The 213,683-nt window shown below is 42.0% G+C and overlaps 3 protein-coding genes, 1 long non-coding RNA gene and 1 pseudogene across 21 annotated transcripts, besides 18 other annotated features; 3 read left to right on the plus strand and 2 right to left on the minus strand.

Moving 5' to 3' along the window:
• Positions 8,118-8,167: a silencer, noted in NCBI's record as "silent region_1619". NCBI's record gives its function as "represses an Ori minimal core promoter by ATAC-STARR-seq in GM12878 lymphoblastoid cells {active_cell/tissue: GM12878}" and the evidence as "EXISTENCE:reporter gene assay evidence [ECO:0000049][PMID:35858748]".
• Positions 16,976-17,556: an enhancer, noted in NCBI's record as "H3K27ac hESC enhancer chr1:182408935-182409515 (GRCh37/hg19 assembly coordinates)". NCBI's record gives its function as "activates a minimal SCP1, AML or CMV promoter by ChIP-STARR-seq in primed H9 embryonic stem cells {active_cell/tissue: H9 hESC(primed)}" and the evidence as "EXISTENCE:reporter gene assay evidence [ECO:0000049][PMID:30033119]".
• Positions 18,873-19,627, plus strand: TEDDM2P (transmembrane epididymal protein 2, pseudogene; annotated as a pseudogene).
• On the plus strand, positions 25,053-137,773 carry RGSL1 (regulator of G protein signaling like 1). 15 transcript variants are annotated; one of them, XM_017001188.2, is made up of 24 exons: positions 27,322-27,354; positions 31,134-31,216; positions 35,495-35,569; positions 37,180-37,309; positions 48,458-48,562; positions 49,572-49,733; positions 50,751-51,718; positions 65,461-65,523; positions 66,156-66,378; positions 70,198-70,305; positions 99,180-99,285; positions 104,755-104,948; positions 107,420-107,537; positions 107,966-108,086; positions 109,838-109,967; positions 117,423-117,597; positions 125,493-125,631; positions 125,876-126,000; positions 128,276-128,385; positions 130,631-130,717; positions 131,803-131,869; positions 132,898-133,041; positions 133,200-133,398; positions 137,455-137,773. In XM_017001188.2, the coding sequence occupies exons 1-22, from the start codon at positions 27,342-27,344 to the stop codon at positions 132,920-132,922; spliced, it is 3,327 nt and encodes a 1,108-aa protein (XP_016856677.1). In that variant the 5' UTR covers positions 27,322-27,341; the 3' UTR covers positions 132,923-133,041; positions 133,200-133,398; positions 137,455-137,773. The 15 variants fall into 15 exon arrangements, with proteins under 15 accessions (XP_016856682.1, XP_016856680.1, XP_016856681.1 ...); XM_017001193.3 differs by lacking the exons at positions 27,322-27,354; positions 132,898-133,041 and adding an exon at positions 25,053-25,210 and having other exon boundaries at positions 35,482-35,569; XM_017001191.1 differs by lacking the exons at positions 27,322-27,354; positions 132,898-133,041 and adding an exon at positions 25,499-25,540 and having other exon boundaries at positions 35,482-35,569.
• Positions 27,160-27,767: an enhancer, noted in NCBI's record as "OCT4-NANOG hESC enhancer chr1:182419119-182419726 (GRCh37/hg19 assembly coordinates)". NCBI's record gives its function as "activates a minimal SCP1, AML or CMV promoter by ChIP-STARR-seq in naive H9 embryonic stem cells {active_cell/tissue: H9 hESC(naive)}" and the evidence as "EXISTENCE:reporter gene assay evidence [ECO:0000049][PMID:30033119]".
• Positions 51,733-52,932: an enhancer, noted in NCBI's record as "CDK7 strongly-dependent group 2 enhancer chr1:182443692-182444891 (GRCh37/hg19 assembly coordinates)". NCBI's record gives its function as "activates an origin of replication core promoter dependent on BRD2, BRD4, P300/CBP, MED14 and CDK7 cofactors, with strong dependence on CDK7, by STARR-seq in HCT116 cells {active_cell/tissue: HCT116}" and the evidence as "EXISTENCE:reporter gene assay evidence [ECO:0000049][PMID:35650434]".
• Positions 61,720-61,779: an enhancer, noted in NCBI's record as "active region_2197". NCBI's record gives its function as "activates an Ori minimal core promoter by ATAC-STARR-seq in GM12878 lymphoblastoid cells {active_cell/tissue: GM12878}" and the evidence as "EXISTENCE:reporter gene assay evidence [ECO:0000049][PMID:35858748]".
• Positions 150,810-166,432, minus strand: RNASEL (ribonuclease L). Of its 3 annotated transcripts, none has more exons than NM_021133.4 (7): positions 166,343-166,432; positions 162,503-164,146; positions 161,257-161,342; positions 159,229-159,434; positions 158,401-158,533; positions 153,432-153,565; positions 150,810-152,754 (listed from the first exon to the last, which is right to left on the minus strand). In NM_021133.4, exons 2-7 carry the CDS (start codon positions 163,980-163,982, stop codon positions 152,568-152,570), a joined length of 2,226 nt encoding a protein of 741 aa, NP_066956.1. In that variant the 5' UTR covers positions 163,983-164,146; positions 166,343-166,432; the 3' UTR covers positions 150,810-152,567. The 3 variants fall into 3 exon arrangements, with proteins under 3 accessions (NP_066956.1, XP_047283052.1, XP_047283062.1); XM_047427096.1 differs by lacking the exon at positions 150,810-152,754 and adding an exon at positions 157,134-157,183 and having other exon boundaries at positions 153,446-153,565; XM_047427106.1 differs by lacking the exons at positions 150,810-152,754; positions 153,432-153,565 and adding an exon at positions 157,130-157,183.
• Positions 166,148-166,307: an enhancer, noted in NCBI's record as "active region_2198". NCBI's record gives its function as "activates an Ori minimal core promoter by ATAC-STARR-seq in GM12878 lymphoblastoid cells {active_cell/tissue: GM12878}" and the evidence as "EXISTENCE:reporter gene assay evidence [ECO:0000049][PMID:35858748]".
• Positions 175,799-181,565, minus strand: RGS16 (regulator of G protein signaling 16). 2 transcript variants are annotated; one of them, XM_024448796.1, is made up of 5 exons: positions 181,392-181,565; positions 180,405-180,515; positions 179,596-179,657; positions 179,142-179,308; positions 175,799-177,689 (listed from the first exon to the last, which is right to left on the minus strand). In XM_024448796.1, exons 1-5 carry the CDS (start codon positions 181,433-181,435, stop codon positions 177,468-177,470), a joined length of 606 nt encoding a protein of 201 aa, XP_024304564.1. In that variant the 5' UTR covers positions 181,436-181,565; the 3' UTR covers positions 175,799-177,467. The 2 variants fall into 2 exon arrangements, with proteins under 2 accessions (XP_024304564.1, NP_002919.3); NM_002928.4 differs by having other exon boundaries at positions 179,596-179,660.
• Positions 178,660-178,709: an enhancer, noted in NCBI's record as "active region_2199". NCBI's record gives its function as "activates an Ori minimal core promoter by ATAC-STARR-seq in GM12878 lymphoblastoid cells {active_cell/tissue: GM12878}" and the evidence as "EXISTENCE:reporter gene assay evidence [ECO:0000049][PMID:35858748]".
• Positions 179,020-179,079: a silencer, noted in NCBI's record as "silent region_1620". NCBI's record gives its function as "represses an Ori minimal core promoter by ATAC-STARR-seq in GM12878 lymphoblastoid cells {active_cell/tissue: GM12878}" and the evidence as "EXISTENCE:reporter gene assay evidence [ECO:0000049][PMID:35858748]".
• Positions 181,130-181,189: an enhancer, noted in NCBI's record as "active region_2200". NCBI's record gives its function as "activates an Ori minimal core promoter by ATAC-STARR-seq in GM12878 lymphoblastoid cells {active_cell/tissue: GM12878}" and the evidence as "EXISTENCE:reporter gene assay evidence [ECO:0000049][PMID:35858748]".
• Positions 181,280-181,329: an enhancer, noted in NCBI's record as "active region_2201". NCBI's record gives its function as "activates an Ori minimal core promoter by ATAC-STARR-seq in GM12878 lymphoblastoid cells {active_cell/tissue: GM12878}" and the evidence as "EXISTENCE:reporter gene assay evidence [ECO:0000049][PMID:35858748]".
• Positions 181,800-181,879: an enhancer, noted in NCBI's record as "active region_2202". NCBI's record gives its function as "activates an Ori minimal core promoter by ATAC-STARR-seq in GM12878 lymphoblastoid cells {active_cell/tissue: GM12878}" and the evidence as "EXISTENCE:reporter gene assay evidence [ECO:0000049][PMID:35858748]".
• Positions 188,950-189,089: an enhancer, noted in NCBI's record as "active region_2203". NCBI's record gives its function as "activates an Ori minimal core promoter by ATAC-STARR-seq in GM12878 lymphoblastoid cells {active_cell/tissue: GM12878}" and the evidence as "EXISTENCE:reporter gene assay evidence [ECO:0000049][PMID:35858748]".
• Positions 192,041-192,938: an enhancer, noted in NCBI's record as "H3K27ac-H3K4me1 hESC enhancer chr1:182584000-182584897 (GRCh37/hg19 assembly coordinates)". NCBI's record gives its function as "activates a minimal SCP1, AML or CMV promoter by ChIP-STARR-seq in primed H9 embryonic stem cells {active_cell/tissue: H9 hESC(primed)}" and the evidence as "EXISTENCE:reporter gene assay evidence [ECO:0000049][PMID:30033119]".
• LINC01686 (long intergenic non-protein coding RNA 1686) lies at positions 192,316-193,805 on the plus strand. The gene has a single exon (NR_036490.1). It is a non-coding gene; the product is annotated as a long intergenic non-protein coding RNA 1686 (long non-coding RNA).
• Positions 192,967-193,515: an enhancer, noted in NCBI's record as "H3K4me1 hESC enhancer chr1:182584926-182585474 (GRCh37/hg19 assembly coordinates)". NCBI's record gives its function as "activates a minimal SCP1, AML or CMV promoter by ChIP-STARR-seq in primed H9 embryonic stem cells {active_cell/tissue: H9 hESC(primed)}" and the evidence as "EXISTENCE:reporter gene assay evidence [ECO:0000049][PMID:30033119]".
• Positions 192,967-193,518: a biological region, named in NCBI's record as "H3K4me1 hESC enhancer GRCh37_chr1:182584926-182585474".
• Positions 193,409-193,518: an enhancer, noted in NCBI's record as "active region_2204". NCBI's record gives its function as "activates an Ori minimal core promoter by ATAC-STARR-seq in GM12878 lymphoblastoid cells {active_cell/tissue: GM12878}" and the evidence as "EXISTENCE:reporter gene assay evidence [ECO:0000049][PMID:35858748]".
• Positions 193,516-194,063: an enhancer, noted in NCBI's record as "H3K4me1 hESC enhancer chr1:182585475-182586022 (GRCh37/hg19 assembly coordinates)". NCBI's record gives its function as "activates a minimal SCP1, AML or CMV promoter by ChIP-STARR-seq in primed H9 embryonic stem cells {active_cell/tissue: H9 hESC(primed)}" and the evidence as "EXISTENCE:reporter gene assay evidence [ECO:0000049][PMID:30033119]".
• Positions 199,994-200,053: an enhancer, noted in NCBI's record as "active region_2205". NCBI's record gives its function as "activates an Ori minimal core promoter by ATAC-STARR-seq in GM12878 lymphoblastoid cells {active_cell/tissue: GM12878}" and the evidence as "EXISTENCE:reporter gene assay evidence [ECO:0000049][PMID:35858748]".

The following is a 213,683-nucleotide window of genomic DNA, read 5'->3' on the forward strand; positions in this document are numbered from 1 at the left end:
GCATTCCAGGAATAAAGCCTACTTTGATCTTGGGGCTTTTGATACTGAGAGGCTGGGCAGCTGCATGGGCAGAGGGAACAAGTAGGCAAAGACAATATTTGTAAACTGGTGAGTTTTGGCTCTATCAGTAGCTCAAAACTATAGCTTTCTATTGGATTATTAACTGTTTTTTACTTTTCTTTTCAAATAAACCTGTTTGACTTGGAATGAAATATCTAAAGCTACAAATTCTTATTGCAAATAAAAAATCTGAAGGCTGGTTAGTAGCTGGGCTGTGAAGAGGTCTTAGGCCCTGGCTGGGATTATCTAGACATCAGATATATTTCCCTGAGTGCTATGGCCTTGCTTGTTTCATTCTGCCATGGAGAAGCTGCAGTGTCAGCTCCATATGGGCAGGCATAGAAGCCCACTGTGCCCTATGAGGGAAGAAAGTCTGACACCTCCTTCTAGAATGGAGTTTGAATTTCTTCAAAGTGGAACTCTGAAGGTTAACTATGGGAACCAGCAGCCAGGACTGCCTCTGGGGTGTGATCGGAGGGGCCTTTGCAAATTTCATCCCCTAAATCACCTCTTCTATTTCCCTGATCCCCAGCCCCAACACCCCAAGCCAAGATATCTGAATTCTGTCATTGTGTGGAGACTTGGGGCTGGGGTCTGGACTTGGTCTGCCTGAACTTAAACCCTGACTGTAACGTGTATTAACTGCATGAACTTTGGGTTAATTACTTAGGCTTTCTAAGCTTCAGTTTCCTCATTCTCAAAATGAAGATACTAACTGGCATTATTATTAACATAAATTAGGATTTTTTGTGAGATTGAATGATAAAAAACATATAAAACCTAACTTAGCATCTGTCACAGAGTAACTCACAATAAACCTTGGCAAAGGAGCACTAAAAGCTTAAAGAATAAAATAGATAAATAGATAAAAAAGAAAGAATAAAATAGATAAAACATGGACATGTGAAAATGTTGCCTTGGATAATGATAATATTTTTAGAAAATACTCTTACTAGCATTATTATTCTCAATTTTGACAGCCCCCTAGTGACTAAGTACAATTATCAGTCTTTTAAAATAGATGATGATTTCTGAGGTTCAGAGTAGCTATGTGACTTTCCAAGTTTATGTAGCGAGAAAAATTAGGAATTCAACTGGATGGCCCAACTTTGAAAGCCAATTTTTTCATTACAATGTGCTGCCAGCATGAATGCTTAGAGAGGAGAGGACAGGGCAATATTCGATGTCACACAAGAAGGAAATGTGAAAGGGTGCCCAGATTGACACTTTTGTGCATGGAATTAGGTGTTATCGTGGAATCATTGAGAATCCACATTCAGTTGCACTCCACTATCTTTTAAAAAATCATATATAAGAAACTTCAAGTATTCAAAATATAGAGAATGTTCAAAAAAGGACAGGCCAGGCACAGTGGTTCATGCCTGTAATCCCAGCACTTTGGGAGGCTGAGGCAGGCGGATCACCTGAGGTCAGGAATGGAGACCAGCCTGGCCAACATGGTGAAACTCCATCTCTACTAAATTAGCTGGGTGTGGTGGTGTGCACCTGTAATTGCAGCTACTGGGGAGGCTGAGGCAGGAGAATCGCTGAACCTGGGAGGCAGAGTTTGCAGTTTGCCAAGATCACACCACTGCATTCCAGCCTAGGCGACAGAGCAAGACTCTGTCTCAAAAAAAAAAAAAAAAAAAAAAAAGAACAAAAGATTACCCTTAAAAACTTCAGCTAGAATCAATGTTCTGAAGTCTTGGGTAGTGAATTATGCAAAGAGCCACTTTACTCAGAGCCAATTTACTTTCTTTAGACACAATGTTAACCAGTTTGCCTAACTGATTCATTCCCTACATAATAGGAGATTATAAGAAACATACTAATTGAAGAAGAAAATTCGCATTGACAGTGGAAAGAACGAGATAGCAGTCTGACAAGAGAATAAACTCTGACAAGCAGAACAAAATCCTAAAAGATCTTAACAGTTTGGGGCTAAGTGTAAATAATCACAGCACTCACCCTGTATCCTTCTCCCACCGCTCATGGTGCTCCTGTATGATGTGGGACAGGATAAGTAAGTGAGCCATAAACAATTAAAAGTTAAGTACATTCAAAATACTTTATCAAAGATGGCAGAGATGGCTCAACACACTTTAACAATATTAATGTCTAAAATGGTTTTAAGACTAAAAAACCAAAAACTATTTTCATTCCAGTTTCCTAAACAATTTGATGGCAGGTAAACTGAAGTTTCATTGTCACTAAAAAGTGATTCGTGTGCATAACGATTACTAAGCTCAGAGGACTAGCAAAAGCTTCAAATCTCAAAGTCATCATACCTCATTTTCTGGTATAATAAAGTAAATCAACAAAAACACAACTTTAAATCAACAAGATATTTCAAAAATAAATAAATATTGAGCAGAAATGGCTATTATGCCATCAAAGTATAAGTGGCACAGTATATTATATATGAAATTTTTTTTGAGACAGGGTCTTGTGCTATCAGCCAGGCTAGAGTGCAGTGGAACAATCACAGCTCACTGCAGCTGTGACTTCCCAGACTCAAGTGATGCTCCCACCTAAGTTGGTGGGACTACAGGCATGCACCACCACACCCAGCTAATTTTTTATTTTTTGTAGAGATGGGGTCTTGTCATGTTGCCCAGGCTAGTCTTGAACTCCTGGGCTGAAGCCATCCTCCTATCTTGGCTTCCCAAAGTGCTGGGAGTAAAGGTGTGAGCAATCACACCTGGCCTATGTATGATACTTTTTAAAAATTATTATTTTTTTCCTTTTTGAGACAGAGTCTCCCTCAGTCACCTAGGCTGGAGTGCAGTGCCACTATCTTGCCTCACTGCAACTTCCGCCTCCCAGGTTCAAGCGATTCTCCTGCCTCAGCCTCCCGCGTAGCTGGGGTTACAGGTGCCTGCCACCACGCCTGGCTAATTTTTGTATTTTTAGTAGAGATAGGTTTTTACCATGTTGGCCAGGCTGGTCTTGAACTCCTGACCTCAGGTGATCCGCCTGCCTTGACCACCCCAAAGTGCTGGGATTACAGGCATGAGCTACTGTGCCTGGCTAAAAAATTAATTTAGAAAAACTGGAAAACTGAAAAAGAAAAAGAAAGAAGGGATGAAAGTTCTTGTCCTGGGTCTACCAAAAGGGTGGCAAATAAGCCTTTGTGTTCCTGAAGTCTGGATCCTTCTAGTCACCCAGGAGAGAAGACAGTTTTTTTGTTTTGCTTTGTTTTTTGTTTTTTCCCTAAAATGCAAGCCCCTTCTGGTGGTACAGTACTCAAACTATTGAAGAAGGGTCAGGATGGACCTTTTGGGTTTTAGGAGATTAAAAAGCAAGCAACAGTCCACCCTGCAAGAAATCCCAGAGACTGGGAAGGGCACAAGACTGTGGGTTTGGCTGGCAGTAGATGCAATCACTCATTCTGAGCAAGACCTCAGAGGAAACAGCAAGAGCTGATGGGATCCAGTGGGTCAGAAGGCTCTGAGGCCCATGAAAGGAGCACTGGTGTTGGAGGTGGCTCAGGGTGAATGTGGTCGCTCAGAGAGCTGTCCTCCTAAAAAAGCCCCTGCTGGCTTGAGCAGGAACCAAGCTGTGGCAGCCCCTTTATTTCAGTGGGCTACAGCACTAGGGAGCTATGAAGTCAGTTCCCCATGGTAGATGAGGGTGAGAGGTGGAGGGTAAGAAGGGTGGGGACTTGTTACCATAGCAACGTCAAGAACACTATTCATGCCTCTCCCTTTTCTGAGAATGGTTGGCTATTCAACAGATTTTGAGACTGTATTAGCCGTGGGATTCTTAGAGAAAAGGGGAAATCGAGGTGGATGATGAAGGGTCCATTTCCTGACAGTCTTGGGGGCTAAAGCCAGTTTTTTCACTTCAGAAATGAGTGACATGGCCAGACACCATGGCTCACGCCTGTAATCTCAGCACTTTGGGTGGCTGAGCTTGGCCAACATGGTGAAACCCCATCTCCACCAAAAATACAAAAAATTAGCCAGGCATGGTGGCACACACCTGTAATCCCAGTTACTCAGGAGGCTGAGGCATGAGAATCACTTGAACTCGAGAGGCAGAGGTTACAGTGAGCCAAGATTGTGCCACTGCATTCCAGCCTTGGTGACAGAGTGAGACTCCACCTCAAAAAAAAAAAAAGTGAGTAACATTACTTCCGCTCAGAGAGTGTGAAAATGTTTATGTATAATTTTTACATCTGCATAGGCAGAAAATCAGGAAAAATAACTATGTACTCTCTTGCCTGATGTTCTCATAGCCAAGCTGTTGATTCTTATGACCATTCAAATGATGAGAGTTATTTTGATGCACCTGAGTCAACTTTCAGAATGACCCCAATAACTGCAAATTGTTGCTCTGGGTAATATGAAAGTTCTCACTTCTCTTGATGGGAAACTCAAGCAAGTTTCCTCTCGCAGTGGCATATTCAGGGCCCAGGCCTGATTTTCAATGTGGTGTGGCACAAGGCTGTTCTGGAACATCTTGGGCTGGGTAACTATTAATACTTGGCTAAAGCACCACAGTACCAAATCTTGTTGATGCAGGGGGACTGGTAAGACCACCTAGGAGGGACTTCATGTTCTCAGAGGCCTTAAAGTAGCAGACCCTCATCTGTTTCCCTCACCTGAGAAACTGGGCTGTCTTTTATGGGTGTGAGTCCATGGTGGAAATAATGCTAATGAGAGTGGGCAGGTACTCTTACTTATAATCTGAAAAGGGTTTAGCAGGCTAAACCTTACACTGAAAAGGGTTTAATGGGTGATTTGTCGTGCTCTAACCTTGACTTAAGTAGTTTGGATTTTCTGTACTTGGCTCTCTTATGTCTCTCCTTCCAAGGACAGGAGAAATGGAAATCCTTTTCAGGTGGCCCAGGACTCCATTCCAGTCCAGCAATGTTCTCTGATTTTTCCTGAGTATTAAAGGTTCCTGATGAGAATGGAGAGGAGGAGAGAGAGTCACACTAAGGACCCTCCTGTGGGAGGAACCTTAGCCTCCAGGAGCAGCTCTTTCCATATTGTAGAACACCCGCTCCCCACTACATGCTTACAATGGCTTGGCTGAACCATGCCCCAAGAAGAAACAAAGCACCCACCTGGATGTGAGAACTGCCCCAACTCAAATGCCCTTACTTTCTCTAGAAAACAGACTTTTCTCTAATACCTACTCCAAGGACTTCCATTTTCAGCAACATGGCTGGCTGATTTAATTCCCCACCTCCCACCCCTGCAGGAAAAGACTTGCTGGATAAAATAAATAAGATACAGCCTTAAAAAAAAGAATTGTTTTTAGTCAAGATCTAAAGAAGAAAACCAAAATCCCCAGGTGATGAACTATAATATGTGACTCATAGCTAGAAGACAAGTTCATGAGTTGATCCTGTGGCTGGCAGGGTGAGACTGGCCCCAGATATAAGTCCTAATAGCTGGGGTTTCCATGCAAAAATGGGGACAGGAGATATGATCTTAAGGAAATAAAGCTCAGATTCCTACATAACAGCTGGATTAGGAAATTTGGAAATGGGGTCCCTTCTTCGTAAGGGAGGCTGGATGAACTTCTCCGACCAGCTCAAGAAATAGAAAAGAAACTACTCTCTGCTAAGAGCTCCAGGTGGAAAATAAAACAAAGCTCCCATGAGAATCTGAAGCCTCTCCAAATTCACACTCCATGTACAGGGAGTGCATACATGCCAAACTAAGATATTAATGTAAAATCTGGTACTGGATTAGTAAAATCCAGTGGTGTCCAGCACAAGCAGATGAGGCTCCCAAAGGAAAAAGCAATCCTGACTGAAGTCGGTTCAGAACTGCATTTAGAGCCCCCTGCCTAAGGAGACTATATTAGCTTGCCGGGGCTGCTGTCACAAAGCACTTCAAATGGAGTGGCTTAAACAGCAGAAAGTTATTGTCTCATATTCTAGAAGCTAGGATTCTGAGGTCAAGGTGGCAGCGGAATTGGTTCCTTCTGAAGGCTATGAGGGAGAATCTGTTCCAGGCCTCTTCCTCCGCTTCTAGTGCTTTGTGGGCAATCTTTGACATTCCTTGGCTTATAAGCATTATCCATATCTCTGCCTTCATTCCATATAACCTGTGTTATAGCTATAACCTGTGTTATAGCTATAGCAATCCACCTGTGTTATGTCTACATTCTAATTTTCCCTTTTTATAAAGATACCAGTCGCATTGGATTTGGGGCCAACCTATTTCAGTACGCCTTCATCTTAACTTAGAAAATTACATCTCAACGATACTTTTTCCAAATAGGGTTATATTCTGAGGTACTAGAGGGTTCAACATATGGATTTTGGGAGGAACACAATTGAACCCATAACAGAGGCAATCCCAACAAGGAGGGTCAGCGACACACAAACATGGTAGGAGAGTAGAACCCCAGGAAGTGACAGAACAGTCTGAAAGGAGCAAGGCTCTGAAACTCACTCAGGCTCAGTTGCCCCAGTAGTCACAGGTAGAGAGCATCCTTCATCTAACACGGCTTTTATAAGGATCAGACTATATAGTGTACGTGCAAGCACCTTGCAAACTGCAACATACTATGCTAACATTAGTTTTCATTTTTATTACTTTAGTTAATTAAAGACACTATAATAACTCTTATTTATTCAGGGCTATGCTAAACTCACGTTATCTCATTCAATTCTCACCCATAACCCTGTGTGGTAAATATCTTCATTTTATGGATAACAAGAGTACAGTTTAGATAAATTAAGTCATTTGCCTGAAGCCATATGGCTAGTCAGTGGCAGGGCTAGAATGGAAACTTTGGCCTGTCAGGGTCCAAAGTCTGAGCCCTTCTTTATTCTGAATCTTTCCCAGGTGTTAAGGCTAAGTTTTAGGCAGTGGCCAGGGTGAGGAAGAGGCAAAAGAAAGGAGATATACTCTATCCTGAGAAGGAAAATCCAATGAGGAGGGTAAATGGAGACTTATTTAAAAAGCAAATAAATATGATGTTGGGGACATAGGGGCAAAGAGAAAGAGAATGATGAATGAGACCCAGTCCCTGCCCTGGAGGGGCAAACAGTAGATGTGCATGAGTGCTCAAGGGGGCAGGTGAGCCTTGTGACCCTGGAATGAAGAATGACTTGGAGGTGCGGGTCAGAAGAGCTTTAGGATGAGGTGATGTTGGACCTGATCTGGAATATTCCAGGGTATGGGCTTGTTTTGAATCCCAACTCTACTGCTTACAAGTTGTACGACCCTGAACAAGTTACTTAAATTCTCAAAACCTCAGTTTCTTGAACTGTAAAATGAAAATAATTATTTGCCTTCTTAATAGCCACGTGCCTCTTCTTTCTTCTTATAGAACCCCCATTTTGGTTTTTTGTTTTGTTTTGTTTTGTTTTGAGACAGGGTTACCCATTCTAGAGTGCAGTAGAACAATCTTGGCTCACTGCAGCCTTGAACTCCTAGGCTCAAGCGATCCTCCCACCTCAGCCTCCCAAGTAGCTGGGACTACAAGTGTGTGCCACCATGGTTCGCTATTTTTTAAAAAATTTTTTTCGAGATGGGGTCTCATTCTGTTGCCCAGGCTTGTCTGAAACCCCTGGCCTCAAGCTATCGTCTTGTCTTGGGATCCCAAAATGCAGGGATTACACGGTGCCTGGCTTTTTTTTTTTTTTTTTTTTTTTTTGGTATCTATTCTCCTTCCTCTCCTGTGCATCAGAGGAGGTGGCCTGGATGCCTGCGTGGCTGCAGAGACTGAAGCAGATGGAGCCCAGTCAATCATGGGGACTCCCCTTTCCTCTCATGGTGATACATTGAGGTGTGGGTGGGAAATCCAGGTCTAGTTAGGGAGATGTGAGAAGGATTCTGCTGCAGGGTCTCTGGATAAAGTCCTCCCTTGTCATAAATGTGAAGAATATAAAGAAATATACTATCTAGTATATAGATACAGATATATATTTATAGAATAAAGCTCTCTTTTCTGCCCCGGACGTCTGTGAGGATGAGGTAACCGGAAGTGTTGCAGCCATCTTGAAACCACAATGGTTGCTAATCTGAAGATAAGGTCAATGAGAATGACAGAGAGAAAGCCTCGAAGTAACCTGAATCCCTGATGACTTTGTTCAGCCACTGAATTTAGCAGCTCAGGCTCTGTACTACCTCTAGAGTTGTTGCTACGTGAGAAAATAAATGTTTTACTGCTTAGGGTCCTCTATTATTTATAGCCAAAAACATCCTAAGTGATTTACCTCATATATCTGTAGGGTGTAAATCAAGTAATCCCTATAAAGTGTTCAGCACTGTGAAATGTTAACAATTATCATTAATATAATATTTTATTATGGAATTATATACTGCTTTCTTCTTTACTAATGTTGGGGCTGGGAAGCTGATATCCTACAATATGGCACTTTGACATGCTGAACTGAAGAAGCCTCAAGGTCTCCCTGTTCTCCTCCCCACCCCGCTGTCTTTCCCAAAACCTTTATCTGCCTGAGATCCCAAGAGAAACAATTGTTTCTCCTTCCGCTCCCTGTAAGACCAAGAATGTAACCACACCTTAACAGGCTTTTTCACAAGATAATGAACAAGTTAATCTTTGTTCACTGATCCATTCATTCACCTTAGTAATCCCCTCAACAGATCGCTCTTCTCTCTGCTACCATAACCTGTTTTGCCAGGATGGTATGTAGGCTTCTGAACCCCGCTGGGAGGTGGACAGTTGCTCTGTGATTCTCCCCATGTATACACGGTGAATAAATTGGTATGCCCTTCTATTAATCTGCATCTTGTCAGTGGTTTTTCAGCGAACCTTCAGAGGGCCGTAAGGAACATATACCTTGGTTCCTACACTAATATGTGTCCTATTTCTCCAAATACATGTGAGATTATTTTTGGCCAGAACCCAAGCTGCTGCTTTGATATCCCACTCAGCCGACAAGCAAAATGCATAGTTGATGTTTAATATTTATTTCATAATTAATCACCACATATATATTTTCCCTAAATATAACCCTGATGGACAATCCAATCCAGACCAGACGGTGCCTTTTTTTTTTTTTTTTTTTTGAGACGGAGTCTCGCTCTTTCACCCAGGCCGGACTGCAGTGGCGCTATCTCGGCTCACTGCAAGCTCCGCCTCCCGAGTTCACGCTGTTCTCCTGCCTCAGCGTCCCGAGTAGCTGGGACTGCAGGCGCCCGCCACCACGCCCGGCTAATTTTTTTGATTGTGTCCCCAAGAACGTTTTATTTTGCTACGGAGACGTGAATTCCAAGAGAATCAAAGTAGTTTGAAAAAGGGGAAAATGGCAGACCTTTCTTAAACTGGAAGCTGCCAGAATCACAGGCTATCACGGCTAGAAAGGACTTGGGAATCATTTGGGCCGTCCTCATTTTATAGTGGAGGCCCAAAGACTTCCTTAAAGACACAGCAAGATGCCAGGCTGGGACTCCTAACCCAAACCCTTTTCATTATTTTTCATAATTTCTCCAGAGTCAACGTTCCTCACAATCCGAATGAAAGGGAAGCCCTCTCCCCAGAGTCTGTTTGGGCTGCCGGGAATCTGTGGGAATCCGTGCATCTACTTCTTACCAAGGTCGCTCTGCAGAGCTACTGCCCGGGGCCAGGTGGCCTGGCACGAGATCTGAGATTCGGCATCCTTTGCTGAGTGCAAACATCAGCCCCTTATGCCTGAGGGGTCACTGAGGGCGTGGAGCTGGGAAGAGCCCTCTCCCTGTCCACACACTGATCAGCTCCTAGCATGGAGGTCTGGTGACAAGGATCATGAGCGACTCCACAGCCTCGTCTGTATCAGTGCTAAGGGGAGCGTGGCACTGACAGGCTGGGTGCGATCATCCATCCCTGGGTGAGATCTTACTCCATCTGTCCTAGGCTGGCTTTTCAGGGGGCCTACCTCCCACCTCCCAACCAGAATGCTCCTACACTCACCCGCTCCCCACCCCCAAGTTCTTGGCCTGTTCCACTTAAATTTCAATGCAAATGTCTACTGTTCCATAAGGATTTCCCTAACTTTCCGCCACCAAAATTAACCACATCATCCTCTATGTTCCCATTGCACTTTTTAAAAATAACCACCATTATAAAATTTAAAGATGATTTTAGTTTAGTCTTTTCTGCTAATCAGTCCTTTTCAAACTTTATATGCCTACAAATCAACTAGGGATTTGGTAAAATGCAAATTCAGATTCTGTAGCTGTGGGATGGGGCCTGGTATTCTACATTTCTAACAAATTCCCAGGTGATACTGGTAGCCTTGAAAGCTGCTATTACAAAGATACATAAAATATGTTACCTAGACTTAAAGAGTTCAAAACGTACTGTTTTTGTATTCCTTGAGGCTAGGTAACATATTTTATGTATCTTTGTAATGCCAGCTTTTAGCACAGGATCTGGCAGATTATAGTTGGTTAAGAAATATTCATTGAATTGCAGTGGAGTAGGTTAAGGTTTCTGGGGTGTTCCTTTTATACACAAATATGTAATTTCTTTTCTTTCATTATTTTATCTTTATTGTTATTATTTATTTATTTATTGAGACTGGGTTTCGGTGTCACCCAGGCTGGAGTGCAGTGGCAGGATCATGGCTGACTGCAGCCTTGAACTCCTAGACTTAAGGGATCCTCCTACCTCAGCCTCCCAGGACACAGGCTAGTGTAACCATGCCTGGCTAATTTTTAATTTGTTTTTTTGTAGAGATGGGGTTTTGCTTTTTTGTCCAGGCTGATCTCAAACTACTGGCTTCAAGCAATCCTCCCACTTCACACTCCCAAAGTGCTGGGATTACAGGCATGAGCCACTGCACCAGACCCATTTTATCTTTAATAACCTGGTAGTAATTTAAAATATGAAGAAAAGAGTCAAACTTTTTCACTTTGTGGGAGATTATACCATGATTGCCTCACACAAGCATGATCAAAGAACTTGATAAGACTGAATTCCAAAGGGCATGGCTGGTAAAAAGGCTTCATGGCTCACAGATTGAAGACTTTGGTTACAGAGTCTCTGAGGAGTAGCAGGCAGCAGAAGAGACAGGAAATTTAAGAGATCCTCAGAGAAGAGGTCACAATTATTAGGTCAGAAGCACCTTGAAGCATTTCTTTTTCTTTTCTTTTCTTTTTTTTTTTTTTTTGAGACGGAGTCACCCAGGCTGGAGTATAATGGTGCGATCTTGGCTCACTGCAACCTCTGCCTCCTGGTTTGGAGCAATTCTCCTGCCTCAGCCTCTCGAGTAGCCGGGATTACAGGTGTGCGCCACCATGGCCAGCTAACTTTTGTATTTTTAGTAGAGACGGGGTTTCACCATGTTGGCCAGGCTGGTCTTGAACTCCTGACCTCAAGTGATCCACCCACCTGAGCCTCTCAGGGTACTGGGATTACAGGCGTGAGCCACCGCGCCCAGCTGAAGCATTTCTTAATTTAATTGTGCTTCAGGGTCACGAGTATTTGTCACCTGGGGAGAATCCAGCAGAATGTGTTGAGCATGATTTTGGACTTCCAAGTAAAAAAATAAAACAAAACAATAAGGATGAGCTGAGCAAGTTTGTTGTCCCATAGGGTCAAATTTCTTCGGCATGTAGACCCAATCTCCCTGCTCATTAAGGTAATATGGAAAAACATGACCACACTTAAGCCAGAGGTTCCAATTCTGCCTGCAGCTGCATCTGCCAGACTGCCTCACACGTTTCCACATGTTTTGCAAGTATGTGATCTGAACAGTATTAGATACTGTTGTAGCTGAAATGGCAGAGAGAGGGGTGGGGATGTGGGGATCACAGAAGGCAGGATAAATTCTGAGCACGACCAAAATCTCAGCTTTACAGATCCAGAAACTCAAGTTTATCATTTGATTAGGATTCTGAAGGACTGACTGACACTAATATATAAACCAGAAGGCCTATTTATTCATTAACATTAAAGGAGCTATCTTTCCATGACTGAAATACTCATGCCTGCTTAGAAGAACCCCCATCCCCCATACACACCACCCACACATGCACACACACCATCCACACTTTCCTCTTCTCGTGCCCTGGGATTAGGGTTCCTAGGGACAACTTAATTAGTACCTCCTGGTGAACATTGACTCAACATATAGATAACTGGGTACATGCATAGGAAAAACACAGCAGGTAAAGGAAAAGCTAGACAAATTGTTCCTTCTCCAAAATGATTTCACTTCTGTAATAATTACTTTTTTTTCTCCCAAATAACATCTTTCTCTTTGGGCAATACTGGATAAAGTCAGATAAATTCTTACTTTTAAATATCTGTGTTTCTGGACTCCATATTGACCAGCCTCTTCCCTTCTGCCTTCAAAATAACTGGAGATTTGCTTAGAGCTTTTATCAATTGTGTTCTAGACTTCAGGATTTATACAAGCGAGCATTTGAATGGTAGGCATGTGGATGGCACTGGGTATCTCTTAGTGTAAGACACTTCTGCAGAGATGGTTGCTGTTCTTTGGTGCTGACTCTCCTTGTCCTCCAGTTCTGATCTCTACTCCTGACAATATCACTGAGAGGTTAGACAGTGTGGAACCGAAAATCAAGATCCAGCTCATAGACCTGCCTGAGTGCTCGGCTCTCCCGTGAGTTTGCGGGCTCCCTGGGAAGAAGGGCTCTCAAAAGACTGCAGTGACAGCCTTGGCCCACTTAACATTTGTGCCTTGTGCTGAGCTGGGTGGGGTGTTCTTGTGTTTCTTGTTAACAGTTGCTTTGTGACTGAGCATCTCAGAGTATATTTTATTACCAACTAACCCACTAACCATGTGACATCCAGTAAGTCACTTTTCTGTGGGCTTCAGCTTCTTCATCTGTAAAAGAAAAAGAGAAATTTGGAAGAAATTAGCTTTACTGGTCTCATCCAGTGCTAAGACTAACAAGGTATTTATTTATTTAATATATTTATTTTATATATACTTATACATTTAATATATTTAGCATATAATGTAATATAATACAATACATAGATTTAATATAAAAGGATTTATTTATTTAGGTTTTGGTGTTTTGTTTTGTTTTGTTTTTGAGATAGGGTCTTGCTCTGTCACCCAGGCTGGAGTGCAGTTACATAATAATAGTTCACTGCAGTCTTGAACTCAAATAATCCTTCCACCTCAGCCTCTTGAGTAGCTGGGACTATAGGCACACACCACCAAGCCTGGCTAGGTATTTATATTTACAACTTGCTTTAAAATACAATCTTTCGTGGAATCCCCATAATTCCTCATTTACGTATGAGGAGATTGAGTTTTAGAGAAGATAAACAACTTGTTATTGTTGTTGTTTTGAGATGGAATCTTGCTTAGTCGCCCAGGCTGGAGTGCAGTGGTGCGATCTTGGCTCACTGCAACCTCCACCTCCTGGGTTCAAGTGATTCTCCTGCCTCAGCTTCCTGAGTAGCTGAGATTACAAGTGCATACCACCACAGCTGGCTAATTTTTGTATTTTCAGTAGAGATGGAGTTTCACCATGTTGGACAGGCTGGTCTCAAACTCCTGACCTTAAGTGATCCTCCCACCTCGGCCTCCCAAAGTGCTGGGATTACAGGTGTGAGCCACTGCGCCTGGCCTAATAACTTGTTTTAAAACATCCACCTAGAAAATGGCCAAACCAGGTCTCAAACACAGTCAGGTTCCTCATTTTCTTAATTACTAACCCATAATGTATCCAGGGTCCTGGACCAGGAGGAATTCTAACTTCACCCACACCCTTGAGAGAGAAAGCGCAGCTTTCGGGCTTCCTTGAACCCCCTTCCTTGCTTCTGCCTTCTCAGAATCTGGACTGCTTTCAACCTCTTTGCGTTCTTTCTGACTTCTCCGTGTTCTCTCTCAGCCTTCTCTATCTCTCTTTTTCTCCTTCTCCTATGCCTCCCTCTCTTGGCCTGCTCCCTCCCTTGCCCTCCCTGTCCCCAGCTGAGTGCCAGCCTCTCCTGGTAAACTTTGCTGGCTTCTGCCGTTATAAAGATGTTGCCACACACTCCTGAGTGAATCTGTGCATCAGTGAGGGTGGGGAGATGGTGTCCAGGTGTGGCTTAATGGCCAAGTTGGTGGTTTCCAAGCACCGGTGAAGGACCGTCTGTACTGGAATCACCAGTGGTGGGAGAGGGGTGTGATTCATAATGCAGATTCCTGGGTTCCAGCCCATTAGGGTCAGGATGAAACTTGGTAATCTGTGTTTTTAAAAAGCTCCCCAAGATGACTCTGATGTGTAGCAATGCCCCCACTTTACTGTTGGGACTTATGCCCCCTAGAGACTATCCCTGAGGGGTAAGCCAGAGAGCAACGAAGTATCCACAGGCATACCTGGAGAGTTGTCTCAGGTAGAGGCCATGTGTGAAGGTTGTGGAACATCAGTTGGTAAGTTTGACCACTTGCTCCTTCCCCATCCTAGGTGTCAGTGGTACATCTGGCTCAATAGCAACAACTCCCCGCTCCTGCTACCTTTGGACGTGCAGAGTGACGTTAAGTCTTCATAGGGAGAAGGTGGTGAGTAGAAACATGTTGAAAAAGGCTTTTTAGGGACACAGATATGAAAAAAAGTGTTAGAAAACACTAGTTTATGCAAAAGGGTCTGTGTCTCTGGCTGAGAAGTTATAATTACACCAAGTGTTCCACATCTTTTCATTCTGCATCTCTGTGCCCAAAGACAAAGGAGTCAAGGTTTGAACTCTCATATCATAGTCTCTTCATCTTGTTAACTAAGAATGATCACATATGCCCTGATTCTGCAGTTGGAGTGAGCTCTCTTCTTTAATTGCATAGCTCTGGTCATTTTTTCCACTCATTTGGCACTTTGCACTTAGCAAGCAGTGACCTGGCATCGTTTGTATGTATCTGTTCTGTCTTCATAACTAGATTATAAAGCCTTTTACAGTAGAGGCTACATGATCATTTGATAGTTTACTCACTTATTCATCCATCAAACATTTATTCAGCACCTCCAGGCATGGGGCTAGATACTAAAGAGGCAAAGATGACAAGACATAGTCTCTGACTTTACAGACACCTCCGTAAATAAACAGTTATGAAATGGTGTAACCAGCGCAATGATACAGATATGTACAAGTTGCATAGAGAAGTATTCTCCCCAGCTGGGAGGACTCAGTGCTTAAGCTGAAACTTGAAGGAAAAAGGAAGAAGAGGAGTTCTCCAGAGAGAGATGGTGTAGGGGACAGAAAGATGATTCCAGGTTGAACTAGAAGCTTCTGATAAGCCTGGGGCAATGGCACATGTGGGAAGGGACTGGAAATGAGACCAGGCCAAAGCATAAGGATCCTTGAAGCTTATTCTAAAGACACGGACTTTATCTACAAGGCCATGAGATTCCACTGGATAACTTAAATTAGTCAATATTATGATTAGCTCTCAATTCCCAAAGCTCATCTATCTGTTATTTGGAAAGGAACAGATGAGTATTGGAACTTGATTAGACATGTTTCAATAACTCAGAGTTGATGATACCTGAACAAGGGCAGTGGGTGGGGATGGAGTGGAAAGAACTGCCTGGAAAGTTTACTTGTTGTAAACTTAAAGTACTTACTTATTTATTCTTATTTATTTACTTGTTTATTCTGTTTTCTGTTGCTATAATAGAGTATCACAGACTGGGTAATTTATAAAGAACAAAAGCATATTTGACTCACAGCTCTGGAGGCTGGGAAGTCCAAGAGCATGGCACCAGCATCTGGTGAGTGAGTTGCATTGCAGAAGGCATCACATGGTGAGTGAGTGCATGAGAGAGACAGAGAGGAAATTGGGCAGATAGAGGAAATTGGGCAGACAGAGGAAATTGGGCAGAACTCATTCTGTTTATGAGTGCTCACTAAGTATCCATTCCTGTGATAACGGAATTAATCCATTCTTGAGAGCAGAGCCATCATTACCTAATTACCCCTTAAAGGTCCCACCTTTTAATACTGTCACTGTGGCAATATTACATTCCAACATGAGTCTTGGAGTGGGTATTCAAATCACAGCAAAACTGCCTTTGAAAAAATTATAACAGTGAGAGAAATCTAACCTAACTGACTCCATCTTGCGTCTAGACTCACAGGCTGACTGTCCTTGCTCATTTCTGGGCATAGGCCAAGATAACTGTGGGAAGAATTTAGTTTATAGTTTAACTTTGAGGCAAGAAAGATAACAGTCCCTCCCTAAAACTGACTCCCTCCTTGTTTGGAGACTGAAACTACATTTGTTTTTCTTGTTTTTTTGTTTTTTGAGACAGAGTCTCACTCTGTAGCCCAGGCTAGACTGCAGTGGTGCAATCTCTGCTCACTGCAACCTCCGCCTCCTGGGTTCAGGTGATTCTCCTGCCTCAGCCTCCTGAGTAGCTGGGATTACAGGCATGCACCACCATCCTCAGCTAATTTTTGTATTTTTATTTTTATTTATTTTTATTATTTATTTATTTATTTATTTATTTATTTTTTATTGATCATTCTTGGGTGTTTCTCGCAGAGGGGGATTTGGCAGGATCGTAGGACAATAGTGGAGGGAAGGTCAGCAGATAAACAAGTGAACAAAGGTCTCTGGTTTTCCTAGGCAGAGGACCCTGCCACCTTCCGCAGTGTTTGTGTCCCTGGGTACTTGAGATTAGGGAGTGGTGATGACTCTTAACGAGCATGCTGCCTTCAAGCATCTGTTTAACAAAGCACATCTTGCACCGCCCTTAATCCATTTAACCCTGAGTGGACACAGCACATGTTTCAGAGAGCACAGGGTTGGGGGTAAGGTCATAGATCAACAGGATCCCAAGGCAGAAGAATTTTTCTTAGTACACAACAAAATGAAAAGTCTCCCATGTCTACTTCTTTCTACACAGACACAGCAACCATCCGATTTCTCAATCTTTTCCCCACCTTTCCCCCTTTTCTATTCCACAAAACCGCCATTGTCATCATGGCCCGTTCTCAATGAGCTGTTGGGTACACCTCCCAGACGGGGTGGTGGCCGGGCAGAGGGGCTCCTCACTTCCCAGTAGGGGCGGCCGGGCAGAGGCGCCCCTCACCTCCCAGACGGGGCGGCTGGCCGGGTGGGGGGCTGGCCCCCCCACCTCCCTCCCGGACGGGGCGGCTGGCCGGGCGGGGGTGCTCCTCACTTCTCAGACGGGGCGGCCGGGCAGAGACGCTCCTCACCTCCCAGACGGGGTCGCGGCCGGGCAGAGGTGCTCCTCACATCCCAGACGGGGCGGCGGGGCAGAGGCGCTCCTCACTTCCTAGATGGGATGGCGGCCGGGAAGAGGCGCTCCTCACTTCCTAGATGGGATGGCGGCGGGGCAGAGACGCTCCTCACTTTCCAGACTGGGCAGCCAGGCAGAGGGGTTCCTCACATCCCAGACGATGGGCGGCCAGGCAGAGACTCTCCTCACTTCCCAGACAGGGTGGCGGCTGGGCAGAGGCTGCAATCTCGGCACTTTGGGAGGCCAAGGCAGGCGGCTGGGAGGTGGAGGTTGAGGTTGTAGCGAGCCGAGATCACGCCACTGCACTCCAGCCTGGGCACCATTGAGCACTGAGTGAACGAGACTCCGTCTGCAATCCCGGCACCTTGGGAGGCCGAGGCTGGCGGATCACTCGTGGTCAGGAGCTGGAGACCAGCCCGGCCAACACAGCGAAACCCCATCTCCACCAAAAAAATACAAAAACCAGTCAGGCGTGGTGGCGCGCGCCTGCAATCGCGGGCACTTAGGAGGCTGAGGCAGGAGAATCAGGCAGGGAGGTTGCAGTGAGTCGAGATGGCAGCAGCACAGTCCAGCTTCGGCTTGGCATCAGAGGGAGACCGTGGAAAGAGAGGGAGAGGGAGACCGTGGGGAGAGGGGGAGGGAGAGGGAGAGGGAGAGGGAGACAATTTTTGTATTTTTAATAGAGACAGGGTTTCACCATGTTGGCCAGGCTGGTCTTGGAGTCTGGACCTTAAGTGATCCACCCACCACGGCCTCCCAAAATGTTGGGATTACAGGCGTGAGCCACCGTACCCAGCCTGAAACTACCTTTGTAAGGCTAATGAAAGGCCACAAGATTAGGTGATCATGGCTCCCTGCAGCCTTGACCTCCTGGGCTAAAGGGATCTTCCTGCCTCAGCCTCCAGAACAGCTGAGGCTACAGGTGCACACCACTGCACCCAGCTAATTTTAAAAGAATTTTTTTGTTTTTTTTTTAATTGGTAGAAATGAGGTCTCACCATGTTGCCCAGGCTGGTCTCGAACTCCTGGGCTCAAGCAATCCTCCCACCTCAGCCTCCCAAAATGCTGGAATTACAGGCATGAGTCACTGTGTCTAGCCAAATTTCTAGTGTTTATAAGACACAAGTTTATAGTATTTTGTTACAGCAGCCTGAACAGACTAGTACAGGAGTGAGGTAAGGAAGGGAGTAATGGGGTCAAGGGTTTGTGGGAGGAGAGGCAAGAGGGGGACCTCTAGCATAGTCTCTGAGAATGGCAGACGCCCAAGGATTATGCTGGACAATATGCTTATTTCATTGTTTGTCAACGGTTAGCTGATTACCAATGAACCAGAGCAGAAGACCAGACGGAAACCATGACACCCACCCAACCATAGGTTTGGGCCTCCTCCAAAACCATTTCCTTTCTGTATGTGGATTCAGTGGGCTGGATAGAGAATATAACTAAGCCTTAGGAGGCCCCCTCCACATTCTAGAGACTGAGGTGGCCCTGAGTGAATGGTCATTCCTGAGCCTTTTGCTTCTGCCTTTGATCAGACCTACTTTCAGTTCAATGGGAGGCTTCGAGGGTCATCTGTACCCAGGGCTGTCTTTCTTCTTCTATGGACTTTATCATGCACAACTTGTCTCCAGAGCCTTAATATGCAATGCCCCTGTCCAGTATCCACCACGCCATCCCTGGAGCAAAGGAAGATGGGCGAGGCTATGGCAAATATACTACAATGGGTTGCTGAAGATATTGAGTGCCTGCATTTTAGTAGCCCAAGAGTTGCACAGCATTCCTAGACAGTTTGTGCTTATCAGCAAGATGTATCATCAGAGAAACTTTATGTTCCGCAAACAGTGGCAGCATCTCACTCTCTATATGACTTTCTTGCTGAGTGGGTGTGTAGACATGGTGAGCCAGAACCTGCTGCCCAAGAGATGTGCTGCTCTGGAGCAAGGTGCCCAGGCTCTGGGCATGTTCATATTTCTGCCCCTGATGGTGTCTTACCTGCAGGACACAGAAGGAGTGGAGCTTCAGTCTCAAGTGCTGCTCACCCAGGCCATGTTCCTGCTGACTCTGGTGGTGACCGCAGAGCTGTGGGCTCCCAACATGCCACTGATCTGGATCACGAAGGCCTTTTTGTATATGATCACAGGCTCTTGGCTGATGCACATAGGCTTTATGCTGTTCAAACCAATCTCTGGCTATATCAGTGGATGGATGATGACAGAAATGACATTATGTTTGTCACCACCTTCTTCTGTTGGCATGTGATCTTCAGTGCCAATTTTGATGATCTGGATCTATGGCTTCTCCTTTTGGTGGTATTGCTACATTTTTGTTAAGGCCTGAACCTGGATGTGCCACAATTGGTTCTCTATTGCCTGCATACTCCAGGACATCTGGATGAGAAGTTGTGGGAGGTGGAGCTGCCAGAGAGGATAATCCTGCATCCTTCTTTCAGAGGTGTCTCATGCTGAGGCATCAGACTTCTCTGGGACAGGCATACCCTCCTTCCCCTTCTGGTTTCTCTCAGTCTCATTTCCTGAGCAGTGTGCAGAGGACAGGAGAATGAAACAAGGCATGCAACTATGGCCCTCACTCTTAGCTCCCCAAGTATTTCGCTCCCTTTCCCTCTCTCCTCAATTCCAGCAACAGTGATCTGTGTGCCCTGCATGTCTCTGCATCCCTCATTCTCCTTCCATGAGGACATTAAAATAAATTCATGATATCCTGCCTTTGGGCCTTTTTGTAAATATCCTTCACCCAGCACATAGAATTCCTACCGCTAGTCATATTTAGTACATGATAATCTACCCATTACAATAACCACCTCCTCATTCTTTCTTGTTCTGGACCTCTTCAATGCTCATATTGAAGAGACTGTTTTTGACTCTTCAGATCTCCTAGAATGTTCTTGAGGTCTTTCCTTTGATTACTTTGTGATTTATCAAATGAAACATGGGACCCTTGAAGGTAACTTCTTCTGCAGGATTTTTTGTTTGTTTGTTTGTTTGTTTTAGACAGGGTCTCACTCAATTGTCCAGTTGGAGTGCAGTGATGCAATCACCACTCACTGCAGCCTCAATCTCCTGGGCTCAAGCAATCGTCCTACCTCAGCCTCCCAAACTTGGGTCTGCAGGTGCAAGCCGTCACGCCATGCCCAGCTAATTTTTTATTTTTGTAGAGATGAGTTTTCCCTATGTTGCCCTGGCTGGTCTCGAACTCCTGGGCTCAAGTGATCTGCCTGCCTCTGCCTCCCAAAATGCTGGGATTACAGATGTGAGCCACCATGTCCAGCCCTCTGCAGGGTTTAATAGAACAAAGCAACACCCTGCATGTAGTGAGAGCTCAGAGGCTTGTCTGCTTCCAGACTTTCTTCAGCCCCGTCTCCCCAAGTGTAGAGTCTAGAAAATTCTTCTTCCAGGCCTTTCAGCCCATTGCTCTGTACATATCTGATTGATTTCCAAGCAATAAACTCATCCGGAACTACTCCTTTGTGGTTCTCATGTATAATAAAGTTCAATGGCTTGTTTATGCTCCATATTTTTCTTTTTAATCCTCACAAATGTCTTATCAGGGAGGTTTAGAGGTAAGTAATCTAAAACTCAAAAGGGTTAAGAAAGTGGCTTAAGGTAGCTAGATATTTAGCTATGTCACATAATGCTATAGCTGGGTGTCAAGGAGGGTAGAACGCCAAGTAGAGTCAAATTACTGGGGACTCTGGCAAAGAGTGCCTTCATGCCTCCCATTCTGCTGCTCCCCTGCTTTTTTTTTTTTCAAGACAGAGTCTCGCTCTGTCGCCAGGCTGGAGTGCACTGGCGTGGTCTCGGCTCACTGCAACCTCTGCCTCCTGGGTTCAAGCGATTCTCCTGCCTCAGTCTCCCAAGTAGCTGGGATTACAGGTACATGCCACCACGCCCGGCTAATTTTTGTATTTTTAGTAGAGATGGGGTTTCACAATGTTGGCCAGGCTGGTCTTGAACTCCTGACCTCATCATCCGCCCGCCTCGGCCTCCCAAAGTGCTGGGATTACAGGCGTGAGCCACCGCGCCTGGCCATTCCCCTGCTTTCTCCAGGACATGAAGAATCTGTCAAGCTTTCCTCACTCCTGACAAGACTAAAGCATCCAGTTAGGATAGAGGGCGGGATCAGGGACTCTAGAGGGTTATCAACTGTCTTGTTTCCTTTTTTTTTCTAGTTCCTAAAGCAAATGCATCCTTTGGTTCTGGCCCTACTCTTCCTTTTTAATTTTCTCAGTCAAAAGTGAAGGTACAGCAGGAATGAGTTGTTTGGTTGTCAGGGACCTTCACCCCCTAGTTTTGGGGGTTGGTGGGCATTCTGAGTTATTGTGGGGGTGGAGGGTGCTTCCCAATGTCATTGAGAGGTGGGGGCTCAGCCACGTCTCAGAATGTGGGATGGCATGCATGTGTTGGATGTTTGGCATGTGACCAGCAGGCAGCTTCCACAGAAAGCTGACACCTGCATTGTTGGAACGATCAGGCAACAACGCTGCTCCCCACTAGAGATGAACAGGGGTCCCTCGCATGGAAGTAAAATATGCCTCAGGTGCATTTCAGATTCTGTGCTTCTCTCTGGTCCTGGGGACCAGTGGGGCTCTGCAGCACCCCCTGTAGGTTCTGCCCTTTTCCTGGTTGTCACCTCTGGCTTCCAGCCCCTTGTTTCTCCCCAACAACCTTGGATATATTTGCCTTGGCCAAGCCTTGCAGCTCCTCCTTCCTCTAGCTTTGTTGAACCTCCTCTCGTACCCTTGAAGTTGAGGGGGCAGGGAATCTGCTCCCCTGTACATGCTTTCCCATTGATATGGTAAAGTTGTTTTCTACTTCACTCAGGCCTCCTCCTGATTTTTTTTTTTTTCTTTTTTTGAGACAGGGTTTTGCTCTATTACCCAGGCTGCAATGCAGTGGCACCATCTCAGCTCACTGTAGCCTCGAACTCCCTGGCTCAAGCAGTTCTCCCGCCTCAGCTCCCCCACAACCCACCCTCCAGAGCTGGGATTACAGGTGGCACCACCACACCCAGCTAATTTTTTTTCTGTTTGATTTTTGTAAAGACTGGGTCTTGTCATGTTGCCCAAGCTGGTCTCAAACTCCTGGGCTCAAGTGATCTTCCAGCCTTGGCCTCCCAAAGTGCTGTGAGCCACCACCCCTGGTGACACCTCCCCTTTTTGATATTAAGAGCATATTTTAGATTTTTTTAACCTAAAATTGACTTTTTGTTTTTTGCTATTATAATCTGACCTCATCTTGATGCAAGATCTTTGACTAATAGAGGAAAAGTCATCTGCAAGGGTTGGGAACCAAAACCCAAGTATTAGTATTTCAAGATATTATTTCTCCACAAAGATGAAAGTTAAAGAAATACCAAAACCATGTGTTAACCCTTAGAACCATTCCATTTTGAGTACTTTTGAAGTCTTGTTAAATAGTAATTTTCACTCGCGTCCGTGTGAAGAGACCACTAAACAGGCTTTGTGTGAGAAACAAGGCTGTTTATTTCACCTGGGTGCAGGCGGGCTGAGTCTGAAAAGAGAGTCAGTGAAGGGAGATAGGGGTGGGGCCGTTTTATAAGATTTGGGTAGGTAAAGGAAAATTACAGTCAAAGGGGGGTGTTCTCTGGCGGGCAGGGGTGGGGGTCACAAGGTGCTCAGTGGGGGAGTTTTGAGCCAGGATGAGCCAGAAAAGGGAATTTCACAAGGTAATGTCATCAGTTAAGGCAGGAACAGGCCATTTTCACTTCTTTTGTGGTGGAAAGTCATCAGTTAAGGCAGGAACCGGCCATCTGGATGTGTACGTGCAGGTCACAGGGGATATGATGGCTTAGCTTGGGCTCAGAAGCCTGACACTAATAAATTCATCTCTTGTAGTAAATGATTGCCTCCAAATATTATATCTCACAACTGTATCTTCCAGGTAAAATAATATTAACAGGCGCCTACAAAGCCACAGAGGATTATAGTTAAGGCCAGATACGATGGTGGAATAGGCAGACCTACTATTCGGATGACAAGGGCCTTTCTGTACTTCTCATGTCACAGCAGGTGTGAGCACTCTGACAGTGATCCTAATTACTTTGGAAAGTAAAACGAACTGAAGATTATGTTTGGGGAAAAACAGAAACAAAACCTTCAAATTACAGAGTGGAGTTTTGAAAAGAAAAGTGTAATGTTCAACACCGTGCACCAGAGGGCACCATATTTACATGAGCCTGGAAAGGGCACTTACTCTCCATTTGGTATTGAATGACCCATTTAAACGAAGTGACAGAGGGATAGAGAGAAGAGCAGGAAAAGTATATAAGCAAGTATTGTCCAAGCACCCAGTAAACATGATGTAGTTCTTCTTCCTGTTAAAGTTAGATGCATATGACTAAGCACAGAATCCAGTTAACATAGAGATATGTGTGTGTATCTCAAAAACCTTTTGGTCACTCACTCTCTGACCTTCTTTTTTATTTAGAGTGAAAATTTATTGTGTGAGTCTTGGAGGGACTGTCTCCCACTATGGATGCCAGAGGGGACCAGACAGTCTCTCTCCTGGCCCTGGCAGTAAGGACATGGATATCCTGTCCTGGACTCAGCAATCAGATCCTCCACCCAGAACTTTTATGTATATATATTTATATTTATAAATTTATATTTAATTATATATAATGCATATTCAATTTTAAAATTAAATATAGATATATACATTCACTTTTAAAATTTAAATATGATATGTACATTTAATTTTTAAAATTAAATATATGATATATATGTCATATACATTTAATTTTTAAAATTAAATATATATATGACATATACATTTAATTTTTAAAATTAAATATATGATATATATGACATATACATTTAATTTTTAAAATTAAATATATGATATATATGACATATACATTTAATTTTTAAAATTAAATATATGATATATACATTTAATTTTTAAAATTAAATATATGATATATACATTTATTTTTTAAATTAAATATGTGATATATACATTTAATCTTTAAAATTAAATATATGATATATACATTTAATCTTTAAAATTAAATATATGATATATACATTTAATCTTTAAAATTAAATATATGATATATACATTTAATCTTTAAAATTAAATATATGATATATACATTTAATCTTTAAAATTAAATATATGATATATACATTTAATCTTTAAAATTAAATATATGATATATACATTTAATCTTTAAAATTAAATATATGATATATAATTAAATATAGAATATATACACATTTAATTTTAAAAATCATTTTTTAATAGAGGTAGGGTCTTACTATGTTGCCCAGGCTGGTCTCAAACTCCTGGACTCAAGCGATCCACCTGCCACAGCCTCCCAAAATGCTGGGATTACAGGCATGAGTTACCATGACCAGCCCAAAACTTTTCATCTTGAAGGAAGACTCAGAAGCTCAGGAGCAATGAGAGGTTATGCATGGCAGTGCCTATGACAACAAACACTCAATAGCGGTGGTGCTAGCAGTAGTGGCACAATGGGGACAACCACAAATGCTGAAAAAGATGTGTTGTAGTTGAAATTGGTTCTTATTTCTACTGGAGGTCGTGTTAACCATCAAAAACAAAATAAGCGTAGTTATCATAATAGGCAGTTGAGCCTGTGTGGATATCTGAATGATCTAACCCACAGATTCTTTATAGTGGTTATTGATCATGGGGTCCTTAAAAAATGTGTGTTCATTCAATAAGATTCTACTGGAAAGTATAAGCTCTGTGATGGCAAGGATTTTAGACTGTTTATTCAGTGTTGCATCACAAACACCTAGAACAGTTTGTGTCACATAGACCTGCCCAATAAATATTTGTTGAGTGAATGAACAGGAGCCTAAAATGAGCCATCATGGTAGAAAATCAGGTCCCTCATCCAATTTTCAGCCCTGAGTCAGACCTAGAAGCTCTGAAATTTAAAAAAAAAAAAAAAAGCATTTTACCAGTTAGGAAGAATCTTGTAATATTTTGCAAGTATTTACGGTGAATATTCTTCTTAATCTTTGCCAAAGAGACCTGCTGTCATTTCCAGGGTAACTGTGCACTTGGGAAAAGGAGATGCCCAGAGTTTTGCAAACCAGATCAGATCTAGTAAATGTCAGATCTGAGATGTGAATGCAGCTCTATTTCATTTAGAAACCAATTTATTTGTTTGTTTGTTTGTTTGTTTGTTTGTTTGTTTGTTTTTGAGACAGAGTCTCATTCTGTTGCCCGGGCTGGGGTGGAATGGCACGATCTCAGCTCACTGCAAAATCTGCCTCCCAGATTCAAGCAATTCTTGTGCCTCAGACTTCTGAGTAGCTGGGATTACAGGTGCGCAACACCACATCTGGATAATTTTTTTGTATTTTTAGTAGAGAAGGGGTTTCCCCATGTTGGCCAGTCTGGTCTCTAACTCCTGTCCTCAAGTGATCCACCCACCTTGGCCTCCCAAAGTGCTGGGATTACAGACGTGAGCCACTGCATCTGGCCCCAATATTTTCTATATTTACCTGATGATAATAATTATCTGGGGGCACTTGGAAAATATACAGACTCCTGAGCCCCACCCCTTCTAAATCAGAATTGCCAGGGGACGGTCCCGGCAATTTAGGTTTTTAACAACAACCCTGTCAATAAGGTAATTCTTATTACCACACATTTGGGAGACATCTGGTGCCCTTTTCTTTTGGGAACTAGAAGGTCATGAAAGGGTCAGGGATCTAACCATTATGCATTTCAAGATTTAGCCAGTGATACTGGCTTTTCATCTTTACTGTTTTTAGAGTGACCCTATTTGGTTGTTAATGGCTCCAACAGTCAGCCTTTTTGAACTGTGGGAAAGACGGTGGGGCAGCAATTAGGACTCAAGGGTAGGTGCACACAGCTTGATTGAAAACAGTCTGAAAGCATTCCATCTTAAGGAATGTGAGCATATATTACTACTGTATATGCCATTATTTTAGGAGGAGACCTTGACTCTATTTATTTTGCAAAAGAGGTGATAATTCAAGGAATAATATGATATTGTAGAATCATGCAGTGCTTCACACTGAACTCTCTTAAGATGTGTGCATGTTAAACTGACTAATTAATAAGGTGAATAAGGTAATTGATAACAGATTGAAGAAGTATGGTAAGCTACAATCTCATCTTGCAATACATAGAACATCAAGATGTAAAGCAAGAATCTCTTCTCACTAAAATCACTTTAAAATGCAGTATTTGGTCTTTATATATTCTAAAGAAAGTACAGCACTTTTTCAAATGTAAGTGATATTGTATTGACGATTCATTATTAACAATAATCCTTCCAGTTTTCAGTTTTCCCTCCACCCCCCATAGGAAAGCCTTTTGGACATTATATAAGCTTCCCTACAATCCCAAGACTTAAAAGCCCTCTCTGGGTGTGACACTGAAGAATTCTATTCTCAGTAATTCTTGGCTAAAGTTTGAAGGATTATAGGGCTTTTGGTCTCTCATCTTAATATTTACTTCCTATTAGGGAAGAACAGGAGAAATGAAGAGTTGTTTAATGAGAAAACCAAGAGCCTGAAGAGTCTTCAGAGGAAGGGAGTTCAAACCTCTTGGAAGCTGATGTTTTAATTTTAATTTTTTAAAGATGAGGTTTCACTCTGTTGCCCAAGCTGAAGTTCAGTGGTGTGATCACAGCTCACAGCAGCCTTGAATTCCTGGGCTGAAGCAATGGAGGTTGATGTTTTAAATGGGCAGAATATCCAGGAGTTACTGCTTATTAAAATTACATCAAATGTAACCGTTTACAAGACCCTTAGGAGCTGAGTTTAGCAATGCAAAAGTCACCCTAGCATGGGAGAGGTTGGAGCAGACAAGAGATCTTGGGCACAATTATAAAGAACTTGTCAAATAAAATAGTATGAACTAAAGGCTTAAGTATAGGAGGAGTCTTGTATGTCCAAGGGGATTCAGCAGATTAGGTAAGATAAAGACTTATCTTCAGATTAAGGCCTACACCAGAGGTAAGTAGATCACTGCCAGATAGAATCTGGAACCCCTTAGAGAAGGTGTCATTACGTGTTCACAATGGATATAGTTCTATTGACTGGGGGGTAATTCTGCCCCTAACAAATTACTGTGTCAGGAAGAGCATGGCAACATGAGCAGTGCTGGTGAGTCTCTGCCAGGGATGTCTCCAAGGCCTTGAGTCTCTCAAATAAGGCAAACCATTCATCTTCCCAATTGTTAATAGATCTGAGCCATTCAGGGGCACCATGGGTGACTTTTGTGTTATTCATGCCTTTGTTTTCCTTCTCTTTCTCCTTCTTCCCCTTCCTCCTACCTTCTGCCACCAGATCTTTGAGGATAGTACAGGGCCTTATTCATAAGACAACTAAGGCAAGAGGGAGGAAGTAAAATGTGGATTGGGCCACCTCTCCTCCAGAGAGAAGACTGGTATGGGGTTTGAGATTATGCAGTGATTTCATTTGTTGCCAAGTCAATATTATTATGGCGTGGAATGGGTGCTAAAAGCCTTCTCAAATTATTAGGAAGTTTGAAGGCAGAACAGGTAAGAAGGAAAAACAAGAATGGAGAAATGAGAGGATGAGGAAGGGAAGGATGTACAGAGCCTTGTCTCTATATCTCCTTAAGACTGTTTTGGCAATGGCAAGCCCTAGCATAGTCAGGCCCCTTGCCACCAGCGGTGTGTGTAGCTGTGAACAACAATCACTAGGGAATTTCTGCCAAACCCCACTTTTCTGTATTCAGATGGGCTCAGTAATATACTCATTCAACAAATCCATGTTAGACTCTATGAATGATAAACAAACAAAAGTCCAAAAGATTGAAAATCATTGGCTGGGAGCGTTGGCTCACCCTTGTAATCCTAGTACTTTGGGAGGCTGAGGCAGGTGGATTACCTGAGGTCAGGAGTTCAAGACCAGCCTGGCCAACATGGTAAAACCCCATCTCTACTGAAAATACAGAAATTAGCCAGGTGTGGTGGCATGCACTGTAATCCCAGCTACTGGAGAGGTTGAGACACAAGAATCACTTGAATCTGGGAGGCAGAGTCTGCAGTGAGTTGAGATCTTGCCACTGCATTCCAGCCTGGGTGACGGAGTGAGACTTTGGCAAAAAAAAAAAAAAAAAAAGATTGAAGATTATCTTTTGAAAGAACAATTTATTCCACATTTACAGAACTTAGACATTGTGCAAACACTTTTAGAGCCTAGAGGAAGAAAGGTGAAAAAACAAAGTCCCTCCTCTCACACGCTCAGTCTGATGAGGAAGACAGATATATCGATGGATAAAAACAGTCAGACTTGTTAATTGTAATAATGGAGGATATACGTGATGGTATAGGGAGATAGTGATGAATTCTACCATTGCAGTAGATTCTACCTTTCTTGGCTCACCAAGATTATATGTAAACCAGTTCTTAATGGATGACTATTAATTTGTGAGCTGACTGTGCTTAAGAAAACATTTGAAGCAATGGGAATATGGGAACAAAGACATGGAGGTTTCAAGTGAGAGTACCTAGCACATGCAGGAAACAGCAATGCCTTGGCTTAGCTTGCAAACAGGAGGCAGAGTGCGCAGAGAGGCAGGAAATGAGACTGGGAGGAAACTCAAAAGCCAGATGGGGTAAAGCCTCAGATACTATACTAGAGAGTTTGGACTTTACCTTCTAGGACATCAAGGAGATTTTGAAAGACTTTAACAATAATAATATCAACAGATTATGGTGGCAGTACGTGTAGGGTGGTTGGAAGGGCAAGAGGTGGGAGCTAGGGAGACCATTTAAGAAGCTGATGCAGAAGTCTAGGTGAGAGAGCATAGAGGCCTGTAATGGAAGAGTAACTTTATGGATGGAAAGGAGAAGACAGATTCCAGAGATAGGTACAAAGAGAAACCATACAGCATGATCCCCCATTGCATGTAGGGACATGGAGGGGAGAGAGAGAGAACAAGAGAGTAAGAGCAAGAGTAAGAGAGATTGAGAGTGAGAGTGAGAGTGAGAGACAGGGACAGAGACAGAGAGAAGAGCCTCAGTTTTCAGGATTAGATAATTTATTGAATGATAATTCCAGTAACTGGGACTGGGAATGTAGGAAAAGGAGCAGGTTGGGAGGCCTGGACACATTGAACATGTTGAGATGAAAGTGCCTGATGGATATGCATGTAGAGCTGGCCCATAGCTCATGTATATTTAAAACCAGAGTGAAGGAGAGAAGCCTGGACTGAAAACACAGATTTTGGAATCACCCATATGGAATAGATTAAATAAATCAAGGACTGCTTATAAAAAGAAGAGCAGAGGGCTTGGGAGGGGTACACATAAAACACACATAGCACTTGACAGCAAGAAAAAAGATGTATGTGAACAGAGGGCAAGTGCTGATACCAGCTCTGTCACTCACAATAGTGTTTATCTGGGTTTCCTTTTTTTTTTTTTTGAGACAGAGTCTCACTCTGTCACTCAGGCTGGAGTGCAGTGGTGCGATCTCGGCTCACTGCAACCTCCACCTCCTGGCTTCAAGCGATTCTCCTGCCTCAGCCTCCCAAGTAGTTGGGATTACAGGCTCCCGCCACTATGCCTGGCTAATTTTTGTATTTTTAGTAGAGACAGGGTTTCATCATGTTGGTCAGCCTGGTCTTGAGCTCCTGGCCTCAAGCAATCCACCAGCCTCAGCCTCCCAAAGTGTTGGGATTATAGGCATGAGCCACCATGCCTGGCCAGGAGTTTCTAATTCTATTTCTAATATATGAAGCCAACAACCACCAGTGTCATCAGGAAAAATGATTGTTTAGTTTTCTTATATCATAACTACATGTTTGTGACTGTGCATGGCACTTACTGTCCTCATCAGATGCTTAGGTTGAGAGATGAGCTTAGGGCATAGTATTCGGACCCATTTTTCAGTCTTTCATTATGAACTTTGGGTATGACTGAGTGATGGTGGGCCATTGATAAAACAATTAGTTTATTATTCACTAGCTGAATATTGTGCTCTAAGGAGCATAGACAGTAAATTAGAGGAAACTCTTATTTACTAGAGGAGTTAGTTGCTTCATTCACCTGGGGTCTCCGTGTTTGGCTTTATGACATTATCTTCTTGAATTAACTTGGGCAGCACGATGATCACACCTGAGAGAAGTAATAAGTATGTTGCATGATCAAATTAATATTCAAGAAAGCTCTTGTCAGGCAGTAATGTTAGACCAAACCTACCAAGTTGAAATTTGACTGGAATAAATGTACATTCCTGCCCTTGGTTTCTGAAATGTGACCTCATAAGTAAAAGCATAATGGAGTTAATAGTGTAATATGAGAGCCCCCAAAGCTAACCCCACTTCAGGCCCCATTACACTAACATCAGATGCAACCTAGGCAAGGGTTCTCTTATGTTCTGCTCTGGGAAGCATTTGAAGTATTTCAGTTGTGAGTACCACTCCAGCCAATGAGAGAACCAGATGGAGAGAAGGCCATGTGAGGAATGGGTTGAAGAATTGCCTGGTGACTAGCCAGTGGGGTTGGAGGTAAGCAGACGTCTGTGATGTCTTTATAAATACTGGAAGCACTGTCCCTTTTAAGGGGACTTAAGTGAATTCTGTCAAGCTTCAGAGGGCGTGATTTTTACATACATAAGATAAAGGAAGACAGTCACAGTAGGAAAAAAGAAATCTACCACTTCGCCTTCTTCATAAACGGAATGGGCATACCTGAGTCAGTGAGCTCCCCACAGCTGGGAGTGTTTAAGCAGAACGATATTGAAAAAGAGAGTCCTGGAGAAGGACATGCAAATTGAATTGCATGACCCTAGAGGCTGTCATCATGCTGAGATTTGGCAACGTGAAATGATCCATTCGATTGCTTCATTTTCTGAACCTGAATGCAATTCTGGTTCATGTTTTGTTTTTTTATTTCTCTCTCTCCATATAGAGATAATTGGTTCTACAAATCTTATAATTCTGCTAGAGGATGAAGTCTTTGCCGATTTTTTCAACACATTTCTTTCCCTCCCGGTAAGCATTCTCAGATTTAAATACAAATATTTCATCAGCAGCTGAATAGTGAATCTCACAGAGCTGAGTGACTTTTTTTGTTTGTTTGTTGTTATTTGGGGTTTTACTAAATGTCTTCTTAAATAAAAAAACTCTTTTAATTTGAGCAAATAAACATGAACCAGAACCACCTGTAAAATCTCCAAAAGCTTCCCATTGTTGATGTCATCAGATCCTAAATCCCCAGCCTCCTTACTTGCCTTTACCTGTCCAAAGTTACTTCTCATCATACCCTCTGCTGATCCCCAGTGCTCTGTTGACAGAGGTCTACCCTCACTGGGTACCCCTGGCATTCCCCCACCTCTGAACCTCTCCTTGGGCTGTGTCTGTTTTCTGCCAGGAATACCTTTCCCATAGTTCCACCTACGAAAATCTTAAATACTCTTCAAATCTCTGCTTAAATTCCATTCTCCTTAAGGAATTCCTAGGTCCTCAGCATTGGAACCTCCTGATGGGAACTTCTCTGCTTCTGAGCCCCTTGGCACTTTGCAACTCTCTTGAGTTGTATGTGTGTGTGTGTGTGTGTGTGTGTGTGTGTGTGTGTGTGGCCCCCAGTAGATTATGAGACAGTGAATTTCTGCAGGACAAGGACTGAGGATTATTTATTCTGCTCTACTCCCTTTACCAGGTGTTTAGTGCATAGAAATTGTTGTTGACTGGAACAAACCTATCTATTTCCTTAATCTATGCAACTAAAACAAACCTCAAACATCAAAGTATTCTTAAACTCAAACCTGGACTTATCCTGAATCTTTTTTGGTTTAAATCCTTGGTGACATTTTAACACTGGTGCCTTATGAATTGTGACTCATCTTGATGCACCCTTTCCCATAAGATGGTATATACTAAAAGGCGAAATTTCAGTCAAGTGGGAGAAGCACCCTCTCTATCCCACACATGGTTATTGGGTGGTTACTTTGTGCCAGCCCCTGGGCTGGGCTTAGTATTGGGGATGCACATATTAATGACACCATCCCTGCATTCCTGTCCTCATGGAATTCCCAGTCTAGTGTGAGAGATATTTATTGAAGGTCTGGGTGACATGACAGAAGTTTTTAGGAGGCAGTGGGAGTACAGTACTCATGAGACAGAGAGATCATCCCTACCTGGAAAAGTCAGGAAAAGCTGACACAAGACAAATATTAAAAGACAAGGAGGTACTTGACAGGTAACTGGAAGCAGAAGGTGAGGAGGAAAGGGTGCATAAAGAAATAGGAGGAGGCGGGGCACGGTGGCTCATGCCTGTAACCCCAGCAATTTGGGAGGCCAAGGTGGGGGGATCACCTGAATTTGGGAGTTTGAGACCAGCCTGGCCAACATGGTGAAATCCTGTCTCTACTAAAAATACAAAAATTAGCCGGGCGTGGTGGCGGGAGCCTGTAGTGCCAGCTACTCAGGAGGCTGAGGCACGAGAATCACTTGAGCCCAGGAGGCGGAGGTTGCAGTGAGCCGAGATTGCACCACTGCACTCCAGCCTAAGTGACAGAGCGAGACTCCACCTCAAAAAGAAAGAAAAAAAAAAAGAATAAAAATAGGAGGAAAAGACTAGGGAGTGAATAGCAAGAAAAACAAAAGCATTATAGACAGAACAGAGAAAGTAAAGGCACCAAAGAACACAATCCTTTGACACTTTGGGGCAAATTGTAAGTAACTCAGGAAGGCTGAAGAACAGTTGTAAGGGTGAGATGCCACAAGAGATAAGCTGCACAGGCAGGCTGCGCCAAGCCCTGGAGATCAGGCAAACTATGCCTAGGAGTTTGGACATTACCCCAAGGTGTTAGAGAGCCATCGAAGGATTTGAAGTAAAGGAGTAACATGTTCAGACTTTCATCCGAGAAAACTACTCTGCAGAGGTCTGGCCAATGGGTGGGCAGGAGACCTTAATGGAGGAAGGGAAAGCGGTTAGGAGGTTGTTTCAATCATCTAGGTGGGAAGTAATGAGGGTCTAAAGGGAAAGGGGAGAGGAGGATGGGATAAGTAGAGGAGATTGTTAACAAAACAAAATATAGGACCATGTCACTGTTTAAGTGTTGGGCAAGGTGGTAACAGGAAGAAAGGAAGCAAGGGTAACAGGCTTGGGTGCTTGGATGGATGGTGGTGTCAGGCAACAGGATTAAAATGAGGATAAGGAAAAGGCCTCTCGGGGAGTGGGTCTTTTATGTGTTTCTCACTCTTACTATTGTCTCTGCCACTGTCTTAATGAAGGTTTCAGAAGTAATCTTTTTTTTTTTTTTTGAGACAGATTTTGCTCTTGTTGCCTAGGCTGGAGTGCAGTGGCACAATCTCATCTCACTGCAACCTCCACCTTCTGGGTTCAAGTGATTCTCCCGCCTCAGCCTCCCAAGTAGCTGGGACTACAGGCGTGCACCACCACGCCCAGCTAATCTTTTGTATTTTTAGTAGAGACGGAGTTTCTCCATGTTGGTCAGGCTGATCTCAAACTCCAGACCTCAGATGATCCGCCTGCCTCGGCCTCCCAAAGTGCTGGGATTACAGGCGTAAGCCTCCACGCCTGGCCGAGAAGTAATCTTAAGACCCGTTAATCAGTCAATTCACCAACACAATTAAAACAATTCACAATAATGTTCTAGAAACAGAGAGTGATTGGGGAGGGGAGTTCCAGCCAAGAGTATAAGAAAGTCCTAGCCACTTAGGCAGCTGTGGCCTATAAAGAGAGACAGCAGTAGTAGTTCATGTTGAATACTCCTTAAGTTTACAAATTTCTACCACTTAATTCCCATAGTCACCGTGTGAAGTAGGAAGTATTTTCCCTTTTTACCAACGGATCTCAGAAGTTAAATGATTTGCTGTAATCCCAGCACTTTGGGAGGGCGAGGCAGGCAGATCACTTGAGGTCAAGAGTTCAAGACCATCCTGGCCAACATGATGAAACCCCATCTCTACTGAAAATATAAAAATTAGCTAGGTATGGTGGCGCATGCCTGTAATCCCGGCTACTAGGGAGGCTGAGGTAGGAGAATCACTTGAACACAGGAGGCGGAGGTTGCAGTGAGCCGAGATCATTCCACTGCACTCCAGCCCAGGTGACAGAGCCAGACTCCATCTCAAAAACAAACAAACAAACAAAAAAGTTAAATGATATGCCTAAGATCACACAGTGAATCTAGGGCGGTTCTAGGAGCTGACCAGGTCTGCTGGCTCCAGGCCTGATGTGTTTTCCACATTAGCCTGTGCCCTCTATGGTATAAATGTCGGGTAGTGAAACTGCTTCCAAACCCCACTCCCACATAATCTCATAACTTCACAGTCCTACTGCCACTCCTTAAAGGTAGCTTAACACCCCACTCAGTGTGTGTTGTGTTACACACTGAGTGCAGAGCAGAGAGAGATCCCTAAGGACTGAGTCTCCTTTACAGACTTACAATTGTAACATGCAGACAGCAACATCACCTTCCTTCAGCACCTCACAGCCAGTGACAAGGGACAAATGGGATTGAGGGAAGAGGGCCATAGACTAACAAAAGTGTGAGGCTGTTCATCTAGGGGAGATGGTCAGACTGACATGATGTGCTGAGAGTTCAGCCAGTAATTGGAGCTTCAGCCCGTCTAGTTTTCTGCAAATACTTCTGGGACACTTTGAAGACATTTTGTTGCCCATGATGAGACTGCTTAAGTTTACATACCTGTAAACATAGAAGTCCTTTCCCATCCATTTCAAAGGGGGTTGCCTAGGTGACAGTCTCTTTTCCATGACAAAAGGGGATGGTATCCTAGAATTACATTATCAATTTTGGACACTCTCAATGCCTCCCTGTGTAATTTGTATCCCCAGTCTCCACATCTTTAGTCCTCTCTATCTTCTCCAGTTTAGGTAAACCCAAAGCTATTTTTCACTGGGAAAACATTTTAGACATTTGCTAAGTCCAGGGAGAAAAGTGAATACTGAGTACACAAAGTAAATATGTTCTAATATCATGGGCCTTGGCCTTTGCACACAAGCAAATAGCTCTCAGGTCGGCTCAGGCTCCACAGGAAAGATAGCTCCCAGGTTGGGGCGTGGTGGAGCCAAAAGATGAGTGAATCGTGCAATTCAGTCTGTTTAGAGCTTGTTTGCATGTGTGCAGGGCAAGTTGATGGAGTAGAATAAATTTAAGAATTAGTGTCCCTTGAAATAAAAGAGCCATGGAACCTCCCTTCCTCTGTGGCTGTAGAGGGACTGTGTCATATACATGAAGAGAAGCTCTACTCCCTTGACTGTTTCCTAGCTTTGTTTTGCAGGTTTTTGGTCAGACACCATTTTATACTGTTGAAAATTCACAGTGGAGCTTGTGGCCAGAAATACCTTGTAACTTGGTGAGTAAAATTCTTCAGAGGTAGAGAGTTTAGGGTGGAGAATGAGGGAACTATAATTGTTTTTTGTTGTTAATTTGTTTTTGTTTTTGTTTTGGAGATGGGGTCTCATTCTGTCACCCAGGCTGCAGTGCGGTGATGCGATCTTAGCTCACTGCAACCTTTGCCTCCCTGGCTCAAGCAATCCTCCCACCTAAGCCTCCCAAATAGCTGGGACCACACAGGCACATGCCACTGTGCCTGGCTAATTTTTTGTATTTTTGGTAGAGACGGAGTTTCACCATGTTGCCCAGGCTGGTCTTGAGCTACTGAGCTCTAGCAATTCACCCGCCTCGGCCTCCCAAATTGCTGGGATTACAGGCCTGAGCCACCGTGCCTGGCCTGAGGGAACTACTTGAAATGTGAATTGGGAGAGGGAGAAAAAGAGGAGGTCCAGAGGGTAACTATAGGAGAAACTGTAAAGCAGGTGAGTAGAACAGACAGCATCAATCCAGGTCTACATTTCTCCTTTTTACATTTTTTACCTCTTATCCAAGCAATTGCTGGTGAATTATTTCCATTATATTCTAGCCCATAGTTAGCAAATGGGATTCTCACATCTACCGTGATAGGTTAGACACTTGGGAAACTGTCCTGAGAAGAACTTTAAGGGCACTTCTAAGCAAGAAAGAGTCTGGGAATTGACTGGCAATGTCTGCAATGGGTGTGGGATGGGAAGTGGCAGCCCATGGGCCACATAATTATTGTCAGTATGCATTATCAGATATACATCAAGATAAGATGCTTCTCTGCAATTTCTAGTGACTACTCCACTATTCTCCAGAGGCATGTTTTTCTCCCAATTTTTTTCTTTATGCCCTTTTTCTTTTTTCTTATTTTTCCCCTTGTCCCCACTCCTGTTTTCCTTTTCCACTATGTAGACCTTAGACTTACCAATGGCTTCCACATCCCCTACAAGGGGGCATGTAGAATCAGACAGACCACTCTAAACCCTGATAACAACAAGGTTTCGCTTTCCCTGAGTTCTGGAGAGTTGAGAAGAGACATTCTATTCTGAAGCTTATGTTTGATTTCCCAAGGATAACCCTGAAAGCTGAAAAAAATTACCTCCTTTCTCTGTGGCTTGATCCTTCAGAATATATCCTGTATTCTAAATGATGCTATGTGTGAATTTTGTTTTTGTACATATAGTGCAATTGATAGGGGTTAGGAGCTTGTTAGAAATTATGAGTGTGTTTACAAAGAAGCAAGTTGAATAGAGTTATGATCTGACACCACAGACCCAAATCTTTTCTGCTTTTCTTCTGTCAAGCGAGACTTAGATTTTTTCTTTAACAACTTCACTCAGGGATAAGAAAGAATTTTTTCATGAAAGATCAAGCTTTTTATTTTCTACAGATCCATTTACTTCTTTGCAAGTCTCTGCTCCTCTTTGATACTTCTTTTTCTTAAGTCCAGGTTCCAGGTTTATAGAAATTGTTTTTAATCAACACACCTATCCTTCTGGCCAGACACTGCAAGTGTGAGGTGATTAGTTGCCACTTACTAAGTTGTATTTTTTTAGCAGTTCGGTTTCACTTAGCATTTTTGTTTCTATTTTGCTTTGACTCTAGATTGCCAAATACAAAGGGTTATTGACCTGGTTGGAAAAATGCCGATTACCTTTCTTCTGTAAAACAAACTTGTGTTTCCATTACATTCTCTGTCAGGAGTTCATCAGTTTCATTAAGTCCCCAGAAGGAGGTAAGCATTGGTGTGCATGCGTGTGTCTGTGTGTGTGTGTGTGTGTGTGTGTAGAAATATAGGAAGTCACACTTCATAATAATCTTATGCCTGTATGTGTGTGTGTGTGTGTGTAGAAATATAGGAAGTCACACTTCATAATGATCTTATGCCTGTCAGTACTATAGTAAGGTACAAATACTGGCTGAATTTATAGATATGTGCATATCCCAGCCCATGTTTTGGCAATAGGTAAACTCTTAGCCTGAAATATTGGTATCAAGAGAAATATGCAGGAATCTGATGGACTGGGCTGTTTATCTCACTGTAGCCAGAAATGAGAAAATTAATGGTGGCCGCAGAACATAGTAAAATTGCCTAATTTAGAACCAACAGATTTCACCACCTTCATTACTACCAACTGGTTTAAGCCTCCAGAATTTCTTACCTAGTTAATGAAATCATCTCTTAATTTGTCTCTTTGCTTTTGCTCTTGCTCTCTTCCTCATAGAAGCCAGAGTGAGCCTCTTAAAAAGTAATTGGTGGTGGTGCTGGAGGGACTCCCAGGAAGATGATGAAATAGGAAGCACTAGGAATCTGTTTCCTCATCTAGACAACAATTGTACTGGCAGAATCTGTATGATGTAAATATTTTGAAACTCTAGAGTCTATTGAAACTTGCAATGTTTGGGGGGAAACTTTAGACAGTAAATTGTAGTTGATCTCATTCAATTTCAGCTCTTTGCACAGTGGCAGCTACTTACCCTCAACCCCAGCCCCATGGCACACAGTTGTGCACATGTTCCTGGGGCAGCTTACAGGAGCCAGGGTGGGCAAAAAGAATCTTGTCTTCCAAATATTAAGGATCTGTGCTCCGATTGCTACTTCTGATCACAGAAGTACAGGCAAAGACGTGGGCACACATTGTTATACTTTCCCTTTGTTGTAAGCCCCTCTCCCTCTAGCTGAAGTGATTTTTAGGGGATTTACAGAGCTGACATCTTCCCCCTTCTTCATTTTTCTCTTTTTTTTTTCTTTTTGGGAGGCAGATCTTAAGGATTAGGGCATTCAAAAACAACTGCATATATGGAGAAAATTAGAAAGTAACTGCCTATGCTTAAAGAAAGTTGCAGGCTCAGAAAAGATATAGGGAGATAAATTTATGCCTCAGGCCAATTCTTGGCACAGAGATATCCTACAGTAATAATAATAATAATAATAACAACTAACAAAATTAACAACAAAAACCCCCCCAGCAAACTCTGTGAAAAGGAGGGAATCTGATTTCCAGAGTTAACACATCATTAGGTTCAAATATTCAGTTTTTAACAAAAAAAAATCAGAAGGCACACAAAGAGGAAAGTATGGTCAATTTAAAGAAAATAAAGATAAACCTAAAGAAGCTGTCCTTGAGAGAGCTCTGATGGCAGATCTACTAGATAAAGACTTTAAAACAACTGCCTTAAATATGGTCAAAGAACTAAAGGAAGATGTAGAGAAAGTCAAGAAAGTGATAAATGAACAAAATGGAAATATTAATACAGAGAAAAACCTTAAAAAAACAAAAGTAATTCTGTAGCTGAAAAGCACAACTAAAATGAAAATTCTACTAGAAAGATTTAAAGGCAGATTAGAGCAGGCAAAAGAAAGAATCAGTAAACCAGAAGATAGGACAGTAGAAACTATTAAATCTGAGGGACAGAAAGAAAAAAGTTTAAAGAAAACTGAACAGAGACCCTTGATGGGACTTGTGGGGCACCATCAGGCAGGCCAACACACACATACATTATGGAAGTCTAGAAAAAGAGTAGAGAAAGAAAGGTGCAAAGAGAATATTTGAATATATAATGGCTAAAAACCTCTCAAACTTGATGGAAGACATGAATATAGACCTCAAAGAGCCCAATGAACTCCAAGTAAGATGAACTCAAAGAGATCCACACCAAGACATATTATACTCTTGAATGCCAAAGACAGAGAGAGAATGTTGAAAACAGTAAGAGAGAGAAATTATTCATCACTTTACAAAGGATATTCATAAGATTATAAGCAGATTTCTCATCAGAAACTGTGGAGTCCAGCAGGCAGTAGGTTGATATATTCAAAGTTCTAAAAGAAAAAAAAATAACCAAGAATCCTGTATTCAACAAAACTGTCCTTCTAAAGCAAGGATGAAATTAAGATATTCCCAGATAAACAAAAGTTGAGGGAGCTTTCCCGCAAGAAATGCTCAAGAGAGTCCTGCAGGGTGAAATGAAAGAACACTAGACAGTAACTTGAAGCCATATGTAGTAAAGATCTCAATAAAAATAAATATAATACTAACATCATAAAATCATAATAAAATAATATTTAAAAGCTATCATCATTGTAATGATTTATAACTGCCCTTTTTTGTTTTTTCAAGATTTAAGAGATTAATATATGTTTTAAAAGAATAACTACTCGTCTAAAAGATAGTATTAATGTAACTTTGGTTGGTAACTCCACATTAAATTTTGTTTTCCACATAATTTAAGATATTAATGCACATTAATTAATTATTAGTTTATATTTTGGGGAACACAATGTAATTTTGTGACATCAACAACCAAAAGAGGTGGAGTTAGAGCTGTCAAAGAAGCAAAGTTTTTGTCTGTGACTGAAATTAAGCTGATATAAATCAACTTAGAGTGTTATAAACTTACAATGTTAAATGTAATCTTCATGATAACTGCAAGGAAAATAGCTACAGAATTTACACAAAAGGAAATGACAAAGGAATTTAAATGTTTCACCAAAAAATCAATTAAACACAAAAGAAGACAATAATCCTGGTAACGCAGAACAAAAGAGCTATAAGGTGTATAGAAAGCAAATAACAGAATGACATGTTTCTTCTTAATAGTAAATTACTTCAGGCTGGGCGTGGTGGCTCATGCCTGTAATCCCAGAACTTTGGAAGGCTGAGACGGGCGGATCATGAGGTCAGGAGATCGAGACCATCCTGGCTAACACGGTGAAACCCCGTCTCTATTAAAAATACAAAAAAATTAGCCGGGAATGGTGACAGGCGCCTGTAGTCCCACCTACTTGGGAAGTTGAGGCAGGAGAATGGCATGAACCTGGGAGGCGGAGCTTGCAGTGAGTGGAGATCACGCCACTGCACTCCAGCCTGGGCGACAGAGCAAGACTCCATCTCAAAAAAAAAAAAAAAAAAGGAAATTAACTTTAACTGTAAATGGATTAAACTTTCCAATAAAAAGACAGAGATTGGCAGAATAAATTTTAAAGCAAGATCCAATTACATGCTGTCTGTAAGAGACTCACTTTAGAGTCAAAGACATAGATTGAAAATGAATGGATGGAAAAAATATTCCATGTAAATAGTAACCAAAAGAAAGCAGGGGTGCCTATAATGATATCAGACAAAATAGACTTTATTTAATTTATTTATTTTTATCCTACACTGTCTTCCCTCCCCTTCCAAAATAGACTTTAAGTTTTAAAAAAAGTTTACAAGAGACAAAGAAGGACATTACTTGTTAATGCAAGTTTCAACATATCAAGATGTAACAACTATAAACATCTACACACCTAATGACAGACCCTCAAAATATATGAAGCAAAAATGGACAGAACTGAAAGAGAAAATAGACAATCCTAAAATAATCATTGGAGACTTTAATACCCACTCTTAATAATGAATAGAATAGTAAGACAGAAGATAGGTTAGGAAATAGAGACTTCAACAATACATTAAACTAGCTAGATCTAAAAGACATATACAGGACACTCTACTCAACAACAACAGCATACACATTCTTCTCAAGTGCACATGGAACATTTTCTGGGATAGATTATATATTAGGCCAGAAATTCTCAACAGATTTTAAAAGACAACATACAAAGTATCTTCTCTGACCACAAAAGGATGAAATTAGAAATAAATAACAGAAGTTAAAGTAGAAAATTCACAAAATTGTGGAAATTAACACAGTATTAAACAATGGATCAAAGAAAAAATTACAAGGGAAATTAGAAAATACTTACAGATAAATGGAAATGAAAACAACAAAACTTATGGGATAAAATAAAAGCAGTGTTAATGGGAAAATTTATAGCTATGTTTACATTTTAAAAAGAAAAATCTCAAATAACACAACTTTACAACTTAAGGCTCTAGAAAAAGAACAGCAAATTAAACCCAGAGCTAGCAGAAGAAAAGAAATAATAAAGATTACAGTAAATAACATGAAATAGAGAAAATCAGTGAGATCAAAAATTGGTCCTTTGAAAAAGTCAGCAAAATAAACCTTTAGTTAAGTGGATTAAGAAAAACAGAAGACTGGCCGGGGGTGGTGGCTCACGCCTGTAATCCCAGCACTTTGGGAGGCCTTAGGGGGTGGATCACCTCAGGTCAGGAGCTCGAGACCAGCCTGGCCAACATGGTGAAAACCTGTCTCTACTAAAAATACAAAAATTATCTAGGCATGTTGGCGGGATCCTGTAATCCCAGCTACTTGGGAGGCTGAGGCAGGAGAATCACTTGAACCCGGGAGGCAGAGGTTGCAGTGAGCCATGATCATGCCATTGCACTCTAGCCTAGCTGACAGAGCAAGACTCTGCTCAGAAGAAAAAAAAAAAAAGAAAAGAAAAAGAGAAGACTTAATAATTACTAAAAAAGACTATAGATCACTAAATTCAAAATGAGTCTTGACATGATGGTTCATGCCTGTGATCCCAGAACTCTACAAAGCTAGGATGAGAGGATTGCTTGAGGCCACAAGTTCAAGACCAGCCTGGGCAACATAATGAGACCCAGTATTCACAAAAAATAAAAATAAAAAATCCAGACAGGTGTCATGCACCTATAGTACTAGCTGAGGAACGAGGATTGCTTGAGCCCAGGAGTTTGAGGCTGTAATGAGGCATTTGATATGCCACTGCACTCCAGCCTAGGTAACAGAGCAAGACCCTATCTTATAATAATAATAATAATAAAGTGAAAGTGGGGACATTACTATCAATTCTACAGAAATAAAAAGGATTATAGAAGAGTACTCTGAACAATTGTACACCAACAAATTTGGTAGCCTAGATGAGATAGAAGGATTCCTAGAAACACAAAATCTACTAATGCTAAATCAAAAGATATAGAAAATCTGAGTAGAATGGAATACTATGCAGCCATAAAAAAGGATGAGTTCATGTATTTGTAGGGACATGGATGAAGCTGGAAACCATCATTCTCAGCAAACTATCTCAAGGACAAAAAACCAAACACCGCATGTTCTCACTCATAGGTGGGAATTGAACAATGAGAACACTTGGACACAGGAAGGGGAACATCACACACCGGGGCCTATCATGGGGTGGGGGGAGGGGCAGAGATAGCATTAGGAGATATACCTAATGTAAATGACGAGTTAATGGGTGCAGCACACCAACATGGCACATGTATACATGTGTAACAAACCTGCACATTGTGCACATGTACCCTAGAACTTAAAATATAATAATAATAATAAAAATCTGAGTAGACCTATAACTAGCAAAGAGATTAAAACAGTAATCTACAATCTCCTGACAAAGAAAAGTCCTGGACCTGATGGTTTTACTGGTGACTTATACCCCAAACATTTAAAGAAGAATTAATACTAATTCTTCTTAAACTGTTCCAAAAGATTGAAGAGGCAGGATCACTTTCTCACTCCTTCTTTGAGGCCAGCATTACCCTGATACTAAAGCCAAACAAGGCACTATAAGAAAAGAAAAGTATAGGCCAATATTCCTGATGAACATTGATGCAAAAGTCTGCAATGAAATACTAGCAAACCACATTCAACAGTATATTAAAAGGATTAAACACCATGACCAAAAGGGATATTTTTCCTGGAATGCAAGGACACCTCAATATACGAAAATGAATGAATGTAATATACCACATTAACAGAATGAAAGAAGAAAACTACATAATCATCTCAATAGATGCAGAAAAAGCATTTGACAAAATACAACACCCTTTCATGAAAAAAAAATGTCCAACGAACTAGGATTAAGAAGAAACTATCTAAACATAATAAAAGCTACATATGAAAAACCCACAGTGAACATCATACTCAATGACAAAAAACTGAAAGCTTTTCCTCTAAGATCAGGAATAGGAAATGCCTGATTTCACTAATTCTATTTCACACCATACTGGAAACTCTCACCAGAGCAATTCGGCCAAAAGAAGAAGGAAAAATAAGAGACATCTTAATTGGAAAGAAAGAGGTCAAATGATCTTCATTTGCAGATAATGTAGTATTTTGTAGAAAAATCCAAAGATTCCACACATAAAAAAACTGTTAGAACTAAGAAATGAATCCAGCAAAGTAGCTGGATACAAAGTCAAAAACAAAACAAAACAAAAAATCAGTTGCACTTCCATACGCTTACAATGAACAACCTGAAAGGAAAATTATGTGAACAATTTCATTAAATAATAGCATTAAAAAGAATAAAATACTTAGGAATTCACTTAAGGAGGTGAAAGACTTGCACAATAAAAACTACAAAACATTGCTGAAAGAAATTAAAGAAGACATAAACAAATGCCTCTGATGTTTATTTATGGACTGGAAAACTTAATGTTGTTAACATGCCAATACAACCCAAAACAATGTACAGATTCATGCAATCTCTATCAAAATCTCAATGACATCTTTTGCAGAAATAGAAACGTCAATCCTAAAATTTCCAAGGAACTCCAAACAGCCATAACAATTTTGAAAAAATTTCAAAAAAGCTGCAGGACTCACCTTCTGATTTCAAAACTTACTACAAGTTTACAGCAATCAACACAGTGTGGTGCAAGCATTCTTATACACCAATAACAGACAAACAGAGAGCCAAATCATGAGTGAACTCCCATTCACAATTGCTTCAAAGAGAATAAAATACCTAGGAATCCAACTTACAATGGATGTGAAGGACTTCTTCAAGGAGAACTACAAACCACTGCTCAATGAAATAAAAGAGGACACAAACAAATGGAAGAACATTCCATGCTCATGGGTAGGAAGAATCAATATCGTGAAAATGGCCATACTGCCCAAGGTAATTTATAGATTCAATGCCATCCCCATCAAGCTACCAATGACTTTCTTCACAGAATTGGAAAAAAACTGCTTTAAAGTTCATATGGAACCAAAAAAGAGCCCTCATCGCCAAGTCAATCCTAAGCCAAAAGAACAAAGCTGGAGGCATCATGTTATCTGACTTCAAACTATACCACAAGGCTACAGTAATCAAAACAGCATGGTACTGGTACCAAAACAGAGATATAGACCAACGGAACAGAACAGAGCCCTCAGAAATAATGCCACATATCTACAACTATCTGATCTTTGACAAACCTGACAAAAACAAGAAATGGGGAAGGGATTCCCTATTTAATAAATGGTGCTGGGAAAACTGGCTAGCCATATGCAGAAAGCTGAAACTGGATCCCTTTCTTACACCTTATACAAAAATTAATTCAAGATGGATTAAAGACTTAAATGTTAGACCTAAAACCATAAAATCCTAGAAGAAAACCTAGGCAATACCATTCAGAACATAGGCATGGGCAAGGACTTCATGTCTAAAACACCAAAAGCAATGGCAATAAAAGCCAAAATTGACAAACAGGATCTAATTAAACTAAAGAGCTTCTGCACAGCAAAAGAAACTACCATCAGAGTGAACAGGCAACCTACGGAATGGAAGAAAATTTTTGCAATCTACTCATCTGACAAAGGGCTAATATCCAGAATCTACAATGAACTCAAACAAATTTACAAGACAAAAACAAACAGCCCCATCAACAAGTCGGCAAAGGCTATGAACAGACACTTCTCAAAAGAAGACATTTATGTAGCCAAAGACAACATGAAAAAATGCTCATCATCACTGGCCATCAGAGAAATGCAAATCAAAACCACAATGAGATAACATCTTACACTAGTTAGAATGGCGATCATTAAAAAGTCAGGAAACAACAGGTGCTGGAGAGGATGTGGAGAAATAGGAACACTTTACGCTGTTGGTGGGACTGTAAACTAGTTCAACCATTGTGGAAGTCAGTGTGGTGATTCCTCAGGGATCTAGAACTAGAAATACCATTTGACCCAGCCATCCCATTACTGGGTACATACTGAAAGGATTATAAATCATTCTACTATAAAGACGCATGCACACGTATGTTTATTTCAGCACTATTCACAATAGCAAAGACTTGGAACCAACCCAAATGTCCAACAATGATAGACTGGATTAAGAAAATGTGGCACATATACACCATGGAATACTATGCAGCCATAAAAAATGATGAGTTCATGTCCTTTGTAGGGACATGGATGAAGCTGGAAAGTGTCATTCTCAGCAAACTATCGCAAGGACAAAAAACCAAACACCGCATGTTCTCACTCATAGGTGGGAATTGAACAATGAGAATATTTGGACACAGGAAGGGGAACATCACACCCTGGGGCCTGTTGTAGGGTTGAGGGGGAGGGATAGCATTAGGAGATCTACCTAATGTTAAATGATGAGTTAATGGGTGCAGCACACCAGTATGGCACATGTATACATATGTAACAAACCTGCACATTGTGCACATGTACCCTAAAACTTAAAGTATAATAAAAATAAAATAAAATAAAAATAAATAAATAAAAAACAGTGTGGTGGCATAAATGCAGACATATGGAAAGACAGAGTAGAATAAAAAGCCTGGAAATAAACCCTCACATATATGGTAAAATGATTTTTGACAAGGGTGCCAAGACCATTCAATGGGGAAAGGACCATCTTTTCAACAAACAGTCCTGGGTAAACTGGATGTCCACGTGCGAAATAATGAAATTGGACCCTTACATAACACCCTATATGAAAATTAACTCAAAATGGATTGAAGACCTAAATTTAAGGCATAAAACTATAAAACTCATGAAAAAACTTATGGAGGACAAAATGTTCACAACATTGGATTTGGCAGTGATGTCTTGGATATGACAGGAAAGGAAGAAGCAACAACAAAGAATTGGGCTTCATAAAAAATCAAAAAACTTGTGCATCAAAAGATACTATCAAAAGTAAAAAGGCAGCCTAAAGAATGGAAGAAAATACTTCAAAATCATATATCTGAGAAAGGATTGATATCCAGAATATATGGAGAACACCTAAAACTCAACAACAACAAAGAGCAACATGATTCAAAAATAGGGAAAAGACTTAATTAAACAAAACATTCCTCCAAAGAAGATATACAGATAGCCAATAGCACATGAAAAGATGCTCTACGGGACTAATCATTAGGGAAACACAAATCAAAACTATAATGAGATACCATTGCACACCCATTGTGTACCAAAAAAAATAAGATAACAAGCGTTGGTGAGGATGTGGAGAAATTGGAACTCTTTTGCATTTGTTGGCGGGACTGTAAAATGGTACAAACTGTGGAAAATAGCATGGAGGTTTCTCAAAAATTAAAAATAGAATTACCATATGGTCCAGCAATTTAACTTCTGAGTATACCTCAAAAGAATTGAAAGCAGGGTCTGGAGAGATATTTGTACATCCATGTCCATAGGAGCATTATTCACAATAGTTAAGTGTGGAAACAGTCCAAGAAACCATCAATGGATGAATGGATAAGCAAAATGTGAGATTTTAAATATATATATATGCACAATGGAATATTATTCAGCCATAAAAAGGAAATTATGACAGACTACAACATGAATAAATCCTGAAGACATGCTAATTGAAGTAAGCCAGTCACAGAAAGACAAATACTGTATGATTTCACTTATATGAGGTACTTAGGATAGTCAAAGTCATAGAGAAAGAAGTAGAATGGTGGTTGTCAGGAGCTGGGAGGAGGGGGGAAATAGGCAGTGACTGTTTAATGAGTAAAGAGTTTCAGTTTTGCAAGATGAAAAGAATTTTGGAGGCGGATGGTCATGATGGTTGTACAAAATTATTAATACATTTAACACCACTAAACCGTACATTTAAAAATAGTTAAGATGGTAAACGTTATGTTATATGTACTCTCCCACAATAAAAATATTGGAAAAAAATGTATTTCAGATCATATTACTCCTTTTCTCACTGTCCCCACTGCTTCTCAACACCCCCAATACTACCAATGACTCCTGTGTCAGTGAGAAATTCAACACCCCTACAGTGACCTTCAAGATCCTAGAGAACTGGCCCCATTTCCTCTCTTATCTCATCTCTTCCTACTTCCCTCCCCTCACTCATTCCATTCCAGTCACATTGGCCTCCTTGCAATTCCTCAAACATGCTGGACACATTTCCACTTAAAGGCTTTGCACTGGCTTTTTCCTCTACCCAGAATGCTCTTTCCGTAGATACTCACATGGCTCCCTCTCTCACCTCCTCAACCCTTTGTACAAATCTTGTCTCCTCATTGAACCACTACCAATTTCTTTTATCCCGTTCCACATTTTTTCTATTCTGATTATAACCTTCAACCTCACTAGATAATGTACTTATTTATTATGCTTATTGTGTGCCTGTCTCCTTCACAAGAATATAGATTCCTTGGAGGCAGGGATTTTTTGTTCTGTTTGCTGATGTATTTCAAGCACCTATATTGGTACCTGATACTTGGTAGGCATTTAATAAACATGTACTGAAAGAATGAATGAATAAAATTTTCATCTAAAGTTGAATTAGTAACTTTTGGCTCACTAGGGAAAGGAAACTAAATATGTTTCACCCCAGGAAAATTTAAGATTCAGGAGTATTCACAGAGTAAAATGTTGTAAGAAATCACCTGCTATATTCAACTAACCCCCTTCAATATATATGTAGGTAAAGATGGATTAAAATGCACACTAAGGGCAAAGTCCCTGTCAGGTTGAGACTGCAGAAGGGAAGGGGCTTTGGTTGGAGGGTGTTTATGTGAATTGTGTGCATGCTTGTGGGTCCCTCCCATGAACCTTAACACATGTCACCAGATGGTGCCCAGCTTCAAAAGCACCACATAATCTGGACCCTGCTCATCTAACTGGTCACAATTTGTCCTCACTACATTAAACAAATGGGGGTCTGGCAGTGTGCAAGGCTGGGAGAGGGGTCAGGGGAAGAGTTCATTCTCCCTCTCTTATGGTGGAATTTTCCTGGCAGCCAAGATGATGAGATGGAAAAAGGCAGACCAGTGGCTACTCCAGAAATGCATTGGCGGGGTCAGAGGGATGTGGCGCTTCTATTCCTACCTCACAGGCAGTGCAGGTGGGTTCTTGGGGTTGTTCCTGGGGCTTTTGCAAGTTCCTAATGGTTTTCAGATTGCCCTAAGCCCCAGTTAACAATTATGTGTGTCTGTGTTGAATATAAACATGTTTAATAATGCAGTTTGGATAAAAATCTTTGAAAACTGAGGTCCATAGTGTAGGTTAAGGGAAAGGTAGTCAGAGTCCCTTTTACTCGTTTATTCATTCATTCATTTAACAGTGTCATTAAGCACTGCTATGTGGCAGCCACTGGCCTGGTAGGTTGGGTTACAAAGGTGAACAAGAGCCATAAGTCCCTGCTTCACAAAGCTGCCATTTTGGTGGGGAGATGGACAAGGAACACGTAAACAAATCCCTGTAGTGGGAGTGATGGGAAGACTGGCTTCTGTTCTATTGGGTCCAGTAGTTACTGGGTTCTGGGAGGCTGGTAGCTGGCCCTGGCTGACACTCCAGCTCAACAACATTAAGTTTCATCCAGGCCTTAGCCCTAATTTTAAGGGTGAAATCCTGGATCTCCAAGGAGCAGGTAGGGAAGAACTAGATGGACTACATCTTTCACTTTGCCACTCAGAGTTCAGGCCTGGCCAAGTTTTAACAAAAGGGAATGTAGTCTTTGGCATCTTTTGGCTCCAGTGTCCTTCTGCAGGCCATTCTCAGTCCATGATCTAGGAAATGTGGTTTTTTTCCCCAATCTTCATTTTTTTTGGACAAAATTTAATTACTTCATAATCCTCCCCCAGAGTCTTGCAGTTTTCCCTCCAGTGATGGTTTTTCTAACACCAGCAACAAAAAGTCAAAGGATTCCCATGCATTAAGCCTCTTCTCCCCATGCCTCCAATTCTCCCCCACAGTAGAACTTTTCTAGAGATGATACCTTGAACCAATCACCAGGAATGATGATTGATGCAGTGGAACAGGCTGGTGGGGGATGTCAGTTGATTCACCCAGATGCAACCACCAAAGGGGCAAAACTAGGGTATAGCTCTGTGCCTCTTCTGTCTCACCCGTAGGTGAAGAATTGGTGGATTTCTGGATCCTTGCTGAGAACATCCTGAGCATAGATGAGATGGACCTGGAAGTGAGAGACTACTACCTGTCCCTCCTCCTCATGCTGAGGGCCACTCATCTGCAGGAGGGCTCCAGGGTGGTAACCCTCTGTAACATGAACATCAGTAAGAATTATAAAGCATCTTTTTGGGGGGATGCAACAAAAAAGTAAATCCAGTGTCTGATAATCCTCAGTCTCCTTCTTTGCAGGAAACCCCACCTTCTTTCCATCTTCTATGTATCAGAGAGGCTAGTGGCAACCCCAACCCTTAACCAGGAAAGTATTGAAAGACACAGTTGTCCTTAAGCTGGCACTTGCCTCTCTCTAAGATACTACCTGCCAATGAAGGCTGGCTGGAAGGAGCGGGGAGGAATTGGGGCAGGATACTTGAAAAGCACCTGTAACATTTAAGTCTATGTACTTTTGTAATTTTATTTTTTTAATTGGGATTCTCTAGAACAAACTGCAGCCCACCAGCCAAATGCACTGTATGTGGCCTGTGAGCTAAGACCGTTTTTACATTTTCATAGGGCTAATTTTATGTGATTTACAAAGCCAAAATATTTACCATCTGGCCCTTTACATAAAAATTTGCCAACTTCTTCTCTAGAATGTAAGATTTATGTATACTTGTTTGTTCATTGATTAGATGATGAGGCATTCCTAACTCAAATACAAATGTGCTCCAAAAGATGTGCTGTTTGGGGTTAGTCATACTCCTCTCTACTCACATAGGTAATTGAGAATTGATGACATTAAAATCAGGGCTAGTTCTACTTATCCAGTCCAAACCTCTTCATCAAAAATCCTGTTCAGATGTAGATGTCTCTTGTTCTTAATCGTTTTTCTTGTGCTTTTGCTTTTCTTTAAAATAACATTTAATAATCTAAAAAGTAGCTAGAGGAATCCCATAGCATGGCTTATTTCTATGGAGAATAAGATAAAGGGATCCCTGTGTGCTGAGAAAACCATAAAAATGTGTCGACTCTATATTTAAACTATTCATACTCCAGGATTATATGAGGAACTAATAAAATGCTATATACAAAGACATTTGAAAAAAATTAAAAACCTCTCCAACACCATCATCACTGCCATCATCCCATCATTTTCACCCATGATTTCTCTGTATTATTTCCAGAGTCCCTCCTGAACCTCTCCATCTGGCATCCCAACCAATCAACCACTAGGAGGGAGATCCTGAGCCACATGCAGAAAGTGGCTCTGTTCAAACTCCAGAGCTATTGGCTTCCCAACTTTTACACCCACACCAAGATGACCATGGCCAAGGAGGAAGCATGCCATGGTCTGATGCAAGAGTACGAGACTCGCTTATACAGCGTTTGCTACACCCACATAGGAGGGCTCCCTCTGAACATGAGCATCAAGAAGTGCCACCACTTTCAGAAACGGTACTCAAGCAGGAAAGCCAAGAGGAAGATGTGGCAATTGGTAGATCCTGACTCTTGGTCTCTGGAAATGGATCTCAAGCCAGATGCTATTGGTATGCCCCTACAGGAGACATGTCCTCAAGAGAAGGTGGTTATACAAATGCCTTCCCTGAAAATGGCTTCTTCAAAGGAAACAAGAATCAGTTCCCTGGAAAAGGATATGCATTATGCAAAAATATCCAGCATGGAGAATAAAGCCAAGAGCCACCTCCACATGGAAGCCCCCTTTGAGACAAAGGTCTCTACCCACCTGAGGACTGTCATCCCCATTGTCAATCACTCCTCCAAGATGACAATTCAGAAGGCCATCAAGCAAAGCTTCTCCTTAGGATACATCCACTTGGCCTTGTGTGCTGATGCCTGTGCAGGGAACCCTTTCCGGGACCACCTGAAGAAGCTGAATTTGAAAGTGGAGATCCAACTTCTTGACCTCTGGCAGGACTTGCAGCATTTCCTCAGTGTCCTTCTGAATAACAAAAAGAATGGGAATGCAATCTTTCGTCACTTGCTGGGTGACAGAATCTGCGAGCTCTACCTGAATGAGCAGATTGGTCCGTGCTTACCACTCAAATCCCAAACCATTCAGGGCCTGAAGGAACTATTGCCCTCTGGGGATGTGATCCCCTGGATTCCCAAAGCCCAGAAGGAGATTTGCAAGGTAGGCCATGCCTCACAGAAATAAGTTATATCTGGCAAATTAGGTCAAAACTGACTAAAAATCCCATCTGGTCACCTATACTGGCTAAGTGACTATATAATTACCCACATAAACCTTTACATATTGAAGAGTTGGTTGATCTGTTAAGGCAGGGGTCCCCAGCCCCTGGGCCGCAAATCTGTATCAGTCCATGGCCTGTTAGGAACTGGGCCGCACAGCAGAAGGTGAACAGCGGGTAAGCAAGCATTACTGCCTGAGCTCTGTCTTCTGTCAGATCAGTGGCAGCATTAGAGTGCAAACAGTACTGTGAACTGTGAATATGAAGGATCTGGGTTGCATGCTTCTTATGAGAATCGAATGCCTGATTATCTGAGGTGGAACAGTTTCATTCTGAAATCATCCCCCCAGCCCCAAGTTCATGGAAAAAACTGTCATCCACAAAACTGGTCCCTGTGCCAAAAAGGTTGGGGACCGCTGTCTCAAGGCACAAATTTTGCAACGTCCCCCAAATCAGCCAAAAATTCTAAAGTACAATGGAGGTGGGGAGTGGTTGATGTCCATTCCTTCTTCACTTTCTTGTTATGTGAAGCCTCCCCAAACCATGAACCTCAGAGTATTCTATGAGGAGAGTTTTAAATTTCTGTTATAAACATTATGTATTGAAAAGCAAGGTCTCCCTTTACTAGACTAGCCATCAAGGAAATGTTCAATTAGGATGAGTTTATTTTTATCTCAAAACATTAGATAAAAGCAAGAGAATACTCTGAAGACTCACAGGAAGTGATGCCCATCATATAGCTATTGTATCATCAAGTTCTTAGCAGAAAGCAAACGGCAAAGTTAAGTTGGGTAACAGATGAGAGACAAATAAGAGGGACTACTCACAAAGGAATGGGTGGTGCAGTGGGGCAACCACAGGGATAGTGTCATACCATAAAGTCAGTAAGGGCAGGGCACCTTTGTCATTCCTAGGTATGAAGAACTGAGGACAGGAAGCAATTACTAGAACCAGGAGAGAAAGAGCTGTATGGAGTGGGACACTTACTTGGCAGAAGCTGTAATCATCAGTTGAGGGATATAACTAGTTCACAGTGATCTAGTTTGGAGGGATTGGAGAAATAGATACCCCAAGCTCACTCTGCTCCTGATTTCCCATCTCCTGCCAGGACACCTCATCTGATAAACCCAAACAGAGGACAAGGGAACAGATTGATGTGGCGCATACAGGTTAATCTTCCAAGGCACAAACAGGGTGAAGAAGAGTAGAAAGTAGATCTGGAGGAGCAAATAGATAAAAAACATCAAATTATTTAGTGCATTATAACGTATTTACCTTGTAAAGCACATTCACACACATTGTGTCCTTTATGCTTCTTAGCACTCCCAAGAGACAGAGAGAATAGTCTTGTTGCTTCTCTTATACAGATAAGGGAATTGAGTCACACAGAGAGTAAGTGAATTAGCCCAAAGCCATGCAGCTAGCTAGTAGATGATCCAGGATCAGAATCCTGGAGTTTTCGGCTCTAAGTCTGGCATGATTTCCAGTATATCATAATTATCCAGGGTTGTACAGTGAGGTAATTTCAGAATAGATCAGTCTAGTGGATCCACAACCAAAGTTCTCCTTTGCTCAATTTTTGATTAATTAAAGCACAGTGGTCTTTCTGCATTTTGTGGAGCCATTTTACGACAGAGATTCAGACTGGGACTGTGCTTTCTGGATCAGCAGATTCTCACAGCAAATACTTCTGCCTGGGACTTGGTGCAAATATACTGAAGATATTTGTACGTGGAGAAGACTAGCCTATCACAGTTACTCAGACTAAACATTTTTATATCATTCTTGACTCACCTCTTTGTCTTACACCCATGTCTAGTCTATTGGCAAACCCTGTTGGCATTACCTTAAGAAATCCAGAAGTGACCACTCCTTTCCACCGTTGTTACAACCACTCTCACCCAAGCCCTGTCCTCTCACCTGTAATATTGCTATTGTCTTCTAACTGATGCCTCGGTGTCTACCCTTGCCCCTCATCAACTCATTTACATGCCAACCACAGTGATTCTGTCAAAACATAGTGTAATTTAACTGAAAATAAATAAAAGGAAATGAGTGAGAACCTTGAAAACAGATGGCTGTCTCAATGAAGATTTTTACTTTCAGTAAAATCCAAAGTCCCTAATAAATCTAGCAAGGCCCTACATGATCTGCATGCCACCTCTCCTCTCTGGCTTCATCTACTATTCCACCCCCACCCCATGCTCATCATCAACTGTGCCAGGCACGCTGCCAGCTTGGCTGTGCTCTGTAACATACAGATAACTGCATGGCTTAGTCTCTCACTCCCTCAGGTCTCCATTAAAGAGTCACCTTTTCAGTGAGGACTTCCTTGGCCATTTGATATAAAATTGCAACCAGCTCCCCATTTTATTTTTGTCCGTAGCACATATCACTAAATACATACATACTCAGAGTGACATCAGCAATATGGTGAAATAGGAGGTCCCCAGCTTTTGTTCACCCATAGAAACATGGACTTGCCAACTATCCACAGAAAAAAGTGCCTTTTGATGAGCTTTGGGACCCAAGTTGGAGGTTGCACCACCCCAGTGGAGTTCAAGACCAAGGAAAGCTGCTTTGAAAAAGCAGTCTCATGCTTCTAGTAGCAGGCCTGTCAGTCAGGATCCTGGCTGCAGATCCAGAATCAGCCTCATCTCCTGTGGACTCAGTCCAGCATCATTTGTCCATAATTTTGCCACCAGACCCACCCTCCCATGGTCTTAGCAGAAACTATGCCTGCTTAACACCCTGTTAACGACCCAATGCCTTTCGGTCTCATTAGACACGGAAGCAGCCCTGTGACCCAGCTCCACATTGCTCAACTGCAGTCACAGAAGAAATATCGTCTGCCCTGAGATCCAGCAGGAACCACACCCTGATAACAGGCTTGCTGACCCCAGTCCTGATGACAGACTCTGAGGCAGCCCTGTCCACCCATGGACCTAGAGACAGCCACATTCAATGGCTTTTCCAGACTGCTAGCAGCCTCAGTTTTATCCCTGACCACCTGTGGACTCAGCTATAACCCAAACCACCTGCAGACCTTGAGACAGCCCCAACTGCCTTTGAACCAGGCTCTAACTCCATCTGCCCACAGGTGCAGCTCCAGCTTCACCCACCCATAGACATAATGACCTTACTCATGGAAGCCAACAGCAGGCCTGCCTATAAACATTGCCAGCTAACCAGCCCAGAATCTCTGACTGGCTAATTGCAAAGGCCTTTTTGTGTGTGGCAAAACCAGTCTGTGAAGACCAGAAGAGGTGACTCCTCCGTCAAGCGTACACACACCAATGCAAGGATACAAGGGTCATGAAAAATCAGGTACATGTAATATCACCAAAGGAAATTAATAACATTTCACTATCTGACCCTAAAGAAATGGAGATCCATAAACTGCTTGACCAAATAATTCAAAATAACATCTGAAAAAAAATTTTTCTTGTACTTTTTATAAAGAATTTCTAAACTGTTTAACACAATAATCCTTTTTTTGAGAGACAGGGTCTCACTCTGTCACCCAGGCTGGAATGGAGTGGCATGATCATAGCTCACTGTAGCCTCCAACTCCTGGCCCTAAGCTATTCTCCCACCTTGGCCTCCCAAAGTGCTGGGATTACAGGGGTGAGCCACTATGCCCAGCCAAAATAATCATCTTAGAGAAGCTCAATGAGTGATAAGAAAACACAGATAAACATGGACAAAATCAGAAAAACATGCATCAATAAAATTAGAAGTTTAATAAAAAATAAAAAACAATGAAAGAGCCAAATAGAAATCCTGGAGCTGACAAATATAATGACTCAACTGAAAAATTCAATAAAGAGCTTCAACAGCAGGCTTGATTAGGCTTCAAAGGCTTAAAGTAATTGAAGCTGTTATCAGCTTAAAACAGATTTATGTTTTAAGCAGAAGAAAGAAATGAACTCAAAGACAGATCATTTCAGAAATAAAAAGAATGAAAAAGAGCAAAGAAAGCCTAAAGGACTTATGGGACACCATCAAGTGAACCAATATACACATAGAAGTCTCAGAAGGAGAAGCAAGAGAAAAAGGGATAGAAAGCTTATTTAAAGAAATAATGGCTGGAAACTTCACAAATCTAGGGAGAGAAATGGATACCTAGATTTCTGAAACTCAAAGATCTCCAAATAGGCTGAACCTAAAGAGTTTCATACTCAGACATATGATAAATTATTAAAAGTCAAAGACAAAGAATTTTGAAAGAAGAATGGGAAACGTGACTTGTAATATAAAAGGGAGGCTCAAAAAGGCTATCAGCAGATTTCTCAACAGAAACCTTGTAGTCCAGGAGAGAGTGGGATGATATATTCAATATGCTGAAGGAAAGAAAAGGAAAACTGGCAATTGAGAATTCTTTACCCAGAAAAATTATCCTTTGAGAGTGAAGAAGTGTTTAAAAAAAATCTTTCCCAAACAAAATATGAGTTTGTCACCACTAGACCTGCCTTACAAAAAGTGCTAAAGGAACTTCAAGAATAAGGTGAAATGAAAAGATGCTAAATAACAATACAAAAGCATGTGAAAGTATAAATCTCACTGCTAAAGGTAAATATAAGGACAAACACATAATACTGTAATATTGTGATAAAGGTATATAAATCACTTTGAACACTAGTGTGTAAATTAAGACAAAGTTGTAAGAATAATTATAACCACCGAAATTAGTTAATGAAAACACAATATAGAAAAAATAAAAGCTGACATCAAATATGTAAACTATGGCAAGTAGGAAGAAAAGTGCAGAATTTTGTATGCAATTGAAGTTATCAGCTTAAAGCAATTTAAGTTAAGTTGTTATCAGCTTAAAACAGATTTATGACTATAAAATGTTTAATGCAAGGTTCATGGTAACCACAAAAAATGTATAGTAGATACCTAAAAGATAAAAAGAAAATAAAGTATATCACTACAAAAAACAATCAAATCACAAAGGAAGGACAGCAATAGAGAAAGAGAGGGAAGAAGAGAGCTACAAAACAGAAAACAATTAACAAAATGGCAACAGTCTTTACCTAACGATAATTACTTTAAATGTAAATCGTCTTAACTCTGCAATCAAAAGACATTGAGTAGATGAATGTATAAAAACACAAGACCCAAAGATACAAAAGACTCATGATAGATTTAAGAACACAGATAGGCTGAAAGTGAAAGGTTGAAGAAAGATATTTTATGCAAGTGGTAACCCAAAAAAGCATATTTGGCTATACTAAATCAGATAAGATAGAATTTAAGTCAAAAGCTGTCACAAAAGCCAATGGAAGTTATTATACAATGATAAAAGGGTCAATTTAATAGGAAGCTGTAACAATTATAAATACATACGCACCCAACATCATCACCTAAATATATAAAGCAAACATTGACAGATCTGAAGGAAGAACTTAATCTTCTATTATTATTGTGTTGCTTTAATAGAAGACTTCAATACCCCACTCTTCATAATGGATACATCATACGGACAGAAAATGAACAAAGAAAGAGCAGAACTGACCAACCTCATAAAGCAACTGGACCTAACAGTCATATACAGAACTTTCTACTCAACAGCAACAGAATAATTATTCATCCCAGGTGCACATGAATATTCTCCAGAATAGATCATGTGCTAAGTCACAAAAAGGTCTTAACAAATTTAAGATTAAAAATATTCCATAGCCAGACGTGGTGGCACATGTTTGTAGTCCTAACTGCTTGGGAGGCTGAGGTAGGAGGATCACTTAAGCCCAGGAGTTCAAGGTTACAGTGACCTGTGATCATACTACTTCAATCCAGCCTGGGTGAAAGAATGAAACCCTGTCTCTAAAATAATAAAATGAAATAACATTACAAGTTTTTTTTTTTTTTTGACAGAGTCACGCTCTGTCACCCAGGCTGGAGTGCAGTGGCGCAATCTTGGCTCACTGCAACTTCTGTCTCCTGACTTCAAGCAATTCCTCTACCTTAGCCTCCTGAGTAGCTGGAATTACAGGCGCCCACCACCATGCCCACCTAATTTTTGCATTTTTCTTAGAGACGGGGTTTCACCACATTGGCCAAGCTGGTCTCAAACTCCCGACCTCAGGCGATCCACCTGCCTCAGCCTCCCAAAGTGCTGGGATTACAGGCGTGAGCCACCACGCTTGGCCACAAGTATTTTTTTTTATCAAGTGCAATGGAGTGAAACTAGAAATCAAGAATAGAAAATGGGAAAATTTATAAATACACAGAATTAAACAACACACTTTTAAACAACTAGTAGCTCAAAAAAAATCAAAAAGGGCATTTGAAAATACTTGAGACAAATGAAAATAAAAATAACATACCAAAACTTATGGGATGCAGCAAAAGCAGTACTAAGATGGATGTTTATAGCAATAAATGCCTACATTAAAAAAGAAAAATCTCAAATAAACCACCTAACTTTACACCTCACAGAACCAGAAAAAGAAGAACTAAACCTAAACTTATCAGAAGGAAGAAGAGGATGAAGATTAGAGAAGAAATAAATGAAATGGAGAATAGAAAATCAATTTTTAAAAACATAAAACTAAGTTTGTTTTCTTAAGCAATAAATGAAACCAACAAATCCTTAGCTAGGCTTAAAAAAAAGAGAGAGAAGTTTCAAATAAATAAAATTATAAATGAAAGAAAAGATGTTACAATTTATTCTCACAGAAATAAAAAGGATAATGAGACTATTATTAATAATTATACACCAACAAATTGGACAACCTACAAGAAATAAATTTCTAGAAACATACAACTTACCATGACTAAGTCGAGAAGAAATTGAAAGCCTGAACAGACCAATAACAGTAAAAGAGACTGAAGAAGTAATAATAAACTTCCCAAAAGAGAAAAACCAGGGACAAGATGGCGTCACTGGTGAATTCCATCAAATATTTTAATAATTAATACCAATCCTTCTTAAACTCTTCCCAAAAGTATAAGGAGAGAGAACACTTTCAAAGTAATTTATGAGGCTAGAACTCTGACACCAAAGCCAGACAAAGACACAAGAAGAAAAGTAAACCACGGGTCAATATCCCTGAGGAAAACAGATGCAAATATTCACAAGAAAATACGAGCATGGCCAGGTGCAGTGGTTCATGCCTGTAACCCCAGCACTTTGCGAGGCTGAAGTGGGATTGCTTGAGCCCAGGAGTTCAAGACCAGCCTAGGCAACATGACAAAACTCTGTGTTTATAAAAGATAAAAATATTATCTTGGCATGGTGGCGTGTGCCTGTGGTCCTAGCTACTTGGGATGCTGAGAAGGGAGGATTTCTGGAAGAATTTGAAGCTGCAGTGAGCCATGTTCGTGACACTGCATGCCAGCCTGGTGACAGGCAAGATACTGTCTTTAAAAAGAAAAGAAAAAAATACTAGCAAACCAAATACAACAGCCTATTAAAAGAATTATACACAATTACCAGGTAGGATTTATCCCTGGGTTATAAGGATGGCTTGACCTATGCAAATCAATCACTGTGATGCAACTCATTAACAGAATTAGAGGTAAAAATCACATGATCAGCTCAACAGATGCAGAAAAATTACTTGACAAAGTTCAAAATATTTTCATGACAAAAACTCTCAAAAATTACATATAGAAGGAAGGTACTCCCACACAATAAAGGCCATTTATGAAAAGCTTGCTGCAACATCATACTCAATGGCGAGAAGCTGAAATCATTCCCTCTAACATCCAGAACAAGCTAAGGATCCTCATTCTTGCCCCTCCTCATCAACAAAATACTGGAAGTCCTAGCCAGAGAAAGTAGACAAGAAAAATAAAAAATAAAAAAAAGCATCCAAATAGAAAAGGAAGAAGTGAAACTATATAGAAAAAGTAAAACTATCATGCCTCTGTTTGCAGATGACATGATCTTATATGTAGATAACCCTAAAATTACCACAAAAACAGTTAAAACTAATTAGCGAATTCAGTAAAGTTGCAGGATAAAATCAATATTCAAAAACAGTTGTGATTCTATACACTGACACTAAACCTGCATACTATTTTTCACACTGGATGCCCAAATTTACATTCCTGTTTGTGGGAGTGTAAATTGGTGTGACCAGTATGGAAAACAGTATGCAGGTTTCTCAAAAAATGAAAAGTAGAATCACCTTTTGATCCAGCAATCCCACTTCTGGGGATATATTCAAAGGAATTAAAATCTGGATCTTGAAGAGATATCTGCACTATTATGTTCATTGCAGAATTATTCACAATAGCCAAGATATGAAAACAACTGAAATGTGCATCAAAAGGTGAATGGATAAAGAAAATGTGGTGTATATGATGCAGTATTATTCAGTCTTTAAAAGGAAGGAAGTCCTGCCATTTGCAACAACATAGATGAGACCTGGAGGACATCATGCTAATTAAAATAAGTGAGACACAGAAAGACAAATACTGCATAATCTCACTTATGTATTGAATCTAAATCAGATAAACTCATAGAAGCAGAAAATAGAATGGCAGTTGCCAGCAGCTTCAGGGAGGTGTTGATCAAAGTGTACCATGTTTCAGTCACGAGAGATAAATTTACTGTACAACATATGAAATATCATTTAACGATTCTATATTGTATACTTAAAATTCACTGAGAGAATAGGTCTTGTGTTAAGTGTTTTTACCACAAAAGAAAAAAAAAAGCAAACAAAACCAAAGGGAACAGGAGGAAACTTTTGGAGGACAGGTTTGTGGTATTGATTGTGATGACAGTTTAATGGGTGTATACTTATCTTCAGAGACATCAAGTTGTATACATTAAATTTCTACAGGTTTTTGTATGTCAATCATACCTTAATAAAGGACTTAAAAATAATTTTAAAAATACATACTTAATATATGTGTATATATAAAATAAATGTAAAATTCTCATAATGTATATGAATACGTGTGTGCATATAATGTACATCTATGACATACACATAAAATATACTTGTATTATATTTCAAATGAGACATAATGTGTATATGTAATATTTATAGACATATATTTCTATTATTTTGCTTATTTTCTTTTTTTAACTTTCATTTTACGTTCAGGGGTACATATGCAGGTTTGTTATATAGGTATATTTGTGTCACAGCAGTTTATTGTACAGATTAGTAGCACTTGGGTCTTGGGGTGCACGTTCACTTTATGTGGAATGGTTGGATGTAGGCTGCCCACAGAGCCAGGATATGTGACTCTGCAGCATCCCCTAGGAGCTCAAGCCCCGGGGTTCGGTTGTAACTGTAATTCTACCCTGAGGGACAGAGCACAGCTCTGGTCCAGCTTTGGGGAAGAAGGGGTACTCTGGAGGTTCGGGCCCACAGAGTGGGTTTGGGAACCTGAGCCAATAGGGCTCAGTGGCAACTCAGGTCCCTAGGGATGAGGCACCGTGTAGTGGTGACTCTAGACCCTGGGACGGTGGGGCTCAGAAGTATCCCAGACTCTGAAGCCAGGCGCAGTGGCACCAAGTATGCTAGAATACTTGGGATACAGGGAAAGGGATGTCTTAGCAGCTAGGACTCTAGAGGGCTAGTTCAGCTACAGGGAAGCAGGGTACTATAATTCTTTTGGCCTGTAGTGTGGGGTGCCTCAGCTCAGCCACTGTTCTGTTTCCCTGGGACCTGGGGTACTATGTCATCTTAGTCCTGGAATGCACAGCTGCTCAGTGTCACTTCAGCTTAGGCCCAGGGGTGTGACTATTCCAGGTAGCCCAGGCACTATTTCCCTGGGATGTAAGATGCCACTCAGCTTAGGTATTGGTGTATGTGACCGCTCTTCTGGGAGGCAGGACACTGCTTTAAATCAAGCATGAGAATATGTGACTGCTCTGGACAGCCAAGGTTCTGTTTTCCCAGGGGCCAGGGTACAGCAGCAACTGGAGGGATAGATGGAGCAGTTCCACCAATGCATCAATTTCCCAGGAAGGCGTGTGAAGCTTTGGCTTCAGTTCACAGGTTCGGGGCTCAGCAGTGACTAGGAGAGAAATATGGGGCAGCTCCAACAAGGCACTGTTTCCTCAGGAGGCAGTGTGCCATTTCAGTTCAGGCCCCTAGGGGCAGGGTGCAGGTGCAGCTGCAGCTGAGTGTGGTAGATGAAGCAATTCTACCAAAGTGCCATTTCCCCAGGAGGGAGTGTAGAGCTTAATGTTCAGCCTGAAGGGGTTAGGCAGAAGTGGGCAGAGCAGTTCCACTTGTGGTTGGCCCCAAGGGGAAGAGTGTGACAGCTGCCTGCAACTTGGCTTGGGGATGTCAGGCCATCAGGTGGGGGTGGTTTGGCAGCAGTTTACCCTCAGGGATGAAGGGAAGCTGTGGCTGCTTGCCCCTGGAGCAAGACACATTCCAGCAGTAATACCATTTCCAAGATGGTATAGCACGGTAGTCTTGCAGGCCACAGGAGGCAGGGCACAGTGTCAACTCCTTCTCTGGTGGGAGCATAGCTGTGTGGCCATTAGGCAGCTCCCTCAGCTGGGCTTAGTGCCTGTGAGGACTGCAGGGGACCCCAGTGGTGAGGACTGTAGGTGTCTAATGTGTTAATGAGGGCTGCTGAGATCTTCTAGCCTAGCTTTTCACAATAGGAAGAAGTTCCTCCCGGTCCCCAGCTGATCCAGGCTCGGGGAGTGGGTGGTGGAGGCCCAATGTTTCCTTTCATTCTCTCTGTGGCTATCCTGAGTTTCTGTGTTCATCAGGGTTTCTGTTACTCCTTCAATGTACACTTTCCTTTTGTTATTTTAACTTTTATTAGAATGTAGTTATTCATGTATTGTTTCAGCTGTGTTTATGGAGGCAGGGGCAAGTGCTGGGGGCTTCTAGTCAGCCATCTTGCTGACATCACTCATCTTGATCCTTGGTTTTCTCATCAGTACATTGGGGATCATAATGGCTGCCTCAAAGACACTCTATATGCAGCGCCTGGTAGTGAGTAGGTAAATACATGTTCATCCTCTTCTGATCTTTTATCAGACACATATAACCTTAGAATAGGTCATTAGAGATTCTGTCATCCCTTCTCTCATTGTACAGCTGATGGGCCAAATTCTCAGGTCTCACTGCTATTTACTGACAAGTGCAGAGCCAGTGTCCAGATTCCTGCTCAGTCTATTGCAAGGTTAGCAAACTACAGTCTGGGAGCCAAATTCGGCTTCCCACATGTATTTGCATGGCCAGCAAGCTAGGGATGGTTTAACATTTCTTTATAGTAGGGAAAAAAATCAAAAGAAGAACATATTAGGGCACATGGATAATACATGAAATTCAAATTTTAGTGTCCATAAATAAAGTTTTATTGCAACAAAACTGTGCCCGTTTGTTTACATACTACCATGTCCTACAACTACATAGTTGAGTACTTGCAATGGACTATATAGCCCATATATCATAAAATATTTACCATCTGGCACTTCATAGAAAATGTTTGCAGAACCTTCATCTATTGCATCACACACTGCTCTGAGAAGGGGCCGGGAGGGTTTGTCAAGTGATGGACAAGCTCAATTCTAAAGAAAATCCTAATACATTCTAACGAAAAACTATTAAAACTATTATAGGGTTTTTAGATGCTGTTTTATCATATTTATTATTCATGACTATTATTTTAATGTATATCTAGTTATTTCTTTTAATTGAAAATGCTCTATTAAGCATTGTTTCTTAAGAAATAAATTTATTTATCTATTAATTATTAGGTAGAGTCATAATTTTTTTTTTTTTTTTTTGAGAAAAAGTCTCCCTCTGTTGCCCAGGCTGAAATGCAGTAGCACGATCTTGGTTCACTGCAACCTCCATCTTCCAGGTTCAGGTGATTCTTCCACCTGAACTCCCCAGTAGCTAATTTGTGGTACTCCCTGTGGGTGGCATGCGCCTCCCATAGGTGCACGCCACCATGCCCAGTTATTTTTTTATTTTTTATTTTTTGGTAGAGCTGGGGTTTCACCATGTTGCCCAGGCTGGTCTCAAACTCCTTGTCTCAAGTGATCTGCCCACGTCAGTCTCCAAAACTGCTAGGATTACAGGTGTGAGGCATGAGCCACTGTACCCAGCCTGAGTCATAAATCTTTTTTACTTATTTATTTATTTTTTGAGACGGCGTTTCATTCTTGTCGCCCAGGCTGGAGTGCAATGGTGTGATCTTAGCTCACTGCAACCTCCGCCTCCTGGGTTCAAGCAATTCTCCTGCCTCAGCCTCCCAAGTAGCTGGGATTACAGGCATGTGCCACCATGACAAGCTAATTTTGTATCTTTAGTAGAGACGGGGTTTCTCCATGTTGGTCAGGCTGGTCTTGAACTCCCAACCTCAGGTGATCCGCCTGCCTTGGCCTTCCAAAGTGCTAGGATTACAGGTGTGAGCCACCATGCCCGGCCTAGTCATAAACCTTTTAAACCAAAAGGGATGTTAATAGGGTGCTCATTTCACACATGCTTTTTTATTATTCATATTTAATATATATTTACAGTTTATTTATTAATGAGTAACATTATATTACATTACATATTGCTCGGATTCAATCACTGAACTGAATTGTCTCAGGAATACACTTCACTCAAGTTTCCCAGGAGCCAAGGAGATTTGTTAAAGCTACTAAAATTTATATCCCTAAACTCACCTTTTCGCTGCATGATTGAGGCAGCTGGCGGAGATAATCTTACATTCTTAAAAATTACTATCAACAATTCATTGCCTACAAAATAATCCCCAGATTACTCAGCAAGGCATTCAAGTCCCTCATATATAATTCCAATGCATCCCTGCTTCCTCTCTTGCCACTTCCCCATCCCTGGGCTCTTCACATGAATGCCACATTTCAGCCCACACTGAAGTACTCATGATTCCCAAACATGTTCTTTCCTATCCCGATGCCTTTGCTTAAGCTCTTTCTACTGCATGGCATGATCTTTACTCAACTTCCCTGTGGTGAGCTCCTACTTATCCTGCAAGGTGCACAGTTAGATTAAACCTCCTTACCTTTATGAATTCTTCCTGGATTTCCCTGACTGAATCAGAAGCTTTGTTAATACCTCTGTTAGAGCATGTGTTATGCTGCTGTTCACGCTGGAAGCTGAGCTCCTTATAGCGACACTTGCAGCATGTTGATCTCTATATTCCCAGCACTTTGTAAAGTGCCTGACACATAGGAGGCATTCATAAAGCATTTGTCAAATGAATGAATGAATGAAACTGAGAGTATGGGTTAATATATCTAGCTAAGCACTAACTCATAGGTTTTATTGTTGTGTGTTTGTTTGTTTTAATGTAATAAAATGTTATTCACAAAAGGGTAAGGTCTTCAAGTGGGAGATATGAGTAGACACACCAAAGAAAGATGCTTGGTTTTCAGGGCCATTTTGAGAAAAAATGAGATATTACTTTGGAACAGAATGAAATAATATGCAGATGTTAAGTAATGGTTCTGTAAATTATTTGTCATCTCTCTTCTTAAGTAAATATTTAGTGCTCTCCTCTGAGACTTAGAGAGAGGCTGTGTTAGCTGCTCTATTCAGAGATAAAAGAATGCCTCCTGGTTGGTCATAGCTAATGTTTGCTGTTCCATTAGATCTCCAAATTACAGAACCCAGAATCTTCAGCCTACTCTGCTCCCAGGTGAACATATGCAGGAAAGATGCAGCAAGCTGACCATCCACCTCATAATGCATATGCTGTGTTTGGTTTTCAGATGCTCAGTCCCTGGTATGATGAGTTTCTAGATGAAGAGGACTACTGGTTTCTCCTTTTTACGGTAGGAAGGACTTTGGGTTAGGAAGGAATCATGAGGATGAGGGAAGAAGAAAGAGTAATTACTGTTTTAAAAGGGTTATGTGTTAAAGTAAATGAAATTGTTATTTTTCCTAGAGTCAACCAAAGATCAGCATGGTCCCTGTTGTTCTAAAGCTAAACCTCTCAAGGAAAAGGACTCAGTGCATAAGATGACTTTGGTGAAACCCCGTCTCTACTAAAAATACAAAAAATTAGCCGGGCGTAGTGGCGGGCGCCTGTAGTCCCAGCTACTTGGGAGGCTGAGGCAGGAGAATGGTGTGAACCCGGGAGGCGGAGCTTGCAGTGAGCCGAGATCCCGCCACTGCACTCCAGCCTGGGCGACAGAGCGAGACTCCGTCTCAAAAAAAAAAAAAAAAAAAAAAAGATGACTTTGAAAAAGTCACAACCACAGAAAATTTCTTCCTTATAGAAAATGAGTTTGATTAGAAAAGGGTGGGGGTTGGCATGTAAAGGAGCAATGGTTCTTAACAACTGAAAACAACCTGCATAAGACCATGTAACAGGGAGGCATGGAGCACTGAGTTATTACAAAATTATTGCTTCTGGTCTAGTTCCTGTAACAAATGCCATCTTCCCCTCACCCTCTTCTCTTAGACACAGAACAGGTTCATCAGCTCCAGACAGCATAAAAGAGAATTTATAGGCAAAGAAGAGAACATTCTTCTTTATAAGAGGATTCAGCAGTCTCTAGAGTTAAGCCAGGCTTTGGCTGACATGAAGGAAATGGACTATAGGCAGTGGCGAAAGATAGCTACTGAGGACCTGAAGCAAGGAGGCTCTCTCCAGGTAGAGCTGACATCTCCAGTGTTTCTAACAGGTCAGAGCAGTCACTGTAATTTTTTTGACCTTTACATATGGGCAACTGGAAAATAATATTTAACATTTACTAATTATTTACTAAGCGTCAGCACTATGCAGTGCAGGGATTACCTAATTTGGTCATCAAAACAGCCTAAGAGGTAAGTACTAAGTAACTGAGGCACAGAGAGGATGTGACCTCCCCAGGGTCAGAGTAAGTTGCAGTCAGGATTTGAATCCAGACAGACTGACTGTAGAGCTCCCTGCTGGATCTGAGGGAGCCAGAGTGCTCAAGTGTAGCTAGACTCTGGCCCACCAAAGCATCACCATAGTTGATGCTGAATACTTCATTTCATGCATCTAATAAGCATGTTCCACCTCACCACATTTCCTCCAGAATAGGGTCCAAGCGCATTTCTGTGAACATATTTTACAGTCACCCGCTTCCCTAACATAACACACCAGCCCACCCAGGCAGTGGAGAGACATCGTTAGGAGCAAAAGGCTTTGCTGTCCCAGAAGTCTGGGGTTACACCCGTGCTCTCCTATTCACTTGTATGCTTGAGCAATGTATTTAACTTCTCTTTGAGCCCCAGTTTTCTCATCTGTAAAATGGGAATAATAACAAACTTGTGCAGGTGACCTGAGATCATCTATGAAAGCTATTAGTACAATGTTTGACAATCACTTAAGAGTTCAATACTGTAAATGTTAGTCATTATTATTCAAATTGAGCATAGTGCTTTAATTATCTATGTTGAGGCAGTTGGAATACTGCATATTTCTCAAACTTTGATCCACAATAAATACGTTTGACTTCATAATTCCTTAAATATATACCTGTGTATATGTGTGCACATATATATGAAAAAAAATTTCCAAAGCAATACTTGCCCTTATTACATAAGATGCTGTACTCCAGCATTCTTTATTCTATTATGTTTCATGTCATATAAAAGCTAACAATGTCACCATTTATTTTTTGGCATACTAGTGAGTCATGACCTACACTTTGAAAAACATGGATAAAGAGTGAGCAAAAGCTTTGAAAATTCAGTTATACCATTCATATGCACTGTGAGCTTGGGCAAGTTACTCCTTCTCTCTGAACCTAATTTCTTCATCTATTTAGTGGAGATAATGGCCCCTAATTTGTTCAGGATTAGAGGTAATGTATTTACATAGTAAGCAGGTGCTAAGTAAATGGTACTTGTTAGATTACCAAAAGAATGTAACATCCGGCTCTTTTTTAAAACTTTAATATGCACTCTGTATACAAACCAAGATGCCCTGGATGCCTGTCTGTCAGAGCCATGTTTGGGCATAAGTTATTTAAATCTAGCATGAACAGGCCCTCTTTTTTAACCATAGAGATTCCACTCTCTCTCTAAATCCTGAGGATCTTAGATTCTTTCCCAGGAATCAAGACCAAAGTAGATGAAAAGATGGCTGGTAAGTTTCACCACACATATGTTGGGCAATAGGCGTTACTTTGGTGGCTATGGGACACAAGGGATAGCCAGTAAGAATGTGAACCACCCTCCATGGAAGCTCCTTGTCCCTCTCCAAAGCACATATCATTACTTCCTCTATCACTGCTTTTTTGGAGCACAAGTCTGGCCTAATAAAGGGCCTTCTTTGCATTTGGCCAAATCAGAGCCTTGAATCTCAGGTAGGTTGGTGTCTCAAGCTGTACCCTAAACTCACAGAGTACCAGAGCTAGAACATTATCTTTTTTTTTTTTTTTTTTGAGATGGAGTGTGGTGGAACAATCACAGCTCACTGCAGCCATGACTTCCCAGACTCAAGCGAAGCTCCCACCTCAGCCTCCTAAGTTGGTGGGACTACAGGCATGCACCACCACACCCAGCTAATTTTTTTTTTTTGTAGAGATGGGTCTTGCCATGTTGCCCAGGCTAGGCTTGAACTCCTGGGCTGAAGCCATCCTCCTGTCTTGGCTTCCCAAAATGCTGGGATTAAAGGTGTGAGTGACCATGCCTAGCCTACGTATGGTACTTTTAAAAAACTGTAATTATTATTATTATTATTTGAGATGGAGTCTCGCTTTGTCTCCCAGGCTGGAGTGCAGTGGCACTGTCTTGACTCACTGCAACCTCCACCTCCCAGGTTCATGCAATTCTCCTGCCTCAGCCTCCAGAGTAGCTGGGATTACAGGCACCCGCCACCATGCCCTGCTAATTTTTGTATTTTATTAGAGACAGGGTTTCACTATGTTGGCCAGGCTGGTCTCGAGCTCCTGACCTCAAGTGATCCGCCTGTCTCAGCCTCCCAAAGTGCTGGGATTACAGGTGTGAGCCACCACACCCGACCACTATCATCTTTTATACAGGGAAACATGACTTCCAGAATGGTGAAAAGACTTGCCCAAGGTTGCTCAGCAAGGAAGGAATTGATACAGGACTAGAAACCTGGACCCACTGCAGAAATAACCCACTGCTCTTAACACTTTTGGTCAAGATTCTCCTTGATTACACATCATGGTGATGATGATGATGATGATGACTCACATTCACAGGTCCACACCCCAGTACTCTTTATAGACTCAAATAGTATAGCTTCAGAAAGTACTGAACTGCCTAGAGAGTTCCAGGAGAACTCTGTGCATTTAGATATACTCTAAATCCCAGAACTCACAACCCAAATGAATACTTCTCCTCCGTAGGAAGTAAGGTGCTACTATTCTGCTTCTGTTAACCAGATCATTGTTAAAACATCTCTTGCTATCTCAGCCTCATTGTCTCACCACATTTTGGATACAAAAAGGTATTCCCTCTCAATTCATCATGCATAACTTAAGATGATATATGGCTCTTTCTAGAAAAAAAATCCACTCCAAAGGACAATGATTTGCAACTATTGATAATATTCAGATAGGTAAGTTAATTCTGAAAGTAATTCCCAAAGTCAGAGCTGAGAAAGGGAAAACATAGCATAGCATGTTCTTTGCCATTTGTTATTCTTAGGGGCTTCAATTTTTTTTGAAGCAATAGTAGAATGTTTGAAATGCATTTGTAGTTGTGGTCTCATGCCCGCACTTCGGGAGGCCAAGGCGGGAGTATCGCTAGAATCTAGGAGTTCAAGACCAGCCTGGGCAACATGGCAAAAACCCGTCTCTGCAAAAGAACACATACATTTGCTACTCAATCCCTCAACAGATGGATGCTTTGAAGGAGTCACCATTCATTTGTATGAGTTACTTCTCATATATGAATTAAAAAATAGTAGCTCTTTCAAGTCATATCTTGGTTACCCTAGCAACCCTCAGGCAAATAATCTCCATGGGTCAGTTTTCCCTAAGAAGGAGAGGATCTTCTCATTCTGGAGGGAAGAGGAGGCTTATTTCCTTGCCTATAATTTAGCTTAGGGAACTTGTATTATTTCTGTAAACATCCCATTAAAACACTATTGGCCTCTTTAAATAACCTTTTTTTTTTTTTTGAGATGGATTCTCCCTCTGTGGCCCAGGCTGGATGGAGTGCAGTGGCCCAATCTCGGCTCACTACAAGCTCCGCCTCCCAGGTTCACACCATTCTCCTGCCTCAGCCTCCCAAGTAGCTGGGACCACAGGCGCCCGCCACCATACCCGGCTAATTTTTTTGTATTTTTAGTAGAGACAGGGTTTCACCATGTTAGTCAGGATGGTCTCAATCTCCTGACTTTGTGATCCACCCATCTCAGCCTCCCAAAGTGCTGGGATTACAAACGTGAGCCACTGCGCCCAGCATTTTAAAGGCAATACCTTCAACAAAAGTATATGAATCTTTGAACCCAGACTTTGGACAACTAAACTCTATCTCTGTTTTTCCTTACTTCACAGACATAACTAAAATGTCCTTTGAGGAGCTTTGCTACAAGAACCCAAAGATGGCCATACAGAAGATCAGTGATGACTACAAAATATACTGTGAGAAAGCACCTAAAATAGGCAAGTGTTTAAAATCAGGGATAGACGAGGCAACTAGGTTTTTTCAAATCTAAGAGAAAATCTGTAATCTTGTGTTCTTTAAGGAACATAAGCCAAAAGAGGAACCATGCTCTGTTGGAAATGGAGAGGTGGTTAGGGGGTAATGACTATGTCTTTTTTCTCCTACGAAACCACAGAAGAGCATCATGAAAATAAGATGTAATCATAAATGAATGAAGTGATGATGGTTAAGATTGTTCATTTCTACTTTCTTATCTAGTTATCACTCTGGGGTTTTAATTAATGTGAATTCTTCTTCTGTCAAGTTACCTGGAGGCTGAGATTTGTGAAGGGATGTTTGTTAAGGAGTGCTCTTGGGAATAATACCTCTAAGAGAGTGAGGAAGGCAGGATTGGGGAGAGGTAGATGCTGAACTGTGAAGCAATCACAACAGGCCTCAGCAGATGCCATAAGAAACTCTGATGCCAGGGTGGCCCTTCAGAGTTGTCCCTCAGTGAGGTAAGAAATTTAATTTGGGCTTTAGTTCTTCCACATTGATCCACGGGAGATGTGAATGCCCCTGTGAAGGATATAACCTAGGGTTTATAGCCAGGCAGTTTCCTTTGGCTGAAGCAACTTCCAGAAGGGGCCTCCTCTCTGGGCCATCAGCAGCCAACACTCAGGCATCTAGGGGAATGAGTGCTTTGGCCCTGAAGGGAGGTTCTGGGTAGTACCCAGTACCACCCACTACTGTCCATTTGCTTTGTATAGAAATTTCACCTCATCTTGGAGTAGCTCCTCCAGGAATCTGATAGTTTCTTGTCCTGGGAAACGTATTTGAGAAAGGCAGGCTCACATTACTCTACCTTATCTGAAGACCATTGCTAATATTCCTCTTCTTCCTCTCCTGCTCCCCATCCTAGATTCCTCTCATGCTCAGCTAGCACCTCTGCTGGTCTTGGGGTCTTACTAGACTCTCATCTCTGGGATACCTGAGCCCCCGGTCATCACGACTTCTCAGGCTGTGGCTGCTTCACTTGTCAACCTATCATACAAATTGGGCCAGGGAATACCAAGAGTGGCAAGTGAATTGTCCAGTATCTGCTATGTAACATGATCTTAATGATTAGGATCAATTACCCTATCAGTACAGTGACTCCTTTGCTTGCCTGCTGACTTCTTGGCATAAGGAGCTTAATGCGATTGAACAGCTACTATTTCCTCTAGTAGAAGCATTCTGCCTCCAGGAACTAAGATCTCTAGACTGGCACTGTCCATTACAGGAGCCACTAGCCCCATGTGGCCACTGAGCACTTGAAATGTGACTGGTACATGTGGGTAAATAAAACACATTGTTAAAATTAATTTCACCCTTTTCTTTTTAGCTTTTTCAATGTGACTACTAGAAAATTTTAAATTATATACGTGGCTCACATTATATTTTTATTGGACAGCACTGGTCTAGACCTACAGAACCTAAAGGTATAAAGATGACAAATTTCCCTAAGTAAGTCTCTGATACTGATGGTAAATGGAACACTTCTTTCATTCATTGGTACCTGGGCCCATTTATTCTACTACTGAAGACACACCTTATAATGGTCTTTGAATTATCCTGGAAGATGATGCCTCATTTTCCTGAGGTATCGTCATTCTCCCCTAGCATTCTGGTAGCTTCAAGCTGCTTTCACAGCTGTGCCTTCAAAAAGTGGCTCCATCACTTCATCAAGCCAGCAGCTCTCAAAGGAAATAGAACTAGTAGATCTCATCTTCGTGGGACCCATTGGCCATTGCCACACCTTCTTTGCTATAAAGTGTATCCCTTGGTCAGAGGCAATGTTATGTGAGATCCCATTGAGGGATCAATCACTTATAAGCCCCGAGGTGGTGATGCTGTCTGAGACCTTGCAGCTAAGATACATATCAGTTCCAGTCAAAATGAATTGCTGCTCTTTCCAGAATAGAAGGTGTTCAGTGTAATCAGTTTGTCACTAAGTGGCTGGCTTTTATTAGGGATGTTACTATACTGGGTACTGGGGGCTCTGCATTTGTTTCTGTTGCCAGCAACTTGAGTGTTTGGCACTCAAACATGGGGCACATGCTGTTGGTCTGTACATAGCCTCCATCCCTGCCACCTAGAACTCTGTCCATGAGCTCACTGTGCCAGCACTACAGTGGCTTATGACAGAGACTTGCTGGCATCAACTGGCAGAGTGTCATTCTGTCTGCTTGGTTGTTTAGTGCCTCTTTCATGGTAGTTGTTTTTTGGAGGGCTTTAAGATGCAATACAAAGATCTCCACATGTCATGTTTTTTCTCATAGATCCATCCACATGTGTATATTCTCAGACCATTTTGTCCCCAGTATTCTAATCTTTCTCCTTCTAAGCCCCTGGCTTACCAGCCAAACCATTCATCACTGCCCATGAGTATGTATATATTCTTATCCTGGGCTACTTCTCTTTCCACACAAACGAATGCACAGGTTCGCCGCCAAAGTTCTGCTTATGGCGTTGCAGGGGATTTTTCTCTCCCCATCATCTTTCAGGATCACCACTGATAGAGGGCTTCAGCTGTTTATTTTCACCAAGATATTGAGATGGTCCATTCATGAAACAGGTTCAGCTTTTTTCCTCTTCTGTCAGCTGGTCATCAATGTGACCAGCCATAGATGTGATGACAGTGAAGTGGCAGTGCCACAGTGGTAATGACATGGGTGTCTGGGTCACCTGCTTAGGTAGTTTCTTGTACCTTCTGACCTGCCTCATGCCTGATTCCACATGTACCATTTACATTTTATGATGAATTACTGTTGAGCCACCTATGACTGGGTGATCTTGAGTAACCCAGTTTATGACAGTATAGTAATCTATTATCACACTGCTATAAAGAAATACCTGAGGTTGGGTAATTTATAAAGAAAAGATATTTAATTTGGCTCATGGTTCCACAGGCTATACAGGAAGCATAATGCTGGCATCTGCTTGGCTTCTGGGGAGGCCTCAGAAAATTTACAGTCATGACAGAAGGTGAAGGGGGAGCCAGAACTTCTCGTGGTTGGAGCCAAAGGAAGAAACGGGGAGGTGCTACACACTTAACCAATAAGATATCATGAGAACTCACTCATGATGGTGAGGACAGTACCAAGGGGATGGTGATAATCCATTCATAAGAAACCACCCCATGAGCTAATAACCTCCCACCAGGCCCCACCTCCAACATTGGAGATTACATTTCAGCATGAGATTTGGGCAGAGACACAGATCCAAACCATATCGGATGGGTAGGTCTGTCTGTATGCTCACTTGATATCACATGGACAGGCTCTCTTACTTTACCATAGCTCAATAGCACATTGAAGTATTTTGTGAACAGTGTAGTTTTTTGCTGCAGATAACATGGCCTTACTCCAGAAATTTACGGATCTATTTCAAGATTATCCTTTTCAGGTCTGTCATAAACTCCATTGTCTTTTCCCACTACTGATACTCCTAAAACCATGAGATCTGTTGTGTTGTATGGCCTAAGTGTTAGGGCTATTTATACCAGAGCCTTAACTTGCAGCAAAAATACTTTCCCACTCTGGGTCCCCCTAACATCTGGCAGCCTTATATTTCAGAAAAGTATTTTCAAGTGTGAAATAATGCTGTTTCTAAAACATAAAGAAGTCTACCAGATTTTATGCTTCCTTCTTAGTAGTGAAAGATGCAAGATGCAATCTATGTCCTTTATTTTGGAGAGGATGTCCAAATATGCACCAGATCACACTGGATTCTAGAACCTTTCTTTACTGATATAGTGGACCCTTCAGTCTTGGTAGGATTTATTCACCTCTGGAGCATATGTGTCTTACTAAGGCCCCCAAAATGCTTAGCCTTTATTGTTTATCTTGCCCAATGTATATGATACATGTGATACAATGTATATGATACTATTGATAATGTGGACTAATGTAATATTCTGCAGAGTAGATGATTTGGGGCCCATTGAATTACATTATGTCAGAGGATAGAAAAGTTAATATAATAATGGCAAGACAGTAAATATATATGCTGTCCATCCTACATCAATGTGAACTGCTTCTTGTCCTTCTTTATGATAGGAATGAAAAAGAGATAGAAAGATAGATAGATAGATAGATAGATAATAGACTGTGTGTATGTGTGTGTGTGTGCATGTGTGTGTGTGTCTGTGTATCTTTTTCAGGAGATATATATATTATATATATATATTTTTATATCTCCTGATATAAAAATATATATATATCTGTCAGGAGATATATATTTTTTTCAGGAGACAGATATATTATATATCTGAAAATAAAAATTGCTATTTTCTCTTGAAAATAACAACTAACTTATAGAAAAAAAAGTACAGGAAAAAAATCCTTTATTGAACCACTTGACAGTAGCTGTCAACCTAATGCCCCACCATCCTCAAATAATTCAGTGTATACTTTCAACAAACAAGGACATTCTCCCACAAAGCCACAATACAATGATCAGAATCAGGAAATTAACACTGATACATTACTACCACTTAATTTTCAGACCAAATTCAATATTTATTGAATGTCATCTTACTCAGATTTTCTTTGACTTTTATATCCTTGACACTTTTGAAGATTCCAAGTCTATTTTTACAGAGGTCCCTTCATTTTTGTTTGATGTTTTCTCATGATTAGGTTCAGGTTATGCATTCAGGTTATTCAGAAATATCATTGCAGTTCTTTTCACTGCAGCAAGTGGTGCACGATTTTGCTTTGTTCCATTACTGATGATGTTCCCACCCCTCTTTTTGTAGAAATGGGGTCTCACTATGTTCTCCAGGCTGTTTTTGAACTCCTGGCCTCAAGAGATCTTGCCTTGACCTCCCAGAGCACTGAGATTATAGGCATCGATCTTCCCTTTGATCATTTGGTTAATGTGGTACCTGCCAGGATTCTTTGTTATAAATTTATTATTTTTCCTTTCATGATTAATAAGTATTGTGGGGGGTGTACTTTAAAATTATGTAAATATCTCATTCTTACACTCTTAATTCATTAATTTATATGAACTCTTTTTTTTATTCAATGGGTTATAATTCATTACTGTGATTATTTTGGTGCTCAAATATTCCCCAGTTTGGTAAGTGGCACCCATTTCAAGCTGGCTTATGTCTCGTTTTGGAATGTCTCTTGAGCATGCTCTTGCTTTTTTGTATATGCCTCCCAGGTGCATCTTCTACTTTCCCTGTCTAGCTCTAGAATCAGTCGTTTATTTGAAGAGCCTCATTCCTTTTCTTAGAGAATGATGCTTAAAAGCCAAAATCAAGAAACTAGATTAACTCATTGCTATTGGAGTGTCACTGCAATCAGATCTTATTAGTGGTTCGAGCTAAAGAATGTGTGTGTCCCAGAGATTCTGATATGTTGTATCTTTGTTCTCCTGGGTTTCAAAGAATTTCTTGATTTCTGCCTCAATTTTATTGTTTACTCAGAAGTCATTCAGGAGCAGATTGTTTAGTTTCCAAGTAATTGTATGGTTTTGAGTGATCTTTTTAGTGATTTTCTTAGTGATTTCTATTTTTATTGTGCCATGGGCCAACAGTGTGGTTGGTTTAAATTCAGTTTTTTGTTTTTTATTTTTAATTTGCTGAGTTGTTCTATGGCTGATTATGTGACCAACTTTTCTTTTTCCTTTGTTTGTTTGTTTTTTTTTGAGACAGAGTCTTGCTCTTGTTGCCCAGCCCGGAGTGCAATGGCACGATCTTGGCTCACTGCAACCTCCACCTCCTGGGTTCAAGCGATTCTCCTGCCTCAGCCTCCTGAAGAACAGGGATTACAGGCACCCGCCACCACACTTGGCTAATTTTTGTATTTTTAGTAGAGATGGGGTTTCACAATGTTGGCCAGGCTGGTCTCGAACTCCTGACCTCAGGTGATCTTCCTGCCTCAACCTCCCAAAGTGCTGGGATTACAGGCGCGAGCCCCGGCACCTGGCTCTTATGTGGCCAATTTTAGAGTATGTGCCATGTGCAGATAAGAAGAATGTATGTTCTGTTGTTTTGGGGTGAAGATTTCTGTAGATGCCAGTTAGGTCCATTTGGGTCAAGTGTTGTGTTCAGGTCTGGAATACCTTTGTTAGTTTTCTGCCTCAAAGTTCTAATACCATCAGTGGGGTGTTGAAGTCTCCCACTGTTATTGTGTGATTGTCTAAGTCTCTTCGCAGGTCTCTAAGAACTTGTTTTATGATCCTGGGAGCTCCTGTATTGGGTGCATACATATATATTTAGGATAGTTAAGTCTTGTTTAATTGAACCTTTACCATTATGTGATGCCTTTATTTGTCTTTTTTGATTGTTGTTGATTTAAAGACTGTTTTGTTTGAAATTAGAATAGCAACCTCTGCCTTTTTTGTTTGTTTTCCATTTGCTTGGTAGATTTTTCTCCATCTCTTTACTTTGAGCCTGTGGGTGTCATTGCATGTGAGATGAATCTCTTGAAGATAGTAACAGTTGGGTCTTGCTTTTTTATCCAGCCTGCCACTCTGTGCCTTTTAATTGGGACATTTAGCCCATTTACATTCAAGGTTAATATTGATAGGTGTGGATTTGATTCTGTCCTCATTAGCTGGTTATTATGCAGACTTGATTTTGTAGTTGCCTTATAGTGTCAATGGCCTATGTACTTAAGTGTGCTTTTGTGGTAGTCAATAACAGTCTTTCATTTCCATATTTAGCACTCCCTTAAGGACCTCTTGTAAGGCAGGTCTGGTGGCAACAAATTCTCTTAGCATTTGCTTGTCTGAAAAGTTAGATACTAGATTTTTACCAGATACATGATTTGCAAATATTTACTTCCATTCTGTGGGCTGTATTTTCACTATGTTGATAATGTTCTTTGATGCACAAAAGTTTTCAATTTTGGTGAAGTCCAATTTGTGTTTTCTTTCATTTTTTGCTCGTGCTTTTAGTGTCATATTTAAAAATGTTTGCCAAATCCGTGGTCTTGAAGGTTTACCTCTTTGTTTTATCCAAGAGCTTTAAGGTATTAGCATCTACACTTAAGTTTGTTATTCATTTTGAGTTAATTTTTTTGTGTGGTGTGAGGAAAGAGTTTAACTTCATTCTTTTGTGGTTGAATAGCCAACTGATCCAGCACCATTTGTTGAAGAGACTCTTCTTTCCCCCCATTGAACGGTGTAGACATGCTAGTCAAAAATAAATTGACTGTACATGTATGTTTTTATTTTTGGAATCAAAATTCAATTCCATTGATCTCTAAGTTTATTTTTATACTAGTGCCACTATTTTGATAACTGTGTTTTATAGTAAGTTTTAAAATCAGGAGATGTGAGTCCTTCAATTTTATTTTTTCAAGGTCGTTTTTGCTATTTGGGATAGCTTGCAATTCTATGTGAGTTTTTGGACCAACTTTTCCATTTTTTCAAAAAATAATCATCGGGGTTTGAATTGAGATTGTACTGAATCTATAGATCATTTTGGGTAGCATCGCCATATTCAATCTTCCAATTTATGAACACAGGATATATTTTTCTTTAAGTCTTCTTTAATTTCTCTCAGCAATACTTTGTAATTTTTAGTTTACAAGTTTTACATTTTCATGATTACATTTATAAGTATTTAATTCTTTCTGATGCTATTGTAAGTGGAACTATTTTTATTTCATTTCAGATTGTTCATTGTGAGTATATAGAAATACAACTGATTATTGCATATTGAATTTGTATCCTAAAACTTTGCTGAATTTGTTTACTAGGTTTAATAGTATTTTGTGGATTCTTTAGAATTTTCTGTACATTAGATTGTGTCACGTGTCACCTCTGAATAAAATAGCTTTGCTTGTTCCTTCCCAATGTGGACATTTTTCTTTTCTTTTCTTGCATAAGTGCTCTGGCTAGAACTTCCAGTACAATGCTAAATAAAAACAGTGAAAGAAGGCATGCTTGTCTTCTTCCTGAGCTGAGGGGCAAAGCTTTCAGTCTTTCACCATTGACTATAATGTTTCCTGTGACTTTGCCTTTTATCATGTTGAGGATGTTCTCTTCTATTTCTAGTTTGTTGGATAATTTTTATGATGAAAGAATGTTGGATTTTGTCAAATCCTTTTTCTCTGTCAATTGAGATGATTTTCGTCCTTCCTTTCTCTCTTTCTCTCTTTCTTTCTTTTTTTTCTTTTCTTTTCTTTTTTCTTTTCTTTTTTTTTTTTTTTTTTTTTTTTTTTTTTGAGACAGAGTCTTGCTCTGTCGCCCAGGCTGGAGTGCAGTGGTGCATCTTGGCTCACTGCAATCTCCATCTCCCAGGTTCAAGCAATTCTCCTCCCTCAGCCTCCCGAATAGCTGGGATTACAGGTGTGTACCATTACGCCTGGCTAATTTTTGAATTTTTATTAGAGACGGGGTTTCACCATGTTGTCTAGGATGGTCTTGAACTCCTGACCTCAAGTGGTCCTCCTGCCTCTGCCTCCAAGAATGCTGGGATTACAGACGTGAGCCGCTACGCCCCGCCTTGATGTGTAACCTCCTTAATATTCTACTGGATTTGATATGTTCACGTTGTATTGAGGATTTTTGCATCTATATCCATAAGGAATGTTGGTCCATAGCTTTCGTGGGTTGTCTTTGTCTGATTTATTATTAGGATCATGCTGACCTCAGAATGAGTTAGGAAGCATCTCCTCCTCTTCAATATTTTGGCCGAGTTTAAGAAGAATTGATGTTAATTCTTGAAATGTTATGTAGAATTTACCAGTGAAGTCATCAGGTCCTGAGCTTTTCTTTGTTGGGTGGTTCTTGATTATTGGTTCAATCTCCCATTCAAACTGTTATTTTTTCTTGAGTCAGTTTTAGAAGTTTGTGCATTTTTTGAACTTTGTTTATCTAGATTACCTAATTTGTTGCCATAAAATTGTTTATAGTAGTTCTCTTGTAATCCTTTTTATTTCTGTAAGTTTGGTAGTAATGTCTTCACTTTTATTTCTGATGTTAATAATTTAATTCTTTTCCCTTTTTTTCTCGATAAGTCTAGCTAAATGTTTGCCAATTTTGTTATCTTTTCAAAAGAAAAAGCTGTTGTTTTTGTTGACGGTCTCTATTGCTCTCAGAAAGTAGATGCTTCTACTCCCTATTTTGTCTGTTTCCACTCTAGTCTTTATTATTCCTTTCTTCTACTGGTTTTAGATTTAGCTTGGCTGGGTGCAGTGGCTCATACCTGTAATCCCAGCACTTTGGAGGCCGAGGCAGGATACCTTGAACCTAGGAGTTTGAGAGCAGTCTGAGCACATAATGAGACCCTGTCTCTACAAAAAATTAAAAAATTAACCAGGCACAATGGCACATGCCTGTAGTCCCAGCTACTTGTGAGGCTGGGGTGGGAGGATTGCTTGAGCCTAGGAAGCTGAGGCTGCAGTGACCTATGATCATGCCACAGTACTCCAGCCTGGACAACAGAGTTAGACCCCATCTCTAAAAAACAACAACAAAAACAGATTTAGCATGCTGTTCTTTATCTAGTTCCGAATCTGGAAGGCTAGATTATTTACTTGGTATCCTCTTTTTTAATATCTGCATTTATAAGTTTCTTTTTGAGCAGTGTTTTCACTGCATCCCATAGGTTTTGGCATGTGATGTTTTTATTTTCCTTTAGCTGAAAATTAATGTTTTGAGCTAAAGGAAATTAATGTTTTAATATACGCATTTGTAGGTTTCTTTTTGAGCAGTGTTTTCACTGCATCCCATAGGTTTTGGCATGTAATGTTTTTATTTTCCTTTAGCTCAAAATTAATGTACTTTTCAAGGTGCCCAACCTCATTGATCAGAGAAATGCAGATTGAAACTACAATGTGATGTCATCTCACCCCAGTTAAAATGGCTTATATCCAAAAGACAGGCAATAACAAATGCTGGCAAGGATGTGGAGAAAAGGAAACCCTGGCACACTGTTGGTGGGAATGTAAATTAGTACAACCACTATGGAGAACAATTTGGAGATTCCTCAAAAAACTAAAAATAGAGCTATCATATGATCCAGCAACCCCACTGCTAGGTATACCCAAAAGAAAGGAAATCAGTTATCGAAGAGTTATCTGCACTCCCATGTTTGTTGCAGCACTGTTCATGATAGCCAAGATTTGGAAGCAACCTACACGTCCATCTTGATGCAAGATTTGCTTCTAAATCTTGGCTATCATGAACAGCATCAAGATGGACATGGATAAAGAAATGGATCCAGATGAATTGATAAAGAAAATGTGCTCCTATACACAATGGAATACTATTCAGCCATAAAAAGAATGAGATTCAATCATGTGCAACAACATGGATGGAACTGGAGGTCATTATGTTAAGTGAAATAAGCCAGGCACAGAAAGACAAACATCGCGTGTTCTCACATATTTGTGGGATCTAAAAATCAAAACAATTGAACCCATGGAGAAAGAGAGTAGAAGGATGGTTACCAGCGGCTAGGAAGGGTAATTGTGGGGTGGGGGGAGGGTGGGTTGTGTAGGGTGGTGAGGGGGAGTTAAGGATAGTTAATAGGTATAAAAAAGTAGTTTGAAAGAATAAAGCCTAGTATTTGATAGCACAACAGAGTGGCTATTATCAATAATAATTTAATCGTACATTTTTAAATAACTAAAAGAACATAATTGGATTGTTTGTAACACAAAGGATAAATGCTTGAGTGGATGGATACTCCATCTTTCATGATGTAATAATTATGTATTGCATGCCTGTATCAAAACATCTTATGTATCCCATAAATATATACACCTAAGTACCCACAAAAATTAAAAGTTTTTTAAAAAACAAAGTTATCATGCTTTTCAGCCCCCAAATTTTTATTTGGTCCCTTTTGTAATTTCTTTTTTTTTTTTTTTTTTTTTTTTGAGACAGAGTCTCACTCTGTCACCCAGGCTGGAATGCAGTGGTGGAATCTTGGCTCACTGCAACCTCTGCCTCCCGGGTTCAAGCGATTCCCCTGCCTCAGCCTCCTGAGTAGCTGGGACTACAGGTACACACCACCATGTGCAGCTAATTTTTGTATTTTTAGTAGAGACGGGGTTTCACCATGTTGGCCAGACTGGTCTCGAACTCCTGACCTCAGGTGATCCGCTCGCCTACAGCCTCCCAAAGTGCTGGGATTACAGGTGTGAGTCACCATGCCCGGCCAGTTTCTCTTTATTGGTACTCTCTTTCGGTTAGACATAATTCTCCCGGGTTTTTGTAACTTTCTTTGCTCATGGTTTCCTTTAGCTCTTTGAGCATATCTGAGACAATTGATTTAAAGACTAGTAAGTACAATGGCTGGACTTCTCATGGACAATTTCCATTGGTTCTTTTTTCCTGTGAATGAGCCATACTTTTTTTTTTTTTTTTTTTTTTTTTTTGCATACCTCATAGTTTTTTTGTAGAAGACTGGACTTTTTAATATTATAATGTAGCAACTATGGAAATTAGATTCTCCCAAGGAAATTAGAAACTCCCCAGGATTTGTTGTTCTGCCTTTGGGGTTGGTGTTGTTTGTTTATTTAGTGACTTTTCTCAACTATTTTTGTAAAGTCTGTATTCTTCATCATATGTGGCCACTGAAGTCTTAGTTCTGTTAGCCTGTGGTCATATAGAGTTTTGACAGTTTCCTTAAATTCTTGGAGCCAAAAAAGAAAACAAAAGAAGAATAAAATAAATTACCGGTCTTTGTAGATTGGCTCTGTGTTGGGATGCTCTTTCAACACTTAGCTAGCTAGACCACTTATATAACTCTTCTTTAGCCTTCACTCCTCGCTTGCCTGGAAACTAAATTTCAGCCAGAGGTGAAAGTTTTGGGTCTTCTAATGCCTTTTCTGAGCATACATCCAGTTCTAGGTATGTATATGGACTTCCTGATTCTCTGGTATACATACAAGCTTTGAAAACCCTTATTACCCCATATGTATCCTTCCCCAACTTCATCTTTTCCCAGCTTTTTGGTCTGTCAAATGCTATCCCAACTGTTGTCCCTAGGCCCAAGCTGTGGTGGTCAATACTTGTATCCTTAAATTCTTTTAGTAATTTCACTTGGGAAGCCTCCCCATCCTTGGAAACACTCCAAGTATGGCAAAATAAAGGCTAGTCCTTGTGTCAGTTGTTCAGGGAGCCAGATAACTTTAGGTCAAAACAAACAACCACAATTTTTTGAAAATAAGATTCATATTTCACCTTCTGGCACTAGCAACCTGCATTACAATATGGGCTGCTGTCATCATGGCCACCACTGATGTGGAGATTGGTGGTGGGGGTATGTGGACAATTTAAAATGCCACACTTTCTTTACCACAATGCATCCTCATCTTTCTTCACCAAGACTTTCCCTAGTTGTCATAAATTCTTGACTAGATTCAAGAATTCTCCAAAGCTCTGATTCTCACCATTTTTGTCGTATCCTTAGTTGCTTTTGTGGAGGGTTGAATTCTGAGAGCTCCCTCCTTTGCCATTTTCTGTGTCATCATTTCCTACTATATCTTTTAATCCATGGATTTGGCATATTCCTCCATTTATTCATGTATTCATTAATTTGTATTTAAAACTAATAATTTTTATAGTTTTCCACTTAATATTATTATATCTCTCCATTATATTTATTTCTAGACCTTTGATGTTTTCTGATGCACTTATGTTTTCTGATGTACTTGTAAATTTTTAAAGTTTTATTTTTAACTTTGTCTGGCATATAGAAATATAATCGATTTTTATGTAATAAACCAGTATTTCAAAACTTTACTGAATTAGCTAATTCTACAAGTTCATCTGCAAATTCCTTTGATACACACAATTATGTCCTCTGTGAATAAAGAGTTTCATTTTTTAAGATATTTATATATTTGATTTTCCTTTATTACCTTATTGCTCTTACTAGGTCTTCCATTACCTAGATAGATGTGGCATTACATTGAGACACCCTTGCCTCAGTCTCAATCTCAATTTAATCACAGATTTAATCTCTTCAAAATATATAGGACTGCTTAGATTTTCTATTTCTTTTTATGCCATTTTAGTATGTTGTATATTTTAGGAATTTGGCAATTTCATTTGACATTTCAAATATGTTGACATGAAGTTGTTTGTGATACTCTCATTATATTTAAATGTCTATAAGACATGTAATGTTGAGTGCAGTATTCTGTATATGTTAGTTAGGTGTATTTGGCTAAGCACATTCACATTTTCTGTATTTTTACGATAGTTGTGGTTTTCATTGCTATCAGTTAAAAGAGACATTACTAATCTCCCACTCTGGATTTTTTCATTTATCTTTTTAGTACTTTCAATTTTTGCTTTATTTGAGTCTACATTGTTAGATGCAAGCAAATATGGAATTATAGATTCCTGCTAGAATAATTCTTTTTCTCTAATAACACTTCCTGCTTTATAGTCTTTGTCTCCATTTTGATAGTCATTACCTTTTATCCCATCTTTTTATTCTTTAATATCCCTTTGTTCTCATATTTAAGCTAAGCCCCTTTTAAGTCTAATCTTATTTCTTATATTTTTGTTTCCATTTAAATCCAATCTGACAATTGCCTTTTAGTAAGCATATTTAGTCCACTTACATTTGATATGATTACTTATACATTGGGTTTAAAATGCTACCTTACCATTTTAAGTCTTTTTTTAACTGCTGCTGTAATAGATGTACATAGTTTCAGGGTACATGTGACAATTAAACACATTCACATAATTTGTAAAGATAAAATTAGTATACTTGGGATATCCATCACCCTAAATATTTGTTTTTCCTTGCACTGGAACAATTAACATTCTTCTCTTCTAGCTAGCTTGAAATATACAATAGATTGTTGTAAGCTATATTGCTATATTCACCCTGCTCACCTTTCTTTTTTTTTTTTTTTTTTTTTTTGTGACAGAGTTTCACTTTTATTGCCCAGGCTGGAGTGCAATGGCACGATTTTGGCTCACCGCAAACTCCACCTCCCGGGTTCAAGCAATTCTCCTGCCTCAGCCTCCTAAGTAGCTGAGATTACAAGCATGTGCCACCATGCCTGGCTAATTTTGTATTTTTAGTAGAGACGGGGTTTCTCCATGTTGGTCAGGCTGGTCTCGAACTCCCGACCTCAGGTGATCTGACTGCCTCAGTCTCCCAAAGTGCTGGGATTACAGGTATGAGCCACTGTGCCTGGCCTCACTCTGCTCATCTTTCTAACACTAGGTCTTATTTCTTCTATCAATCAAACCATATATTTATACTCATTAATCAATATCTTTCTTTCTTCCTTCCCCCTAACCTTTGCAGCCTTTGGTAACCACCAATCATACTCCTTGTCTTCATGAAATCCCTTTTTAAGCTCCCACATATGAGTAAGAACATGTGATATTTGTCTTTCTGTGCTTGGCTTATTTCACGTAACATAGTGACCACCAGTTTCATTCATGTTGCTGCAAAAGACAGGATTTCATTCTTTTTTGTGGCTGGATAATATTCCATTGTGTATATGTACCATGTTTTCTTTATCCATTCATCTTTTGATGATTACTTAGGTTGATCTCATATCTTGGCTATTGTGAATAGTACTACAATGAACATGGGAGTGCAGATTTTTTTTTTTTCTTTTTTGGGACAGGGTCTGTCTCTGTCACTCAGGCTGGAATGCAGTGGTGCAATCATGGCTCACTGCAGCCTTGACCTCTTGGACTCAAGCAATCCTTCCACCTCAGCCTCCTCAAGTAGTTGGGACCACAGGCACATGCCACCACACCCAGCTAATTATTTTATTGTTTTAGAGACGGGGTTTTGGCATGTTGCCCAGGCTGATCTCGAACTCCCGGGCTCAAACAATCCACCCACTTCAGCCTCTCAACATGCTGATAGTGTGAGCCACCATGCCCAGCCCAGATGTTTTTTTGATATGTTGATTTTCTTTCTTTAAACTATATACCCAGTAATAGAATTGCTGTGTTACATGGTAGTTCTATTTTTAATTTTCCGAGAAACCTCCATACTATTTTTCATACTGGCTGTACTAATTTACATTCCTACCGACAATGTGCAGGTATTTTCCTTTTTACACAACCTCACCAGCATCGTTTATTCCATCTTTTTGATAAAAAGCCATTTTAACTAGGACGAGATCATATCGCATTGTAATTTTGTTGGTGGTGGTGATGGTTGTTGGTGGTGGTGGTGTTTTTTTTTTTTTTTTTTTTTTTTTGAGATGGAGTTTCACTCTTTGTTGCCCAGGCTGGAGTGCAATGGGGTGATTTCGGCCCACTGCAACCTCCGCCTCCCGGGTTCAAGTGATTCTCCTGCCTCAGCCTCCTGAATAGCTGGGATTATAGGTGCCTGCCACCACACCCAGCTAGTTTTGTATTTTTAGTAGAGATGAGGTTTCGCCATGTTGGTCAGGCTGGTCTTGAACTCCTGACCTCAGGTGATCCACCCGCCTCAGCCTCCCAAAGTGCTGGGATTACAGGCGTGAGCCACTGCACCCGGCTCTCATAGTTTTGATTTGCATTTCTCTGATGATTAGTGATGTTGAGCATTTTTTCATATACCTATTGACTATTTGTTTTTTTTTTTTTTTTTTTTAATTTATTTTTTTATTGATAATTCTTGGGTGTTTCTCACAGAGGGGGATTTGGCAGGGTCATGGGACAATAGTGGAGGGAAGGCCAGCAGATAAACAAGTGAACAAAGGTCTCTGGTTTTCCTAGGCAGAGGACCCTGCGGCCTTCCGCAGTGTTTGTGTCCCTGATTACTTGAGATTAGGGATTGGTGATGACTCTTAACGAGCATGCTGCCTTCAAGCATCTGTTTAACAAAGCACATCTTGCACCGCCCTTAATCCATTTAACCCTGAGTGGACACAGCACATGTTTCAGAGAGCACAGGGTTGGGGGTAAGGTCACAGATCAACAGGATCCCAAGGCAGAAGAATTTTTCTTAGTGCAGAACAAAATGAAAAGTCTCCCATGTCTACTTCTTTCTACACAGACACGGCAACCATCCGATTTCTCAATCTTTTCCCCACCTTTCCCGCCTTTCTATTCCACAAAGCCGCCATTGTCATCCTGGCCCGTTCTCAATGAGCTGTTGGGCACACCTCCCAGACGGGGTGGTGGCCGGGCAGAGGGGCTCCTCACTTCCCAGTAGGGGCGGCCGGGCAGAGGCGCCCCTCACCTCCCGGACGGGGCGGCTGGCCGGGCAGGGGGCTGACCCCCCACCTCCCTCCCGGACGGGGCGGCTGGCCGGGCAGAGGGGCTCCTCACTTCCCAGTAGGGGCGGCCGGGCAGAGGCGCCCCTCACCTCCCAGACGGGGCGGCTGGCCGGGCAGAGGGCTGACCCCCCCACCTCCCTCCCGGACGGGGCGGCTGGCCAGGCGGGGGGCTGACCCCCCCACCTCCCTCCCGGACGGGGCAGCTGGCCGGGTGGGGGGGCTGACGCCCCCATCTCCCTCCCGGACGGGGTGGCTGGCCAGGCTGAGGGGCTCCTCACTTCCCAGTAGGGGCGGCTGGGCAGAGGCGCCCCTCACCTCCCGGACGGGGCGGCTGGCCGGGCGGGGGGCTGAACCCCCCACCTCCCTCCCGGACGGCACGGCTGGCCGGGCGGGGGGCTGACCCCCCCACCTCCCTCCCGGATGGCACGGCTGGCCGGGTGGGGGGGCTGACCCCCCACCTCCCTCCCGGATGGGGCGGCTGGCCGGGCGGGGGGCTGACCCCCCCCCACCTCCCTCCCGGACGGGGTGGCTGCCGGGCGGAGACGCTCCTCACTTCCCAGATGGGGTGGCTGCCGGGCGGAGAGGCTCCTCACTTCTCAGACGGGGTGGTTGCCAGGCAGAGGGTCTCCTCACTTCTCAGACAGGGCGGCCGGGCAGAGACGCTCCTCACCTCCCAGACGGGGTCTCGGCCGGGCAGAGGCGCTCCTCACATCCCAGATGGGGCGGCGGGGCAGAGGCGCTCCCCACATCTCAGACGATGGGCGGCCGGGCAGAGACGCTCCTCACTTCCTAGATGTGATGGCGGCTGGGAAGAGGCGCTCCTCATTTCCTAGATGGGATGGCGGCCGGGCGCAGACGCTCCTCACTTTCCAGACTGGGCAGCCAGGCAGAGGGTCTCCTCACATCCCAGACGATGGGCGGCCAGGCAGAGACACTCCTCACTTCCCAGACGGGGTGGCGGCCGGGCAGAGGCTGCAATCTCGGCACTTTGGGAGGCCAAGGCAGGCGGCTGGGAGGTGTAGGTTGTAGTGAGCCGAGATCACGCCACTGCACTCCAGCCTGGGCACCATTGAGCACTGAGTGAACGAGACTCCGTCTGCAATCCCGGCACCTCGGGAGGCCAAGGCTGGCGGATCACTCGCGGTTAGGGGCTGGAGACCGGCCCGACCAACACAGCGAAACCCCGTCTCCACCAAAACCAGTCAGGCGTGGCGGCACGTGCCTGCAATCGCAGGCACTCGGCAGGCTGAGGCAGGAGAATCAGGCAGGGAGGTTGCAGTGAGCGGGGATGGCAGCAGTACAGTCCAGCTTCGGCTCCACATGAGAGGGAGACCGTGGGGAGAGTGAGAGGGAGAGGGAGAGGGAGAGGGAGAGGGAGAGGGAGAGGCCTATTGACTATTTGTATGTTTTCTTTTGAGAAACGTCTATTCAGAGCTTTTGCCCATTTTTAAGTTGGATTATTTGGTTTGCTATTGCGTTGTTTGAGCTTCTTATATATTCTGGTTATGAATCCCTTTTCAGGTGGATAGTCTGCAAATATTTTCTCCCAGTCTATGTGTTGCCTGTTTATTTTGATAATTGTTTTTGTTACTGTGAATAAATATTAGGATGTAATCCTATTTGTATATTTTTATTTTGGTTGCTGGTGCTTTTTTTTCTTTTGAAGTCTTACACAAAAAGTCTTTGCCCAGACCAATGTCCTGGAGCATTTCCCTAATGTTTTCATCTAATAGTTTTATAGTTTCAGGTCTTAGATTTTTGTCTTTAATACATTTTTATTTGATTTTTGTATATGATGAGAGATAGAGGTCTAGTTTCATTCTTCTCCATATAGTTATCCAGCTTGCTTTCTTTATTTTTTTGAGATAGAGATTTGCTCTCGTTGCCCAGGCTGGAGTGCAATGGCATGATCTCGGCTCACTGCAACGTGTGCCTCCCGGTTCAAGAGATTCTCCTGCCTCAGCCTCCCAAGTAGCTGGGATTACAAGCATGTGCCACCATGCCCGGCTAATTTTGTATTTTTAGTAGAGATGGGGTTTCTCTATGTTGGTCAGGCTGGTCTCAAACTCCCGACCTCAGGTGATCTGCCCGTCTCGGCTTCCCTAAGAGCTGGGATTACAGGTTTACAGGTATGAGCCACCGCGCCTGTCCAGTTATCCAGCTTTCTTAGCACCATTTATTGAAGAGACTGTTATTTCCCCATTGTATCTTCTTTGCACATTTGTTGAAGATGAGTTGGCTGTAAAGGCATGGATTTATATCTGGGCTCTGTGTTCTGTCCCATTGGTCTATGTATCTGTTTCCATGGTGCTGATTTGGTTACTGTAGCTTTGTAGTAAATTTTGAAACCAGGTAGTATGATGCTTTTAGTTTTGTCCTTTTTGCTTAGGATTGCTTTGGCTATTTGGGGGTCTTTTGTGATTTCATATAAATTGCAGGATTTAAAAAATTTCTCTGAAGAATGTCATTGGTGTTTCGATAGGATGAATCTATAAATTACTCTGGATAGTATTGTCATTTTAACAGTATTAATTCTTCCAGTCATGAGCATGGAGTAACCTTTCATTTGTGTATATCTTCTTTTTTGTTTCTTTCATCAGCGTTTTGTAATTTTTCTTGTATAGATCTTTCACTTCTTTGGTTAAATTGATTCCTATATATTTTATATTTTTGTAGCTATTATAAATGGGATTCCTTTTTATTTTCCAGATTGTTCACTGTTGGTGTATATAAATGCTACTAATTTTTGTATATTGATTTTGTATCCTGAAACCTTACTGGATTTATCAGTTCTAACACTGCTATTACTGTATTGTGGTCTTTCTCTCCTTTTATATCTATTAATGTTTGTTTTATGTACTTTGATGCTCTGGTGTTAGGCACATAAATATTTATAATTGTTTTATCCTCTTGCTAAGTTGACCTCTTTATTATTATATAGTGACTCTCTGTCTCTTTTTACCATCTTTGATATGTTGTCTATTTTATCTGATGTAAGTATAGCTATTCTTGCCTCTTTATTTCTGCTTGTATGGAATATCTTTTTCCATCCCCCCACTTTCAGTCTGTATATGTGAAATGGGAGAGTTCCCTGACCCCCCCTCTGCAGAAGGTGCAACAGGGGTGTGGCTCATCTGTTCGGCTGCTGCATGCTCAAACCCCTTATGGGAGGAGGGGCACGCAGACAGGCAGGTTCAGGAGCCAGGGCAAGTGCTTTTGGGCTCCGGCCCCACGGTAGCTTCTACAGGTGGGTGCCTGTGATTCTCAAAGCCCCAGTGTGTGTGCCACAGTGCTGTTTTAGCTCTACCATCCACAGACAGCATAAGTGTTAACCAGCTCAGTGCACTCTTTGTACCTGGGTTCTTGTCTGGTGTCCAGCAAGAATCAGGTCACAAACAGATTTGAAGGATGGTGAATGCAGAGATTTTACTGGATGATGGAGGTGGCTCTCAGCAGAATGGATGCGGAGCTGAAAAAGGGATGGAGTGGGGAGATGATCTTCCCCTGGAGTTTGGCTACCCCATGGCTGATCTTCTTTCTGACTGTCCCCAGCTGAACTCCTCTCAATGTTCTGATGCTCCTTCTCTCCTCTCCTTCTCTGCCATGCCACTCTTCTGCTCCTCTGCTCTTTTGTTTGTCTGTCCATGGAGCCTGGGGTTTGGGGTTTATATGGGCACAGGACGGGGTGGGGCATGGCAGGCCAAAGGGCAACATTTGGGCATGGAAACAGGAATGCCTGTTCCCATTTAGGGTTGTAGGTTTCCAGGCCTAGGGGTGGGGCCTTTGCCAGGGAACTGCCCTCGCCTACCCAGTATTTCTCTGTCTACTGTTGATATCATTTTCCCCCTCTGAAGAGGCACATCTAACTGCCATTAGAATATGGACGATGACCAACCTGAGCTACTTCCTGCTGACAGGGGGCATTGTTTTGGGGAAAACAGAAGTCAGATTCCTCCCCAATCTACCTAAGGGTCTCTGGCAAAACGAAGCCATCTTCAGAGGCTCTGGTTGCCTGACCATTTGGAGTTTGATGTCCTAGGTGAGAGAGAAAAAAAAGATTTATAAGGTTAAGTATGCATGGGTTAAACATGTGTATTATACAAGGAAAGAATCGAGTGCCAAAGATTACAGAAATAAGAAGTGAAATATACTAACAATTTGCACCCCAAGCTGTTTTGCCCTAGTGAAAGAAATTAAACCTTGTATGGGAGCAGTTAAACTTTAGAAGAGAGATAACTGTTTTTGCCACATCGGTAGTAGTTAACAGGTGCATTCTGGGAATTCTGGGGTTTGTGGACTTGCATGGTGACTCTTAAGCTTCTGCCTCTTTCTTGTGTCTCCCTATCTCTATTGTAAAAGACCAAGGCAACCACTTTCAGGAGGTTCTCCAAAGTACTATCTGGTCCCAGGGCCTATTTCTGCAACTTCTTCCTTACATCAGGGGCTGCCTGAATAATAAATTTATACTTTGGGGTTAGCTGTCACTTGACAAAATGAGGAGATAGAGAGGTGTACTTTACCAAGGCTCCTCTTAGCCTCTCCAAGAAGGCAATCAGATTTTCTTTTCTCTCCCTATCTTTTTTTTTTTTTTTTGAGACAGTCTCGCTCTGTTGCTCAGATGAGAGTGCAATGGTGTGATCTTGGCTCACTGCAACCTCCATCTCCTGGGTTCAAGCGAGTCTCCTGCCTCAGCCTCCTGAGTAGCTGGGATTACAGGCACCTGCCATCATGCCTGGCTAATTTTTGTATTTTTGGAGAGATAGGGTTTCACCACGTTAGCCAGGCTTGCCTTGAACTCCTGACCTAAGGTGATCCACCAACCTCAGCCTCTCAAAGTGCTGGGATTATAGGCGTGAGCTACCATGCCCAGCCTGCAGTGAGATTTTCATTAAATCCCTGGTCTATCATGGATAGCTTGCTGTAATTGAGTGACTTGGTCCTCGTCCTACATAAGCCTTCCATTATGCATACCTGAAAGTGTCCCCTCTTCCAGTCTCCCATCTCGTCAGTGGGATCCCATTTAGGGTCATTCACTGGTACTGCTTCTCTTTCAGTTGGATAAAGTTCGCCCCCTTCCCTGATGCTATATGTGATACAAAGCTCATCCCCAAATCTCTCTGCTGCTTGCAGAGTGGACTGCTTCTCAGTGTTCCTCAGGGTCCCATTCAAAAGTAACATCACGTCTCTCCAGGAGAGTGCAAATACTTGGGTTAAATTCTGGAAAACCTCTATATATCTGTCGGGGTTATCTGGAAACCTGCTAAGATACCCCTTAATTTGCTTCAAGTCCTGTAGAGAGAAGGGGACCTGGACCTTACTAAAACCAAATTCACCAGGCATCTGTTGGAGGGCAAGAGTGAGACTGGGGCTTGTCTACAGGGAGGACTTCTAGGAGGGGGCAAGCATGAGACTGAAGCTGGATAGGACCTTTCTACAGAAAAGGTCCAACTGCCAGATGGTATCGAAATGAATGGTTCCTTCCTGAGGCCAAGCCAATCCTTCATAATTTGGTGAAACCTTTGTGCAGAGGGATATGAGGCATTTTTTTCTCCAGATTCTGAGGGTCAAAGTAGTCCCAAGGATTCAGGATACACTCCAGAGGAGTATAAGCTGGGGGTGGTGAAGAGAGCTGGTTGCCCATTTTGAAAGACAGGAAAGTAGAAGTGTCCCTCATTTCCCTTCCTTCTTTCAGTGAAAACTCAGGGTGTGAGGGAGAGAGAAAACAGGCAGTCTTCCTTTCTCTTCCATCTTTTCATCCCCGAGTCCCAGCAACCATGGCAGGTGCCACCCACAGGTGTCACTGCAGCCCACACCCGTGAAGCAGGGAGGGCCTAGAAAATAGGAATTGTTCGCACTCACCTATGCCTCCATCCCGCTACTGTTGGCAACTTTGCGTTCCCTGGGCCTTATCTATGCCATGGAGCATGGTCTCCTTTCATGAAGCAGGGATTTAGTCGACAGGAATTGGTCCTGCGCATTTACATTGTGCCTGTTGCCTGGCTTTGAATCCTTCAGATCTGGTTTTCCTTTCTAGGGCTGCAGCCTGGAGCCTGGAATCGAGTTTGGGACAAAAAAAGTATTTCAGAGGCTGCACGGATCTGTTTAGATTAAGTCTCAAATGGGCCCTGGCGAATTTGCAGTTACTAGCAAGCAGGGGTTGCTCCTCCCTATCATAAGCAGAGTGCATGGGGGAAGGAAAGAAAAGAAAACAGTTTAAAGTAAAAAAAAAAAAAGGGGGGGGCGGGGTGGAGGGCGTGGGGGAAGAACTTCTTGCTTTGAGCAAATGGGTTCCTTTAATTATTGTATCTTTCCGCCAGTTTAGACCAGTGAGGATCCTTCAGCCATTGGGGGAATGGCTCCGCCGGCACGGCAAACAGGAGGCACTGGCCAGCTGGCTACGCAGGGTGCCAGCGGCAGCCGTGGTTTTTTCCCACCCGCACCGTGGCCATTGGGTGCAGCTCGTACGTGCTGCAGACTCGCCCAGGTGCCCTAGCCAGAAGGGGAGGGGATAAGGAGAGGAGCCCCTGTGGCCATGGGGTGGGATTCAGGGTCGCACCAAAGGGAAACCACATCGTTCTGAATTGCACCTCTGATGGCTGGGCCAAATGCTCGTTCTATTTAATGTCATTGCCACAGTCTGCAGCAAAATCCTTAACATTATAAAAGAAGAGATAGGAGCCATTTCAAACCGTGAAAGAAGAGATAGCACAGCAAAGTCCAGGTATCTCGGCTGATGGAGTTCAGTCTTGGGGTCTTCCAGCAACAAATAATGCCTTTGTTGCCCCAGGGCTTTACTCCGGTCCTATGTGACGGGTAGACCTCCGTGAAGGGAAACAGCCGATATTCCTTTACCCACAGGAAAGAGAGAGGTGGCAGGCCAGAAGGCAACATTCAGGCACAAAAGCAGAAATGCCTGTTCCCATTTAGGGTCGTGGGTTTCCAGGCTTGGGAGCGGGCCCTTTGCCAGGGAACTGCCCTCTTCTACCCAGTATTTCCCGTCTCTATCTCCTGTCCATATCATCTGTATGGGTGAAGTTAATTTCTTGCAGGTAGCATATAGTTGGGTCTTCTTTATCCATTTAGCCACCCTACACCTTTTAATTGCAGGATTGAGCTCATTTACATTCAGTGTTATCAATAAGTAAGGACTTACTACTGCCATTTTGTTGCTTATTATCTGGTTGTTTTATAACTCCTTTCTTTTTTCCTACTGTCTTTCTTTGTGGTGAAGTGATTTTCTCTTGTAGTATGTTTTAATTTGTTGCATTTCATTTTTAGTGAATGTATTATAGATTTTTGCATTGTGGTTACCATAAGCCTTACAAAAAACATCTTATAGATACGTTATTTTATAAAGAAGTTAATCTATCTTAGATCATAAAGAATAAAAAGGAAAATATTTTTAAAAAATTTTTACACTTTAACTCCACCCCTCCCACAGTTTGACTTCAGTTATCTTAATTTACGTATTACTAATGTTTTAACAGTTTCTGTAGCTGTTATCATTTTTGATAGCTTTGTCTTTTAGGCTTCATACTAAGTTATGAGTGGGTTGAACACCATAATTATAGTATTAGAGTATTCTGGGTTTGTCTGTGTACTTAATTTTATCAGTGGGTTTCATACCTTCAAATGTTTTTTCATTTGTTTGCTTAAGTTATATTTTTTCATGTTAGTGTTTTTTTCTTTCAGATCAAAGAGTTCCCTTTAGTGCTTCTTGTAAAATGAGTCTAGTGTTGGTGAATTCTCTCAGCTTTTGTTTCTCTAGGGAAGACTTTACGTCTCCTTTATATTTGAAAGATAACTTTTCTGGATACAATATTCTTGCATGGCAGTGTTTTTCTTTCAGCACTTTGAAAATGTTGCTCAACTCCCTGCTGTTCTGTATGATTTCTATTGAGAAGTCTGTTACTAGATGAACTGGAGGTCCTTTATATGCTATTAGCCTCTTTTCTATTTCTGTTTTTTTTTTTGTATTTTTCTCTCTGTCCTTGACTTTTGGGTGTTTGATTATTATAGTCCTTGGGGTAGTCTTATTTGGGTCAAATCTGTTTGGTGTTCTCTGACCTTCCTGTACCTGGATACTTATCTCTTTCTCAAGTTTTGGAAAGTTTTCAATTATTATTTTTTTTTAAATAAATCTTCTATCCCTTGCTCTTGCTCGACTTCCTCTCAAACACCAGTAATTTGATTTTCTCTTTTGAGATCACTTTCTATATCTTGTAGGCAACCTTTGTTGATTTTTATATTTTTTCTTCTTTTTTCTTCTCTGTGTATTTTAAAATAGACTGTCTTCAAGCTCACTGGTTCTTTCCTCTCCTTGATCCATTTTGCTGTTGAGAGCCTCTAATGAATTTTTAAGTTCAGCAAATGTATTTCTAAGTTCCAAGATTTCTGTTTAATTTCTTTTATTATTTCAACTTGTTTGTTAAATTTCTTCAATGGCTTTCCGAATTGTTTTTCTGTGTTATCTTGGAGATCACTGAGTTTTCTTAAAACTACTATTTTGAATTCTTGGTCAGAGAGCTCACATATCACCATCTCCTTAGTGTTATTTTCAGGTTCCTTGTTTTGATCCATTTGGGAAGATTGTGGTTCTCTGTTTGCTCTTGTTTCTTGTGGGTCTACGTATGTGTCTTTGCATTAAAGAGTTATTTATTCCAGTCTTCTCTGTCTGGCTTGTTTTGTTTTATATTGAATATATTTGCTTAGAGGTTTTTTGTTGTTTGTTTGTTTTGAGACAGAGTTTTGCTCTGTCACCCAGACTAGAATGCAGTGGTACAAACATGGCTCACTGCAGCCTCAACTTCCTGGGCTCAAGTGATCCTCCTGCCTCTGCCTCCCAAGTAGCTGGGACTACAGGCAAGCACCACTATACCCAGCTAATTTTTTTAATAGAGATGATGTCTCACCATGTTGCCCAAGCTGGTCTACTAGGTCACAGCCTCCTTTTCAGCTCTAGGAGGTACCTAAACCTCAGAATTGCCTCAGTTCTAGTAAAGGATTGGAGCACTGCTCTTCCCAAACGGAGGGGATCTCAAAGGGAATATCCTGGCAGTGTGGGAAGGCTAGCTAGGGGTTTGTGCCTATGGGACCTGTGGGACAAACCTCCTACAGTGTGATGTTGCTGAACAATCACTCTGATTTGACGTCTCCTTTGGCTGATCTATAGAGCAGAGTTTCCAGAACTGGGGATGGTAGCCCCACTTACCCGCTTTGCCTCTCCTCAGGAACAAATTTCCCTTCAGGCACTCTGAATTCTTCCCATGAAGATGCTTCCCCTGCCAGAAAACCCAAGATGGTGGAGAAGCTGCTTTTAAACCTCAATCTCACTTTTTGCATTGTAGAAACAGCAAGTTGGGGGAAAACTTTCCATGCACTGTTGCTGGGCATAATGCGGGGAGGGGTATCTCAGATGTGGAAATCCAATTATCTTACCATCTGCTCAGAGTTTTTTCACTTCTCTGCATCTCTGGGAACTGTCTCATATTATATTTGAGTTCCAGGATATTTCTGGCAAAAATCTCAGCATTGTACATTTGTTTTTGTTTTTCTAGGGTGTGGTGGGTGGGAAGTGAAGCCAGCATCCTTCCATGCTGCCATTTTGGTACTCTATGTTACTACTTTTTATTTGTCCCTTCTGTTCTATATTTCTTTTTCTTTCCTTTTAGTTTTCTTTTAGATTAAAATGGGGGGGGGTAGGTCAGTAATTTCTATATTTTTTCTCTGGTCATGTGTTTTCTTCTTATTTTAGTGACTACCATATAGATTTCCAAATGCATCCCTGACATATTAAAGTTTGATGTAAACCAGTATTCCTACTGCATATGTATTATTGTTTTATGAGTCAATATTTATTTAGGTTAACTCACATATTTAACTGTTTCTTTCTTTTTCATTGATTTTTGTTCTGCCAAGCTGCCATCTGGAAATTTTTTTTATGTCTAAAGAATGCCCTTTGATATTTCCTTTAGTGTTCATCTGAAAAATGTCTTTATTTTGCTTTTATTTCTGAAGAATACAGTTTCTGGATGGAGAATTCTTCTTGGAGTTGTTTTCTATTAACACTTTGAAAATGTTATCCCATTGTCTGTTGGCTTCCTTAGTTCAATTTGAGGAGTCACCTGTCAGTTTTCATTGACATTGCTTAGTAGAAGAAAATAGTTCTTTTTTTCCCTTGTTTCTTTTTACTCTCACATTTTATCTTTGTCTTTGCTTTTGTGTAACTTTACTATAATATGCCTCAGGTTTTATGCTACTTGTAGCTTCAGAACTTCCGGACTAGATATCTTTTTTCAGTTTTAGGGAATTTTCAGTTATTATCTCCTTAAGTATTTTTCCTGCTCCATTCTATCTATTCTGATAATTTTATTATACATATTTTTGACATTTTAAGTATATTTCGTATACTTTTTTCTGTATTTTTCATTTTTCCCCCTCTGTGTGTTTCAGTCTGGATATGTCCTTTGCATCTAACTCCTAGTTCAACAATTTTCTCTTTAGTTGTGTATAATCTGTCATTCGACTCATCTACTAGTTGTTACTTTTCTTACTTATAATCATTAAACTTTTTATTTCTAGAATTTACATTTTCTTATAATATTGTCTATTTTGATATTTTCCTTTGTCTTATAATTACTTGAATTATATTAATAATAGTCACTTTAAAGTTCATATTTGACTTTTCTGTGCTTATTTCAAGTGCCATTTTCCCCCCTTGGTTTTTGGTGAAGTCTTTTAAAATATCTTGTTATTTCTGCTTGATTTATGTGAACATCATTGGTGAAAATTTGTAGAGCCAATTTGAACCTCCGGATGAAGTTATTTTCCTCCAGAGAAGATTTTTACTTCTGACATACACTAAACTAGTAGCATCCAGATAACCTTAATTTACTCAGGGATTAAGTTGTTTCAAAGCTAGTTCTCATTCCCTTCATGATGAACTATTTATTGTTTTCTTTAGTCTTTGGAGTTCCAACTGAAAGTTTGAGGTGTTTATCAGGGCCTCTTCTCCTTTTGCCCCCTTCTGTCCTGAGAATCTGCCAAAAGCTCTGCTAAATTCCCCAGTAGCAATTTGTTTACATAATTGTCAAATGTCTTAAGAATAAAAGCAATATCCAATGTTTTGCCCATTTTCTAAAGACCTATGGCTTTGTCTTGTGTCCCATTGTGACTTTAACACTGCAAATGCCTTTAGGGTGGCTAAAGTATTGTTATAAACTGACATTCCTGGTTTTTAGTATCCTCATTGTTTCTAACCTCTATATATTGATTTTGTCTTAATTTTTTATAAATTTACTTTCACTTTGAAAGTGTATTATTTTTATGCAGTATTTCTAGGTGTTTTGTATTGGGAGGGTTTTTGTTTTGCTTTGTTTTGTTTATTTATTTGTTTATTTTATATCTGGTCTTCCATAGTCTAGATTTTCTTTTTTCACTTAGTTGCATTTATTTAGATCCAACATATATTTCTATTGCTTTTAATACTTTCTGTATGCTTTCTGAAAGTATTGCCAAACTACACACAAGTTTCCTGTGTGGGTACATTCTATTTAAAAACCATTTTAAAACAATGACTATATAACTAGGTCATGTTCTAATTTCTGTAAGTCAGATGAGTAATACACCATCTCTGCCCTTGATGAGTTCATAGTCTATGTTTTCTTCTGCAATATTAACCTCAAAGGGCTCTTATAATACTGAGATCCATGAAATCTATTGTTCTTCAATAATAAAGTTTTGTTTTTATTATTTAAAATTATTTTTATAAACAGAGTCTTACTCTGTTGACCAGGCTGGAGTGCAGTGGTGTCATCATAGCTCACTGTAGCCTCAAACTCCTGGGCTCAACTGATCTTCTTGCCTCAGCCTTCCAAGTAGCTAGGACCACAGGTGCATACTACCACACCCAGTTAATTTTTAAATTTTCTTGTAGAGATGGAGTCTCACTGTGTTGTCCAGACTGATTTTAATCTCCCAGCCTCAAGTGATCCTCCCACTTTGGCTTCCCAAAATGCTGGGATTATAGGCATGAGCCACTGTGCCCAGGCAATAATGATATTTTGATATATTTGGGAGAATAATGGTTTCTAAATGGCAATAGGGAACCAGACACCAATTCTGAACTTGCATGGTGTGCTAGAATATCATTTGAGAAACTTACAGGGGAAGCAGTGTCCGTGGGAAAGAAAATGGTTTTTATTAAAACAAGAAGATGGAGGGAACTCTTAAAAGAAGAAGTCAAGCATCTGTGAAAGTTTGCTTATTACAAAGCAGGGATTCCAGGGGACAAGTGGAAAGATTTAGGATAGGACAATAGCAGTGTCAAGGAAGACGGAATGTCATGTGGAATATGGTCTAGTAAAAGCAGCTGGTTGGAGGAGGCCTGACATTTGACATTAACTAATGTAACGAGGAGAGAGGCAATCTCTCTGAGGAAGGTGGGCGCTAGACTTAAAGGCCAACATACTTATATAACATAACCTGGACTGATGTTCATGTCAGGGGTATCAGTCATCCCTAAGTCTGTTCTTAACACTAGATGAACTTAACCTGAGATGGCAGCAGTTGTGGGGACAGGGATTTTTTCACATGAACTTTATGTCTGAAAAATATCCTTGCTAGTTTTTCCCTTTTCATTGCTTATAATATAGTGTTCTCCAACTTAGTGATTTTTTTTTTAGATTTTAAAATGGAAATTATCAAGGAAACAAAGACAGTTTCACGCTCAAATAGGAAAATGTCCTTGCTCAAAAGAACTCTTGTAAGGAAGCCATCAATGAGACCCAGGTGAGATATAGAATCTGTTTACAGCAACATCTTCAGGTACATGCTTTTGAAAAACCTCAACATGTCTAATGGTAAACTTATCTTTCTATGTGTAGGTTTTCAGACCCTTTTCCATATACAATACATACAGGTACAGACACTCTTAGTATTTTAAATCATTTATTTTCTAAAATTAGCACTATGCTATATATGTATATATTATACAATAACTTTTCAAACTTAAACTATCATAGACATCTCATGTCTGTATGTGCAGATCTACCTCCTTCCATGAGTGTAGTATAACTTATATAGACATTTACATTGTCTTTAATTTTTTAATTGCTATAAATAGTATCACAATAAACATCTTTATACATGTTTCTTTGCCTGTTTGTGTTTTCTGGATTATGTACTGCTGTAGTAGCCTCCTAACTGGTTCCTTACTTCTTGTCTCTCTCCACTTATAATCAATCTGAGAATCAAACTCTGGTAAGGTCCCACAACTAGGCAAATACTCTGTGGCCTTTTCTTTCAGGAGTGCCCACCCACCTTTCTTTCCATGTACCTTAGCATAAGTGCCACCTATACATAAAAATTTCTCCAAATATTATGTTTGCTATAACTTCCTTCTCTTCTGAAACCCTAAAGGTCTAAAGTACAATATCAAGCATTTATATGTACTACTTTTTACCGGTCTTTACTTTTTAGGTATGTTTTCCAACTTCTTGACTTGACTATAATTTTCTTGTAGGCCATGGCATTCACTTACTCATGTATTCATTTTTATTCAGTTACTATCTATTATCTATCTATAATGGCTAGCTATATAAAAGGTCCTCTTCTAGATGTTGAGGATATAGTAGAACATATACATTTGCTAGTCAAAATCTCTGGCAGAATATTTTGCGTAGAAAAAACTCCCACAAAACATTTTCTTTTTTTTAATTAATTTTTTTTTCTTGAGACAGAGTCTCACTTTTTGTGTCCCAGCTGGAGTGCAGTGGCTCAATCACAGCTCATTGCAGCCTCGACCTCCCTAGGCTCAAGTGATCCACGTGCTTCAGCCTCCCGAGTAGCTGGGACTACAGGCACATGCCACCATGCCTGTTTTTTTTTCTTTTTTTTTTTTTCTAGAGACTGGGTCTTGCCCTGTTGCCCAGGTTGGTCTCAAACTCCTGGGCTCAAGTGATCCTCCCACCTTAACCTTCCAAAGTGCTGAGATTACAGGCATTTGTACCCAGCCAAGAATGTTTTCGTTTATTGATGACATTCATTGAGGGTGATAAGTCTTTTGTCTCTTCTAACCACTCTAGATAGATCTTCCTCCCTTTCAGCAACTGAAATTATTCTCTGAGGTTCAATCATTTGTCACTTTTGCTTTTCTAATTTGTCCTAGTCACTGGTCTCCATTATGCCTGTAGAAATACTTATTTTCCAATTTACTTAAGCATGAATACCACAGAAGTCTTAAATCACATATCTGTAAGATCATTAAGTCCTAGAAGACATATCAGGGTCATATCATCTAGTTTCATGACTTCAGTTAAGACCAAGCAGAATAGCTCAGGGATACCACAGCTGCAATTCTCTTAAACCTTTTCCCTACCCCTTATTCAATAAGTAAATGACTATTGATTATATACTGTATTCTAGACACTCTGTGAGTGCTAATGATACAAAAACTAAGACATAGTCCTTGCCCTTAATCTAATTATGTAACTAAAGACAATGCAAGGCTGACCTTAAAATGTTATGATAACATATTAGCTAATTACTATGGGAGTGAAAGGAGAGAGAAATTTTGAGTGAGGATCAGGAAAATTAGAATATCAGAAGATGCTCAGAATAACATATGCAAATTCAATTACAAAGAAATTAGAGTATTTTGTAGGTAGGGATAAACCCTACTCAAAGGCGAAGATACAACACAAAGCTATAAACTCATGAATATAAACATAATATTCAAAGACTTAAAAATAGTCCAGTGATGTTGAAGTATAGAGTGCATGCGGTGAAGGGACATAAAACATAAAAAGCCAGACTGAGACCAAATAATTAGAAAAAGGTATTGGGTAGATTATTAAGGAATTCGCATTGATTAAATGGCAATAAGGGGATTCTTTGGGGTTTGTTGGAGCAGCAGGTGGCAGAAATATCTACTATATGGATTTTTAAAATATTAGTCTGACAGAAATGAGAGTATATAAGGAGTCAGACATCCAGAGGTTGAAGGCAGAGATAATATAGTTGGAAGGTCTTTGCAGTTGTTCAGGCAAATGATAAAGATCTGAGGTAAACAGTGCAAGTGGAAGTGGAAGGGAAAATACAGATGTACAAAGCAATGAAGGGAGAAAATCAGACTTCTGGAATGGTAGAGCAAGAACATTCTAAGTAGTCTCTCCATAAAAGTAAAACTGGGAAAACCAGTCAAAAAGAATTTCAGAACTCTGTAAATTAACGGAAGGCATTTAACAAATAAAAAATTGCTTATCCAAGAAAACTACCAAACCTCAGTAAGAATAGTGTAATCTGTGGCATAGTAACTTCTAACTACTCACATCACCAAGCTTGACAGCCATGAGTGCCAGCCATCTTGCTGCCAACAGAGGGCACTGATATGGTTTGAAGCTCCACAAAAAAGCCAATGACCAGGAGCACTGTCAAAACCGATAGTAAGCCTTGTGGCCAAAAAATTGGGAGGCCACTATCACAGCCACTTAAGGCAGTGATACTAGTTGAGCAAGCAGTAAAACATTTAAAAGTAAAAAAGGGAAATCTGGGAGCAAGATATTCCCAAGGGACTGTGCAAATGCTGTGCAGATGCTCAAGAGAGACCGAAGAGGAACCCAGTTATCTATTTATCATTGGGTGATCATGAGGCCCTGAAAACTAGTATAAAAAAGAAAAATAAGAATTAAAAAGAGAAAAAACTGAGCAGACACTTTAGTAGCCACACACTTTAGGGGAGATATACTCTACAGAACTAGCCCGATAAGTCATTTAACAAAAAGCGAAACATAAAAAGCAAACAAAACCATCAACAGCAGCAACCTTTGGTGGATGAGGGATGGGGTGTAAATTCAGACTCCAGGGTTGTGATAATATATTATCCCAAATTCAACTTTAAACAAAAAATTATAAGACACACACACAAACAAAAATCCCAGGAAAGTATGGTCCATCCACAGGGAGAATAAAGGCAGTCAACAGAAACTCTCTCTAGGGTGATTCAGATGTTAGACTAAAGACTTCCAAGCAATAGGTTCAACAAACTAAAGAAAATCATGTGTAAAGAATTAAAGGAAGGTATGATGATAATGATTAACCAAATATAGAATATCAATAATGAGATAGAAATTATAAAATATAATGAAAAAATCTGGAGTTGAAAAGTACATAACTGAAATGAAAAATTTACTAGAGGCAATCAATAACAGATTTAAGTTGACAAAAGAATCATAGAGATCCACACATAGACACATCACAATCAAACTGTTGAAATATAAAGACAGAAAAATCTTGAGTGCTGCAGGAGAAAAAGAACATATATTCAAGGGAACTACAGCAAGATTAAAGTTTATTTCACATCAGAAACAATGATACCAAAGGTAGTGAGATTACATATTTAAAGTAAAATCAAAGAAAATAAATAATAACTATTAGTGTGTAGATACATAAAATAAAGAGAAAAACAAAGAAAATCCAGGTAAATAAGTTAGTTTTTTGTAGAGATTAATAAAATTGTTAAACTGTAAGATATATTGACCACGGGGAAAAAAGATGACACAGATAATTAAAATCTGGATTTAAAGAGGGCATATAATCACTGCCCTGCAAAAATTAATAAGACTGTAAGGAAATGCAAGAAACAAAGTAGGCAACTTAGATGCAATACATAAATTTCTAGAAATACCCAAATTATTGAAGTAAGCTAGCTATGTTTCAAGGAAAAGTAGAAAATGTGAATAAATCTATAATAAGAAAAAAATTGAATTAGTAATTAAAATTTTCTCACATAGAAACACTCAGGCACAGGCAGCTTCACTGGAGAATTCTATGAAATATTTAAAGGATAAATAATGTCAATATTCCATGAACTCTTTGAGGAAACAGTGAAAGAAGTAACACTTGCCAACTTATTCTATGAGGCCAGTATTTTCCTGATCCCAAAGCCAGACTGAAGACATCATAAGAAAAGAAAACCATAGACCAATACTCCCTCTAGTTTCTAGATATGAAAACCTTCAATACAATATTAGCAAATCAAATCCAGCAATATATAAAAAAGATCAGTGGCCAGGCATGGTGGCTCATGCCTACAATCTCGGCACTATGGGAAGCTGAGGTAGGCAGATTGCTTGAGCTCAGGAGTTTAACACAAGCCTGGGCAACATGGTGAAACTCCGTCTCTAAAAAAAAAAACACAAACATTATTAGCAGGGCATGGTGGTGCACACCTGTAGTTACAGCTACTTGGGGGCTAAGCAGGGAGATCACTTGAGCCTGGGAGGTCAAGGCTTCAGTGAGCTGTGTTCGTGTCACTGCACTTCAGCCTGGGTTACCAAGTGGAATTTATCCTAGGAATACAAGGAATGCAAAAACCAGTTAATACACCATGTTAATAAAATAAGGGGGGAGAAATTCACATGATTATCTCAATTGATGTAGAAAAAAAGGCTTTTACAAAATCTAAGACACATGTGTGATTTTTAAAACTCTCAATAAAATTAGAATAGAAGGGAACTATCTCATTCTGATAAAGGGCATCTATTAAAAATCTATGGCTAACATTATACTTAATGAAATAGGTGTATAAAGGAAGAAGAAGTAGGTCAAGATGTGGGTATTTGTAAAGAGGTTTAACTAATAACTATAACATAAAGATGAGGTTTGACGTGGGCAGTTGAAATGTAGAAGTGGAGTTCATGGGAACTGGAGATATAGTTTTGCTATATTAATAAAATTTAAAATCACTTCCTCATATCAATAAAAATTGAAATCACAGAGGAGGCACAGATTACCCAGGAAAAACCATAAGGCAAAAGAATAGAGGATTAAAGATGAAACATTAGGGGCACCTTTATTCAAGGAGCAGTGAAAGAAGAAATCAGCAAAGGAAATTTAGAAACATTAATCAAAAACTGCTAATCATGCTCCACCTCACAGAAATGACTGCTAATTAGGAGTCGTTTTGAACCCATAATGTAAAAAGAGAATTCCCTTGAAAAAATTGTCCTCATTAAAATATCTTCCTTCCTTCATCTTCCATTAGGAAGGAAGATATTGGACCAAGCTTAGAAATGGTACATAAAAGTTCAAGTTAATCACCAAAGAAATAGACAGATTTAGCCAATCCATCCACAATGCTTTTCACATATGGCTAAAGGCCTTATAGCCTGGTCAATGCACTTCCCCATTTCCTAATTGAAACAGAATCCAGAATCATCATTCCTTTCTCTCTACCAAAGATGCTTTCTTGTTTTCCAGAAACTTGACAGAAGTCCTCTTAAATACACAGCACTTGGAGTTCTTCAGGGAGTTCCTCAAGGAACGGAAGGCTAAAATCCCATTGCAATTTCTCACAGCTGTACAGAAGATCAGTATAGAGACCAATGAAAAGATTTGCAAGTCTCTCATAGAAAATGTAATCAAGACTTTCTTCCAAGGCCAACTCTCTCCTGGTATGCATCCTCTTCTGATCCTGTTTTCTCTCTCTCTTTAGTGTCTTAGGAGAATAGCCTGGGAAATAGCCTACCTCATGTGAGCCCCCAGAGAGAGCAGTACAGAGCAGCAGCCACATGGGGCAATATTGAGACAGATTAAGAGGGTAGGCAAAAGCAGAGAACAGTAATAATAAATTCAAAGTCTTAATACGAGTTGTATTAATCCGTTCTCACACTGCTGTGAAGAAATGCCTAAGACTGGGTAATTTATAAAGAAAAGAGGATTGATTGACTCACAGTTCCACATGGCTGGGGAGGCCTCAGGAAACTTATAATCATGGCAGAAGGCACCTCTTCATGGAGCAGCAAGAGAGAGAATGAGTGCCAAATGAAGGGGGAAGCCCCTTGTAAAATCATCAGATCTCATGAGAACTCACTCACTATCATGAGAACAGCATGGGGGAAACCACCCCCATGATTCAATTATCTCCACCTGGTCCTGCCCGTGACACATGGGGATTATTACAATTCAAGGTGAGATTTGGGTGGGGACACAGAGCCAAACCACATCACTCCACTCCGGCCCCTCCCAAATCTCATGTTCTCACATTTCAAAACACAATCATGCCCTTCCAACATTCCGCCAAAGTCTTAACTCATTCCAGCATTAAGTCCAAGTCCAAAGTCTCATCTGAGATAAGGCAAGTCCCTTCCACCTGTGAGCCTGTAAAATCGAAAGCAAGTTAGTTACTTCCTAGATACAATAGAGATACAGGCATTGGGTTAATACACCCATTCCAAAAGGGAGAAATTGGCCCGAAGAAAGGAGCTCAATTCCCATGCAAGTCCAGAATCCAGTAGGGCAGTCATTAAACCTTAAAGTTCCAAAATGATTTCCTTTGACTTCACGTCTCACATCTAGGTCACACTGATACAACAGGTGGGCTCCCACAGCCTTGGTCAGCTCCACCCTTGTGGCTTTACAGGGTACAGCCCAACTCCCAGTACCAATTTACTGTGTTAGTCCATTCTCACACTGCTGTAAAGAAATACCTGAGACTGGGTAATTTATGAAGAAAAGAGGTTTAATTGACGCACAGTTCCACATGACTGGGGAGGCCTCAGGAAACTTTCAGTCATGGTGGAAGGCACCTGTCTACAGGGTGGCAAGAGAGATAATGAGTGCCCAGCGAAGGGGGAAGCCCTTGTAAAACCATCAGATCTCATGAGAACTCTCCCACTAGCACAAGAACAGCATGGGGTAAACCACTCCCGTGATTCAATTATCTCCACCTGGTCCTGCCCTTGACACATGGGGATTATTACAATTCAAGGTGAGATTTAGGTGGGGACACAGAGCCAAACTATATCACTAGTGAAAGGAGCCAAGTCTAAGATACTTTCACATGTATCCTTTCATTTAATTTTATTTAATTCTAAAAATAGAATTTTATTTAATCCCTGTAATATAGGGATAGGCAGCTCCACTTTACTAATGAAGTAAAGGAAACACAGAGAGGTTAACTAGCTTGTACACTTGGTAGAACTTGAATTCAAATTCAAGTCATTTGACCATTAAACCAACTAGCCTGAAGTTAGATACAAAAACCAAGAGTTAGCTGCCTGCAAAGGTGGAATATCCACCACCCATGAATTGTGAAGAGAGTTGTACTGGGAAGGAGAACTGTATGCCTGAAAATCTTTGTTTCATAAGTTGTGTCTTATTTTGTTTCCTAAGGTGGGAGGGTAAATATGGTAAATAAAATCTTGGCCAAAAGCAGAAGTTGCAAATAATGCAAAGTAATGAAGATAGAGCCTCCTGTTTTGTCACAGATGGTATTTTTGTGTGTTTGGTTTTTGCTTGTAGTAAACCAAGATAAGAAAATAAATTTTTATGAATATAGAAAATATAGAAAAATAGGTCAAATTAATGAATCTTTATTTGTAAGCATTATTTATTTGTTGAATCTCAGGATGTTGAGATCTGTACAATATTTTGAATGAGCTAGAAGAGGAAGAGTGTCCAGATCCTATCTTTGATTATTTTCAAGTCTCATTAATGAACACAGCAGTTTCTGAACAACTGGAGAAACAAACTGCCCTCACAATACTTATCTGGAATCTTGGATTCCCCGTCTGCCCAGCAATTTAACTATAATCCTTTACCCTTCTGCTGTCTCTCTAAATCCAAGTTTTTCAAACCAGCTGCAGAAATAAGTCCTTTAAAAATGTATTTCCCCTTAAGCACTCATCCTGCAAATTTGAATGAAACTAAATGAGGAAAGTATTTAGTTTACAAATGCATTTGTACATAGCATTTCAAATATGCTTTGGAGATTTTCAAACAAACTATGGCGGGATCAGAGTCTAGCCAGATTGAAAATGGGGGCTGTGAGACTCTAAGATAAAAAAAAAAAACAAAAAACCACCAGCTATCTCAGAAATGGTAGATGAGGATTACAGCTTCTTTTCTCTCTTGCATTTTCTAGAAGAAATGCTGCAGTGTGATGCCCCTATTATCAAAGAAATCGCTTCCATGCGTCATGTCACCACAAGCACACTGTTAACGCTCCAGGGACATGTTATGAAATCTATAGAAGAAAAGTGGTGAGTATACTCAATTAAGGAAAGGATTCTTCCTGGAGTTGCTCCTTGGCTTCTGAAAGCCATATGCATCAAGGGTTTCCTAATCCATTTTCATAGCTCATTGCCAGAGCCTCTCTACAAAATAAAAATTCAAACTTATCTTGAACTTTCCTACCTATCTATCTGACACACACACATACACACACACACACACACACACACACATTTCTGTTTGTTTGCATTAACAAGAAACAATACAGTGTTGATCAGGAAGGTTAGGTTGACATTAACAAAGGTCTGATAGAGTAAGAAGAGAATTTTTTAGTATTTTACTATTCCCCAATTACCACTGAGAGTTCCTCCAGAAGCTGAGGTAGGTTTGCCTGGACTGTCATCTTTTATGTGCCAGGTTTTTGCCCTGTTTGATATTACTGATGTCCTTCTGACAGGTTTAAAGATTATCAAGACCTGTTCCCACCTCACCATCAGGAGGTGGAAGTGCAAAGTGAAGTACAAATTTCGTCTAGGAAGCCCTCAAAGATAGTGTCAACTTACCTACAGGAATCCCAGGTTAGTGAAGAAGAAAGTGAAACAAGACATTAGAGACAAGAAAACCATCGTCTTGGGGGTAGGTTTTTAAATCCCCATTTTGCAAAGGAAGAATCTGAGACTCAGATAAATTACTATACTAGGAATTTAAGCAAGTCCCTCTCTTCTCTACCTGTGATTAGAGTCAACTGAGTAATAGGTACAGGGGTTGGACACATGGAGTTCTTCTAGTTGAAAGTTAGTGTAGAGGACATGGATTGGCAATGAAGCAAAGTGGTTTTGCTGGTCCTCTGCACCCAAATTAAACTTACAAACCCAGTCACTGGTCTAACGGAACAACTTAGACCTCCACTTACCAGGGTGAGCCTCTTACTGTATAACAAAAGGTGAGCTTGTAGCAAGTGTCTTGCAGACAAACAAACCAGAGAGAGAATGCAAAGTGCTGAGAACACCATTTCCTTCTTTCAAACTATCTAGCTCATTCTTTCTCCTATGGGAGAACAGAAAAAAGGAAGAAAGAGGGGACAGGAATGTTACTCAGGAAAGTCTCTATGGTTTGAGAAAAACAACAACAAAAAAATACATGCCCCCTTAGAGATTCACTTGTTTTAGAGTTGGTCAGTATCAGAAAAATTTTAGCCCAGCTTGATCTGACTCCAGAGATCATTCTAAGATATCTCGGAAAATAATACCTAAGTCCATTGATCCAATACTCAGGGATGAAAATGTGTTACTCTTCCTTTTCTCCTCTGTATTTCCTCCATATATGAATAAACTCCATGTCAGGGCACCACGAATGGTCATATAGACTACTAAAAAGATTACTGTACCCAGAACCAGTGCACTTGATTTAATTTCAGAGCTTCCAGTTGTTCCTAGAAAACAAGATAAAAGGAAATCAACATGTACTTAATGCCTACTGTTTGCCAAGCATTGCATTGGGGTTTACATATAAGTCTCACTGCAACCCTGAAGGCTATTGTTTCTATCTTACACATGGAGACATTGAGACATAGGTTAAGTAACTTGACCCAAATTACACAATTAGGTTCTGAGAAGCTAAGCTCCAGACTCAAAGTTTTTTATCCTAAATTCAGTGCTTTTTGTACTTCACTGCTTTCTGTCTAAAGCGAGGCTTATGTTGTTTCCCTCTCTGTAGACTGAGACAACTGAACTAGTTAATCAACAAGAGTCTTTCTGGCTCTAAGTATCAATTTCTTGAAGGACAAATAAAATGTACAGTGGTTCCTGGGTACCTATAAAAAACAGATGAGGAAACTTATGAAATTCGTGTGTGTATGTGTGTGTGTGTGTAGGTGTATGAGTGGGTGCAAATAATTATATTTTCTTTTTTAAGTGCTTAGAAATGGTTTTGCTCATTTCCTTATTCCTTCAATGTTTCCAAATTTGCCTGAGCCTTTAGTTCTTTATTTCTGTCCTCTTTTCTTCCAGTTTTTAGCTCTCATGCTCCCTCTCCCAATCACGGCATCTCACATCTTCACTGTTGAAAGGCTTTGGTAGAAGGAGCATGGGCAAATGGCTCCAGTCTGTTGAAGCTGGAATCTTTCACTGACCAGCTACTTAATTTCGGGCAGATTGTACAAGCTCTCTAACCTGAGTTTCCTCACCTTTAAATTGGAGCTAAAAATTATTCCTTTACGGAGGTGTTGTGAGGATTAAATGTAGTGAATACCAAGTTTTGGCACACAGTAGACTCTCGGTGAACAGCAACCATACTAATGAACATGTTATACTCCTCTTTCTTTCCCCAGAAGAAAGGCTGGATGAGAATGATCAGCTTTATCAGGAGTTTTTGCAAGTACCGCAGATTTATGTTGAATCCTAGTAAGCGCCAGGAATTTGAAGACTATCTTCACCAGGAAATGCAAAATAGCAAGGAAAGTAAGTCATTTCTGTATTTACCCCCACTCCCTGTTGATATTTTAGCCATGAGGGTCAGCCCACATAAGAAGCTTATTGCTTTGTGTCATGCCTGCGGCAGCCTGGAGTCTAGCAAAAAAACCCAGGTCCTGTGTGCAAAGCCAGGCCCAGGCCTTCCTAGAGAGGATGCAAGACCAGAGGCCTCTGCTTAAGGAGCCAGCAAGGGTAGGGAATAAGTAACCTAAGGTACTGCAAAATCTCACATTTTACAAAATAATTTCCTTATGTTTTTGAATTTGCTCTTTAAAAATTATTTTCAAAATTTTTCTGCTTATAAATTAATACATGCTGTTAATAAAGAGGTAATAAAAATTGCAGAAATATATAGTATAGAAGTGAAAGTCCCTCAAGAGATAACATTGTTAATGCTTGTAAACCTACCTCCTAATTATTTTTCTGTATATGTATCTTAATATTTACTTTTCCCACAAAATTGATGCCACATATTTGATTTGTAACTTGCTTCTTTTTTTTTTTTTTTTTGTTCAACAATGTATCTTGGACATCATTTTATGTCAGTACACATATATCTGCCTTGTTTTTGACTGCCATAAAATGTCCATTATATGGATTAATTCAACAGCTTCACTCATTCATTCATTCATTTAACACACGTTTTGAGAATCTACTATGAGGCAAGCAGTTTGCCAGGTGATGGAGATACAGTAGTGAACAGTAGTGAGCCTGCAGCAGAGGATCTGCCCTGTGGCACCTACAGATTTCAAACAGAAAATACAAGCCACAGATGTTGGAGCCGGAGTGCCTAGATTTGAATCTGTCACTTCCTAGTTGAAGGACCTTGGGAAAATTACTTTGTATCTCCATTTTCTCATCTATAGAATGGGAATGAGAATTGTTTCTATTTCACAGGGTTATTAGAACTATGCTTGGCAATAGCACATGCTATAAGAGGGTTAGCTAGTGTTACTGCTATTATTATATAATTGTGATGAGTGATCCCGGCGATAATTGCAGGGAGATCCTATTAGTCAAGGCAGGAGGGCCAGAGAAAATGTCTCCTAGAAAATGACATAAAGTTGAGTTTTCAGAAATGACCAAGTTAGGTAGGTGGGATGGGAGGAGAGTGATTTCTAGGTATGCACAGAATCATAAAATAAGAAAGAGGACTGTGCAATTCAAAAACTGCCATCAGGCCAGTTGGACTAGAGATTAATGAGATGGGGCAAATGCTTGAGATGAGACTGGAAGGATAGGCGGTGACAAATCATGACTCTCTTGATGACATTTGGGTTGTTCCAACTTTCACTTAAACAATGCTGCAAAAGATACATATTTTGCAATTGTGTGTTTCTATGAAACAAGTTCCTTAAAATGGGAATGATGGGTAAATGGTTAAAAACAGTTAAATTTTGGCCCTCCAAAAACATTCATTGCAGTAATTTAAACTCTTGCCAACCATATAAACTAGTGTCTGGTTCCTCGCATTCTCATCAACAGTGTGTTGTACATTTTAAAAACTGCCAACCTGGTAAATGAAAAATAATGTGCCAGATAGTCTATTCTTATTTATACTTCTTTAGGAGTTGAGCATCTTTATTTATTGGCCATTTGTATTCTTTCTTGAATGTTTATGCCCTTTGTCTATTTTTCTATTGGTATTTTAATATCATTTATTTTAATTTGAAAAAAGTTTGTATTATCTTTTATGAACTGTTTCACAATAAAATATTTTGGCTTCAATAATAGTTCTAGCAGGCTGGGCACGGTGGCTTACGCCTGTAATCTCAGTAGTTTGGTAGGCCGAGGCCGGTGGATCACTTGAGGTCGGGAATTCGAGACCAGCCTAACCAACATGGTGAAACTTCATCTCTACTAAAATACAAAAATTAGCTGAGTGTGGTGGTGTGCACCTGTAATCCCAGCTACTCGGGAGGCTGAGGCCAGAGAATCACTTGAACCCAGGAGGCAGAGGTTGCAGTGATCCGAGATTGCACCACTGCACTCCAGTCTGGGTGACAGAGCGAGACTCCATCTCAAAAAAAAAAAAAAGTTCTAGATCTTTTGTTTCTTCTTTTAAATAAAACCAGCTCAAGCCCTCATGCCCCAGAATGGTAGGAAGTCCTGTTTCATCATTCTTTGACTTTCCACTTCCCCAACATTATGTGAGAACCCAAGAACTATACTTATCCAATTTAATAGGAGGTCTACCTGACTTCCAATTCCCCTTAGATGCAGGGAAGAGCTTGTGACACTCAGCCTGCCACTGGTCTAAGTTCTTTTATTTGAAATATAGCATACTTATAAGTGACTATATGAGCAGCTGAATACCCATCATCCAAGCCAAGAAATAGAAAATGGCATAACTCAGATGACACCTGGTGCCCCTCTTCAATAGAACTCCCCCTTTACCCATCACAGATGCAACCCCTATCTTGAACACAAGCATTTATTTTACTATTGCCTTTTAAAATGTACATGTGTTTTCATACTCTTTCTATAGTTTCCTGCCTCAAACAAACTTTGATTCCCATTGGAACTTCCACTCCATTAATCTTACTGATTTTCTTAAGCCAGAGTGTGTGTGTGTTTGGTATCTGAGAAAACAGAAGCAATCAAAAGAGGAGTTTTACAGCTTCCCTCCTCTGAATCACTTGGTCAGCCTCCTCTGTATTCACAGGCTCTGGTCACTGAGTAGGCTGCCTGTCCTTTTCTCCTAGGGAAGCATCCAGACCCTCATCTACTCAAGGGCATTCATCCATTTTTGCTTATTCTCCTGCATCATTTTTATTTTCTCTACTGGATTACTCAATCGGCACCAAATATGGCATAGTGCCTCTCAACCAAAAATTAATAATAATTTCTCCCTGATTCTACATTCCCCTCAAATTATCTGGCACATTTGTCTGTTTCCCTTTTGAACAAAAATCCTCAAGAGTTATGCATTCTTGCTGCTTTGTTTTCTTTTCTTCCCGTTTATTTTTAAATTACTTTTTAGAATCAGTTTTTAAGCTACAATTTTATACAGTAAAATTCACTAATTTTAATTGTGCAATTTGATGAATGTAAGTATCTCTGCCATCATGATATAGAATACTTGCTTCATCACAAGAAATTCCTTTATGTGTCTTTTTAATCAACACCCTCCCCGCTCCACTACTACTCTCTGGTCTGGCAACAACTGACCTGCTTTCTATTACTACAGTTTTATCTTTTAAAGAATTTCATATAAATGGAATCAAGCAGTAGTCTTAATGCATGCATGCAATAGTCTTTTGTGACCAGCTTCTTTTACATAGCATGATGCTTTTGAGATTCGTCTATGCTATTGCATATATCAGTAACTCATTCCTTTTTATTGCTGGGTAGTATTCCATTATACCATAGCACAATTTGTTTATTCATTCACCAATTGTTACATATTGGGTTGATTTCACTTTGGGGCTGTTATGAATTACCCTGCTATGAATATTCAAGCAGAAGTATTTGCATGGACATATGTTATTTCTTTTGGGTAAATATCTGAAAGTAGAAATGCTGGGTTATGTGGTAAGTATATGTTAAACTTTATAAGGAATTGCCAAGCTGTTTTCCAAAGTGATTGTACCATTTTTGCATTTTCACCACTGATGTATGAAAGTTTCAACCGTTCCCCATCCTCACCAACCTTTGGTATTATCTGTCTTTTTAATTTTAGCCATTCTAGAGGGTATGTAATAGTATCTTGTTTTAGTTTAATTTTTATTTTGTCTGATGACTAATGATGTTGAGTATGTGTTCATGTGCTTGCTTGACATATTAGTCCATTTTCACACTGCTAATAAAGACATACCCAAGACAGGGAAGAAAAGGAGGTTTTAACGGACTCACAGTTCCATGTGGCTGGGGAGGCCTCACAATCATGGCAGAAGGCTAGGAGGAGCAAGCCACATCTTACGTGGATGGCGGCAGGCAGAGAGGAGCTTGTGTAGGGAAACTCCCCTTTTTAAAACCATCAGATCTCGTGAGACTTATTCACTATCATGAGAACAGCACGGGAAAGACCTGCCCCCATGATTCAATTATCTCCCACCAGGTTCCTCCCACAACACATGGGAATTCAAGATGAGATTTGGGTGAAGACACAGCCAAACCATATAATTTGCCATACATACAGTGCGTTTTTTAGTGAAGTGTCTGTCCGTATCTCTTGCCCATTTTTAAAAAACTTTGTTGTCTTGGCCTTTATTGGGTTATAAGAATTCTTTATATAATCTGGATATATTTTTGATGGACATATTTTGAAAATATATCTCTCAGTTGATGGCTTGCTTTTTGATTTTTTAAGTAGTGTCTTTTGAAGATCCAAAATCTGAAATCCTCCAAATTCCAAAACTTTCTGAGTACTGATATGACACCACAAATAGAAAATTTCACACCTAACCTCACGTAACAGGTTGCAGTCAAAATGCAGGGAGGGGCACAATACAAAATTTATTCAGTGTCCCCAAGGAAAAAAATAAAATTACCTTAAGTCTATATGTATAAGGAGTATACAAACATAAATAAATTTCGTGTTTAGATTTGGGGCCCATCCCCAAAATGTCTCATTGTGTATATGCACATATTCCAAAAATCCAAAATCTGAAACACTTCTGGTCCCAAGTATTTCAGATAAAGTATATTCAACCCATAGTATAAGAACCTTAAAATAGGTTTCCAGACGTTGTAAATTTTATCTTTTTAGGTGTTGGATATTTTTGTCTTCCTATAAAATATGCCTGAACTTTGTTCTGGGATACAGTTAAGTTACTCGAAAACAGTTTTATTCTTTTGGATCTTCTTTTTATGATTGGTTAAGTGAATCCAGAGCCATGTTATTTGTATGGCTATTCTCCACTACTGAGGTAAAACCTTCCTTGGTATTCTACTAGATTCCTCATAAATTATGAGTTTTTCTAGTCTCTCGGTGGAAACAGGCACTATTTCTGCTTCTGTGTGAGCACCAAGGACCGTTCTTTAATGCTTTCAGATCCCCTACCCTCAAGCTTTGGGTACTTCCTTCATATCTTGAGCTGGTCAGCACTCTGCTGAGTACTTGAGGGAACCTCTGCAGATTTCCAGGTTCTCCCTCTCCTCTTTGAACTCTGTCTTGTAAACTCTAGCCACATTGGTCTCACTGGACTCTCAGGTCCATCTCCTTAATTCAGAGAGTCCACTGAACTTGACCTGGGTTTTCCCTCCCTGACTGTGGAATGGATCCTACCTCAAGGTGGTAAAGTGGGGCAAGAGTAGGGCTCACTCATTTTTCCCAAGTCTCAGTGATCACTGTCCTTAATTCTCTGACAGTCAGTGTCTTAAAAACTGTTTCAATATATTTTGTCTGATTTTTAAAAATCGTTTCGGAAGGGAGGATAAATCCAGTTCTTGGTACTCTATCTTGGACAAAAGTGGACGTTCCGATAAAAAAGTTTCAGCAGGCTGGGGCTGGTGGCTCAAGCCTGTAATCCCAGTACTTTGGAGGCCAAGGTGGGTGTATCACCAGAGGTCAGGTGTTCGAGACCAGCCTGACCAATATGGTGACACTCCGTCTCTACTAACAGTACAAAAATTAGCCAGGTGTGGTGGCACACGCCTGTAATCCCAGCTACTCAGGAGGCTGAGAAAGGAGAATTGCTTGAACCCAGGAAGCGGAGCTTGCAATGAGCTGAGATCGTGCCACTGCACTCCAGCCTGGACAACAGAGTGAGACTCCCTCTCAAAAAAAAAAAAAATTCAGCAGATTAGTAACTGTAGCCAAGTTAGAATGATCATCCTGACTGTAATGTAGGGAATATACTACACAAAAGCAAAATTAAGTGTAGGAAGCACAGTCAGGGCTGGAACTAGGGTAAGGCAAGGGAGGCATATAACACACAAAAATTAAGGAGGCACTGACTGTCAGGCTCATGCAGATGCCAACCCCGTACTTGTAACATGTTGATAGTGAATGCTTCCTTAAACTGTGTCCTAGGCACCTCCCTCACCTTAGCAGGTCAGGGACCTAGTCCTGACCCCGAGAACACTTAAGCGGCTTTTGGAACAAATGAAAGATGATGATGCTTTAAACAAATGTCACTGCAAGAAAGACCAATAGTAGATACATTTGAAATATATTTAGAAAGTAGAATCAACAGCATTTGGTGACTAATTGGATGTGGAAAGAGGAAGAAGTCAAATATGATTCCCAGGTAATAGTGAGCTGGAGCTGCTCATACTGATTGGTAAGAGCCAGCTGTTAAATATCCTGAAATTTTGTGAGCTACTCAACAAATGTCAGTAGCCAAAAATCTATTACAGTGAGAATATTTACTATCTAAATCAGTGAATAATACAAATTAGGTCTCCCCCTCTACCACCAGAGCCAGTTTACAAGCATCCCATGGCTTCCAGGTTTATTTGGTGAATTTATCACCCTCTTTTCCCAGAATCCCTAACCATCATATCAATTTCCACTGTTATCTAGACTTTTTTTCCCTTCAAACTCAAGTCTAAGAGAGAAAGATTGAAAGATAGTAGGAAAGGGATCTTACGTCTTATTCAGTATGGTAACCCTAGGGTCAAGCACAGTGTCTGAGACATGACAAGTGCTAGGTATTTATGGACTCTTGTAGTTACCCTCCCATTCTATATACAACACTAAACCAAAAGGAAACCCACCTACACCATAGGGAGCACCACACCCACTTCAATAAATCCTGAACAGCACTCCAGAATAAAGGATTTGCAGGCAGAATGGTAAATTCTAGAGCCAGATTAGACATTTTTCTGAAACCAGCCAGATAACTAACTAGGGTCCATTTGTCAGATCCAGCCCATACCTGTTCTTTTCTCAGACCTGAATCCCTACGAATAGATGTCTTTGCATATAATCTAGTCAAGAAACTTTCTAAAGGAAGCATTCTATTTTTCTGACACACAATCCAAATCTTCTAGTGGCTCTTGTGCTCTCCTTTACTCGTTAGTCTCTTCTGTACTCTAGCTTTCTACCCTCAGTTTCCTTAGTAAACTTCTTTACTCTTGATATTTTGACTTTTTCTTTGTGCTGCTTTCCTCATTTGCTCCTAAATTACTTCCTGATAAAACTTGAGTAAGCATCATCAGTGTTACACACTCCATTTGGAAGGTCACATCTCGTGTTTCATTTTCAGTCTCTGCAGAAACCTTAGGGATTAGCGTAACTGTGGTGTGCTTCTATTTCTATTAGATAAGCACCTTCGGTGCTCAGTTGACTTGTGTTTTATGTGTGTTGTCATACTATCTGAGTAGATGACTTTTTCAAGTCCAAGTAAAAGGTTGAGCCCAATGGCAGTAAGTGACTATTTCAGTAGGCCAAAAGGATGGATCCACAGTCTCCTTTCTTCTTTTTGTTATGCCCAGGTTGAGGGTAAGAGTGACTTGATCAAACAAAATTGTAATTCCTTCTTCTTTCTCTCTCAGATTTCACCACAGCACACAACACATCGGGACGTTCAGCTCCACCCTCCACAAATGTCCGGAGTGCAGACCAAGAGAATGGAGAAATAACCCTTGTAAAGCGTCGTATATTTGGCCACAGGATTATCACTGTCAACTTTGCGATCAATGATCTATATTTCTTTTCTGAAATGGAGAAGTAAGTTTTCCACTTCTCCTTCTTCTGCCCTGAAAATGACTTTTCATCCTTAGGACTGCCCAGCAGAAACTGGCTTGATCTGTTAGAGATACAGTGATTTCAGACCTGTCCAGTAAGAGTCTCTCCTTCTGAAAATCTTACTGAATGCTGCCACTCAATTGATTTCCACCTTTCTTTTCTTTGGGTGCTAAAAGCTCTTCAGTATTCCAGAAATTCCACTGTTAAAATGCAGTTACTTAGTCCCAGAAAAGGGAGCATGTTTTTCTCCATTATTTACAAATTTGAAAAAGTCCTATTATATAACACCATGAGACCAATATTCTTTAGTCAAAGCCAGGAATTATAATAATACAAATTGTGTGTGTGTCTGTATGACATTAAACAGATATTTTTAAGTTAAGACATATTAGTGTATATTAATTCACCTGTCAATTTTGTTTCACCTGTCAAATTTTTTATGTAAAGCCAAAGTCAATCCACAATGGGAGGTCTGTAAATTTTTCTTGTATAGACTATACCCCAAAAGCTGTCTATTAATTTTTTAATTGATACATAATAGATTTACATATTTTGGAGATGTATGTGATATTTTCATATACTCATATAATGTGTAAAGATCAATCAGAGTAATCGGGATATCCATCATCTTCCTTATTTTTTCTTTATGCTAGACAGATTCAAATTACTCTCTTCTAGATATTTTGAAATGTACGATAGATGATTATTAACTGTAGACACCCTACTGAGCCATTGCACACTAGGTCTTACTTCTTCTATCTAACTGTGTATTTGTACCTCTTGATCAAACTGTCTTCATCACCCCACCCCCTACCCTTCCCAGCTTCTGGTAACTACCTGAGATCCACTTTTTTAGCTCCCACATATGAGTGAAAACATGTGATATTTGTCCTTCTGTGTTTGACTTATTTCACTTAACATAATCACCTACAGCTCCACCCATGTTGCTGCAAATGACAGGATTTCATTCTTTTCTGTGGCTTAATACTATTTTATTGTGTATCTGTATACACCACATTTCTTTAACCATTCATCCACTGATGGGCACTTAGGTTGATTCCATATTCCAGCTATTGTGAATAGTGCTACAATAAACATGGGAGTGCAAATATCTCTTCAACATACTCATTTTCTTTCCTTTGGATATATACCCAGTATTAGGATTGCTGGATGACATGGTAGTTCTACTTTTAGCTTTTTGAGGAAGCTCCATACTGTTTTCCACAGTGGCTATACTAATTTACGTTGCCACCAACCAGGTACAAGGTTTCCCCTTTTTACACATGCTCACCAGCATCTGTTATTCCCTGTCTTTTTGATAATAGCGACTTTAACTAGGGTAAGATGATATCTCGTTGTGGTTTTGACTTGCATTTCTCTCATGATTTGTGATCTTAGCAGTTTTTCATATACCTGTTGGGCATTTGTATATCTTCCTTTGAGAAATGTCTATTCAGATCTTTTGCACTTTAAAAAATCAGATTATTTGGGTTTTTTGTTATTGAGATGTTTGAGCTCCTTATATATTCTGGTTATTAATCTCTTGTCAGATGGATAGTTTGCAAATATTTTCTCCCATTCTGAGGGTTGTCTCTTTACTTTGTTGATTGTTTCCTTTGCTGTGCAGAAGCTTTTTAGCTTGATGTGATCCATTTGTGTGTTTCTGCTTTGGCTCCCTATGCTTCTTACACAAAAACCTTTGCCCAAACCAATGTCCTGCCATGTTTCCCCAATGTTTTCTTCCAGTAGCTTCAGAGTTTTAGATTTAAGCCTTTAGTACATTTTTATTTGATTTTTGTATATGGTGAGAGATAGGTGTCTGGTTTCATTCTGCTGCATATGGACATTCAGTTTTCCTATCACCATTTATTGAAGAGACGGTCCTTTCCCCCATTGCGCATTCTTGCCACCTGTGTCAAAAGTGTGTTGGCTGCAAAGGCATGGATTTATATCTGAATTGTCTATTCTGTTCCACAGGTCTATGTGTCTGTTTTTATGCCAGCACCATGCTGATTTCGTTACTATAGCTTTGTAGTATCTTTTGAGGTCAGCTAGAGTGATGCCTCCAGCTTTGTTCTTTTTGGTCAGGATTGCTTTGACTATTCAGGGTCTTTTGTGGTTCCGTGTAAATTTTAGGATTTTTTTTTCTATTTCTGTGAAGAATGCCATTGGTATTTTGATAGGGATTGCACTGAATCTATAAATTTCTTTGGTTAGTGTAGACATTTTAATAATATTATGTTTTCCAATCCATGAGCATGGAATATACTTCAATTGTGTGTGTCTTCTTCAATTTTTTCATCAGTATTTTCCTTGTATATATTTTTCAGTTCTTTGTTTAAGTTAATTCCTAGGTATTTTATGCTTTTTGTAGCTATTGTCAGTGAGATTGCTTTCTTGATTTCTTTTTCAGATTGTTCATTGTTGGTGTTTATAAATGCTTCTGATTTTCACATGTTGATTTTTTATTCTGCAACTTTACTGAATGTCTGAGTTCTAATAGGCTGTTGGTGAAGTCTTTAGGTTTTTCTAAAGATAAGATTATGTCAGCTGTGAACAAGGCTAATTTGACTTCTTCCTTTCCAGTTTGAATGCCCTTTATTTCTTTCTCTTGCCTAATTGTTCTGGCTAGAACTTCCACTACTATATTGAATAAGAGTAGTGAGAGTGGGCATCCTTGACTTCTTCCAGATCTTAGAGGAAAAACTTTCAATTTTTCCCCATTCTATATGATGTTAGCTGTGGGTTTATCCTATATTTGCATTTATTATTTTGAGGTATATTTCTTCCATACCCAATTTGTTGATGGTTTTTACCATAAAGAGATGTTGAATTTTATTGAATGCTTCATCATCTATTGAAATGATCATATGACTCTTATTCTTGATTCTGTTAATGTGATATATCATGTTTATTGATTTGCGTATGTTGAATCACCCTTGTATTCCTGGGATGAATCCCATTAGATCACGGTGAATGATCTTTTCAATGTGTTGTTGAATTTGGTTTGCTGGTATTTTGTTGAGGCTTTTTGCATCTGTGTTCATCAGTGATATTGGCCTGTAGTTTTCTTTTTTTGCTGCATCCTTCTCTAGTTTTGGTATTGGGTCAATGTTGGCCTTGTAGAATGAGTTTTTAGTATTCTCCCTTTTAAATTTTTTAAGAGTTTGAGCAGAAGTAATATTAGTTTTTATTTAAATTTTTGGTAGAATTAATGCCATCAGGTCCTGGCATTTTCTTTGACGGGAAACTTATTATGGCTTCAATCTTGTTACTCATTATCTGTTCATTTGAGTTTTCTATGTCCTCATGATTCAACCTGGTAGTTTTTATGCGTCCAAGAATTTATTCATTTCTTCTAGGATTTCCAATTTGTTGGTGTATAGTTGTACATCATAATCTCTGATGACTATGTCTCTTTTTTGTTTCTGATTTTATTTATTTGGGTCTTCTCTCTGCCTTTATCAGTCTAGCTAAAGGCTTAATGATTTTGTTTATATTTTTAGAAAACTAACTTTTTGTTTCATTAATCTTCTGTATTTTTAGTCTTAATTTCATTTATTTCTGCTCTGGTATTATTAATATTTTATTCTTTCTACTAATTTGGGTTTGGTTTGTTCTTGTTTTTTAGTTCCTTGAGGGCAACATTAGGTTGTTTATTTGAAGTCTTTCTACTTTTTTGATGTAAGTATTTATTTTCTAAACTTTCCTCTTAGTACTGCTTTTGTTGTATCCCATAGATTTTGGAATGTTGTATTTCCATCTTCATTTGTTTCAAGGAATTTTTAAATTTTCTCCTTTATTTCTTCACTGACCCATTGGTCATTCAGGAGCATGTTTTTTAATTTCCATATACTGTAGGAAACAGTTTCCAAGGTTCTGCTTGGTATTGATTTCTAGTTTTTTTCCATCATGGTCAGATAGGATTCTTGATTTTATTTCTACTTTTGGAAATTTGTTGAGACTTGTTTTGTGGTCTGTTTTGAAGAATGTTCCATGTGCTGATGAAAAGATTGTATATTCTGTAGCAGTTGGGTGAAATGTTCTGTAAATGTCAGTTAGGCCTATTTGGTGTGGTGTGTAGTTTAACTGCAATTTTTTGTTGTTGTTGATTTTCTATCTGGATGATCTGTCCATTACTAAGAGTGGGGTATTGAAATTCCTGCTATTATTGTATTGCAACCTTTTTCTCCCTTTAGATCTTTTAATGTTTGCTTTATATACTTGGGTGCTCTCATGTTGGATGCATCGATATTTATAATTGTTATATCCTCTTACTGAATTGACCCCTTTGTCATTATATAATAACTATGTCTCTTTTTAGAGTCTTCAACTTGTAGCCTATTTTATCTGATATAACTATAGCTATCCCAGCTCTTTTTTTGGTTTCTACTCACATAGAATATCTTTTTCCATCCCTTCACTTTTAGTCTATGTGTGTTTTTATAGCTGAAGTGGGTTTCTTGTAGGTAGCATGTAGTTGGGTCTTGTTTCTTTATCCATTCAGCCACTATATGTCTTTTAATTAGAGAATTGAGTCTATTTGCAGTCAACATTCTTATTAATAAGTAAGAACTTACTACTGCTATTTTGTTGCTTGTTTTCTGGTTGTTTTTGAACTCCTCTCTTCCTTTCTTACTGTCTTCCTTTGTGATTAAGTAATTTTCTCTGGTACTGTATTTTAATTCATTGCTTTTTATTTTTAGTGTAACTATTATAGGTTTCTGCATTGTGTTTACTATGAGGCTTACCAAAATATTTTGTGGATATAACAAATTATTTTAAAGAGATGGCAGCTTATCTTACATCACAAAGAAAAGAATAGAAACAAAGAAAAAACTAAAATGAATCTCTACACTTTCCATCCTCTCAATATTTGGACATTTTTTCTCAATTTGCATATTTTATATTGCTTATCTCTTATCAGATTGCTTTAGCTATTGTTCCTTCTGACAAATTTGTCTTTTAGGCTTCATACTAGAGTTATGAGTGAATTGCACACCACAATTACTATATTAGAATATTCTAGATTGGTCTGTGCACTCACTTTTACCAATGAGTTTTATACCTTCAAAGGCTTCCTTCTTGCGTGTTAGTGTCATTTTCTTTCAGAATAAAGAACTCTCTTTAGCATTTCTTGTAAGACATGTCTGTTGGTCATGAATTCTCTCAGCTTTTGTTTGTCTAGGAAAGGCTCTCTCTCCTTCACAGTTGAAGGATAGCTTTGCTAGATACAGTACTCTTGGATGGTGGGTTTTTTGTTTTGTTTTGGTTTGGTTTTTTTGCACTTTGAGAATTTTTTCTCAAATTTTCCTGGCCTTTATGGTTTCCATTGAGAAGTCTGTTGCCAGGTGAATTGGAGCTTCTTTATATGTTATTTTCTTCTTTTTCTGCTTTTAGGATTCTCTCTCTGTCCTCGACCTTTAAGAGTTGATTACTATAATACTTGGGGTAGTCTTATTTGGGTCAAATTTATTTAATGTTCTCTGGCCTTCCTGTACCTAAACATGTATGTCTTTGTCAAGTTTTAGAATGTTTTCTGTTATTATTTTGAATAAGTTTTCTTTTCCTTGCTCTTGCTCAACTCCCTCTTGAACACCAATAATTTTTAGATTTGCTCTTTTGAAGTAATTTTCTATATCTTGTAGGTGTCTTCATTACTTTTCATTCTTTTTACTTTTTTCTCCTCTGTCTCATTATATTTGAGTTCTGAGATAGTGCTGGTAAAAATCTCAGTACTATTTGTTTGTTTTGAGTTTCCATATGGGAGAATGAAGCCAACTTGCTTCTATGCTAACATTTTGGAACCTAAAGTGTCTGTCTACTGATTTCAATTTTTATTTCTTTAAAGTGGAACAGAATTTAAAGATTACTGTGAAGCAATTTAATCCTTCTGGCTTTGTATACCTTTTTTTTTTTTATGTTTTAAACTGCCTGGCCACACCTAACTCAACAGTATTTTGTTTTTGTTTTCATGAGACGGAGTCTCACTCTGTCGCCAGGCTGGAGTGTGGCACCATCTTGGCTCACTTAAACCTCCACCTCCTGGGTTCAAGCGATTCTCTTGCCTCAGCCTCCCAAGTAGCTGGGACTACAGGCACATGCCACCACGCCCAGCTAATTTTTGTATTTTTAGTAGGGATGTGGTTTCACCATGTTGGCCAGGATGGTCTCGATCTCCTGACATCATGATCGCCTGCCTCAGCCTCTCAAAGTCCTGGAATTACAGGTGTGAGCCACTGCACCCAGCCAACAACACTTTTTTAAAAAGCTACTTGCCTTCATTAGAATTTCCAAAACATTCTAACTTGTTTTCATAGAAATAATAACTTTTCTTTAATGTTCATATTTTATCAGTTTTCACAAGTTACTAATTATAGCAATTATAGTTACTAATTATCTTTACAATAGGGAAAGATACTTGGGAAGCAACACACCTCCTGGTACACATTCACTTCTGCTAGTTTGAGAAAGATGAGAATGTACTAAAGGTGTACCACTAATCTATGCAGTCAGCATGTCATGGGCATCAGTCAGTGTGTTTTTCAAAAATGTAGACACCTGATAATTCATGCATCAGTTAGAAGAGTTTGGTTAAGAGATCTTCTACTCACCCCAGTGATGGATTTAGCTCATTTCCACAGATGCTTGTTGATTGCTCACTCTTTACTGAACACCGGTTTTGACATTGGATATACAAAAAACAACTATGACGTGCTCTCTATTTCTAAGATCCCACAAACTAATGAGGATGGCAGAAAAGACACAAACAAAAGTTAGGAAGTGTCTCAGGATGATAGGTGCTATGGGAGAATCAGGCATAGGAAGTGTATTTAGACAACAGTAAGTCCTCAGGTATGGTTTCTTGGGAGACCCAAAATTCTTGGGTAATCTAAGCTAAATTTTGAAGGAAGAGTAGAGGTTAGTCAGATAATAAAGGATGTGGGGGAGGTAATGGAGGAGCAGAGGGAGATACTAGTCAGAGTGAATAGCCTCACCTGCTGCTGCTCCGATTCCCACCACATTGCGTCTTCTTCCTTGCTTGACCTCTACAAACTATTCTCTGTATAGCAACCAGCGTAGCCTATTAAAAACATAAACCAGACTAGATTATTCTCCTGCCTAAAATGTTCCACTGGCAGCAGGGTGCGGTGGCTCATGCCTGTAGTCCCAGCACTTTGGGAGGCCGAGGTGGGTGGATCACGAGGTCAAGAGATCGAGACCATCCTGGGTAACATGGTGAAATCCCGTCTCTACTAAAAATACAAAAAATTAGCCAGGTGTGGTGGCAGACGCCTGTAGTCCCAGCTACTCAGGAGGCTGAGGCAGGAGAATGGCATGAACCCGGGAGGCCAAGCTTGCAGTGAGCCGAGATCACACCACTGCACTCCAGCCTGGGATACAGAGTGAGACTCCATCTCAAAAAAAAAATGTTCTACTGGCTTCCCATTACCACTGGAATTAAGTCCAAACCTCCTCTCATTGCCTAAAGTGCTCTACAGGAGTGGGACCTGCCTGCATCTCAGGGCTTGCCTCAGGTCAGCACAGGAGAGGGAAGAGCAAGATAGTCCTTAGGCCTTGAAGTCATTAGAGGTGCAATGCTGTAGGGCCAGAATGGGTAAAGGAGGGAAGGTGGGATAAACAAGGGGGTTTGTGGTGAAGACATTCACTTGAAGGGGCACTTAACATGTTATCTGACCTGTGATAAGTGCTCAGTATTTGCCAATGGATGAATTATGACTGAATGAATAAAGTCACAACCTGGCCTAGAACTGGCCTTGCGTTTTTTGGGCCAGAAATGAGTCTAGGCTGGGTGCCTTGTTAGTCACTGTTTTCATCTTCTCCTCCTGATTTCCTACTTCACATTTCTTTTTTAGATTTAATGATCTGGTCAGTTCAGCCCACATGCTGCAGGTCAACCGGGCATATAATGAGAATGATGTGATCCTAATGCGGTCCAAAATGAACATTATCCAAAAACTCTTCCTGAATTCTGACATCCCTCCAAAGCTGAGGGTAAGAAAGACTCCCACTCCACTCTGGCCTTTCACCAAGAAGCATTTCCCCCACAAGGACAATTAGAAAGCTAATTGTCAGGCACCTCATAAGTCCTGGCTAACTACATATCCTTTACCTAGCAACTCCATGAAAACCGTATGCCTTTTGGAGAGGGGGTGGTCATGGGGTTCTGGGGGCCAGGAGAGGTTTTCTGCCTTCCCGTGGAGCCTCTGCCAGTGACAGGCTCCCACTCTGTGGGTAGGTGAATGTCCCTGAGTTCCAGAAGGATGCCATCCTTGCTGCCATCACAGAGGGCTACCTAGATCGGAGCGTCTTCCATGGGGCTATCATGTCTGTCTTCCCCGTTGTTATGTACTTCTGGAAAAGGTAACTGTTTCTCCTTATTCAGTGACTGTTAGGTCAGGAAAACACACTTAGTTTGGAGAGAGTTTTCTGCCTTCCTCTAGCACTCTGTTTCGTAGTTTCCAGTTTCTAGGGGGAACTAAGATGGTGTTTTCAAAATCCTATTCACCTCACTCCATCCCTCACACAGAACACCAAACACTGAATCCACAGATGGAAGGCAGAGTAAGACTGAGAGCCAAACGCCTGGTTTCCCACCCCTCCTCTTTCTATGCTTGCTTGGAGCAAGAATGTGAGGTTTTCTTAGGCCTGGGTTTCTCACAAGAAGGTAAGAGTGAACCACAGCCCCTTGGGGAGAAATTCTGTCAAGACTAACACAACTGCTTGTGCTTAAGAAGCTACATGAAGAAAGTAAGCCAGAAGTGTTTTGCTCTGTTATGCCCAAATCCCCAGAATTACCACTGAGGGAGCACAGTTGCTAGATACTCCAATTATCAAGAGGAGCTAGACATTGAAATGTGTATTTCATCTCTCCCAAGGTTAAAGTGGCAAATATGGCAACTAACAAAACTAAAACATGGTGAAGAAACTGTGAAGGCCAAAAACCAAAAATGAAACAAGCAAAATATATGCAGATATTTTGTGGCCAAATGCAATCTGTGGCCCACTTGTTTCTAACCTGTCCTGTGGAGATTTGGCCTGAGCCTTCCCAGCTGGTTATTTATTCCTGTGGTCTGCCAGAGTTCCAGCTCATATCTTCCACATGGTGAATGGCAGTGCCTTGGGTGGTAGTGACCAGAGGACACCTGGCTGAAATGTTCCCAGACAAAGCTAATCAGGACACTTAGATTATCATGTGACTTGGACTCTTAGAAGTTCCCATCTTCCACCAAAAAAAAAAGTTACTTTATTAAAATAGAAGTGTGAAATTGCTTACCAATCTCTCACCTTTATTTTAAAATCCTTGAGATAATAAACTATTTAATACAGAACCAAGAGAAGTACAAAAATCTAAGTTCAAGACAAGCAATTTAACCTTTTGAACATCAAATGTTGTCTAGAACTTAACTCTAGTTCTCCTAGCAAGGACTAAGTAGATATTCACCCAGAGACTTTTGGAGGGATTGGGAACCTCTGGGAAATATATGCTTCTCTTGAATGAGCCAGTGTTTAGCTGTCTCCCATGTGCTTAGAAAAATGAGACATGCTTTAGGGATTCTTTGGATTCCTGTTCCTCCTGCAGTTTCTTTACTTACTTTCCTACATACTTACAAAGAAATTTATGTTATGCAAACTGTGTTTACATATATTATCTTAAACGAACCTCTCCACAACCCTACACAGTGGGTGGGGAGGAGTATTATTATCCCTGTTTTACAGATGAGGAGACTGAGGTTCAGAGTGGTTGAGGGACTTGCCTAGAATCACTTGGTAAGTGGTAAAACCAGCATTAGAAACCAGGTCTCTTGGTCTCTCATCACCATAAATAATGCATGTGCGGCATACTGGGAGGTCCACTGGGGAAGGAGACCCAGTTCAGCAAGTGAAATGGGAAAAGCCTATTGAGATAGAACAGACTGTCCCTCAAGGAGAGGGGAGGAGGGCAGCAGGCAAAACCACCAGATCCAAAGTGCCATAGAAAATAAATTCAGTCTTAGCCAAGATTGACCTCCAAGGGATCCAATCCAAGGACTGGTTGAAGGTAGGGATAACAAGGGGCTTGGGGCCAGGAAGGAAGAGATGATGGGGAATATTGCACAGGCTTCTAGAGAACATAAAGGTCATAAAGAGTACATAAATCTGAGTTCACAAGAGAAACCAGGTCTATTCCAGGGAAGGGCCCGCTGGGAATAGAGTGAGGTGGTCAAGGCTGTCAGTAAGTGGCAGGGTGGAAACTAGGATTAGGACCTGAGCAAAAGCCCTTCAGACACTCTGGCCATACCAGGTGGGGTTAGATAGGGATGTCAGAGTCTGATGCTGGGGTGCACCCCAGGGGTTAACCTCACCCCAGGCCTCAGGATAGTAGGCCCTTTACAGGCTCCATTCACTGATGGTTCCAGAAAGAAGCCCCAACAAACTGCCCATGCCAGGCCCGCGCTGGAGCCAGGTCTGGACAAAGAGGAGGCCTCAGAACAAAGGCCACTGGCAGGTAGAACCCCAAGGCCAGGATGCTTTCCTCTTCTCTGTTGGACACCCACATTCTCTGAGGACTGGCCCGGCCCTGTTTCCCCTGTGCTCGGTGCTCCAGCCCCCTCCACTGGGGGTTCCCTCCTATGACCAGAAGCCATTCTTCCCACAGGTTTTGTTTCTGGAAGGCAACCCGCTCTTACTTACAGTATAGGGGGAAGAAGTTCAAGGACAGAAAAAGCCCTCCTAAATCTACGGACAAGTATCCTTTCTCGAGTGGAGGTAAGCTCCACCACGACTCACAGCCCCATTCTCCAGCAACCAAGACTTGTGAAGAGAAAGCAAGGGCCCAAGGGGCCAAATTCAAGACTTCCTTGAGGGTGTTTGCTGGAGCCGGGACAGCTCATTTACTTGGCCCTCAGGGAGACAGAGCACTCAGGGTAAAGCATGAATTACCTGTCACTAGCAGTGCTAGCAGAGGGTACCTCTCCCTAGCAATAACTCCAGGACGCCTCTGTGCATGCCGGTCACAGTCTATGCTGAGGGTACATGGAGAGGATGATCTGCTTTTCTGCTGCTTAAGAAGCCCCCTGCTCTATCTCCATTAAACCCTCCCATTAAGAAAGCATTTATTTTATAGCGTTAAGTGACAACATTAAAAACTGCATATATATAGTTTTAATGTGATAAATGTGTTTTATACATATATAATTTTTATGAAAGCAGACATATATATGTAAAACAGATATATAAAAGCATACACATATTTACTTATGTAAAAATTCGTAAAAAATAAGTAAATATGCATACATATATATATATACACACACATACAGCCATGCACCACATAATGATGTTTCAGTCAATAATAAACCATATATACAATGGTAGTCTCATACAATTATAACACTGTATTTTTACTGTGCTTTTTCTATGTTTAGATATGTTTAGATGCACAGATACCATGGTGTCACAATTGCAACAGCATTCAGTACAGTAGCATGCTGTATAGGTTTGTAGCCTAGAAGCAATAGGTTCTTCCATAAAGCCTGAGTGTGTAGTGGGCTCTGCCATTTGGTTTGTGTAAGTACATTCTATGATATTCACACAACCACAAAATCACGTAATGACACATTTCTCAGAATGTATCTCTGTCATACAGCTGTGATTGGTACTTGAGCAAAAGGGAATTTTTTTTTTTTTTGAGAGGCAGTCTCGCTCTGTGGCCCAGGCTGGAGTGCAGGGGCGCAATCTCGGCTCACTGCAAGCTCCACCTCCTGGGTTCACGCCATTCTCCTGCCTCAGCCTCCCGGGTAGCTGGGACTACAGGCACCTGCCACTGCGCCCAGCTAATTTTTCGTATTTTTAGTAGAGACGGGGGTTTCACCATGTTAGCCAGGATGGTCTCGATCTCCTGACCTTGTGATCCACCCCCCTCAGTGTCCCAAAGTGCTGGGATTACAGGTGTAAGCCACCGCACCCTGTGCAAAAGGGAATTTTAACAAGGAAGAGGTTGGTGAACAGAGCAGTGGCTGGTGAGGACAAGGCTGGGTGTCTTTCAGGGGAAAGTTCTGAAAACCAAAGAAAACAGGTCTGTGAATCTGGGAACAGCATCAGAGAGTCATAATATACAAGCTGTGAGACCTTGAGCATGGTGCTCCCCTCTCTCAGCCTCACATCCCTGATCTCATGTCTCAGCCCATTTTGTGTTACTAAAACAAAATACCTCATATTGGGTAATTCATAAAGAAAGGAATGTATTTGGCTCATGATTCAGGGGACGGGGAAGTCCAAGAGCATGACACTAACATCTGGCAAAGGGCTTTACGCTGCATCACCCCATGGTGGAAGGCAGAAGGGCAAGAGAGTGTGAGAGAGAATAAGAGACAGCTGAACTCACCTTTATAACAAACCCACTCCCATGATAATGGCAACAATCCATTCATGAGGGCAGACCCCTCATAGCTTCATCACCTTTCCTTTTTTTCAAGATGGAGTTTTGCTCTTGCTGCCCAGGCTGGCAATGGAGTGCAATGGCATGATCTTGGCTCACCACACCCTCCGCCTCCTGGGTTCAAGCAATTCTCCTGCCTCAGCCTCTCAAGTAGCTGGAATTACAGGTGAACACCACCATGCCCAGCTAATTTTATATTTTTAATAGAGATGAGGTTTTGCCACGTTGGTCAGGCTGGTCTCAAACTCCTGACCTCAGGTGATCCACTTGCCTCGACCTCCTAAACTGCTGGGATTACAGGCATGAGCCACTGTGCCTGGCTAGCCTCATCACCTTTTAAAGGTCTTGCCTCTTAATACCATCTCTGTGGCAATTAAATTTCAACATGAGTTTTGGAGGCAACATTCAAACCATAGCATCTCACATGCAAAGATTTAGATTTAGATAATGTTTTATCATTAACATTTTGTAATCTAAGTGTGTTAAACAAGAGCTTTATTGCTTACTTAGAGAGATTTATTTCAGTAGGAGTTGTCGCAGGTGTTTTTAATGCTTGTTTTTGTCCTTCCCCAGGAGACAATGCCATCTTAAGGTTCACCTTGCTCAGAGGTATTGAGTGGTTGCAGCCTCAACGGGAAGCAATAAGTTCAGTTCAAAATTGTGAGTTGGAATTGGATCCCCACTGATAGTTTGCTACTCAATCAGAGGGGGACTTTAAAACCAGCTTGGCCAATCCCCTTATTGACAATAAGGAGACTGAGACCCCCAAAATGTGAAGTAACTTGCTGAAGATCACATAGCTTGTGAGTGGCAGAGAGGAGGTGAAAATTTAGTCTCCTGACCTCCTTCCATGGCTCTGTGAGCAACTCTCATCTAAATAATCCTGTCTTCTTGGTTTTTGTAACCCCGGGAAGGCAGGTACCTTAAGCTTCTCTATATCTCTGCTGACTCCTCTTCTCATTTCCAGGCATGACGTATGATGTTTATTAAGAGACTATCACAGTGTCCTAATTGTTACTTCCCCCTCACACTGAGACCAACTGCTGATTTGAACACACCATTTCATACCTCCTGCTTCCTGGAGGCTCCTGCTATGAATCTCTTCCCTGTCACAAAACCTGCAGTTCTAACCTCGCATACTGAGGCCATATTATATTCTTTTTCTTCCCCATCTTCAGTCTCAAGGAGTCAACCCCACTCCCACACTCTAACCCTGCCTTTGTTTCCACATAGTCTCTCCTAACAAACCTTCCCTTTCTATCCCAACTGCCAGCTTCTATTAGGGGAAGAAATTGGAAATACTGCTTTTCTGCTTCTCACAGGCATGAAATGCCAGCATACCTGACCTGCCCATTTGTACGTGTTTCCTCATTGCTTCATGGGGGAGGCCACTATGGAACATTGCCTGTGATCCATAGGCTCCAAACAGCCCTAAAGTCTTGTGATTCTAGTGTTCATCTGCCCTGATCTCCTATTTTACTTCCCTAAGTCTATGTGATTGACATCATGGCCTTCGTGTCCAGATGAAAGGTTTCCTGGGACACACACAAACACACAAATTGCAGCATAGAAACAAGGTCTCCTGAATATCCCTGGAACAGGCCTGCTTTACCTTCACTTTCCAACCCCTACATTGGAGGTGTCCGTGGAAGCCCACCCAGCATGGTCCTCCAGGGTGGAGGCCTTTCAGTGACTGCGTCTATGTCATGAGTCCTGATGCAATTTTTCTCTGTATTTCTCTTTAGCTTCATCAAGCAAACTTACTCAGCCAAGACTCGTGGTATCTGCCATGCAGCTGCATCCCGTCCAGGGGTAGGCATGAGCTGGAAATCCTCTTCTTCAGTCCAGAGCTGCTATGTCCAAGCATGCAATAGGAGATGGTATAAACTTTCCAGAGACTAGCCTCATACCCTGCCTCTCCTTGGCATGCAGAACCTAGAAACTGAGCTTGCTGCCTCTGGTGGGAAGTTAAAGAGGTGTTTCTCTGTGGGGGTCCTTTCTCACCTCCAACTAGGACAGGCACTTTTAAGAAGTTGGAGTCTCTGACCCACTTTTCAGTAGAACAATACTGCTGTGGAAGTGTCCCAGATGATCTTTGATTTTTATTTTTCATTTTTATAGATTTAAGGAGTACAAGTGCAGTTTTGTTACATGGATATATTGGGAGGTAGTGAAGTCTAGGGTTTTAGTGTAGTCATGATCCAAATAGTATACATTGTGCCCATTAGGTAATTTCTCACCCTTACCCACCTCCCACTCTCGCACTCTTCCAAGTCTCCAGTGTCTATTATTTCGCGGTCAATGTCCAGGTGTACATATTATTTAGCTCTCACGTGTAACTGAGAACATGCAATACTTCACTTTCCATTTCTGAGTTATTTCACTTAAGATAATGGTCTCCAGTTCCATCCATGTTGCTGCAAAAGACATGATTTTATCTTTTTATGACTGTTTAGTATTACATTGTGTATATGTATCCTACATTCTCTTTATTCAGATGATCTTTTATTGCCAGCTTCCTAAATATTCCAGGCTGCTCAGGGCAGGGTGCATAAGGTGGGAAAGAAAGAAGATCTGTTCTTCTGCTTGGCAGGATATTGGCAATAAGAACAGAAGGGACTTGAGTCTGTTAAAATCTGCTTCAGCCTAACTCACTTCTGCACAAGCTTCCAAGTGAAACTGATGCTAAGTTAGGGCTCTGGGAGAATCCCCAGGGGTCATGAAAACCATAGCTGAGGAGTGCCAAAGAGTTATTTGAAGGCCAAGGTGGTAGACAGCAGCCTCTGAATGACAGGCTTGGTGTCCTTGCCAGCCAAGTCACTTCTCAGGCCTGTTTCCAGACTTGTCCTTCCAACAGGGACTTGAAGCTGCCCAGGAATTATTTGCCCGTCCCAGTGCCCAGAAGACAAACCAGATACTTTGAAGCTCTTTACACTGGAAAAGCAATGCATGGCTTCAGAGTTTATAAGGCCTTGGGGAAGAAGGTGAGACTAAGAATGTGAGAAGCCCTATTCTGAAGCCTGAAGGTTTCAGTTTTGGCTATTGCCATTCCTAAAGGAAATGACAGTGACAAACCAACAGAGAATGCAACCTCAATTACTGCATCATAATTGTGATAACTGGCTGTTTTCTCTCCCTTCAGACAAAAATTATCCTACATCAAAAAAGAGAAGTAATCAAGCGAGACCCCCAGCAGAGATAAATCATCTCTTAGAGGCCTCCTAACACTGACAGAAACTTTTCTGGTCAAAAATGAAAGGTCCTGGTACCATCTTCCCCAGAAACGATCAAGAAGGGCAATGGGTTGACAGCCCAGATATGGCAGGACCAGACTGCAATGGGTAAGACTTGGGCAGAGCATGAGAGGAAGCGCATCTTTCCACTACAGTGAGTTGGGTCAGGAGACCTGGGCTCTAGGTCTTGCTCCACATCTTCCTGGCTGTGTGCAAATCCTGGCTCAGGTTGTTAAAGAATCCCATGACAAATGGATGTAAAGATCACTGAAGGCAATCAGGAGCAAGGTGCTATAATTATCAGCAAGGACAGATGGTGTCTTTTAATGGTAGGATCTCTCATTTAGACAATGACTCACACCCATTGTCTCAGTAAGTCCTCACAACAACCCTGTGGGCAACCATGTCAGAATTCATTTATTTTTAAACAGTTAAAGAATCTGACTCACAGAGAAGGTAAGTGACTCTCCTAAGATTACTGGGCAGTAAATGGCAGCATCTGGACTAGAACACACCATTTCTGATTTTTTGTCCTGTTCTTGTTCTATGCCAACCTTTTATGTAACTTTTCATGCACAAAAGGAATAGTTCTTCCCGAGAGTTCTGTTCATTTGCCAACTAGTGGATAAAAAAACTTTAAGGTTTTTGACCTAAAGCCCTAAACTATTGTCATAATTTTAAATGAATAGGCCTATTTTCTCTCCTTTGAGAAAAAAAAAATCAGAAGTAAAATGAGTCAGAATTTCCTGAACAAGCCCTCCACCTGAGGTAACTGAGGACAGGTTGGCTTGTCATCTCTGTGGGTTACAGAATAGGAAAGGACTGGAAAGCTTTTTGGAGAATACTTTCAAATTTCTGGCCAAAGCTTCCTGCTGTGCCGAAGTTTTTTATTTCCCAGACTTTTCACAAGGATGAAAAAGGTGATGTTGGAGCAGAACTCATGAACACCTGAGACTCTGAGGTCACCTGGTGGGGCTGTGATTGCAGGAGATCCAGGAAGACTGTGGGCAGACATGACTCTAGAGGAGGCTGAAAAAAGGCCAGGTGTGGAGAGCCCCTTGGGCCCCTGGGAGAAGGCCCAGCAAGACAGGAAGGCCTAGACAAAAGGGCATGAGTCTTCCCTTCCCTATCAGGGCTAGAGCTTTAGAACAGGACTGCAATTAATAGAATGAAGAGTGGGCATGAAACAGAATCCCAGTTCCTAAAAATCAGGCAAAAACTAAGGCAAGACCCCAGGTAAGGAATAAAGAAGAGCTCAGTTAGTGGAATTGAGGTAACAGGGAAGCATTTCATCAAAAAAGAACAAGTCACAAGCCCCAGGCATGAAACTAGAGAGGATGTTAGGCCAGCAACAAGGTGACTGACAAGGATCTAGCAAAATACTAACTCGTGGTCACATACTGAAATACACTCACATTGGAGTGGGACATGGGTGAACCTGCATGTTGGCAATAGATGGGCCACACTTAAGGAAAAGAAAGGTACTTTTCCTGATCTATTTGAACTTAGATCTTTGCCCCATCTTCCTATTTCTTAATTATCTTTCTCTCCACATTCACCATGGTTATACTCATGTGTAGGTATGCAAACACACAAACATGTTATTTAAAAGGATTAATGATACTTATTAGGTCTTCCCTGAGTTGGAAAAAAAAATCTTCTCTTTTGTTAAGTTTTGTTGATTGCTTCTTTCGGTTTCTTACATGCTCCCTTCAAAGATCCCAGATCTAACATGTTCTAATGCCAGTTAGTCTAGTGTCACTAAGTCAGTCACCTGTAGAATACAGGCAGGGTGTATAAATGAGTAACGCAGTCCATGAGAGATAAGAAGGAGTGGTAGAGACTGTGGTGAACTGGAGAACGTGTCCCAAAGGGGTCAGAGACAGTCCGCTCAAGCCAGCCAACCTGGTGTTGCCAGAGCTTCTACTTAGGAATAAAAAGAAGGAAGGAAGGAAGGAAGGAAGGAGGGAAGGAAGGAAAAAAGTGAGAAATTAAAAATGTCTGTAACATTACAGTTAAAACAAAACTTAGTTAGGGACAAGACTGACCCACAGCCCAACAAATTGCATTCCTTGCTTTAATATTTTTCTTTGCCCTTGAAATTAGATTTGGGTCTTGGGTCTAGTTTGAATAAAAAATATGGGAGGGGAGGAAAAGGCGTCCCAACACTAGATCCAGGGGCCACTGCCGTCTAAGGAAAAGGCCAAGAAAGAGGGACCAGGTAAGGAACCTGGCCTACTTCAGTTCCTGTGTTAGTTTCCTTTTGCTACCATAACAAGTTACCAGAAACTTAGTGGCTTAAAACAACACAAATTATTATTTTACAAGTCTGTAGGTCAGAAGTCTGACCTGGGACTCAAGCTAACATCAGGGTGTCAGGAAGGCTGTGTTCCCCTCTGGAGGCTGTTGGGGAGGATCTGTTTCCTGGTTCATTCAGGTTATTGGCAGAATTCAGTCATTGTAGGTACAGGATGGAGGTCTCACTTCCTTCCTGGCTGTCAGCTGAGAGCCGTTCCCAGTTTCTGAGAAGCCACCTGCATTCCTTGGCTCATGGCCTTCTTCCTCTGTCTTTAAATCCAGCAATGGTGGGTCAAGTCCTGCCCGTTCTTTGAATTTCTCCTGCCTCTTCTTCTATCATCACATCTCTCTGGTTCCCTCTTCTGCCTCCCAACTCCCTTTTAAGGGCCCACCCAGACAATCCAGAATAATGTCTCTGTTTTAAGGTCCTTAGCCTTAATTCCACCCACCAAATTCCTTTTGCTATGTAAGGTCACACATTCACAGATTCTAGAGTTTAGAGCATGGATATCCTAGGGTGGTCACCAGAAATTCTACCGACCATGGTCCTAGACCACCTTCCTTAGAGAAGAATGTATGAACGCACAATCTGGGCCTCTGATGCGATTATTGCCTCCTAGAGACTTGGGAACACCATTTTTTTCTTTCTCTTGTCATAGCTCTGACTATTCTTTCTGATTCTTCTTCACATTTCTTCTGCTTCTTCCTTAAATATCAGTGCTCCCTGTGGCTCTCCTGTTGAACTTACCTTCTTACAACGCACTCTCCCATTTGCTTGAGATCCCTAGCCCCTAGCTTCTCCTCTAATAGGATCCACTGCAAATTTAATCCATTCTAACAGGATCCACAGCACAAATTTAATGTATCCCAAATCAGTTTTGGCCCCTTTATTTCTTTTCTCCAATCAACCCCATCTTCCAAGCTAGAAAACTCAGAATCATCCTCAACTCATTCCTCTGCCTCCCCTCCCATATTTTACATGCAGGAAAGGGAAGTTCTGCCACTCTGCCTTGGACATGTCGCTGCTATCCAGACCTTCCTCTCTATCCCACTGGCACTGCTTTTGTCGGGCCCTTGTCCCCATCACTGGCCCTGTGAAGTCACCACATTCCCCTCTCCACACACACCCAACACACTCTGCTTCATCCCACACACTGAGAACAAATCTGACCTGCTCATTTCCTCAGCGTGAAAGCTTTTATTCCCCTCCTTCACCTGGTTGGAAAAGTCTCACTCCTTTGTGGGACATACAAGGCCATTGCTAATATGGCCTCAGTTCAGGTTTCCAGGTTTATCTTTTTCCTCTCTCTATCTCATACACACCATTCTCCAGCAACTTGGTGATTGCCTAAAGGGCCCTTCCCTTTCTTCTCCATCACACAGACATCACACTGTGATACCTCCTGATTCCCCTTTCTCCTCTTACTCTCTCCTCTTAGTTTCTGAGACACATTTTTTCCTCTCCTTGAGATACTTATTCATGTATGTGTCTCACCTACTAGACTACATGCTTTTGTAGGGCAGAGACCAAGTCCTATTTTTATTTGTACCTAGAATAGACCAAGAACTATTTTTCACCTTACCTAGCACAGTGACATGCAGATAATAGTTGCCTCATAAATACATATTGAATGCATGACTAAATGAATTGTGCTGGGTGCTGGAAACGCAGTGGAGAAAACAGAATGTGAAGTTCATGCTTTCACTGACCTTATAGTCAGACTGTGCTATTAACAGAAAATCAGTTCAACTATCAATTACAGTTGTGACGACCACCATAAAGAAGAAATAGCAAATGCTATTGTCTTCATGAATTTTTCTGTATTCCAATAAATCTTGATGCTTTAAGAACTCTTTGTTTTTTAGGAATCTCATACAGCCCATTCAGACTAAAGGGTGATGGAAAGAAGCAGAGGAAAGCAGAAACAGCAAGAGTGACTGAGACCTGCTGTCATCTATATAGAAGCCTTTCTGATACATGTCAGAGAGTGACATGAAGTCTCCCCTCTTTATACACACGTATGAAAATACATCTATCCCTCATTTTGAGAGCCTCCAACTGATCCAAGTGTCATCCGGAGGAGGAGGTGGCCCGTATGTGCAGGACCTCAGGGTGCCAGCCCTCACCCATACACCTCCAGGGCTGCAGGTCATTAGCCAGAATAAAGGATGTCCACATTCACAATCTGTGGGCCTGCCATCCTCTTCATAAGTAAAAGAGCACAGGGAAAATGATAAGTTGCTCCCAAGAGGGCTCCCAAGGTCATTTCCAATCCAAATGATTCGTGGATACAATACTTCTTTTCCCAGATGAAGATCACAAGCCAGCTAGTCCCACCCAGTGACTTTAACACGTGGGCCCTCCCCCAGCAAACAGAGTCCAGACCAGAAGGCCCTGCACCCTCCGTCAGAGCTCATGGTTTTCCATGAGACAGTCTTGTTTAAATCCCATCTCTGCTCCTAGCAACTTTGTGATCATCAGCAAATTACTTACCCTCGCTGACTCCCAACACTATATGTGAAATGCAGCTGATGATGTCTACCTCATAGGGTTGTTTGAGGACTGACTGCATATAATGTAGTCCAAGAGCACAGCATAAGGCCAGGAACAGATGGAGGGTGGGGGACTTTAGTTGCTTTCCCTCCTTCTATCTTTTCCCTAAACTTTCCAGGACATGAAGGAAGTGGTTGGTCAGGAGTGGTATAGTGAATAATTTATTCCTGGGAAAACTCTGAATGTATTTCCTCCAAAAAGTTACATGGTCCTTGGGGGCAGAATGAAAAGGGCATCACAAGTCCCAGCTACATGGGAGGCTGAGGTGGGAGAATCACCTGAGCCTGGGAGGTCGAAGCTGCCATGAACCAAGATCGCACCACTGCCCTCCAGCCTGGGCGACAGAGTGAGACCCTGTCTCAAAACAAAACAAAACAAAAAACAACAAAACCCCACAAGATCCGTTTAATTCCTAACACATACATAGTCCTTTGGAAGATATCTGTGTGTTATATGTTTATTATTAATAGGGAGTAATGAGACTTCTTTCCATGCCCTCTACATGCACACCCTGAGTTCCTGACAGATACGTACTTTTAAAATATTAGTGAGCCTTTATTGCACACTCACTATGTGACAGCAGGGCTAGGAATTGTAAGCCTCATTCTATAGGCAAAGTAATGCAGGCAGGAAGATGCCAGCACTACACATCTTGTCAGTGGCTTCAAAATATGTGGCGCTTCCTGGTGTCCCGTGGAGATTCTGTACACAAAGACTCAACAATTTACTTAAATGTCAGAGGAAAATCAGAGAGTCTACATGAGTCATTTTTTTTCAAGAATTGTATTTGTGCCGAAATATGGGTTTGGGTAGGTGGAAATGAGAACAGTGGAACAAAAAAAAAAGATTGAAGAGATGTAGGACTGCCAGACTTAGCAGATAAAAATACAGGCACCGGGTTAAATATGAATTTCAGATAAGCAATGAGTACTTTTTTAGCTTAAGTATGCCCAAATATTGCATGGGACATATTTAACTGATACTAAAAAAGTTATCTGTTGCTTACTTAAAATTCAAATTTAACTGAACAGCCTATGTTTGATCTAGCAACACCCCCTGTTCCCCACCTCCAACCAAAATGGGATGGGCCTGGGAATTTGAACACACAATACTGGGGCTGGGACTGGGGTTGGGGCAGGGTCCCAGCAGGGATGAGAGGAGCATCTGCTTTGGTGGGGGAATTACTCTTCTCCAGTCCTGCCTCCTGAGGCCCCATCCTGGACTTTCTGAGGGTGAAAGTGAGCTATGAGTGCTGAGTCCCTGCAGGTGAAGGGAGGAGCAAGAAGAATCCAGAGGGCTACAGAAAGCAGGGAGGGAAGGGGAACCACAAGTCCTCTGGGCACCTTCAGGAGGGGAGAGGATGGCTGGGTGTAAAACATCAATTACACTTGGTCTAAATGGGCACTGATGGCCTCATCTGACAAATTCAGTGCCAATGATGGTATTGTTTCTGTGAGATATGATGATTCTGCTTCCAGCTACCATCTGTCATAGAAATTTGGAAATTAAACCCATTCATATGCTGCGAACTAGGGACCAGGGACTGGTGTGGTGCCATGGATAGTGAGGAAGGATAGAGGCCCCAGGAGAACATAGGAAAGGTCCCAGCAGAAGAGAGATGGCACTCTCTAATTAGGGTAATCTGAGATGGTTTGGTAAAGGGACAACTTACAAAGGCAGAGGAGAGTGCAGGGAGGTTGTGAGGGAAAGTGCAGTACCCAGAGCTAGTTACACAGGGGCTCCAGGGAGGTTGTGAGGGAAAATGCAGTACCCAGAGCTAGTTACACAGGGGCTCCAGGACCAACCCTGGGCTCTGAGGATAGGGCACCTGGTAGCTGCACCCAAGGACAGAATTGGGAAATCAGACCTCTTTGCCAGGGGGTTGGGCCATAATCATGAAAGACACAATCCCAAACGCTATAATCTTGAAGGCTGAAATCCTGAAAGATTTCACTATCCCTAAAGTCTAAAATTCAACAAATCACAAGCCTGAAAGCTCAAAATCCTGAAAACACAATTCTGGAAAAAATAATTTTAAAAATTCTTTTAAAATATTTATTTACATTTTAAAAGGGGATGTATTTGGAAGACATGAAAACACAGCAGAACTCTTCATAAGCCACTTGACATGATAAAATAGACAATGATAACATTTTGGTAAGTGTAAATACTCAGCTATGCTAATGACAGCCACACAAACGTAACAGTATGAGCAGACAAACCATAGTCATAAGGAAGCAAGTCAAAAACAAAATATATAATTCATATCACTATGCTTCGTAATTGTGTGCACCCAGCTTTATAACTGCAGTCATCTGAAATATTATGACACACAACCTAAGTATTTTGACAAGATCAGTCAAAAACCACACTAGGCCACTGCTACCACATACGCAGTTGCCCAAAGAGCTGAGATCTTGAGAAATGTTATCTGTCATAAAAGCAGGTGTACAAAAAGGACCATCTCTTCATTTACTGAGAAAGTTTCAATGTTTTTACATACATGGACAAAGTCAACGAAGGAGTCAAATTTGCAAAAAATGCATAAAACAAATTAGAACTCTCTAAAAGCCTTTACGCAATTTATACCCCCAGTATTGGAAATGATGCAAAGATGGAATACATAACAAATTGTCAAAAAAATGGTGACAATTTAAAATAGTAGGGGAACAAAACAAAACAAAACATAAAAACTAAAAAAATTCAACATATATAAAGGTATATTACATATTATGGGCAATTGCTCGGAAGTAGTCCATAAGAGTGGACCGACTTTTATGATCATGATATTTTGAAGTCTTGCATCTTGAATAGCTGTTTTTTTTTTCTTTTAGGGTGTGTCTCTCCTTGGAGAATGTGTTCACATTCATTTTCTATATGGCGCTACTTATTTTGAAATTCTTCTATGATTTGATATAAATGGACATGAGTACTTCCTATTAAATTTTCTCATCTTCTATGCCATGCTTCTATGTTGCTTTGGGTATTCATAAATCCATTCTGCACGCATTCATATATAAGACCACAAATTTGGCAGAAACAATCTACTGTGCAAACAGCAACACCTTTGTGTGTCTTCTTATCCTACAGTGTATGTAACTGTTTTCAAATCTGTCAGTAACTTCACTATTTACTTGTTGTTAAGATGGAGTGATGACTTCTAAGCTCCTAACAGACCAGATGAGAAACTGGAAGTTCCTGCGAGATTTTTTAATGCTGGAGCCTAAGCCCCACGCAACGTTCTGATTTAATTGGTCTAGGGTCGAGCCCAAGTGATTCTAACTTGCAGCCAGAATTCAGAACTACTGATTTGTATCACATACGCTTTATTGCTGAAAAACGAGAGACAGGCAATCAGAATGGGCACAGAGGACTTTGTCTTTGGTCAGTTCAGTCAGCCTTCTCTGGACTGGCTACAGTTCTGTAGGTCTTATTTAAAAAAGTGTTATCCATGTGGCATTTGTTGTTCTGCTCCTGGCCCTGCCATTCTCAATGATTTCTGTGTGTTTATGCTAGGAATTAGTGACATAGACAGCTTTAGACTTTTCTTTAGTTGTCTTCCTGATGATAACTCAACATTTCTGTGGCTTCAAGAACAGTGCCAGTTTGCCTCAATCTCTTTAGTCTGCAGTGACTCTGGGATTATCTCCAGGAACGTGACAGCAAATGTGCTTTACCAACTTCTTAAAAATAAACATAGTGATATCTTTCTCCCAAAGAAATATGTTTGTAAATTTTTCTCACACCTACATAGTCTCTCAATTTAACCCAATCTCTGTGGCATTTTACTTGGATTATTATAGCATGACTGTCAAATTTAAAGGTTTTTCTATGACATCATCTTTCCCCAACCTTTATTTAAAAAAAGAAAAAGAAAGAATGTTGTAGCAGGTAGGTACTCCATGATCTAAAATATGTCAGCAATTTCACATTATTTGCATCTTTTAAAAGATTTTTTAGCTGGGTGTCGGGGCACTCACCTGTAGTCATAGCTACTCAAGAGGCTGAGGTGGGAGGATCACTTCAGCCCAGGACTTTGAGGCTCCAATGAGCTTTGATCCCACCACTGCACTCCAGCCTGGGCAACAGAGGGAGATCTTGTCTCTAAAATTAAAAAATATATTTTTAAAAAATTTAACAACTTTTTTGAAGTACGATACAATTCACCATACAATTCACTCCTTTAGGTTGTATACGCTATAGTTTTTAACTGAATTCACAGGTTTTTACAGTCAATACAATCTAATCCTAAAACATTTTTGTTGCCCCCAAATGAAACCCCATACCCACTGGCCATCACTCCCCATTTCTCCTCACTATGCTCCCCAGCTCTGTGCTACCACCAAACTACTTTCTGTCTCTATAGGTTTGCCTTTTCTAGACATTTCACATAAATGGAGTCACACAACATTTAGTCTTTTGTTAACTGGCTTCTTTCACTTAACACAATGTTTTCAAGATTCATCCAAGTCATAACAAATACTCATTCCTTCTTATCACTGAATAATACTCCATTATATGGATATACCACTTTATTCATCCATTTATCAGTTTATGAACATTTGAGTTGTTTTTCACTTTCTGCCTACTATGAATAGTGCTGCTGTAAACATTCATGAATAAGTTTTTGTGAGGATTTATGTTTTTATTTTCTTTGTGTGTCTATCTAGGGGTAGAACTGATGAGTCATATGGTAAGTCTGTTTAACACTTTGAGAAACTATCAGAATGATTTCCAAAGCACAGTTTCACATTTCCACCAGGAATGTATGTGTTTCAATTTCTCCACAACCTTACCAAAACTTGTCATTGTCTGTCTTTTTTATTTTAACCATCCTAGTGAGTGCGATGTGAAACCTCATTGTAGTTTTCATTTGCATTTCCTTAACGGCTAATGATGTTGAACGTCTTTATGTATGCATACTGGTTGTTTGTGCATCTTCTTTAGACAAATGTCTGTTCAAATCCCTTGCCCATTTCTAAGTTGGATTATTTTTAGTTTTTCATTTTTAAGTTGTAAATGCTTTTTATATATTCTAGATACAAGTTTCTTATCAGATATGTGATTTGCAAATATTTTCTCCCATTCTGTAGGTTGTTTTTACACTTTCTTAGCGTTATTTGCAGCATAAACTTTCAAGCCTTGATATAGTCAATTTTCTTATTTTTTCTTTTGTAAGTTGTACATTTGGTCTTATATCTAAAAAACCATTGCTTAACCAAAAACCACAAAAATTTACTCCTATGTTTTCTTCTGAAGGTTTTATAGTTTTAGCTCCTATATTTAAGTGTATTATTCATTTTGAGTTAATTTTTGTGTATGGTGTGAGGAGGGGTATCGATTTCATTCTTTTGCATGTGTATATCCAGTTATCCCACCTCCATTTGTGGAAAAGACTATTCTTTCCCCCATAGAATTGTCTTCCATACTCCTGGCAAAGAATCAGCTTATGACCAACGTAAAGGTTTATATCTGAACTCTCAGTTTTATTTCATTAATCTACATGTCTGTTCCTATGCCAGTACCACACTATTTAATTATTGTGGCTTTGTAATAGGTTTTGACATCAGGAAGTGAGAGTCCTCCAATTTGTTCTGTTTTTTTCTTTTTCCAGATTGTTTTGGCTAAGTTGGGGCTGTTGTATTTCCATATTTTAGGATCAGCTTAATTTCTGCTAAATAAGTAAATAGGTAAATAAACAAATGTCAGCTGGATTTGATCAAGATTGCATTGACTCTGGAGTTCAACTTAGAGTGTATTGTCATCTTAACAGTACTAAGTCTTTCAATCCATGAACATAGGATGTCTTCCCATTTAACATAGTAAAATTGAGACTTATAGATTCTTAAGACTAAAATTAGCATTACAGGTAAGTCTTCCTTTGGATAACAGCTTAATTTGCTAACAGTTGAATAAAAACCCATTTTTTAATATCAAATCACTTTTTCATAGCTAATATTAATAAATGTTCATAGAAATTCTTGGCCACCCTCCACCCATACATACAATTTAAAATGATGCAAGGCCACATGCCAAAAGCATTTCAGTTAAATTGAAAAGGTAGAACAAATTTAAAAAATTCAAAGTGAAGGCAAATAATCTTGGAAAGGGAATGACTTTCTAAGCATAACACAAAGGCAAAAAGCTGAAAGAAAAATACTAATGTATTGTACTACTTAATGATCTAAAGTTTCTATTCTTCAAAGTTTCTCATAAACAAAATTAAAAGTACAATTTAAAAAGAGGACTACATAGAAGATACTTGACAAAGTGAATAATTTCGATATATAAAGAGCTCTTTAAAAATGACAAAAAATGAACACTTCAAATTTTTTGTAATGGAGAAAGAACACGGGCAGTCACACAAATCATTATCTACCAATAGAGGGTGTAAATGTTTGGCTTCAGAAGTAGTCAAAAAAATCCAAAATAAAGCAGGAGAGTTAATTTCTTACCTATGAAACTGATAGAGCTATTTTTTGTTCGTTTGTTTTTTAAATAAAGAGACTGCCTCTTGTTAAGTGTGAGGGAAAACAGACATTCTCATATAGACAAAAGAAAATTGTAAGTTGATGCAGCCCTTCTAGAATACAATATGCTAATATATTTCAAACTCATAAAAATATGAAAACTTTTAAACCAGTTATTCAAGTTCTAAATATTTAACTCTAAGGAATTAATCAGAGATGTGTGCAAAGGCTGATCTCAAATTAATTTTACTGTTGTTAATTGCAGTAAATAAAAATGCTAACTGTCCAGTAAGAGGGATGCAGTTAGATAAATCATGGTGCATGTTGCAGACAAGTATTTAATAATGTGAGAAAATATCCAGAATGGAAGTCAATGCAGATACAAAAGCTGCATTATGCTATGACTCAAGTTATGACTAATAGTATGCAGATATGTGAATCCATATTGTTATGAACATAATAATATAATGTATATGCATATTAAAAATACCAGAAGTTGGGAGACTGAGGCAGGAGAATTGCTTGAACCCGGGAGGCGGAAGTTGCAGTGAGCCGAGTTTGCGCCACTGCACTCCAGCCTGGGCGACAGAGTGAAACTCCGTCTCAAAAAAATATGTATCTATATCAGAAGTTTAACACTGATTACTCTGTGTCAAGATTACAAAGTGCTATTTATTTTATTCTTTCTTCTTTTCTAAAATTAACTTTCCCACAATGAACTAAAATTAAACATACCCACCCAGGTATTTCACATATTTCAAGTAATAATTATGTATACATTTTTACAGTAATATTTAGAAGGAAGAAAATAACTATATATATTTTTTAAGGAATAAATTATATGTGTGACATAGATCTTTGGAGTATTAGTCATATTAAAAATGGAAGCAAACTATAAATCAGCCAAAGGAAAATGTGTAAACAATCTTGGATACTTTAACCTGATAGAGTATTAGATATTCATTTAAATAATTACTATAAATCAATATGATGCTATATTTGTAATATAAGTAATTTTATCTAAGTAAAAATGCAGCATCAGAATGAACTAATACACTAGGGTGTCAATTATGTGAAACTCTCATATGCATGTAAATGAGTTCAAGATAAAATACAAAAAATTAAAATAGCTTGTTACAGTAAAAAGAGTGTGAGTATTTATGATACTTTCATTGTATTATTTATCAAATAATATGAATTATAACATAATTGGGTTTCTCACAGGACACAACTATTAAACTTATAATACATTTGATTACTCATTTTTAAATTGCCTTATGTCTTAAAGTTCAACTTTTTTTGCTTCTGGTCTTTTTCAACCCACATCATTTACCCAAGATTTTTTAAAAAGTAACACCCTACAGGTGCTATTTTGCTGTTCTGTTCTTTACGGGAAGTGAAAAAAAGCTCCCTCAGCTCTATGTGTTCAGGGCCCAGCACACAGCCAGTACTTACTGCATATCAGTGAGATTAATTCAAGTATAAAAACTGGTAAAACATAAGCCTCAATTTCCACTCAGATGTGGGTAACTGGCAGATGCCTGTAAGGCAAATTTCTCCTTTCGATTTTTATTTGTTTGCTTGTTTGTTTGTTTGTTGAGACAGGGTCCCACTCTGTTGCCCAGGCCAGAGCTCAATGACATGATCATGGCTCACTGTAGTCTCAGGCTCACACCACCACAGCTATTTTTTTTAGGTGGGGTTTCACTATGTTGCCCCCTTTCTAGAATGTATTTGCTACCCCTTCTCTTTGCTTCCACTTTAATCTCTTGTCTTTTTATTTTTTGTCACACTTCTCCATCCCCTTTTTCCTCCCTCCTCTACGCCTCCCTAAACTTTTTTCTCCTCTTTCTATCCTACTTCACCTCTTCTCTTTTCCTCATATACTCATACTCCTCTGCATTCCCGCCTTCATATTTCCCCCCTCCCTCCTTTCCCTCAACTTTCTCTCCCCAGTCCCATCTTCTTGTTCTTCCTATTGTTGTCACTTTTTTCTCTGTCTTCTGTTCCCTTTTTTCATTAGATGCATCATAAAAACACCAAATTGGAAGCCACTGCTAACTGTTCCTCTTCTTATTTCCCTTCTCCTCTTCATATTTTTAGTAATAGAACCCCCTACATTTTAGCTGCGCCCCTGGTTACCCAAGCAGAAACTTCATTCCCCAACCTCCCTTGCAGCTGGGTAAAGACATGTAGCTGAATTCCGCCCAAAGGAATGTAGGCAGAAGTGATGGAAGTAACTATTTGACCTCTCTTCCTCTTTCTCCCTGTTATTTTCTTCCTACACTCATTCAATAATCATTTCTCATTGCAAGGCCTTTAATACTATCATTAGATGACTCACGAATTTCTCCCCAGCCAATCTCCCTGAACTCCTGATCCACACATCTAACCCTATATGACATCTCCACTTAAACGTCTATTAGAAATATCACTTTTGTCATGTCCCAAATGAAACTCTTGGTCTTCCCTCTAAACCTGCTCCTCTGGAAGCCTTTCCACCTCCATTTAATAGCAGCCCTACTCCTCCAGTCACTCAAGGCCAAAATGCTGACAATTGTCCTGGACTCGTCTCTCTCACACCATATCTCACTCTGTCAGTAAATCCTGTTGGCTCTACCTTCAAAATACATCCCCAGTCTGCCTGCCCACTTGAAGTCAACCTCACTGCCGTCACCCAGCATCGGCTACTAAAGTCTTTGCACAAACTATTTAATAGTCTCCTAACTGATCTTCCTGTTTTTACTCTTGCCCTCTGCTTTCTGTTCACAGAGGACCCAGAGTGATTCTTTTAAGTGTTAAGCTACATCATGCCACTCCTCTGCCCACAGTCCACTGAGGGCTTCCCATCTCAGTAAAAACCCAAACCCTTCCATGTGCTTTGGGGCCCTCCCTCCCTGGTTCCCTGACCCCTCTGTCTTCCCTTCTTCTTGCTGGTCTTTGCTCACTCTGTATGGCAACCATGCTTTTGTGCTCCTCAAACAGCTCAGGTATGAACAGGCCCCAGGGCCTCTGAACTGACTATCCGTCCCCTCTGTTTGCTTTCCCTCAGATACCTCCACAGCTTGCTCTTTTGCTTCCTTGCAGTTTCACTTGGTAGGCTCCCTCTTGATGCGGTCCACCTGACCCCCGTCTTTAAATTTAATCTACTTTCCCTAACTACCAACTCTTACCTTGCTTAACTTTCTTCCTGCTTACTATTACCCTCTAGTATACTCTGTCCTTATGGATGTTGGTTTTCTTCCCCACCCTGCTCCCACCTCATGAGGACAGGGATTTTGGTCTTATTTGTTCACTGACTTATGGAGCGTAACTTCCTACTTCCTGGTCTGCTGAACAGCTGAGGCATTAACATGAAAGACACATAATCTTCTACCTTGTCTGAGTCACAGTCATTTGGTCCCTGTTAAAAGAGCTAAACAAAGTCTTCGCTAATTATTCAGTTTCACAAAATGTATTTTTTAAAAGACTTGATTCTCAAGAAGAATGTTCAGTGAGCAGAAAGTGAAATTCTCTGTGTTTATGTCTCTCATTGCTTTGGGTTCACTCCTGCTGTGGACATCAAATCACTTCAAGATTCGTGGGTTAAATTTTTATAGGCCAATATTAGTGGCTAACATAGTAATGTTATGTTATTATTTTTGAATAAATATTATTAATAAATAATATTAAATATAAATATTATCAACATAGACTCCTGTTGATGGTGTTCTACAGCCTCAAAAAATCCAATTACTTTGCTTTTTCCCCACCCACTTCTCTCCTCTTGTTAGTACCATCTTTGGGTCTTGTTGGGAACAGGCCCCCCAAAATCTGGCCATAAACTGGCCCCCAAATTGGCCATAAACAAAATCTCTGCAGCACTGTGACATGTTCATGGTGGCCATGATGCCCGCACTGGAAGGTTTTGGGTTTACTGGAATGAGGGCAAGGAATACCTGGCCCACCCAGGGTGGAAAACTGCTTAAAGGCGTTCTTAAATCACAAACAATATCATGAGCGATCTGTGCCTTAAGGACATGCTCCTGCTGCAGATAACTAGCCAGAGCCCATTCCTTTATTTCAGCCCATCCCTTTATTTCCCATAAGGAATACTTTTAGTTAATCCATAATCTATAGAAACAATGCTTATCACTGGCTTGTGTTCATAAATACATGGGTAAATCTCTGTTCAGGGCTCTCAGCTCTGCAGGCTGTGAGACCCCTGATTTCCCACTCCACACCTCTATATTTCTGTGTGTGTGTCTTTAATTCCTCTAGCGCCATGGGGTTAGGGTCTCCCCGACCGAGCTGGTCTTGGCAGGCTCTTTTGTTTGTTTGTTTTTGAGACAGAGTCTGGCTCTGTTGCCCCGGCTGGAGTGCAGTGGCCTGATCTCTGCGCACTGCAACCTCTGCCTCCCAGGCTCAAGCTATCCTCTCATCTCAGCCTCCCAAGTAGCTGGGACCACAGGCACATGCCGCCAGATCTGGCTAATTTTTTTTTTTTTTTCATTTTTAGTAGAGACAGGGTTTCACCTTGTTGCCCAGGCTTTTCTTGAACTCCTGATCTCAAGTGGTCTGCCTACCTCAGCCTCCCAAAATGCAGGGACTACAGATGTAAGCCACCATGCCTGGCCCATCTTTTGGTCTTAGTCTAAGCAAATAGGCCATAAAGCAATGAAAAGTTTACACAAATGAAAAACACTGTGGAAGTGATGAAAAAACATTCCTTTTAAAAAAAAAAATATGGCCGGGTGCTGAGGCTCATGCCTGTAATCCCAGCACTTTGGGAGGCCGAGGCAGGTGGATCACGAGGTCAGGAGATCGAGACCATCCTGGCTAACATGGTAAAACCCTGTCTCTACTAAAAATACAAAAAAATTAGCCAGGCTTGGTGGCAGGTGCCTGTAGTCCCAGCTGCTGGGGAGGCTGAGGCAGGAGAATGGTGTGAACCTGGGAGGTGGAGCTTGCAGTAAGCTGAGATTGCACCACTGCACTCCAGCCTGGGCGACAGAGCGAGACTCCATCTCAAAAAAAAAAAAAAAAAAAATCTGTTCATGTGATAGGAGAAGACCAGAGGAGCATAAACATTTGCTGCAAGCCTATGGTGATTGTCTTAGTCACTTTTGTCTCTTGGGGTCCTGGTGAAGACTCTCATTGTGGCTTGCAGATGGACACTTTCTTTCTGTGTGCTCATAAGGCAGTGAGAAAGGAGAGCTCTTTCTGTCTTCTTATGAGGTCATTAATCCCAACATGAGGGCCCTATCCTCATGACCTCATCCAACACTAATTACCTCTCAAAGACCCCCATCTTCAAATACTAACACATTGGGGGGTTAGGGCTTCAATGTATGAACTTGGGAGGGACACAATTCACTATATAGCAGTAATTAAGAACAGCAACAAGTAAAACTGGGTGCATAGTACATGCCAGGCACTGTACTAGGCACTTAGGCAAGCCTAAGAGAAAATCTCCACAGAAAGGAAAAAGGAAAGCTGAATTTCCCAGGGTCTCCTCCAGAGGAAGGTTGTGCTGTTCTTTACCCAAATCATCTTGAAAGCCCACTGTGTCCTAAAGCTTGTGGGGTAGAGAACGGAAGAGCTGCCCAGGGGTCGGCTCCAAGACTTACCTCTCTCCCAGGCTGCAGCTCCAGCAAAGACCCACCAAAAATCAAATGTTAAAGGTTCTTCTCAACCAGTGAATTCAAGGAGTATCTTATAACTTAAATACACTACACACTTATAACACACCAGGCACCAAGTGAGGAAATGGGATATGATCTCTGCCCTCCCAGGCTTATTGGAGAGACAGGTAAATGCCACCAACTGCTGAGTAAAGCACACAGGGATAGAGCTTTTACCCCTGAGCAAGAGTACAGAATCAGCCTGCCTAATACAGGACCTGATATGAACCACATGCTCAATGAAATGTTTGTGACGATGACAACTGAATGAGAAATGTTTGCAGAATGTCAACAGAAACTCTCAGAGAATTCAAGCAGACGGAAAAATGATCATTTCCTCCCTTCTCTCACTACATACTAGGCCCACATTATTCCAGAATTACTAGAAAGTCAAAAATAACTCCTTTTCCCATTTTCAGACAGCAGGATGACCTTTCTTAAAACTTATCCAGGAATTACTTAGTGAATATTTTCTATTGTAGATATCACCCACTCCTTAAAGTGGAAATGTCACTTAAAGAAAATCAGACTAAATAAGACAATTTAAAGTTTTATTGAGTAAGCTTCACAAATGGGCATTTTAATTGACATGTCCAGGTGCTCATTACAAATCAGAGAACCAAAGCTTCATTTTAAAAGTTAAAGCAATCTTGCTGCTCATAAAGTATTTTTTAAGCCTTAAATTTGTTCCTAATCAACATTTAATTTCATTCAGTGGTATCTATTTATCCATTGCTAGATACCTCCTTTTCAGAAAGAACCTAAGGTACTGTTTTATTCCCATTACAAAGCTCCATCTCAACCACCACAATGATTCATGGAAAGAACATCAGACTTAGCACCAGAAAATTTGTTCAAATCAAGATAGTAACACTTCCTAGCTATACGTCCTAGAGGAAATCAAAATGTTTCTAACCTTAGTTTCCTCATCAGCAAAATAGGGATAACAATGTTGACCTTAAAGGATTGTTTTGAAAATTAAATAAAATAAAATACTCAGATGTAATGTATACATTATAAAGCACCAGAAAAACGTAAGACAGTATTATTATTCATGTACGAAGATGGTTCATTCATTATTCAATGAATATTTATTAAACATTCCCACTTGGCAGACTTTTTGCTTGGCAGTGAAGATACAAAGTCAAGAAAAGACAGCCATCGCCCGTGAGGAGCCTACATTCCAGTGGAGGAACCAAAACTAAAAGGCGGAGGAAAGCTCTGGGTGCTTGGGAGCCAGAAGGAGCTCCTAGACTGGGTATGGGAAGTGAGGGAGGCCTGGGAGCCTCCTGTGGGGCTGACACCAGAAGGAACTCCATCACTACAGATCCAGCAAGAGTAAATAAATCTGAGTCCCTCCTCTGTGGGGTGGTCCACACACTCCACAGTCCTGGGCCTTAAGCTAGTTCAAAAGCATCCCAGCCCCTTAAGTCAGGTTTTCTCAACCTCAGCACCATTGATATTTTTGTCTGGATAATTCTTTGTTGCAGGGGCTGTCCTGTGCAAGGCAGGTTTGGCAGCATCCCTGGTCTTTACCCACTAAATGCCATAGCATGCTCCCCACAAAGCTGTGACACCAAAAACTTCTTCAGACTCTGCCAAATGCTCTCTTCAGTGCAAAATTGCCCCCCAGTTGAGAACTACTGCCTTAAGGTCATGGAAAACCAATGCAGTTGGTTCTGGAAGGAGTGGAATTCATGCATCCAGTGCCCAGACTTATACTAGATGCTCAATAAATACTGAATGAATGAATGAGATTCCTGGAACCCCTATATATGTTTTGGGCCTCATCTGGAAGAGCCCTGGAAGGATAGTTAAGTTTTAAGGTGCCCAAATGAGAGGTACCAATAACACCACATAAATTTATAAAGTGCTAGGTATAAATTGAATAATCTTGGGCCAGTAGCTCACACTCTCTGAGTCTCAGGTTCCTCAGTTCTTAAATGGGGATGATAATCCCTGTTTTGCAAGATCATTGGGAAAATTAAGTGAGAGAATTGTAACATATGCAGCATTAGGGGTCAAGGCACTCATTCTTTTGGTGCAATTGACAAAAGGAATCTTAGCAGAATGTCCTCCCAGTTAGTGGGTAAAGCTTATGGACTAGTGTAGTCTGGGTATATATTGCTTTTGTTATAGACATATGGAATACACGATGCCAGGGACTGACATATCAGCTATGCAACTCATCCCTCACAAGCAACCTGGTGAGTTAAAAGGCCCAGAATGTTGTGATTTGCCAAGGACTCTACAGCTAATAAGTAGTTCCCTGAACTCCAGCAAATCAGTCCATCAGCACCCAGGGCTGGCCAACCCACTGGCCCCACCAGCTCCATCACACTGAGGCTTGTTTGGACTGTGGGTTTGGGGGAAATGCTTTCTATATTCTGTGTTCTGTAGTTTTGTGTAGACATAGATCACCAGATCTGGAAATGTCTTCTGAAAATACAGGGAAGGGTCTCCAATTTTTAATTTCATCCTGAAATAAAACACAAATTGTTCAGCATGCTTGCCCCAAATTATTCTTCCCCGCTTCACAGCATATGGCCCTGAAGATCTCTTTGCTCGCTTGATTTCTATTGCAGAATGAATAAGGACTTTGGAATCTGACAGAGCAAGACTCCTCCCCTGACTCTTCAACTAATTGTGCAACCTTTGGCCACAATCTTTCTGAACTTTAGATTGTTCTTTCATAAAATGGAAATAGTGCAATGCCACAATCCTCTACCTACAATTCCAAAATCCAGAAGAGCCCTGAACTGCAAGGCTTTTTTGTGAGTTTGCAACTAACATCTTTGTCAGCAAAAGCTGATCTAACTAATGTGGGCTATTTTTAGACGTATATAACTCTACCTTCACTTTATCTAGCTGTCCAGTCTCCTGTGTTACTTCACAGAAGGGAGTCACTAGCTCCTGTTCAATTTGTTTTACCATTTATCCAACAAAAAAATGACAAGGAAGATGAAAGCCTGCTGGACATGTCCCTCATTAATTGTAAGGCAACAGTGATAGCCCTTTTACACACAGAGGGAAGGAATTACTTTTCTTTCATCAAAATAAATTTTCTTTTTTCCATCGTAGATATAAACTTAGAATTGGATTTTTTAAATTGTTCTCATTTCACATATAATTTGTAGGAATGAAAACAATACTTACTTTTTATGCTTTTCTTCATCAATGTGTTCTCCCAAATTCCGGATGAACTTTAGCAGATCACCCACAGTGTTCTGGTAGAAATTGCCTCTTTTTTCATAAAACTTATTCATTTTTTTCATAACACATTCATTAATCTAAAAAAACAAAAAATAACACAAAAATGTGGTAGCAACACAAAATAAATCCTGATGAAATATTCATACCAAAAGGCAAAATATAAATTTGAATATATTCATATATTCTATAATTACCAACTAATTAATAAAGCAAAATAATTTAAAAATGGAAGTAAATGCTGTATACCAAAATGCTAACTATAATTGTGTCTGGGCTGGGTGGGGTGGCTCACATCTGTAGTCCCAGCACTTTCAGAGGCCGAAATGGGCGGATCACCTGAGGTCAGGAGATTGAGACCAGCCTGGCCAACACAGTGAAACCTCGTTTCTACTAAAAGTTTCTGCTAAAAAATTAGCCAGGCGTGGTGGCGCTGCCTGTAATCCCAGCTACTTGGGAGACTGAGGCAGGAGAGTCACTTGAACCTGGGAGGTGGAGGTTGCAGAGAGCTGAGATCGCACCACTGCACTCCGGTCTCAGTAACAGAGCAAGACTCCATCTCAAAAAAATAATTTTTTTTTTTTCAAGACGGAGTCTCACTCTGTCACCAGGGCTGGAGTACAGTGGTGCGATCTTGGCTCACTGCAACCTCCGCCTCCCGGGTTCAAGCGATTCTCCTGCCTCAGCCTCCCGAGTAGCTGGGATTACAGGCACCCGCCACTATGCCCAGCTAATTTTTTTTTTTTTGTATTTTTAGTAGAGACAGGGTTTCACCATGTTGGCCAGGCTGGTCTCAAACTCCTGACCTCGTGATCCACCCACCTTGGCCCCCAAAGTGCTGGGATTACAGGTGTGAGCCGCCACACCTGGCAAAAAAATTAAAAAAATTTTAAAATTAAAACTATATATATAATTGTGTCTGGATGTGAGATTATAAGTATGTTCAAATGTGTGTCTGTATTTTCCAAGTAAATTGTTTTCATAAGAAATTAAATATATTAAAATATGGTTAAAAAATCTTTGACTACTATACTAGGAAAGTCGTTCATTATACTATACAATATTTTTATCCTGTGGCCACCCTTTCAAATTCGTACTTGATTACATGTCTTTCTTTAAAAGGGCTATTCAGACTGAAACTGGGCCTGGCAACCATGGCCAAAGTGAACGGTTTTGTTTGTTTGTTTTTGTTTTTTTAGGTATATTTCCAAAAGGAATAACTAATATTGTTAAAGTGATCACCCCGCCCAAAGCAATCTACAGATTCAATGCAATCCCTATCAAAATACCAACATCATTTTTCACAGAATTAGAGAAAAAATCCTAAAATTCACATGAAACCAAAAAAGAGCCCAAATAGCCACAGGCATCTTAAGGAAAAAAAAACAAAGTTGGAGGCATCACATTATGATATACCTCCAATTATTGTGCAAGGCTAAGATAACCAAAACAGCACAGTACTGGTATAAAAATAGACACATAGATCAATGGAACAGAATACAGAAGCCACAAATAAAGCCACATATCTACAACCAACTGATCTTAGACAAAGTCGGCAAAAACATACACTGGGAAAAAGACACCCTATTCAGTAAGTGGTGCTGGGAAAATTAGACTGCCATATGTAGAAGATTAAAACTAGACCTCTCTCTCTCAGTGTATACAAAAATCAACTCAAGATGGATTAAAGACTTAAATGTAAGACCTGAAACTATAAAAATACTAAAAGAAAACCTAGGAAAAACTCTTCTGGACATTGGTCTAGGCAAAGAATTCATGACTAAGACCCCAAAAGCACAAGCAATGAAAATAAAGAAACAGATGGGGTTTAATTAAACTAAAAACTTCTGCGCAGCAAAAGAAATAAACAGAGTGAACAAACAACCTGCAGCATGGGAAAAAAAATATTTGCAAACTATGCATCCAACAGAGGATTGATATCCAGAATTTACAAGGAACTCAAACAACTTAACAATAAAAAATAATAACACCATTAAAAAGTGGGCAAATGACAAGAATAGACATTTCTCAAAAGAAGACGTACAAATTGCCAAAAAGCATATGAAAAAATGCTTAACATCACTAATCATCAGAGAAATGCAAATTAAAACCAATGAGATATCATCTTATACTAGGGGCTACTATTAAAAAGTCAAAAAGTAACAGATGTTGATGAGGATGCAGAGAAAAGAATGTACTGAGTATCTGCCAAAATAAAGCTGTAACCTCTGCTTCACAGGCTGAAGCAATTCTCATGCCTCAGCCGCCCAAGTAGCTGGGATTACAGACGTGTGCCACAATGCTTGGCTAAGTTTTGTATTTTTAGTAGAGACAGGGTTTTGCCATGTTGGCCAGGCTGGTCTTAAACTCCTGACCTCAAATGATCCACCCATCTCGGCCTCCCAAAGTGCTGGGATTACAGGTGTGAGCCACTGCACTCAGCCCAAGAAATCTTATATCAAAAAGATACCGGCACTCATATGTTTACTACAGCACTATTCACAATAGCAAAGATATGGAATCCACCTAAGTGTCCATCAACAGATGATTGGATAAAGAAAATGTGTCTGGGCCATTTCAGCCATAAAAAAGAAGAATGAAATCATGTCTTTTGTGGCCACATGGACGGAACTGGAGGCCATTATTTTAAGTGAAATGACTTACAAACAGAAAGTCAAATATCACATGTTCTCTCTTATAAGTGGGAGCTCAATAATGTGTACACATGGATGTACAGAGTGGAATAATATAATTGGAGACTTGGAAAGGTGGGAGGGTTGGAGGGAGAGGGATGAGAAATTACTTAATGGGTACAATGTGCGTTATTCAGGTAATGGTTACACTAAAAGCCCAACTTTACCACTACACAATATATCCATGTAACAAAACTATACTAGTACCCTCTAAAATTTATATTTTAAACAAGGTTACTTGCTTCTCCTTGCCTGCAGGTGTCCCAGGGCAACTCCTTTCATATCACAGTAATGTCATCCTCTTTGTCTGTGCTTGTCACCCTCATAGATACAGAGCCATAGATGGCTCTCATATTTAGAAAGAGTTTGGGCTACGAGATCAAGATGCAACAGTCAAGAATCCAGTGGGTCACTTAGGAAGAGTAACTGATGAAAGAGCAATGCTAGTGAGGATGCTGCTGAGACTGGCCAGGTGCACTCTGTGCAGAACACCCGTGAGAAACGCCAAGCACGTATGTGTGGCAGGATGGGGCAAGTCAAGAACCAATACAGTCATACAAGCTGGAAAACTTGGGCTCCAGACCTATGCTGACAAAATTAATTGTGTGACCATGAAAATGGGCAAGTCAACAGAAAAACAAAGTGTAAAATGGGAATTAAAAGGTAAAACTTGAAGTTAAAACCTGAAGACTATCAAAATTCAATATAAGCCCATGGAATTTAGGGAAAAGAACCAATAAATTGGGAAATAAAAGAACAAGTTCCTCTTTCCAGGTCTGCCAATCTCTGACTGTCCAGCATGAGTAATTTGAGTGTGGTCTCTGAGCCTCAATTTCCTCAGTGAGTAAATGAGTTGGTAGACTTGATGCCATCACAGCTTCATGTAGTGGTGTGGCTTAAGCACATGGCCTCTGCAGCCATCCTTCCCAGCTTCAAATCCTGGTGCACCCCTTACTGGTTCTGTGTAGTTGGAAAAATTATTTGTCTGTGCCTCAGCTTGCTCATCTGCAAAATATAGATGATTGTCTCAGAAGTTGTGCTAAAGATTAAATGTGGTAACTCATGTAAAGTCTCAAGAACTATGGCTGCCACATAATCATAATGATACTACGTAATCATTAGCTATCACTATCATAGCTGCTTTCAAATTTCTTTGTTTCTACAAGTTAAAATTTTAGCCAAAGTTTGATAGACATTCATTTAGTAAAGAGTCATGGCACATCTACTCCATGCCAGGGATACAATAACTGACAAGACAATGGGTAGTCTCTGCCTTCATGGAACTTACAGTCTAGCAAGGAAAATGGACCGTAAGCCAGTAATTATGAGTGTGATGTGCAGTCTAGAGACCAGTGAGGGAAGGAAAGCAAAACAAGAATTAGGAGAAGCAGAGTCCCAGGTCAGGTCTAGGATAGGAAGCTGTTGGTTTCCAAGACCTGAAGATTATGGGTTCTCCCATAGTGCTTTGCACATGTCCCTGGGATGCCCAGCACACATCCCACAGCATCATTTCCATGGGCTTCTCAGCCCCACAGGGACACATTGTATTCTGCTTTGTATGCTCAAGGCCTTGCATGGGCCTAGCACATAATTGGTATTGTATAGATGTTTGTTAATTAATAATGAAAGTTCTGACAGTACTGACTAGATTGAGATGATGACTAATTTTGTAGAGTTCCACTATAATTAATGCAAGTTAGGTGGAACTTTTCTTAAAGAGAGCAATTTGAAAGATCATCTTTCCTTCATAGTCTATTTCCTCAGGCAGAATGTAGGTCTGTGTGTGGATCCTGAGAGCTGGGCTGTTTACAGGCAGTGGAGGCAGCCAGGCTGTACCTGGACTGAAACACCTCATGGTGAAGCACTTCCCTTGGATTAAGCTCTATTTAGTCAGCTGCTCGTGCCATAATGGCAATAGGATTATCAGCTAAGTGAGGGAAAGGCTCATGGGCTGGGATAAGGCCATCCAGGGGGAGCCTGAATAACAGTCTATCAGAGGGGCATGGGTCTGAATGGGAGAGAGGGAGGGCCAGCTTCTGAAAGTAGAAGTAGACACCCCGGCAGGGAGCCTAGGGGGATAGGGATGGGAGGGCAGGAGGCAAAATCACCTCTTTGAGCCTCTGGTTTGCCACTGGTGTAAAATAAGATAGAAAAACTAACATAAAACATTACACAAATTCTTATTCCTGGACTAACCCCTGCACTATAGGAATTGTTCATACCTTAGTCGTCCACTTGTCAAAACTTTTGGAATGTTCAGAAGGCCCAGGTTGCAGTAGTCTGAGGATCTCACTTTCAGATTTTCGTGTTTTGATGTCGGATTCATTTCCCACATTCCGAAGCGTCCTATAGCGGCTGAAGATGACTAAATGATCTAAATGATCATGATCATCCCATCCCTCCCTTTCCTTTTCCAGAAAAAGAAAACCGTTAGATTTTGGTGTTTTTTGTGCTTTCTTGGTTTTTCTTTCTTTTTTTTTTTTTTTTTTTTTTTTTTGAGATGGAGTCTCGCTCTGTCCCCCAAGCTGGAGTGCAGTAGCGCAATCTTGGCTCACTGCAACCTCCACCTCCCGGGTTCAAGCAATTCTCCTGCCTCAGCTTCCCAAGTAGGTGACATTACAGGCACCTGCCACCACACTCGGCTAACTTTTGTATTTTTAGTAGAGACGGGGTTTCACCATGCTGACCAGGCTGGTCTGGAACTCCTGACCTCATGATCCACCCGCCTCGGCCTCCCAAAGTGCTGGGATTACAGGCGTGAGCCACCGCGCCTGGCTAGATTTTGGTTTTTAATAAAAGTAATACAACCATGTCTTCAAAAATTCTGCATGATAGGAGAGGCAAGCATCTCTTTTTTTCCCCTCCTTATTCTTCAGAAATGAAAAGCAGACTCCAGAGAGGTTAAGTCATCTCTCCAAGGACACACAGCCAGTAAATCCCAAGCTAAGAAAAAAGCCTGGGTCTCCTGATTTGCAGCCCAGACTTCTGTCTGCACCACCTTACCCTTTCCATCCTGGAGGCCTGTGGCATCTGCACAAAGTTTTACTTACCTCTCCCAAGTCCAAAAGAAGGGATGACCCAGCAGGTCACTCAGACAGTCCCTCACATGTTCCCCAGGATGGAAGAGACGATGAATGAGGTCCTTAGTTTCCTCATCTGGAGAAAGTTGAACCACCTCTTCATTACTTTGAGCTTTCAGATCCTCAAATGAGATGCTTCCCTTCTTTACCACATAGAGGACCAGCCGTCCAAGGTCCTGCACAAAAGCCATAAATCAAGCCAAAGATGCTTACTAATTATTTGGGTAACCCTGGAAGGAGTGGTGCACGCTATTAGCAAACAAGATGATGGGAGGAATCTCAAGGAATTTGTAGGCTTGTTAGGGAGGGAAGGCACAGATGTGTGCATACAGACCTCTTCAAGGCAGTATATCGCCCATACCACTTAGTTTTATGAAGAGTAAAAGATACATATAAGTCACAGTTGTTAGGGCAGACTGCTTGGAGGAAGAGAGATTTGAGCTGGGCCTCAAATGTATGGACAGAATATAGATAAATTGAGGAAAGGGAGAATGCTTTAAACACAGGGAGAACTGACAGCCTGGCTGGAAACTGGGACTTTGGGTCTGAGGCTATGTCACGCAGCAAATAAAAAAGTCAGTCCAGGCCAGGAGAGGCAAAGTGATGACCCCAGGGATTAGGCCGTGGCCAGGAGGAAAGGCCAAGAAGAAGGTCGCCTAAGGAACTCTTTGCACTAGCCACCAGTCAAGGAGGGAGCTGAAATCTGATGCCACCAAACCAGGAGGCCAGACATATGGGTGGAGAGTCTCACCCACTGGGTTGAAAGTGCAGCACCCTGTAAAACTCTCCAGGAAAGACCTACCCTGACAGGGTCAGAATCAGCCTGGGGGCTTTGGTCTACAGCGGCCAATCTCCATGTCCCCTCAGGAGCAACAGCTATTTCAGAGTCCTCATCTTTTTGGCCAAGCTTAGGTTCTTTCAAGCTGGGAATTGACCTCACTCCTCCCAGGAGTTTTCAGAGAACCTTAGTATCCAGCCTTCTGCAGAGTGTAGCCCACGAGTTTGAGTTTGTGGTGAAAGAAACCTCACTTACTTTGTTCCTAGGTAGAAAAATAACTCCTCAATGAATATTGGAGATATTTGAAATTCTCTCCTGGAGAGAAGATGTGGCATGCTCAGTTTATTTACTTATTAAGGTAGTGGAGGAAGAGAGATTCAAAGAGATACAGTAAGGGTCCACAGTGACAGCCAACTCCACACCGACCCAAGCTGTTGCACCTTCCCATTGTCATCTTGAAAGCTCTGCTGCGGGAGAAGCCCAAGGAAATGCCATGGCCTACAGGGGAGTCAGGACAGTGAGCAAGATGGGGAAAGCCTTGAACATTCTTTTTTTCCTGGTTAAAATAGAATGCCCTCCAATTGCCCATAGGAAATAAGGTAATGAACTGTGACGGTTAATATTGAGTGTCAACTTGATTGAGTTGAAGGATACAAAGTATTGTGACTGGGTGTGTCTGTGAGGGTGTTGCCGAAGGAGAGCAACATTTGAGTCAGTGGACTGGGAGAGGCAGACCCACATTCAGTCACGGTGGGCACCATCTAATCAGCTGCCAGCATGGCTAAAATAAAGCAGGCAGAAAATGAAAGAGCAGACAACTTGCTAAGACTTCTGGCCTTCATCTTTCTCCCGTGCTGGATGCTTCCTGCCCTCAAACATCAGTATCCAAGTTCTTCAGCTTATGGAGTTTTGGACTTACACCAGTGGTTTGCCAGGGGCTTTCAGGCCTTTGGCCACAGACTGAAGGCTGCACTGTCGGCTTCCCTACTTTTGAGGTTTTGGTACTCAGACTGACCCATCACTGGCTTCCTTGTTCCTCAACTTGCAGATGGCTTATTATGGGACTTTATGTTGTGACCGTGTGAGTCAATTCTCCTTAATAAACTCCCTTTCATATATACATATGTCCTACTAGTTCTGTCCCTCTAGAGAACCCTGACTACTACATGAAAGAATAAGGAAGCAGAAAGAAGAAAGGTAAACTGGATTGTAGAATTTACCTCTAGATCTCTCTTGACTTCCTGTGGATCTCCAGCCCACTTGATGCTCTTATCAAAATCTGCCAGGTGAGCAGCTTTCTTAGAATCTAAGGAAAAGTTTGCAGAGGCACATTGAAAATACTCATTCTCCATAAAGTGAGAGTCAATTGATTTATATAAATATGTAACATGCTATAAAAATCATCATCTCTGTGGAAGGCAATAATAAACCTTATATCTGTATTTGCCATTCACCCCTCAAAACACTGCCATGTGCACTGTTTCATTTGATCTGTTAGGTATCTGCCAAGAGCAGCACTTACATTTTATTTTTTCCAGGCCAGGGGGTAGGAAGGGATGAGGACAAATTTAACCAGCTCCTCGTTCATGCAATTCCAGGGGCCGAAAGCACAGATTTGTAAAGGAGCTGTTCCCTTACACTGAGCTTAAATCTCAGTGCATGTCTATGGATAAGGTATGTACTCTGCTTAGACCTTTCAGGCAAGAACAGCCTTTCCTGAGCACCTATGATGTACCAAATGACTTACTATTTCATCATTGCACTTAGACCTCATAACAAACTTACGAAGGAGGCATTATCAGCCTCAAGTGAGGAACTGAGGCTCACAGTATCAAGTGACTTGTCTGAGGTTACAAAACTACAAACTAGTGAGACTAGGCTTCAAGCCACCCTAATCATCGCTGAAGCCCTGGCTTGCTCCCCCGCACCATATTGCTTCCTGGGACTTTACGGTCAGCCTTGCTTTTCTTTTAACATTTAAAAGAAAATGCTATTTTCCTTCCCTTTGTTTGGCTTGGACTAGTGGATTCTGACTTGTTCTGCCTTGGAGTCTGTGTCTTCACTACGTCACATCTTGTCCTGACATCCTCAACTTTGACCTCAATTTTGTCAGTAAGTTTCATGGTTACTGCCACCTTGTCTGAAGGAACTCACCTCTAGGATTCTCAGATTTCTGGAGCTACTTTGATCCATGACATGCCTTCATCTGTTTATTTTGCCAATGGCAATCTAAGGCTAGCCTGGTATTCTGTTGGCATCTACCAACCTTCATGTAGACTAACAGAACCCAGTTATAATTGGTAGCAGGAGACACTGCACTGTAATTATGAATTTGTTGTAATAATGATCCACAAATTGAATCATCCACATTTACTCTAGGCCTTTCCTCTCTGCAATGAAAAACTTTTCCTATCATAAACAAAGATCCCACAATTTCTAAGAGAGAATTGGGGATTGGGGACTCACCTATTAAGATGTTTTGTGGTTGCAGATCCTGGTGGGTGTATCCACAGGACAAGTGTAGTTCTTGAACAGCCTTAAATATAGATGACAGGACATTTCGGGCAAATTCATCTTCCTCATTTTCCACATCTTCCCCTCTGTGCACATCCAAACACGCTTCCAGAGTCTGCTCACAGAGGGTGACACACACAAACAAGTGGCCCCTGTGGCTCTCACTCCCATAGAATGTCACCAAGTGACTGTTCTCTCGGCTGCTTTGCAGACAAGAGACTTCCCGCTGTGCACGTGGGCTGCCCTCACAGAACGTCTTCACAGCTACTTCTTGCTTCTCATAGAACCCCAGGTAGATGCCTCCTTCTGAAGTATCAGCAATTTTGTATTTTTCATCAATAAAGAACTTGAGTTTGCCAATCATAGGGCGGTATATTCTGTGGAGATCCTTCAGGGCTGCCCCCCAGTGTGAGCTCTGAGGCTTCCAGTCTTCAGCAGGAGGGTGAAAATCTTCTTTGGCTCCATGAGAGAGAAGAACCTTCACAAGGGAATGGTCATAATTCCGCCTCGCTGTCATAACAAGATCCCCACAATCTGTACTGGCTCCACGTTTGCACAGCAACTCGGCGATTTTCTTCAGTTTGAGTTCAACAGCAAGCAGCAGTGCTGTTTTGCCATCACTGTCTGTGTCATTAATCTCTATGTGCTCTTGCTCCAGAAGCCTCTGCACCAAACCCAAGTGCTTCTTCTCCACTGCCAGGATCAGGGGAGTCTTCCCTCTTTCTCCCCTCACATTGACATCAGCCCCATGGTCCAGCAGCAGATGCGTAATAGCCTCCACATCACTATCGTCAGAGCTCAGGAGAGCATGGATCAAGGCATTTCTGCCCATATTGTCACAGGCGTTTACATCTGCCCCCATCTCATCAAGGAGAATCTTCAAGACCTCTACGTGTCCTTTTTCAGCAGCGTCCATGAGAGCTGTGGCCCCTCCTTTCCTCAGCCGCTCTTGATCCTCCTTTGTCTTTCGCCTCAAATTCACATTTGCTCCTCTCTTATAAAGGAATTTTAGGGCTTTGACCTTACCATACACAGCGGCTTCCATGAAGGCTGTGAAGCCATAAAAATCACACTCATTGACATCTGCTCCTTTAGAAAGGAAAAGTTTCAGCAGCTTCACGCTCCCCGCAATCGCTGCGAGGATAAAAGGCGTGGCCCCATTCTTCTTCCTCAGAACAGGGTCAGCACCATGACGAAGCAGAAGTTCCACAATGTCCTCCCTGCTCATTTGTACTGCGTTATGCAGAGGTGTCCAGCCCCCTTCCTCTTCCTGGAAATTAACATTGGCTCCACCTTCCAGCAATTGCTGGACCAGGTCAACATCTTCGTTTTGAACAGCTTTAATCAGCAAGTGATTGTCTTCCACTGCAGCCCTTCTACCGCTGGAGGACGTGGGTCCCTCCTGGGGGTTGTTATGATCCCTGCTCTCCATGACGGTAAATGCCACCTGCTACCACTTTTAGCCTTTTCCTTGAGAAAATGCAAATTTATCTCCTAGCACTTAATCAAAGAAGCTTTGAGTGTAAATTGGGATTCTCTGGCAACAGAGCAGCAGTATGAAGAAGGAACAATGTTCTCAGTCTTCTGACATTCCACCTGGCAACGAAGAGAGGTGCTTTGTAATTTTACAATAGGGAGAAAACACTTGAATCAGAGAAATTAATTATATTAGCATTTTTTCTAAATACATATATTTATTTCTTATAAAACTTTTAAATTACAGAATATTATAAATATATGTAAATTCAAAATAAGAAAATTATTTCTCTAGTCCCAATGCCCAGAAACAGCCAATGTTAATATTTTAGTGTATTTCTATATATTTTTTAAGACATTTGGAATTATACTCTGTAAGTAACTGTATCCTACTTCCTTTCATTTAATACCATACTATAAGTCATTTCCTGTGTTATTGCAAAGTCTTGTAAAACATTTTTCATGACTATGTAATATGAAATCATACAGTTGTTTCATTTCTCTATTACTGAGTGGTTTTCAAAAATAAGTTTTAAAGGGTTTTTTAAAATTAAAAATTTAAAAAATCTAAATGATGTTGCAGCAAATTCAGCTTATTTTAGTTTATTTTCTTTCGATAGATCTTATGATAGATTTCATATGATAGACTTCAAAGAATTTAATGACTATTCAAAAGATATGATTGTATTTAGGATTCTTAACCTATATTAACAAATTGCTTTCAATGTCATATAAATATATTCTTACCAGAGATAGGTGGCTTCCAAAAAAAAAAAAAAAAGACCATGAAAATATGCACATCAATTATTTATCAATAAAAAAAGAAGAACCCTCATTCAATAAGAAAAATATATTTCTTGGCTTTTTTTCCCTTTGCATTTCTTATGTCACCAGGAAGGTTGATCACTGTGTTTGCTGACTCTGTGCATGTCCTCTTTGTACAACCCTGTGCCCCTATTTAAAGTACAGACAATATCTGACTTATGTTTTTTGACTTTGATTTATGATTTTTTGACTTTGCAGTGGTGGAAAAGCAATAAACATTCAGTAGAAACCACACTTCAAGTACACATACAACCATTCTGTTTTTTATTTCAGCATAGCATTCGATAAATACATGAGACATTTAACACTTTATTATAAAATAAGCTTTGAGCTAGATGATTTTGCCCAACTGTAGCCTAATGTAAGTGTTCTGAGCACATTTAAGGTAAGCTAGGATAAGCTATGACGTTCAGTAGATTAGGTGTATTAAATGTGCTTTTGACCTACAATATTTTCAATTTAGGATGGGTTTATCTGTATGTAACCCCATCATAAGTCAAGGAGTATCTGCAGTAGTGAAAAGAGCTTGTACTCTGACCTTAGGGAGATCTAAGTTTGAGCTTGTGGCTGTGTAATTTTTTACTATTACTTCCTGTAACCTTGGATTGTTGAATCTCAATTTTCTATTTCCTGAAATGGAGACAAAAATAAATACAGTCATGTGTGTAAAGTACATTAAAGTATGGAGTGTTGCAAATATTAGCCACTCAATGAATGTTAGAGCTAATTATATCCCGTTATGAAAAAATAAATTGCTTAGTGAATTCTATTCTCCCTACACATGTGCATATAGCTACTACACGAATAGGCAACTGGCAGCTATCAATTTCGTCCAACTGTCAATCAGATCTGAGAATTACAGATCCAGTTCAATCATCAGACAGCCCGAAACTGTTACCTGAATATTTAAATAACTGCATCTGCTATAGAATTCACGAAGCAACCCTTTTTCAGCAATCTCACCACTCTGACAGTTTCAAAGCCTCAGAGGTTAATTGATTAGCCTCTTAGAAGTTTAATTAATTGTGCAACACATACACGATCACCAGGCAATGAAATCTTTGAACCAAAGTGTTTGTGTAGACCGTCCCCATTACAATCAGATGTGAGGTGGGCTGGTATAAACAAAGGAGCCGGGAAGGAGAGGAAATATCAAGGAAGCCCTGAGTGACGCATCAGAGTAGAGAAGAGACGAGCCTGCGGAAGTACTCCAACAGACAATCCTGCTTTCAATTTCACTTTCTCTGTGCGACCTGAGTAAGTCGCAAAGAGATGCCTGAGAAACTGAGGACATGGATAAATGACGTGTGGACTCTGACAGAACTCTGGAAGGGCACTGGAGGAAGATCCTTCCGGGCAGCCAAGGGCTGGGAGCTCCCCTCCCACTTCCCAAGTCCTCCAGCCCCTGGCCTCTCCAGTCTCCAAAGCCCAAGAATTCTTCAGGATCGACTTATCGAGGTTTTCTAGCTTTCCTCCTTCTGCCTGCCTTACCTGCTCAACTCAGACGTCTCAATTATTCCTTTGGCAGCCGCAAAGCCTGGAAGACTGCTTGCAGCCCGAGCAGTTTCCTCCTGCTGCGTCACTGAGTCAGCAGGGCGGAGCCAAGAAAGGAGTGAGGAGTGTGGGAGGGAAAGCAGCCACAGGCTCACTCTGGCACCAGGAGCAAAGCTTCTACTTGCACACCTTCTGGAGGAAAGCAATAGCCACTTTCTGTCTGCTGATGAGGAATGTGATGCCCGGGGTCATGTCACTCACCTCTCAGTCTTGCAGCCTTTCAGGTGGCAGCAGCCAACTGCATCCATCACTCTTGCATCCTTTCTTTGTCATTGCAAATTCTGGTCTTCTTGGAAGAAAGGAATGGAAAGTAAACACATATTGAGCACCTATTGTGTTCCAGACACAATGCTTTACATGCAGCATGGTCCCAGTTAACCCCTGACAATCTTGTTGATTATGAAACGCAGGCTCATAGAAGCTAAGTAAGCCCAAAGCCCAAGCCCTGTCACCTTTCTCAGCTCACTCAACTCACAGCTCTGAGGCAGTGCGGCCTTCTCAGAAGGGTACCGGACTGGCAGTCTGGAGACCTGATCCTACAGCCAGCTCTGTGGCTGCTTAGCTGAGTGACCTCAGGCATGTGATTTAACCATGTAGGGCCTCAGTTCTCTCCTATAACTTGGTTTTGAAGGTTCCTTTCTGCTCTACAAGTTCTGTTCTTGACTATCTTCCTAGCAATGAGCTGTGTACTGTGTACTTAGTGCTGTAGTGGAAAGTATTTCCATCCCCAAAGAATACCCAGTCTTGCTGGGGAGACAAAGCCCTGGGACTTGTGAACAACAAGTAGTGCATGGTCACTTGACGACCACCTGTGTCACACCATCCAGACCCGGGGCCTCTACCACCCCTTATACACCAGGGATTCCCAGGCCTCGCTCTCTAACCCCAGCCTCTCTGCTGAGCTTTAGACCTACAAATCTTGAATATGTGTCAAATGGAAATACTCATCTTTTCCTAAATCTGCCCCTCCTCCCACTTATTCCATCTCCACAGATGGCACCATCACCCGGAGGCCACCCCTCATCCTCATCCCAACACCAAGTCTCTTGCTTTCATCTACAAAGGGATGACCATTCGAGTCCTTGTCATCATTTATAGCAAGAAATTGATGACTTGCTTCCTAGCCCTTCATCCATTGTTCCACCCTGCATCATTGACCCACCATCATTTTCAGGACAAAGTTCAAAAATCCTTAACCCATTATTCATTTAATTAATACTTGTTGGACAGGCGTGGTGGCTCACACCTGTAATCCCAGCACTTTGGGAGGCCAAGGCAGGCAGATCACCTGAGTTCAGGAGTTCAAGACCAGCCTGGCCAACATGGTGAAACCGCGTCTCTACTAAAAATACAAAAAGTAGCCAGGTGTGGTGTTGTGCACCTGTAATCCCAGCTACTCGGGAGGCTGAGGCAGGAGAATTGCTCGAACCCGGGAGGTGGAGGTTGAAGTGAGCCAACATAGTACCACTACACTCCAGCCTGGATGACAGAGCAAGACTCCGTCTCAAAAAAAAAAAAAAAACTTATTGAGCACTGACTATGTTACCAGTGACTATTCTGCATATCTGGCATAGAATGATTTACCACACCAGTTCCTCACAGAGTTCTTCTAGGAGCTTGCATCTTAATAGGCAGAAATAGATCATAAACAGTTGAAAAACCCAACATATCATGATTTCAGGTTATAATACAGTCCCTGCCTGTCCCTACTCCTCATGGGCATCATCAGTGCTAGCCTCCAGTTCCTTGTCACATTATGTCATATGCTTCTACCTCTATATCTTGACCTATGCTGCCTTGCTACCAGAACTAATGATATTAGTAAGAGTGATGAAAATGTGGATGATTCTGTTAATAATGACAAACATTTACATAGCTCTTTAATATGGTCCAGGAACTGTTCTGAACACTTTATATATGTATTAAATTATTTAATCTTATCCTTATGATGTATATACTATTTTTGTCTCCGTTTTGCAGATAAGAAAACTGAAGCATAAAGTGGTTAAGTAACTTGCTCTAAGGATTTGATCTATATCACTGAACATCACAGAGAAACAGCTTGTCCCCATTCTTTTCTTTTTTTTTTTCTTTTCAAGACGGAGTCTCACTCTGTCACCCAGGCTGGAGTGCAGTGGCGCGATCTTGGCTCACTGAAACCTCTGTCTCCTGGGTTCAAGCGATTCTCTTGCCTTAGCCTCCTGAGGAGCTGGGATTACAGGCACACACCACCACATCCAGCTAATTTTTGTATTTTTAGTAGAGATGGGGTTTCACCACGTTGGTCAGGCTGGTCTCAAACTCCCGACCTCATTATCCATCCACCTCAGCCTCCCAAAGTGCTGGGATTACAGGTGTGAGTTTTTTGAGATGGAGTCTTGCTCTGTCACCCAGGCTGGAGTGCAGTGGTGTGATCTCGGCTCACCACAACCTCCACCTCCCAGGTTCAAGTGATTCTCGTGCCCCAGCCTCCCAAGTAGCTGGAATTACAAGCATGAGCCACCATGCCTGGCTAATTTTTGTATTTTTAGTAGAAACAGGGTTTCACCATGTTGGCCAGGCTGGTCTCGAACTCCTGACCTCGAGTTATCCACCCACCTCGGCCTCCCAAAGTTCTGGGATTACAGGTGTGACCCACCATGCCCAGCCCCTGCCCCCATTCTTACTGAAGCAAGATAATGAACAAAATAAGTAAATCATGTAGTGTATTGTAGGCAACAAATCTACAGAAAATATTAAGATAGAATAAGGAGGGTTAAAAGTGCCAGGATGGGGATGGGGATATTAAACAAAGTAGTCGGGAAGGGTCTTGTTCAGAAGGTGACGTTTGAGCAAAGACTTGCGGAAGATGCAGCAACAGGCTATGCAGATGTCTGCACCAAGAACACAGCAGACAGAGGAAACAGCAAGCACACAGGTCCTGAGGTGGGAGCATGCCTGGTGGGAACAAGCAGCAGCAAGGAGGCCAGTGAGGCTGGAGCAGAGTGAGGGAGGGGAGTTGATAAGCAGAGGTTCAGGTCAGGCGCGACCTTAGGGCCCGTTGTAAGGCTTTTGGCTTCCACACTAAACAACATGGTAGCCATTGGAGTATTGGAGCAGAGGAGTAACATGATCTCCATGGCTTTTTTTTTAGAGGATCTTAATCAGTCCTGTGCTGAGAAGAATCTGGGGATTGAAAGCAAAGGGAGAAGTTGGAAAATCCGTTAGAAGGCTATTGCAATAATCCAGCTGAGAGTCAACGGTGGCCCAGACCAGGGTGGTAGCATAGTGGTAACAGTGGATGTTAGTTTGTCCTGAACAGATGATTTGGTAAAAACTCTTGGAGAATGCTGACCTTTCTGGTCATAATGACATATGTTAAAGTCTAGTGAGCAGAATCATACCTACAGTGAAACCAAGGCAAGTGTATTACCAACTACAGCGAGGGAGGACTCATCCCAGGAACTGCAGAGTATTTTTTTTTTTTTTTTTGAGATGGAGTCTTGGACTGTCACCTGGGCTGGAGTGCAGTGGTGTGATCTCGGTTCACTGCAACTGCTGCCTCCTGGGTTCAAGCGATTCTCCTGCCTCAGCCTCCCGAATAGCTAGGATTACAGGTGCCTGCCACCACGCCCAGCTAATTTTTCTGTATTTTTAGTACAGACAGGGTTTCATCATGTTGGCCAGGCTGGTCTCGAACTCCTGACCTTGTGATTCGCCCACCTCAGCCTCCCAAAGTGCTGGGATTATGGGCATGAGCCACTGCGCCCTGCTTTTTTTTTTTTTTTTTAAGAGACATGATCTTGCTGTGCCACCCAGGCTGGAGTGCAGTGGCACAATCATATAGATCATATAGCTCATTGCAACCTCAACTTCCTGGGCTCAAGTGAACCTCCTGCCTCAGCCTCCCAAATAACTAGGACCCATTGTGAGGCATGCACCACCATGCCCGGCTAATTTTTAAAATTTTTTGTAGAGATGGGTTCTCACTGTGTTGCCCAGGCTGATTTTGAACTCCTGGCTTCAAGCAATCCTCCAGCTTTGTGCTCCCAAAGCACTGAGATTATAGATGTGAGCCATTCCACCCAGCCCCAGGATATCTTCTAAAAGGGAATCAGGATACTTATTTTAGGGTTTGAGCTTTTTGTCAGGTGATTTGGGGAAGGGTTTAAGGAAATAGAGGTTTGTTCTCAATTGGGTGGTGTCAGGAAGCAGAAGCACTTTGGTGCCTTCATTATGATCATCTAGGAATCAGGAGGAACAAAGTGTAGCTAGCACTGTCACTGCTCAAGGAACAGGTGGCTCATGTTACCCAGGAGAGGGGGTGTTGGTTACTTTTATGGTGGTATGGCATCTTTTCTTCACCTCGTGTTCAGTCCTCATTAAGAAGTGGCCTTATTTCTGTCTTGTTCCACTGTAGTCATAGGACAACATCATCAATTATTGTTGGCATTCTGCAGAATTGTTTTGTTCCATGGGAGCCAGGAGTATCAAGGAGGGGGGTGCCCCAAGAGACAGGTGGAGTCTGACAACAGTCCTGGCAGAAGGAGAGATCAGTCTGTCCACAAAGAGACCCCAGTCGCTGCTGGTTCAGAGGCCCAGACTCTGAAGACAGAATCACCAAGAGCAGAAGAGACCCCTCCCAGCAGTGGATGCGAATTCCAGGCTGGGAACATGGAGAGAGAAACCAAGGCCAAGGTGAAATGTAAGGATACCTTCCTCCTTCCCTCTGGCTCCCTCCTTCCCACACTCAAGATGTTAGAATTAAGCAATGTTCTTAACCTTTCCTTCCTTTGACAAGAAAGATCGCTGGGACTGCAGAGATTTTCTCTAAGCTTAGGAATAAATTGCATTTTACTTGCCAAAAGCCCTTCTTGGATCTTGGTGAGAAGACAATGGGGTCGAATTGATCACTGCACTCCAGCCTGGGTGACAGAATGAGACCCTGTCTCAAAAAGAAAAAGAAGAAAGAAAGAGAGAAAAGAAAAGAAAGAAAAGAAAAGAAGAAAGAAAGAAAGAAAGAAAAGAAAAGAAGAAAGAAAAAAAGAAAGAAAGAAGAAAGAAAGGAAGGAAGGAAGAAAGAAAGAAAGAAAGAACGAAAGAAAGAAAGAAAGAAAGAAAGAAAGAAAGAAAGAAAAAAGAAAGAAAGAAAGAAAGATTACACTGATGTGCTCACATCAGTAATATGAGAATGGTTTGGAATGGTTTGATGTTATGTAGCAATGGCTAACTGACATAGCTACTTGCTAGCTCTTTGAATTTGGGCAATTTACTTAAACTTTCTAGGCCTTGATTTCTGTGTCTATATAATGAGGATGATAATAATAGTAGCTAACTCATAGGAGTATCATGAGGATTACAGAAATTAACATACGCGAAGGACTTAGAACATTGCCTGCCACATACAAGCAGCTACCATTTTTGAACACTTACTTTTAAGTGCTATGATAAATATTTTTCCTAAATGTTCTCATTGTCATCACAAAAGTCCTATGAAGATAATATTATTGTTATTCACATTTTACAGGAAAAAGTGAGGCTCTGAGAAATTGAGTAATGTGCTGCAGTTTACTCAGCTGATAAATAGCAGATGTGGAACTTAATTCAGTTGCCTAACTTCCGAGCCTGCTGACTCCATGATTAGGTTATACCACGCTGCCTGTGAGGCTGCGCCTTGGAACTGTGAGATTAACTGAGCTAAGGCAATTCTCCTCCCCGGCACGGAACTGTCCCTTAAGTGGCATCCCATTACAATCATAAGATTAATCCACACATTGTTGCTTTTCTCAAAGATTAAATTAAATCATTCTCCAGGTTACAGATCAAAGCTTGAAAATCACCAACACTGTGAATCAAGAAACATCTTTTCTAAATGATGGGGACTCCAACTCCATTATCCAGCGCCTAACCGCCGTATATCTCTTACCCTCAGGAGCACACCTCAGTTATGTAAGTTTCAAGTCTTTCTTTTCTTCCTTAAAGCAATTTGAATAACTGGACCAATTTAAAAGATTCGTGACAGTAAATTACTTTGCAGTCAGCAAGGCAATAGGCCCTGACACTTTTTTTTTTAATTGGAAGTTTTGCTCTTGTTGCCCAAGCTGGAGTGCAATGGCGCGATCTCGGCTCACTGCAACCTCCGCCTCCTGGGTTCAAGCGATTCTCCTGCCTCAGCCTCCTGAGTAGCTGGGATTACAGGTGCGTGCCACCATGCCCGGCTAATTTTTTGTATTTTTAGTAGAAACGGGGTTTCACCATGTTAGCCAGGCTGGTCTTGAACTCCTGACCTCAGGTGATCTGCCCACCTCAGCATCCCAAAGTGCTGGGATTACAGGCCTGAGCCACCGCGCCCGGCCCCCTGACACCTTTTTTCTCTCTACCTTACAGCTTCCATTTTTAAAAGTAATTTCATCCCTATAAACTAAAGAATCTCGGTTTAACTCCTATACCTGCTGTGCTGTCTCAGTAGTGATATTAATAATTCTCATTTCTGTTAAAATTTCACATGTTTATTAAAATGCATTAATAAATAAAACTACAGTGAAACAAATGAAAGCCATTGGATGTATAATTCCAAAGGAAGAAGCCAAACTTTAAAAGCTTGCATTGCCTGGCATGGCCACAGTGAGGCAGTAGAGGGTGAGAGACAAGCAGCCTCGCACAGTCACAGGGCACATATTTGAAAACAGCGTTGGCTGACCTGGTTTCCAGGAATCCCATGGTCCCTCTAATACCCTGGCTTACTTAATGCCTCCAGCCTTCCATTTCTTTTTCTGAAATTCTGGAATGCTGTAAACATCAGACAAAATATGGTACTGAAGCAGCTAAAAAAAAAAGTAGATTTAGAATCCTGAGTTGAAATTCTGATCCTGCCATTTTATTCAAGAAGTCAAAAGACTTTTTGACTTGACTAATGCCTACTGTATACAAATCACTGTGCTAAGTACTGGGAATCAGATAATAATAATAGCCAATAGTCATGAGGCATTAACATTGTGCCGCACACTTTTATTTCATTCAGTGTTCCCTGTGACGCTTACTCTTATTATCCTCATTTTACAGCTGAGGCTTAAGCAACTTTCCAAGGTGAATGGCCAGGATTCCAACCCAACATTCCGGCTCCACAGCTGGGACTGGAGAACTGCTTTGCTGTAGTCTGTTCTGCCCCATCTCACCAAGGTGAATAATATGACCCTGACTTTGAAGAGCTCAGTTTAATAGGAGAGCAAAAGCCATGAAGAAAGAAGTTATGGAGGAATACCATATGTGCTACAATCAAAGTAAGAACACTGTGTCTTAGAATCATGCAAGTTGGGAGCAATTAACTCTGTACAGGGACATCTGGGAAGGCTTCACTGAGGAGGTGATGTTTTTGCTGGATTTTGAAAGTTGGCATTCTCCTCCTCGCACCTCAACCCCCAATTTTTTCTAAAAAAGAGGAGAAAGAGGTGTTCTAGGCAGAGAGAACAGCATGTGTAGCCACAAAAAAAAAAAAAGAGAGAGAGAGAGAAGGGAAAAGTCTGAGAATGAAGGCTGTCCAGGCAGGAGATACGTCTGGAGAGGGACTTGGGTCAGGTCAGAGACCCCCTTGTGTGTCAGGATTAAAGCTGGACTTTATTTTAGAGTCAAAAGTGAACCGCTGAGGGGTTCTAACGTAGCCACAAAGTGCTCAGATCTGTGCTTTAGAGCTGAAGACTGGCACAGTGTGGAAAATGAACCAGCACAGGGAGAGGCTGGGGTAGGGAGACCCGCCGGGAAATTGTGGTATCTGATTGGAGAGGATGAGAGAGTCCTCTAAGGAAGCCTTGGTGAGCCTGTGCAGAAGCTGGACCCAACGCATTTGGGTCTGAGGGATTTCGATGCACTCAATACATGCATGTTAAAGGCATAAAGATGGAAGGAGAGCAGTAGGAAAGGGCGAGTGTTAGTACCTCCCTGTCTTTCTGGGTCCTCCGCTCTTCCTTCCCTTATCAGTCACATTCCTCCACCCATCTTTCACAGACTGGACTCCCCATGGCATAACTGAGTTCAGATCCCCATTCTGCCACTCACTGGCTGGCTGCCCCAAGCATGTCCCTCCCTCTCAGAGCTTGTTTCCTTCTCTGGATGATAAAGTGTTCAGACCCACTCCACAGAGCTGTTGTAAGGACTAACAGAGCTCAGGGCCTGCCACAGTGTTGGTCCCTGTCTTCCTTCCCAGGCCCTTAATTTCAGGATCCTCCCTGGTGTCACCCACAGAATCCCTCCTTAGATCTGTGCTTAAGATGTGATTCTATGGGGATTTCTACCCCATGTTCCTGAAGTCTGATCACTTTACTCAGACTATCAATAGGGAAGAAATAAAGGTTCATTTAAGGTCCAGATCTGTGTATAAACAGATCATTCAACAGAGAAGAAAACATTTTTTTAAGTAGTCGTAATCAGAAAAAAATGAGAGGGATTCAGTAGGATGAAAAAGGAGAACAAGCAGGCAATTAGCAGAGGAAGAACAGATTTTGATCCTTGCAAACCTACCCCCAGGGTCTCACTGTGTCCCCCAGGCTGGAGTGCGGTAGAGTGATCTCAGCTCATGGCAGCCTTGACCTCCCCAGCATAAGCCATCCTCCCACCTCAGTCTCCCAAGTAGCTGGGACTACAGGCATGTGCCACCACACTCTGCTAATGTTTGACTTTTTGTAGAAACTGGGTTTTGCCATGTTGCCCAGCCTGGTCTTGAGCTCCTGGGCTTAAGTGATCCACCCTCCTCAGCCTCCCTCCCTCAGTGCTCACAGGCATGAGCCACCGCGCCTGTCTCCGTACCCCCAAATTCTTTCAAGCACAGTTCAACCCTTATTCCCTTGGCCCATGGAATGGAGCAGCCTCATGTACAGAGTGGCTTCATATACCTCATCTCAGATACTTCTATGAAATTATAAAAAGAATAATAATTTCTTGAATATAAATTACAAAAGATTTGTAATTGAATTTAATTACAAATTACTTTTAAAAGTAAAAATCCTACAAAAGTCACCACCTAACTGATGATGTCTTGCTACTTGACCAAGGGGTACTGACCCCTGCACTGTTACAGGCAGAATTGGAAATGGCTCATGCCGAGTCCCAGCCAGGTGGGCAAAAGATACGGGCTCTGAAATGACAGTGGGCTGAGCCCAGTCCAATCCACACAACAGCCCAACACAAGTGGGGCTGTCACGAGCTTAAAAAGTCACTGATCATAGCAGCCTCGTTAGAACCTATCCCTTCTCTTGACTCTGGCAGGTACCAGGTGAATATCAAGCTCTCCCTGTACTTCTGCCTGTGCCATGGAAGCTTACTCGCCTGTCCTGTGGAATTCCCAAAAGCCAGCTCCTCCCCAGAGCTCTCCACAACACTTCCCCTTTTCCCCTGACCCACACAGCACTTGAAGACAGGATGTCATATTTGACTTTTGCTTTTATTTTATAAGAATATAACATGCTGAAACAGGAAAATGGGGATTGCAAACATCATTCATATCTAGGAAACCAGCTCCATTTGTCACAATAAATAAATATTTAAACAGTGAGGAGTTCCTGACAGGCTCCAAGAGGTTCCCAGCACATTCAGAGGTAGAGTCTGGTAGAGAAAGGGAGACAGTCAGGCTGAAACCCCTGCTGAGATTCTCCAGTAGAGGCAAACTGAAATTACAATAATAAATAACAACAGCACCAACAATAACAAAAACAATGTTATGACAATCACAGAAAACCAATGATACAATACACTTAAATAATCTCCTGGAGGAGCTCATGGTACAGAGAGAACAGTGTTGATTATCCTGGGCCACAAAGGGGCTGCCCTGGGTAGTTCACTTCCCCAGCCTGGGCTCTGCCGCAGGAGTTGCCATCAGGAAATGTTTGTTCAGTGATGCCCTGAGGTGACAGGCAGGTTCTGATTATCCCCAGTCCTGCCCTTCGAAGCAGCCTCTCCCCCCAGCTTCTGCACTCTAAGGGTGCCATGGTCCTGGGCCACCTCTGCCCACTCCAGTGTTCATCTCACGTCTGCAGGAAAGAAACACAAGGCTCCCCTTCTATCTCGGGGCATCTCTTTTTGCCTGTTCTCATACCACAAAAAACACTGGCTGGATTTCAGCAGGACTCTCAGGGACCGCCAAGAGACTTATTTCCTAGGATCCTTTTCTGCCTTGTTCCACACTGCGGGGCATGAGAGCTGGAAAAGCCACTCCCCGAGGCCTCCACACTTTGTTCTCCTGGGCCCTGCCTCCAAGAGACAGCACAGAACTCAGAGAGGGCACATCCAGGAAGAGGCCCCAGGGCGGGCCTGCTCACAGGTGGACCCTGCTGCAACGCAGGGTCAGGGGCCACCTGCAGGGGGCCACCCAGAGCACTGAGCTGGATTCAAGTGAGCCTCCTTTCAGGGCTCTCCACTGACTTGGAAAGGGCTCACAGGCCAGTGTTTGAGGTATAAATATCTCGCATGGGGCAAGAGTCACATCAGCTTGCTGGCCTTGACATGACTGCAAGGCTGGACAGACACACAGGAGTGTTACGAGGTACAAGCTAAGGGACTCTGGGCTAGCCCAGAGGCCAGTGAGGAGGGCCAAAGGGGAAGACTCCACATCCAGGGTCCCTTCCGTGCCCAGAACAGTCTGGGAATTAGGAAAACAGGATGCAATCAGAGTCAACTGAGCAACAGGCAAAACAGCTGATCTGGATGTCTTTCCTCCTCTCATTTTCATGGTTCCCTTTATCCACATGTTTCCTAAACCACACTAGAACACTTCCTTCTCCGGTGAGAACGAGAGCCAGTGCTAACCCCCATACCACCTTTTTGCCCCACAGAGAGCCCCACCAACCCTCATCATTAGCCCTTATTCACAGGTCCTGGAAGTGGGCGGCTCCTCTCCAGCATGAGTCCCACAGTATCTGAAGGAGAGACTGCTGCTTCCCAAACAGGCTGCTGGAGCGCATTTTTTTTTTTTTTTTTTTTTTTTTTGTCCTCTTGCACTTGCTTTGCAGAACCTGCCTCCCACACAGGGGCAGCCACCTCGGGGATGGGTGACTCAACCTCTCTTCCCGGCTGGCTTCCTCACTGCCGTGGAGACTCAGGTGTGTGAGGGCTCGTCCAGGCTGCAGCTGGACAGAGTGGCAGAGGCGGCTGAGGCTTGGGCAGCCAGGTCCCGGTAAGCAGGCGACTTCAGGAAGCGTGGGTAGGAGTCCTTCTCCATCAGGGTACGTGTCTTCCCCTGAGCCGCATCAAAGCATGTGGCTGTGGCAGTCTGCAGGTTCATCCTCGTCAGCTCGTGGGTCTCATGGTCAATGTTGACCTGCGGGAAGGAGGACACACACAGGGTGAGTTGGGGAAGAGGGTGGGCATGGCTGAGGGAGGGCCAACGGCAGGCTGGGCATTGGAAAGAGCATCGGATGCTGCATCAGGAAGTGGGGGCTCCTGAGTTGATCACTAGCTTTTCAGCTCTGGGCTTGTACCCACATCTGATCCAGTGTCTGTCCTCCAATCTCTCAGAATTAACATGAGGATCTATCAAGAATGTATACAAACGCAATCCCCTTTCACCCTTTCTTCTACAGCAACCCTGCTTCAAGTCACTATCAGCTCTCCTGGGATTTGCACCAAGGCCTCCTACCTGGTCTCTCTGCTACCTTACCCCCCACCCCTGTGGTTTGTTCTCTACCCAGTCGCTACAGTGAGCCTTTAAAAACCCAACTCAGTTTGGTAGCTCCTCTGTTGTCTCCTCATGTCTTTCAGAAGAAGAGCCAAAGGGCTTGCTGGGCCCACGAGGCTCCCCAAGCCCACACCTGGCCATCCTCCTCATGCCTGACCTCATCTCCTGCTCTTGCCCTGCTCTACACAGGTCCATTTGCTCATCCGTGACTGTGACAGGCAGGCTCTGGCCATTGCATTTGCTGCTTCCTGTGTTGGAATGTTCTTCCCTCCCTGAATTCTTTCTTATCTCTGTTCATATGTCCTCACTTCCCTTTACAGAATGGAAAACCTTACGTCTTCCCAGGCCCTACCTCTGGTACTCCCTGTCTCTCATTTCCTGCTGTATTTTTATGAGTGCATAGCTCATCACCTGGCATATATTTGTCTAGTTGGTTATTGGCATCTTCCCCCATTCAAATTATAAGTTTCATTAGGTAAGGGACTTTGTGTGGCTCACTGTGACATACACAGTGACTGTAACAGTGTCTTGAATATAATTGGGGCTCAATACACCTTTACAGAATTATGTGGAATCAATCAGCGGTCAGAAAACAAAAATAAGGTACAAAAGTAAGGCATTACTCTTATCTTTCCACCAGGTGGCGCTGTGTTCTTTAGCAAATGCAGCTGCCATGCGTTTAGCGGCCAGGAGAGAAGGTAGACAAAAAAATCACAGACCACAGACCAGCAGGCCTCAGGCAGGTCAGCCTGGGGACTGAGCCAGGTTACATAAGGTCCCTGTGCTGACCTTGTCTCCCCAGTTGCTAAGTGTTTTGAGCCTCTAAAAACGGATGGGTTTATAAAGGTGGGTATGGACAGAAGCCGAAAAACCTGCCAACACATCCTGCCCCATCATGAGTCTTAGGGTTAAGCACCCAGGAGTGGCACTGGGCCTGGCTTTCCTAGTCTCTGGTCACAGAAGCCCAGTCACCCCTGTGCCAAGTAAGGCCCTTCTACCTCTACACCTAGCCCTTCCTCCCCTCTAGCCCTGATTCTCAGAGGGGAAGGAGCAGGCAGGGTCGTGAGGATTCACTGGGCATATGGGGGCTCTAACCTCTTTAGGGGCCTCACTGCAAATGAACTCCTCAAAGATCTGGTGTGCCCTGGAGGCCAGCTTGGTAGCTGATCGGATCTTCTTGAACTCCTCACAGGCCAGCCAGAACTCCAGGTTCTCCTCACTGAACTCTGTCTTCAGGAAAGCGTGGAAGGCAGCCACTCCATCTGGGGTTGCGGGAAAGAAGAGGAAATAGGTCAGCTGGAGGGACAGCAGGGAATACAAGAAGAAAGGAAAGCAATTGCAATTAATGGCTCTATTTTTAGAACATAATTTTCTTGAACAATGACCTGCCTTTATATGTTGAATAGAGGCTGGCACACTAGGGGATCATTATTATTATTATTACTACTACTATTATTCTGCCCAGGCTCTCAGCAGTCCTGGGGCTGGCTCCAAAGCACATGAGTACACATGTGCCACCCAGAGACAGACACAAAAGGCTCCTACTCACTTTTACTGCTCAGCAGCAGGTCGAACGACTCTCTCCACCCCAGCACATCTTCTGAGAAGTTTCTACTAAAAGACAAAAAGAAAAAAAAAGAGTAAGAAAAAAAATCAACAAACCAAAGCATAGTACAAATTCTAGCCAGAACTCTGATGGAAAACTGCATAAAATTCACAGAAAGGCTTGCTTGGTGATTGCTGAAGCTGACACCTCAAACTCTTAGTTGGACTTAGGGTAAGCAGTAGTGCTTTCTAGAGCACAATTCAGCAACCAGAAATCAAAGCCAGGGACTCTTTAGTCCTCAGTCAATATCTCTAAGCCTGTCTCGTCTCTGTCCAAAAATTATTTCAATTCCCCTGACTCTCAAAGATTTGTTTTGTACACCTTCCCAAGGAAATAAGGTCCTCATAAATAGAGATTACATCTACACATAACTCCAGAGTTTGGTACAGTTGATAGCCAATATGAAAGAGTTTCTAGGCAAGGTGCATACTAGAAAACTTCAAGTGGTCTTGGATTCTGTCCTAGCCCTGGATGCACGTGCAATGAATCCCGAGGTGGGAGAGTCTGGGAACTAGGCATTCATGCCCTGTGTGCCCTCATCCGTGGATGGACTTGGAGCCCTGGAGCCACCTACCCACTCACCCATGAGCCAAGTAGTCATAACAGACCAGCAACAAGTCCCACTAAAATCTCTAGGGAGGTGTTGCCAAGGTCCACTTAGCGTGTCCTGGCTTCTCCCTGTATTTCCCTCCTCATGACTCCCTTCCCACTCCCTTCCCTCTCGGAGCCCTGAGCTGGTCAGCAACACTTACTTCTCTTTGCTGTGTTTACTGCCCCACTCGAACTTGCCAGTACTCCCAGTATCGCAGCCCAGCTCTGATTTGTGAAGAAAGATCCCCAGACGTGTCTTGAACTCTTTGGCTCTGAAAAACAAATCAGGAACATGAAAGCATTCTCTCATTTGCTCAGCCAGTGTGGAGAGGTTTATGGGTCCCAGAAGAGCTCTGGGTGGTGCCACCCAAACTTTAGCCTCAAGAGTTCCTGGAAACTCTTGGCTGTCCCCAGGCCAAGAGTGCTTCTCTTATCAGCATCATCAACCCCAAAGCAACAAAAGCAATGTTTGAGCTATGCTGTGGTAGGTCTTACACTTTCTGGGTAATACACACGCTGCATATATGGGCTTTTCCCTAAAGTCACACTGATCTCTCTTCGTGCCTGTTGATTCAGAAAAGAACTCAGCATTCTTTTCAGAAGTATTTCTGAACTGTGTGGGAAACTGATTCCTGCCTTCATCTTTACTTTTTCCTTCCCAGCCAGTAAGGATTGGAAGCTGTTGAGTAGCTCTCTGGAATATGGACACACCCTCAACAGTGGGAGCCCCCACCCCCACACACCCCACCAAAAAAAAAAAAATCTCCCTGTCTTCCAGGGGCAGAGGAGGCAATGCCCCTAGCTCTGGTCTGAGGAATGAAAAACAAATGCTTAAGAAATGGGCAGGCTCAGTGCTGCCTGGAAATGTCAACGTGGCCTTCCCGCAGCCGGGTCTTCAGCAGGTCACCTGAGCACGACTGCAGTTTGTCAGAGGATGGGGATGGCAGCAAGCCGCGGGCCCTTGCTTCCCTTCCCCTTGCTTTCTCCCTGCTCCTGGAATCTGAGCACGTGGCATCAAGTGCGCTTCTACCTCTCTACTCAAGCCTCTAGCGCCCCATCCCCGCGCCCACCCAGGTCCCCAGGCCTGCCGCTCCACTCCCTAAGAGTTGGTGGGACTTCCCCCAAGCAGTTGGACAACCTCCCCTTACCTCTCCAGGCAGGTGGTGGGGAAGGCGGCCAGGGTGCGGCACATGGCTGCGGGCGCAGGGCAGCACGTAGTAGGCAGGATGGTGGCAGGCTCCAGGAGGCTCCGCGTGCGCCAGGAAGCAAAGGCGCGGTAGCAGGTGCTAGTCAACTGCGGTTGGGTTTAGCAGCCTGCAAGCGCCCAGACTGAGCGGCCGCTGCTTTAAATCCCCTCGGAGGAGCGGGGCGGGGCTGGGCACTGCTGACCAATCGGAGGGTGGGGCTGGGCGCTGAGAAGGCGGAGGCGGGGCCCGCAGCCAGACTGGGCCGGGTGCAACTTTCGCGGCAGCTGGAGCACGCGGAGCTGCACCCTCCGCCCAGAGGACGCCGCGTGTGGAAGGAAAAGCGGCAAGAGAATTGGCACGGGGATGAGACGTGCACACCCAGTTTCCTAGGGAAAAGTACCTGCCGACCTCTAGTAACAGCAGGAAAGTCACGCAGCGGTGTCGTGTTGAGAGAGTTTGCACGGGGGTGGTGGGTCTGGGAGGCACACAGGGCTTTCTTTGATCGCAGGCAAGTCTGAGCCTGCTGGGTCCTGAGGACAGGCGCACAGGGTGCAAACCTGGGCAAAACAGCATCTGATTATACTGATAAGTACCCTTTACGAGGCTCTTACCATGATGGACACGGGGCTAAGTAAGCTCTTCATCATCATCTCCATTTTATAGATGAAGAAATCGAGAATCAGAAAGCTAAATAAACTTGTCCAAGATCACAGTTGGAGATGACAGAAAAGTGGAATAGGGATGAGTAGTTTATTGAACACCTACTATGTGCTAGGCACATAAGTAAGACTTGCTCAAAGTCTTAGTTATTAAATAACTTGCTCAAAGATGTGCAGCTAGTAAGTGTTGGCTCCAAAATTCAAATGTGAATTTGCCATTCTTTTTCCATTGCACACACACACACACACACACACACACACACCACACACACACACAAAGGTTAGTACCCGGTCACGGCTATACCTGTGGACGATCCTGGGTTTAAGCAGTTAATACCTTATTGTCTCCATCTCTGACATAAAGGTAATAAATGCCCTTCCTCTCACCTCATCTTCCCATAAAGGCATTGGGATTGCTATTAAGAGGCTGTATGTGAGGTTAAAAGTACAGGGTCTAGAGTTAGATTTTCAGGTTTCAAGTCATGGCTCTGCCAGGTGACCTGCTGAAGACCCAGCTGCAGGAAGGCCACGTTCACTGTTAACTGGCTACTGATGGGAGACGAGGCAAACTGCTTAACCTTTCTATGCCTCCATTTCCTTGTCTCTACGAAGAGAACAACTTATTTCATAAGGTGGTTGTGAGAACTAAATAAATTAATTCTTAGTTTGAGTTCCTAGGAACTAGACTCGGGTAGACACTTGCATGCAGGAGGTTTACTGGGGAGAGTTATCAGAATTAAGAGGGAGTAAAGAAAGCAGGTCTGGGCAGAGGGAGGAGTTGAAGGCCATGCCATTTCAACAGAGACCCCAGCTGGTTCCAAGGAATGCCCGGAAGCTCAGCTGGCCCTTTGGAACTGTCCACTGAAGCAAGAGGACAAGGCCCTGGTAACCCCATAAAGACCATTCATTGCATACAGCTGCCCAAGAAGACAGCCTAATCTTAAGGCAGTGCCCTTTGTCAAGAGCAATTCCTGGAGAGAGACTAACACCCTGGGAAATGATGATCACAGTCCCCAAGACGGGATCTGGGTGGCACCGCACAGCATCCGTGACAACATATAAGGTGCTTATATGACAGTGCTCAACATGTAGTCAGCAGTCAATAAATGTTATAATAGCTTTCAGTTTTACTTAATAGGGATACTGGGATTGCTAGCAATAAGGAAAATTAGTGAGTCTTTTGTGCCTCTTGGAATACAGTATAGGCAGTGTATACTGAGGCACTCTTAGTTAAGTACACCTGAGGCACTCTTAGTTAAGTGTACTGGAACAGGAAATAGCTGGAAATTGGATCCTATCTCCCAATTCCTGAGCTAGTACTTTCTCCTGCTCTGATAAAGAAAGCAAAATAAACGGTGCCAGGAGCAGTGGCTCACGCCTGTAATCCCAGAACTTTGGGAGGCTGAGGCGGGCAGATCACCTGAGGTCAGGAGTTCGAGACCAGCCTGGCCAACATGGCGAAACCCAGTCGCTACTAAAAATACAAAAACATACCCAGGCATGGTGGTGGGTGCCTGTAATCCCAGCTACTTGGGAGGCTGAGGCAGGAGAATCTCTTGAACCCAGGAGGTAGAGGTTGCAGTAAGCCGAGATCGCGCCATTGCAAAAAAAACAAAGGCATTGATGCACAGTGCACAGACCAGCAAATCTGAGAGCACAAAGCTCCCTACTCTAGATGAACGGCCCTCTCCAAGTTCAACCTGCCTCTTTGTTGCCATGGTTACCTCTTCAGTTTCCAGGCAGAAACTTTTTGAAGTTCACAATTTATCCCAAATTATCTTCCCAGCAGGTCGGTTCATATCTGCAGTTTCGGTAATGCAGGATGACTCGACAGTTGCTGTAAATCCAGCAAGTTGAGCTCACTTATGAATTGCACTGGCTTGGACAAAACCTGACCTCATTTTTGCCCAGCACTCCCAGAGCAGATGTGATCTCTTTAATGGATGGCAGCATGGGGGCACGGCTCTGCACCCTGGGTCATCTGGGGTCAGCAGTCTGGGCAAAGCCGTAGTCAAGATTAAATGTCCCACAGCATCCCAGCCATATTGCCTTTCATCTCCTTCAGCTCCCAGCCCCCAGCACTACCCTTTCCATGGAGGCAGAAGTCTAGATGGGGATCTTTGTCTACTGATAATGGTAAGCAGAAATGAGAACTCTTCCTCCATTTTTCTGATTTAGCTCAGATGATCCTCACAGTGGTTTAGGTCCTCCAAATTCAATCATCAATCTACAAATACATATTTCTTATGAATTTACTATATTCCCAAGTTGGTGGGAAAACAATAGCTTTTAAGGCTCTTCCCTGAATTCAAGGACCTTATAATCTAGCTAAGGAAATAGAACTGCATGGTGGGGAGCAGGGAAAGTGAAAGGAAACTATTGTTTGTCACAGAAACAGATGTCAAGGGAAGAGGCTGATTAGAGACGGTTGACAGTATTGAAAAAGAAGTGATGGAGCCATGGTAGCCAGTGAAAAGCAGAAGAAGTAGGAGGAGGCATGAAAGTGAAAGAAACAGGAAAAGCTCTTATCATTTGCAGGTACAGCAAAGGTGCAGAAAGACTAAGGAATTTATTAAATGCTGCAGAAGCACTTAGGGTTGTGGGACACAATTGGATGCCACTTTTAGATTTAAGAGCGTATCCTGAAGCAGCTGAATGAGGAGGCAGTGATCATCTCCAGCAGAAGTGAAATAGGCAATCACTGGGGACATTTCCCCACTGGTTCATGACAAAAACTTTGGGCACCCTCTCCTCCTGGGTAGGAGAAGTTGACCAAATTCAGCCTGGTTGTAGGAAATGACTTTTACTATGATTAATGATTACTGTTTAGGGTATTGCATGCAGCTTGCTTTGCTGCTATATTAGTCCTCTCTGGTTTCTTCTTTTCCCTCCCTCCCCACTTCTCCCAAACCTAGACTTGGAGGATGACGTCTAGACTCCTCTGTAAGGCATCTAAGGCTCTAACCACTTGGTCTCATATCCTTTATACACCCTAAATTCCAGCCAAACTCAGCAATTGGCACATTATCCTGGGCATCATGCTGCCTTATACCCACAAACCCTTGAGCATAAAATTCTCTTGGCCTGAAGGTCCTTCCCCTTCCTGTACTACTCAGTTAAAAAAATATTTTTCAATAAACTGATTTTACTTATATATTGAGATACAATTACATATAATAAAATGCACAAATCTTAAGAGTACAATTCAATGAGTTTTGACAAATGTATACACCCATGTAACCAATATGTAATCAAGCTATGGCTTCCATCACTCCTCATGCCTGCTCCAGCAAATTTCTCCCCTAAACAGAGGTGACCACTAGCCTAAGTCCTAGAACCATACATTGGTATTGACTTTTCTTGACTTTTCTACCTATTTTTGAGACCTAGCTCAACTGCCTTCTATTCTATCATACCATCCCTAATTCCTCCTCCCTCCCCGCATCTGCAAGCAGAGTTGGCCAGGCCTCCTTTGAGCCATCCCTGTTGCCCTGTACTGATAGAATCAATGTACAGTCTGTTTCCTCTGTGCACTCCTGGAGGGCAGGGACTATTGCCTTGGTCATCTTTTTTTATCTTCAGCCCCTATCACCATGCTCAGTTCTGCATATGTTCCATAAATGTTGGCTGGGTAGATGGCTTCTGTTTCAACACAAATAATAAAAGCTAACATTTATCGAACACTTACTATGTGCCAGGCTCTGTTCTGTGTGCTTTGACTTGAAGTATCTCTTTCAATGCTCACAATTACACTCATAAGATCAGTAATATATTTTCCCCATTTTACATTTGAGTAAACTCTGTTTACGTTGAGTAAACAGAGATTGGTTAAGTAACTTGCCTATGGCCACAAAGCTATTAGGTGGTCGAGTTGGGTTTTGATTTCAGATAGTCCAACTCCAGGACCTGGGTTCCTAAGCAAACACTACGTCGGCTTGCCATGTGGTATTTTCTAGAACTCAGAATTGGCTTGCTATGAGAAGAATGAAGCACATCCTTGGGGAATCACGGCACAATGTTTCAGGTCATCCTTCTGTCTTCTGCAGTTTTGTTTCCTTGTATCCTCTCTTTCTTGCTCACTCCATTCCTCCCTCCCCATTCACATTTTCCACTTCCTGTCTTTGCCCTTAGCTGTGATGTCATCACAGGCTCTGGATTTTTCTGCTGCTTCACTTCCCAGTCCCTTGTGTATACAGTTCCCGAGTATGGCTGTGGAGAGTCCCTTTCTCTGCTCAAGTCCCTCTGTTAGCATGTGGGTTTTTATATCTCTTTTTCAGGAAAACTCAGAATTCAGCTCTGTGTTCCCCTGCCACACTTTCCAGCCCATGCTGTCCCATCTTCTTTTGCTCATGGAAAAGCCTGGTTCCCACCTGGGAGGGAGACCAGGGGCAGCTCCCAAAGTCTTTGGGATGTGTCAAAACCCAAGACCTTTGTTCCTCCCCATCCTCCTGGGAACCTGAGAGCTGGGGGATGGCGCCTGGCCCTCTGAGGTTTATGCTTTCTTGGTTCTCACATGCTGGCTTGGCCCTTCCCAGGCCCAGATCTTAGCGTTTTGTGGTCTGAAACCCGTGAGCTTACCTGCCTGACTGTAAGGTCCACTTCACCCCACCCTATAACCCGATAGTCTACCTCCCTCCAGGCTCCCGAACTTTCCCTGCCTGCCAGCGCCCAGCTTCCTCCACCTCTCCCTGTGCTCACCAGCCCATGCTGTCTCCACTCTGCAAACCCCTGCCCACCCCTGCCATCACCTTGCTGCATTCCCTAAAGTACCAAGTAAGTCATCAGTAATAAATGGGCCCATCTCACCTTAACACTTCCATTTCCGAAGTAAGAGAGTTACCTAAGAAGCCTGAGTTTCTAAATGTCTTCCTCTTTCCCACCATACCTCCTCCTTGCCTTCTTCACCTTTGTCACAAAAGTCATTTTTCTGAGAGTATCTCATTTCCATTCACTAAGACTTAGAAACAAGGCTTATTAGAATCTGCATTTTACTGTAATGATTTTCCAAGACCCTGAGAAGCCAGTCAGAATGAAAGATTAGAGGGGGGAAACGTGAGGCCTGGGATTTGCAAATGACTGAAAGGTGATGTTTATATTTCCCGTCCCCTAGTCCTTTGCAAACTGAGGATGGAGCACATTTTTATTTTAGAACTGGAAAGTCAGACAGGCATAGCACCCCAGATGGTGCCTCTATCTCTAGAAGGAAATAAGCACCAGAAGAAATCTAACAGGTGCCACCCCTAATCTGGGAGTAGAGGAGGGATTCTGACCATCGCTCCCCACACCATATTCTCTCACCAAGGCAACAGCCAGTGCTGATGTGTAACATCGTGGGCAAGAGGAAAGTATTCTGCTCTTTGGCCTAACTGTTGTGTCAAGAGAACGGGGATATAGAATAGGTGAGGAGAGAACATTGTTTTACTCTCAAATATTGTGTGTGTTTGTGTGTGTGTGTGTGTGTGTGTGTGTGTGTGTGTGTGTGTGTAGGGGCAGGGAACTGAAAGACCTTCGCAGAGGAGAACCTCTATGAGTGGCCAACCACCCTCATTTCTTGGAAAACTCAACATATCAGACTACCTCTGTTTCCAGAGACATTCAGTGTTCTCTCCTCCATTCCAAAGCTGCCTTTGAGATGTGGATGCTTACTTGGACAGGTCTAAAACAGCCTCAGGGAGGTCTGGAGCCCAAATCTCGGTGCCTAGTGCAGTGTCTAACACAATAGAGACACTCATTAAATAATGAGTGAATGAATCCCACTCCAAACATGGTGAATATCCTTGGAGATTAACTGTCAACCCTGCCTGCCCCAGATCCTCCAGATTGCAGGCATTCTCAGCTAAACTTCAGCCAGTCAGCTTTCTGGAAACGGGTCCCAGGAGGGCTGAATTATGCAGTGAAACTTATTACTCTGCAGCCCTCTTACACTCCCCTCCCCCTGTGGCTTGCAGTCTCCCAGTGCAGAGCAAACTGGAGCAAAATCAGGGAAGGGTCAAGCAGACATCAGTGGCTCCAGAGCCCAGCTAGAGTCGGAAGCAAGACACCAAACACACATGGCACCTATGCCGACTCCACCTACCCCTCTGTAGGCCTTTAGTGTGAAAAGCCCCCAGCTTACCTTGCCTCCTTCCTCTTCCTCTCCTAGGTATTCCAGAGCAGCATGTACTAGGGAGAACCCGGCTCTGTGTCAGACAGTAAGACGATTTCAGCCAGCTTGGGAGGTTGATGTCTGGTCTTCCTCCAGGCCCTGTCTTAGAGAAAAGGAAACTACCATTTTTAGGGCCCTCCATGATCCAACGCTGGACTCAGGGCCTTACAGATGCCACCTGTACAGAAGGGGAAACAGACATCGGTGCGTAAGTAATCTCCCCACAGTGACACACCTAGTGAATGGGAGTGCCAGGCTAGAAACCCAGTTCTATCCACAAGGTCCAACCCCAGGGCTATTCAATGCCTTGTCCCCATGTTCCCTAGCCTCTGAGCATCTCTCCCCCTGGACCTTGGCTGCTACTTCAGGCCATTTCTCCTCCTTGTTCTAGTCAGAAATTTCTAGGTGCTTACCTAGGCCACAGATGAGACATAAGGACCCCAGGAACAGCAAGCCCCAACATGTGAATACCACACACACGTGCAGAGATGTCAGGTCAGAGGCATGGGAGGGGCTTTGTCATCTCCTGGGAGTTAAGGACCTACTTTCTGTGGGGTACCTCCTCCTCCTTTGAGTCACCTTCCAGGAGTCCCCATGTCAACAGGGAGAGTAGGGGGTGGGGGTGGGGCAGTCTGGTGCAGGGGCACAGAAGAAAAACCATTTTATAGGAAAGCAGGGGAGGCTCAACAAAAGCACCAACACTAGCTGTAATGTGGCGACAAGTTGGAAGGGATCATGCCTCTCACAATGTGCTCACAACACCTGAGCAGAGGGAGAAACGTGGTGTGATGTGTGAGCAGCTGGGAGGCTGGGCCGGCAGAGTGGCGGCGGGGGAGGAGGGCCGGAGAAAGCAATGGGAACAGGTGGTCCTTTCACAAGCTCCCAGGCCCTCAGCCCCTGACACAGCAGCTGTCCTAGAAACAGGCCCAGGTGGACAGAGAGAAGAGCACAGCAGGGGGTGCATGATGTTTTTGCAGAGATAGAAATGAGCTCTCCCTAATAGGCCCCACACATTTGAGCAGGGGGGCACACGCGGTGAGCTGTGTGACTGAGCCTGGGTGAGCCACACCTCCTCCGCCAGCCATCTAGCTGTAGTGCTGCTCCAAATGTGACCACAGGGGAACTTTCTGGATCCAAGTCCCCAGGCGTCCCAAACACCCTGGCTGCAGTAAACACAATGATAGTCACTAACAACTGGTGTGCACACTTCCACTGTGCTCTACATTTATGGCTCTTACAGTCCTCGTCTCATTTAATCCTCACACTAACCTCTGAAGAAGGTCCTCTGACCATTGTTTTACAGACGGGGAAACTGAAGCATAGAGAGCTTAATGGAGGAAGAGATGGAAGGCTCGTGCCATGATTTGGTACTGGGTCATCTGACTGTCCATGCAGTTAGCTACGCATTCTGCAGACTTCCTCCATCCCCAGCTCCCACAGTTACAAAAAGTTCTTTCCTGCTCTGAGTTCTGAAATGCTCACATTCCCAGCTCCAAGAGGATTCCCAAAATGAATGTTTACCTTCTCTTACAGTTCAGTCTAGCCTTCACATCTTGGGAGGGGTTAGAGGGGGCAGAGGAAAGGAACTTTAGCTGCCTAGGTGCAGTTTAAAGAGGGTCTAGGTACTGTGGCTCTCAGCAGCCTTTGACCCTGGGGCCACTCTCTTCATCTTATGGAGGACAAGGCCTTTGGTTCCCTGGAGGTTCACTGAAAATCACTGACATGAGGCAGATTGATTAATAGGATAAAAGTCACACAAATTTATTTAATGTGAGTACACATGAACCTTCAAAATGAAGACCCAAAGACACAGGGGAAATTGTCCATTTTTATGGTTGGGTACAACAAAGTATGGACAGCCATGTAGAAATATGATTGAACAAAAAGGGTATGATCTAATGCTAATAGACTGAGTGGGGAAACCAAGCAAGGCCTGCCTGTCTGGATTCTTCTTGGCCTCTCTGAGCATGCATTCCTCTGTGAACCCAGAAAATCTGAGACAGCTCTCAGTCCAGAAAGTTTATTTTGCCAAGTTTGAGGGCCAGCCTGTGACACAACCTCAGGAAGTCCTGATGACATGTGCCCAAGGTGGCCGGGGCACAGCTTGGTTTTATACATTTTAGGGAGACATGAGACACCAATCAATATATGTAAGAAGTACATTAGCTCTATCCAGAAAGATGGAGACAACTCAAACCAAGCCCCCTACCTTCCAGGTCACAGGTAGCTGACAGACAGATGGCTGCATTCTTTTGAGTTTCTGATAAGTCTTTCCAAAGGAGACAATCAGAATATGCATCTATCTTTGTTATCTCTGTGAGCAGAGGGATGACTCTGAATAGAATGGGAGGCCCTGAGCGGTTCCCAGCTTGAAGGGGCCCAAGATATTTTCTTTTCACACCTTCCTTCTGGATGTGGGGCAGGACCCTCTCTGGAACAACGTAGAACAGATCATTTCTTTATGGTCAGTTTTTACACAGAAAGATGAAGAGAAAATTAGAGTAATGATTTTAGGTTTCATGGCTGACTTTGGGAAAAGGGGGTTCTGGTTTATACGGCTGCCTTGGAGAAGGGGAATTCTAGTTCCTAGTTCCTATGGCTTGCCTTGTGGGACAATGAGACTGAGACAGGAGGGCAAGAGAAGATCAGAGAAAAACTTTTGCTTCTGGGGCAGTATCTATATCTATCTCTCTATCCATCTACATATCTATACTGGTTGAATTGAAGTGGTAGTCATTATAACAATCTTTCAACTATTCTGCATGCCTGAAAATCTGTATAATAAAAAGTTGGGGGAAACGCTTTAAAGGCTGCCCCGTGACAACATGGATTACCTCTTTCTCTATTTCCCTAATATTGTGCATTATCAACAACTTAATCACATTTCATTGTAATTATGTGCTAAGAAACTTTCTCCCATAGGCTGTGTAAAAGTACAGTAGCTGCACACAGTAGGCACTCAATAACTGCTTGCATGCCTGAATATCCTCTCCTATGAGGCTGTCCTTGAGAATTAATAAGCCACCGGAGTGGGAAGACGCCAGAGTTAACCATACACTACCCTTTGATGCTTCATTCTTCATAACACAGAAGCTCATGAGCGAGCACAGGAAAGGCGCCGTGCCTGGGAGGAAAGACAATAAATGGCTATGGACTGAATGACAGCTCAGTTTAAAACTCAGGAGATCCAGCCTCTGTGGTCATATGATTAACTGGCTGTGTGACCATGTCCAAACACTAACCTCTCTGTGCCTCTGTTTTCTCACTTGCAAACAGGGAGTAATAATGTGTCTTGGCCAATAAGTGGAGAAAAGTGTTTTGAGGCCGGGCGCGGTGGCTCAAGCCTGTAACCTTAGCACTTTGGGAGGCCGAGGCGAGCGGACCGCCTGAGCTCCAGAGTTCAACACCAGCCTGGGCAACACGGTGAAACCCGCTCTCTACTAAAATACAAAAAAAAAAAAAATGGCCGGGCGTGGTGTCGTGCGCCTGTAATCCCAGCTACTCGGGAGGCTGAGGCAGGAGAATCGCTTGAACCCGGGAGGCGGAGATTGCAGTGAGCCGAGATCGCGCCACCGCACTCCAGCCTGGGCGACAGAGCGGAGGCTCCGTCTCCAAAAAAAAAATAAAATAAAATAAAAGGAAAGTGTTTGAAAAGTGCTTAAGTGCTCTGAAAAGTCTGAGATGCTGTGCAAATAGTGCGGCATTATCCTTATTTTTGTTATTAAAATGAGCGAGACTTGCCCTGACCAGCGACGAATTGACTCACTCAGTTTTGGGGGAGGGGGCGGAGGAGTGGGAGGAGCGGGAGGAGAGGGGCCACGCTTGTCTTCTCCGAGGGATGGGAATTTCCACCCAGCTGGAAGTAATAAGCGCCCGAGGCTCGGGCCTCACTGTCTCCACCCCCGCTTTCCCTTTCCTCTGACCAAGTGACAACTGCTCGGAAACAGACAGGACAGAGAATCTTAAAATAGAGCAGCAAATATCCGCGGCTCGCCGCCCCGGGCTCTGTGGCACCATCAGCAGCTTGCGCAGGACACAGACGTCGGCTCACGCGCCGCAGCCCTCGGCCCCGGAAGAGCCGCGGCCGCGGAGCAGCGAACGCGTGCCTGCCAGGGAAAAGCAGTCACCAGGAACGCGGCGTTTTGGTCGGCTGCCCATCGCCAGCCCTGTCCGCGCGAGATGCCCTGCTCCGAAGCTCTTGTGAGCTCCGCGGCCTGCGGCTCCGGAAGGCGAAGCTCTTCCAGGAAGCAGCGGCGGCCCCACTGGCCCTCTCAGGCTGCGGAGAAAGGGCGGGAGGCCGCGGGGCTCTCCAGGACTCAGTGGTTTCGGAGAAACTCGACTTCCCAGGCTCGGAGGGCCAGTTTGGGATTGTTATAGAACAAAACGTGGGCGGCATAAAGTGCTCCGAAGTGGAGATCACCTTGAAGACTGGGCCCTTGGCTCTGTGACCCAGCAGACCCGAAATTCCAATCTGGCAAACTTTCAGCCTGACCCTTGGGAAAGGATCGCTCCCAGAGTGTGGGGGTGGAGGTGATGGGACAAAGATCTTAAAATCCTGAAAAACAACCGTTATTCTCAACTGAATTTCTGCTAAGTGCATCCATTCATAAACAGTACGTGCCTGGCGCTCTTTACGTGTATTAACTGGTTTAATTCCCACAACCTTAAGTAGGGGCTGTTAATCTCACAATTGTAGAGCCACCATTCAAAGCCAGGCAGTCTGGCCCCAGCCTCTGTGGGCTTAACCACTACCCGCCGCCAAGCAGCTCCTAGGAGCCTGGCAGGGAAAGGCATGGTGACGACAGCAGACGAGGTCCCTCAAGTAGCTTGCATTCTGGAAGCGAAGAAAGATCATGAACAAGTTTCAAATTGGTAAAATAATTGTCAGTGGAGATTCATCCCATAAAGGAATTGAGTAAAAGGAAGAACTACTTTCAGTAAGATGGTTTGGGTTGGAGTTTCTGTTCATAAGGGCAGAAATGGACTCTCTCTGACTTAAAGAGAAAAAACTTTGTTAAGAGTTTGGGGTAACCCACAGAATTATCAGGATGTCTCAGAATACAGACAAGAACAAAGGGAGGCTCCGCAGCCAAAAGTCCCTCCTCTAAACCACTTTGATGAGGACCAAACAGGTGCTACTGCTGAAAGCTAGACACCACATCCTACTCCACAACCAACGCTGGAACTCCCCAGACACCCCGCTGGCTCTGCCGCCCCTAAACCGGATGCGGCAGCCACCGCGGACCCCACAGCGGATTCTCCACCACCCCATTTCTTTGCATTGCATCACCACCTCCAGAGTGTGCCTAATTGGCACCCCGCTGCTTCTGATGCAAAACTCCAAGCTGTACTGGGCAAACGCGCAGCCTCTGGCACCATTCCCAGTGCTGCTGAGCATACAGACCTGAGCACAGCGGAGGGGGAGGGCTTGGTGGGGAGGGGGACTTACAATTCATCCACGCTGTTGAAATCCCATCAAACACACACGACCCAGTTTGGCTGGTGCAGCCTTTTCTCTCCCCTCCTGATAGCATTTCAGCCTCTCTTCCAATAAAAAATAGTAGCTACTAATTTTGAGTGCCTGTTTATATGCAAATCTACCACAGAAATAAGCCTTCATTTCTGAGGCTAGCCCTTGCAAGGTAGTTAATTACTCTCCCCATTTTCAAATGCATAATCTAAAGGCTTAGAGAGGTTAGGAATCTTGTCCAGGTTCTCCGGTGTAAGAAGGGGTGGAGCCCAAATTTGAACTCAGGTTTGTAATGCTCTGGGGAGCACACACTGCCTCCTAAGGGGAAAGGCAAAAAGTTATCAGCACAGAAGTGATCCCTGCTCCAAAATCCCAGCCATGACATGTGGGGAGAGGGGACACTCCATCTGAATTTATGACCACGGTCTCTACAGCCCCTGACCCTGCCCACCACCTACAGACCCCTCCTGATACCCTGACCACTGCAGCCGTCCCAACCTCCCAGGTAGATGAGCTCTGTGAGGCCACTTGGTTCCTCCCGTGTCAAGGCAGACTCCTCCACCCCGCTGACCTTTATCCCTCATAGCTTCCATAAAGGTCCTCTGAGGTTCTACACCTACGGGTTTACACTGCTACAGGTAAGGCTCACTTTACACAAACACATATGTGAGCTGAATGTTTGTGAATTGATTCTATACTGATTGGATTACATCATCATTTCAAAAACCATTGTTAATCTCCACCTGCTCTTCAGCTCTCATTGACAATCAGGCACTTTAGCTTAAAGTTTTATTGCCCCCACTTCCTTACTTTTCTTGGCAAGCAGCAATCTATAAATCAATATTTAAATATACCAAGGAAGTTCACCATTAATGGATTCCCAGGTGAATCATCTTATAAAGTGAAAAAATTACTGCTTGATAAAAAGATCATCCCCTAAGACATTTGTATTGTGAATATGATTTTTTTCTTGGCTTTTATTAATCAGGTTGCATGCATATACTTAGTGGTGTAGTAATAAATCAGTCCTTTAAAAGGGGTAATCTGGTCAAAAAGAATGAGGAAAAAGAGGAGAGATAGAGGCAGTAAAAACAAATATGGATTTCTGGGCCTTTCTATTACTGGTTAAATGCGGGCTACCCCAGCCAACCTTTCAGGACTAGGTTTCTCTCATTGCAATATGGAGCAGAGTCTTTAGTATACATCATGAGGCTGCCATGAGATTTTAATGAGGCACTGTTTAAGCCCCTTTGAGATAAGCATAAAGTATTATTGAACTGCAATCTGTGTGCACCTATGAAGAGAGAAACATATCGCCTCTGGTTGTGGTGGAGAGGTTGCTGCCCCCTCTTGCTATGTGCCCTCCCCTGGATCAGGTTTCTATTTTTCCCCAAAGTGCCAGTGCCTGAGTCATTTCTAGCAAGTAGTGGGGAGTGGCATTACATCATTCACACTTTTCCCCAAGACCTGAGAAAACACGGCAGGCAAACTGGCAATAAGGTTTAGGATTGTCTCCGGCTGCTGCTGGAAATCTACACAGAAGTGTTTCTCCTGGCAGCAGACAGCTGCTGTGTTAGGTGTGAATCAAACATGCAAACCTCTGGAGATTTTTCTTTCCCTTCTCTGAGACACAACTTAGCAGAATTGCTGAAAATAATGGTGACACACTGTCTCAGCGCTGGGGCTTTCAGGGAGATGGAGGAGGGGAGCGAGGGCTGCTTCTCACCAGCGCTCAGGAGAGAGTCCAGTCCCTTTCAGCATCTTCCTGTGTGCCTCACTGCTCTGAATTCATCTCTCTTTTTCACCCTGCCTTTCTGGAACTGTCAGACTCCTGCCCTGGATTCCTGTTTAGGACTGTGGTTGCATCTCCAGAGGCAGTGGGGCCCTGCCTAGAGACCCGTGGGCAGGGATTGGGAAGAAAGTGAGCTTGATTCCCCCATCTTTCCCGTGATGGCTAGAGTTAAGAACCCAGTTCACGTGTGCATGCCTATGTATATCACATGTGTGATTCCTAAACTAAAAGATTGAAATTCTCTCCAGAGATGTCAACAGTTTCAGCTGCATTTATTTAGCTTTCCCATTGTAGAGTTGGTGATTCCCAGATGATATATGACTACAGAGATGCAAGTAGAAGCATTCTTCAGCCTCCTCCAATGAGAGATACAACCTAGACCCAGAATGGAGAGGCTGAGGGCAGCCAGGGAGCCTAAGAAGCCTATTCAGAATTCCTGCATTTGGAGCCTAGGAATTTATTTAATGTCATTGTTATTTTATACACTTGGCATTTGTTTATATGCAAATAGTGCATACCAGTTATGAATCTCAGTCCACAAACTATTTTTTCTATTTCCTATAGCTTAACTTGATTTCTCAGAGTTTTCCTTGTGCAGACTGTTAGGCAACAAAACAAACAAATAAGAAATCAGACCTTCCCAAGGTACCTCTCCATGAGTGATACCAAGATTATGAGGCTTTATACAATGCCAAGGTACCAAATAGTGGGTGTGAGTGATCCTCTGGTGTTTGGTCTTGTGTCCACTCAGGTTTCTGCTGAGATAGCCAATCCCTGTCTACATGTTGCTTGAGTCTGATGACTCTCTGCTGCTCGGTTATTTCTCTTGGTCTGTGTGAACCTCTTGCAGTGCTGTCTATGGACCCCTTGCCCTCTCAGCCAATCCTCTCTAGCTTCTCGCTGAGTCCGCAGGGATGCCCTGGAAAACAGACCCAGGCCACTTCTGCTTTAATAATCCAGAAGCTATTTATTCCTTCATGTCCCAGCCCCAGGAGAATCTCTTTCCAGTGGAGAGATCAAACCACTCCAGAGAAGAGACCAGATGCTGACATTTGGGCTTCCCTATGGAAAAAAACAGTGAGTTGCTGTAAAAGTCCTGTTCATACACACAGAGCTCTCAGTCACACTCTTATTGCCTTGGTTTTAAATATGAGTGAACAATCAAGGATCACCAGACCTTAGAGCAAAGCCCTCAACTTGAAAGAAAGAGACTAAAGTAAACAATAAAAGGGAACCCAAGAGAAACAGAAACAATTCAGGAAACAGAATAGAAAGGAAACAAATTAAAACAAACCAAAACCCATCATTCATAGCTTCAGGGAAATAAGAGAAAATATTGCAACTATAAAACAAGAACAGAATTTTGTTTTCTAAGAAACAGAGAAAAATTATAACCTCTTGGGAATTAAAAATGTGATACCAAAAAAATCAACAGAAGTGTTCAAAAACAATGTTGAGGAAATCTTTCAGAAAGTCAGAAAAAAAGGGACATTGGAAATAATAAATTAGAAAATTAAAGGATAAAGCTGGGCACGGTGGCTCACGCCTGTAATCCCAGCACTTTGGGAGGCCGAGGTGGGTGGATCACTTGAGGTCGGGAGTTCGAGACCAGCCTGACCAACATGGAGAAACCCCATTTCTACTAAAAAATATAAAATTAGCCAGGCACAGTGGCGCATGCCTCTAATCCCAGCTACTCGGGAGGCTGAGGCAGGAGTATCTCTTGAACCTGGGAGGTGGAGGTTGCGGTGAGCCGAGATCACGCCATTGCACTCCAGCCTGGGTAACGAGTGAAACTCCATCTCAAAAAAAAAAAAAAAAAAGAAAGAAAGAAAATTAAAGGATAAAGCCAAGACGTTTCATTTATAACTAATACGAATGCCAGAAAAAACAGTGGGGAGGAAATTATCAAAGAAATCCTATAAGCAAACCATCCCCAAAGTGTCAGTCTCCACACTGACCGGGCTACCACGCGCTCAGCTCATATTGAATACAAAAACCCAGACATCATTATAAATTCAGAACCCTAGGATACAAAGGTGGTCCTAAGAACCTAGAGACCGGGGGATTGAGGGGGATTGGGGAACAGACCACAAACAATACACAGGAATTGAAATAACATCAGTCTTCTCAATAATAACATTGAACACTTCCAAGGTTCTAAGTGAAAATAATAATAATTATATTTTAAATAATATAATAAATTTTTTTTGAGATGGAGTCTTGATCTGTCACCCAAGCTGGAGTGCAGTGGCACGATCTCAGCTCACTGCAACCCTTGCCTCTCAGGTTCAAGTGGTTCTCCTGCCTCAGCCTCCTGAGTAGCTGGGATTACAGGTGAATGCCACCACGCCTGGTGAAAATTATTTTCAACCTGGAATTCTATGTCACCCACCTCAAGAGTGAGCAGAGAATGAAGATTTTCAGTCAGAAAAGTCTCAAAAACATTATCTCCCATGTACCCTCAGAAAGCTACACTAGAAAATATGTAAGTCCATAAAACAGGAAAGGATGGAGTGGAAGACAGAACTCGAGAGATAAGAGGAAAGTAGAAGGAGTTCTCAGGAAGTAGGCAAAGGAAGGAAGGGTAGGACAACAGTGGGCCATGAGAGCAGCCAACCCTGAATAAGACATCAAAGAGCTCCAGGAAAGATGTCTCAGAGGCAAAAAAAAAAAAAAAAAAAAAAAAAAAAAATCTGATAGACTTGACAATGTGGAAATGTTATTGAGCCATGTTTCACAGAGCTGTGGGAGCACATGGGAGGGCTTAGTCAGGTGCTGATAGAAAACTAAACAAATAAAAATTAGAGGCAATTACTAACTCCAGGAAAAAAGAAAAACAATATGCAAGAATGTACAGGTAAATAAGATATATTACTTGGCTTAATAGCAAACAATATTTATACAATCACAATAACAAAAGCTTTGTTAACCAGAAATTGGGGGACTAGGGAGCTAGCAGAAAAGAGGAAAATGTACATGATTTTAATATCTTCATTACCATAATAGGAAGTCTATAACTAATGTCTGAAATTAATGACTCAAGAGACAGCCACATACTCTGTGAGTTAGAAATATAGGGGAAGTACCAGATGAATACCTTAACATTGAAAATGGTTTTCACTGGAGAAAGGGAGGTGGAGCAGAGGGGAGATGAATAAGAGATAGTTAATTTTATTATTTTCTTCTACATATACAACTTAAAACCAGTTGCCCAGCAATACTTTTATTTAAAATAAGACTATATTAAATAAATTTTAAAAACAAACACTACTGGTCATGTATGTAAAACAGACACATAAACAAATCGGTGAAGGAAAAAGTTCCAGGTGCTACCTGTGCACAGATAAGGTATGGGCATGAAAGAGAGAGTAGCCAGTTCCATCTTGGAAGAGCCAAGTACCTCCTGACTCCTACTTTCCCTTCTTATCCAGAAACACCGCTGCCTGTGTGCATCTACAGATTTGGCTCTCTTGAGAAAACCTGAGGATTAAGCTAGAAACTCACCAAACACAGATGGAGAGGTGGTGAAGTCTACTGGCCAGGAACTAAGAGCAGAGTGCCAGACCACCTGGGTTTGAATCCTGGCTATGACACTGACTAACTGTGATTTTGGACAAGTTACATACCCTCCTCGCCCTCCTCACATGTTCCTACCTCATAGGGTTATTTCAAGGATTATGTGTTAATGTGTCAAGGGCCCAGAACAATTCTTGGTACATGTAAACATCATGTTCTCTCAGCAGACATGAGATGAACCTGCTGAGTGCAGGCACTGGATAAGCACTGGAGGGCACAAACAACCCTAAGCATGCCCCTGTCCTCCAGGAGATTAAGGAGGGGTGGGGAGTGGTGCAAAAGATACAACTGTAAATAGCATATTATCAGCAATATCGCCTAGGTGGCTAGATGTAGAATGAGGGGGACCAGTTTCCTAGAGAGGTGGCTGTTAAAATTTGCTCCATGAGAGGGTCTGGGAGACACCTTTTGGATTTTGGCCCCAGTACCCCTCTGTAGAAAGTTTCCCTTCCCTTCTTGTGTCCATGTGGTTGCAGCAGAAATGCTGTGCTCTGATAATGTGATCTTGCCTCCTTGACCAGATTGAGCACATTCAAATTAACCTGGGCCAATCCGTCTCTTACCTGGGAATTTTGGACCCCAGGATGAAGGATAGATTGGTTTCCCTCTCAGTGTCTTTTTTTTTTTTTTTTTTTTTTTTTTTTTTTTTTTTTGAGACAGAGTCTGGCTCTTGTCCCCCAGGCTGGAGTGCAATGGTGCGATCTCGGCTCACTGCAACCTCCACCTCCTGGGTTCAAGCGATTCTCCTGCCTCAGCCTCCCAAGTAGCTGGGACTACAGGCGTCCGCCACCATGCCCGGCTAATTTTTTTGTATTTTTAGTAGAGACGGGGTTTCATCATGTTGACCAGGCTGGTCTCGAACTCCTGACCTCGTGATCCGCCCGCCTCGGCCTCCCAAAGTGCTGGGATTACAGGCGTGAGCCACCACACCTGGCCATATCTTTGTGTTAAGACTGATGATGTAAATGTGGGAACTATTGACCATTTTTTGCCATGTGAACTGGTAAACAGAGAACAGTCAGCAAGAAAAGAGAAAGGTAGTACGCAGAGAGAAACTGAAAAGAGGAGGAAAGTCAGGGCTTCTGCATTCCTTAGGGTTCTGCTCACTGTTTCTGCTCACAGATTCCATGGGGTGTTCCAGTATTCTCACCAAAACTCCCTTTTATTCATGCTGGTTTGAGTTGAATTTCTGTTGCAAACCAAAATTTCTCTAATAATAGAAGGGGACTCCCCCACTTCTCCTTCCTGTATAGGCAGCAGAAAAAGAAATCTGACTATATTCCCTGGTCTGGCAAGATGTTCGATAAGTCTAAACCTGGAAAAAAACCCCAAAGAGTCCCTAGGGTTGCATCAAAATATAACCTGGCTCTGGGCCCAGGACAGAGCAGCTCTGGCTTCCTAGCGAAGGGTTAGGACTGTGGGAAGGAATGAAAGGAAGGACCGGAAAGGCTGAGGTCCTGGACTGGAGGGGGAGGTGAGAGCATCTGCAGCTGAGGCGCATTCAAGCTTGAAGTGCAGGGGATGTGGTGGGAGGTCAGGAGAGTGGTATGGGGAGAGGACCAGTAGCCATGGCAACAGGAGGGTCTTCCTTTGCCACTGAGGCAAAGGTGAACTCGGGGGGAGGTAGCCAAGCAAGGTATAGGGAGAGGCCAAGTAAGTGGTGGTCTTTGCCATCCATTGATTGTGTCCTTTCCTGCCCATTGTATGCTGGGCAGCAACATTTTAGGCATGGGAATGAAAGACTCGATTTTTCAGGGACGCGGCTATAGAGGTGAGTCATGGAACTATGGGGTATTCCCATTGTGCTCCCTTAGGTACAGGTGGCTGAGGAGTCCTCGGTCAGCAGGTGAAAGCATCATTCAAAGCTACAATTGAGGCAAATACCAGTGATTACAGCTGATTGAGGAACCTAAGAAGACTTCATGGAGGAAGTGGACCTTGAAGGATGGATAGGATTTAAACATTTAAAGGCCAAGCTTTACAGGATACTGTAGCTAGATATTATTCCTTTTTGTAGCTCTACCTCTCACAGCTCTAACACAGCAGATGCTCAAAAATGTTTGCTTAACTGAATTGGATTCCAGGTATAGGAAACAGTATAAGTAAAGTCAAGGGATGAGAAAGGGAGTGGGGTGTTATGTGTTGAGGCCTCAAGGAGAAATCCTGTTTGTTGGTTATAGCAGGCACAAAAGGAATCAGTCAACAGAAGATATGCTGAAAAAGAAAGCTGAGGCCAGAGCTGAAACTTGGAGATGGCTGATGAGTCCTCCAGCTCCCTGAGGACAGGGAGAGGCCAGGACATTTATCCTGGCCTGCCTAGTGATGGGCTCAGGGCCTATTGCAGGATAGGTGCACAAAAACTATTTAAATGAATGAAAGAATATAAAAAGTCACCCATTAGCAAAAAGTTCACCACTGTGTTCCTTCAAATCCAATGTCCTGTAGTCCATTTAATTTAGGACTCGGTGCACATAAATTAGTTTGCACAAAATTTTTAGAATGAAAACCATGGATGTAATAACTGCTTTAGAACATGAATCTGGGTCTGAATCCCACTTAACCTTTCAGGGCAACACTTCTTTTTGATTCCTATGTTTTCATGAGAAGGGGTTGCCCTAAAGTTATAATTGTGACTTCTCTCCCCAACTTTCCCCCTAAATCTAGTAAGCCCTACCCATAGAAGTAGCAACTCATTGCTTGGTGAGTTTAGAAAAAGGAACCAGACATACTCACTTCTCTTCAGGAGTGGCCTGTCCCCAGGAGACCCACAATTCCTACTCTATGGTAAGTTTAGTGGAGCCTGAGAGGAAGTCTGCAGTTTGAGAATTAAGTTCAATTCAGGAGAATCTGTTAGCACACCCATTTGGCAGCATGTGGCTCTTAGCCAAGCCCTCAAAACCAGCTTTTTCTGTAATAAAGCTGACGTTTTCATCATCAGGTATCTGACTCCTGTGTCAAAGGGTTCTGAACTCAGGAAGTGAGTGAAAAGCAGAGGTGTTAGTTACTGGCTCCCTCAAACCCCAGCTATTACTGGCTTGAGAATTTCCTTACCAGGAAAATGGATATGATGATAATATCCGTCATGTAGAGTTTAGTGAAGATTGAAAAAGATAATATGTTTGATGTTCGGTAAATGTTTGTTCTCTTTACTTCCCTGTTTGAAACCCTCTCTTTTAAGCATTTTCCCCATGAAGGCAGGGGGATATTGTACCCCTCTGCATATATCCCCTCTATATGTCTAGCATGTATTTGGATGTTCTGTAAATGTTAAAAAGGTGGAAATGATTATTGCAGGGAGGCCCAGCAAGTGAGTCATTTATGCCCATATTTTTTAAAATAGCTTTAGTGAGGGATAATCAACATACAGTTAACATGGTTGAAGTGGACAACTTGACAAGTTTTGACATAGGCAAACACCTAGTGAAATCATCACAATCAAAAGAGTGGGCGCATCCACTATCCCGAAAGTCTCTCATGCCTCTGTGTAATCCCTGCTCCCCTCCTCCCCACCCTCCTAGCCCCAGGCAACCACTGATCTGCTTTCTGTCACTATGGATTAGTTTGCATTTTTTAGAGTTGTATATAAATGGAATCATATAGTATATTCTCTCTCTTCTTTTTTGTCTGTCTGCCCATATTTTTGAAGAGCAATAAGCACTCATCATTGAATGCTGAAATACTGATCTTGGAGCCCAGAGTCCAGGACTGTTGTTCTGGTTAGACAGCAACATGTTGTTTGACCTTAGACAAGTCATATAACCTTTGTGTGCCTCAATTCCCCTTATCTGCACTATGGTAGGGAATAATTGTGTCTGCTCTACCCCCCAGATTTATTTAAGGTGGAAATACTGCATAAGGTATAATACTAAAAAATGGATAATAAACAAGCCATAAAATATTTCTGTATAAGTAGCTAGATGATATTTGGCAATATTAATGTATGTGTGTGTCTGTCTGTGTCTGTGTGTGTTTTCTACCTAAAATTTCCTATTTCCCTTCATTCAAGCAAATAGCTGACTCTGCACCTTATTTTGTCAGGCAAGTATTGTACAGAGTAGAAAAACAAAAGTAGCCTGCAGATCTTCCTGGCTTTGGATTTCCCAGACCTAAAGCCTTTAGAAGGGTTCAGGTTTACAGAAAAGGAAAAGGAGAAGGAATCTGTGGGTTTATACAGATGGTATCTTAGGGAAGTGGAGGGAAGGGTAAAGTGAACCCTTCTCAGCAGGCTCTGAAACAGTCCTGCTTCCATCAGCATCCCTCTTGCCCACCTTCCTGCTGATTCCTCTAGTACCTGAGCCTTTCAGGGACTCTTGAGGCGAAGAACTTGCCCCTTGTCAGTTAACCCCCACCCCACCCTTCCCTGCTCACCCTCTGGGATCAGGTTTGGCTTCCATCCTCTCTGGTGAGTCATTTGTCATTCCTCCCTCTGCTGTCTGTCTTCATGTGGGTTACAGATGTTATTCTAGTTTCACAAGCTAAAGTTTATTTTGCTGTTTCTTATTCTAATTGTTTGCCCATTGTTTTTAAGAAAGAAGGGTACAGAAAGGACTCAACTCTGCCTTCTTGAAATAGGAATCTAGTGATTTATTTGCCTAATATGTTTTAAAGTTAGGCTTTATTTTTTAGAGCAGTTTTAGGTTCACAGCAAAATTGAGGAGAAGGTACAGAGATTCCCATAGATTCCTAGCCTCTATACATGCACAGCCTCCCTCACTATCAGTATCCCCCAGCAGAGGGGTACATTTGTTACAACAGAGAAAGCTGCATTGGCACATCCTTATCACCCAGAGTCCATAGTTTACGTTAGAGTTCACTCTTGGTGCCCTGTGTTCTACAAGTTTGGACAATGTATAATGACATGCATCCACATCACAGTATCACACAGAGTCATCTCTCTGCCCTAAAAATCCTCTGTGCTCTGTCTATTCCACCCTCCAAAGCCTCTGGCAATCAGTGATCTTTTTACCATCTACAGTTTTATTTTCCAGAATGTCATTGCCTAACATTTCATATTGAGATGTAATTTACAGAAAGCAAAATGCTGGGATCTTAACAGTTTTAATTCAGGAAGTTCTGACAAATGCATTCATTCATGTAACCTACCTCAATATTGATACATGGAACATTCCCATCATCCCAGATAGTTCCCTTGTACCCTCTTCCGATTTCCCACTGCCACCCTGTCCCCAACCAGGCATCTACTTTCCTGATGTTTTTAAAACATAGATTAGTTTGCCTGTTCTAGACTTTGATACAGAATGCAGTCTTTCTGCATCTGGCTTCTTGCACGCTGCATGTTATTGAGATTCATCTGAGTTGGTGCATTTATCAGTAGTGCGTCTTTTTCCATTGCTGAGTAGAATTCCACAATTTCTTATTCATTGTCTTGCTTGCTTGTGTTGTTTCAAGTTTTTGCCTATTGTGAATAAAGCTGTGATGAACATTTGCAGATATGTCTTTTTGTGGACATATGTTTTTAGACCTGTGAGTGGAGTAGCTGGGCCATACGGAAGGTATATATTTAGATTTATAAGAAACTATCAAGCTGCCTTATAAAGTGCTTTGTACCATTTTACATTTACACCAGCACTATATAAGAATTGCAGTCATGCTACAGCCTTACCAACCCCCTTTTGTTAGCTGGATTTTCATTTTACATATTCTAGTGGATACATAGTAGAACTTCACTGTGGTTTTTGGCATTATTTTTCCTAATGGTCCCTAGTCCCTGGAAGACCCTCTTACAGCTCTGAGCAGGGGCCCCTTAGCACTCTTTTTGGTTGCCATTTATATTTCACATGTGCGGCTGTTTATGGGCAGGAGAGAACCATTATGGTAATACACTAATAGTAATGTGTGTTTCATATTTACAGAGGGCAGTAACTGCAGCTCACTGGGAGATTACTCCCTAGCAAAGAGAAATATTAATATGTCATTTGTGAACTTAGAAAAGAGGCCTCCAGGGCCGTAAGTGAAGAATTACATAACCATTGACATCTATGGAAATCTAGCTGTCTCCTCATGGCTTTAGTACTGTAGATAAAAATAATTTGGAGGCAGAGAAGGGATATGAAAAACATTGTATAACTAAAATAGGAAAATGTACTTGGAGATCCATGGAACAGAGAAGGGCACAGGCTGTTTCCAATTCTGGCACCACTGTTTACAAAGCAAACTTTTGGCAAATTATCTGATTTGCATTCTCCTAACAAGTGATGGTGTTCACCAGGTTTTGATTTGGTTTATTGGCATTCATGTATATTATTTTGTGAAGTGTGTGTTTAAGTCTTTTGATTAATTTGAAAATTGTATTTTGTTTGTTTTCTATTGAGTTGTAGGAATTCTTTACATATTCTTGACACACGTCTATTGTCAGATACATATATTGCAAATATCTTCTCCCAATCTGGCTTCCCTATTTATTTTAACAGTATTACATGATAAGTGGAAATTTTCATTTTTGAGGTAGTATAATTTATCAGTTTTTGTTTGTTTGTTTGTTTTTGCTTTTGATGGAGTTCGCTCTGTCACCCAGGTTGGAGTACAGTGGCGTGATCTTGGCTCACTGCAATCTCCGCCTCCCGGGTTTAAGCAATTCTCCTGCCTCAGCCTCCCAAGTAGCTGGGATTACAAGAGCTCACCACCACACCCGGCTAGTTTTTGTATTTTTAATAGAGATGGGGTTTCACCATGTTGGCCAGGCTAGTCTTGAACTCCTGACCTCAGGTGATCTACCTGCCTCAGCCTCCCAAAGTGCTGGGATTACAGGTGTGAGCCACTGCACCCAACCAATTTATCAGTTTTTTTTCCTTTTATGCTTAGAGCTTTTTATGTCCTAAGAAATTTTTGCCGCTCCTCAAGCCATTACAATATTCTCCTGTTTTCTTCTAGAAGTCTTATGGAAATTGTGGCTGCTTGAACTGGCCTCTGAGAAACCCTTGAAAGGCCTCTGGGGGCAATGGTGAGGTCCAGCCAACAGCACCCTGGCCTCCCTCCTCCTCTCCTACCTTCTCTGCCTCTCCTTTCTTCTACCTCCACCTTAATCAAAGCAGCTCCCTTTTCATTTTAGGTATTGGAGTTTTAACTAAAATTTTCTTTAACAAAAGGATTTCCACCCTTTTAAAAATCTCTCCACTGAACTGTAAATTCCTTGAAGATAGGAATCATGTATATATTATTCTCCTTTATATCTTTAGCTATATACAGTGCCTGTGTACATTGTGAACACTCAATAGAAACTTTTAATTGAAATAAATCAACCCAAACGTGGACTGGAAAGATGGGCTTTGTTCAATTTAGCCAAATCTTACATAAGATGTATTCCTGAGTGTCCAATCTGGGTCAGGCTCCAGTGAATGGAGAAAGGCTCCTATTGGGAGTGAGATCAGAGGCCTTCTCCTGCAGCTGGCTCCATAGGAAGCAGTAATAAAAGCATCGCCTTGCTCTTATGTAACCTTTTACTATTTATAAAACACTTTCATATACCTTATCTCAAAAAAGAGCTCCCAAATATCTTCCCTACTCACAAAGACACAAAGACAAGCAAATATCCCAGAGTTTCAAACATAAGGAGGGTAGGGGAGAGAAGACAGGCCGCATTTTCAACCAGGACAAAATTCAGCTCCTCTTGCATGGTGAGCAGGGCACCCAAAGGGCCTTGTGATTAAACTCTTCCTTCTCTCCCAAATTCTGACTGATGCTTAAAATCTCACCAACTGTTATCCCCAACTTGGTGTAACTGAGGCTTTTGTCTCAGCTAAATGCAAATGTGGCTGTTGTGATGGGCACACATTAGTCACCCTCCATTTACCACATAGTGTGGCAGGATTGGCTCTGTGGAAAGGTCAGTAATGAATGGCAGGGATATTTCTAACTGAGCTGGGGACCTCCAGAGCCACCTTGCCCTCTGAAGTCTCATAACTGTGCCCTGGTCAAAATCCGCAGACACCACCCCCGCCTCTGAGTTAGACAGGCAGGGGTGACCTAAGATACAGGATGCCCTTACTTCCTGTCTGTGGCAGCGGGCAACACCCACCACCATCAGTCACCTCCACCCCCACTCCTGGTTTCTGCACCCACATTTTCACTGTTTATCTCTGGATAACCCCATCTGACCTAAGAAACTGTGGCAAGTCTGTTTCTTACCTAGAAAATGAATATTTGGAGACATTCAATGGTTAGATACTGTGAAGATTTTTTTTTTAAGTATATAAAAAGCTTAATTAGCACCCTGGCCAGCACATAATGGGTGTTCAGTATATCTCTGTTTTGAAAATAAATGGCAGAATTCACTCCAGGCTTCCTGTCTGTCCCACAGACCGAATCATGCTGCTGGACTGGGCTAAGTCACATTTTTGATAAAAAGAGGTAACTTTCTCCAGCCAAGCCTAACAAGCTTTAAAAGGCCTATGGTTTATAAAATCACCAGTGCCCCTCATCAGCCCTCTCCCCCAGTTTCCCTCACCATCAGGGCTCTCCAGAATTGCTGTTCAGTGATCTCTTTTCCCTCCTGGGACTGCTCTGATTGTCCTATTTCCTTGGTTCCATGTGGCACACGGTTGAGAAAAGAGGCACCTGTGCGTGTGACTTGTCACATCTTTTCCCAGCGTTCTGCTCCCATGGATATGGGGCTCAGGAGGCATGGTTGGGAATCAGGAAACTGCTTCCAACCCCATGACAAATGTCACCTATCTGTCCTACCAATTTGTCAGCATTGAAACTCAAAGTGACACTTTCCTGCCAAATCTAGATAAAGCCATTTCCACTCCAGTCGGAGTGAGTGTACCAGCCAATCTCCCAGAGGGAAACTAGGGTTCTGGAGAGGATATGGGGTTCAGATTCAGCAAATGTTTTTGGAATGTCCACTCTGTGCCCAGCATTGTGTTGGTTGTGAGTATGTGTGCTTAGTTTACATTCCAAGCATTCCAAGTTGCATTACACAGATGAGAAAAGCAGGGCTCAGTAAGGCTAATTAACTTGCCCACCTACAGCCAGTGAGTGAGAATCTCAAGATTTTACAAGATTTTATAGCTCCAAGTTCCAATCCAAGATACTTTCCATTAAGCCCATGGATGTCATTTCAGGTGCAACCTCAGACCACCTTCTCCAGTATCCTCCTAGAATATTACAGATCACACAGTCTCTCTCCCCTCTGAACACCAAGAGCATGGCCATGTGTCCTTTCCACCTGTGAGTGAGCCTCACAAAGGACTGGAAGCTACCTAGGCTCAAGAGTTGTGCCTTCTTTCATCCACTGATGGAATGCAGGGCACACAGGAAAACAAGAGTGTACTGGGGGCACTGAATAGTCTCAAAGCCTTCTCATATATCCTGTTCCCACAACTCTGTAACATAGGACAGGGAAGATTTATTTGCTCTGGGGTGGAGCAGGAGGGTAGAGGAAGGGAGGGAAGAAATGGAAGGAAGTTAGTGGGCAATTTAGGATTCAGCCCTAAAGGATCAAAGCACTAAGAATCCTGAATTATGGGAAGCATGATAAGGTCCCTGCTTGGCTAGGAGAATAGAGAGATTAACTTTATTTTTGAACACCTACTGGATGACAGCTAGTGCATTAGTAGGTCATGATGTACATTATCTCATTTAATGCAATCTCACAATCCCTGCAATCATATTTGTTAATAGACTTCAGTGTACAAAATTGAATTAATCTTTATAATCTTTGATTCATTTCATGCTGTACTTATTAGTGCATGCTTGGGTCTTAAATATTTATTTGTTCTCTCTTTCAATCATTTATTTTATTGATTTGGTGATTACCCTTGAACCTATACCCAACCCAGGAATTACACTGATGGTAACTTACATCTATTCATCTGCTTGTTCCCCTCCCTTCCCTTACCCAAGCCAACCCCATCCCCAATCATTTCTTTGCTCTCTTTTAGATTTATTCCATGTATATGGAAACCGTAAAATACATTGCTTATTTTGATTATCTTTAAATTGTAATAAAATAACTTGCCTTTTTCCAATATTATTTTGCTAAGATTCATCTATATGGTTACTATAGTGTCCCTAGAGTTCATTCATTTCACAGCTTTATGATATTCCACTGTGCACATGTACCACAGTTTATCCTTCTCATTCTTCTCATGAGAGCCTTTTGTATGGTCTCCAGTCTTTTGCTATTGCTAACAGTGCTGCTAAGAGCATTCTTGTACATGTTTCCTGGTGTTCACATAAAAAATGTTTCTGAGATTTACATATTTAGGAGTGGAGTTGCTGGGTCCATTTTATAGATGAGGAAACTGAGGCTGAAAGAAGTTAATGAGACTGTTCAAAATCATACAGCTAGTAAATAACCAGAATCAGGATTTGAAACCAGGACAGCTCTAAAGAATAGAAGTTGAGGAAAAAATTGGAGATGGGGGATGTAGGGGGAAATTAGAGCGATGAGGAAACTATACAAGCTTGAGAAAAGAATTTCTATTTACTAGGGAGGAAATGAGAGAAGAGAGACAGACCTTCTCATATTGTTTTATATTGTTTTATACTCAGAAAAAAAAAAAAAAGAAAAGCAAAACTAAAAGCAGTTGGCCCGAAGCCTAGGAACCAGACCCGAAACCAGGCCTGGGCCTGCCTGACCTAAGCTTGGTAGTTAAAGATTGACCCCTGACCTAACCGGTTATGTTATCTATAGATTCCAGATATTGTATAGAAAAGACATTGTGAAACTTCCTGGTCTGTTCTGTTTCAGCCTGACCACCGGTGCATGCAGCTCCTGTCACGTACCCTCTGTTGCTCAATCGATCATGACCCTCTTGCGTGGACCCCCTTAGAGTTGTGAGCCCTTAAAAGGGACAGGAATTGTTCACTCGGGGAGCTCGGCTCTTGAGACAGGAGTCTTGCCTGATGCTCCCGGCCAAATAAACCACTTCCTTCTTTAACTCGGTGTCTGAGAAGTTTTGTCTGCGGCTCATCCTGCTACACCTTCCCTTACCCAAGCCAACCCCATCCCCAATCATTTCTTTGCTCTCTTTTAGATTTATTCCATGTATATGGAAATCTTAAAATATATTGTTTATTTTGATTATATTTAAATTGTAATAAAATAACTTGCCTTTTTCCAATATTATTTTGCTAAGATTCATCTATATGGTTACTATAGTGTCCCTAGAGTTCATTCATTTCACAGCTTTATGATATTCCACTGTGCTCATGTACCACAGTTTATCCTTCTCATTCTTCTCATGAGAGCCCTTTGTATGGTCTCCAGTCTTTTGCTATTGCTAACAGTTCTGCTAAGAGCATTCTTGTACATGTTTTCTGGTGTTCACATAAAAAATGTTTCTGAGATTAACATATTTAGGAGTGGAGTTGCTGGGTCCATTTTACAGATGAGGAAACTGAGGCTGAGAGAAGTTAATGAGACTGTTCAAAATCATACAGCTAGTAAATAACCAGAATCAGGATTTGAATCCAGGACTGCTCTAAAGAACAGAAGTTGAGGAAAAAATTGGAGATGGGGGATGTAGGGGGAAATCAGAGTAATGAGGAAACTATACAAGCTTGAGACAAGAGTTTCTATTTACTGAAGGTTCTGGGCACTTGTATACCTGTTTTCATGTGCCTCGGCCTATGCTGGGTAAGCCCCAGAGGTTAGGAAAACTCTGGCCCTGGTTCGGAACAAGAACCCTTTAATCTCCAGGACTGAGGGCTTTCTTATGGAAGGGGCAAATCTTTCCAGGCTTCAGGACAAGCCTGTTCCCAAGACACTTACTCCCTCCCATCAAATAAGGTATTCCCAGGCTCTGCCCCAGTCGGGCCCCACCCTCCCCCATGGTACACTGACACAAAGCCTGAGGCTCCCTTGTTGGAGACTTCTGGCCCTCTGGCCTGGGCTGCCCCCAACCCCAACCCATACATCCACTAACCAGGGTGAGGCCACCCACAGAGCCATTTAATTATCCCTGAGTGCAAGGCCATGCCGCAGGCGCATGAAACAGGAAGGAAAAACAAGACCTGCAGCTGCACTATGATGTCAGCGATGGGGCAGATGGGCATTCAATTAAAAATTAAAATTACCAGGCAAATATGCCCTTGGCACACCAGCTGTTCGCTGCCCTCAGGCTTACAGGGTTCACCGATCTGTGTCTATTTACGTCGTGGTAGGGCCTATAAAACCCCTCTTCGGAGTCCCTTCAGGCTCAGGGACAGGAGTCTCACTCTTTCCCAAGGCCACAGATCTTCCTTCAGCCTGGCCTTCTTCTGGTGGAATTTACTAAAGATTTTAAGGGAGATAAGGGGAGAGTGTGGATCATAGCTGGAAAAATGACCTAATATTGAAGCCCTACATATAGAGGGTCAGGATATCATCTTTGCACAGAAGGACAGCCCCGTGTTACCTTGATGCATCATCGCACAGCATGTAGGTATTAATCATGTATCCTATAAGTGTCCCGGCCAGGAGGTATCAGATTTGAGTCTTGCCCTCTGAGAGTTTATAGTCTGGGTAAAAAGGGAGAGAATGAACATTAGAGAGGCAGTGTGGCAACTGTTGGCTCTGATCGGGCCCACAGGGTAGACCGCATGTGTCCTTGTGGAGGACAAAGGAGAGTAGGCTGAAGCCCCAGAATTCCTCCAAAGTGGCCTGGCCTTACTAATCTCTGCCCGGCCTCCTGCTAGCTGGTCCAGCTCTGCAACAGATGCTGCTTCTGGTGCAAGGAAGTGGGAGCAGGTCTAGGTGTTACTGAGACAAAAAGGTCAGCAGGCAAGGACAGCTGAGGGGTCCCTATGCATGGAACCTCAGCATGCTGAGAGTTCCCTGTGTATGGGACCTTAGGTGGGGTGGGCACCCGGGCCACCTTGGAAAACTAATGGCCCAGGCTAGCAAAAACACACCATGCTCGCTCACTACTGTACCTCCAGCCCTGTATTCTAGGGATCAGGCTCCTACACTCCTGCTCAGAAAAGGGCTTAGCCTGGACTGGTGAGCAGGTGGCCAGCAGCTGCTCCCTTGACAGAGCAAGTTTGTCTCCATGGCTGCAGAGCAGGCCCAGATGCTGCCCCTCTGCATGAGGATGTGTCCTCTTGGCTGAAACAAGTCTCTCCACAGAGTCACCTGCAAAGGGCCGTTAGCCAGCGGGATGAGCGAGGGTCCCATAGCTCCCCTTCTCTTCTGCAAGTCACTTTATCACAGCAACTGCAGCCCCTGAGTCCGGAATGCAAGCCTATTTTCCCTCTGGTCTTGGATCAGTTCTCACTGGGCCTGCCCCATTTCAACCATGCCATGGCCAAAATGAGGGCCAAAACTGCTTATGAGCACTTGCTCTATATTCATCCCCCAGAAACCAACTCTCCTTCTCCCCATGTTGCAGGGAGGCGGGAGAGGAAGATTGCCCTGACCCAGCATGCCACTGTCTCCTAGGCTGCTGTGATTTGCATGTGATTATGATACACACGGTCCCACAACCCCTTCCCAGCTCCTCACCCCCTCCTCACTATTTCCTGGGAGATGCTGCCGATCTAGGCTCTGAGGAGTTGCAGGTTTCAATCAATCTTGCTTATTGGTAAAAACTGACCTAATAAAGCACTTACTGGAAAATCCTGACAATTTCATTTTTAGAACATACAATTAAAACCATTTCCCTTAATATCCAGCAAACCGGCTGGGCACGTTGGCTCACTCCTGTAATCCCAGCACTTTGGAAGGCCGAGGCGGGTGGATCACAAGGTCAGGAGTTTGAGACGTGGTAGCGCATGCCTGTAATCCCAGCTACTCAGGAGGCTGAGGCAGGAGAATTGCTTGAACCTGGGAGGCGGAGGTTGCAGTGAGCCAAGATCGTGCCACTGCACTCCAGCCTGGGCGACAGAGCGAGACTCTGTCTCAAAAATAAATAAATAAATAAATACAAAAACCCCCCAGCAAACCTACACGCAGCTATTCTGTCATCAAGATGAGTTCCATTTTAATCTATTCCAGAGCCACTTACAAACTCTACACCTTGAATGAGAACATCCACATCAGTTATGTTTCCAGTATTTCCCAAAAGTTAAGTCAAAAGTACAATTCTGGTCATCTCAGGATAAATGAGATAAGAGCATGTCGAAAGTACGTGATCAGTTGATTTGGCTCAGGGATTTTGTGGTTTTTTTTTTTTTAACTCTGCCACCTCAAATATCCAGTTAATCTGCTTGCATTTTGGAGGTTGCAGTGAAAAGCCTATGTGACCAGTGCATCATCCCTGTTATATTTAGCTCATAGGGCACCTAAGGAGGGCTGCTAATACCCTAGTTGGGGCAGAGCACAATTCTGAATGAAAGGCATTTTGTTTTGTTTCTAGCTGACAGAGGGCCTCCTTTTCTGCAAGTACACTTACATTCAACCCAACTCCATTGACTCTCTGCTGCTAACTGCTCCACAACATGCTCTGTCCCCCAGGCAAGATTTAGAGACTAGCCAGGTGCAGTGGCTCATGCCTGTAATCCCAGCACTTTGGGAGGCAGAGGCAGGCGGATCATGAGGTCAAGAGATTGAGACAATCCTGGCCAAAATGGTGAAACCCTGTCTCTACTAAAAATACAAAAATCAGCTGGGTGTGGTGGTGCGCTCCTGTAGTCCCAGCTACTCAAGGGGGCAGAGGCAGGAGAA

The sequence above is a fragment of the Homo sapiens genome, chromosome 1 (assembly GCF_000001405.40).
Source record: "Homo sapiens chromosome 1, GRCh38.p14 Primary Assembly".
Taxonomy (NCBI): Eukaryota; Metazoa; Chordata; class Mammalia; order Primates; family Hominidae; genus Homo; species Homo sapiens.

Bases quoted from the DNA above. Each gene is read 5' to 3' on its own strand.
- RGSL1 (NM_001366934.1), top strand. The intron at 31,217-35,494 runs GTAAGCATTCTC...TTTGTTTTGCAG, and splicing joins ACACATTTCTTTCCCTCCCG to GTTTTTGGTCAGACACCATT. The intron at 35,570-37,179 runs GTGAGTAAAATT...CTTTGACTCTAG, and splicing joins CAGAAATACCTTGTAACTTG to ATTGCCAAATACAAAGGGTT.
- RNASEL (NM_021133.4), bottom strand. From the start codon at position 163,982: ATGGAGAGCAGGGATCATAACAACCCCCAGGAGGGACCCACGTCCTCC. The intron at 159,435-161,256 runs GTAAATTCTACA...GCTTTTGTGCAG, and splicing joins AAGTCAAGAGAGATCTAGAG to GACCTTGGACGGCTGGTCCT. The intron at 158,534-159,228 runs GTAAGTAAAACT...AGTCATCTTCAG, and splicing joins TTCTTTTGGACTTGGGAGAG to CCGCTATAGGACGCTTCGGA.
- RGS16 (NM_002928.4), bottom strand. From the start codon at position 181,435: ATGTGCCGCACCCTGGCCGCCTTCCCCACCACCTGCCTGGAGAG. The intron at 179,309-179,595 runs GTGAGTAGGAGC...CCGCAACCCCAG, and splicing joins CCTGCTGCTGAGCAGTAAAA to ATGGAGTGGCTGCCTTCCAC. The intron at 177,690-179,141 runs GTTAGAGCCCCC...TCCTTCCCGCAG, and splicing joins GCAGTGAGGCCCCTAAAGAG to GTCAACATTGACCATGAGAC.